The following is a 273,145-nucleotide window of genomic DNA, read 5'->3' on the forward strand; positions in this document are numbered from 1 at the left end:
GCTAAAGCTATAAACGATAAAGCGGTATAATATTTAATAAAAAAAGTGTTGTTGAAAAATATTACTTTATCATAAATATGTTAAATATTTTTATCATACAATAAAATAATAAAGAATATAATGAAATCTATAAGAAAAAAAAAAGAATATTATATAAAACCAATATATGAATTTAAAAAATTTTTCTTTATTCTGACATTTCAATATATTTTAAAAGTTGAATTACCTAGTCCGTCTTCAGCGTGCGTGTGGGTGGTTGCGTTTCGTACTTTTATAAGAAAACATTATTCTTAATTGAAATTTTACATATTATTACAATTTAATAACATAATTTATTTAAAAAAGTAACATAGGTCGTGATAATTATTAAACGAATAAACTGTCAAATTTTAAAAAGGTAATATTTTATTGAATCTAACCTAATAACACACATGCTTCTTTTGATTTTGATTTGATTTTCAAAAAACGTCAACAAACTGTTTTTATCGGTATTTTGCTATTTTATAATCTTTTCAATTGTTTTCGATAATTAATGTCTTATTGGTCTCTTGTACGTTTTGTTTCAAAACTTTGATCTTTGTTTATTGTACATTTAATTTTAAGGTTAAGTTATTAGTTTTCAAATTTAATGAACAATTATTTAAGAATGTTAAGATGTTAAATAAGCATCATAATTAATTATATAATTAAATTATTTTAATAATTGATTCTTTTGTAAAAAAAATAATGTAAATTAAGTTTCTTTTTTTTAATTTAAAAAAGTCAGTTACAAAAATTAGTTAAAAATTTAATCACATTTTAAATGATTTTTGTTGATGAGCAATTATTTAAGTAATAATATCTTATCTTTAATTAACATTTAATTTTTATCAATGGTAGCTTGTTTTAATTTTAATTCATGAAAAGATTAAATATTAAAAGTTTATAGTGAAAATAATAAATAATTAAAATTAATAAAAATAGAATTTTGATTCTATTTCATTATATTCTCGTTGATATATGACTTTAGAATAAAAGAAGAGTTATATATTTTTTAGTTAATGTATAGATACATTTCCATTATGTATTATATTAATAAAAACAAAATTATTATTTGTAAATGTATCAAGATTTCATCAATTGAAATCTTTTAAAATTAATATATTATTAAATGTGAAAGTAAAGGTATGTTATCATAAATCATATGAAAATGATAAATCTATTATAATTATAACATTAAAAAATCTCAGGATATAAATTTTGAAAATTTTAATGATAAATTAATATTTTTAATATTTTTTTGAAGTTTAATTAATAAGCTTAATTAAAATTATTTTATAGGATAATAGGTACAAAGATGTCAAGTGCAGAATCATTAGCAGAAGTAACGGATGTAGTTCAAATTCTTAGACAATGGGAAGAGGAACATTCATCATCTACATATGATCCAGTTCCAACATTACGAAGACTGGCAGAAATTATAGAATTAGAAACAGAAAATTATTTAAAAATGGATCCTGATCCATTTGATGAAAGACATCCTTCACGCACAGATCCAGAGTGTAATTTTGGACATATATTGAAAGTTTTATTTAGAAAAGACAATTTTATGACTAAAGTAGGTCTTAAAATATTAAATTAAAAAATAATTACAAATTTTTATAATATGAAAAATTATTATATAATATATTATTCAATTTTAACAGCTTATAAATGATTACTTAAGAGATACTTATTGGTCTCGCGCGGGTATTACGGGTCGTGATGTTAGAAAACTCAATATTGCAGCTTGTCGTCTTATGCTTGATATTCTTCCTGGCTTAGAAACTTCTGCAGTATTTCAACCAGATATGGAAGGACTCATTCATCGTTTGTTTTCTTGGGCAGAAAAAAGTGTGGAACCCTTGCAAAGTTATGCAACTGGGCTTGTAGCTGCTGCAATGGAAGTTCAAGAAATTGCTACAGGTTTTATTTAAATAAAAATATTTTAAATAAAGTTTTATATTACTTATTATTTAAAATATAGAATTAAAGTGATTTTTTTTTTTTTTTCTTAAAGGATTTAGAGAGCAGAATGCAAAAATGGTACCTTTGATGTTACAAAGGCTTCATAAATTGCAAGAAGAAGCCCAGGAAGAAAGACAACTTGCAGTTAATAATAGACCATTTGCACATTTTGGTCAAGATAGAAATAGTGGAGGAGATGGAGAAAATAAAGGTGTACCTGGGAAAAGAAAAGTAAGAAGAATTTTTTGTATATAATGTATATGATATTTAGCAATATACATACCATTTTAAAAGTATTAAATATCATGAATATTATAATATTATTACAAAATTAAATTTTATTCATAGGTGAGAGAAAAACGAAAAGAAAATGAAATTCTTAAGAATTCAAATCATAGTAATTATTTTTCTGAAGAAGAAGAAGATTGTGCAAGATCTTCTGAAGATTCTGCTCCTTTACCTAAAAAAAAGAAAAGTGATGCAGAATGTGAAACTCCTGTAAAAAATAATATATATCCAGAAATAATGTCTCCACCTTTGTCTGTGCCAAAAAATTCCAATTTTAATAATCAAATAACACCATCGAAGGCACAAAATGCACATAATAGATCATTAAATACTTCTTCTGTGCGATGTAATTTGCAAAAAAATTCTTCATCTTCAATGCAAAGTTCCACTACATTATCTACATTATTAGAAGGAAATTCTAATTCTTCATGGGCAGAGATGGAATCATATGTTATTGGGAATGTACAAATGCATCCTCCAACATTAGCTACAAGACAAATGTTAATATTAAGGTAAAAATATTAATTTCAAATATTTATGAAATTTTTATTTTTATTTTGTATTTGTAACAGGTATCTCACACCAATGGGTGAATATCAAGAATTTTTAGGTCATGTATTTGAACAAAATGCTTTGGAACTGATTCTCAAATATATCAATGTTAGAGAAACAAAAGACAGTCGTTTAGCTTTTGAAGCTTTAAAATATTTAGCTTCTCTCCTTTGTCATAAAAAATTTTCTATTGAATTTCTTAATGTTGGAGGTTTACAAAAACTGTTAGATGTTCCAAGGCCCAGTGTTGCAGCTACTGGAGTCTCTATTTGTTTATATTATTTAGCATATTGTGAAGATGCAATGGAAAGAGTGTGTCTACTGCCAAAGCATGTTATTTCAGATCTTGTTACCTATGCATTATGGCTATTAGAACGAAGTCATGACTCTGGAAGGTGTCATGCTACAATGTTTTTTGGATTTTCTTTTCCATTTAAAGTGATACTTGAAGAATTTGATGCACAGGATGGACTTCGAAAACTTTTTAATGTTGTAAGTATTACTTTAAAATACTATAATTTTTTAATAATAAATTTTCTAATTATTGTTATATATATATATATATATATATATATATATATATATATATATATATATATATTTTTTAAGATATCCACATTACCAATTTTAAATATAGAGGAGGAGCCAGCATTAAATGATGATGAAGAATGTGCTTCTAGACAAATAGTTAGGCATGTTGCAGTAGCTTTAAAACGATATATGGAAGCACATTTACATCTTAAAACAGAACAATTACAAAGAGCAGAAAATGTTAGAGCAGAGCGTGATACATGGCAACCATCATTACCTCCTTATAAAGCTGTAAAATTAAGCAGTGAAGAAGTTCAAGCAAAGGTAAAGATATTAAATTAATTCAAAATATAAATTTAAAAATATGTATAAAGTTTATTATTTATCTATTTTAATGAATTACTTTATATTATTTAAAAAATTATAATTATGTAATATTAAAACATTATTGAAATATCATAATTCAAGAAATATAGAAAAATATAAATATAAAATTTCTCAATATTCAATTCTTGGATTATGCAAATTTCTGATCGTAAAAGAAAAAGTAATTGTGTAGTTAATTTTATTCTTGTGAAAATAAAAGTAAAAGTTTCTGAAATATAATTGAATTGATTGTCGCCATACTCCTATTCATATTTTTCTTAAAAATTCAATACAATAAATAACATTTTCTAAATATATACAATATATATGCATGTATTATATCCTAAAAATAGTATTACAATATATTTATATCTATTAGTCTAAAAAATAAAATCCAATAATTTTCCTAATTTCCCAACTCTTTTTCTCTTGTTCTTTTAGATTGAATAATTAAATGATTATTCTATTACTATTAAATAATTAAATAATTTCATTCTTAAATTATTTTTAATAAATTTATAGGTAGAAATTCTTCAAGAATTAATGTCTGTGAGAGCAGTATGGCCACCAGTAGAAGAATTATATCGTCTTGGAGGCATAACACTTCTTCTTCAAATTATTGCCTTTGCTAGGGAATGGAATTATAGTGGTAGAGTTCATACAACTTCCAGTGCAGAAACAGTTCGCTCTTGCTTAGATGTAATAGCTATTTGCTCTGTAGTGCCAAAAGTGATGTTGTTACTTTGTGAAAGAGTAGATATGCCTGATATGTCAATGACAATGGCAATTAACTTACTCTTAGCTGCAGCAGAATGTGAAATTATTGCAGATCCTGATGTACAGCGAGCTGCACTAAGAGCTGTAATTAATTGTGTCTGTGCTCCAATAAATAGGGTAATTATTTAATATTAAATACATTTTTGGATGAAAAGATAATATATTCTTATGTATACTTATGCATATTTATTATTTCTCAAGATAGATTATCTAAATGAATAAATGAACAAATAATATATAAATATTATTTTTTAACAATATAATATTTAATCATAGAAGTTGAAATTTATTAATTTCTACTATGAATTAATTTCTTTACTTTTTTCTTTATTTTGTTTATTTATTAAGAAAATATATATTATGAAATAATATTTCAAAAAATGAAATATTAAAAATTTCATTAATAATATCATATATTGTATTTCTTTTTATTTGATTATTTTTTTATATATATATTATATATATATATTTTTTTTCATTTCAAAAATGAAATAAATTGAAAAAAAAAATACAATACTTTTTATTATTTAGTATTTAGTAATAGTATATTTGCTATTTTTGTATTTTTAATTATTTTAATCATTCATTTTGATAAACAAAATAATTCGTTATAATATTCGAATATAATCTTTTAATTATAATCTAATTTTCATTAAAGTATGCTTTTAATTCATTAATATTATATTTTTTTGTATATAATAATAATAACAATTGAAAATTATTATTTGTTTCGATCATTCAAATTGAATTTATTTTTGTCTATAAATATAATTATAATTTTTTGTTATTTTTTTTTCCGTTATAAATGTCAATTGTAAAAGTGATATGAATTTTTCTATTATTAATGCAGTTTTTCGTTTTATTTTTTGTTAAATACTATATATTACATATTCGGAATATATGACAAATGTTCTTAGAATTAATTACAATACATTACAATGAACTTGAAACAGTTTGTAAAATGGCATATTTTTTGAAAGCAGAAATTGCAGAGATTTGTCTATTCTTTTTTTTATTATTTATATATTTCAATAAATTATAAATGACTTTCTGGACTCTCTTCAAAATTTTTTTAATTTCAAAATAATTTAAATTTTTCATTTTAATTTTTAATTTTTTCCGTATCCCATATATATATAATAATAATTTTAAAATTTATATAACAATGTTTGCATGATTCAAAATTCAGAAAGATACTAAAAAATCTAAATAAAAATTCAAATGTGCTATCATTTTCATGAGCTTATTTTATTTTTTCTTTTAAATAAAGAAATTTATATAAAATTAATAAATTTCAATTTTTACAATTTTTACAATATTATATTACTAAAAGAAAAAAAATTTTATGTACCATTGTATTTGAATAATTTTCAATCTATACTTAAAAAATATAAAATTATAATAATAAATAAAAATATTATTTGTATTATATTTTTTGAGAATATAAGTATAATCAAAAATTTTAAAATAATTTATGTTAATTATTTATTTGGTTTTCATTACAGATTGGTGGTAATGTAGCAAGATATTCAGTAACAGGCTCTGCTAAAAAAAAAGCAAATAATAATAGTGAAGAATTAATACAAAAAATTTGGGGAAGTGTCAGATCTAATAATGGAATAATGGTATATATTTTTGAATTTTAATGTTTCTTTTTTTATAATTATATCCTTCAATTTTTGATAATAATATTAATATATTATTTTTATAATATAATTAAAAGTATTGAAAATATATAGAATATTTATTAAATTATAAGCAATTTAAGTAAATGAAGCAAAACACAGACACTAGAGAAGCGATGAGAATAGAAATAGAGATTTTATTTTATTTCTGCTTTACTTTATTTAAAAATCAAATTTTTATAATAATTTAATAAATAATTAATTAATTGATATTTTTATCAATTGATATACAATTGTATATTAATTGATATTTTATGTTTGTTTTAGCTTTTAGAATCAATTCTTCAAACATATCCGATGAATATATTAATATTTTATATATATTTATATTATAAAATATATATATATATATATATATATATATATATATATACATACACATGTATATTAATTAAATATATAGAGGATGTCATTAATTTGATTATCTTAAATATTTCATTTTTTTTTCATGATAGAAAAAATATCAAAGAAAAACATTATATTATAATAAACAAAAAATTTTTCTATTATGAATATAATTTTAATCATTTGTTAAATTAAATTTTCATTTAATTAATTTCATTTAATAATTTTTTTATCATAATTATTTTATTATTTGTATCAATTGATTAACTTTTGAAATTTTGTATTCAAAATCATAAAAAAGTCATATAAATCAGATATCTGATTTACTAACTGATTCGCAAGTCAACTGTAGTTTACACTTTTTTTCAGAAGAATAACAGAAAAATTTCCACATTTCTAAAGTTTTGATTATTTGAGCTCTATTATTTGAGCTTATTATCAGCGTACATAATATTTTTTTAGTCACTTTGTTCATAATTATATTTCATTGACTAGGCATAATAATAATTACTTTGTTCATAATGAAAAAGAGATTTGATCTACTAAAAGATTTGAAAAAAACGAATAAGAGAACCAGTTAACTAAAAACCAAACTCATATGAGTCACAAGAAAAGTTGATGAGTTTGTTATAAATCATTAGATTTGTCTTTGCATCAGTTATTGTGATGATAAAAATATATAATATAGTTTCATTTGAAAAGAATATTAATGACATTGAAATCTAAAAAAATATGATTAAAACAATAAGAAAAATTTTTTGCTTATTATAATATATGCTCTTTTAAATCAAAACATTTCTTTTGAAAAATTTTTTTTTGTTACAAATTAAATATTTAAGATTAACATATTTAAAATATTTAAGATTAATATAGAGTGTATAAGATGACTAAATTTATAATAGTCAGGAAAATTCTATGATTTAAAATAAAATGAAAATCAAAAATAATAAAATTGATGATTCATAGATGATTCATTTATGAAAAAAATATATTTGAAGATCAAAATATACATTTAATAAATATACATTTAATTAATATCTGACTTTATGATTTTCATTACAAAGTATTCTTGTGATTGTTGTGTCTTTGATAATGTAAATGTAATTATTATTTACATGATAATGTAAATGATAATATACATGATAATGAAATGTTGGAGTTTATTTATTATCAAAATATTATTACTGATAGAGAGTTAGATTCGATTATTCGATATATACTGAGGAAAATGAAATGAATGAAATAAATAACTGATGTATTGAATAAAGAATAAAAACTTGAATTGTACTAATTGTACTAATAATACAAAAAATAATAATAAATAATAATAATAAACTCTGATATTGTATTATGTACAAAAACAATTACAATGTTTTATAGTGAAATTTCTAAAATCAAATATTAATTAAATGCATGCATACTTAATTTTTAAATATATTTTCTTGATTAATAAAGTATACAATTTTGTTATTTTTTATTTTTTTTTTGTATTTTCTAATTATATTTGAAACATATATATATATATATATATATATATATATATATATATATATATATATATGTATAAACATATACATATATAAAGTATTCATTTTATTTAAATACAATAAAATATTTTAAAACATATCATTTTTATGCCAGAGTCATGAATGTGCAATTTGATAACTTATAAAAGTTATTATTTTAAATATAAATATAAGAAGATCAGTTATCAGGATCAAAATGATTATCAGAAACATATTTGAGATGTCAATATTTATTTCAAAATTTAATTTGATTATAAAATATCGTTTTTTTATCATTGAAATGATATTAAGTATAAAAAAATACTATTTATATTTTTATTCAAATAAAAAATTTTGTTATTCTTTGATATAGAAATGATGATATTTCTATAGATTTGTAGAAAAATTATTAGTACACATAATATAATATATCTCCTTATATTATCTCACATAATATATCTCTTTTTATTCTTTTTTAATTTTTATAAAAATATTTTTTTTTATAATACTTTCTTTATAAGATATTTTACTGTATTTAAGTAAAATTGACATCTTGTATACTTTAAATGTTAATTAATATATAAATAGAATAGTATGTATATATATATATATATACACATACATTATGCATACATAATACAAATTTTTTCAAATTTTAATATTTTTTTTACAATTTATATTTAAATAATATATTTTCATTTGTTTTTGTCAATTTAATTTAAATTTTTTCTTTTATTTTATAGGTTTTATTACAATTGATGATGGTTAAAACTCCAATCACAGATGCAGACAGTATAAGAGCATTAGCTTGTCGTGCTTTGGCAGGTTTGGCAAGAAGCGAAAAAGTCAGACAAATAATTAGCAAACTTCCAATGTTTACTGATGGACAAATTCAAGCACTTATGAAGGATCCAATACTTCAAGAAAAAAGACAAGAACATGTTATGTTTCAAAAATATGCTTTAGAGCTAATGGGAAGAGTTTCTGGAGAAGCAAAACCTACTGGAGCAGAATATGAAATTTCTTTAGCTAGCTTACATAGAGTAAGATTAAAAAATTTTATTAATTTATTTATAATTCAATTCAATTAGTATATTATTATGTTTTTCATATTTTCTAATATATTTTATTTCATTTTGTTATATTTTTTCAATTTTATAGGCAAATGTAGTAGCACAAACAAGAATACAATACAATGAACAACAATTAAATCAACTAATATATCAACATTTAATGTCAAAAGGTTTAACAGAAACTGCATCAACACTTCACAAGGAAGCAAATTTAGATTTTTCTGCTATTATGAAACCAGTATGTACATATCAACCATTCACTTATCGCAGTCCTGCAACTACTGGGGTGAGTTATTAATATAAATGATTTTTATTTATAAATTTACCAAAATATAATATAAAATGTTATAAAAATATAATAAATTCTTTATTAAAAAATTAATAAAATATAAAAATTTATTCAGACAAGAAATGGGTTTTCTCCTGGTGCAACAGTAAATTTGTATAATACAAACAGATGCAATCAAAGAGAAGTCACTTCTCGAAACAATACTACTCCTACTTCATCATTTAGGTACATATCTCATTCAAATAATAGTTCAAGTTCATCATCTTTATCTTCTGGAAATAATATTCGCATGAAACATTCTGATTGTCTCAATCAAAATGTTGTTTCAAATAGCACAAATCAATTAATTAAACTACAAATCAATCAAAAGTAAGTTTATATTTTATAATAATTATAATAATTTTAATTAAATTTTTATTAATTTAATTAGTTTAGAAATTATAGATATGATTTTATTATAAAAAATTACAAATAATGTAAAAAAATAAATTATAAATAATTTTAGGAAAAATCAAGTTGATAAACAGCCTCTAGTCAATCAAATAAATTGTCACTCGATTAATCAACCAACAGTATGTCGATCGCTACAAAAACAAATTTCAAGAGATCCTGCAGGTGGTGGAGGACCTGGAGTAGCTACATCAAATCCATCTACTATAACATTAGATTCTATTATAACGGAATATTTAACTAATCAACATGCATTATGTAAAAATCCTATGGTTACTTGCCCACAATTTAATCTCTTTGAGTATGTACTTTTTATTCTATCAATTATATTTATGAGTTATAAAATTAATTTTATTTATAAAATATATAATATTATTTATTAATTAATTCTTATTATTATAATAAAATAATATTTTTTTTTTATTTTAGACCACATAAATGTCCAGATCCTTGTACAAAGAATTCCATACCAACAAATGTAACAGTGAGACTGGCTAAACGAGCATTAGGCATGGATGGTAGAAGATTGGATAGAAGACTTATTTATAGTCGATTTTGTCCTGTAAAAACTTTTCGGCCTACAGATGTTGCAACTTTCACCTATTGTATCTTTTCAGTAACGTTATCTTTATTTTATTATAATATTTATAATATTAAAAAATATTATTTATAATATTAAAAAATATTAAAAATTATAAATTCGATATTTTTAATCAATTTTAATTAAAAAATAAGTTATTTTGTATTATTATATTTTTATTATTTTTTTTAATATAAATAAATGTTAAATTAAATTCATAATATATATTTATAATATGTAAAATACATATTTTTAACTTTTAATATATTTTATTATTTTTGCAGCCATGTCAACAATATTTAATGTTAGGTACTTATGCGGGAGATGTAAAAATGTACAATATACATACAGGATTAGAAGAAGCAACATATTCATGTCACGAATCTTATGTTTATCACATGGAATGCAATCAACGTGGAAATTTATTATTAACTTCTACTCCATGGAGAAGTCCTATGTCTGTACTTTGGAGTATAGGAACATTCTTTGATTTAAAATTATCTTTAGAAAATGTAGAATATGTTGAATTTGGAAAACTTCAAGATAGAATTATTGGAACTGATAGCGATATTGCAACAGTATGTATTTTATATTTAATATACAATTATATTATGGAATAAAATTTTAATGAAATTTTTAAATTTTTATAAATTATAGTAAAAAAATATGTAATTATCTTTATAATTTTTTTTCAGATTTATGATATAGCTACTGGACAATTATTAACTAGTTTTGCTCCTACAATTTCTAATCGATATACCATGAATCGTGCTACTTTTAGTATGAATGATGAATTGGTTCTACATGATGGAATTTTATGGGATGCAAATTCAGGAAAACAAATTCATAAGTTTGATAAATTAAATCAAACACTTAATGGAGTTTTCCATCCTAATGGTATTGATATAAATATATATAATTTAATAATTTAATATATATATATATACTAATTTTTATGTTTGTTTTGTTCTTTAAAATTTCTCAAAAAACATTATAAATGTTCCATTAATATTTTAATACTCTGTATAATATATAATTAAATGTAATTTATTAATATAAAAAGAAAAGATATTTAATATTAAATAATTTTTTATCAATAGGTATAGAAGTAGTATCAAACACGGAAGTTTGGGATTTAAGGACTTTTCATTTATTGAAAACAGTGCCAACTCTTGATCAAATGGAAGTAATTTTTTCTCCTGTTAATGATATCATATATGCTGTATCTTTGGAGAAAGAAAACATAGATGAAGCTAATTATATTACTTCATTTAAAACACTAGATGCTTTGGATTACAGTAATATTGGTAATTAAATTATAATTATAATATAAATTATAATTTTTATAATTTTAATTTATTAATAATTTATAATTTTTTGATTTATTAAAAACTTTCAATTTTTTGCACATTTTAAGTTAATAAAATTTTTAAGATATTCCAAAATTATTATAATAATTAAATGATTACAGCTACTTATGATGTTAGAAGAGGAGTTTATGGATTGGCTTGTAATAAATTTGACACGCAAATAGCAGTAGTCGAAATACTTAATGAATTTGATGATAATCACGAATCCAGTGTCAGATTGTATGATGTTGGTAGAAGAAAATGTGATAAAGATGAAACGGATGAAGATGATGATGAAGAAGATCTTGATGCAAGTGATGATGATGGTTCGAACTCCAGTTCTGATGATAATAACGCTGATGGTTTGTATTTATTACGTTAAAATATTTTAATACTACAAATTTTGTATTATAAGTATTTTTTTAATTAATATATTAAGTATATAATTTAAATATTTTCATTAATTTTTTTATGTAATTAATGTAATAATTATGGAATTTGATTCAGAAATCATATTTATAATTATTATTATACAATTACTATTATTATAAATGCATAATCTTTATAATAATTATATAATTATTATTATAAATGATGAGGCATCTTTATTTTTTTATACAGAATGTTGATATATTTATGGGAAATTTTCATCTTTGGAAATTTGATTCTAAAGGCCGAAACAAAGATGTTGTACAAAAATATTGATTGAAATTTATTTATTATAAATTATTTAAATTTCTTAAATGAAGCACAGAAATAAAGTAAGACATTTTATTTCTTCTATTTATCATGTCATCATTTTACATTTCACTTCAATTATTTATAATTTACTAAATAAGCTTTAATTGATACTTTTGTATACTTTTGTATATTTTTTATATATATTTTTGTACAACTTTTCTGTTTTCTAGAATAATTTTTCAAAAATATCCGATAAATATTATTAAAATCTTGTATATAAAAACCATTAGTTACATAACATTTTTTTGCAAATATAATAATATTTATTTTTAAATAGACGCGGATAATCCAGACGCAGCAGCAGAAGAGAATGGTGATGAAAACGAGCGAAATAATCGTGAAAATAATGATGACGATGATGATGATGACGAAGATGATTCAGGTGATGGGGATGATTCTGGAGATGATATGACACATTACAGCGGATCTCCTGATTCTCCTGATATTTTTCTCTCTGATATTGATCTTGAAAGTCTTTCTTCATCATCATGAAATTTTGTCTTCAATAGTTCCAATATATTATACATACAAGTTTATTTCACTTTTGACCAATCAGTGGAGACTGAAAGAAGTTTCATTATAACATAATATTTTTAATAACGTTATTATAATTATTGGCGAAATGGAAATATGCATTTAAGTAAATAGAAACATTATGACGTTATTAAAAATTTCTAATGTTTTATTTATTTATCTCATATATTTATTATATATGAAATGGTATTATTTCATTATGAAGTTTGGATTATGCAGAAAAAAATTCGAAAATATGTAAATTACAACTAGTTAAATAATTTGAATCAAATTACGCAAATTTTGTTCAAATATTTAATTTGAGAATTTGATATTAAATATTTTTAATAAAATTTTTATCAAAAAGTTTTCAAATATATTCCTTTCGCCAATATTGAAATGAAATAATGTTATGATTGAAAATTGGCCAATGAAATAATTTTAAGATCAATTTTCTTAAAAATGATTAGAAAGCTATACGATAAAAATGATTAATAGTTAATATAATTTTGAATTTTGATTAAGATTGTCTCTTTTATCGATAGATTTAAATGTATATATTATTATTTAAGATATTTGTTGTTCACTAAACATGTATCAGATACTCTCTACTCAATACTTATTTATAAAAAATTCGCTTACTGTTCAAAACAATTGCGAAAATTTTTATTGATCGATAGATCACGTTTAAACTTGTTAAAAACAGATATTATTTTTAGGTGACTCATTAAAACAACAAATTTTTCAAGATTCTTTAATCACTAATGTATATGAAAAAAGGATGTGAGCGAGAGAGTGTGAGAAAGAATAAATGAGAGATTGTAAAAAGTTAATTCAATTCTGTCGTTTGTTATTAATAAAGAATCGTAAATTTGTATAGGCTTGCTATAATAAATAGAACCACGCTTTATGATGAATTTTTAGCAAACCTACCAATGTTTTTTTATTTTCTTTTTCTTTATATTCAAATTAAAAAAAATTTTTGATAAAAAATTTATTGATATTATATAATATTTTCATATATAGAAATATTTGGCAATAAGTTAAATAATTAATAAAGATCCGAAAACGTGAAAATATTAAGTATTCGAGTTGAATGGAATCAAATCAATTTTCGAAAATATGATGTACAAAAATCTGGAAATTTTGAGTATCCAAGTATCTGATCGAAAATTATTTCAGTCGGAATTTCCGAAAAAAATTGTATTTTAGGAACTTTGAATATGATCGTGAATTGAAAGTGTTTATAAAAATCTATATTTAATTTATTTTGATTTTAATTTTCGCATTTTTCATACTATATACTATAAACTGTCGGTAATTTTCCGAATTTATTTTATATAAAAATGGTAGGATTATTGGAACAAATTTTATAAATGCAATCATGAACTGAAATTATTTATTTTTTGAATATTTTTTCAAAATCAGAATATATTAAATATGTTTATAAATAATCGTTATAAATAATTTCAATTTGTAATCGTTTTTAATGAAGTTCATTTTGAAATTTTGAAAATTATAAATCGATCAAAATAATTTCCGATACCATTCGAAATTTTTGGATTGGTCGCATACTCATACTTTCGAGAATTCGACTTGAAAATTCTGACTCAATTCGAATTCTTAAACATCTAGTAATTAGATTTTATATTTATTATAAATTAAAAGTTCTATTCTTAATACTCTGCAATGTCATTTAAAAAATAGAATATAAAAGGAATTTAAATTAAATTTTTTTTCTTTTATATATATGCATTATTTATATTTGTCTTATTTTCTTTTATTAGTTTTATTAATAATTGTTTTTTATCTTTATTTTATTTCTATTTAATTTGCATATAATAAATATATCAAAGTAACTAATATATATATATACATTTATAAATAATCATATATATACTTTTTTAATGATAAATAAAGCAATTTATTTTTCTTATTGAATATTATTACATATTCTCGTAAAACAAAATTGACTCACATTTGCACTTTTAAGATTTTTTATGAATTTTTATTTTATTTGAAAGTCTGAAGATTTAAGCGTATTATTTTAAAATTTCAGTACTTTTAGTTCTATATATATATATGATACAATTTATATTATAACATACAATATTTAATGAAAATATTATTTAATATTATATTATATAATTTAATATTTAATGAAAAATATTATCGTAATATTATCATAAATATTCGAATAAACAATACATAAAATATGTTTTGATATTCTCTTCTTTATATTCAATTATTTCACGAGTATTAAGTTGGAATTAAATTAAAATCTAATTCTAAGTTTTATATCGGTTAATATATAATTTAATTTTGTGATAATAATAATTTAATTAGATAATCATTCAAATTCTTTATCTGAAAAATAATTTAAATTTGATGTTATTACTTTTATTATTCAAGATTGTGTAAAAAAGTAATTAACATACAACTAAAAATAATTTGAATTTAGCGCTTACTAGTGTGTCTATTTTTTAAGAGGTTTGGATAATTAGTATCATGTAATTTATAAAAATCCCTAAAAATATACAACTTCACATGCAAATCAATTTTGAATTACTAAATTCTGGTAATTAAAATCGTCATTTTTTTATTATACATATTAAAATTTATAAAACATATAAAAAATTTTGAAACCGTCAAATTAAAGTTTAAACTATATTTTTAATAACTTTTATAGTTTTTATTGTTATTTATAATAAATGACATTTTTTTATTTTACAGATATTCAATTTGGTAATATTGGATACATTGATTTTTCTTCAGATAATTGTTCTCAGTTCATACTAAAGTTAGGTAGAATGGGAGACGTGTCCACAATATATAAAAGAGCGATGATACCGCAGATCAGCTTCTGAACTGGGGCTGATTTATTTATTGGATTATTCTTATTGTTTTTTTTAATAGACAATACGAATTATCCTTGCAATGGCCCTCAGTCAGACAAGTGTGGTGAGTAATAAATATGAGCAAAAGACCGATTAATTATAATCATTACAATGACGACAAGGACAATTTTTATCTCTTAATTTATTTTATTTTCATTCATTATCATCGTTACCCTCGTTTTTGATTTCCTTTATTTTACATTTTTTTTTTATATTTTACAATTTTAATAATTATACGCTATAAATTTTTAGAGTAGAATAAAATTTCAAAATGTTATAAATTTTGATTTTTTCAATGTTAGTAATATTAATTGTATAAATTTTAAATCCAATTTATTGCAAATTTATTTTTTCTTTAATTTTAAAAAATTTTTTTCAATATTTAAGGTTAGACATAATGACAATATTTAAAAAATTTCAGTGTACCTTAATTTAATCAATAAAATTATTGAAATATATTAAATAATACTTATTATGTGTCTTTTAAAAAGAATTCTCACATAAAAAATTGTGATAATAATTGCAATTAATGTAATTAATGTAAAAAGCATTTTATGATTGGTATATTTATAAATTTTATTTTATAACTATTATTAATTTTTGATCATATATGAAAATGATCTGTAATTTTAATATAAATTTAGAATATCAAATATAAAATAAAGGAAGAATATTAAAATAAATAAAAATATGTAAATTTTAAGAATGTTAATTGATAATGAAATTTATTTTATAATTGAATTTATTTTAATTACAGCTAAAACTATATAATACTGTGATAGAGGATGTTATATCTGGTGTAAGGGAATCATTTATAGATGAAGGTGTAGATGAACAAGTATTACAAGAACTCAAACAAATATGGGAAACTAAACTAATGTCTAGTAAAGCTGTTGAATTAAATCCAGATCCTCCAGAACCTCAAGTTCCCCAAATAAATACGCACAAAGCTGTTAATAAAGGTAATATCTATATTCTTTTATATATCATATTATATTTTATTACATATATATTATATATAATAATATATATATAAATATTTTTTTTATAAATCATTAATATATTTTAATGAAAAAATTTAAATTAAAAAAATTTAAAAAAAAAACTATTAATATATAATAAATTATTGTTACATAAATTGTTATTAATATTTTAAATAATTAATAAATATTTTAATTATTAAAAATTTTAATAATCTTTTTCTCAGCAAATTTAATATGATTTTAGGACTAAATATAGGAAATCATTTTGTACAACAAACAGGAAATTCTGCTCCTCAACAAACATCACAACAGCAGCAACAACAATCACAACAACAACAATCTCCTCAACAATCACAAACTCAGACACAATGTCATTCTACAACAACTGGTATACAACATACTGGTACACCAGTACAGCAATTAGTAACATCATCAGCAGTAATGGATCGGCAAGTACCTATTCAAATAACATTGCCACCACAGACAGGCGTTCCAGATGCTCCTTTAAGAGTTCTAACTATTCAAGTTCCTGCATCTGCAATACAAGGTACATTGAAATTATTTTTTTTTTTTATTATATTTTAATATTAAGAGAATAAAAATTATATTTGCAAAATTAACTAATAAATTCTATTTAATTTTTTAGGTAATCAATTGCACACAATTTTAACAGGTCCAGTTATTACAGCTGCAATGGGATTACCAGCAAACTTAGCTTCCACATTACTTCAACAGCATGTTAATTCTACGCTTCAAGGCCAAGCAACATTGACTCCACTTCAAGTTGTTACACAGAATGCAAATAATGTTTCTCAACGATCTGTCCAAAATCAGGTATATAATAGAAATTTAATAACAACAAATTTCATAACATCTACTTTTTATATTTTAATAATAATATTATTTCAATATATTAAAATTATTCCTAAATTTATCATTATTGAAAAATTTTTTAAATAATAATTAAATATATTTCTTTAATATATTATAATTACAATTATTAATTATATTCTTTCTTAGATAAAAAAGATATGAAAATTAAATTTAAAAAGAATTATATATTTTGTAATATATTTTTTAATTTATTTTATTATTATTATCTAGAAAATTATTTTAAAAATCATTAGTTTAGAAGATAATTTTAACTTTAATATTTTGAGCTGATATTAATAATTTATTTTCTTAAAGAAAATTGTTCAAAAAAATATCTAAGGAAAGAATTTTTTTAGAAATTTATTGATTTTTTTTTACAAAATTATTTAAAATAGTATATTGTTCTTAAAATATTTTATTAAATTAATATGCCTAACTTTTATTATCATCTCATTAATAAAAAATTTTTAAGTTGAGTACTATTTTATAATATTTACTATAATATTATAATATTTCTTTCAGCTAATAAATTGTTTAGCTAATAATAGTGATAAAAAAAAGGATAAAATAAATTGATCAATAAGAAATATGATTAAAATTAAAAAAAAAATTCAATTTTCATTTATTATTTTATGCTTATTTATGAAATAAATCTGAAAATTCTCATTTTAATAAAAATTTATGTGTATATAAAGAATAATAGATTTCACAGAAGAAAAACAATATTCAAAGTTTTAGCATATTTTTCATTTTTTAAATATAATTCTATAATGATGTGAAATAGGATAAAATTTTAAATTATAAATTGTTTACAATTTAATTTTTATTTCTTTGTTAAAAAGAAAAAATTATTTTGAAAACATGAAAAAATTCTAAAAAATTTAAGGATTGATTTCACTTTTTTAAAGAAATTTCATGTGATAAAAAAATTGTTTGATATGTAATTTATTATGCTTTACATACATATAAACTTTAATTAAAATTAGAATTTTCAGATTAACCCCTTCGCTATGGGAGCCTTCTTCGTCGTATGTGCATAGTGCTCGAGAAAGATCGTCAAAAACGACCGCGTTTACGCCTCACAATTCGAGTTTTGACAGTGTTTATTGAAAAAAAAATTGATGATACATTTCCAGAGAAAAATAGTCATACCGGCATCTTATGCAGAGCGATTATAATTGCCCATAGTAGCGAAAATAAAATAAAGTTAAATAAATTTCTCTGTAAGATAATGTTCAAATACTTTTTTCATACATTAAATAGTTTATTGACAATTTAAATTAATTAACGTAGATCATTCATTTTTATATAAATTTCATATTTTTAGGGTCAAGCAACATTGGCTCCACTTCAAGTTAGTCAATCTCTTCAAGTTGTTACACAAAATGCAAATAATGTTTCTCAACGATCTGTTCAAAATCAGGTATAGTTAGAAATAATATATTACATTGAATAATTATTTAAATAATAAAAAATATAATTATGTTTTTGTCTCATATAAAATTCATATTAATTTTTACTTAATTTTTATTATTTGTTCATGAATAGAATAATATAGCACAATTAGATGGGCCATTTGGTGATTCTTCAGATGATGATGAAGAAGAAGAAGAAGAAGATAATGAAGATGAAGAAGAAGATCTTGACGATAAAGAGGAAGAGGAAAATGATGAAGCTACAACCAGAGAAGAAGTATTTAAATTATTTGATTGCTTTTTTTTTTCATTTTTATGTTTTACAATATTTATATCTTTAAAAATATAAATCTTAAAGAATGAAAAAATCATTTATTTAATGATATTAATCATTTTTATTTTATAGGAGCCTTTAAATTCAGAAGATGATGTAACAGATGATGATCCAGCAGATCTTTTTGATACTGATAATGTTGTCGTCTGTCAGTATGACAAGGTATTTAATAATTTTATTTTAATGTAAAAAGTTATTTTAATACAAAAGATTTATTTATTGATAAAATATTGATATTAATAATATTTCTTAATAAATTCAAAATTAATTTTTAGATAACAAGGAGTAGAAATAAATGGAAATTCTACCTCAAAGATGGAATAATGAATCTTAGTGGTAAAGATTATGTTTTTCAAAAAATGAATGGTGATGCAGAATGGTAAATAATATTTAAAACTATGAAAATTGACCTGGTAATGTGTTCATGTGAAATTGATATAAAAATTTACTTTTAAATTTATGTTTTAAAGAAAAATTAAATTTTTTTTTAATCAAAATGTATTTGAAAATCAATAATTATTTTTACATTATATTAAGATATGATTAGGATTGAATAGAATTTTTATTTTTTTCAAATTAAAATTTAATTATTCAATTTAATAAAAAATGCATGTATTGAATTTATATTTTAAACAAAATATAACACAAATTTCATAAGTTATAATATACAGGGTGTTAATATATTCACATAATATGTTTATAGAACATTTTTAGAGAATTGGTTCTAGATGTTAAAACAAAATAAAAATTGGTATGCAAAAATGTCGTTTAAAACTTATTTATTAAATTATAAGTATTTAAATTAAATGAACCGGGAATAGAATACGAAAGCGATGAAATTAGAACAATGTCATTATCTCTATCTTGCTTCGTCTAATTCAAACTTCAATTGTTTGTAACTTAATAAATAAATTTTAATCAACATTTTTATATAACTTTTTTGTAATATTTTTAGCCCTTAAAATTAATCCTCTAAATTCTAAAAGTTCATGAATATGTTAACATCTTGTATAGAGATATTAGATAATATATAATATTTTAAAATTAACTTTAATTAAAAAAAAACATTGAATCGAAAACATTGAATTAAAATAAGAAAATGTTAGTCATTCTAAAATTCAAATTTAATTTAAATGTAATATTACATAAATTTTATTGAATAATGAAAAGCTCAATAATCAAGCAAATCTTGTATTATATTTTGAAAATGCAAATTTTTTCACGTGAGTTTATTGTGTAAATAGTTTCTAAGAGGTTGCAATCTATTATAAATATGTGATGCTCTTAAAAATAAATGTGTCTTATACTGTTAACTTAATAGTTTCTTTAAAATTATACATTGTTAAAAATGTATAATTGTTTTTCCTTTTCTTATTCTTTTTATAAAGTTATAAAATGTGAAATTTTTAGACTAGTTAAAAAAACAGATAATATATAAAAATATATATATATATATATATTCTATATTTTTTAATTATACATAATTATTAAAATTTATTTATTTAATCAAGAATATATTATTTTTTTCTGAATTTTTATCTTCTAATTCACTAATAATTCTCGGAACCTCATGTAATAGTTCTTCTGCATTCGTTTCAAAATTTTTATCTAACCAAATATTTTTCAATTCTTTGATAACAATACCCATCATCTTTCCTTTTTTTACATGTTGTTTTAGCATATTTCCACTAACTGGAAATCTGAAAACATTTAGTTTGATATATAAATAATCTTGATTATTTTTTATTAGTATAAAAAAGATCATTTTACAATTAAATTTGTTAAATATATATTTGTTATATATATATATTGTATTATCCACTTAAATGTTTCATTTTTTCTCCATTTAAATATCGGGAAGTTATTTTCACTAATTCTTTCATAAAACTTTGCTTTATTTCGGACTCAAAAAAAAAATCTTTCATTTATTTTTATTATTTTTTACTCTCGCCTTAGATGCACTCGATAAGCAAACAAAACGATGAGAATAATTTTTAGAGAATAATTTTTTATTTACTTTTCCAGACGAGTGCAATGTTGAACATGAAATACTTAAGCGGAAAATATCATATATATTAATATATAAATATATAAAACAAAATTTTGTAATCAAAAATATATATTATTATACATAATTTTTTAAAATTAGTAAAAATTAATAAATATTAACATATTTTGTAATTTTGTAATTTAACATTGTAATTTATTTTATTTTAATTTGTACTATACCTTGGTATTATTATTTTTTCTATGTCTTCAGCAAGATTAAAATATTTTTTACATTTTAATAATTCACAAATATAATTTTTTGTATTAACAATATTTCCTTTTGAATGAATAAGTATGCTTTTATAAAATTTCAGAAGATCTACTGATGGTTTATCTTCCCAATATCTAATTAAAAATAATGCTAAATCTCTATCATATGCAGATAATTTTAATCTATTATGAAGTTGGAATACTTCATTTTCATCTTTTAGCATTACAGCAAGAAAAGTAATTGGTTGCAAAAAAATATTATTTTTTTTAGATATATCATAAACAATTTTAAAATTTTCTACATTTGGATTTTCTGGAAATCCAACATATCTGAAAATGTATATTATATTATTATTATTTATATTATAATGCATATTATTAAATATGATATCACATATTTTAGATATTTTTTGATATATTATTACCTTGCAATATTACATTCCAACATTTTTAAAGTTAATTCTTTAGCATAATTTCCAGAAAGAATTTTTGACCATTCACTCCAGATTCTTTCTCCAGATATTCTTTGTAATCCATGTATATTTTCTTTTATTACTATTATAGTTGATTCATCATGCGCATCTGGTTGTTCTGCAATTCTTCCATAAAATCGAAAATACCTATATAATATATAAATAATGTAAATTTGAAGTAAATAAACAAAAAAATTTATATAATATAGAATTATATTAATGTATCCAATTTAAAAAGATATATGTTATTATTTATATGAAAAAATAATAAGAAAATACCTTAAAATTCGAAGATAATCTTCTTTAATTCTACATGCTGGATTTCCAACAAAAACAACTCTTCTTTTTTGTAAATCATCATAGCCAAAAAAATAATCATATATTTTTCCTTCAAAGTCAAGAAACATAGAATTTATTGTAAGATCTCTACGAAGAGCATCTGATTTCCAATCTTTTGTAAATTTAACTTTTGCATATCTACCATCAGTATGCATATCAATTCTAAGTGTAGTTATTTCAAAATTTTGTTTATCATTTATTCTTGCTGTAATTGTTCCTAAAATAATTTAAATAAAAGAATATAATTTTATGATAGAATGTTTTTTATTATAATAAAAAATATTAATATATATATATTTCAATATACCATGTTTTTCTCCTCTATTATTAATCATTCTAACATTTTCTTTAACAAACATAGTTTTCATTTCCTCTGGAGTAGCATCTGTTGCAAAGTCTAAATCTAATGGTTTTATATCCATTAAAATATCTCTAACAGCACCACCAGCAATTTTTAATTCATAATTATACTTTTTAAATAACTGAGCTAAGATATTAAGTTCTGGTGTAAATATAGAATGAAATAATGTATTATCTAGTTTTTTAATTACAGGATTAGACCTGCTTAATGGAATTAGTTCATCGTTCATGATAAGTGATTGCCAAGTTCTATGTACCTTTGCAAAATTTTAATTTTATTTATGTTTAATAATAAATATATCTATAAACATAATATTACATAATAAATGTATTTATTATATTTATTATATATTTTTAATAAAATATCATTTTTTATTAAAACATTTATATTAAATTCATCTTAAGAACTTAACCTTAATTTCTTAACTTAATAGAAATATATTTTTTAAATATACTCACTTGAGAAAGATGATGAGAAAAAACGTAATTTACACGAGAAAAAATCATAAACATTATTTAAAATTTCAAAAATATTTCCTAAAATCTCATATTACAAAATAATCTTATTTTTAATATTATTATATATCATACTACTTTTCTTGTAATTACTCAGGTTATGCTATATTGATCTTCACTTTTATTATAAAATATATAATAAATTATATATACTATACAAAACTACATAATAAATAAATTTATAACAAAATTATCTTTCTCAAATATTTTGTTGTTTTTATTTTTTTTAATTTTTTTTATAATGTAAAAAATATTGCTTGCTTCAAATGAAAAATCATTTCGCATAATTTTATAACTAAATTGATAGGCATTACTATTATAATTTCTCTAATTTTTTTATTATATTTTTTTATATGATAATATAGATTATAAAAATGAAATATTATAACATATTATTATTACTTGGATTATAAATATGTCTCTTTTGAAATCATGAAGAAGTTGATTTTATGTTGTTTATATGTAAAAATAAATTGTAATAAAGAAAAAAAAATATTTTATTTATTATTTATTTATATATAAAAATATTTTATTTTAAGTTTTGTTTTCAATGTTTCATTATGAATTATTATATTAAGTTTTATTATGAATTAAATTAAATATGAAAAAATTTCAAATACAAGTGAAATGTGTGAAAACAAAAAATATAAAATAAATTTTTTTCATTTAAAAATTAATTTCCCAAAAAATTGAATTTAAAAATTCGTTAACTTCTTGATCGTAAATATCTAATATCAATTTTCTCAAAAACAAGGATATAAATAAACAAGGATATAAATAATAAATTTGACAATAAACAATAAATAATAAAACTATTTTACATTTTTTGTTTATTTTCATGTAAAGTAATTTACGTTTTATCAATAGCATTTATATTCATATTCATAATTTTATTGGAAACTAAATAATTTCTGAAAAATTTTCAATTAAATTTATTTGAAAATAAAATCTAAAAATGTTAATCTTTTTTCTTTTCTAACTTATTTTATAGTAGAACTTTGCTAGTATAAGAAATGGAATTAATGCATATAAAAATCGAAATATGTAATGAAAGAGATAATTAATCATACAATTTGTTTCTATATTTTTTTTATATTTTCTTACTATCTAAACCAGTATTATAATTTTGAAACTTATCAAAATCACCAAAACATAATGAATGAGAATTTGCAATAAACAAGATTATAGCGAAATTGTAAAATTGGCTGCTTGTATTATAATTTCAGATCTTGTAATTACTTATATTGTAATGTTATTTAAATTTATATCATATTTTAAATGATTTAAAATATTTTAGAATAAAAATAATTTTTTATAATTGATACATTTAATATCAATATGAATTAACATTTGTTTTATTATATTTTTTATTTAATTTTAAAATAATTTAAAAATATATATCATAAAAATTAAAATAAAAATATTTTAAAATATTTTAAAATAGAGGCAACTAAAAAAGGTTTTTAATGAAAGACGTTTAAATCTAAAAAATTCTACATTTCTGATAATATTAAATTCTTTATTTCTCCCTTCATTGTATATACATCATTATTTAGTACAAAAGATTCCACACATATACACCGACATTTTCGCTAATATTCACACTTGATGTCATAAATTTTATTTTTATGTATATTCATTCAATTTTTGAATATTATTAAATGTTAAGCGATTTTAATTTCATTTCGCATCTAATTTCTGAGTTGAAAGGATAAAAAGTATAAAAATTTAATAATTTAAAGATACTATTCGATTCTTTAACAACTAATACATATTTTGATGCTAATTTTTATTTTTTTTATTTTAGCATTTTGGTATTCATTTTTTATTAAATATAATATAATGAGTTTATGATCATTATTATCTGTGAATATTTTCTGGAGCTTTTATATAATTATGTATCTTTCTTAAGATATTTGAAATAACATCTCTTAATTATTATTTTAAATAAATGATGATATGGTGTTTTGAGTTAAAATTTAATTTTAATTTAAAAAAATTAGACATTACTATTGTGAAATTTTTGTTTAGATATAAATAAAATAAAATTTTATATATATACATATTAGTGATTAATCGTTTAAATGTGATAAACTAAGTACATTTTTTGCTTATTTCAATTTTGTTACAAATTTACAAATAAATTCAAATATTATATAATATATTACATAAAATTAAATTCATATTAAGACTGTTATATCCCGAATATCCTCGATACTCAAAGCGTTATAACTAAATTTATTTGATATGAAAATATATATGTTATCAATTCGGATATATTTGGATACTTAAGTTTGAATACTCGAATTTAGATTCGAGTAATAATAAAAATCCTAATCTATACATATGTATATATTACATATAATATATACATATAAATATATTATACAAGATATTCTAAAATTCAAGACTTAACTAATTTTGAAGTAATTTTTCCAGTAATTTTTGCTTTACGAAAATTTTCGACTTTATTAACAAGTTATTAACGAAATATTAATCAAATGATACATATTGTTTCGACTATTTGTTTGATACACATTGCTTCGACTCTTTGATGATACGTATTTAATGCTATCATTATGACACAACAAATCTATGAGTTTTGTAATTGACTAATGTTTCAATAACTCATTAATAAAACTGAAACGAAAATTTTTATAAAGGAATTACTTCAAGAATTATAATTAAGTTAAGCCTTATCTATTAACTTCTAGGATGCGCTATAAAAATCAAAATATGATACTAATCTAAATTATTTTTCAAATAATAGATTAAATCTAAATACAATTGTTAAATTGTTAAATAATTCAATTAATAAATTTTATTATTATATGTATGAAAAATTAAAGAATTATGTAAGAATTAAATATGCACGAAAATGATAATAAATTCTTATTCTGAAATGTTTTTGTTATAGATTTAGCTGAATATTTCGCTAAATATTTATAATAATTAAATAGATGAAAGTAAATAATACTCCAAATAATAATCACAGATAAATTGATTGAGTATGAAAGTTTCATCAGTACGGTTATCAATATCAATTTTTAAATGATACCTCAACATAAATTCTAGAAAATAAATTATTTTCCGATTTATTGAACTATTTTGAAAAAAATTAGAAACACAAATACAATAAGATTTAAATAATATTTTTATAAGATAATTTTTTAAAAATATTCATCTTTTTTTAACATTGTTTTATCATTTAAAAGTTTAAAAGAATCGAACATTATCCAATCACTTTCTGAGAAAAATGTTTGATTATAATTGGCTAAATATCAGCCAATTGAATATTGAGCAGTACCTTTTGAAATTCTTTTTTCATAGTTTCAGGAGAAAAAAATCTATATTTCCTTAAGACTAATTTTCAGTCGTTCTATTTCTTTCATTCCCACACATAGTTTATAGCTATACAAAATTAGAGTTGGACAATTTTTATTCGAATAATATTCAGTGAAAAACACTTAAATAAAATATTATATATTCAAATATTTCTTTTTCTTTTTGATTAATTTATGTTTAATTTTGCAAATAAATGCAGCCTTTATTTGAATCTAGTATTTTTTAAATATTTTATTCATTATTAATTTATCAAAACTTATTATTTTATTTTTTCATTATGTTATAATTAGATTTTATAAATAAATTTTTGAATAATTTAATTTTGTATCTGTTTAACTTTTCATTTTTTAATATTCTATATTCAAATTTAATATTAAATTAATTTTATTTTTATTACCTTTTTATTAATTTTATTTACCACTAAGTTTTGACAAAAATAATTAAAATATTTTTAAATCAAATAAAGTAGGCTGCATATTTATTCGAATAAATTTCATCCATTTAAGTAAATTTAAAAATAAATAGAAAATAATTTTAATTAAAATTCACTTAAATAATTATATATTATATATAAACATCAACTTACATATTAATAATACATACAATAGTATTATTAATAATACAATAATGAACATAATGGTAATAACAATAATCATAGTAATGATAATAATAATTTATTCGAATAATGTCCAACTCTGTATTAAGAGTCAAATTACAATATGTACGTTTGAACGTGGCGTTTAAGCATTTTTACATGTGTATTAAGAAATATAAAAATGAAAGTCTCTGCGGAAAAACCAAAAATAAATTTGTGATATATTTTATATGTTATTTAATGTAAGTATCATAAATATTAATGTACAGTTTCTATTAAATAATAAAAACTAATATTTAATTACTTGAATAAATAATTATTAAAGTTTTATGTTTGCAGTAGATATTTGTCTAATATATAAATAATTATTATACCAAGAAGATTAATGTTATTATTAATATTTTTTATAATAGCATAAATATTCATATAAAATTTGTATATTTCTTTTTATTTTTGTAAAGCTTTATCTGTACAAATTTTAATTATAAATTGATTTTTACAATGTACTGCAAACTTTAATAAAAATTTAAACAATTTTCTTCTTTAATATATTTTAAGTAGTACATTAAAAATAGATGTAAATAATAACAAATTCGTAAAATTTATGATATGAAGTAAAGAAAAGAAAATAAATATATATTTAATAGTTGTCAGATTGTCAATTGCAATTATATTCATTAAAACATTTATTCAATTAATGATATGAAAAATGTGAATGTAAATTCACTTTTTTTGCATTTTATTTATTTTTTCTTGATCAATTATAATTAATTTTAAAGTTTTTGAAAATTTAAATATATAAAGAAAACAAATTAATTTTATAAATAAGTATTCAAATTCAATATGTAAATTATAATGAATTTTATACATATGAAGAATTGAATTTTCTTAAAATTAAATAAGGATTAAATTTAATATTATGTAAATAATGGATCTTCCGTAGAGACAATTGAATTCCCTGATGAAACAAGGTCTTATTTATATAAATAATAAATGGTATTCTTAAAAGTTAATCGATCAATCAATCAAGCAAATAATCAATCGATCAATTAATGAATTAATTACGTATTTACAAAGAATACATACATCGCATCATCGAAGAGGAGACTAGCTGTCTCAAAGCTGATTCACCATTCATCGAGAACGACGATATCTGAACTACAAAATTGAAGGGAATTGAATAGACACCTAGTTGACTCGTGATCAACTCCACAAAATTTTTCTATAAATGAATTTAAATTTATTAAATTAATTTTTAGTACTATATTATAATTTAACCCTTTCGCTATAGGAGACTTCTCCGCAGCATATGCACAATATTTGAGAAAGATCGAAAAGATTCGATCTGCTTTGTTTATTGGAAAAAAAAAAAAAAAAAAAATGATAAAAACAAAATATCGATGCTACATTTCCAGAGAAAGATACTCGATGTGCAATAACTCCAATCGCTCGTCATATTATACAATACGCGGCATCTTATGCAGAGCTGTAGTAGCGAAAGGGTTAATGAAAATAAAATAATTAGACTAATTATATTAAAATATTAGAATAAAAGTAAATTATATCTTAAAATAAAAAAATAAATTTTAAATATATTTTAAAATAAAATTTTTTTTACTTTTAATTAAATATAAAATAATATAGAAGTACTGGTAATTATTTATGAAATAGACAATCTCATTGATTTTTATAATTTTAAAATATTTCTCAAAATCAACTTTTTCCTATACATATAGTAAATTTACTTTTTATATTAAATATATTAAATATTAATTATTTTATTATATTAAATATTTTATTATAATTATAATAATTTATTTTTTATTTTAAATTAACTAAAATATTTTTAAAAATTTTTGATACTAAGTATATTTAGATTCTATATTAATTTATTCTATTGAATTCTATTTATTATAAGTTATTTTAAGTCAAATTTATTCTATTTATTATAAGTCAGTCAATTATAAAGTTTATAATTACTTTTCATAAAATAGGAAATTAATAAAATATTAATATAACTTATTTAAAAAAAGTAGAACTGTACGAACTTTTTTGTAAAATACAATTTATTTTTTTGCTTTTGTATTAAAATATTTCTATAAAATTATATATTTTGTTATAAAATAGTTAATTTATTTCATATTCAATAAATAAACGTGATATTATACAAACACTGTTCATTTTTTTTAAAATGATAATTTTTTGAATTATACGAAAACTTAACTTTTCTGACTGACTATATATGGTCTATAACAATATTTTTGTAATATAAATACACATTCTTTTATACTATTTATATAAATTACAAATAAAAGATGAGATTTTCAAATCTTTAAACAAAGTTCAATGATCAAATTTTTCAAAACGTACGCAAGTATGTAAGAATTGTATTAAGAATTAATATATTCTTATATAATATATATTCAAAATAATGAAATCATGAAATTATATAATTATATTAAAAATTATATAAATTTTTAAATATGATAATTATGATGGTAAATCTACTAATTAATTCTCTCTTTATCAACTTTGATATATGTTCCATAGGTTTTTATTTTGAGCAACTTTTTTTTTATATATAAAAAAAGAACAATGTATAAAACTGCTGAAAGTTGACTTCATTTTTCGAATATTTGCAAAATATTTTATAAAAAAATATTATATATTTAATATAATATAATGAATAAGTAAATATCATCATATTTAGTATCCATAATGAGTTTAAGCATTTCATGAATTTTTTTGGATCTACAGAATACGAAAATAAAATATAAAACAAAACTTAAATAATCGAAATTATTATGACTAAAGTTAGTTTGTCTATTGTATATTATACAAAAAATACACAGGAAATTATTTTTTAATTTTAAAAGTTCAATCAAATCTATAAAAAAATAGATTTTTAACAAATTCATTATATGATTTATTGATTATCAATCGTTTTTAAGTATTGACTATCAATAAACTGTCACAAATGTATATATACAGAGTTCAATGATATACTATCAAAAAAATTTTTCCGAATAAAATTTTGAATTTAAAATTAAAGTTAATTGACTGTTACGTTTAAAGGAAAAAGTTGAAAATGAAGTTTTTTATAATATATGAGATGTTTCATAATATGTGCGATCCACTTCAATAGTAAACAGGGACATAAAAAAAGTTTTGAAAATAACTGATGAGAAATGAACCGAAATGAAATTTAATCAAAAAAATATGAAGTCAATAAAAACAAGAAATATCCATAAGATATAGCATTGTTTATAAATAAAAGTTGAAAATGAATATTTCGAATATTTCTATGAAGATAAACTCTCGCAGATTTTATATAAATATAATTATAAAATTGAGTATAATTTTGAAACAAGATTAAATATTTATATGAATTTTTTTCATTATTTTTGTGTTTCCTATCCATTTCCTATCCAATGAATTCAAATTTTAAATAAAAAAAAAAAAAAAAAACATTATGAAACATTATATATTGTATATATTTTCAGCTTATTAAGATGAGAAAAAAGCTAATCGACAAATTGATTTAAAATTATTAAAGGTATATATTGTAAAAATATTATTTTTAAAAATATTATTTGAAAATTATTTTTTAAATATATGTAATAATTATGAAAATGAAAATTTTTTAAATTAATTCATATACTTACGCTGGTTTAGAGGCCTTTGTGGAGGAACTTTCAATAGTTTTCTTTTTGCTATTTCTGCATTTTTTGACATAAGCTTCTATTAAATGGGCAATTTTTTTCGGATTGATTTCTCCCGTTTTATTATGACATATCTATCGAAATAAATATTGTAAAATAATGATTTTAATTTATATTTAATTTAAAATATATAAATATATAATTATTTTAACCATTTTATTTTTAACAATTTTTTTTATTATTAAATATATATATTTTATATATATATATTTATATTAATTAATAAAGATTTAAAAAATATTACCTTAGGTACTGCTTTGCGCATAATATCCTTATACTCTTCTTTTGTAACATGTTTTTTTGTGTAATGTGGTTTTAAAACTAATTTTACTTCTTCAACCACTCGTTCTTGACGATTTAGTTTCTTTAGGAACTATAAAATAATCAAATATGATACTATTAAAAAATGTTTATTTTAAAATGATCATTTAATAACCTTTAAATTCAAAGCAGATATATTATAATTTATTATATATCAAATGTTTTTAAAAAAAAAAAAAGATAGAAAAGTTTATTTTTCAAATAATATATATATATATATATGTACACACTACCAAAAGAATTATTTATATTTATTTTTATTTAAATATTTAAATTAAAAATTAAAATGAAATAAATTTTTATAAAACCCAAACCTTATCCTTGACTTGCATTTCAACTGCAGAACTTGGAAGATCATCTAATATTTGAAGCTGGTTTTCATCCATTCTAACACCAACTTTTGGATTTGTGGATTTTTTCTTTTTATCTTTTTCAGATTTTTTATTTCTATTTGATTTAGTGGTAGTTTTTGTGATCGGTAAAGAACCAAATAAAGCATCGAAAGCATCTTTTTTTTCTGTGGTTTTTACCGCTTTCGAATTACTATTTTTTGTAGTCTGAGTTCCAATAGATCCTGCTCCACTTCCTGTCCCAGCACCAGGTGAATTATAATTTGTAGGACTCGGTGGATCGAATATTCCATCACTAAGTGTCGATCCAGGAGAATAAGGAGATGACATATCTACATTATCCGTTGTTTCTGTCCCAGCGTCATTTCCATTTTGTCCGTTTGTTTTTGTTTGTCCGGATTTCGAGCCTCTCGAAGATTTTCCTGAATTCGTAAAAACTGGAGGTGCTTGCGAACGATCGCCAGAACGTTGTTTTTGTTGATTAGTTGGTGAAATTCGATTTGACTGTAACAAGTTACGTTGATTATTATTCGAATTTGGTGCATTAAATACTCCACTTCTCTGTACTGCTGCAGCTACTGTAGCTAGTACAGGATTCATTACTGCGAAAGGATTATTCTGGTTTTGCACATTTTGTTGATTTTGTTGTACTTCTAGATTTCCGGTCGAGACTGTAATATCGTTATTGCTATCATTATCATTAACATCATCTCTTTGTGGAGATGCTCTCTTGATTGTAACCATAGAAATGATTTTAGGCTTTTCTAGTTGTTTTTCTTGACTCTGCCTTTCTTGATTTTGTAAATTTTCCTCTTCAAGAATACTACCATCAACAGAATCATGTTTCCTTGGAGATCTTCTTCTTTCATCGCTGGAATTCGCTTCTTGACTAACATCAGGTGTTGGTGATCTAGATTTAGTTGGATCAAATGGATCGTAAGCATCTGGACTTGTTGGTGGAGATGTGGGAGGTTCTGGAGGGGTATTTGGTCCAATTTTTAATCTTAACTCTAATTCTTCTTGTGCTCTCATTTCTAATTCTTCTTCGACTCTTTCATCCATTTCTTCTTCCTCTTCTTCATCTAAAAGCGGATTTAACATTGATGGTCGTAAATTACTGCTCTGTTTATTTATCGAAAATTTTATTTGTGGTTCTGGTGGTGTTTTTGGGCCCTGAGAAATAAATTGTTCTCTAGGTGGAGAACTTTGAGAAGGTTGACATTGATCTGACGTGATTTGTTGAATTTGTTTATCATCATCATCACTAAGAACTATCACATCTCTAGGAGATGGTGTCTGTTCCCGAAATGGAGATTGATCTAAATCAATTACTGCGACTGGTTTTTTTGTAGCCGCTATTTCAGCTGCTTTTGATTTTTTCTTTTTATCTTTTTTTGGTTTTGGAGATTTAGAACGTTTATCCTTTGATTTTTCTTTTTTTGAACGTTTTGGAGGATCAGTTTGAAGAGATTCTCTTCGGCGACGTTTTAAAGGAGGAATTAAAGGAATTGTTTCTGGAAGTTCTGGAACAACTGTTTGATCATTTTCATTATCTTTGTTGAAACATACACTAACCAAAATATTATCTCCACTAGCAAAAACCTCTTTTGATGGTGGTGGAGTCCTATTCCTTTTTCCTTTTCTCTTTTTTTCATCTTTCGTTTTTTTGCTTTCTTTTCTACGTTCTTTCTTCTTCTTTTTAATTGCTTCCTTATTTGTTAAAATTACAGTTAGATTTTTTGGCGGAACTGAAACATTATCTAACATTGGAGACCATTCTCTAGAAGTAATTGGTTCTTGTTGAACGTGTTGTGGTGTTTTTGATCTAGATCTTGACCAAGATGGTGTCCATTGTGCACTCCAAGATTCTCTTTCTTCTCTTTCTCTAGAAAACTCTTGTTCTACAATTTTATCAACTTGTTCCCAATTTCTGGAACAAGATCTTCCTTTTGATCTTGATCGACTTTGTGCTTTTCTCTTCGAATGTTTTCTTTCTCTAGATTTCGAAGACTTTCTAGGTGATTTCGATCGAGATTTTTTTCTGTTTCTCGATCGACTTCGAGATTTATACTTTTTCTTGTCTTTACGTCTATCGCGAGATCTAGATAATGATCTTCTAGATCGTGATATAGATCTTCTTTGTCTAGATCTCGAGATTGATCGCCTGGATCTTCTTCTCGATAAAGATCTTCGTTTTCTAGAAACAGATCTTGATCTTCTTCTAGAAAGAGATCGTTTTCTCGAAGAAGATCTTCTTCTAGAAGTTGATCTTCTTTTAGGCGATTTACGTCTTCCACGAGAAAGAGATCTTCGTCTAGAAAGAGATTTAGAATAAGATCTACGATCTCTCGACCACGATCTTTGTAATCTAGTTCTAGATCTACTTCTAGAGCGAATCTTAGAATATGATCTAGAATGTTTTGACGAACTACAACTTCTAGATTTACTTCTTTGTCTTGATTTTTCTCTAATATCTCTACCATACTCATCTTTTCTAGGTCTTGAAGGTCTTTCTGCAACAATTTTTCTAACATCATATCTTGGCAATTCTTTTCTTTTTTCCTTTTTTTTCACTACTTCTTTTTTTTTCTTCAATTTTTCTCTTTCCTTCGATTTTGATCTTTTTTCTTTGTCTCTATAAGATCTTTCTTTTGTATTTTTTGAAAGTTTTTTCCATGCTACTTGGTTTTCTGAAGCAATATTTTCTTTATTTTTTTCTGTTTCTTTATTTTTTTCTTTCTTTTCCTTTTTCTTTCGTTTCTTTTCTTCTTCTTTTTCTTTTTCAACTTTATCTCCTTCCTTCATAATTTTTTCTTCAATAATTTCTCCATCTTCCATTTCTTTTTCCTTTCGTAAACTCAATAAAGTTAACTCATCTTCAAAATTCATTGCTTCATCTGTTTCTGAGATAGCTTCTGTACCTAAAACATTATAATCTACTGGAGTTCTACAACTATCTAAATCGTCAGGTTTATCTTTTGTTGGTGTAATTGGCTCTAATCCACTTTCAATAGATGGCAATTGTTCGGAAGAAGATTTTGATTCCTTTAAGGGAAGTTCATCTTTGCAAGGAGTATAAGCTCCATCTGATTCCCACGTGTTTTTATCAATATCTTTCTCAATTATATTTTTTTTGTTCGATTTTTCTTTTTCTATAGGAAATCTTTCTTCTTCTTCTTCTTCCTCTTCCTCTTCCTCTTCTTCTTCTTCTTCTTCTTCTTCCTCCTCCTCCTCTTCCTCCTCTTCATCATCATCATCATCATCGTCATCATCATCGTCATTTTCTTCTTTTCCTTTATCAACATGTTTATCATCTTTTTCGTTTTCATAATCATATGGATTTTTAATTTTTATTGTAATATGTTCTTCTTTATTTTTTGATTCTTCCTTTGAATCTTTCTCTTCAAGATTAATTTTTGATGGTTTATGAAGCAAACCAAAATTTTCATTTCTTCCTTCAGATAGACATTCACCAATTATTTCATTTTCTAATCTTTTGGGAGATAATCGGGTTACTTCTGTAGTAATAATTACATTTGAATCATTTTCTGTTACATTATCTTTAGATTTTTCTATCCATTCTTTCTCTTTTTCCTCTTTATTTATGTTTTTTTCTTTCAAATTTAAAGGAATCACAGGTATTAGGATTTCTTTTATATTTTGTTCTTTATCTCCTTTTAATTGAATTTCTTCTTCATATTTGCTTTTAGTAATTCTTTTTCGTTCTTCTTCACGATCAACAGAGGTTTCTTCTTCTTTTATAAGCTACGAAAATAATATATATAAAAATAATGTTACATAATTAAAATATAATTTATAAATACATAAATATTACTTACTTCGATTTCTTTTTTCTTATCATCATTTTCTTTTTCTTCCTCCTGTAATCCTAACAATCTGTTATTAATCTTCAATTTAGTACCAATTTTAAATGTAATCTTTCCTCTACTATCATGAGAAATTTTCTTTGGTGGAATTTTACTTAAAGTTTGCCTTTCTTTTCTCAAAGCTTCAACATATGGATCTGATGGTTCTGGAATTTCAGTCAAATCACAAGCCTGAACATCACCAACAATAACATCATCATCATCTGGAATAGAAGGAGGAAGAGGAGGTGGTTGAAGTGGTCCTATTTGTTGAGATAATTGCTGTTCGGTATGCCGTGCTACATCAATTGTTTGAGAAGAATAAATAGAGAAATTTGGACAATCAGCTTGAGAATCTTCTTCTTCTTCATCATCATAAGTTGATAAACGAATAGATGTATCTGAGGTTTCTGCTTGAGCTGTATCTTTTGCAATTTGTTCTTCTTTCTCTTCTTCCATAATTCCTTCATTTTTCTTTGTTTCACTATCACTATCGCTATCCACAGAAAAAGGATCATACTTATCATTCTTTGGAGTATCTTCTTTTTGACTATCATCGATAATTAGTTCTTGATCACTATCTTTATCACTCTTAGAATTTTCTTCAAAGTCTAAAAGTCCTGATGGAGGTTCTGGTGGTGGTAATAATGCCATAGAATTATTTTGTTGATCTTGAAGTTCTCCATCAGATTTTGTTTCAATATCGCAATAAATATCACAATCCTCTTCTTGTCTGACAGAGGCATTTTCAATATCTTGTAATTGTTGCTCAACAGATTCGCTTCTTGGAGTATCTTCCGGTAAATTTAATGGCATATTATTTTGAGGACGTTCATTAGAAACTTGTGGAGATCTTGGGCGATTATATCTTTCAGAAAAAGTATGATGCTCAGATAAACCTTCAGCAAAATTAAATTGTGGTCTTCCTGAAGGCATAAAACGGAATCTATAAAAAATAAATAAATACGAATAATAAAAATTTCTTAAAATTACCCAATTAATATATATAATACAATATATTATATAATACAATTATATAAATACAATAAAATTTAAATATTATTTTATATTTAAAATAATATTCAATACCTTTCATTTCTAAAATGTTGAGGATTTCGATTTCTAAATGGAGGATTATTTCCAAACATTGGAGGTCCACAATGTTCAAAATTTGGATTATAAAACGGAGGTGGTCCAAAATCTCTTCCAAAATTTCCACCACTTCCTCCATAACTGTGTCTTCCATTTCCACCTAAGGAATCTCTTCCATAATTTTGTCCTCCATGATTATGCCTCGTATTATCCCTATAACTACCTCTAAAATTGCCTCTGTTTCCTCCTCCACAAGGATTGTTATACATTGGAGCTTGTACAATTGATTCTGGATTGATCCTAGAAATTTCTAGTGGAGTATCAATTCTAGAAACTTCTAATGAAGTGTCAACTCTAGAAACTCTATTTTCTACAACTGATTCTATTTCTTCAGTTTTGAATAGTCCTTTTTCTTCTGATTTTTCTTTTTTCAAATCATTCAATGTTTCTTTTTCTTCAATTAAAAGAAGTCCATTTGCTTTTATAGTTACGTTATTATTATTTGAATGCCAAATTTCTTGGTCCTTTATTATATTACTTAGAAGATCAGATTGAGGTTGTTGAGGACTAATTATATTTTTTAAACGTAAATGTCTTCGAGAAGAAATTATAGAATGTCTTTGAACAGTTACAGTAGGACCGACAGTTGCATGATAATCTTCTGTATCTGATCTGCAAAAAAAATTTCAAATTTAATTGATCTTTATAAAAAACTTTTTTAAGACATAAATATTTAATTAAAGCTAATTTTATTATATTTTATAAATATTTAATCAAAAACATACTCTGGAGGAGTATAATCCAAATGCAAACTCTCTCCAAAAATACTAAGTCTTGAGATTCCAGCATTATATCGGGTAATGGCTATTGCAGATCTATCTGATATAATTTGCCGATTTCTAACACTAGGTAATAAACTAGGGACATTTTTAACTGGTTTACAAATACCCAGAGCAATTGCAAGTCTTTTTTTGGTATTAGTTAAAACACTGGATAAAGTTCTAACTCGACGTCTACGATTTCTTCTCTATAAAAAAAATAAAATATTTTTATTTATAAATGTTTATTTTTTATAACTATTATTTATTTTATTATTCTCTTATAATTTGGATTTTATATAATAAATATTGAATATTTTATAAAAAGAAACTTTTATTAAAAAAATAATTATTTCTATCTTATCGATGTACATATATACAATGAACATAAACGAGATTAAAATACCTTTCTTCTTTTTGTTCTTCTTCTCTTTTTTAATGTAATTGAAGCTACTCTGACATGTGTTACAGTTTCTTCTTCTTCTCCATTTTCATTACATTCTATAATTCTAACTTCCCTTAATAGAGTTTCTTTACTAGAAACATTTTTAGATTTTCCAGATTTTCTTGAATTATTTCTAGTTTCGCGAGTATTTTTTCGTGAACTACCTCCAGACTGTTTATTACTAGTACTTTTCTTTCTAGATTTATTATTATTCGAATTTTCAGAATTATTTTTATTATTAATTCTTTTTCGAGACTTTCTGGAAATACTTTCATCACTAGAATCACTGGAACTACTTCTGTATTTTCGTAATTTTCTAAAATATCTGTTTGAACAATTACGATCTCCAGAACCTAAAGAACTAGAGGCATTGCTTGGAGATCGACTCTGACTTTTATCTCCAAAAGACTCTAAACCAGATGAAGTAGAAGGTTGATTTGGATCAAATGGTATTTGGCGAGTTAATTGTATATTATCATCTAGTCTATTTCTTCTGTAAATATAAATTGTAAAAGGAAAAAAAATTTGAACATATAAAAATTGTTATACTTTATTTTAGTTAAAACTAAATATAACTCACCTGCGAATAGTAGCTCTAACACGTTCTGTATGTCTAGTACGAGGTATAATTCTTGGATAAGAATCTAGTGCATTAATACGAATTCTTCCATAAGTAACACCAAGTCTACGAGCTTCTTCTATTGGATCTATGATTTCATTCATATCAATTTTGACCTAAAAATAAATAATTTATTTTAATTTTCAATGATAATTATTTTAATTTTCTCTTATATTTATTAGTAGAATTATTAATATAATATATATAATAATATATAAATATATTATATATATAAACAATATATAAATATATTATATATATAAACAATATATAAATATGTAATAGCTTACAACTTCTGCATTAATTTGTCTATTTTGAGAACATTCTGGACAAAACCATTCTTCTATAGGTACTTCGTTCAATGGAGGAGTCAAACATTCTAAGTGATAACCACAATCACAACCATCACAAAGAAGCATACGATCTTCTCTATTACTTTGATGGCATACTTCACAAAATGTAAGATCATCCAAATTTTCTTCTTCACTGGAAGCAACTTCAACTGGAACACATCTTATTACCTGTAGAAAAATAAAATTAAAAATGAATTTTAATTAATTTAAAAATAGTTATCATTAAATGTGTATTACAACCTGACCACCAAGTTTATCTCTGACATGAATTATTGTAAAAGTTTGTCGATCTACTGGACAAGTATTTATATTTTTACTCCATTCAATTAAACATTCTAAACAAAAACAATGTTCACAGGAAGAAGGAGTGCCTAATTGCTGCCTTTTAAAAGGAAGTAAACAAATTGGACATTTTTCTACTTGATCATCATTATTATCTGTATCTGTATCTGATATAATTTTTGGTGGTTTTTTAGCTTTTGGTTTGCCAAGAATTTTTCGTCTGACAGGAGATTTTTTTTCTAATTCTGATGAACTACTCCAATCTGATTGCCATTCTGAAGTTTCACTACTTTCTCCTAAAAAATAAATTTGATAAATAATAAATAATAAATAATTAATAAGTTAATTTAAATAAAAAAATTAAACATATTCATAAAATATACACTTTTATTAAAAAAAATATATTTTTTTTAAACTAACCAAATTGCTTGTATTTACTAGTGTTTGAACTGCTGCTTTCATAATTTAATTCATCTTTTGCAATAACCCTCTAAAAAAAACAAATAAATATTTATAATATCATATATAAATATATTAGTAATATCATTATATATTATATGTAGTTTGTTATAAATATGATTATATATGATTTTATATTATTACTATAAATATACTTTATAATCATATATATGATAATATTTGTAAAATACAATAATTATATAATTTATTATAATAAAAGTTTAGGAAAAATAATGAATTTTCAATCAATAAAATTTATTTTATTTTACAATAAATATTGCACTCTTTATTATAACATGTACTCAATATAATATAATATAATATACATAATTATAATATATAATTTATATAATAACTTACATGATTTTGTGTTTGAACAATACGTCTTTGAACATCACTATCTTCATCACTAGTTTCACCTTCACTAATGAATTTCTATAAATATAACGTTAAAATTATTTAATTAAATTGAAATATTATGTTTAAAATTAATAATTAATAATTAATAAACATACAAAAGTCTTTTTTCTTCTATGAGATTGCACAATAGATTCATCACTATCTTCGCTATCAAGTTTGACAAGTTTTTTCCGCTTGGCAGATTGAGAAGTTTGATTACTGTCACTAGACATCTTAAGTTTATTGCAAAATCATACCTGCCTTCTCACATGTCCTATATACAATTAAAAATATTGAAAAATATTAATAAAATTATTTTAATATTTTATTATTAATAGATAATGTCATTATTTTTGAGATAAATATTAAGATTTGAAAGAATTATTTCAAAGAAATATTATATTTATATAATATTTAAGATTTATATTTAATTTATTTTTAATTATTTTTTGATATGTTAGTATAATTTAATATATTTTAAATTTTCCATTATGTATTCTATATTTTTGTTATTATATTATTATATAATTCGCACTTTATAAATTATAATTTAATATATTTACATTCAATATCAAATTTTAAAATATTTTAATACAATTAAATTAAAAATATATCGTTTAATAAATTAAATATTTTTAATATGAATTATAGAATAGAATGTTAAATTATTAAAATAATTGTTTTAATAAAATTTAAAAAGTATTAAAGTATAAAAATGATATTCATATAATAAATGCAATATGTATAAAATAGATTAATAAAAATAACTAATTATTAATTACAATTATATTGAATCTATTAACAAAATCAAAAAATATTATAAATTCATGTAATAAATGTTATAAATTCATATTATTTATAATAAGAAATTAATAAAAATTAAAATTAAAACAATGAATTAATATTATTATTACTACATTATTATTATATTAAATTTATTACTATTAATTATAAATAAAAAAAATTTGAAATATATTAAAACAATAAAGAAAAAAATAACAACATGAATATATTATATATATATATCTATATATGTTTATTAAAACTTATTATTCTTTTGAAAAATAATAATTATTTAATGATGTAGTTAAATAAAAATTATAAATTAAATATTTAATATAATATAACAATAAAATTTATATAAATAAAAAATGGAGTAAAATGTAACATTATAATTAAGTTGTATTTAATATATAAAATTATTTTACTCCTTTAATAAATTACATATATTATATTTTACAATGAAATGGAAATCAATATTGTAATTTATAATTAAAATAATATAATCTTTCTATACATAATTTTTCTACAAATAACAACAATTTTTCAAAAAATTTAATTCATGTATCTAAAACTTTAAATTCAAGATACTTTGTGAGATACTGTATATAACCACATAACATATCACTAAATTCTTTTCATTGGGAAAAATATCTAAAAATGAAATATTTTATTCCTTAATATAATTTATAAATATTTTTTTTAAACTAATTATCATTTTAAAATGACTAAAGAAGTTTTAATAATAAATTTTTAATAATTTGATAATGAAAATGCACTAAAAAAAAAAGGACAAGGATCGAACAAGGTTTGAAGAAGAACCTAAAAAATGTCAATTTACCTTCGAAAATCTGAAGATTCCGATTTTTCACTGAATCAAGAAGATCTAATATTGATCATACATTATTAATGATTTAGTTATTGGTCGACTCGATATTGACTTCGATGGAGATTTATAAATGTTGACAGAGGGTACGCTTAAAACTGAGAAACTGCCGACATTTTGGCTGCCGACGCCGTTCGCGACGTTGCGCTATTTTCTCAACATTTGACTAATTTTTCAGGAATTTATATATCTTATAATTATTTATATAAAATAAGTAAAAATTTATCTAAAAAAAGAAAATTACATCATGTAATATTTTACTATTACATAAAATTTCTGAAATTACTATAACCGTATTTTATTTAGATTGTTGCTTGATTTTTTAGTAAGCACCCGCCGGAAATAATAGAAAAGCAATAAATTTAACTTTACGTTTAATTTTGATGTAATTTTTAATAATATTTTATTTTTTAAATCATTTTTTAATAATAACAATTTTTATTTTTACTGTACATTTTTTACTTATTTAATTTTTTTACATAATTCTATTATTTGTATATAATATAGATTTAGAAATATATTTTGATATTATTATTCATTAAATTGAAATTCTGAAATTTTTTATTTAATCTATATAAATATATTGTAATATGATTAAAAGAAAAATATTTTTTTTACTAAATATAAAATATTTTACAATCGAAATATTTTTCTGTGATTTTTGCATAATAAATAAAAATTTTTATATTACTAATTCTCCCGGGTAAATTTTAAATTGCTTATAGTTCTACTATCTGCCGACTGGATTAAAAAAGCGCTACTATCTCTTGTAGACGAAACTACATAAAAATGGGACGTATGCACGCACCAGGGTAAAATTAATTAAATTTTAATATAATTTATTATTATATATAATTTTAAAAGTTACTTTCTTTTATATTTTTCATTTTTTAAAATTTTTATAGTGTAATTTAATAAATTTTTTTATGTAAATTATAAAATCATGTTACTTCACAACCATGTGTTTCTTATGTTAAAATTATAATATTCACAGTTTTTTGAAGTAGTTTGAAATTTTTTGAGATATTTTGATATATTTTAATTATATTCAATAATATTAAATTATTATAATACTAAAATAAAAGAAAGTCAACTCTTTTTACAGATTTTTCATAGTTTATTTTATTTTTACAATACACAACCTTAATTTTTTTTCAACTATTTTAAGTTTCTAAACACATTAATAATATTTTTGTTGATTATTATTGTTGGTTGATTTTTACTTATATATAGTTTATTTAATACTTTCTAATTTAACAAAAAATTGTAAATAAATTAAAAATAATAAATATAATAAATAAATGATAAAAGAAATGTAAATTTAAAGGAACTTTTAATGAAAATGAAAATTTGATAAAATAATGAAAATAATGAAAATTTATCATATATGTTTTAGAAAGGGTATATCCCAATCAGCATTACCTTATAGACGTAGTGTTCCTACATGGTTAAAACTCACGCCAGAGGATTGTAAAGAGTTAATTTATAAGCTTGCCAAAAAGGGGCACACTCCATCTCAAATTGGTAACTTTTTATTTCATTAATTTTATAATTTGTAAAAAATTATTATATATTAATATACATATTTTCATTTTGTTTATATTTCATTTATATATTTTTTAATTTTATTCTTTCTTAAGCAAATTGATTTAAATTAAGATTCAATGTTTTTTATATTGTTTCTTATAAATAGTTTGCAATATTAAAGTCATGGTGATTTTTGAGATGGTTTGATGATTTTATCATATTATCATAGGTATTCACCAACACTTAAAAATTATTAATATATTATATTTTATTTAAATAAAGTAAATTTATTTATTTATTATAAGATATCATATGCAATAATGATTAAATAACAAAATGTTTTAGGTGTTATTCTTCGAGATTCTCATGGAGTGGCTCAAGTACGTTTTCGTACTGGAAATAAAATTCTCAGAATTGTCAAAAGTATGGGTCTTGCTCCAGATTTGCCAGAAGATCTTTATTATCTTATAAAAAAGGCAGTTGCTATTAGAAAACATTTAGAAAGAAATCGTAAAGACAAGGATAGCAAGTTTAGATTAATACTTGTGGAATCTAGAATTCATCGACTTGCTCGATATTACAAATCAAAGGGAACTCTTCCTGCAAATTGGAAATATGAGAGTTCTACCGCTAGTGCTCTTGTTGCTTAATTATTTTCATGTATGTATTTCTCTAATAAAATAAAGATTTAAATATAAATTATTTGCATTATAATAAATATAATTTATATTAAATTCTTTTCCCATTTATTGATGCAATTTAAATATATAAAATATTTATATATTAAATATTTTTGAAAAATCAATTTTCAAATTATAAATAATTTAAATTTGTGTTAGATAAAGCAAAGCACTGAAGTAAGTGAAATAGATTTATTTCACTGTATCTATGTCTTATCTAATGCAAATTACAATGTATATATATATATATATATATATATACATAATATATATACATAATATATATATACATAAACATTAATTAATATTATACATATCTGTTTTGGATTTATTTTAAAAATCTATGATCTAAAGATATCTCATGAATATTAATATTAATATTATTATTATTAATTATTAATCAATATTTTCTATTTGTTTAATTTCAATATTCAATTATATTGTCATAATATTACATACTAATGACATACTAGTATTCCAACATAATCTATATAACATTAAAATTTATTAATATTACAGATTCATATTTTGTATATGTTGCATATAATATATAATATTGTATATTTGCAAAAATAAAATTAATTATATTAAAATAAAAATTTATATTAATATAAAAATTAATAAAAATATTGTATATTTGCAAAAATAAAAATTAATATTAAAATAAAAATTTATATTAATATAAAAATTAATAAAAATATTGTATATTTGCAAAAATAAAAATTTAAATAAATTTTATTCTCTTTTAAAATTTTCTCTTTTGAATTTTTTTAGAATTACTATTATTGTTTAATGTATTTAAATAAATTTAAAATATTATTTATAGAAAGATCATAATAATAATATTATTTATAAGTAAAATTAATTATTTGTTATTACAAACTGTAAAAATAGTTATAAATATAGCAAATATAGTTATAAATATAGCAAAATATCAATATATTAACATATGATATTGCTTTTTGTTGATTGCTTTTTAATTGCTTTTTAATTGAGATACTCGTAAACTATTTTTTTTTTAAATTTAATTTAAAAATAATTTGTAAATAAATATATTTGAACATGAATTAACAATAATTTGGTTTACAACCATAAATATTATAAATAGAAATATTATATTTTCAAATAATATAATATGCTCCTGGAGAATATTTAATTATATATCATTTATATCTGCCCAAACCCTCCTTATGTCCCAATTCAGGCCCATATAATGTGAAGAGGGGACCATAAAGAGATTAATCGCGCATGCGTAGTCTTTGTCCTCAACTTCTCTCGAAGAAGGCGCATGCGTTCACCAAGATGGCGGATGAATTCTCACTCTCCAGTGGGCAAAGCTCTTTCAAAGCTGCGCCATATTAAAAAGCACTGAAGTAATTTCTCAGATTTTTAATTGATTTTAAGATTAAAATTCACATCGAAAAATTTTTTATTCGTTACTTTTATTTTATTGAAGTGAAATAAAGAGATTGCACACGTGAATTTGACGATTTCAGGAAATAAATTATGGGTAATGGAGAAGACGCGAGTGCCTTTGACGTTTGCGAACCATATTGAAAGACATTTGGAAAAGTTTTGTTGTCAAAGAAAGGTATGCCGATTAATAAAATGGAAATATATATTTTTAAATAGGTTTAATAGATATGTGCAATTTTTTAATAACTAATTTTTAAATATAATTATTATAAATTATGATTTAAATAATATAAATGCTGGCCATATAAATAGTCTGAAGTTTTTTCATAACTAACGAAATTAAAATTACACGTGTTTTTTTTTATTATGTTTATCGTTTTAAAAATTAAGATTAATGATTTAAAAATTTAACGATTTAAATGTAAAACTTATTAGAAATTTTTTAAATATTTTTAAAATATATAAAGATATATGACATATGGAATTTATTAGTTGACATATATAAAAATGTCGTATATTTTTTTTAAATTTCTTAAAAAAATAATTTAATATAATCCCTTAAAATTAATGATATTTCTTCCAATACTCTTATATTAATATATTACTTTTTTTATTATAATATATTAAATTATGATAATTAAATATACAAATAGATATATAATAAAAATAATTATAGTATAAAAGATAACATATAGTATGAAAGATTACATTATTAATTTCTAAATTTCAAGATAAAAATAATATATTATGAATATAATTTGATAAGATTTTCCATTATTTGAAGATTTTAGATTCAACAAAAGTGAAAGTCTACTACTATTGGAGAGATATTAAATTAAAGATTATAAAATATTTTAATAATTTATTATTATTAAAATAATTTTTTTGAACATATTATATATTTATAACTTAAATATTCAATTTTATATATATGGGATTACATGTTCATTAATTTATTTATTTTATTGTTTTGATTTATGTGAAAAAAAAATTATATAATTTTAATATAATCATTCATTCATATCATCATTTATTAATATAATTATTGATAATTCATTATTATTAATTTTTTATTTATTTTATTAATTAAAATTATTTTTTAGATAATAATATTAAAAATATAATATAATAATAATATAATATATAGTATGTAATATAATATAATATAGTAATAATGTATATAATAATAGATAATAATAAAGAAATTTTTTTTTCATTTTGTAGTATTTTTAAAAATTTGAAAATATTTAATTTTTATAAATTTTTTTTTACAAACTTTTTTAATCTTTAATCATATAGATCTAAAAAGATAAAATTGTATTGATTTATTTTTATTAATAATATTTAATATTTAATATTTATTAATAATATTTATTATATACTGATGTATTTTATACAACTATTTAAAAATTGTAATGCCTTTTGTGGATTTATGATGATAATTAAATAAAAAGATATATATAATTAAATAATAATTATACATACATATATCTGTGAATGTTTATTAAAAATGTAATCATTATTAAGAAATTCAGATATAATTAAAAAATTTCTCTGATTATTTATCAGATTAATTATCTTATTATATAATCAATTATTTAATTACTCATAAATTCAAACATAGAAATATAAATTTATAGATTTAATATATATGTTAAAGAATTAAATGCTAAATATTTTTAAAAAAGTATTTTATTAATTAAATAATTAATTTGAAATTTAAATAAACTTATGCATTTATTTAATTTATTTTTTTAATTTATTTATGCAAATATTTTATTTTATATATATTACCATTAGTTCTAATAAAAAATATATATATAAGAAATTTATATATTATCATATTTATATATTTATATATTATCATGTATCATATCATAAAATCAAATTTTTTAAAATTTTAAAAAAAAGATTTAAAAATATCGGCTTTTAAAATACATATTTTAAAAAAATTGAGAAAGAAAAAGGATAATTGTAATGCAAACTTATATTATAATATAAATATAATACAAACTTTATATAAACTTTATTTATATAATCATTCATAAAGAATTATATATATAATTCATATATATTCATATTCATACATTCATACACGTTCGCATAGGCAGATTCGTGAAACATAAGATATGTATGATAAAATAATATGTATTTTATATTCAATTCATATTTACATATATATTTATATATTTATGGCATAGATATATGCTTTAACAAATATGGAAAAACTAATATATAAGTGGATTCTAAAAATGTAAACTTCTCGTCAATATTAGATGTTATACGATTATATAACTATAACATAGATGTTAAAATGATGTCAAATATTAAAATGTGAATTTTATTTAATATATTTGACATAATTTATATTCTATGTTCCATTATAAGCTATATAAAAAAATATAATTCTACTAATATTTTTAAAAAAAGTTTTGAGTTTTGAAAAGATGAAAAAAAATAATTATAAATTATGAATATGAAATCTTTAAATACATTTTTTTTTAATCATTATATTATATTATATTCTTTTTTTTATATTCAATATTAGTTATATATTTAAGATATATTCAGTCATATATTTAAATTCATTCAATTATTATAAGTATATTAATTCTATATTTCTACATATAATTTATATATATTTGCACAAAAAAAAAAGAAATAAAACGAAAATGAGTCAGAAAAATAAAATATGATTGTATAAGAATATCATAAATATTTATATATTTATTAATATTTATATTTATATAAAAAATCATATTATAAAAACAAAATTTTTTTTTTTATTTTTTTTTTAATATTGTATATAATATCGTATATAATATATTATTGTTTATAATACATTTTTAAATCCGAAATTTTAATATTATGAATCAAATATTTTTTTCGATTTGATCACAAGATCATGATTTTCAATTTTAAAGTTAAATAATTTGCAAAATTTGAAATTAATTTATTAATCTCTGAATTAATCTCTTTCTATTGTTCTATCTTTTTATTAAATTTATTCTCTTATATTTCACAATTTTTCTATGTGTTACGTTTCTATGTATTAAATCTGATTTATAAAAATAAAAGATTCAAAAATAATATATACTTATATTACATGACTTATAATAAATATATTTTTTTTAATTATATTGGTTAAAAATTTATTGACAAAAATTATTTTATTATCTTTCTTGACTTAATTACTTTAAAAACATATATATATATATATATATATATATATATATATATATATATTTATTATGTTAATATATTCGTGAGATATCTTTGTAACACTTATGAATTCTTAAAGTTAAAACACGTTGATATAAAATAAATAAATATAATAATAATAAATAAAAGTTAATACAAAAAATTTGATTGAATTAATTTATAAGCAATTTAAGTTACTGCATCAAATACAGTGTCAAAGATAAAGCGAGATAGCGATAAAGTAATGAAGATTGTTAGTTTAATTTCGTCTCTTTATTAAATTTATGTTACAAACCTTTTTATCATCTTAATTATTAATATTATTTATATATATATACATAAACGATATTAAATTACAAAAATATATTTGAAATAGAACATAGCCATAACAAAAACTTAATCATTTTAAAAAAGACAAGAAATTATATTATAAAAAATAAAATCAATTTTAAAATATTATTTTTCGATTTTTAATAAAAATTTGATTCGAAGAAAAAGAAATTATAATGTAAATATAATACATTTTTTATTATTAGTGAAATATAAAATGAAATAAAAAATTAAAAAAAGAGATGATAATAAAAAAAAATTATAACATAAATATGATCAATTTTTTAATAATTTGAAAAAAGAAAAATTCTTATATACATTGAAGTTAAGTACTATGGGAAAAAGATTTTGATTCGGCATAGAATTTCCCTGAAACTCGTGGCTTTCACTTCTCTCTGAAGAATGTGAAGGTTGAGTGCCACCAGACCCGTATCATTTGCCCCCTTCACCAGCTGCAATATTAGTTTAGAAAATTTTTCAGCACTGAAAAGCCATTTATAACTATCTTTCTTATTATTATAAGAAAGTGAAAGATATCAGTTAAAATTGATCGCAATTAAAATTCTATTTTTTTAAATATTAACGAGTCAAAATTATTATTATACAAAAAAATAATTTTTCATAAAATAATAAATTTTTGTCTTTTAATGATATCATTAATAAATAAAATAAAATACAGAAGTAAAATAGAAGTTGAGAGAGTTTAAATATATTAAATATATCTATTAAGTACAATAGCAATTTATAATTTAAGAGATATAAAAAATAATTTATTTTAATCAATTAATGATAAATGAATATTATACAAATTTTAGAGCGTTTTTAAATTTTGATTAAAAATTTTTAATTATATTTATATTGTATTTATATAAAAAATATATATTGTATATATATATATATAATAGAATATATATATATTAGAAAAAATATTTAAATATCATTTATATTTTGTAATAATTAATCAGTATCATGATTCTAAAATTCAGTTAATAATATTGCGATAATGAAAATATCAATGTTATTTATATTTATTGTTAAAAAGTAATTGAATTATTTCTCAATAGTTTTCCTTATATAATGATCGAAATAACCGATATAATTTAAATAAAAAAATATAAAATCAAATATAAATTTTTATCATGATTTCATCAATTATTATAATGTATAATATATTATTAAATCTTGCTTGAATTAAATGAAAACATTTGTTTAATTTCTATTATATATTAAATTATTATTAAAATATAAAATATTAATGAATAAAAATTGTAAAATAATATAAAATTATATGAAATGAATATCTTTGAATAGATAGAGAGAATCTTTCGGTGAAAAATGGTATCGAGGAGAAAGATTCTATCTCGATCAAGGGACAATCTCGTTGAATCACAATATGAGGATCAAGATGAAGAAGATGTGTGGTATAATCTCGATAAGCTTTACAAGGTAAACATATAACAATAATTTCTGCGTTGAAATATTGAATGGATTAATAAAAATTATTTGATATGGTAATACATGTTACATTAATAATATTGGAATAAAGATACATGTTATATAAATTTCATCATTTATAGAAATAAAAAATAAATTTTTTGATTTCATGTAAAAGGAAATTGTTACAATCATATGATAGTTTTTTTTTTTAACAAATAACTTTTGGAAAATTCATTTTTTTTACGATTCTAAATATATTGACAATTTTTATTTCATATTTTATAATATAGAGAAAAAAAATTTATGAGAATGATATAATATGACATAATTTTATATATATAATTAATGATATTATGAATATATAATAAAATTATCTGTAATGATATATATATAATATATATATATAATTTTTTTTAGGATCATATTCAAGAAGTATTGGATAAATGGAATCAAATCGATGATGAAATTTGGGCCAAAGTAATCGTTTTCGAAAGAAATCGAAGAGTTGCAAAAGCATATGCTAGAGCACCAGTTCTCACGATCAATGGATCCAATGATGGATTCGATGGTTTTAGGTATGATATAATGAATATTATTCTAATATTTTTAATATTTCTTATATTTCTAAATATGTTTTTCTAAAAAAATTCTAAATAATGAAATTAAAAATTAACAGAAACAAAAATCTAATTATTATCTTATTGAAATTTAAATAAATAATAAAATTATGAAGTTCACATTTTTAATATAAATAATATAATAATATTTATAAAAAAAAAAGATTAAATTTTATATATATTATTTGTAAAATATAGAATAGGCTTATGTGGCTTCGAAAATCCTATGAGGGATCCGAAAACAGAAGAGGCAAAAAAACACATAAATCAAGGAGTAAAGATCAAAATGGACGAACAAGGGAATATATTAATAAAAAGATTGTGTAAAAATAATGTTTATATAAAACCAACCAGTCAGGAAGATAATGCAATCGGAGCAGAAATTGCACGAAATTCTCAAGGGGCGTTAGAGCACGAAAAACCTGGGAAAGTAAGTATTTTACTATTTACATAAATTACTCCAATTTCTTAAAAGTTTTTTTTTATTTCATTTTATTTACGCAAATATTATTCATTATAATAATAAATATGATTATTTTTATTCTTTTATTATAACTTTTTTTAAAATTAATTATCAGGTATTTGATATGAGTAAATTTCAAACAAATCTTTCTCGAGAAACTCGAAGAGCATATCCAGATAGGAGAAGACTAGAAATGCAATGTCTAAGTGCAATTGTTTTCGTTAGAACTGAATCAGATCTTCTTCAATGTCCTGTTTGGGTTCTCATTGTAAATGTTGTCGGTTTAGATATGTTGAAATCTAAGTTACCACCAGGTACAGTATCAAAATAATATTACTATCTTATTAATATTAAAATTAGGGCTTTTATTATTCGAATCAACGGGTATCCGAATACTTATTGATATATGAATTCGGTATGGGTTATAACAAGATTCAGATACCTATTGAAAAGATATATTTTCAAATTTATAATGAATAGTTATAACGAATATTCCGAGCATCCTGATACCTAGATAATAAAAAGTAAATATATATTTTAAAATATATTTTAAATTTATTATTATTGTGTACTTACATATGTAATATTTATAAATTAGTTTTAGCATTACAAAGGCCGGTGGATATTAAAAATCGACCTAGAATACCAATTCCTGATGAAGATCCATATAGTATAGCAGGAGTTTCATCTTCAATTGGAGTTTCTGAATCATTTCAACAAGATCGAGACACTCGAGATCAGATCTATATTCAATCAACGAGTAGTAGACAAAAAAGAACTGAAAGACCCCCAAAACTGCCACCAAGAGAAAATTTTTATGGTCATGATATACCTAAAGTAATAATTTAATTTTGAAGTTATTTGTAAAATGATTATAAATTATTAATTATTTTTTAAAATTATTTATAAAACGATTATTTAATAAAATTATTTAATTTTTATTTAATCATATTTTGATTAATTTCAGCCTGATTATGATGACATAGAAGATGATTATGCCAGAAAATCTATAATAACAAGTGAAGATAAGAGAAATAAACACGATGACAAAAAGAAATACGGTAAATAGTTCTTTGATATAAATTTTTTAATTTATTTACATTTAAATATAAAAATTGAAAAAAAAATTTGAAAAATTAATCTAATATATTAATTAATTTAATATAATAATTTCCTTAATAGACGATCCGTATTATTGCGGATTGAGAGCTCGCGTTCCTAATTTTGTAAAGATGGCAAAAAATAGTAAAATCTCAACTAGAGGATATTCCAGACCTACGCAAGTACCTGTGTATACTGGTACAGGATATGCTAATAGCCAATCTTCTCAAATTTATGGCCATTTAGGGAATAGACCACCAATTATGTATCATGCACGAAGCTTCGAAAGTGGACTTGGTATTACAACATACTTTGCAAAAATTCAATTAAAAGACTATTTTATACTATTATCTAATTTCTGTTTTTAAAAAATGAATAATAAATTTCTTGTTTTGTTGCAGATTCAGATAGTAGAAATGAGTCACCATATAATCATATATATGGAAGATTTCCTATACCAACCAGAGGTGTAATTCCTCCTACACCTAGAGCAATGTATATTGGAGAATGGGATTAAAAATAAACTTAAAAAGAATGTTAATATAGAAAAAAAAAAATGAACTATAAATTGAAAAGAAAATATCATCAAATGAACATAACAATAAAGCATAATAAGAATATATAGTTGGAAAAAAATTTATGCATTAAGAAAAATATATATAGATTAAGAATAGGATAAAATAAAAATTATACATAAGAAAATAATAATTAGAAACAGAAGAATTAAAATGAGAATAGAAAAATAATTTAAAAAAGGAAGAATTAATCTTCCATTTGTATCTATGAACTGTATATTATTAATGTATTACTTGAAATACTCAAATTTTTATTGCAATAAAATTATAGAATAATGCGAATTTTTATTTATGAACCTTTAGAGAAACATGAAGCGAGACAAGAACAAAATGCGATATAGACTTAAAATTAATTAATTATAAGTTTTAATATACATATATATTTTTTTCATTTTTAAATTAAAAAAATATAAAGATATATACACATATATGTTTATATATTTATAAATATTCTTATACAGATTATTTATAAAAATGTGAGATATTTTTAGAGAATGAATTCCAGATATCAAAACGATGAGAGAATTTCATATATATATGTGTTCATTAAAGTTTAATTAAGTATTTTAAATTGAATATTAAATGAAGCGAAACGAGAACAAAGTGCGATATAGACTTAAAATTAATTAATAAGTTTTAATATATATATATATATATATTATATATATATATATATATATATATATATAAATATTTCATTTTTGATGTTTAGAATCTATCCTATATTTTTACAATCATCCTGTACATACATATATACAAAATTAATACAAAATTATGTAAAATGTATTACAATTAATAAAATACAGAAAATATTCATAACATAATAAAAATGTTTTGCTATGAAGATAAAAGATTTTTCAATCTTGAAAATAATTGAATTTTTTTAACGAATACAATATTATAGATTTATGTATAAATTAATTTAATCCTTGTTATTTATTATTAAAATGTAGAGAAATTTATTGAGAAATATGTTCAAATTTTGTTTAAAAATTTTGTTATTTTATCAATGTTATGATTATTATACTTTTATTTTTTATTTATATGGCAAAAAATATGTTAAAATATAATTATTTTTAAATAAATTCAAAGTACTTATCGTAAAATTATGTTGATATTCAAAATATAATTTGTAATAAAAAGTACATTTTAATTTTTTACTGAATTCATGTTAATTATGTTATTGATTTTTTCGATTTTATCATTTCATGAATATCCAATGAATTGTTTGAAAATTATATAATTGATAAAAAGATTAAATATATTTTCATTAAACTTTTTATAATTTTTATATATTATATAACTATATTATATATATATATATATAATAGAGTCAGTACTCTTTCTACATTATACATTCTCTTATTATAGTGTTTGCATTATTATTTTCAAAAAAGGTAAAATGTTTATGTTGTAAACATGTTGAAAATATGTACAATAAATGTATAAGTTGGAATTTTTTATAACTTTTATAACAAACATTTTTAAGTATCTTTACAGATAAAACCTAAAATTCTATTTTATTCATATGGCAACTTATTGATTACATCATTAATTTTTTCTTCAGAAATTTTTGATTTTAATAAGTTAATTGTATGGTCAATAATAGCTTTTTCATTTGTTTTTAAAATTTTTATAATTTCATTTGTTGATGAAATTTTTGATACTTCAATCCAATATCCTTCAAGATATTTTAATAATTCTGCCATTGTTTCTTCGGAATCTTCCTCTTCTTCTTTCATTGCTGAAAAAATCCATATAATTATAAATTTTTTTATAAAAAATAAATTTATTTATAATTATTTATTATTATTTCATAATAATATAATTCACCTGTATGGATGCTAACTATAATATTTAAGATTGTTGCATCTATATCAACAGTAGAATCTGCTCTTAAAAATCCTTTCCATCGAAAATCAAGAATCATTTCTGCACATCTATGAATGCAAGAAGCTTTAATTTCATCTAAAGGATAAAGATTCCATGGATCAATAAAACTTATTAAAATTCTTTGTAGAATCTCTACTATTCTAATTAAATTATCTTCTTGTAAAATTTCTTGATGAATTTGGTGACCTTTCCGAAGAATTGAAAACAATTCTAACCAATCTTCAAGATATTTCAAAGTTGAAACTGAATAAAAAGTTTCATTCTGAGGAAAAACTTCTTCAAAAGATTCTAACATTCCTGTAAATTTTAATTTGTTGTTTTTAAAAATTAATAAATTATAATAAATTTTCTGCTTTATAAAAATGAATTAATTCTTTGCAATTTTATGTTCAGATTGTATATAGATCTTATTTTAATTATTTAAGTTCAATGTTTATTTTGGACAATGATTTTATGTTTAGATTGCATGTTCAGAATGCATATCCTTTGGACTGTACTATTATTATTATTTTCCTATTTTATTATAAATTACTTCATGTTTATTCATATTTATTTATATTAAATAATTACAAACTGCAAAGAATTAAAGAATTTTTAGCAAAAAATATAATAAAATAGCACCTGACAAAAAACTAGAAGACTCAAATAATTCATCCAATAATGTTCTTCCAGATGGAAAATCAATTTCTGCTGAAGAACGTAGAAAATTTGTGGTTGCAATTAAAAGTTCTTCTGTAAAAATTAGTTACAGATAGAAATAAATAAAAAAAATCTATTTGATTTTAATTTTATAATAAATAATATTATATTATTAGATTAAAAATAAATTATTAATAAAATATTTTTATATAATATTTATTTAAACAAAATATTGGATTTTGGAAAATTAATTATTAATATTAAAATATTAATACAATAAATAAAATACTATAACAAATACATGACTTATTATAATACTCACCATTTGTAGAGCTTTTTAAAATAAAAGGAACTACCTCTCTCAGAAAAGTTGATTTTTTTAAATTAATTCTCCATTTTGACTTTAAATTCATTTGAATATTCCAAAGTGCAGAACGTAAAAGTCGAAGTATTTGCACTAATATAGCAGTATCTTCAGATGAAAGAAGGTGAAGAATTATATCAAGAAGTTCTTCTTTCTCTCCTAATAAGTCAAGTACTGATGATTCACAAGTCATATTCCCAATTATTCCCAAAATTATTTCCTATAAATTATATAGAAATATTATAACTATAATAGATAAATAATTATTATAAAACATAATTTTAAAAATTTAATTTAGAAAACTAAAGAACTATTTTGATGGAAAAAATTTTTGTTTAAATTTATTTTTGGATTTTGGATTATATTTATTATTATTATGTTTTAAAATATTAAAATCTATATATATATATATATATATATGTTTATATATTATAGAAAACATATATAAAAATATATATATATGTTTTCTAAAATATAAAAACTTATAATTTTAATTTCTAAATTCTAATAAGCTTCTTTTTTATATTAAAATAATTAGTAATATATAAATAATACTAATAGATAATAGATTGTTTTTTTATTATAAATTTATTTAATTCAATATAATAATTCAATATTTAATTTTTTTTAATTAAATAACAAAATTATTAATAATTATAAGGATTCAATAAAAAAAAAGCTCATAGAATTTAAAAATTAAAGACAATAAACTCTTATATTTTAAAAATTTATATTTTAAAAATCATAGAAAAATTCAATATATACTTTTTAAAACTTTTATTGAATAAATGTAATAGATAATGAAAATGAAATATAAATATAAAGATAAAAGATATAATAATCTTGAAACAAATCGTACCGTAAATCTTGGTTCTTCAGAAGACTTCAAAGCAAATTCTGCAATTTTAAAAAAGTTATTTTCCATAAGAAAATGGACAATGTCTTTTTCTGTAGTCATATCCCATAATGTGCATAAATCGTTTTCTATCTTCTCATTCCAGCCATCTTCAGAAATCTTTAGAATATTTAATTTATTTATTGTAATTTTATATTGTAATTAAATTATTTTAAAAATATAATTATATAATAAATTTTAATATTTAACAAAAGTTATATATATATTAAATAACTTAAACATAATTATTATAATTTTATTATTATATTTTTTATATATTGTAATTTTAAAAAAATTAAATTTTATTTCTTAGTAATATAAATAATTTATAACAAAAGTTATATTATTATTTATATTATTATAAATATATTATTATCTAATTACTGAAATAAATAAAATATACATATGAATATTCATTTATATTTTATAAAATAAATAAATTTATAGAACTTATCAATTATATTTTATAAAATAAATAAATTTATAGAACTTATCAATTAATATATAATTATAATTTGATTTACTTATATTCATACAGATAATTTTTAATAAAAGACAAATTTAAATATTTTAATAAAAATAAATGAATTTAAGATATTAACTTATATATATTATTATTTAAGATAATATCTTAAATAAATATATCTCAATTTAAGACTTAATTCTTACCTTTGATATTGAAAATAAAATATTAATTATCCATTTGCCACTATAGAGAGTATCTCCTATAATATCTCCTTTTAACTTTTTAATTTCATTCTCTTCAATATCTTGACTTTCTAATATAATTGGTTTCACTTCGTCATTTTCAGATTTTAAAACATTATTCATTTTTCTATTCACAAAATCACTGTTTTATTTATAGTTTTTTTAAACAAATTAGCATTTGATTCTTTAGATTACTATTTTATATTAATAATAATTTAATAAATTTATTGACAAATTTTTCACAAATTTCTGACTCGAACTTGTTCCAAATGATTGATATAAAGAAAGATAACCTCACTTTCTTAATACTTCTTGCTTTCATATATTGCTAATCATATATTTTTTATTTTATTATTTTTATAATATTAATTTTTAAATGAATTTTAAGATTATTTATCTATATAATATTTCATTGTATCATATTATATAATATAGATTCTAAACTACAAATTCAAATTTATATTCCATTTACTATTTATTATATTGATAATTAATTCATAATTCAAGATCTCGATATAAAGTTTTGTATACAAAAATATTTGTAAACTAACATATGCTTAACTTTAACTTTTTTTTAATATTATATTATAATTATAATTATAGACGAAATAAAAAATATGTTTTAAAAAATATTTATTGTATTTTATAAATAAGAAAATTTATTAATTCAATATAATAAAATAATATTAAAAATTGTAATAATATAAAAAAATCACAATTATATTTCGCGTCACAAAAATATTCGCTTTAAAATTTATAGTAAAATAATAATTTTTTATAAAAATTAAGTATTGATTTTAATATTTTTTACTTGGATGCTTTAAAAATTTATAGTAAATAATTACTTATTATAAATGATAAATTTCTAGTAATAATTAAAATAACAATAAAATAAAAATATTGTTTTTTATAAAAATTATAAAAATATTTTATTTTTTTTTTGATTCTATAATACCTTTTAAATAATCTAAGATATTAAAAATTATTTTTTGTTAATTATATTTTTTATTTTTCATTTTTATTTCACATAAATTTATTATTCTTTTTTAATGTTATTTTTTATTATGTATTGTTATTTTTTATTATTTATTTTATTCGTTTATATAAGAATGTTTATACAATCGCATAAGATTCATTAATTTAATTTAATAATTTAATTAAATCTATAATGTGTCTTATAACATTTGTAAATATTCTAATAATTTAAAAATACTTTTCTCTTAGATTTACTTTTGTAATGCATAGATATTAAATTAACATTTTTGACATATAATAAATCAACATTTTTTTTTATTTTTATTATCTATTATAAAATCATACTCTTATAATATTATATACAGGGTATTTTATTAAATATATATTACTACTTTAAATTATATAGTAAATTATATAGTAAATTATATAATAGTTTTTAATTCTCTAAAGTCATATAATTGTATCAAAAATTAGTTTAGGAAATATTTTAATATTGTTAAGAATATTGTTAAGAAAATTTCCCTCGCTGTTAATAATAACTGTAATTTATTAATTTTTTACAAAAAAGATTCAATGTAACATTTATTTTTCTCGAATTAGAGTAATGCTTATCTTATATGTACATGTCGGACGATATTTTACATTTCTTTATGTTCTTTCATATCGAGTAATGTAGTCGAGTCGAATTTTTTGTATAAATTTTATTTTTCAAATAATGCCATAAAAAAAAAAATTGAGGGCGTTAAATCACATAATCGTGCCGAAAAATTAACAGGTCCGCCATATTCTCTTTAACGATATGAATAAAGTTGATCTCTTTATTGTTAACGCATAACGTACTGAGCATTCAATTAAATTCATATTAATTGATGAATATATAATGAATATATATTTTTCAATAATAATGTTAATAAAATTTGTGATGAAAAATTAGCATATTTTGATCTATAATACACTATCAATAAAATAAGCTCAATAATATAATTAATAGTGTACATATTGAAATTCTATTGATATTGATAATCAATATGTCAGAATAGTAATATTAGTAATAATGAATGTTTATATTTCACAATGTTATAGATCACAACATTTTTGTCATAGTAATATTAGTATAAAAAGTTATTGGTATAAAGTTAGTAAGAGAAAGTTTTCTAAATAATATTTACATTAAAATATTTCTTAAACTAATCATTTTTCATACATGAGTACTTTTATTATAGAATTATAAAACTGTATCGATTGGTGTATAAAAAAAATATATGATTCTATAAATAAATGATTTTTATATGTCCTTAATGCATTCACCTTCAAAAAAACTAATAACCAAAATATGCATCTCTTGAAATCATTTAATGTCCATCAAAATATTTCTCGCTGCGAATAATAATAATAATGTAATTCAAAATGACAATACTTAATGAAATATTCCATATAAGTATATAAAAAATAAAAAAAATCTATTGATTTACTTGATTTGAATATTATAAAATAAATAAAACGCATTTTTAATTTATAAATATTAAACAAATTTTAATTATCAAATTAAATTAATGAATCTTATACAACTACATAAACATTTTTGTAAACAGTTGTATCATTAAATGAATAAAAAATAAAACATTATAAAATGAATAATACTGATATTAAAGAATACATAAATTCGTTTGAAATAGAAATGAAATATAGAATATATTATTAATAAAAAATAAATAAAAATAATTTTTAATTTTTTAGACTGTTTAAAACATGTTTCAAAATCAAGAAAATATTAAAATTAATACTTAACTTTTATAAAAATTTGCTATTTTACTAAAAACTTTTAAAGTGAATATTTTTGTGATATGAAAAATAATTGTGTTATTTAATTTTTAATATTATTTAATTTTTATTATTTATTATAAATTAATTAAATAAATTGCTTTTATATAGAATACAAATTTATTTTTTTTACAATTAATAAAGATATAAATTGTAAAATAAAAATAACTGAAGTAAAGTATGTGAATTTTTATAAATATAAAAATAGACAACTAAAGTAACAGAAATATAATATATATTTATATAACTCCATTTTTATTTTCTTCTATTTTTTTATTTCTTTATGTATCAAAGTAGCTAATGTTGAAAGTGCCTGAAAATAATAAAACTATAATAAAATTTATTAAAATAATAAAATCAAAAAAAAAAATTTATAAATTTAAATTATAAAAATTATAAAGGCAATCATAATAAAATAATAAAATAATAGTTAATATAAAATTAATATAAAATTAATATAAAAAATTTAAATTAAAATAATATAAAAAAATTGAAATTAAAGAAAATAAAAACCTTATCGATTTCTTCTGGTGTCGCGTAACTGTAGCAAATTCTAAGATGTTGTTCAAGTTTCAAATAATCATAATTAAACGCATGACCAGGAATAAGAAAAACTCCTTGAGAAATACATTTGTTTGTCAATTCCATTACATCTTTTATTTTATTTACTTTTATCCAAACAAACATCCCACCTTTTGGAACATTCCATTCTGCTAATCCTATAAAATTAAGTTTTATATATATAAAAGAAATAGTTCAATTGAAAAGTATGTATTTTGATTTAAAAAAAATTTTTTTTTTTAAGTTTTTATCAACAAATGAAAATACCTGTAAGATGTTTCTCAATCAAAGATAGTGTAATATCTCGCCTTTTGCGATAAAAATTCTGTATTTCATTAAAATGTTGTTGCATTTTCTGCAAATTCCATGAATTCAATAATTTCAATAATAAAATCTATAAAAAATAGTAATTCATGAACAATAAAATGTAATATATTTATAAAAATTATTTTCATTTTTATAATACTTTAAATTCTTTAAATTCACGTGAAATTGTTAAATTACTTGCGATAAGGAAGAAGCATGGATACTTGTTGTTTCCATATGTATAGTTAATTTTTTAATAAATTCTTTATGCGCTGTAACAACACCTAATCGAAGTCCAGCACTAAGAATTTTACTAAAAGAATCCAAACGTATTACTCGTCCTTTAGTATCTAATTCTAAAAATGTTATAGGTTTCTTATTGACGAAATGAAGAAAACAATAAGGATCATCTTCCAGGATTAAAAAGTTGTATGTTTCAGCTAATTTATAAATTTCCCTTTTTCTGTATTCTGTTAAAATTGTTCCTGTTGGATTGGCTCCTGTTGGATTTAGATAAAGAATCTATGAAAAAAAAAAAATAAATAAATAAATAAAAAGATTTCTTTCCATTATAATACAAAATTTCCATGATAATATAAAATTTAATTATAAAATGACTAAAAAATAAATGAGTATAGAAATAATTTTTTTTATTTTTTAAGAACTTACTTTTGGTAATGGTTTATTATTATATTGCCTATTTTTACAAATTTTCATTATGTTTTCTGGAATTACACCATCTTCATCTTGTACAACTTCAATTAATTCTGGCATTAATGGTCTAAGCTAAAAATGTTAAATATTATTATAGAATTAAATTAAATAAAACTAAAAATAATAAAAAAAGAAATTAAATTTATAATGTTATAAAAAATAAGTTAATAAACAAATCAAAACTTTTACTGCATTCAAAATTCCATCGTAAGTTGGTGTTTGTATCATTACAGAATCGCCAATTTCTAAAATCATCTCGAAAACTTTGCTACATCCTTCCATCGATCCAGATGTGAAAAGTACATCCCAATCATTATACATTGGTTTATGCCAATGTTTTTGAAATTCTCTCATTTTTTTCAATAATGGTAAGTATCTTAAATTATAAAAGGAATTAATATAAAAAATTTTTATCTTATTATAATTATAAAAAAAATAAAAATAAAATAATAATAATAAACGAAAAAATAAAAATGTAATAAATTTGCATTGTTTTTATTTTTTATTTAAAAAGTTACCCTTGAGAGGGACCATATTGAAGTGACCAAGACAATTCTTCCCCAACTAATTTTACTTTTGTTCCATTTTTGTATGTTACAGAGATCTCTTTGAAAGGAAACATCTTTGCATTTGGCATTCCGTTAGCTAGACTTATTGCATTTTTACTTTCCAAAAATTTTATTGCTATATTATACATAAAAATTATGATTAAGTAAATAAAAATAAATATAAAAATAATATATAATATATATAAACCTCTGAATACATGTATACATATACATATATATATATCATAAGCTATATTAACTTTATCTTATAAATTTATATTTTTTAGATCGATTAAAACAAATACAAAATATTTGCTATACAAAAATCTCAGATTTATTTATTGAGTAATAAGCAATTTAAATTTACATTAAATGAAGCAAAACGAGATAGTGATGAACAGAAATGGAGTTGTCTCACTTTATCTATGTCTTGCTTTATTTAACACAAATCTAATTGTTTATCACTTATAATTTAATAAATAGATCTTAACTGATATTTTTGTATATATCAAATTTTATGTATTTTTTCTATCAATCTCTATAATCATCAAAAATATCTCACAAATATATTAATATTCTATATATTTTTTTTATATATATTTATATATATGTAATTTACTATATATAATTATTTTAAAAAATTAAAAATAAATATTATGAAATAATATATAATATTATGAATTATGCAAAAAGATAAATATTTTAATTGATATAACTAAGATAATATAAAAGCTTTTTTAAGAAAATTTTTTAAAATGTTCTTACCCCACTCACGAAGAATACTTGACTTTCGCCTATTTGTAATGTTCGTAAAAAATCTTTCAAAATTCATTTTCTATTTTATTATTTATTTAAAAAAAGTCATTTAAAAAATCTAATTAATCTTTCAATTTAGATTTTATTAAAAAAAAGTAAAATAGAATTGATAAATTAATAGCTTATAAATAAACTTTTTAATTCACATTCTAATTGAATTTTAATTGAAACTTCATCTATATTATATTATTGATGTTAAATGAGTCTCATACAATTAAAAGATTAATTTTAGTTGACTATGATGTAAATAAAAATCATCGTTATCAGTATTAATACTGTAGGTTATCACTTTACATTGATATACGTTATAATTTTGAATATCATAAAATAAATGTAATAAATATGTATTGAATTTCTAATAGATATAAATACATATTATTTATGAATCGAAAAAAGTTTGAGAAATAGTCTTAAAATATAAATGAATTGATTAAATATATAATATATATATAATTAAAAAAATTATAAAATAATTAAATTAATATTTAAAAATTATATAAAATTTTTTCTTTTTTTTAAAATAAATTAAATTATAATGATTATAATCAATGAAAATTTATATAACTAACATGATAATAAAATAATAAAAGAATATTAAATAAAAGTAACAGAGAACATTACTTCAATCTTTTATATTCAACATATTTTATTTCATTTTTGAAAAAATAGGGACATAATAAAGAAAATGAGTATTATTTATTGTAAAGATTGTTAATTATTGTATCGGAATTATTGTTATATAAATAGTATAAATCAAATACATTTTATTTAAAAAAATATATATCCAGAAAGAGAAAAAATACTTTTATTATTATTATTACTTATTATTATATACTTTATTATTCTCATATTCCAATAATTAAAAACTGTTCAGTAAACGAAATATTCAATAAAAATACATATATCACATCGAATATAAAACTATTAATTCCAAATTATGAATTTTAACATAAGTAGATAATGTCATTTTTTTATAATTCGTTTTCTCTTTTCATTTTTTTTTTGTTCTAAATTTAACAAGAAAAAAAAAGAAATATGAAATGTTTTAACAAATTATAATTAAAATATAAAATATAAATATTTTAAATACTTAATATAATAATATATATTAATATATTTTTAAACTGCTTGATTATTAAAAGAAATAAAAATTTATATGAAAGGAAGGCGTAATGAAAGAAAATAATAATAGGAAATGGTGAAAGTTTTATTATTCGTACATCAGGAAAGATTTTTCAAAACATTGCGAATGATTAATAGAACCTTTTTTTCATAATCATTCATAATTATAATTATAATAATTTTCTTTTCTTTGCATTATTATTTTCTTATTATATCACTTGCATCTTTTTTTTCTTTTCTAATTTACAGTTTGTCTATCCCTTTTTTATTATTTCTTCTCGCAATCATTAAATTGTCTATCATTATTAATTATTTTTTGATTTTTTAGTAGACATCAATTTTCGTTTCTTTTTATTGCCTTAAATAATTTCTTCTCTTATTATAATTACGGTGACAAAGATTATGATTGTCATCACTATAACTACTTATTGAACAAAATTGTTAATTATGTTATGTTATCTTTTTTGATTCATTCTGATTATTTTTTGCGTGATGGATTATTTAAATGAAAATAGAAGAAAATCCGGCAAAATAACATCAAAAGTTCAATATTGCAATATAATTATTAAATTATGTGACTAGCTTCATATTATATTATTTCCTTTTTCATATAAGATCATTTAAAGTAGATAGAAAAAATAACATTAACAAATAATATAATGAAAAATAATAAAATAATAAAAAGAAAAGAAATTAATAAATTAATAAAGAAATATATAATTCAATATACTAATTTAAATTTAAAATTGAAATTTAAATTCAAAATTTAAAAATAAAAATAAAAATTTTAAAATTTAAAAATAACAATAAAATGACAATTTTTAAAAAAAGTAAATATAATTATTTTTATTCAAAATCAAATTATTAGAGATTATAAACGCATCCCAATTAAAAAAACATATTATTAACATTTAGCTTTGATTTTTTAAATTTTTTATATTTATATGAGCATGCATTCATTCATAGATATCTCACATACCATAAATCATACACATATACGAAGAATTTCTGCTTTTGAATTGGCAGTCATTAAAGCGTCATTAATTAATTAATGAGGCAAGCATGAAAAATTAAAAATTAAAAATAAAAATGAAAAATGAAAATTGGAAAAAAAATTTGAAATTGAATATTTTCGATTTTATTAGAAGTAGAAGAAGCATATTTGACGGCATGATCTTTTGTTTATTATTATGAAATTTATAAAGTATTGACCACTTTAATATAAATTAATTTAAATTAAATAATCCTTTTTTCTATAACGATTTTATTTTAACGTAAAATAATCTTTATATGATTATTTGATTATATTATATATTATACATTTAATTATTTTATTTATACAATTGTTTGATTTAAAAGAAATATTTCTTCAACTTCAATAAATTTTATAGCTTTTATTTATTTGCTTCTCAAATTTTCGACTCAATTGATATAATTTTTATTTTTAATTACGCATATTATACATAAATAAATTAGATGAATATTAAAAATTAAAATATGAGATAATCAACATGAAGTCGAAGTGTTTTTTTTTATATCTTTTTTACAATTATATTAACATTTTTTTAAAATTTTGATATCTTCTTTCTTCTTATATTAACATAATAAATCGTTTCTTTTGAATACGAAAAAAAAAACGAATTTAAATTTTTTTCTTCGTTTTTTTTTATATTTGTTATTTACAATATTTATCTATAACATGCTACCATTTTTTTCTTTTTACAACAATTCGTTTAACGATTAATTAGTCTCTTGATTTTGTTTTTTTTTTTTTGTATCATAAATCTTACTGCACAAATCTTTATATTCTTTTATTTTTTTATTACATTTTTGATTAATTTTGATCTTTTTTTTCTTCTTTTCCCATAAAGCTTGTATTATTTTATTTCTGTCTTAAGCAAAAACTGGATTTGATTTTTTGCATATCCTTTTCCTCTTATTTGTTCTAATAAAGCTTTGATATTTATATCTTTTTTATTATTCTCATTACATCTAATTATATTTGATTCTTCTGTATTTCTCTCTTTTTTACAAAGTTCATAATTTCTTTTTTGTATTATGTTTGTTTTTCCAAAATTCTTTTATTTTTTTCATTAAGATTTTTTTTTAAGACTTTATTTCTTTATAATTTTTTTTTTTATATCAATTTTTAATATGTTTTTCATTTCAAGATATTTCATTAATAATAATCTTGTGTTTTTTCTTTAGATTTTTGTAATTTTATTTAATATAGTTTTTATTTAGTTTTAAATTTAATATAGTTTTTTTAATTTAGTTTTTTTCTTTTTCTTATTTAGTTCCTTTTATTTGAACGATTGTAGGAATTCCAACTTTTATATTTTCTCGAAATCATCTTATCAGTTATTTTTCAAATTTTCTTAATTATTCTTTATTTTTTTCAACATTCGTTTTCTTTATGGAAGGGATACTTTTGTGCGATTACTAACCATTTATAAAAACGGCAAGTTTTTTAGAGAATTAAAAGAGCGTTTCTTGAGACCAAATAGGTGGACTTGATGGCAATGGTGTTGGTGGTGGTCTATGTCTAAGCTCGATAGCTGGTGAACACGGAGGAGAACCGAGGCTACTCTGACTGCTGGTGCTCGTAGAGACTGCCTGAGACCTGTTATTATTACAGCAACAAATATCTAAAATTATTCTTTATAAATAATTTTAAAATAAATTATAAATAATGAATAATTTAAAATAAATGAATAAAATAATTACGAATAAAAATAAATAATTCTGGAATTTTTAAAAATGATAATACAAAAATATTTATTTATTAAAAAATTAGAAACGGTTAAGATATCGATTTCGATTCTTGTAATAGCTATATAAAAATAGCTCTATTGTAATAGCTATATAAAAATAGCTCTATAAAAGACTAAAAAAATACTGTAACTATTATAAGTTACAGTATATTATAAGTAACTGTTATAAGAAAAAAGATTCTATTGATATTGATTCTGATTGGATTATATATATTAATATATAACATTTTATAATACATAATATGTTATATATATTAATTTTTTTCAATTCTAAAACAATTTTATATCAATTCAATAGTATTTGTTGTATATTAAATTGATTAGAGAAGAGTAGTCAATTTTTAAATTTTTGTCCATAATAGTGATAATAAATAAATAAAAAATAATTTATTTTCTAGTTCATACTCCAGTGTGTGTGATTTTTATAGAGTTTTTCATGTATTCTCTTTAAATTTAGAAACCAAATTGCTTTTCTCAGTTTTTAAAAAACAATATTTTTAAACACAAATTTTTATAAAAACACGCAACACTAAATATTATGTGAAAAAATGTTTTAAAAATATTATAAGTTTCAAATTGGTCTTAAAAAACAAGTAAAAAGTTCTTAAATGGAATAGTGCTCATAATTATAATTATTTGAGATTTTGAATGAAATGCACAAGTTTAAAAAGATATATAATATATAAGATTATAAATATATGTAGTTTTTATATATTTGTATATTTTTACGAAAAGTTGTTTATTTGATATAAATTTCCTATATAGTATCAAATTCTTTAGATATTTCTAAGAAAAATATTGAAATGATTTTTAATTCAAAATTGAATAAATTGAAAAAATAGTAATTGCATAAAAAGCAAAATTTTTTTATTGCAATTCATCATTGTTGCAATTATGTGTAATCGATATTATAGAATCATTCGATAGAATACATATTTTCTAACGTAATATTAATTTTTTTTTAATAATATATTTTATAATTTTATTGTTTAATATTTTTAAATTTAAATTTAATTTTTAAAAAATTTTAAATAATTTTCGATTGACAAAAATTCTAATAAAAATTATTTTCCAAATAAAAATCTCTTTTTTAATATCATTACTAAATTATAGAAAAAAATAAGATTATAGTTCCAAAAGATAGAATAAAATTTTGCAAAAAGCAGAGAATGAATTTTATTTAAAATTTTAGTTTTTGGATATTTATTTATTTCTAAGATATGAATGAAAAACGAGATATAATGAAAAATTATACATATGATTATATTAAATTACTAATTATATCTATCCAGATGTTACTAATATAACAAATTTTTCACTGTTATATCATTATCATCATCGAGTAGCCTTCGACGATATTTAAAAATCAATTTTAATATATATATAAGATGTTTTATTTATAATCCATGAAAAATTTGATCACTCATTGACTTTTCAAGAAGTTGAACACATTTGACTAATAAAATGCCAAATATCTTAAAAATGAGAATAGAAAAATGTCTTATCTTGTTATCAATAATAACAATTATTGTTTTCGCTTCCAATAGGAATGATCCCGTAATAGGTATTGAATTTGCTTAGAACTTAAAAGTGAAGACCAATGAGAAAGCTAATATTTGCAATTTTTAATAAAAGCAATTGAAAGTTTTATATGGGATATTTTATAAATATCAAGATTATTAAATATTTAATGACAACAATTTTTACAGCGAAGATGATTGAATTAATCTTTATAGAATTCTTTATATCTTTATAGAATTATAGAATTCATTGTACTGAAAATTTTTCATTAATATTTCAGAAACTAATAAATACTTAAAACTAAAATTTTATATTTGATAATCACATTCCTCTTTCCAATTTCGAGTCAATGAATTGCCAGAACTTTATCCAAAATAATAATAAGTAATAATAAAATTAATAATAATGATAATAATAAAATAATATTATACTTCGAGATATATTAAATCTTATCTAATTTTATATCATTTTTTTCCCATTACAATTATATTTCATTCTAAAATCACAAATATTATTCTAATATTTTATTTGGAGAAAGAAAAGGAAAAGAATTTAATTTTCAGTAGAATTTCATATTATTTCTACTCTAAAAATTTTTTGCATATTTAAAAATATTATTTAAAAACTGAATGACGATTGTATATGTATATACAAAAATATTGTTTAAAGTATATATTCTTTAAAACATATTTAACAACCATCGAAATCGAGAACGCATCCGTTTTTTAAATAATTATTAAATTATTTTACTAAGAAATATACCTAGAGGTTTCAACAGCTGCACTAATACTATGACAAGCTTGACAAAGTTTGCCTCCAGGTCGTCGTCTAGGTACACATCCAGCACAACCATCCCATTTTTCAATTATTTTCTTCTTTTTCGAGGGTACTCGAAGAAACCGTCGACAACTTGGCCCGGCTGTTTCAGAATCGGTCGAAAATCCAGATACTTCATCCTCCGTATCGAGACATTCTTCTTGTTCGTCGTTTCTTAGGAAGACCGAGTCAGAACCAAGAGACCTTGAATGATTGAAATGATAATATATATATTAATCACTTAAAGTATTTACAAAATCAATTTTTCTTACAAAATTATAAATAAATTTGTTGACATTGTATTGTGAGATGTTAAGTAACTTATAGTTACATTAGATCATTGTACTTGTATAATCTTGTAGGTAAGTGAAAATTATAATTATTGCGATAATATTAACAGATTTAATTATCTATTGATTCTGTTTTTTAATCTGTAATCGCTATAAGCCAGTTTTATAGCTAGTGGATTTTTATGCTATGGTAATTATAGTATATATAGTTATATATATATAGTATATAGTATAGTTTGTTGTAATTTAATATTTCTTGTTTAACAGTAAATATTGTAAAATTATTGTGTATATCATTAGAGACATACCGCTAGTATATACGGATACTACATAGAAATTACGAAGAATTTTTGATTGAAATTTTTGTAAGATTTTGATATTAGATAAGATTCGAGTTGCTAGCCGTATCTCATAATTGAATTCCTAAATTCAGATAGATTTTAGAATAATCTGTATATCAGTAATTTGTTTTTTAATTTTAATTTAGAATGTTTTTTTAGTAACCAGTATAACTCACTTTTATCTTAAGCATATTTTATTTGAATATGTTTTTTCTATGTTAGTTTTTAGTCTAAAATTATTATTTATGTAGATATCAAAGTAATTTAATTTCCTATTTCCTTTTATAGAATTGTTGTTTCATAGGTTTTCGTGGAAGATATGTATTTTTGGGCAAAATATAAACCGATATTATTATTTATTTTTATTTATTTGTATCTAAATTTTTAAAACTACTAACTAATTTTAAACTACTAACTAACTATTCTATTTAAATGTTCTTGTTTTTTCAAAGGGATCATTGTGTGAGGTAAGAATTATTATGTCATTGCAAATGTGATTGCTTTTGAAAAAATTAGAATTGTTTTTTGCATTAAAATCTCCTCCTGCTAAGAACTTATTATCCAGATTTATGAAAAAGATATTAAAATCTTCTTTGGAAATAGATTTAGGTAAATTCATATGTACTGCTGATATAGTAACAGAGCTATGCCAATCTTGTAATATTATATTCATTGATTATAGGAAATCATGATTACAGATTGGAAGTATATATTTTATACTAGATTTGATTATTATGGTGTCATCATGTGCTCGGATGTTGTGTTTTATATCATCATATCCTCTTATCTTTAAGAAATTTTTTTCACTGAAATGATTTTCCATAATGAATATAATTTGAATTTTTTGATTAATGATGAAAGTTTTTAATTCATGTTTGTGATGCATAAGTTTGTTCTATAGAACGATATATTATAGTTTTATAAGTCATGAATTCACTATCATTCTTGTTGCTGTCAATAGGATTAATAAGTGGCTGATTTATTTTTGTTTTATTATAATTTACACTAATTTATTGAAGAATTTTTCTATGATTTACATGAAAATGTTAAAATTGTTCACAATATTATTTTGATATGCTCCTTGGAATATTTCTGCATAAGTGGAAAAAACATTTAAATCTTTCATTGTTGATATATTGCGTTTATGTATTATTGATCAATTATTTTATATTTTGGGTCTCGGTTTTAGAAATATATGTTGTTGGATCTCTTTATAAATTGGACAAAGTTATAAAGTTAATAAAGTTGGCAGGATGATTACTTTCACATAGCGATAACGAGTAAGTTGCTGGAATACAATTACAATTGTAGTATAATTATATATGTCCATATTATTGACATCTTTTACATTATACTATTTCTTTTTTTTTAAAGAACAATTTGATTTGAATATAATTCATTAACGTCTTTATTTAATATATTTCTTTGTTATTATGTTTCCGTTTTAAATCAATAAAGAATAATGACAATAACTGATAGATTTCGTTATGTTTGATGTTAGATATATATATATATATATATAAAATTTAATATTTTCAAATATTTAACAATTTTTCTGCATTTTTAAAAAGAATTTTCATTTTGTCATTGTTTGCTTTTGAGATATATTTATTTTTATTAATGATGTGATTCCAGTGATTTCATCATAGTTTATATATCTTCTAAAAATATCGACAGCAGTAATGGAGTTTTTATAAATATAAGAATTTTAGACATTTCATAATCATTTAATATTTCCAACGACGTAAATCTATTTGATATGAATATAATCTATTTGATATGAATATATATTTTATAAATATAAGAATTTTAGACATTTCATAATCATTTAATATTTCCAACGATGTGAATCTATTTGATATGAATACATTGACTAGAGGCATTTTTTATCTTGTCTACGTTATACATTTCAAGTTCGAAGTTTCTTCTACACTTGGAATTTGTACTTTTTTTTTTTTTTTTTGAGTTAGTTTTTTTGTTATTCTCGTGAAATTACTATTTCTTTCGAATGTGATTATCTAGGATTTGTGAGAGACTTACTGTCATTTCGACTTGGTATAATTGATTAAAAACCAGTATATCAGTTGAAAAGCTTTAGTCTTTGTCTTTTTATATAAGTCTTGCTGTACTTGAAATATTACAAACTTTGTTCTATACACATATTATATTTACATACACGAGAATTCTTTTATGCACTTCTGTGCGCTACGAAAGTTAACACATTATATAAATGCTCATAATCAATATTAAAATCAAATCTTAACAGAATTATCAACAAAAAATAAAATAATAATTTCAAAATTTTTAAATTATCTACAAAATCTTTTTTAACCGTAATTTCGAAAAATCATGAATGACCATGAAATTCATGATACGAAGAAAAAAAAAAGAATGAAGTAAAATAAAAAAGGAAGAATGAAAAAATATAAAATTTTAGAATTATTCTTACTTTTCAAGATATTAATAAAATATAAAAATACTTTTAACATCATATATTGAATATTGTATATACATAATTAATATATTACTTATGCATTTGTTATAAATTGTTTTTCTTAGTTTTTTTAATAATTATTCATCGTTGATTGTCAATGACATATCGATTTTTGCATTTATAGAATGTCTCATAATAAAATTTCGACAATAGATATTATAAATTATGCACTTATAATACAGTAGCATATTATAGTAATATAATATAATAATTACGTCTATATAATTGTTTTTCATAATTGTTTTTAAGAGTTTCATATTTTTTATAATTCATAAACATATCTATTTCTATTTCTCTTTCAATAATTTTTATTCTATTATTATTTATTTCAGTTATGTTATGTTATTTTATTTTAATTTTATTGTTCAAAAAATCTAATCATTTGATCAAAAATCAAATTAAACATTCGATTTATTAATACAAATACTGTCATATAGATTTGAATTGGATTATGTTATTATATTTTTTTTTTCAATCACAAGATGATTGATAATACTAAAATAGTTTTCACAATTTTACATGGAACATGATATAGACACTAAAGTATTTGCAATGTTTCAAAATATATGTTCAAAAATATGAGAATATTTTTAAAGATTCTTGAGATAAATTTCAAGCAAAAAATATTGATACGTTTCAAAATTTAAATTGAATTTTTATTGAGTTACTGAGTGATTAACTGAATTTAATTCATTTAATCGATGAATTATAAATATTTTCTAATTTAATATAAATTTATCGTTTATTTTTTTATTCTAATTAAATATTATTTGTATAAATTATTAATTATATTTAAATTATAATATATATATATATAAAGTATATAAACTACATATAGATGTTTGTTTATAAAAATGTAGAACACTTTTGGAGGGTGAATTCTAGACATCAAAACCATAAAAAAAGTTTATATACACATATGTCCGATAAGACTTAATTAAGGCTTAATTAAGCATTTTAAATTTGTATTAGATAGAGCAAGATGGCGAAAGAGCGAGAACGCTCAGCTGGGTGCGCGGCAATACCGTTTTGCAATGTCGCTTGTGTAGCGGAGCCGATGAAAGTAAATATATTGATATTTTTTTATATACAATTGATTATTTCAAATGAATTTCAATATAACATAATATACAATGTACATAAATATCGTGTAATGTAACTATCTAACATTTTTATATTATTTAAAAAAAAATTTTAATTATGCAAATTGAAATCTATGTAATTATTATTTAATAGAAACTTACCTCAGACAAATTACAACAAATTCCACAATATTTGGAATTATGATGATTATACAATATTTCATTTAAAATCATAAATGAATTGTTGCATTTCATTCAACTTGCCGTATTTATCGAAATTCGAATTATCAAATTAGAAAGGTTGAATGTGTTTTTATATACACAATTGCTTTTTTAATTATTTTCACATGTACAATAAAATCCAAAACAGTAATGATACTTGAAACAATTTGAATTTTAGATTATTAAATTATCCAATCAAATTACTGACAAATATTTATCTTTATTTCACTTGTACTAAATATTTTTCATTTTTATGCAGACAGAAATAATAATCAATCCGGATACCATTTATTAATAATATGAATCAATATTACACATTAATATCTACACATATCTACAAAAAATGCATACATATCGCATTGCTTTTTTTATGCTTGAATGAATATTACAAATTCATTAATTTTTTTTTATACTTTTATTTCTAATATACGTTATATGAGCGAACGAACTGAGTTCAGAACAAAGCAACACTATCTTAGCAACGGCAAAGATTGTTGATCTAGGTTTTCGTATTCTTATATTTAAATCACACAAATATAACATTCGATTTCGAATATTACTATCTCATTTTTTCTTTTTGTCAAATCTCTTTTTCTAACGCTCAGAATTCAATTGTTAGCAACGCTGTTTCAGTAATACATTGTCGCGTCGCGGAGTCAGTTCAGAATTTGATGAAATAATACATATTTGAATATTTGTTTAAAATAAAGTTTTAATTAAATAATTTTCATATAAAATTAAATTGTATAATAATAAATAATAATCAAATAATTTTATTTAAAGAAATGTAATATGAACAGTGAATAAAAAAAAATCTAATATGCAATAGTGATGTGAAAAAGAAAAATGCAATGCTTATATGATTTTTCTAGTGGATATAAAATAGTGACATTAATATTATACTAAAATATAAATATTGAATTTCAACTTTTCTGTTTAGTGATCTCATATCGAAATAAAAAATATTGAATTTAATTCTCTATTGAAATAGAGACAAAGGTTTTTCAATTATTACTTCAATTAATCTATAAATTTCAAATTGATTCATTAGAGATTCAAGAGTATCATTAGTACATATGAGAATAAACAATACTTTCTTGTACATGAGAGAATAAACAAGTTTATGTATAAAAAAATACATTCAATCTTTCTAATCTGAAATCTTATGTGTTTTGATTTGCTCCTATGGATTTCGGCAAGTAGACAGATTGAGTGTCATATAACGATTTAACTATGGGTTTAAATAATACGTTTGTATCATAAAATAATTTATATAAAGTGAATGAATTTATATAAAGTATATATATTAATATTCTGGAATTTACTAAAACTTATTCGAGGTAAGTTTTTATTAGATGAGGAGTTACATAATACATATATTATTACATTACACTGAATTCATTTGAAATAATCAATATAAATAGAAAAGTATTGTATATAAAAAAAATATCAATATATTTACTTTCATCGAGGGGCTCCGCTCGCAAGCTACATTGCAATACGGTACTGCCACGCATCCAGCTAAGCGTTCTCACTCTTTCGCCATCTTGCTCTATCTAATATAAACTTAAAATGCTTATAACTCGTTAAGTCTTATCGGACATACGTGTATATGAACTGTTTTTATCGTTTTGATGTTTAGAACCCTCCAAACCATATTTTTATAAACACTCTTATATATATATATATATATATACATATATGTATATAATATCTATATATTCATTTTTTTGTATCATAATTTTGCATTTTGAAGTAGATTTATCAATCTTATGCGAATAACAATTAATTAATTTATTTGTTGTTAAAATAGAATAAGATATAATTCCATGTAATTTTTTTTAGTAAAGAAATATTTATATATATTAAAATGTTTCTCTTCAACATATTATTTGAGTTTATTTATTGAGTTTATTATTGATCGCAGCTAATAGCATATAACTAATGACCAACTCAACCAGTCTCATGTTCTAATTGATTTTAATTATTTTTTGTTAATAACTCGTTAATAAAGCTAAAATGAAATTTTCTGCAAAAGAAAATATTGTCTGAAATTATCTCAGAAATTTCAAATTAATCAATGTTTCCATATTTTTGGAATATTTTTTAACATATAATGGTGTCAATGATTATTCGACAATCGATAACGTTATTATTATAGCGAAATTAATGTTATTATTATATTAGTAATATCTAGATAGGTTGCAATATATGATTTTTATTAATACCTTGGAAAGTAATTAATTAATTAAATAGAAAATTTTATATTTAAATCCACCTTATCTTCTCTATCATCTTTCCAAAATTATCGATCAGCCAGATCTTTTAAAATTTTACCCAAAATTATATATTCTATATAGATATATCGGTAACCTCGAATCTGCTTCCGGAGGATCAACACTGCCCATGGAAGCCAATGGTGCTCTTTTACCGTTAGTTCCTGTGATCATCACGTCTTTCGCATAAAGACCTGCTTCACTTGTGCATGGAGAAAGTTCTGGGGTTGGTTGAATTACCTATAAATAAATAATATCAAAAATTAATGAAGAATGAAATGTTGATAATTATATATAGTATATAAAAAAGATTTCATCGATTTTAATGATTTTTAAATTATAAAGAACGAGATTTTATGCAAATTTTTTCTATACATATAACCGACTGTTACTCTTAATTTTTGAGATATTTTTTTTATAAAAAATATATGCTACTATATATATTCATTTTTTATAGAGGATTTATCATTTTGTTCATTAAAATTTCGCTCAAGAATTGTTATATTTTACTTTTGCATTCCAAGAATTCACAGAAGTTAAGTTTCTAATAAATAAATATTAACTATAAATGTATGTATAAGAAAAAATTGTTCAAAATCTTGTTTTGTATATATAGGCAATTCCTGTGATAATATATAAACACATCAAACACATTTTCTAAAAAATATTGTGTTATGAGAATTCGAAATGAAGAATTAATACAAAAAATAAGATGAGTTTCAAAAGTTAAAAAAAAAAACTATTATTTTCATTTTATAACTACAAGAAATGTTTATTAATGTTTATTAAAACAATAATTGATCAAAAATATTATATTATAATATTGTACATTTTTTATTAATTTTTTTGTAATTATCATACATACAATTTTTTTCATCATTTACTTCATATTACTACTATTACTATATATATTATATATATTACTACTATTACTTCATATTAAACAAAGATATTTTTTTTTTTTGGTAAAATTTTCATCTTCTAAGTTTTCAATATCTTGAATTCTATGCTCTATTTTTTATAAAAAAATCTGTTTCAACTATTTATTTTTAGCTGAAAAATCTTTATAAATTTTATTGTATGTGAATTAAGCACTTGTAAAATTTTCTTTAAAATTTTGTGTTTCTTTTAATGAAAAAATTTTTATTTAGAAAATATAATTCCAATTGTTCGACTAAATATAATTTTTTTATTGATATATTTTAGAATAAAATATTTAACTTCGTTTCTGTTTGTATTGCCGTCATCTGATTAATTAATATAATTTATCTCAAATGATATGACATATCTGATACGCTCTAATATCGAAAAAATATCGAAAAAATGAGATGATGCTTACTCTTAAAAGTTATCATCATATTCTTTGTTGTTTGAGGATTTGTTTAATTTTGAAATTTTTTGGGGGCTTTTCCTCAATTTTTGAATCATGTTAAAATGAAATAATATTATAAAAATGTTATGTTACAAGAAAATTTTCCCCAATTTTCAAATCATTAAAACGAATGTTGTAAGAATGCTGTATTATATAGAAATTGTCTGCATTTTAAAATCATCTAAATCGATAATAATTTGTCTTTTTAGATAATTACGAACTAGTTCAAAATCTCGTCTCTTATGACACATTTAAAAATCATCAAAATCGATGAAATATACCTTTACACTTATATAATTATAAAAATTTTCATTCAACATTTTAAATATTAATATCAAATTATTATAATATCGTATATCAATGTTATCATATGAAATTTTAGATAACTGTTTGAAAAAATATAATACAGTACCGATTTTTTCACAACTTTTTTCTATATATATTATCACCGTTCATCTCGAGTTTTCGACATATTGAAAATCTTTTGATATCTTTTGATAAACTTTATTTATATATGTGCATCTGTATCATAAACAATTAGTTCAATATAATTATTCCTATCGTACTTTATTATATATTATTTTTCTATGCTGTTTATACAAATTATAAACAAAAGATGAATTCAGAGTTCTCAATATACTATATTATAGATATTTTTTTTATTTTTTTTATATACATATATTTATAATTTTTTCTTCAGTTTTAATAGAAACAATGAGTAAATTTATTGAGTATTATAATAGGATAAATCAGAATTCATTCATAAATTAATCGAGTAATCTATTATTATTCAATCATTTTTTTGAAATGATTTTTTGAAACTATTTAGTATATACTATTAAATATATAAAAATTATATTCATACTAAGAATAGAATATTCAAAATAATTAACGAATAAAGTTTTAAAAAATTTGATCGATCTAAAATTTTAGAGATTGTAGAGAGAATGGAATAAATCCTAAGTATAAAATTTTATTTATATTATTTATTCGTATATTTATTAGTTTTTAGGATATTAATAAAAAAAACTTTTAATACTATATATCGAATTCTGTATACAAATATTCTGTCTTCACTATAGAACTTATTATCAATTGTCTAATAATTAATTTTATAATTAATATAATATAATAATTAAGATTATATTTTATATGCTATATAAAATTAATAGTTTTTGCTTCTAAAATCACAAATATTGGCAATCTTCTAACAGATTTTAAATTCTAATCTAATTCCATATCCATTACAAGATTGTTTTTGTCAAAAATAATAGCAATTGCTATATTTATACATCAAATAATTTTATTTAATTTTTCTTTAATCCTGCTCATGCTTGATATTATTAGTTAGAATTTGATAAATCAAACTTTTAATTTTTTAAGAATGAATGATTAGATTTTTACTGAATTTTAGATTGATTATCTTATATGAAACCGATGTAATCCTCGGTACTTAAAGACTGAAACGGTTTTAAAAATTATTGTATTAATTACAGTTTTCAATTATGTATCAACGAAAGTTTTTTATTAATATCTCAGAAATTAATATCAAAAGCTGAAACTTTAAATCTATGATTCACTTTTATCAATTCTCCAAATTAACGAAATAGATCTTTTGAAATTACAGTCTAACGAACGAAATTATATGAATTTAAAAATTCATATATAATTTAAATATATATAAAATAATTATGACAAGTTATTCGTTGATTTCGTTCTATCACGGACGCACATATATAGATAGAATTCAATAGTACAATATCAGAAATTTTTTAATATCTCCGAAAGATTCATCGATAGTTACATGTATCTTTAGTAAAATGTTATTTAAAGTGTTTAAATTTTTATATACATCTAAATTAGATATTATTAGATTAACTGAATTTTATTATCATTATGTTGCATTTTTTCTATTTACTAATATATTTACCAATTTGTTATTATTTATTGTCGATGTTTAAATTTTCATAACAATTTTATATAATTATACTAATATAATATACAATAATTTCAATTTTAAATAATTAAAATCTTGTTGGCAAAAAGAGAATAAAAATTAAAGTATTTTTTGATCCAATTAGTAATGTGACACTATTTGATTTACCTAAATAATTCGATAACTTAATTGTTTTCAATGTCATACACTTGTGTGCATAAATTATAAGAAATATAATATAAATCTGTTAAATTGTACATCATCACTATTGCAAAATCGCAATTAATTACCTGGCAATAATTAATACATTAACTAGCAATTAACAAATAATTTTAATTAAACAAAAGAAATAATGAATGAATAATTTTGAATGTTTACTTGAATATCAATGGGATAATAAAGATCCCAGGGTTCATCATGGATAGTGTATTTAGTTGAAAACGTAGAATGAAGCGGCAAACATGGTACTGGCATCACAGATCCTCTTCTCTCGAGATAACTACTCCCAGTGCTGCTACATGTTACCGAACTGCATCTTCTTTGTTCTTCAGGAAGTATCAAATTCGATTGCTTTGTTGGTGGTGTTAATAGAGCCTCATAGCCACCTCCAATTGATGCAAAACGTGGACCGATTCTTGGCAAATGAGATTGAGTTACCTTAACAATAACAATACAAGTAAATTATTTCAACATTAACATTAACAATACTATCATTTCTATCATCTTTCTTTCAAAATTACAGAAAAAGAAAATAATTATTTATATATTATAAATAATTATAGAAATAGCTGTAATTTTGATAAATGTAGTCAAGGATATCATTCTGAATAATTTTCCATTACAGTTTTTGAAGTATTTATAAAAAAAAATTGCAGCTATTACATAGGATTTTCCGCTTATAGTAATGATAAAATAATTATATATAATAAACAATAAATTTTAATTATTTATTTATTTATATTATTATTATATATTATAGTATATATTATAATTAGTATCTAACTATTATTATATCATTATATTTATTCTATACTATATAATTTACTATATACTATACTATATAATATACTATATATATTTCATAAAAAGTACAATGATAAATATTAATTATAATGTTATTATTGTAATTTCGGTCACTCAAGAATTACTTTATATTTTTTTTTGGTATTCTATAATATCAAATGTGATATTAGATTTATTAATATTATTTATAGAAATAATTTAAGTCTTTTATATTCCATAAGAAAATAGTTTTTTGATAAGTCCACTCATTATATACTTTAAATGCTGTGCTTCTATTTTATTTATAAAAGCAGTAAATAAGTAATAATTGAAGTTTACGTAAAACCGTGATGGTATATGTGTAGGAGAAAATGTAATAGTTGCAATTTTTTTTTAAATATATCAAAAATTAGACGACAATTGCGTAGAAAAAATTGTTCAAAATCTTCTATATGATGTCAAAAATGATGAGAAAATTTCTAGATAATTATTTAGATAACTTTTATTATAATTATCTAACAATTCATTATCCAAAAATACTAGTATAATCTTTTTTTTTATAAATATTTTATATTATGAAAATTAAAAAAAAAAAAAAGAACTCCAAGAAAAATTATTCATGATGATGTTTTTGACTACATAAATCAAAGTGATCGAAACTGCATTACAAAAATGATTTAGTAAAAATTAATTACAAAAATATCGAACCATGTTAAGTTTTGAAATAAAACAAAATATGATAATTATTTGGAACAGAAGAATCTTCACTATATAATAATGATACATCATATACAATAATGATTTTGTTGATTTTTAAATATGTACATCCATAATTTCATGTATATAAACTTATGACCACTTATCTATTATTTTTATAAACACAACGCAACAGATGAAATTCAAAATATATGTAAATCAAAAAACTACTTTTTTAAAATATTTTAAATCCAATGCCAAATTTTTTTTGGATCCGTGAAATATAAAAATAAAATATAAAAAATGGATGATCAAAATTATAATAAATATTAACATCATTTTTAATATCTATTGTAATTTTGATCATTATAATTACAGTCATTCAACAATAGTTTTATATTTTATATTTGTTTTCCACAAATTGGAATCTAAAGAAGAAAAATCTGCTCTCGACGTTGAGATATTTTAAACTAACAATAATCCATAACGAAATAGATTTTTTATTAATTTACCCATTATACAAGTTATCTATTATCTATTATATTTATATTAACAAAGAATAAATGACAGTTGCATATTTACACAGTTGTGGACATATGAATATATCTATATATTATATAGATGTGTATAGCAATAATTTAATTAAAGCCAAGCGTCAATAACATATAAAAGAAAAAATTTTTCAAAATGTTGATTTCTATATATCCAAAAATTATCAATGAAGATTTTCCTGTTTCATATAATTATTCAGTATCATATCAGTATTAATATTTTGTAGGACATATTATATTTATGGAACATTTTTGAAGATTAATTCCAAAAGTCAAAATAAATATTTTTTTGAAAAATAGATATAAGCTTTCAATCAATATAAAATTTGGAGGGAAGAAAAAAAAGAATAAGGGAATGAGGAATAAATCAAAAATTTTTTCATTAATTTTTGGCTATTAATTATTTTCAGAGATATTAAAAAAAAATTTTAGAACAGAATATTGAATCTACAAACATAAATACAATTGTCTTTAATATAGTAACAGTTCTTTCATCAAATATCAAACATTCGATGAAATAGCGATATCATCTATGGAAGATATCTCATATAGAATACCAGCAATGGTGATATGACTCTTTTAAATAGACGGCTAAAAATGACGCAAATGAATATATATATAGTCCAAATTAAAATGAATATTTTTCTTAAATACCTGCTGCATAGCAAGAATATTCATCCATAGCGATGTATTAGGCATTTCACGGATCTTTCAGATACAAATTAATGTATCTGAAATTAATTTCATAAAACAATCTGCAGGCGATTGAAATTATATTTTGTATATATTTTTGTATACTATAGTTTTTAATACATATATATATATATATATATATATATATATATATATATATATATATATATATATATCAAATACAAACATATATATTTAAAAAAAGATTACAATAATTTGGAATATACATGGGATACTCTTATATACAATAGGAATAGTGATTGTTTTATATAATTTTAATGATTTTAAGATCTTAATCATTACATAACGACGTGATGATGAAGATGTAAATGTAAAATGAAAAATGTATTTTATCAAAAAATTATTATTAATATATCGGATACTAATAAATTAAGAGAAATTGAAATTTTAGATTTAAAATCCATTTTTTTTTTAAATTTCATGTTGATTAGAAGTGTCTTTCTAAAATATAATTGCCAAAACAAAAATGAAAATTGATATACAAAAATATCAAGATTTATTTATTAGTTATAATTAATTTAAATTTGGATAAAACGAAGCAGAAACATATTGTATGTCAGAAATAAAACTGTCTCATTATATTTGTGTTTCGTTTCATCTATATATAAACAATAAAAACAAACTTCAATTATTGATGAATTAATAAATAGAATCGATATTTGTATACACTAATTTTTACATTTGTTTTGATATTTAGAATCAATTCTCTAAATATGTATATATTTTATTTATATATATTTTATATATAAATATTAATTTATATATATATATATATATATTAATAATGGAAAAAATAATTTGAAAAGTATTTTGAACAAATATTTTAAATAGTAATTATTTAAAAAAAATCGTTTCTTTCAATTTTCGAATATGTTGTAGAAATCAACATTTTAAACTTTAAATTTTTTCTTATTTATATAATCGTCACTCAATTATAGTTAAACTAATGGAGATATACATATTCTATGTAATAAAATTTTGGCAATAAGATCATAGAATTGATAACAATGTGACAATATGCTGATTTTGCTAATCATCAATGAACAAATATTGGAATATTGTTGGAAATCGATCATAGAAATATGAGGTATGCAAGCTATTTTAAGTTCAAACATTAAATATTAATATTATAATTAAATATATTCCTATTTCTATAATGTATTTTTATTTTTAATCTAATTGCAACAAATAGCAATTTTTGCAAATCTCAAAAATTAAGTTCGAGTGCTACTTATATGTATAAGAAAAAATTGTTTAAAATCTTATCCTCTATAACATTATTTAAATTGAAAAATCAGTAATTTTTCTGCAACTTCATTTATTTTTATTTAAGTAGTATTTAATGTATTGTGTCAAAAATTTTTTCATTAATATTTCAATTACTAATAAATATTTCAAACTAAAATTTTAAATTTAAAATTTATATTTTCTTTTTTCAAATTTTAAATGTGTATACTTTTTAGAAAATTACTCAAAATAATAGACATATGATTTTTATGTAATATCAAATTAATTTAATTATTTATAAAGGAACATATCATATTTTGAAATATGTTGAATATATGTTAACATTTCTTTGTAAACAACATATTCCAAAAATATTTTTAATTTTTGTAAAAAAAAAATCAAAAATAATTATACAGTTTAAAAATATTATTCTTTAAATTTCAATAATTTTTGAAATATCTTGAAATATGTTTTAAAAATTATCATTCTAATCTTTAAAAATTTTTTATAATCATTATGTTAGAAAGTTATTAACAAAAAAAGTTTTATTAATATTATAGTTTTTTACTTTATAGATTAAAATATTAAATTTTAATTAAATTATATAATTATGATTTGATTTTAATATAATGGCTATTTATATTTCTATCTAATTCTATCTAACTAGCTTAACTAAGATGGAAAGATGAAACATAAAATTTATCTTATTTTTAGATTATCTTTCATTAAATTGATGTTGATTGAGTTAAGTCAAAAAGCCTGTTCATATATTATTAAAATATGCTAATTGGTTAAAGTAGAATCATTATTATAAGAATATTATCGATAGTATGCGCAATGCTGACATGAAATAATATTTATTATACTGTATTAATATTTATAGGTTATATATTGTAATATTATAATTTCCAAGAATTTCTTTTAATATATATTTATTTTATATATGTATGTAACTTTTTCTTTATTTATGATTCAAAACTAATTGAAATATTCAAAATATATTCTAAACCTATATTTTTTAAAAGTATGATATATAAAATGTTAATATTTTTGAGAGAATTCGTGAGAGAATTTTGGAGGATCGAAAAGAAAAAAAAAAAATATAAAAAATGATATGAAAAAATGTTTGAAAATGGTTGAAAATGAAATTTATTTATTAAATTATAAGCAATAATTTAGATTTACATTAAATAAAATGAGACGGAAATAAGCGGAAAGAAACGGCGATGAATGAGAATAATATTATTTTAATACTGTTTCGTTTGATACAATTTCAATTATTCATAATATAATAAATAAATTTCAACTAATATTTTTATACATTTTTATGATTGTTTTGATTTCTAGAATTGATTTTTCAACGATATCTAATATATTAATATTCTGTATTAAAAATATTTTTATGAATATCAGAAACTTAAAAGTTAGCGGTAATGTAATAAACAACTCAAAACATTAACCTTGACAACACGTATGAAGATTTTTGAAAATGACGATGATGTATCTTTTTGTAAATAATTATTGTTAATTTGCTTTATAAATAAACTGACCTCGACACAGAGAGATCTTCTAGGACCCCGATCTGGTCTAGGTGGTAATCTAGCAATGGCTTCGAGAGCAGCTGCAAGCGCTCTTTCCTCAGCTTCTGCTTCAGCTACAGCTGCGGCTGCAGCTGCAGTCAATCTTGGATCCTCCAATTGTTTGCTCGATTTACATCTGTTTCATACTCTTCTTTTATTATTTTTCTTTTATATGTATATCTTTTTTAATAACATAAATTTAATTTTCTTCAAATATCTTTGAAAATTGTTCATCTACTTTGAAATAAAAATGATGTTTAATTATTCGAGAAAATTCATTTCTTTATTTATCTATCTTAATTAGAAATTAAAATAAATAAGCAATTTTTCTAAAAAAAAAAAAAAAACAGAATTTTTTATCAATTTCAATAATTTCAAAGTGTGTTATAGAGGATAAGATTTTGAACAATTTTTCCTTATCTATATATTCGCCGCTTTATAATTTCTTAATATAAATAAATTTCTTAATATGTGTAAAAGAAATATCGCTATTATTACATAAAATTTCACCTATATGTATATGTGTCCATAATAATGTATGCATAACCGTCACTTATTTTATATAAATATATAATAGCGATTATATCATAAATAGTATATCAAATTATTTCTTCGTGAATTTTATAATATAATGGACTGGAAATATTTGAATTTTAATTCATATTGATCTTGGACATTATACGGATTCTTCGAATATAAAATAATCTCATATAAAATAACCGTTGATTGACCGAATCTTAAAGCAAATGATCTGTGGAATATTATTATTATAAATAGATGCTAAATATGGTGATATTAACTCTATTATATATTGTGAGCTCTAAGCGTATGTGTTTACATAAACAATTAATAAATGTGATACATAAGCATAATAACAGATGCATACACATAGGCAAACTTTAGTATAATAGCCATTTTTAATATGTAAATATTTTGAAAAATATAAAGCTGAGCGGCTATTATAGGGAAAAGTTCAAAATTTCATCTTCTATAATATATTTCAAAATCATCAAATTCGGAGTCTTTTTTTTGTAGATTATTACCGATAAATTTTTTTAAAAATCTTACAAAAACAAAATTAAACACATAAATTTAAAAATTACATATACATTACAACATTAGAAATAAACCTTCATAAAAGTTGGAATAAACATTTTCTAAAATTTTAAAACAAACGTTTTAAAAAATTTCGAAATATTTCCAAAATATGAATTAAGCTTTGTAAATATTTTTCAATTATAAAACAAAAAACTTTCCAAAAACCATGATCGATTGACTAAAAATTTAAAGAGATGGAAAGAAAAGGGAAACTCAAATATAAAATTGTAGCTTTGATATTTATTAGTTTCCAAAATATTAATAAAAAGTATATTTTCGGTACATTGAATGCTGCCTATACGTATATATGTCCATGATAATGCGTATGCATCAATATTGCCGCTTTTCTATTGTTATATAACAAATATGTTATCGTGGTCGGTATCCAAAATATATAAAGAATGAATTAATATTATTATACTTAGTATTTATCTATAAATTTGAAATGGATTTGTGAAATATGAAAATAAAATAATTCCTGGACCAAGATTGCAATAATTGATGTTATTATAAATACTAAATATGAAATTAATATCGCTATCATTGGTCAATATAATTTCGATTGCCTGAGAATTTTTTTATATTTTATTTTCGTATTTCGAAGAAATCGTGATCAGATCTGAAAAATTAATGAAATATTCAAGCTCTCTATTAATAAGATATTAAATAGTAAATGATAAATATTAGTATACATTTATATTTGTTACATATTTTGGATACTAACCATCGTGATATGTTCACAGTTTGTAAATAGGAAATTAATTCTATAAAATCGAAATTGAAATTACTATCTTATCATCAATTATTTAACAATTGATGACAATAATTATTATAACGAAAATAGTTGTAATAATGTCAATAAATAAATAAATTAATAATATCAAAATGGGCAGCATTCAATATGTTGTAGTAACATCTGTAAGCATTGAATGTATAGAATTGAAAGATACTTATTAATATTAGTTAAAGTTAAAATTTTATATTTAAAGTGCCTTTTCCTTTCGCTTTTCACCTTCAATAAATTTCAAGTCAATCGGTTAATGTCTTTCACAAGAATGTCCAAACAAATTTTGTTTAAATATACATTAATAATTTTCACAAATGCAATTTAATATTCAAATCTTGAATAAAATTTATCTAAAATTACATTTTGTAAAATAGCGTAAAAAAAAAAAAAACAAGGATGGTGAAGAAAATAACTTGCCTGCTTTTATAAACAAGCAGAAGGATCATAAGACCGAAAAAACCACCGAGAGTCGCTGCGATTCTGACCCCGGTCATAACATCATAAGTTTTGTAAAATTCAATTTTAAGTTGCTCCCGCTCACTGAGGGTCGACGTCGCTTCTGGCCGGAACGTCGTTGAGTCCATCCTCTTCGTCGTTACGTTGCTTATGTTTACGTTACTGCCTACGACACTCCCCATATCTGCAGAAACAACCAAATTTACCTCGTTTTTAAGCATTAAATTTTTTTTTTTATTTTTCTAACTTTTTTCTTATCTATGTTAATATATTTATTTATTATCTATATTAATATATATTTGTAAAACTTAGAAAGTTATATTCATATATGTAAATATATGTGTCGTATACGAAATCCGATGAAAAAAAAACATATTTAATTAATCAATTTAAAAAGACTTTTTAGAATATAATTATAAAAAATAAGAATGTTTATTAATCGAAAATTGATACCAATAATTGAAATTTGAAAGAGTGATGTCAAAGAAAAAGTAGATTTCAAATATAAAATTTTAATTTTAATCAATTATTTTTTTTGAAATATTAATACAAAAATATTTAGCTCGGTTTATCGTATAGTGAATAATTAATACAATAAAATAATTAATATTGAATATTGAATAATTGAATGTTGTTTATCCAAATATTACATGATGAATACTATCTTAGATATCTTATATAAGTCTCTCTTATAATTTCAATGTAAGGACTATTCTGATATGCCGGCCATCTCTTGATAAATATATATTTAATTCCTTTATAGATAATTAAATTTTTCGAAATTAATCGATTATTAAAATAAAAATATAATATAATATAAAAATAGCAATAGAACAAAAACTATTGAAAGAAATAGAAATAGAGAAATAAAAAAAAAAGAATGCCTAATTACTAAATGTATATCCAAATTATAAAATATATAAAATCCTTGAAAACAATCAAGAATTACAGTTCTGTCACAATTTATGATCCTGTCTTTATATAATGCTGAATTTTATATAGGATATCTTATATTATAAAAATATCACTATGATCATCACCATTCGACAATTTAGATAACATTTAGATAAGCAGCATATTTCAATATTTAAATCGTCTGTATCCAATATGTATAATTAGACTAATTATTTTTGAATAAGTTGTAAAAATTAATTTTTACAATATAACAAATCTCTCTCTCTCTCCTCCCCCCTCTTGTGTGTAAATAATTAATATGCATAATAGGGACGCTCAGTCTTAGCTTTTCAATTCAAAATATTTGCAAAAAAAGATTGTTACTATTATATAGAATTTCTCTTATACATATTATGATATAAATATACAGTTGCTATTTATTCTCTATTAATATAAACATATGACAACTAAAATGTGTAACTATAAATAAACTATAAAAATCTAGTTCTTCAGAAACTATAAATATAAAATGTTATATTTCGAATTCATGAAATACCTAAGCTCAGAATTTGAAATATTTTAATTTCACAATGAAAAAATTAGCTTTTTTACCGGTTTATCTATTATACATTTTATATGCCGTAGATATATACATATAAAAGAAATTTAATATAATAGTAATAATCGTTTTTTCTAAATATTTTGAAAATTAAAACCAAACGAAAAATTTATTCGGAATTTTTTAAAAATTTGTTGAATTTTATAATATATTAAAAAATCTCAAATTCAAAATCTCCTATTCCGAATAATTATTATAATTAGATAATGTTAATTATTATATATATTATACATATATAAAAAATGTTATATTTAATATTAATAAAATTCATTTTTTATCACGACATTAAATATATCAAATATTTTTAAAAATAATGTAAAAATATAAAAATGATATTTTAAAGTTGAAAAGTTCATTAATTTGAAGAATATAAAAAATTAAATAAAATAAGTCAATGAGCATTTGGTATTTAATTTTTATTTTAAACAAATAATTAATAAAAATAAATAATTTAAAAAATAATTAATTAATATAATTATATTGTAAAAAGAAATTAATTGTTAAAACAGTAACAGAATTATTGAATTGAATAGTATTTTATGTAATAATAATAAAAGATAAATTTTTTATTTAATTGAAATATTTTATTATTAATTCAAAAAAAATATTAGAATCATGTGATTCAAAAAAGTTAGGTTATTATCGAATTTCAATAATGCAAAAAGATATCCTAAGTATATAGAGTATCACTCAATCGTCGCATATATCCTACGTTGAAATTTAAATTATTCGAAATCTTTGAAAAAATTTATATAAAATTATATACTTTTTTATTTTGTATCTTAAACATTAGATTTTTTATTCAATAATTATGATTTTTGTATTCTAAATATTTTAGGCATATTTTAAAAAAAAAAGTATTAATCCTGAAAACATGGGATACGAAACGAAACGAAATAACATGTATTACCCATGTAATCTAAACGAAAAATTAGCCAAAATCATCTAATATAAAAAATATTAAAAAGTAAATATTTATTTAGAAAACAAAGATAAAACAAAAAAAACTAACAGAATAATAAAAAAATAAGAGAGATAAGTATTTTTTTTAAAATTTCTAATCCTGTAAAACATTTGATAATTTAAACTTAATGATTTTTTGATTATTTAAACTTAATGATGTTCATTATACAATACAGATATGAATAATAAAACATTTATCACATTTTTAAATAAAAAATAAAACTTCAAAAGCAATAAAAATTTTATACTATTGAGAGATATGTTCACTAATTTAATTTATAATATAATAATTATATAAAAAAAACAGTATATGTTTAAAGATTTTAAAATATATTACAATACTATTATTGTTTAATATATATATTAAACATATTATATATTTTTTCTCTAGAATAATAATCCAGTTTTAAACATACTTAAAAAAAAAAATTGTTATTATTATTATATAAAATTTTATTTATATTATATTTTACATTATATTTCATCCCTGACAACATATTTGCAAACATTCAACCGCCTTTCTATTCTTTGTATAAACATATCTCAGTGGGCAGCATTCAAAATATGTAATAAATATACGAGTTAAATAATTATTTTCTTATGGATTATAATGAATTTAAAATGTTTCAATGAAAAAATTCAAGTGAATAAAATCGTGTATTCGAAGAATCCGTGAAATAAATAAAATAAAATACAAAAATAAAATATAAACAAATAATTATGATAATCAAATATGATATTAGTATTCGTTATAAGTATTAGTATTCGTCTATCGTCTAAAGATTTTTATATTTTATTTTTGTTGCCATTGAATTTAAAAAATTTTAAGTCCATTATAATCTATGAGAAACTAAATTTTTTTATCCATTAATTATTCATTATCCATTATCGTGGATTACGTACATGTATATGTATATGTATAAAAGAAAATTCTATATAATAGTATGTAATCTTTTTTGCAATTATCTCGAAAAGCCAAATGGCAATTATACGTAGAAAAAAAATTTTTCAAAATTTCTTATAACATATCTAAAAATCAAAATCGATAAAATAAGTCCTTTTTCCAGGTAATCATTAAAATTCTTAAAAATCTTATATTTTATAATATATTTTAAAATCATCAAAATCAATGAAATATCCTTTATTATATAATCAATTAATTACATTATAACCGAAAATATATTTAAGTTCAAATTAAAAATTTGAATATTCTTCCGAAAAGCATACGCTTTCAATAAAAAACATGAAATTTAAAAAAAAGAAGGAGAATAAATCCTAAATCTAAAAATTTTAGCTTTGGATTTTTATTAATAATAAATTTTCAATACAATATATTGATTTTTATTCATACAGACGTAACTAATATAGTCTTCGTAATAACAATATGATCATGAGTGTTAAGTATGACATAATATGCCGATGATATAATTAACGATAATAATTCTACTCAGGACTAGAATGTCTTATATGTTATATTTTAACGATGTGATGACGATGCAACCGATAGAAAAATCGGATAGAAAAATCGATAGAAAAATATATATGGTTCAAATCAAAACTAACTAACTTTTCTATTTCTATATGATAATATAATACAATACACTCATATGATAGTATATACGATAGTTTGCATACGATATATTAAAACATTTTTTAATTATTGAAATTGAAATGAATGAAAAAATAATAAAAATAATAACTACTATTATAATAATAACTATAGATATTACTAGTTATTATTGATGAAGAATTGTACATTTATTAAAAATAATAAACATTCTTACATTAAATTTATATTTAATTTATATGTTTTGGACGACTGAAGTTGACGGATTTTATTTATACTCTATGCATATTAAAATTGATATCATTATTGTATTATGTCATTGATTATTCGCATATACTTAACGATGAAGATAAATATTTAATATTTGTATAGTATTCAATGTATTGTATCACAAAATTTTTTTATTAATATCTCGGAAACTAATAAATAACAGAAATTAAAATTTTAGATTTAAAATCCATTCCTTTTCTAACTTCTTTAAATTTAAAATACAACGAAAAATATATAATAATAATTCAACTCAGCTATATTAATATTGTATTCGAAGTTCGAATATTGATTTTAAGCTAGAAAATTAAAATTTATTTTATAATATTTCGATAAAACCTGTCGTTCATAATTCGCCATTCTTTGCAGAATCTGAATCTGACCTATTTTGTTTTTCTCAAGAAACAGATTTCGGAATGATTCGTTTAAAATAAATGTTCAAAGTATACAGAAATGTTTATAATGTTCATTTAAAAACTTTACATAAAAGAACTTTACCTAAATATTTTGAAAACCAGTATTATTAGAAAAAAATTAAATACAAAAATTTTAAGATAAGCTTCCTGAATTTTTATGTTATGTTATCTTCACAATAATTATGTTATTTATTTTTTATTTGTTGAGTATTATTATTTGAATATATTATTCAATTTTTTTTCAAATAAAAACTTATATTTTTTACAATTTCTTATTCTTCTGAAAAAAGAAACTTTTGTATTTAATATTTTTTCTGATAATACATTGTTTTCAAAATATTTAGACGTGAAATTTTTAAATGAATATTCTATGTATATGTGTAAAAATAAAAATAAAATATTTGGTAAAGATTAATCCAGAAATAACTCAAAAAGATAAAATCATTGAAGAATAATTTATATATTATTATATTATGTTATTTATGTATTAATAACCAGAATTTTTGTTTTCTTCATTATTCTTATAATTATTTAAAATAATAATTAAAATGTCTTCTTTAGTAGAAATTTCACGTTCTCATAAATTATACAAAATTGAATAATTATTCAGAGAAAAGACGAGAAAAATATATCTAATAATCAAAGAGGCAAAAATTTGACGAAAATTGAACTTTAGAGAGTTAAAAATTCGGATGATTGAGAATGAAGATGATTCTTCTAGATGTTCAATGAAACGGAATTCCCAGTGAACTCGGTCAAAATTTCGAGATTTCGCTTAGAAGATACTGAATAAGGGGGTTAATAGGTCGATTTAAGCAAACGAGGACGACAATCTGTGACTGGTATGTAGTAATCCTCAAGAATTTTATCTTATAAAATCCTCCGAAGAAATTTTTAAATTATTTGTCAATAGCTCTGATAACAAATTTTTTAAAAGTGATTAATAAATTTAATTTATGCTAGAAAAAAAGGATTTTAATAAAAATTATAAATAAAATAATAATAAATTCCAATTAATTAATTAATCACATTTCAAATATTTGAAATATAAAAGAATTAATTTTAATTTAAAAAAAAAAATGTAATAACAACTTTTAAACATATTATTTTCATAGATATTTTATTAAACTATAATTGCATAAATATTTCTCGCAAATGTTTGGAAATCATAAAAGCTAATTTTGTCTTTTTCTTTTATTTTTTCATTTTATTTTATAATATTCATTATAATATTCATTATAGATTCATATATATCGATATTTTGTATTCAAGAATCAAAAATTAAACAAAAAAAAAAAAAAAACAAAACATTTAAAAAAATTAAACAGATGGAAAATAGTTAATATGCAAGATTTATCTTATAAATTTTTCAGATTTTTCAATTGAATGTCGAAATGTTTTAAAAAAAATGTTGTAAAAAAAGAAAATAATTTTTATTAGGTTTTTATTCAAGATATATAATATATTTAATGTTTTCTATCTGGTTCTAAAGAGAGGCTTTTTTCATCCAGACTTCAAATGAGATAGAATTCAATTATATTTTTTTTCGAAATCTATGATTATTAAATTATATTTCATAAATTATTTTTTCTTTTGTTCTTTGATATTATAAATCTATATATATTTACATTTGCAAATATATATATATATTTTTTGGTTAAATATCAATTATATTTACGATATATTAATCATTTTAAAAATGTAAGAATCTCATTCGGAGATTAGAATAATCTCTAATCGTCAGTTATCTTTAAATTTTAAAATTTGTAAAAAATTGTTGCTATTATTATATTAAATTTCACCTCTATGTAATCTTATTTATAACAGTGCGTATTACAATATGCAACCATCACTTATGTTTATATATTATAAATGAATAAATATTATTATACTTTATATCTATATCCATAGTGAGTTTACGAAAATAAAATATAAAACTTGATCGAAATTAATGACTAATAATTACATTAATAGTAAATAATCTCATACTTATTTTTTCCATTATATACGTCAGCAAGAAATCTTGAAAATCCTGTTCTAAGGAAATAGATTTTCGACACATTTATCTGCTTTACATGTTGATTGCCAATCATATTACGTAAACAATTAATAAATGGCTATTGCATACTGCACATATGCACATATGCACGCACACGTATAGGTACAATTCATAACAGGAAACAAATTTAATATTTGAGACATTAATTAACAAGATATTTCAAATATTGATCGAAAGTTTTTGAAACAAGTATTACAATGATAGTTCGAATTGTCACAAATTCATCAATTTTTTGAGATATTAACAAAAATTTATATTACCACTATTATATTACTATTGTATTCTGCTTATTTATATATATATACATATATATAGCATAAAGTAGTTAACGTGATATAATCATGTTTATCTCTAAGTATTTATTTGAAAGAAATATCTAGCATAGTAAGTAAATAACAAATGGAAGAATGAATAGAAGAAGAATTGTCACAAGTTTGTGACAATGTTAAGATCAGATAGTTCAAATTTTCAGCTGAAAATTGCCTATTTGCTCGCATTTAGAATTGCAATAATAAACATATAACATAAACATATGACAGAAATTCTATATAATAATAACAATTTTTTTTTTTATAAATATCTCGAAAATTAAGGCCAGTAGCATGTAAAGGAAAAAAATTGTTCAAAATCTTATCTTAAATAATACCAAAAATGAACAAAATCGATAAGGATTCCTGAGTAATTATCTTTTATCATTGTAACTTCGATATCATGACACGATGTTTTTTTAATAAACATTCGAAAATATCGAGTTGGTTGAATCAATGTTTGTATCAAATATACTTATTTGTATATATAAGTAAAATGCAATATAGTAATAATAATATATTTTTATTAGTATTTTGGAAATTAAAATTTGGATCATTCCTATTATAATTCTCATTTCATAAGTTTTTGATTGATATGCTTTGCCTCCCTAATCGATGTCTTAAATGTTAAAACGAATGATACAATACCAAAAGTTTTTTATAAATAAATCGAAAACTAAAATCGACCGTTATATATAAAGTTATTCAAAATAATATTGTTAATATAATTCAAGCATTAAAATAGCAAAAGAAGAAATTAATCAACAAGTTGATCAAAATTTCTTCTCATCATTAAAAATGAATAGCGACTAATTAAAGAGAATAAAACTTAAATTTTAATAACAACGAAGAATTTATTTAAACGATTTTCATGAAAAAATCATTCTTTTCTTTGAAGAAAACTCATCTTTTATTATATTTGTATATATGTTTAATGTAATATCTTTCATTATTTATGAGATTAATGTTTATTATCTTCGTGTAGGATTCTATTGCTAAAAATAAAAAATTTATATTCATGATTATTATATTTGTTATTGTGTATAATGTTTATTTTCACTGAATTAATAATTTAATGGAAGGATCTGTACTTAAGTTGCAGAAAAAAATTAATTCCTCTCTGATGATTTTTAATTTTATTATAGAATACGAAATTTTTTTATGAATAATATTTTCTATATCTATGTATAGATGATCAAAGATATTTCTAAAAGTATAAATATTTAATTGATATAATTTAAAAAGCAGAAGAAAAAGGAATAAAATTCTAATTTTAGCTTCGAGTATTCTTAATATTAATAAAAAAAAACTTTCGAGACATTGAATTCTATACAGAAATAACTAATATGAAAGTCAATTGAAAAATAAAAATAATTTTCATCTGTATCTCCAAAACGAAAGAAGCTATGAAATGAAACAAAGAGAAAATAAGATTGTTTGACTGCAAAATATCATATTTATTTATTTTTCATATTATTTTTCAATATAATCGTCGTTGATTTTAATATATTTACTTATTTTTTTCAACAAGTATTTTCATCCCTTCTTAATGAAAAATTCTGCTGATCTACTGATAAAGAAAATCATTGCTTTGATTTCATTGTTCTGAAAATGAATATGTTTGAGTGTTCTCTTAAATTTTGAAAGAAATGAAAAGTAGAAAAAGGCAGATCTAACAAATCTATACTGAAATAATAACAGTTCAAATTTCAAATTTACAAAGACATCAAGTTGTGCATATAATCATTGTCGTTGATGTTATATCCATTTTGAATCTTACTGTTCGAAACTGTACATTGTAGAGCAAACTTATATATATTTGGCATGTTCATAAAAGAGAAATGTAGTTATAAATAAAGTATTTATACAAAATTATATCTTATTTTATTTTAGAGATTCAAACAAAAATTCATTACTTTTGAGCCAATTTTATTATAAACTATTTTTATAATAATAATATAACCGTCAAATATCGATGATATAATAATGATAATAATCCTATAAAAAATGAGTATCTATAAGATGTTGCACGTAAAATATTGGCGACGCAATAATTCTGAAGATATTATTTTATTTTATTTTTTTATTTTTTTTATTCTTTTTTTTTTTTTTTTTTATAAAACATATTAGAATTGATATCATTACTGTATTGTGTCGATTATTCATTTGACGATATGGCAACGAACCATAGATACAAAGATATATTTGATAACTATATAGACACTATTTAATATTATATATTATATATTATATATTATAGCTATGTCTATATAGATTCAATATTATATTGCATCATAAATTTTTTATTAATATTTTCGAAATTAGTAAATATCCAAAATTAAAATTTTAAATTTAGAATTCATTTATTTTGCTCTTCAAGTTTAAAAAGTTTGTTTTTGCATATATTTTTTGAAAGTACACAATTAACTATAATTTTCCAAATATTTGCAAAAAAAAAATTGTTATAGTATAGCATAGAATTTTATCTATACATATGTGTCTATAAATGTGTGTATAAGCATGCGATCATTATTTTTGTGACATGAACACATCGTTAACACATAATACTAATACATATGCTAATACATACAATATGGATAAACCAAAAAATTACTTTCTCATGAATTGTAATAGGCTTAAAATATCTCAAGCCCATATTCCGCAGAATTTGTTATTAATATTTATCTACAAAAAGAATCCGTAGAATAAAATAAAATATAAATAACCTCGACCATCGAAATTACAATGATCAATGTTACAACAATAGATATTATGAGATTAATGTTATCATTGTAACTTCGATCATTATAATTTCGGTTGCTCAAGGATTGTTTTATGTTTTATGTTTGTTATTTTCAGGTTCTCTAGAATAGATATAAGTATGATGATAATAATTCTGTTGTTATACGTTTTGAATACCAGCTGCCATGATATATTAATATAAACAATTGATAAATCACAGATATGATACATATTGATGAAATTATATCCTATAAATATGTAACAATCTTTTTTTACAAATATCTCGAAAACTAAGACCAACCGATTATATAAAAGAAATTTAAAATAATAATATTTAAAATAATAATCTCTGTAACGAATTTATAAATTACCAATATCGAAGATGAAATAGAATTATCTACAATTTCATTGATTTGATACACACACTGCTTAATTAAGCTTCGATTTATATTAGTAACATGTCATTCATTCCTTTTTCTTCATTATTATCGGATTCAAACAAAATAATAAGAAATATTTTATGATTTATTTTATTTATATTAAATATTGTTTAAATTTATATTAAATATTTTCAATTGTTTAATAATCTTTGAAACATAAAACAAACTAGAATAAAAAATATGTTAATAAAAATATTAAATACTAGCCATTTTAAATAACATAACAAGGAAAATTAACTTATTTTTTTATGAAAATTTATCATTTTAATTAAAATTTATCACTATAATTAAATAAAACGATAATAATCATTTCTAAAATATTTCTTTCCAAAATCAAAATGTATTTTGATTTTTACCGTCTTGAATTTATATTTGAATGAAACTACAGTTTTTGATGTTATTAAAGTTATATTAAAGCAAATTCAATCAATGATATATAATATTTATTAATTTGTATGTTTAATTTCAGTGTTCAAATGTTTTCAGTATTCAAAAATTATCCAGCATTTGATAAAAAATAATATTTTAGTTATTAAACTATTAGATTTATGTAATTTAAAGTATTTTAATTTACACATACATATATTGTAATATATAATCTATTATAAAAAAATAATTAAATTTAATATCAACATATGTTTTACTTTTATTATAAAGAGAATATATTTATAATATATAAATTTTAAAAAAATAAATCTATAATATGTAAAATAATAATAGTATTAAAAATATTAAATATTTTATAAAAAATATTTATTTTTACATTATTTTCACAATATAATTTTTTTTTACAATTTTTTCTATTATATCAAGTAAATTTTATGTATTATTAACAATTATGTATTAATAAAAAATTAATATATTATTAATGAATGTAAAGCAATCTATTCCAATAAGTAAAATATTATCGACAAGAGATATAGTATATATCTTGATTCATACATTTAAAACAAGTAAATATGTATATCCATGTAATTAAATCATCAAAATCAAATTTTTCTCATTGCCACATCTCGTAATTCAATTTGATACCATATTTTTTTGCATGTATCAAAATGAACAACTTATCTGAAATATTCATCAATAAATACAAAAAAATATCGAAATATAATTATATATATATATATATATAGAATACAAATAAAATTCATCTAAAATAAAACAGCGAAACGAAAACAATACATAACATAACAACGATTTTAATAAAACTTAATTTATGAAATCAAGTTATATATAATGCGTAATATATTTAAAAAATGATCGAAGTTAAAATTACAATTAATGGAATGAATATAATATTGTAATTGTGTCATAAAATTGACAAAATTATTGAGAAAATTATATTTTAATCATTGGAATAAAATATTTTAGATTCACACAACATAAAACTATTCTTGAATATTATTCTCGAAACTATTGATGACATTAAATATTAAATATAAAATAAATATAAATACAAATTATTTAAAATATTTCACTTTGATACAAAAAAAATATGTAATTTAATGTGAGCAGTTTTGGTAGGTATGTAGAAACTCCATCTTATTAGTTTTTTCGATTGAATCGATATCTACATCTTATCATTCATTATGTATTAAATAATTTATGCCAAAATTTCTTGCTTGAATGAAATAAATTTTAATTTCTGCATTTACTCTTTGTATCATTTGATATATGGTCCGATAAATATACTTTATATATTGCTTTATTATTTAATTTTGTAAACGATATAAATAATTTTATAAAATGAATTTTATTAAATATAAGATTATACGAACGTTTTTTTTTTTTAATTCCGATAAAAGAATTGGAAATTTAATTATTTATATTTTCATTATACATACTTTGATTGTGTATTATTTTATCATTGTATTAGTTTATCATCAAAAAACATTAAATTTGAAAAATCAAAAAAAAGAAGTTTAATTTATACATATATAAGAAAAAGAACTTTATGATTTAAATTTATTGTTTTTAAATATTATGAGAATAATGATAAAGATTATTTAATGACTTCATTACATTCCTACACACAAGTAAGAAATATTGCGCCTTTTAACTGATAGAAGAGACCAAGCAATTTGTAAAGCAATCAAGAAAAAAATTGTCTTTTTCTTCATGATGAACAAAAGAGGTCGTGTCGGATGGGAATCGATATGGAACAGGTAGGCGGTCGAAGGCATTTCAACTTGGGGTAGAGAGGGTAGATGGAGGATTCGTCGGAGTAGTTGAGCTGGCAGGGGAGTCAGGTATCGATTCCAAGCTGCAAGAGGAGAAAGAACCCCTCCCATCGCTTCATGCCCTCTTTCTAACCCACGCACTACGGGTCACCGGGTCAAAGCTCATGGCCGGCTCACTGTTGCTTCTATCTTTTCCTGTCACTGTTTTGATAGTTATTCTCATATATTTCAGAACAAATAAAAATGGATTGCGATTTTAATTATATATCATAAGAAAATTCAAATGTTGATTTTAGTTGATTTTCGTGTTTTTGTTGATTATACACGATTGAGTTTGTTTTTACATAGCAAATATTACAAATAATATCATATTCATATTCATATATTATATGAAATTAGAATTTGAGATTCTGAAAATATGTCTTATAAAATCTTATTATTTAATGAAACTATTGATATTTCTTTTGATTAAACAAGATTCTATCAATTGAATATTAATTATTTATTTTATTGTTTTAAAAAATTATTGTTTTAAATTTAAAAAGAATATATTAATCTTTTTCCAATAAATTTTAATCTATTAATATAAATATGTTTTTTTTTTTGGCACAAATATATATATATATATAAATAATTAAATGTGCTTTTTATACTTCCTCAATTATTAAAATTAAATTAATATTTTGACATATATTTGTGTTTTATATGTCTTTCAATATTTTCCATATATTTTATAAATAGAGGAAAAAAAATAGAGATTAAAAACTTTGACTATGAATTTTAAAAATAATTAATTTATTTGAATCGAGAGTAGAATAATCATAAATTAATATAAAACTGAGAAACGAAAGAATGAGAGACGAAAGAAAATAAAATCGTTATGATTGAGAGAGATAGTAAAAAAAAAGATCATAATTAGGATTGATTGTTGTTCTAATGATTGTATTCTTCTCAGTATTATTCACTTTCTTCCTTCATAGTTACATTCTAATCTCATTATATATATATATATATACATATTTCAAATGTTCAATAATTGATATTTCAGGAATATTTTCAATCTTCTAGAATTGAGAAAACTCGACGAGTGATTAAATCATTAGATTTTCCTTAATCATGAAAGGATCAATGTTGAATATTTATGTCGACCATGACATAATAACATATGTAATTATTTTTTCTCACTTTTAGAAACTCTATTACAAAAAAATCTAATTTTTTTATAATGCAAAAAAATTTGCAAATTCAATTCAATCTGAACAATTTCTCATTACTAATAGCAATGTAATAAAACTGTGTAATGTAATAATAGTATAATAATATAATAATTTCTCAAGTTGTCATAATAGATCGAGTCATACAATTATTTTCCTATATTGAAATCGGACTCTTTTCTTATATAATCAAGAATTATGAAATATTTAATATCCAGCATTGCAAATTCACCTAGTAGATATTTTCTTATAAAACGAGTTACTCCTCAATCTCTAAATAATGAAGATTTTATGTATACTGTGGATAATTTTATTTTCGGAAATTATAAGAAATCAAATCATGCGTCATTGATTATCATTTCAATCAATACTATGGTTCGAGAATGTGAATTATACAATATTAAAAAACACATTAGAACTATAGACACAGAAATCAGTAAATTACGATCATCAAGTATGGTAAAGTTTCGTTGTCAGGTGATCCTTGAATATTCGTTATCGTTTCGACAGGAGCCAGACTTGAGTTCCAGAGACCGAACGCTTCTGGAGTGGTGTGCACTCGAGTATAATTAGATGTCCCAGTTTACACGGCATCTCATTATGGAATCCATTCTGCCAGCCACAAAAGCTACGATACGTGCTTACAACGGCTACCTTCCGTTCTCCACCCACTCGATAATAAGCTTGCCGCCTTATCGAAATTAACCATCTGCCTTACCGCACTTCTCATATTCTAGACATTGAAGCTGCGATTTGAAACAAGACAATCATTCAATCTTCATTCTTTTCGTTTCTTTTTAATCCATCTTTCTTTGAATTTCATTCGAATGTACAATTTAGAATCATATACATATATAGGTATATAGACTGAACATCGTTCAAGTTTAAATATTATTTTTAGATTAACTTTTTAGGTGACATATATCATTCTGGTGCAGTAAATAAAAAGAAATTACTAATTGATGAATAATAAAAAAAATAACATTATAATATAAGATATTTTAAGAATTCTGTTTTTATTGATGTTGATCTTGTTATTTCTTTTAAATCATTTTTAATTAATCAATTTTCTTATTGATTTTCTTATTGTGAAAAAATTTATTCTTATTTGATAAAAATTCAAAGTAGGATTAATTATGTTTTTTAAATCTTAAAAATATTATCTATCTTGAAAATATTTAATTTTATAGCAAATATAGTCAAAATAATTTTTATAATTTTGCAAATTATATAAATTTTTTATAATAATAAAAATCAAATATTATTTTATAAAAAATTAATTGACTTATACAAATATCAAATTATCCAAAAATATCTAATTCTAAACAGAAAATATATTCAGATTGTATTATAAAAATATATTCAAATTTTTAAAAAATTGAAAATTTTATTTATAGCAAATTTTCAATCAATAATTTTTATCTATATCCATAATAATAAAAAAACAAAATATGTTTCACAAATTTCATATTATAAAATAAAATTATGAGAATAATGAAATTTCTAATTATCATGATTATTATATGTATAAATATCGTATCTTGATTTAAGTTTGAAATGAAATAATTAAAAGAGATTCAAATGCAATACAATTAAACAAATTATGCTCATGAAATTATCGATACATTGATTATTGACATGAACTTAATTTTTACTATTCTAGAGTATCATATTTTTTTTCTTTCTTATAAATAAAATTTAAATTGCTTTAATATCTCTCTTTTTCGTAAGTAATTATTTTACCGACAAGATAAAGGAAAAAGATTTTGTAATACATAGTAGCAAAGAGTATCTAGCAAAGAGATAGAGTCTCGTGGAGAATTCAGTGTAATTAGTAGTTCACACTTGACCTATTAAAAAACGTATCCATATGCTTGTTACAAGGGCCATTGTGTACCAGGGTCGTTAAAATAATCAGCTGTAATCAGCTGTATTTGTCTTTGAATTAAATTTAATTTATCGATTCAATCAAATATTTCAGTTATAGATTTTAATTAATATCATTTAACAATCAACAAAATTTACATTTTTCGCATTATAACTATTTTATTACTTTTTCATTATCTCGAATTAAATTTTCAAAATTAAATTAAAGTCCAATATATATTTTTAATTCTAAAAATTCAATATCCTTCGAAAACTAATTAATTAATCGTATCATGAACGAGAATAATAAGATATTAACAATATTAGCAATGTAATTATTGCTAAAACAATAAGATCTCAACTACGTGATTTTAAAATATATAATTTCAATAATATTTCAAACAGAAATGCGTATTAATTAAATCATAATTTACAATCATGAATCACTATTCAATGGATTGGAAAAATTAGAATGAAAAAAAAAAAATCTAGTAAAAAGGTCAAGCTTAATATAGGTCGACCTATGAAGACTCCTTTTATAGAAAAACTTCCTGCATTTTTTTTTTTTTTACCAAGATAAATAGATAGGATAGGGGGAGTCGAGAGGGATAGCAAAATTGAGCCTACTGCTGCCTTAAAAGTAGCTCAAGGTTCATATTAAGATCGCCATATATAATATTATAACTAAACCATTTATGTAAAAAAAAATTATTATTTTGATTCCAAATTTTTCTAGTGAGTTCTAAAAAATTTTTTGAAAATAAAATAATTTATAAATATTAAAATATATGTAAACTAAAGCATAGAAAAATGAATTTGATAAATAAATTAATTGTTTGTATAATGCTAGAAATTTAAATCCATCGTAACATGTTTTAGTCAAGTCACTTAATCTTAAATTTATTCTAAAAAAAAAGAAGAAAAATAACATAAAAGTAAGATTATTTATACTATTGCTGTTTTATTTTTTTTTTTATTTTAATCTTTATCAGAATATTTCGACATTAAGAAATTTTGTTTTCACATTAAATAAAAGTAAATACTCCAAGTAAGTTGTTCGAAAAATATAATTTATTTCTTTCATGAAAATTATAAATCATAATTAATTATTCATTATTTTTTTAAAATATATTAAAGAAAAATCGTTGCAAAATTTCATTTCGAAAATTTCAATTTCATTTTTAATTAATAATTATATTCATTTTAATAATTATTATAATTGAAACAATTTTTTCGACTGATCAATTCGAAAATATGATATATTTAAACTTGAAAAAATTGTTTAAAATTGTTTAGGAAGGTCATAGAAGAAAATATGCCTTAGATAAACAATGCTTTGTAATATCAATGATTCAAGATCATATGTAGAATCCATGAGAGGAATAAGAGCCGAGATTCAACGAGACGAATTTAGACTGTGGCCTTCAGCTCAGATTCATCTCGATGTAGCCGTAGAAGTTTGATTAACTAAACATTTTATTCTTCGATCTATTATTTTAATCGTGCTTTTCTTCAAATAAAAATGCCAAAAACTTAACTGAGTACATGTGTGATATAATGATGAACTCGATATTTCATTAAATCAATTAATTAATTAATATTAATTATATAAAGATTTCATTATTATATATTTTAAATAGATTTGTTTTGATAGAATTCAATTTCATATTTTTATGATAATTTTTATGTTGTTTATCATTATAATGATTTTTTTCGATACTATAATAAGATTAAAGGAATTTTATTTCTTCGTTTTAAAATATATCTAATCATTTTCGCTCAATTTTTGTTTGTTCTTTAAAATTAATTATCAAAAAAAAAAAAAAGAAACTATTATCAAAAAGAAAAACAAGCTGAAAAAGAAAATTAAACAAATTTCTTTGAGAAAAATAATTTTTGTGATGAAAGCAGCGCAAAGAAATGCTGACTGCAAAAGTTTCGTAACAAGAATATATACAATATATTCCACAGTTCATTTCCGAAATTTCTTTGGTGGTCTGGCAAATATCAAGATCTCATAAACAATTCGATTAAGTCAAGATTCATCTAGCTTTTTTTATTATATAAAAAGATTCCTCTATCTATACGTAAAATTTTATGCTATTAACAGTTATTTCCTACATTATTTTCATAATTATTGTTCTTTTTTTCTTTTTAATATAAATATCAATATGTAAATATATATAACATGCTATAAGAGTATTTGATAAATAATTTAATTTAATCGTTAACATAAAATATCATTATAACTTTTTATATAAATTATGAATAATTCTTCAATAAGAATTATTAATTTAAATTGTTATCTAATTGAAAATTTGTTTCAAAATTTATTAAATAATTTATTTTTTTATATTTTTTTGTATTTTATAACATCACTTCAAATAAGATAATATCATTAATACTACAAATTATTAATAATGATTTAAAATATATATGTTTCTATAATATAGAACTCCAAAACAGCATAATTTAGGCTTTCTAATTCTAAATGTGTGCATATAACTATAATTATTTACATTTAAAAAAGATGTATATGTGCATGTACATTTACGCATATACATTTAAAGAATACAAAGCAGTGCAAGTTTAAAAAAGTAAGAAATAATAAAATGAAAAAAAAAATGATAAAAATATTGTTTTAAATAGAAGACTATGTCAATTTTATTCTTTCAAAAAAAAAAAAAAAAAAAAAAGAAAAAAAAAAGTTAAAAAAATTTTAATCCCATAACATATCAAACATTTTTAATTAAATTTAATGAATCTCGCATGATATTTTTTCAATTTAATGCAACTTTTAAATGTTCCATGTACACTCCCGTCCATAAATATTGATATCTTCTTAATTGTAATATTTATCTGAAAAGAATTAAAAATCACTTCATCAAAAAATGAATTCTGCTAAATTTTATATATTTATTTTATATTACATTAAAATATATATTTCAATTAATTATACATTATATAACGAAAAAACTCTGATCGTCTTAATTTTAATATATGTTTAATTAATTTTAATATATTTGTCAAGGACATTATTTCAGTAATTTTTTTTTTATATAATCACCGAATTCTTAAAGTTTTCAAAATATTTGCAAAAAAAAAATATTACTATTATTCTATTGCATAGAAATTCAGTTATATGTATGCATACATATGATTGCCGATTTATCTACTATTGCTACATTGCAATGATTGATGTCCAAAATATATAATGGATGAACCAATCAAAAAGCTACTTCTTTATGAATTTTAGAATAGACTTAAAATATTTCTATATCAATCCATAGCAAGACAACTGTATTTTGAGACATTGGATCTTTGGATTAATCAACAATTTTTGGGCAATCGAATTACAATGATTGAAATTATAAACATAGACACTAAGTATGATGTTAATATTTATCATATTTTGATTATTCAAGGATTATTTCTAAATAAAGATTAGCGAAATATTTAATCCGTTATGATTTGAAATTAAGATATTTCAAGTTCATCAAAATTCATGACAAAATAATTTTTTAATTAATTTTTTTATATATATTTTTATATATTTTTATATATTTTAGGTGCCGGCCACTACAATATATTCCGATCGCACACACTATAACGAATACATATATAAATAAAATTCAATATATAACTATAATTTTTTTGCAAAACTACAAAAAATAAAATAATTTTTCGAAAACTAGGACTGTTGTAGAGAAAAAAAATGTTAAAAAATTCCTATATTATATTGAAAAATCATCGAAATCAACAATTTCCTAATATTAGTATACAATTACAAAATTTTGATATCATTATGTCAATTTTACTTTGAATTATGCTATTGTGGCAACATATGCATCAATATTTGATTGTCTTTGCATACATATTTTTTTTTACATTATTTATACAAATATAAATAAATTATAACTGATATATTTTTGTATATCAACTTGTATATCAAATTATATTTGTTTTGATCAATTATCTCTATTAATAATATAATAATATAACTCTATTAATATCTTATAAACAACAAAAATCTATATATAGCATAAAAAGAAATCATATACTATTGTATATGTTAATATAGTAAAAATAGAGGAAAAAGTTATTTAAAATATTCTTTATAATATTTCAAGCTTATCAAAATTCATGAAAGAGCAATACAACTAATTGAAAAAAACAAGATTGTTCAAAATAGTGCCTTTAAAATTTTCATAAAATGCTTATTATTACTCTGAATTTCAAATGATAAAATAGATCGAATTTACATTATATCAATCGTTTATCAAAATTGACAATTGTCTACATACTTATGGACGAGTGTATATTTCTTATTAAAACTATGTATATTATATAATATTATATAACTATATATATTATAATATGTATCACGTGTTAATAAGTTGACAATTTGAAAGAATGCGAGATTAATTGGTTGACTTGAAGATTCATAAAAATAAATATAAAAATAAAAAATAAAATATATTTATATATTTTACTAAATATATTTATCGAAAAGTTTAACATATAGATCAAAATCAAATACCTATTTCTTTACCGTTATATCTCAATTGATAAGTTAACAGCAATGTATTATAGTTATATATAATTATATATTTTACACGATAATTTGAATTATTGCAATTAAAAGATGGCAATTGCTAGAAAAATTTACCTCTATTAATGGACGCAGGAATCGGCATCGATGCGATGAGAGAGAGGATATCAGTGGCAGTGATACCGTAAACTCGAACAAATCTCTTTGTCGATTTCTTCTTCTTCCTCCTCCTCTTCTTCCTCTTCTTCCTCGTCCTCCTCGTCTTCGTTTTCAGGACGAGGCACGGATTTAGTGGTCATCTCCGTCTTACCCACGGTCGCGAGTTCATCCTTATTATACTCGATATCACCTACCCACTCAACAAACGCGGAAAAAAATGTTTTCAATAACGCCGTTACAAAACATTGTAATTAGTCGCAAAATAATCAAATGTGGAATTTACTAACAAACAATATTTACAAGATTCTAAAAAAATTTATTATTTATAGATTTTTGATTTATAGATGAAGGAATCTATGGATTGCATCTCAGCTAGACGTTAGAAATTTCAAAATATCTTCTTCATATATTTTCATTTATAATTTTAAAATATTAAAAAGAATTATAATTGTTTGTAATTTGAAGATACTATTTATATCCTATCTTATTTATAGCCTATTATTATTCTGAATTATTTGAAAAATAAAAATATAATTTCAAAATAATTTTAATATTTTAAAAGATCGATCAAAGAAAGTTCTTAAAATCAAAGGTTTCTTTAATTATAGAATTTAACTTTTCAATCTTTAAATCACAGTTGCATATTATAGTTGCATTTTTCTTTTTTTAAATATTGAAATCGCTAATATGAATTTCAAATGGAATCTTATTTATATAAATAATACTTCAATAATGTCAATCTGCGGATTAATTCTCTTCACCGATTTCAATGAGCTTGAAATATATTATAACGATTTTTCGACCATTTTTTCCTTTATACATAATAGCAATCGACTTTAGTTTTCAAGTTAAATTTTTGATATTACATTATATATTTAATATTATTCTACCTATATGTATGCATCTGTGATAATATATGTATCAATATGGTTATTCATCAATTCATCAATACGATGGTTATTCATCAATTTTTTATGTAATATATAATAAATAGATTGGCTAGTTAATCAATATGCAAAACAAGTAAACTTGTAAAAAAATCTATTTTTTTTATAGATTTGAACGGGATTTTTTTTTTTCTTTTGTATTCTTTCTGTTTCAAATAATTCAGAATAATAATAGTATAGGATATAAATAGTATTTTCAAGTTACAAACAATTATGATGTATATTCGATGAAGTTGATATCATATCAAATCAAATTAACGAATTGCAGTCGTCGAATTTCAATCATCTAAAAATTGTTTTATATTTTTTCTTTATTTATTCTACAGATCCAAAATATCTATAGAATGTCCAAATTTATAAATATCTAACTATATTATCTATATATCTATTATATCATATATAGATAAATATTTGGTAAATAGTAAATATGTATTACTAACGTATAGTAAGTATATTATATAGGCATATATATATATATAGACAAAATACCAAAAGTTTTTGGTAAACTTGAAGATTGTCACAAAAATTTATTCAAAATGATTTTTTAACAATATTTTTCAAGATCATTGAAATTAATATGAAAAAATTGATGTTCATTTATAGCAAAGATATCGAACTTTTTCCTCACTGACAAGTCGGTACTCAATTAATCAATTCCTATTTCGATTTTAAAAATTGCACCATTCCCTTTCTCCATCAATGATTTTCCCATGAGTAGTCTCATTTAATATTGTATATTATATATTATATATTATATATATAGTCCTAAGTGTTCATTAAAAAGAAAGAAGACTTCTATATTTTTCTAATTCTTATATACATATATATATATATATATATATATATATATATATATATATATATATATAAAATGATTGATTTGTTTATGAATTTGTGTAATTGAAGGATAAGAGTAAAGTAAACTTATGTATGAAGAAAATCTTTTCTTAATGACTTTGTCAAAGAAAAAACAGCCATGATAGTTCACCGATTAGAGCCGATAAGAACCAATTACGTTCGATATCTCTGATCTATATAGATGTATTTGCGTGCAAAAATTTCAGGCCAATTACATTTTTCGTTTATTTCAAAAGGAATATCTAAAATTTTCATTAATATTGATTAAAAAGATATCACAAATAAAAAGAAATAATACAATAAATAAATTTATTTACTATTATTTATTAATATTACTATTACTATTATTTATTAACTATTTATTATATGTATTTATTTAGTAAATTATTAAACTAATTTGTATAAAAATTTCAATATTCAAAAAAATTTTCGATTACTTGTCATTTTACAAAATAATATAATTATAATTATAATTATTATAAGTTTAATTATTATTTCTTATAATTATTAATTTTATTATGAATTAATAAATAGAAAAATTAATAGAAAAATTATTATGAATTCTAAATTATTGTCAATATATTACATAATTGTCTTTTGCATCGATGACCACAGTATTCTGATATGATATCGATTAATCTCAAAATAAAATCTAAAGGAATTTTTTTCCATTCTTTCTTTAAAATTTAGAATAACTCTTTCGTTTTGATGTTAAAATTTATTTATAAGTTTTTTCAATTCTTGTAAATGCTCAATTGAATTAATATCGAAATATTCTGTTGACTAGATCTAAATTTTTATATTTTTGAAAAATAACCAATGTTTAAACTTTTATATGCGTATAAATCATAATCGGACTGTAAAACTCATTTTTTTTTGTATATAAATTTTTATTTAAAATATCTTAACACTATCCATAAATATTATTATATTATTCATATTTCCTTTCAGACTCAAATATATTTCTATCAATAGCTCGATCCCAAGCGGAAAAAATATCTTAGATATTTACATTTCCTTCATTATATTTTACACTTGATATTCGGTATTTCATATTTTCAATTGAACATCGCATTATATTGCCTTCCATTATTTTTAAAATTAAATTTCATCTGTGAAATAGCGATGTTCTACCAATTAATTATCCAATATAAATCTTCTTGAATGAATCTTAAAGAGACTTCTGATTTTTTTTTTATTAGTAATTAAAAATTTTTTCACATCTGTACTTTCATCAAAAAGACCAATATTATATATAACTGTCTTGTTATAATACAATAATTAATTACAATTTAATTCGCGTATTATATTAATGTTAACAGTAAATTTAATAATAAATTAATAATATTAATAGTAATTTTTCACAAATATCTAAAATATATATCTAAATATATATATATATATAAATATATAAAATATATATCTATAAATATCTAAAAAATATCTAAATATCTAAAGAAATTAAACAATGATTATTCTCTAAAAATATAAAAATTCTAATCTAAAAATCTGCTCAATCTGCAGATTAATCGAATTGAATATATATAAATATATATAATATTTATAAAAAATATATATATAATATTTATAAAAAAAAACTAAAATAACGCGTAGATAAATTATAAACATCGAAACAAAAAAATTATTCAAAACTTTAAAGAAATAATAAAATAAATAATTTAAATCTTATTTCAAGACTAAGTAAAAAAAAGCATAGCTATGAAATATTAACAATAATTCATAATAAAGACTAAATTAAAAACAGATCTATTATATTATTAAGATTTTTTTTTTACAAAATAACATGACTTAAAATTTTTTCATTAGTTTTATTTCATTTAATTATTTCATAACAGATTAGTTTAATGTGTATTTTTACAAATAAATATATATAAAACAAATAATATTAATAAATATTATGTAATATTATTAAATATTTAAAAAATTAAATATTATAAAAAGATTAATAAATAATATTTTATTAATACTTTATTATTTCTTTTTATTTCTAATATCTTTTTATGTAATATTAATAATATTTATTTTAAATATTGCTTTTGAAAATAAAACAAAAAATACTAGAAACTTTTGCATGAAACTTATATGTATAAGAAAGAGATTAATTACATAAATAAATTATAAAGTTTGTTTTTAGTGAAATAACATTATAAAGTAACATTTTTTAGTGAAATATTGTCTTTAGTAAAATCAATTATTTTAAAATTCTTTGAAATTTTGAGAAATTTCATGTTTAAAAGAAATTAGAAATTTTAATAATTTTTGTAATAATAATTGTAAAATGAAATTGAATATAAAATATTATTTTAAAAAAAAGTTATAATTGTATCCGTAAAATTATAAATTTCAATCAATTTAATTTTAAAGTCATTTATTATAATATCCTTTACTACAAATACCTAACTGTGATGATTGTTAATACCTTTTTACCAAACAGAACTTAAGCAGTTTGTGGGTAAAAGGTATAAAGATAGGAAATTCCCATAGATGTTTGATGAAGAGTTGGAGTGGATAATTGACAATAACCAATCGACAGATATTGATATTTATGAAGAACTCTTTGCAGGATGTACGCACTTTTTTCCTTTACTTTTAATACTTACTATATCAATTGTTATTTTGATACATTGATATTCCATCGTATATTTTTTTCATATGTTTGTAAAAAGAAAAAATATACAATTTCATAGGATAAACAATTAAAAAAATATATAGAAATATATAAAAAATATATAGGAAGATAATATTTTTGTAATGAAATAATTTAAACATATTTGTAATTAAATATAAATTAAAATATAATAAATTCATATAAATTTTCTATTTCGATATTATAACATTTTATTATTTTTTGATAATTTCGTAAACCAAGAATGCTTAAATAATTAAATTAGAATTTTAAAATAGATAAAATATATTGAGAAACATGTATAGAAAATTTTGATATATTTTTATATATTCTATGTTAAAAATAAAAAGAAAGTAATGTTTCAAATAGAATACTCCGTGTAGATCGTAAATTTAAAGATTTATTAATTTAAAACTATTTTATTAAAAGAAATACATTTTCATATTGAAAAATATATTGGATAAAAATATAAAAATATTTTACTTTATTTATATAAATAAAAATATATAAAAAAATAATGATTTTATCATTGTATATTGATTTTTGAAATATTATTAATTTTACGTGAAAATACACTCAATATTATATATGTCAATTCTCATTGCTTTCAATGTAAATTAAATATTGTTAGAATTGTTTTTTTAAAATTCTACACTTAAAGAGGTAATGAGGAAACAAGGAACGATTTTAATACATATATTATACTTCCCTAAAATAATTTAATCTTACATAATCTGTAATAGATATTTTTCAGCAAATTATAAACTGAAAATTTATATATTTTAATAAATGTTTAAGAAAGCAAAAAGTTGTTAAATAAATTCATCATTATAATAATTAATTAAAAATATTAAAAATATTATATTGAAAGTTATTATTGAAAATAAACCAACAAGAACAGCAGCTAAAAAGTAAACGGCTAAAATAAAATAATATTATCTAAATATATAATTAAATATAAAACTAACAAAAATACAATTTTTTATCCAAATTTCATAAATCATAATTATTTATAAATGAAAAATTACTTTAAGAAGAATATTTATTAACTTCACCAAATTTTAATTATAATCTTTGTTATATTATATATATATTATATTAATATTATTATATTATTATATTATATTTATTAATCTATAATTAATAATAATCTATAATCTTATGGATTTTAAGAATGATATTAGATTGAGAATGTAATTAAAAATGAAAATTCACTTTGTATTTATTCAAATTCTTTATATTTATATTCGAAATCAAAAAAGCATTTAATGTCAAATATTCCAAATGATGTCACACGCAATGTATTGATTACATTCGAACAAAAATGTTTCATTGTAAAATTTGTATGAAATAAACTATTTTTAGATCTCATGTTTTTCACAATTATGTATCAATCCTTCCATAAGTAGGAAGAGATTTGTCATTTACGAAAAAACATCTTTTAAATACATTTTTTGTTTAGATTTAAAAAATTTATGTTTTTTTCCGTTAAAGAATAGAATGTAGTTGAATGTAAATATGCAAAAAAATCATTAAAACATTATTTAGTTTCTTTTATACGATCTTTTTTTTCAAAAATATATCAATATTTTCTAATCTACATTATAACTATATTATAACTACATTATAACATTACTATTTCATATGATTATATAATAACAAATAATTTAATTTCAATGAAAAAAATAATCATTTGACAAATCTTGTTTAAATCTCTAAATTTAATAATATTACTTAAATAATAATAATATTATTTTAAATTTATCATCATAATGTATTTATATTTAAGTCTATGTTATATATTGAAATATTTAAATGTGAATATTTATTTAATGTTCAATAACCGAATATTATCTGATTGCCACAATGATTCATATTGATTTGATTGATGATATTGATTTTAATATTAAATTTTAATGATTCATTTTATATAATTCAATACAATTTAAATTTATATAGACTACATTTATATATATATTTAATTCCTAAAACTTTGCATATTTTTATTTTTAAAAAATTAAAATAAAAGTAAAAAAATAAATCTTTTCATATAATCTTAAATATTATAATATATTATAAATATTATAAATATTATAATATATTAAAATTAAAAATAATTTTTATAAAAAAAAATTAAAAAAAGAAAAACTTTATTTATTTACCATAATTATTTATCAACTTACTTATTTTATTCAACTTTTAAAAAATCGAAATATTCTACATGAAAAATTATTCAGAGAATAGAAAAATATCATTTTTTTTTTTTTGCTTTTACGTATTATTTTAAAAAATGATAAAGAATAATTCATAGTATCGTTAATAAGGACAACGCGAAGAACTGAATACTTCATGCTCTGCACTTTCCACTCTAAAGCACTTGAGTCTTGAAAGATATTACTGCTAATTTCTTTTAAAGAGAAACACGTTCTTGGTTCGAAATTTTCTGATTGATGATGTTCAAACTATCTAATGTTGATAACATTTCCTGTTAGAATCTCTATTTTGATATACATATATAGATATATATTATGCAATTTTTTTTTGTTGTCCAAATTCATTTTAAAGAGATAAAATTAACTCATAAAAATTTGACTATTTTTCGATTTTGTGTTATAATTTAGGAATTGTAAGAGATAAAAAAAATTTTTTTTAAATTATTTTAATAAGAATTACTATCATTTAATTAAAGATTTATTAATTAATTAAAAAGAAAGTTATAAATAAAAAATTTATTTTTTTTTAATTTACTTTTTTATGCAAAATCTTAATAATCATGAAATATACAACATAAAAAACTTTTTTTATTTCAAATATATTCTTTGTGTATTACTTGTATATTTTATTCCGCGATAATCTAGAAGAAAGAACTTGTCGTAGTATGTATGATATACTTGTATTATTGATGGGCCATCACATTGATGAGCAATCTTTTTTTACATTTACTCATAAGATAATTTATATTATGTAATAAAATATATGGAAATGAAAAAAATTATTTAATCATTTTTACTAGAACTTTTTATTTTTAATGTAATTATCAAATTTTTATTTTCTAACAAAGTAAATCTCATATAAAAATAAAATAAACAATCAATTATAGTTAGATAATTTTAAAAATATATGGATATGAATAAGAATATGATATAAATAAATGGATTATTTATAGTAATAAAGAAATATTTAAAACAGAAATTTGTAAAACATACCATGTATATCATATGATATGATTGAAAGATATGAAACAATGAAATGTATAAAATCTTACTGTGAAAAAATAAAATCTAAATTTTCAAAACTATTTGATTTTTTATCAATATATCCATTTTTACATCATGCGTAAGCAAATACGTTGTAATATTTGTATAATAATATTTTAAATAATAGACTAATTTAATGATATTTAATGATTACATCGTAATCGTATAATCTACTATAAGATCAAAAAATGTTTGTATAATTTTAGAATAGAATATAAGAATATAAATATAATATAATTTAATTAAATTATAGTTTTCTATATGTGGAAACTGTATACATCATGTATCATCAATGATTATATCATTCCTATAATTTTTTTTTTTTAGAGATTATAAATATTTCAATATGTTGATTAGATTGATATATTTTGTAATGTAACTGGACAATGATAGTCCATAAATTTAATAATAAAAAGCTCCGAGATTTCGCATTTACGTTTATTAACCATTTATTAAACAATTCTTTGACTAACTTTTTCAAAAAAAATTATAAATTATGTAATTAATTGATAAATTTCTTACTAACAATAATTTTTATTAAAAAAAAACAAAAAAACTTATCTTAAAACAATTAAGAAAACTTTTCTTCTATCTGTTATAGTTGGCGAGTTATAGTACAAAATCGAAAAATAACCGAATTTTCAAAAAAATTTCATAATATATACATGCACATTTTCAAAGTTTCAAAGTTTAACAATTTTTCAAATTTATGGCTTGAATCTTTCGAGTCTTCTTTTTTTAGTTTTGTTCTCAATTTAAATATCACGATATTTGATTAAAGCTTAAGTCTTTTCTTTTATATTATATTTTATATTTATATTTTTTTTTAATTTAATTTTTATTCGCGATACCTAACATAATTTTAAAAATAATAACAAATGTTATCTTATTTGAAATATTTTTAATATCATCATGAAATAATAATAAAAAAAAATAAAATTTATTTTGCAATGAATCTAATTGTAATTAATTTAAAATTTTTTAATTTCAAATATGAAAAATTTGGAAATTCAAAAACTAAATTTTTAAAGATTGAAAGATTTAAAAAAAAAGATTAAATTTTTAAATTCTTCATTCTAAAATTAAAGGATATCTTTCTATTTTTTATTAAAGATAATTTATAATCATATAAACTTTACATTTAAAAATAGAAGTAGAAATAATAAATTAAAAAAAAATATTATTAGATATTTATAAGATTATAAATATTATTAGATTAAAAACTCACCTAAGTTTCACAATTGCCTTTTTTCTTCATCATTGAAGAGATGATCATCTCCAAAGATATTTTCGTTTATAACTTTTTTTGTTTAGGAACTTCTTTTGCTAAACTTTTTCATAATGTTTGTATGTGCATATTATTCTTTTATTGAATATTATTAGTTCCACTTATCACATTTCAACTGTCACCATTCAAATCACTGAATCTACTTAAAGTTCATTTGTATTATTATTATATTAAAGTTAGTTTTTTTTGCAACATTTTTTTTTTATACACTTAATTTCCATTGTGTTTTTATTTTTCACTGTTATTCACTTGTAGCTTTTCTAAATTTTGAATTAATCGTAAATTGTATTAAATATATACCATAAATTTAAAAATAATATTTATATATTAAATTATTTTTATATAATATATAATATGAGCAATGTTTTTAATATTAAAAATATATGGAATATTTCATCATTTGAATAATTTTTATATCATTATATATTGTATTAATATGAAAAGAATTACGCGAATAAATTAAGTGAAAATTATTAAAAACTTTTTAAATTATAAATTTAAAATCAATATAATTCTTATGTAAAAATAATGCACGATATATTTACGAATTAAAATTATCATATCCTTTTACTATGTCAAAAAAATAGTTATTTCCTAAACTATTTTTTATTATTATTACTATTATAATTAAAAATATATGATTACAGTAGTTTAATCTAATCTAAAGAAATAGATAGGGGAATATTGATCAAAATGAAACAAATAAAGAGAAAAATTAATCTTTCTTTTAAACAAAAAATATAAATAAAAAAATATTTTGTGTTATGAATCTAGTTATTATTGATAAATATTTGATTAATTTCACTATAAAAATGTAAAAATATTCTTTTATATATATCAAAACGCGAAAAATTTGATATAATAATTATATTTTATTATTTTTAACTTGGATATTAAGAAATCATTATGATAAATAAAACATTATATTATAATTCTTGATTGACACTGAATTTTGACGATATACTCTTTATCTGAAATTGAAGTATAAATATTAAACTTTTTTAAAAATATTTCATGATAATATGCGGAAAATTGAAATATTTTACGATAAAATAAAATAAAACATCTATAAGTATTTTTTATAAAAAAATTATTATCTTTCTCTAAAATGTTTTAACTTTAATATTTTTTTTATTTGTATGTTAATTATATTAATTATTATATTTTAGTTTAAAATAATTTTTAATTTAAAAAAATAACAATTTTGCAATTTTAAATAAACGATTTTAAGTAACTTTATCCTACCATTTTGATGAGAACAAAATTTTAATACTATCAAAAAATTATATTTTCTATCATAACTAAATATTTTTTTTTAACACTAAGTCTTATTTTTTTTATAGTTAAAGATTAAGGTTTCTACACAAAATAAATGTTATTTTTATTTTCTAGTGCAACCTAAAGCATTTTTGACAAACTATCTTATAATATATGAATAAATGTAGATAAATATACAATATTTTTATTTTAAAATATTTCAATGTTCGTAAAACTTAAATAAACGATATAATTTTCTTAGTTATTAACATATAAAATATAATATAAATATAATATAATATATTTATTATATAAAAAAGATAAAAAAGATTTATATATATATTTTATAAAAATTTATAAGTAAATAAGTATATAATGTATATTATGAATATATAATTGAATATATAATTTGAATATATAATATACAATTTTTTTTAACTCATAGGAACTTTGTATCATTTCTTATTATATCGATATAATCAAATTTCAATTAAACATTTTATGTAAGTAAATTTAAAAATACTTTATGTATTAAATGAATAAATGCAAATACAAGGATATATATGCAGATAATAAAGAACACTTCAAATTACTATCACAAATTAAAAATTAAAAAACAAACTATTACGAACTATATTTAGTAATTTCAACAATTTAATTTTCATATTTTTTTATAAATATATAATTTTATAATATTTATCAATCATTGATAATTAAAAAAAAATAAATTTAATTAACTTTCACAAATAACAAATATAAAAAAGAATTAATTCGTCCTAAGCCTAATCAAGTCTGATAATAAAAATTTTAATTAATTAACTAATTAACTTTGAATTAATTATATATATAAGAATAATTACTATTATAATAAATTCAAAGTATTAAATATTTTAAATAATATAAAGAACTAAATTGATTATTAATTATGTATACAAATAAGCTACATTTTTTTACAAAATAAATTTAAATGTTATTAAGCTATATCAATAAAAATTATTTCAGTCAAATTGTATTTTCATTTCAGCAAGCTCGAGATACTATTTTCCTTGTTTTTATAAAACGTTTTATAAAACAACATAATAAAATTTTTTTATCTTTCATAAATTTTTTATAATAAATAAATTAATTGATATATTATATTAATATTATATATTAATATTTCTAATAATTTTAAAATTATAATATATATAATAATAATATAAATTTATATTATATGTATTTATATTATATATATATTTATTATTATTATTATTATTATTATTATTATTATTATTATTCAAGTATATTTTATATATATATATAATATCAAATAAATATATATATATATATATATATATTTATAATATCAAATATATTAAATTGTATAAAAAAAAATAGTTTAAGCATATTATAAGATATTTAAAATATATTCTTAATTTTTGAACTTTTAAAAAGATCATTAATATAGCATATGATAAAGTAGTGTTTTAACATATGTAATAAAAAAATATTATTACTTATACTTAAAAATATGTACATATATTCATAAAAAATTAAAAATCATTTTAATTTCTCCAAAATATTACAAGTATAAAAAAAATGAATACATTATATTAATCGAAGAAGATAGTAAATATTTTCTATTTCATTTTTTTCTTATTTAATCTCTATTAAGAGAAAAACACTGATTAAGTTAGCTTGATTAAATAGATCATTGATTAAATAGATAAATTGATCATTATATATATTTTTTATTTAAAAAAAAATTTCATTGAAAAATATAAGTTTATGTACTATTTAAATCATTAAATTTATATATGATTTTATGCTATTATTATTAAAATTTTAAAAATCGTATCAACTACGTAATCTTCGAAAAAATTTTTAATACTTATCAATTTCGTTCATCATATTTAAATTTTCTAAAAATCATTATAATTAAAAATAAATATTTTAAATAATTTTAAAGATGAAATATTATTGAGAAAAGTATTTTTTTTTCATGAAATTTCACTACCTTTTTTAATTCATTATATAAATATAACTTAAATATACATATAAATATAACTTAAATAAAAATATAAAATATAATTTAATAAATAAAATATAATTTATTTAAAATTTCACAAAATATAATATTCAAAATATTCCATTAAAATTTACTATACCTATTTAATAATACAAAAAACATTAAAATTCAAAATTTCAAAAAATATGCTGTTCAAAATAAATAGATAACTTATAATGTAAGTACAAATATTTTTTTTAATAAAAAATCTAACATACTTCATTCAAAATATTTCATTTAGTATATGTATATAGATATAAAATATAAGATATAAAAATTCAGAAAAAAAAAATACAATATTCAAAATATGTGTAATTACTTGTTTCACTATATTTCACAATGCATGAAATATCAAAATATAACTTCCAAAATATAATATCCTCGATTTAAAATATATCTAAAATGTGAACATAGAAGAAACGATTTTTAAAGAAAAGAAATTTTAAAATATTATTAGAGCCACTTTTTATATTTTTGTTAAATAATATTGATATAAATACGTATCTTGTTAATTTTATTTTCATATGCAAGTTATACATATTTTAATATATATATATTATTATGCTTTGTACATAATTATATATAAATTAATAACTTTCTTCGTCTTTATGTAGCATATGTGTAAAATAAATACTTATATAAAACAATTTCGAAGATAATATCGTATCATTTTATCTGACAGTTATGAAACACGCAATATTACATTCAGAGAAATATTCAGAGAAATAATATAATATTATTTCAAACAAAATTCGTGGAATTTCGTGTTTTCAATATATTAATCAAATTCTTGATTTGAAATATTAATATGAACTTATATTTTGACATTTTATTTAGTGAAAATTTAATGAAAAAGTTGTTTCTCTCCTTTATGATTATTAAAGAATAAAAAAAAAAAACAAGAAAAATAATCTTTTTCTTTTTTTTAAAACATTGCTATGAAAAAACTTGCATGAAATATATAAATAGAAAAGAAAAAATATAAATGAAACAAAAAATAGAATGATATAGAAGCGATGGCATGCAATATTCCAGAAACTCTTAGTTTGTTACACAGTCGATAATCAATAACTCAAAAAAAAAATCATGACCGTATGTCATATGATACTCTCATGAATCAAGCAACTTTAATTATTATCTCAATTTTGAGCTTACATGCTTTTAAAAATCTCTACATATAAGTATCTACATGTATAAATATCTATATATTACATATATGTACATAGATTTCTTTTATATGTATTTGCCTTAGGTATACGTCATATGCATATCTCTCTCTCTATATATATACATATATTTATTTTCATTATAATATATAGAAAATATATGGAAAAAAAATTTAAATAATAAATAATTAAAATTAATTTATATCATTTCTCTTGATAAAAAAGTGAAAATTATAAAATAAATCAAATCAAATAAATCAACGTTACTATTTATTTTTTTTTTTATTTAATTTATAAATTCTTTATTTTTATCCTATCAATTAATTATAAAATTTATTTAGTTTTATTAATTTAAATATATAATATTAAGCGAATATTTTTATAAATATTTATTCAATATTTATAATTCATTAAATATATCATAAATTATTAAAATATTAATTAAGAGAAAAAACTAATATGTACAAAGTGTGCTTGTATATACTATACAAATATATATACAAATAAATATCAATTAAATCGAAAAAAAGTGTATTATATTTTTTTTTCCAATGATTTCTAATCTTCTTATTGAAAATTTATAAATTTTAAATCACCATATTTTATAGTTAAATAACAATCTTCCATTTATGATAATATATTAAGTAATATGCACAATAGATATATATGTATTTTCAATTTGACATGTATATGTACATACCTTCTAATACACATTCAAATATTTACTCATAACAATACATTGCACAATCACAAATAGAATCACACACAAGAATATTATTGTAAGAAAAAAAAAAACAGACAGATGACATAAAAGATAAAAAAAAAAGATGAATAATAAACTCACAATATCACATTCACGACACAATCTCGCGCGGCCTACTGAAACATCAGAAGACATGCGTTGCCCTGACAGCTCTCTTTCTCCCCTCCTATATTCAATCCCCCACTAAGAGTAATTCACCCCCTCCCTCTAGAGTTGTCAGCAAAAATGTATGTTTGAAAGACTAAAAATAGACTTGAGTGAACTGGTTTTATAGAATGAAAATTATTGTGAAATAATAAAAGTGTGATATAATTAATAGAATCATATTAATAGGATGTAATTGATGAAATATAATATTATTATATTAATATAATAATTATTATTTATTATATTATCACAAATAACATTATTATGGTATTATACATTATATATTTATAATTATAGATATATAAAAATAAATTATATAAAATTAAATATAAATACTTAAAAAATATTTATTATCGTAATAATAATTTCAATTCAATATTTATATAATATATATATTTTATATAATATATTATATATATAAATATTGTATCATACATATTAGATATTGAATTTTGCATTTAAAATTTAGTATATGTTTCTGTGATATTTGATAAATCTAAAATAAAAATTTATACATAAAGATAACAAATATAAAATATTTATACTGTTATATTATACTGTGATAAGAATTTATTATACAAATAAAAAGTGTAAAATTATTTTTTTAGAATAAATTATTATATAATTATATTATATTATATTATTATATAATTATATTAATAAAAATTATTATATAATATTTGTTATAAACTTATTACATAATAATATAATAATATTTATTACAAATAAAAAGATTAAATTCTAAGATTAGTAAGATTATTTCTTATTCTATAGATAAATAATTTTTGTCTTTTAATTTAAAATATTTAAATTAAGTTAAGTATTTATATATTTATTAGCAATTTAATTTTGGCGAACTTTAAATATATTGTCGATCATTATTATAAACAATATTTGTTATATGTTACTATTTGGCTTTAATTTTGAATGAAATTAGACTGGATTTAGATTAGATTAGATTAAATTAAATTAAATTAGATTATAAAAATTAAAATTAAAAAATATAAAAAATTAGAAAATATTTGCCTTTATATCTATTAAGTTTTTTATATAATAAAAAATACTTTGAAACAATATAGTAGATATATATTAAATCTTCGCTATACAAAAAATTTATAACATATTTGCATAATTTAGTTACTACGATAAGGAATTAAAAAATTTTAGATAGAAACTCATGCATCAAAAGTTACATATATGTTTAATTCATTATATATATGAATCAATAAATATTGCAATTAAATTATTAATTTTAAGTCATTATCTAACAATATCAAAAAATGTAATAATTCTTACATTGAAATTTTATTTTTATATAATAAAAATTCAAAAATCTACTTGAAAACCTAACTTGAATATGATTAAATATAAAATAAAATGAAATATCTGTGATTGTTTAGTTAAATATAAACACATAATACTTCAATTCTAGAATTTACATTACATTTGTTACAAAAAATTATTTTAGAATTGAAAAATTGTCAAAAAAATTATTTTAGAATAATGACAATATCGAATTGAACTTTTCTAACCTAAATCAATCCTCAATGAAAAAAATTATTGGTGAAACTTAAATGTCACTTATTAAAGCATATATTATAAAATATAGTTATAATCTAAATATCATTTAAAATAATATCATTAAATCATTTAAATAATATTTGTTAAAAATATTAAAAATATAAAATATATTTTTATAAATATCTAAAAAATTAAAACTGAAACATATATAAAAAATATAACATATACTAGATAAAAGAATTATTAAAATAATAACTTTGATGATATATTTGAAACAAAATCAATGAGCAATATATGTAAGCTAATATAAATAATATATAATATATAATATTATATATAAATTAAAATATAAATTATTAAATTTATATAATTTGTATATTACGTACAAAATATTTCTTTTACATTATATTTTTTAATATAAAAATACATAAATAGAATGTTGATATATTGTTTCATTATATATATAAATAGTTAAAACAATTGTCTGATATCTATAATCATTATTTATTTAAAAAATGTATTCTTACATATATGTTTCTTTAATTAAATCTAGATTTAAATATACAAAAATTCTAAAAGTTACATATTTTTCATAAATATAAAAGCAAAATCAAAAATTCTTTTTTTAATTAATAGAATTTTATATGATTTGAAGAATTTTTTCGCAAGAAAAAATAAATTATGTAATTATTACATAATTATATGTATAATCAATAAAATCAAATATTCTGAAAACCAAAAATGAAAATTTTAAAAGAACCTATAATAAAAAGAAATTACAATAAAAAATATTTTATAATTAATAATTTTTAAAATATTAAATATTTATATATTGAATATTCTACAAAATCAAAATATTTTATTAGAATTATTTTAATAAATTTTATGTACACAAAGTAATATAAACACATATAAAAATACATGCGTAAAATTAATAAAAGCATATTCAGATAAAGAATAGATTAAAATTAAAATATTATTTAATAAATAATAAATTGTTGAGAAATTATATAGAATTTTACATAAATCAATATAAAAATCTAAATATTAGGTTCAATTTTATCAATATAAAATTTAAATTATTCTTTTTTTTATTTTATTACATTCAAGTTTATTTTTAATCAAACATAAACAAATATTATAATTATATATAAATATAAAAAACATATAGTGTCTGAAAATTATATCTCTTAAGTATAAATATTATATATGCAAAATGATTATTTAAATGTTCTTTTTATTTTTGTTTTGATTATAATATAAATTATATTGTGATGTTATAAATATATAACATCACAAAAATAAAATATAAACAATTAAAAAGAAATAATAAAAATATTCAGTTATCAGAAGAATATATAACTAAGAAAAAAATGATGAAAAAGTGATATATAAAAAAAAAATGATGCAATTAAAATTAATATATAGACACAAAATATAATTAGAATTAAATATAATTCAATATTTCAATAAAATGTATGTTAATGTTTTTTAAAAATTATATAAATTGCAAAATATTTTTAAAAAATGGTAGGAATATACTATATTTTTTTTTCAAAAATGACGTTATCAAAATATATTAATGGAACATAATATTTATAGAAATTTTTTATTTTTAAAAAAAGAAAAATTTGAAGAAATTAGTAATAAAATTAATATTAATACTTCAAGTATTAATAGCTTATACTTTAAAAAATGTTTTAATTAAAACTGAATTTGATTGAGTGAAATTTAATTTCAAAACTATGAACTTTAGAAGAAATAGAAATAACTTTAGAAATAAGAAAATTAAAACAAAGGTAAATTATAAAACATTTTATCTAAAACAAAATTATAATAACAATTTTATAATAATTTAATACATATTTATTATATTTACAGAGATCTGTCAAAAAATCTTAATTTTTATTATTGATAATTGCATGACATCAAATAACATTCAATAAAAAAAAACCACAAATAGATAACTTTGTTGAAGATTTTCAAATAAACTTTGAAAATGTTTAAAAAAATAAAAATTTAAATAATAAAAATAAAAAATAATAGAATTAATAAAAAATATAATAAAAATGAAAAATATATAAAAATCCAATAAAAACAAAAGTTAAAAATATTAATAGTGAAATTAAAAGTGTTCAAAATTATAAAAAAATCATAGATAATAATGATTGTTTTGTAGAAATAATTATTTTATATTTTATTTTATTAAGAGATTTAATTAAATTTAATTAATATATAAATTTTGGTTTGAGATTTAATCAATTTTTTAATAGAAATATCTTATTACAAATTAATAAAAATTAATTTATTAAGAACGAAAAAATATTATGTAATGTTCTTCAAAGTTTTAACAAATAAAGAAGATAATCTTATTATAATAAAAAAGAAAAAATATCTGTACTATGTACAAATGTAAACCATAACATTTTTAGAAATATTATGAAATTATATCAAATAATGATTAATAAAATATTAAAAAATGATTCTTTACATGATTCTTCATATCTAAATGCTAAATTGATTACTATATGATAGATTCTTTAATTATTGTTTCTCATTCAAATATAAAAAAATTCAAGTATAAAAAAAAGAACAGTTTTTCTTAATTGAAAAAGAAGAAATATAAATCATTGATTTTACATCAATTAATTTATTTATTTATATATATATATTTATTTATTTTATAATTTTTTTATTACATTATTATAATTATTATTTTTATTATTATAATTTATTTTATTACATTTACTATTTTATTAGCATATAATTTATTTAGAAAAAATATGTCACTTAAAATACATTTAATTATACAATTAAATAAGGTATTTTCTTATTCTTCTAAGGAAATATCGATAGGATTACCATTCTTTTAATATGAATGAATTCAAAATTAGTATAATTTGAAATAAATATTGATTATATTATATCTATATTATATCTATAAATTTTATTTTGTATTTTAATTTTATTTTTATTTTCTATTAATTTTATTTTGCAACATATAAATATTTTAATATCCATATGTGCATAATTTATATAATTTATATAACTTTATTTTAAATAATTATTTCAAAAAATTATTATCTATATAATTAAATTTCAAATGCAATACAAATCATTTAAAATATTTTATATATTTCTGAAAATATCTAAAAGTAATATTACTTTTCCTTTTTAAAAAATTAGTTTTTCTAAGAATTTTAATATACTTATATCTAAGATTATTATATTTCAAAAATAATATAAGTATAAATTAATTTATTTTTAGATTCAATTTAATATTATTGAAATTTAATATACATATGTATATATGTATATATATATATTAATTTAACTTATATTTTGGCAATATATAATTTTTATTTAAAAGATTATTGTATAAATAGAATCATTATTAGAGTATTGTATTAATATTGTATTATAATAGAGTAATTATTTTCAAAAGAAAAATTTTCTGCATTATTTTATTTTCAATCAAATAAAATATTGACATTATTTTAATTTAGCATCCTCATTTTCTTAATCTATCTTTACTAACTTTGAGTATATTTTATTTATTTATATTATAAATTGTTACAGAATTTTTAATATTGTTCATTAAAAATATTTTTTAAATAAATTAAAAATCAAAATGTAATAGTTTCTGTATTATTAACTGAATCTATAATAATTTGTTCCTATTAGTTAATCCAAATTTTTGAATGAATATATCTAAATATATGAGTTCTGAAATTCATTGTATTATTCATTTGATTGCAAGAGTTTACTATTTTCTCAAGACTATATACTAAATAATTAATTTATTGATAAATTAATAAGAATCAAAAATTTTTTATATATAATTCATAAATGTTATAAATTAATTATTATTAATAACATTTATTAAAATAATTATTAATAACATTTATATTAAAAAATTATTAATTATTAACACAAAAATTATATTAAAAATTAATATAAAAAATTAAGAAATAAATAATATATTATTTTAATTAATGAAAATTATACTACAAATTATAAAAGAACATTAAAAAAGTTTTAATTTTTTGTACACTTTATAATAAGGCTATTTTATTTAGTTCATATAATTTATATGATGTTGTAAATATGATATTTTCAGCTAATAAAATATGTATATTGAATTCATTGAAACAATCAATCAAACTTCATATAAGTATAAATAGTATAAGTATAATAAATATAAATTCATATAAGTATAAATATTATTTTGTTATAATAATGCTAAAATTCAATTATTATATATTATGGTACATATCATTTCATAATTCATAATTCATTTAATTCATTTTATAATTCTACAATTTGTACAATTCTAAAACAATTTTTATATTATTAAAACAATTTAACTATTTTAAAAATAAAATTGAAAATAATTTACAGAAAAAGTATGGATTTATCTAAAAAATATTCGTTAATTGGAGATTACTGAAGTAATTTCAAATAACATTATCTTTTGTAAAAATTTTCATTATTGCTTTGTCAATGAGTTAGTAACAATAAATATTGACCAATCACGGAGGATGTAACTTGCTTGATAAGTTGAAACTATATTATTGACCGAGCACAAACAAATCCAAACAACATATATCGAAAAAAATGCGTATTATCGTTTATTCATTGTTCATGATAAAATTCGATATTGATAAAAAATATTTGTAATATTTTATCAATATACTTTTTGATATATATTGCTTGGATTAGCGATATAAAGTCAACAATGCCGCGATTTAATTAGGTTCCGTGATTGGCCGTGATTGGCCAATTTTTAAAAAAAATTATAATGAAAGTTTTTTCAAACGAAAATGTTTCTTAAGATTATCTCAAGAATCTCCAATTAACGGATGTTCCCATATTTTTGGAATATAATATAATATAGAGCGCATTTGAAAAAAACATTAATAATTCTTTATATAATAAAAATTTTTAATGTAACTATATTAAATAAATATATGATTATAAAAAACATCTTATATATTCAAATAAATATAAAAAATATAAAAATTTTTTATTTTATTTATAAAATATATATTTATTTTTATAAAAAAATTTTTTAACAATTATTTTTGTTTAATAATTATTTTTCTATTTTAAAAAATTTTTTTTATTATTTTTTAATTATTTTTATTTATAATTAACATATTTGATAAATTATATTTATTTCTTAATTTCTTTATTTTTATTATATAAGAATAAAGTTAATTTTTATATAATAATATTTAAATAAATTATTTAATTTTATTCGAATCGAAATATTTCTTTATAATTAAATATTATATTGACTAGAAATGCGAAATTTAAAATCACAAAATTGCATATAATCAATAATTTATATTTTACGTCATTGAAGAACTTGCGTAGTACCTGTTGAATTCTTCTCTGAATGCTGTAGAGATTGTGCAGGTATAGTATCAATTCCATGTATCACGATTAATTAAAAAAAAAATATACATAAAAAATAAATATATAAAAAATTATATTTTTTTTACACATTAATATATTCTTCAACTTTTTCAATTTAGTAATATTAAATATTTCAATAAATATAATTTGGCGCATAAAATCATATTAATCATATTAGTAATAACAACTTAATACTTGTTGATTTATGGAAGCTATTTTTAAATATTATTGCAACATATGTTATTACAAATTATAGTACATCAGTTTCATAATTTAGATACGATTTAATATAAACAAAAAAAACTGCGTAAAAAATTATTAATATCATGTATTATTTAATTTAAATTATATATATATATATGTATATATATATGTATTATTTAATCTAAATTATATATTTATATATATATATATATAAAATATATGTAATATAATATATATAATAGTATAAAATATATTTATAAATCATATTTACATTAAATTAGAAAAAAAAAGTAAATAATTATTATCATAAAGAAATAAGTTTATTATCTTTATTATCTACTCTTATATATGTGAATATAGTATTATAAATCAAAATGTAATATATTTTTAAAATAAATTTATGAAATATAATTAAAAAAAATTTCTATATATTAAAATATTGTAAAATTTTTTAATATATGATAAAACAATAGAAAATTATCTTCTAAATTAATAAAAATTAATAAAAATTTAATAAAATAAAATAATAGTATAATAATAATAATAAAAATTAAATAAAATATTGTTATAGAATATTATTAAAAAGCAAAAAAAAAAGATTTATATATATATTGATCAATAATTTAAAAAATGAATAGTATTAATAAATTTGAGCAAAACAAATAGAAAATTTAATGCTTCATGAAATAAAGAATAAATTTTTTAATTAAATTATGTCAATCAATTATCCATATCAATATCAGATATGTTTAGGTATATCTTTGATTTTAAAAGTTTTTTAAAAGTTGATTATTTTAAAAGTTTATTTTATATTTATTTAATATTATATTTAATTAATATACAGAATTTTATTTATTAATTTTTACAATATTACTTTAGAATAATTTAGAATATTAATTAAATATTATTATTATTATTTTTAGATATGGAGCAAATTGGAGAGAGATCATGTGAAAATCTTGAGGGATTTAAACCGTTAACTATTTTAATGCAAATCATTGGAATAACTCTGATAATTTTAGTTGTAATTTGGTGTGGTAATTATAGAGGTGGTTTCGCTTGGAATTCTAATCCAGAATTAGAATTTAATTGGCATCCCCTTTTAATGGTTGTAGGATTTGTTTTTCTATATGCTAATGGTATCTTTGATAATTCAATAATTTGAAAAGTTGATAAAAAGCTAAATTAATTTTTTTAATTGATTAATTATTTTCATTTTTTTTAGGAATGCTAATATATAGAACACAAAGAAATGCACGGAAACAAAAACTGAAATTAATTCATGCTAGCATAATGTTATTAACTATTGCATTAGTTGTAATTTCACTTGTAGCTGTGTTTGATAGCCACAATTTAAATCCAAAACCTATTCCAAATATGTATAGTCTTCATAGTTGGATTGGACTTACTAGTATAATTTTATTTTGCTGCCAGGTATTTTTAATCATTTTTTTTATCTATATATACATATTTGATTTAATGATTCTAATTTTATTTCTTTTTTATTTAATAAAAATAGTTAAAAAATAGTTAAAAAATACTATTTAAGAATTGAAATATTTAAATTTTTATATTTTAGTGGCTTGCTGGATTTCTTTCTTTTTTATATCCAAAATTACAAATTTCATTACGAGCTTCTTACATGCCTATTCATGTATATTTTGGAATCGCAGGATTCATTGGTGTAATTACTTCTTGTCTTTTAGGACTTAATGAAAAAGCAATTTTTGCTTTAAAGTAAGTATAATTGTATTATATCAGTTATTATCAATATTTTGTAATAAAACTATATATATAAATAATATATTAATCATAAATTTTATTTATTACATAATATGCAATTTCAGAGAAAACTATTCCAAGCTTGTACATGAAGCAATATTAATTAATGTAATTGGATTGTTATTAATTCTTTTTGGTGGATTATCAGTTTATTTAGTAACACAAGAACGTTATAAACGTTTTGCTAAATTAGAAGATGAGGCATTAGTTAATAGAACTCAATAAGTGATTATATAATATAAATAATATATATAATAAATAATAAATAATATATATAATAAATAATAAATAATATATATAATAAATAATAAATAATATATATAATAAATTTGTTTTCTACTAAATAGCAAAATTTTACTTCTATTTTTATGTAAGTTATATCAAACGTACAATTTCATTAATATTAAAACATTCCTTATTTATGTAATTTTAATTAAAAACTTTTATATTTTTTAATTAAAATAATAATATTAATTGTTTATTTTTGAATTAAAAAATTAGTATGAGGAAATTTATTCTTTCTTGTATTGAATTATTTATTTATTTCTTATGTTGAATCATATTTAATTGTTATATTAAATACTTAAATTATTTAAGTACTTAAATAATAAAAAAATTATTTTTAATTTTTTTATATAATTTTAATCTGATTAATGATATATTTAATTTTTATTTGCAAATATACTTTTATATTTAACAAACTTTAAATTTGATGCTATATGAATTTTAAATTTATATCTTTCTTTTACATCCTATCTATATAGTCTTTCATTAATCGTGATTTTATTTATATTAAATTTTATTTAAAAAAATAGAAAAATAGAAAACTATGAAAACATATTAGCAAAAATTATTTTCTAAGTTTTCTAATGTTTTTAATAATATACTTTAAAAAATTGTTGAATTTAATTTTATGAAATATAATATAACATATGTATATATATATATTTAATATGCTATATTCTAATGCTTAAAAAATTGTATTTGAAATGATAATACTAAATATATTATATTAAATTAAAATATTATATCTAAAATCTAATATATAAAATAATATATATAATACATGTATACATTTATAAATATTGAATTTATATTTATCTGTAAACATATTATGATTATAATTATTATGATTATTCATAAAAATATATTTATTCTGAAAAATATATGTACCAAAAATGAATCTTGCAAATTCATAATTTATATTTTATTTCCTAATTTATGGTTAAAAATAAAAAAGAGCATCAATACTTATTGTCCTTTAAATACCAAAATGACAATTAATAATATCTACTAATATCTAGTAATTAATTATTAAATATTTAATATTTCTTGTATCATTATTATTTTATTTATTTTATTAAAAACATTTTTTATTAAAAAAAAAATTATATATTTTGATATAAAAATTAAATATTAAAAGAATTTATTTTAATTAAAAAAAAGAAAATTTTAAATATTCCCGCTTTTTCTTGTGAACAAAGTTATGCGCAGTAAAATTCTGTCCAGATTTCATATTTCTAGGTTACATATCGATATATATATTCATTATTATATATAATAAGTAGTATAAGTAATATCGCGTTGGGCGTAGTAATAAAAGTAGTAAGTCTCACTGGAGGACTAGCGTCCTCAAGCGTCACTTTTGACGAACATTACACGTTCAATGGTTAACCAAATTCCCGTGCCACAGGCAAAATATGAATTGTTAACAGACGTTCGACAGTGAGTTATTTTTATTCTTCATTATCTTAATTGTATTCTATAAATTCATTATTTAATTGTATTCTATTAAATACATATATGAAAATTATTAATATTCATTAATAAATTCTATAAAAATGGTTTAATTTATTTATTTCTTTTTTTAATATATACAATACATTTATTAATATAACATTATATTTATTATTTAAGATTAAAACTTTGTTTTTTAAAAAATATATAAATAAATGCGTTTTTAATAAAAATTAAAAATAAATCATTTTAAATGTAATAATTATTTTTTTTACTATTGAAAGCATTCTTTATTATATCTTATTGTTGTTAAAATTTATTTACTATAATAATATAGTATCATAATATATTATAAAATGAAATAATTTTTACGCTAAAGAATATATATCAATAAATAAATTTATATATATAAATATGATTAATAATAATATACTATATAATAATAATAAAATTATATTTATAAATTTTTAATCTATTTAACAATTCTATAATTTTTTATTTGAAATATAATTTTGACTAAAAATATAATAAAAAAATATTTATAAAATTATTATATTATACTTAATTTTATATTATATAATATATTATATTATATATATTATATATTATAAATTATTTTTATAAATTTAATTATCTATTACTTGTATAAATATAACAATTAATTTCTTATTTATTAATTGCTATTTTAATTTTTCTTGAATTATATGAAAAATATAATTAAATATTATTATTTTTATTATTATTATGTTTTTATATTTGTATATATATAAATATATATAGAAAATATTACTTGATTATTTTATATTTAAATGTTGTACAATTTATTTTTATATTTATATTATTTTATATTTTAATTTTTCTTAAATGAATTTTATAATTTTATATTTATTTCTGATTATATCATTTTATTTTATATACTAAATTATAAGTATAAGCATATAAATATGTCAGAAGTTACAGGTGTGGTTATTGATTATTCTATATTTACTGATATAAGAATCTAAATTAAACAGAGTATATAATATATATAAAATAAATACAAATTAATATTTTATATAGTTTCAATTATTAAAATTTATGTCCATCATTTTATTCTAAACTATTAATTAAATTCATTTTATAATTATTTTTATATTGCAATATAATTATGAATTCATTAATATGTTGAAACATAAATTTAACAGTGATTCAGATTCAAAATCTTATATGAATTTTTCTTTTTCTTTAGATCACGTTGGAGAACACAAATTTTATGCTTGGTATTGATATCTCTGATACTTGGAATTCTTTTTATAACACGTGCATGGTTAGGCATTATTATCCTTCACTCTTCAAGAACTGAAACAGTTGATACAGAAACAACAGATAATGCCAAGGTTGCTACGTGGTTACGTCGGGCTCGGATGTACGCCGAATCGACGAAGGAGAACCAGAATGCGGACAGGAACAACAGCATCAGTTCGCCACAACACTTCTACACCAATTCCTCAGGGTAAAAATACTATCTTTGAACCATATATATTTCAACAAAAAATTACAAATATTATTTTATTATTATCAAGAATTAAATAGTAAGAAATAATATTATAAATAATAAAAATTGTTTTTTTCATAGGCAGATCATTGTCTGTTATTACACCATATCGAGCGACCTGAACACGCTCTGGGAGCTCAGTCCGTCGAACATTGACCCTAATCTTTGTACGCATATTATCGTGGGTTTTGCGGGCGTGGTAAATTGTAGTCTCAATTTGGGTAATAATTCATCAATCTATAAAGAAGTTATTGCTTTGAAGAAGGTTCAACCTGAATTAAGGGTCATGATTAGTGTTGGCGGCAATAATGAGCTCCACTTAGGTTTTTCAGAAATGGTAAAAAATCATGCAAATAGGAAAAGGTAATTTCTTTTATTTTATTTTAATTTTATTTAGATGTAAATGTATTCAAAATGTTAATTTAATTTTATTTTATAGATTTATAAAATCAGTTTTAAATGTAACAAAAACATTTGGTTTTGATGGACTAGATTTAGATTGGGAATTTCCTGCATGGCTTGGAGCTGATGAACGAGAAAAAATTCGTTTTGTACAATTATTAGAGGAATTACGAAAAGAATTTTACCGAGCAAAAGAAACATTAATTCTTTCTGTTGCAGTAGCTGCTCCACAAGCTATTGTTGATCAAAGCTATATGGTTACAGAAATGGCAAAGTAAGCAAATGATATATTATTTTTTATGATATGAATATTCTACATAATTAGTTTTCAATAAATTAATAGTTTTTCATTAATAACAATTATAATAGATATTTTAAAAAATATTTTCATTTTTTAATAATAATAAAATTATTTTACTCATATTTTCTATTATATTTATGCATATATGTGTGTTGGAAAATATATAAAAAAATAATTTATATATTCATATATTTATATATAAATTTTTATTATTTAGGTACATAGATTTTGTGAATTTGATGTCATATGACTACCATTTTTATGTATGGTATTATCCAATTACTGGACTTAATGCGCCTCTTTTCTCACGTGCTGCTGAATCTGGTTATCTTTCTACTCTAAATGTTAATTTTTCGGTTCATTACTGGCTTTCAAAAGGGATGCCAGGAGAAAAATTAATTATTGGAATTCCTACTTATGGCCATACTTATAGGTTAGATAATTCGCTGAATCATGGTTTACTTGCACCAGCAAATGGCTTCGGTAAATTAGGAAATATGGGTTTTGTTTCTTATCCTACAGTTTGTGAATTTCTTCGAAATGGTGCAGAAAGTGTTTTTGAACTCGAAAGCAAAGTTCCTTATGCTTATAAAGATAAAGAATGGATTTCTTATGATGATATTACAAGCATCTATTATAAGGTATGAATATTAATATATTCGTAGGATATCTTACAGAATCCATTTTAGAGATTAAAACAAACATAAAAATGATATATGTCTAGTATATGAATTATTTATTAAATTATAATCAATTAAAATTTGCATTAGATGAAGCGAAAAATAGAATGAGATAATTAAAAATGAAATATTTTCTCATTCTATTTTGTTTATCTAATATAAATTTAAATTACTTATAACTTTATAAGCCTCAATCAATATTTTTAATGACTATATTTATAATATTTGTATTTGATTTTTTCCCAACTATATTCTAGCATTGACTTTTTAAATATATTTCACAATATCTATATATAATATTATATATAACTATTATTAATTTATATGTATATATATATATATATATATATATATATTATTTTATATTAAAGATTTTAATAATTAATAAAGATTCCAATAAAATTTAAAGAATTAAATATTAGAAAATTAAATATAGAATTATAAAATTGAAATGATATGAAATATTCTAATAAATTATATTATGTTTTAGGCTGAATGGATTCGAGCAAATAACTTTGGTGGTGCAATGATATTATCCTTAAATGTTGATGATTGGAATAATACATGTAAATTTAATGAAAGCTTTCCTTTAACTCGTACTATTACAAAAATTCTCAGGTATCAAGAAAATTAATGCATTTTTGAAAAATTTTTTTGTTCTAATTTACATTCCTCATAGAAATATTACATTCCTAAAGTATTTAATTAACTATTATTAATTTTTAATTAAAATATTTAATTTTTAAAAATTATTATTTGTTCTAAAAATATTATTTGATATAGTATCATAATATTACTTAATTTGATGAAAAAACAAAAATAATTTTAAATTTACATATATAACAATTGTTTTTCTTTAAAAAAAAAATTATTTTTTATTATATAAAAATTTACATTTGCATAATAAAATGCAATTATAATTTTAATTTAAAAATTAAATATTGAAATTGTTTTTTTCTTATTATATTTTTTTTCTTATTATTAGAATATAACTCATTTATATTCATATATGAAAAAAAATTAAATATTAATAATGGAAATTATTTATTAATAATATATGTATATTGACTTTAAATGAAAATTCTTGTAATATAAAAAGATAGAAATTAATTTATTTGTAATATAAATACTTGTTAGAAATCTTTATGCGCAAATACAGTACTACAAGAATACTACTTGATTAAGTCACTTAAATGTTTTTGGAAAGTTCTGTAAATATATGCAAACTTTATTGTGCATTCTAATAAAATGTTTTGAACAAAAATTAATTATTGATCGCTTATATATTTGAATATTAAAGACTTATAAATAATATTTTTTTTTTTGATATAATTATAGTTTTTGATTTCAAAGAGTTGTAGCTGATATAGAAAGTTCAATAATCTTCAAATGATTTTTAATTCAAGAATGTTAAATTTATTTAATAGAAAATAAGATATTAAATATCATTATTAAAAAATAAATATATATCATAAAATTTGAGATATTTAAAAAAAAATCAATGATTTTTGAATTTTAAAAAATATTTAATATTAAAATATATATATATATAGTTAATCTATAATCTATAACTAACATTTATTCAAAACATTTTTTTATTGAAATTATTAAGAATGTTTAAAAAATAATAAATTTGAATTTATATGGATATACATCCTGTATTTGCATATAAATATTAGATTGTTTCTTACAGCTTATAGTTTTTTTATTTCATTCTTATCTTTCTATTCTGATCAATATTTTTAGAACATTTTTAGAACAATGTTCCTATTTTATAAATATGCAACTTATTTATCATATACTTTTTTAAAATAATTATTTCATTGCACAATAGCTAATTTTACTAATTATAGGTATTTAAGTTGCACTTATTAATCATATATTATAAAAATAGTATTTATTTTATCTCCTATTATTTTTAAAGTTTATTATTACTAACATATTTCTTATTCAAATATTTTCATCAATTTTTCTATGATACAAAATTATATATATCTAATTATATGTATCATAAAAAATATTAAAAACAAAATATGTTTTCACATTTAATTTTATATAAAGTATTATTAAATATAATTCTATTAATTATAATTAGCAACAATTATTTTTATTGTTTTAGAATGAATTATTTTATTTATTTATAATTTAATATGCAATTTATAATTGATATGTATTGTTCTTGTAAATGTTGATAAATGCTAATCTAAAAATTTATATAAAATATAAATAAATTAAAACAAGTTAAATGTTAAATTATATTTATGAAAATAAGTAAATAATAAATTAAACAGTATAATAATAAATTAGTTTACAAAAGATTTGAATTTTTTAATAATTAAAATTTCAGAATTTAATATTAAAATAATTTTAAGAAATAAAAATTTTGGAATTAATGATTTTTTTTAGTATTATAATTAATTTAACATTAGTCCTTAAATAACTAAATTCTGATATTATTGAATTTGTTGTAAGTTTTTTTATATTACTATTTCTATATAATTATTGACATTATTGAATTATTGATATCATTATAATGAATATTATAATGACATATTATAAATCATTTTAAAAAATTTTATTTAATGGCACTTAAAAAAAATGATTTGTTTTTAAATTTAAAAATCAAAAATCTGCATGTGATAAATATCATAAAATATATAATTTAATATATATAATTATTAAAAATAAGTATTTTATTTAAGAAATGCATTACAATGATAATTTAATTAATTAATTTTAAAAATATTTTTTATTAAATAATTTTGAGATGATTTTTATTACATTACAGTTACTTAGATTAAACTTTTCAATATTTTTTAAAAATTAAAAAAATTATTTTATAGTGATATTTTCCTATTATATATTTAAAAATGTAATTTTTTTTAAGAAATTTGTTTTCAATTTCAGTTGAAAAACATAAATTAAGTAATATTGATTATTTTTAAAATACATGTACCATTTTTCTGCTAATTAATTTGTTTAAATTTAGTTTTAGTTTTACTATCGAATTATATAATCGAATATCGAAATAAAATATGTCATATTATTATAAATTTAAAAAATAACTTTGTGTATACTTGAAAACATACTTATTGTAATGAAATTAATAAATTGATTGTAGTAAAATTGTTTACCACAATGAAAATAAGATTTACTGTATTATTTATTTAATGTTATAAAAAAATGTTACTAAAAATTATTATATTGTTGCAATAAAACTAAGAAAAATGATCTGTTTAATAAAAATTTTGTAATCAAAATTTTATTGTAATCAAAATCAAATAGATATATAAAAAATGCATGCATATAATTTAATTTAAAATATAAAGAATTTATTAATAAATTAAATTACGAAAAAAAAAAATGTTCTTAGTTTATTAAAATAAACGATATTCTCTTAGTTTTACTGTGGTAAAGATAAAAAATTCTATAAGATAGTTTTAAATATAAAAAATTCCTTCATGTTTGAATAGAATTTTTAATTTAATTAATGTATGTGATGTTTTCATTTCATTATGCGTATCTTCCATTCATGTAATGAAAAACTTAATAAAAGGTATCATTAAATCAAATTTCTAATTTTCTTCACATTTTATGTTAAAGATTTCAATTAAAAAAAAAAATCACTTCTATAAAGTATAAAGTATTATAAATAATCATGTATTATAAAAAGAGCAATTATATGTAATCATTGATATAAAATTAAATAATTTCTTTGCACAATTCCGTGAATGCATTACTGACACATAAAATTTGTTTTGAAGAATAAATCCTTCAATCAACAAATTATCCTATTGTTTTATTAATTCATTCGTTTTATATTATAATTTCATTAATGATATCAGTATTATATTTTTTCGATATTAAAATTTTGAATCAATATATAAATTTATATTAATTAATTAAAAATTGGTTTATAAATTAGTACAATAAATGTGACTAAATATGTTTTCGCATACATTTGAAAATTATTGACTTTTTCAAATTATTAATAGTTTAAATCAATAGAATAAGTATTTCTCTAATTCTAAGTTTTCTTTAAAATTCTATGTTAAAATTGTTATTATTATTGTATTTTTTAACGTTTTATATATATACGTATATATATAACATATATATACTACATATAACATATATATAAACATACATAATGATATGTATATATACATATATGTATATATATATATGATCTGGTCAAATAATATATACAAGTAGGATGATTCTTTATAAAAAAAAAATAGAATAAAATTTTTTTATTCGAGATTTTTATTCGTTTTCAACAAAATCGAGTTTGAAAATTTTTTGAATATAAGTGAAATTGATTAATTTCCAATTAGATTCAAATAAATTATTAATAAAAAGTTTATTTTAATATATTATTATATAAAAATATGCAAAAAATGTAAATTAATTTTATAATAATCTTTAGTTTTCGAAGAAACTAATTTGTTAATTATACGATTTCTTAATTTTTAAATTAAAAAAAAAGAATTTAAACAATATAATTTTATTCTGTTTTTTGCTTATATTTACGTAAAATAATTTTATTTCACGTAGAATAACTTTATTAATAATTCATTCATATCTAATTGAAAATAAATTTTATTTGTACTAAAAAAATTTTCAAATTTGATTTTTTTGAAGCCTCGATAAAAAAATAAAAATTTTTTTTTTATAAGGATTTACTCTGTATTCGCTTATACACATTATTTGGCCGGGTGTGTGTGTGTGTGTGTGTGTGTGTGTGTGTGTGTGTGTGTGTGTGTGTGTGTGTGTGGTGTGTACACACACACATATATATAATATGAAATTCTAAGAAAAAAATATTTAAGATTGCAACCTCTAACCAATACTTAAAAATAAAGAGATTGAAAATTTAAATGTAAAGAGAGAATAAAGGATATAAAATTTCAAAAAATGTTAATAACCATCTGCGTGTATTTAGGCGACTAGAAAAGGAATTAGGGAATAATAAGAATATGAGATGAAAAGGTCGCTACATGAAATCGTCGTAATCATCGTAAACATAGTCGCCGTATTCGCTCAAAAGAGTGTTGTCACCTTCAATTTTCAATTTTGCTTTTCCCTTGCCCTTGTTCTTTTTCGCCTTTTCTGCTTTTTCGATTCTTTGCTTTTCAATCAACAAATTATCGACCAATGTTTTAACTTTCTTCAAATGTGATGAGGGTACTGTAAAAAAGAGCAATGAAATTTTATAATTAAATACAAAACTATTATATCAAAAAATATAAATATATAATATATTAAATAATAAATTGTTATTAAAATATAATATATAAATTGTTTTATTAAAATGTATTAATTTGTTTAATATTCATTTATAATAAAAAAGTAAATGTATTAATCATTAAAATATAATTTTTTTTTAAATTTCTATAGAATTTATGTTATTTATTATTTATTTTATTATATATATACAATTATGTAAATGTTATGATTTATTTTTATAATATACTTACAATTAAGAGCAACAGATTTAATAAGTTCTTCTCCAAATGGAGGAAACTCAGAATGTTTAGCAAATTGGTTCAGCTTTTGTGTAAGTACACTTCCATACTGCTCAAATTCTTCTTTTGTGTTAGGTACTGTGGTATCCAAACTCAACACAGATTCTTCAGTCACACCTAAAATAGAAAAGAGAATTAATAAAATAAATATAAACATATATTAATATATTTATTATATTTTTTATATTTTGATTACAAATGTAAAAAGTAATTAAATAATGTATTAATACAATATACAAATATATAATTATATACAAAAAATATTTGTATATAAATTTAATTACTCAAATTAAAATAAAATAAAAATACAAAAATTGATTAATATTTAAAGATTGATATGAAAATGTTACTTTTAAATAAATATTCTCTAAACAAAAAGATTTATAAATTGAATTATATAAATTTTTATATTATAATTAATAGAGATTTTTAAATCTTTTAAAAAATTGAACATACATCATATCAATCATTAGTATATAATTTATTGTTAAAATTTGTTGAATAAATATTTATCAGGAACGGTACAGGAAATCAATGTTGATAAATAAGACACGTCTGCATTATTTTTTCATGAAATAGAAATGTTTATTTTTTATACAATAACAATTTTGGATTTTCCTCAAAAATTATATTAACTGATTAATGAAGTACATGATTTACACTTCTGGTACAGTTCCTGACATCAAGTTAATATTCTTAATTGAATTTAAATTAGAAAAAGTAAGATTTAAAAAAATTAATAATTAACATGTAATTATTGCAATTGCAATAATAAACATGTATAACATTTAAAACTTTGAATGTGTCCCGAATTTTATTAATCTTTACAATAATAAGATTAAGATTAAATAATTATATACTCTAAATATAGATTCAGAATTTTTTATAATTATTTTATATACTAATATTAATTTATATAAAAAAATACTTAATATCATTCTTGTAAAAATGAAAAAACTGTTAGACAATTTACATTATATGTATATAATTACTTTGCTAGATGGAATGTACTTAAAAGTTACACAGTAAATATTTTGATTTTGACAAATATACTATATATAAATTTATGAAAATTAAAGCTTTAAAATAAAATAAAATTAATAAAAACTTTTATTAAGACATGAATATGAAATCAACTCTTTGCGTTCCAACTATTAAATATTTAATATTATAATATTTGATATTTATTTTTGAAAAAATTTTTTAAATTATGATAAAAATAAAATGCATTTAAAAAATATAAAATTTATGAATTTATAAAAATATAGAATTAAGTTAAAAAATTTAAATTTAAATGTAATTTTTCAATTTAAAAAATATTAATTTCTACAAATAATTAATAGAATTAAATATTAAAGTTAAAGATTCATAAAAAAAAATATTATTACAAATTTTGCAACTTGTATTTAAATTTTAAAAATAAAAATAAAAATAAAATACTTATATTTAAATTTATAGGTTAATATACTTTTCTATAATTTTCTTTTATCTTTCAGTTTCATATAAAATTACAGAAAAGATAATAGATTTGCAATAGCAAAATCAAATACTTAAAAAATAAATTAATACACACTTTCTAATCTCTTGTAAGTAAAATACTAAATTTAATACTTTTATCAACTTATCACATTATTGATGAAAAGTGACTATGTAGTTTCATAAATTATTCAAATGAAAATAGGAGTGCAAAGAGTTAATAAGTAGAAGTTTTTAGTGAAGTCATTTCTTCTCAGTTTTGTGCGGCTTGCGATGAGAAAAATCAACAAGGTTGGACAAACCGAAAGTTTCCATGGCAAGACGTAGATCAGCTTCTTCTTGGAGCCTTTGACGTCTTAATTGTTCTGCTCTCCTTTCCTCAGGTGTTAATGCTTCCTCTTTTTCTTTAGCTTTTCTCTCTGCCTCTGCTCTTGCCTTTTTCTATAATTAAAAAAATTAATGATATTTGTAATGATATAATAATGATATTATATAAAATAAATATCAAAATATGTCAGAATATAAATTCAAATAAAGAATTGAATAAACAACAAAATTTGCATTTGTATAAGTAGAATATGAATATAGAATATATAAATAGAATACTAAACAAAAAAATATAAATCAAATAATTTTATTAAATGAAATAATTTAATAAAAAAAAAAAATTATACCTCACGTTCTTCAATTCTTTCTGCCAAAGCTTTCTTTGGCTTTGGCTTAGCTTTAGGCACTTCTGCAGGTTTTTCTACATCTTTCTTTTCTTCTTCAACATCTTCCCAACTATCCTGTTAATTCATTTTTTTTAAATTATTGTACAAACATTTAATCCTTTTTAATATATTTAATGTATTATATAAAATACTTAATGTATTTTAATCTTATAAGGATTAATTAATTATTAAATTAATTATTAAAATAATTTAAATTTAAATTTTATGATTTTAAATATTGCAATTAAATTTTATTTTATTTTATAAAATTAATTAATTAATTAACAATTATATTATACTATTTAAATACTATGCATATATTTATGATGTTATTTTAAAATTAAAATAAATTTAATCAATTTTTCAATGTATAAAATTCGATTTACAATTATACGTAAAATATTAATAATAATAACTACATAACATAATAAATTAAAAACTAATAATTACTAATTATAAAAAAATAATTACAATTCCATTTTATCTGTATTAATTATTAATCAATTTAGATTCAAAGACAATAACCAATCAACAATAATCAATTATCACGTTATTCGACTCACGTTGATTAGTTTTATGAAAGGTTAACCATACTTATGATTTGTCATATAATAACATATTTTAAACAATTTATGCAAAATTAAAATGGAAAGTCAGTAAGACAGAACCTTGACATCTTCGTCTTCGTCTTCACCCTCCCACTTGTTGGATCTAATAGCGAGGTCGAATTTCGCTTCAGCGTTTTCGACATCTGTAAAGTTGAAGGTTAAAATGGTTTCATAGTTTCGAGAAAACATGGAGCCACTTAATAATTAAATGACGAAAAATTAATTTACACATACCCCACTCATCATCCATGGTGTATTTTGGATTATTTGCACACGATTTCGTTTATAAATGAAACAAAATCTCTTCGAACTAACGTGGTCGAACAGATCACGACTGGAATCAAGCGAGCCATACTGCGCGAGGAAAGCGTGTGCCTTTTTTGCAAGATAGTGGTGGTGAAACTCAAATTACATACGTTCAAGATTGGATACTCCATGTTCAAACGAATATCAAACAAAATTATTTAAAGTAAATAACTATTGCTTTCTTAATTTTTATGATGAAAATAAATATTGTAAAAATAATGAATATGTATAATAATAATCGAATAATTTTTAGTAAAAAAAGATTTACTTAAAAAAAGGAGATTACTATTACTTATTTTTTCTTTTTTTGTAAAATAAAAAAAAACTTCAATGATAAGGTTATAAATTCTAAAACACGTAGAAATTTATTTTTTATAATTATTTATTGATTATTTATTAATATTATAATAATTATTTATTACTTTCATTTATTTATTTTATTCATTTTATTAAAAACCTAAATTTTATAAAATTAATATGTAATATTTGTTGTTATTAAATATTGTTACAATATTTTATCACAATATGATTTGCTTTAAAAATATTTAAAATTCAATTAAATTGATATTTAAAAGTAATAGTAAAATAAAATATTTTATGTAATCATAAGATCTATTTTTTATGTAATTTGATAGAAATTTAATAAATAAATTTAATTAAAATTCTTAAATCTAGATAAGTTATTTGAACTATAATATTTAATAAGGTATATATAAATTGTTTTATATTTGATAAGAGATACATATATAAGTTAGTTACAAATTTAAATAATTTTTTTTTTCTTTTAGGACGTTATTGAAACATTCTGTTAACTATTGTATATATATGATGTAAATATTTGTGCCGCAATATCTGTACAAGTTCTAATGGTTGTGCGAATTGTGTGAATTATGTGCGATTTAATACAATGAATAAATTATAAGTATAGAATATTATTGACTATGAATTTTTAAATAATTGTAATTATCACAAGAATATTGACACAAACAATATTTTATGTTAATTTGAAATGTAAGATTTAGAAAATACAAATCTTTTACATATTTGAATATAAATAAATTTCGTTGTTAATATAAAAACTCGATTTTGATTTTCTGATTAATTTTTTTAGTTCTGATTTTTTTAACATGAATCATTATATAAAATTTTATATCTTTTAGTATTTTTATAAGTTATTTTGTAAATTAGTTTAATGACAGAAGAAAATATAAAAGACAAAGTATAAAATTTAAAATATTAGTATTAAAAAATGCATATTTAAAAATATATATTTTACTTTTTTTGTTCTTATTCTATTTTTTATAGAAAAATGAATGACTTTGAGGCTTATGTTACATGCCCATATAACAAATCACATCGAATTTTAAAGTCTCGCTTTCAAATACACCTCACAAAATGTAGTAAACAATATGAAAAATGTATTAAAGATACTAAAATTAATTGTGAATTTAATTCATCACATTTATTAGAACCAGAAGAATATGAGGTAAATTAAATTAAATATATTTTAAGATAGTTTAGTTAGATAGTTTTTCAATCAATATAATTGAATTTCATATTTAAGAATTAAAAAATTTTTCTTTTTTTATAGCATCATCTTTCAATGTGTACATCTAGAGCAAATGTAATATGTGAGCAATATGTACTTGGGCAAGATGAGCAAGATATTGGAATAATTTCATTAGAAGATGCATGTAATGTACAACCAAATATATCTAACGAAGACTGGTCTGGAAATAATCCAACATATAATCCAGTAAAACAAACAGAAGATAAAAATATAATTAGATTACCAATTGCTATGTCAAGATCAGAAAAAAAAGAATTTCGGCAACTTGAAAGAGATAGAATATTGTTTCTTGAAAATAATAGTAACATAAGCAATGATGATAGTAAAATAAGTATTATAAAACAGAAAACTGACTTTGATGAACCATTAAAAGCTCCTAAACAATTACCTAAGGCAATATTATGTAATCAAGATCTTACTAATTATCTTATTTCTAAACTAAATAAAGTTTCTATAGATATAGATAATAGCTATAATTCTTCAAAAAAAGAGAATTTAATTTCAAAAAATATTTCTGATGAAGAAGAAAAAGAAAATATTTCTAAAGAAGGAAATAATGTAGCTGCATCATTTCAAACATCATTTCAAAACATATCTAAGGTAAACAAAATTTCTGTAGAAATAGGTAATAATTCTTCAAAAAAAGAAAATTTAATTTTGAAAAGTATTTTTGACGAAGAAGAAAAAAAAAATGTTTTTGAAGAAAAAAACAATGTAGTTACATTATCTCAAAACATTTCTAAATTAAATAGAATTTCTATAGATATAGATAGTAGTTTATCAAAAAAAGAAAATTTAATTTTGAAAAATATTTCTGACGAAGAAGAAAAAGAAAATATTTCTGAAGAAGAAAGTAATATAGCTATATCATCTCAAAATATTTCTAAGATTAAAAAAAATATTTTAGAAGTGAAGACTGATTTTAAAACAAAGGTATGTATTTCTCGAAAAAATAATTCTGAAATGCAAACAAACTATGGAAAAAATAATAATCTTCAATTAAACTTGCATAAACAAAATAAAATTGAATCTCAAAATAGCATTTATTTAAAATCAAGAATAGCAGCAAATATTTTTACAGAAGGAATGAAAATTAGTACTGGAAGAGGATTCACTATAGCTTATAACTCTTTTTTGAATAAAATAAAATTGGAAGATAATGGAAATTCTCATGTCTATGGTTATGATGAAGATTAGAAAATACTTTAACAATGCTTACTTAACAATACGTAAGAATATCTTAACAATGTTAATTTGCTTATAATTTTTTTTCCTATTCTATTTTTCCTTAAACCTTTCAAATATATACTTATATTTGAATCAATAACAAATAGTTAAAAGAATTAATGAAACTACATATGTATAGTTTTCACAAATTTTTTTTTATAATTATTAAACAACAATATGTGATTTTTTGTTTTTACATACTTGATTTGTTATTATATTGTGTTTTTATTATATTTTTGTTATTAATGAATATGAATAAAAATATGATCAATAAAACAGGTTAAAAAAATTGCATTTACTATAATGATATAAATTATTTTTTTTATAGTGACAAATTATTTCTAATGTGCAATAAATTTATTTATAATTATTATTATAAATGCGAAAAAAAATGTGAAAAAATCCATTCAAAATTCAATCCTAAAATTTTTGATTAGCAATCCAAACCTCTAAACTGAGTTGTCAGCAGCATTACCGAAGTACGACTATTAAAAAAATGAAAGAAACTCATAGTAATTAATGAAACTTAAGAAAAGAAGAAAAAAATAATGGTTCTATTTTTATGTACTGTTAGAGTAAGATAGAGAGGATCTCATCAAACAATATATAATAGAATATTCATTGCTCTATGCAATTCTATTTCTAAGTTCTATTACTATTTTTTTTTTCAATAACCAGATTTTACATCGTAATTTTGATTGCCAGCAGAAACAAAATGTCGGCAATGATAAAAAATATATATATAACGAAAAACTCGCCACAATGATAATTCGTTCGATGAAATCACATGATATGCATGATATGCACTCATTTTATTATTTTATACTTCATTGTCGACCATTTTATTCCTTATCCTAGTAATTTTTTTTTAAAAATCCTGTTTGTTCTTCATCACTGCTCTTATATTTCTTATATTATAATTATTTAATTATAATTATTTTATAAATATTTATAAAAAAATAATTACTTAAAATAATAATTAAACATATATTTTTTAAATAAATTTACATTAAAAAAATATATTTATGAATATTTTTATTCATATAATATTAAACAATTGATATAGAATAAAATTAAAATTCCCATCTAATATATATATAAATTGTATAATAATAATATATATAAATAATAAATATATAATATCATAATAATATTACGAATATGATGGTACATATAAAAATAAATAAAAAATAAACAATAATATTTTTTTAAATAAGACTTTTATACAAATAATAATATTATATAATATTATAATAATATTATAAATTATGATGGTATATAAAATAATATAAAAAATAAACAACAATATTTTTTTAAATAGAACTTTTAATAGAACTTCATTTTAAATAAATTTGCTCCGTTTGAATAATTTTGAATATACAAAATATGGTTTCATTTAATTTTGAAATCAATAAATCAAATCAATATCGATACTGATTATAATAATAATGGATACTAATAGTTGAAATCGATTGTATTTAAATTATGTAAAAAATAATTTTTTTTCCTAGCATGTACTTATTAATCATTTTTTATTTATTTTATTTTATTTAAAAATATATTAGAATAATAAAAAAAATATTTTAAATTATAATTGGAATTTACATAATAGCACAGAAATATATATATATTTTATATATAAATATATAATATATATTTTTTAGTATTTCAAAATCAATGTTAAGGAATAAAAAAAATGTCAAAAAATAATAGTATATGTAGAAAATGCAAAAAAATTATTTAAAAAAAATAAAATTTTTCTATTCATTTTTCTATTCAATTTTTCTATAAGAATCATTAATAAAATTATATTTAATAGGATTGACTATTATTGCAATTTATTATTATTATTTATAGTGAATATCGATTACGAAACTTTTCCAATTTTAATTTATATGAATTTTAATGCCAAACTTTTTATTGTTCATATTTAAATTTTGTGCCATTTTAATTATTGAGAAAATTGGATAAATAGATCGCAATAATTTCTTATAAGAAAAATTACAATATATTTATATTATTCATACTAATAATTCATATTTCTATAACTAAGTTTTGTTTAAATGATATAGTTTATAATTGAAATAAATATAATGATTAATTTTAAGTTTAAATTCTTTAATATTTTAAATAAATGAAATAATTTTAAATAAATAAATTTAATCTTAAACAATGATTGTTATAATTAAATTTTACAATTTTAATCAATTGTTAAGAATATAAATTTTTCCATTCAATATCTCTACAAATTAAAAATACTATTTAATTCAATATTCAATATTCAATATTTAATTAAATTATCTATTAATATTTAATGTTAATAAAATTAATAGTATTTGATTGTACATAATAATTTACAAACCTTAATAAATGTCTTATAATAGAACATACCTATGTTGAAAATTTGTACAGTTTTGGAACACATCCATTTATGTATTTCTCTACTGTATTCAGAAATCTTTCAAAAAATAGTCTTATATAAATTACTTTTAATTGCAAGTGTCATTTTTTTCAATTTTATCTCTTATAGCATTATTATTGCTACAATAAAGATTTTTCATAATGGTAAATATAAATAATTAATTTAATAATTAATTCAATATTACTATTATGAGCATCATTTATTTTTTAATTATTTTTTTTATTAAAATTATAATTGAAAAATTGCATTGTCATTCACTAATAATTCCTTAAATAATAGTAATAAAATAACATTATATTTCAAATAAATTATATACACAGACTTATTTAATACATTTATTTAATTTATAGTTAAATAAATATAATAAGAATTTATACATTATTTATATATTAATTGCATCATGTGAGTTTAATCATTATTTTTTGTGTAAAAAATAAATAGTTATTATTTCAAAATTAATGAATTTTATTTTATTTACATTATAGTTAGAAAAAAATTTTTTTTTTCATATTATTTTTATATTGAATATAAAAATATTGACTATATAAATTTTTATAACGTTTAAAAATATATTTACAAATATATTGATAAAATTAAGTTTAATAAAAATCTATATAAATCTAAATAACTCATATTGTATATAAATAAATTATATAATTCTAAAATATATTAATATTGAGTATTTTATTTCAATAATAAAATTCATAAACTCTAATAAAACAAATATTATATTTTAATGTTATTATAAAAATTATAAGGAAATTAATAATGAGTATTATAAAATTAAATAATATAATAAAATAAAATTAGTATAATAAAATATTAAAAAATAATATCAATATATTTAATGTATATTTGATGTGGTTTTTGCTAACAGGCACGTAGATATGATACGCGCACAACAATATTTTCTCCTGAAGGTCGTCTTTATCAAGTAGAATATGCAATGGAAGCTATAAGTCATGCAGGTACTTGCCTTGGTATTTTAGCAACTAATGGTATTCTACTTGTAGCAGAAAGACGCAATATAAATAAATTATTAGATGAAGTATATTATTCTGAAAAAATTTATAAACTCAATGATGATATTGTTTGCTCTGTTGCTGGTATTACTTCTGATGCTAATGTATTAACAAATGAATTGCGTTTAATTGCACAACGTTATTTATTACAATATGGAGAACCAATTCCTTGTGAACAACTTGTTTCTTGGCTTTGTGATGTAAAACAAGCATATACACAATATGGTGGAAAGAGACCTTTTGGTGTTTCTATTCTGTATATGGGATGGGATAAACATTATGGATATCAATTATATCAATCAGATCCTAGTGGAAATTATGGAGGCTGGAAAGCAACTTGTATTGGACATAATTCTGCTGCTGCAGTATCATCATTAAAACAGGAATATGATAATAATAATATTACTTTAGAGGAAGCCAAAGCATTAGCTATAAAAGTACTTTCTAAAACTCTAGATCTTAATAAATTATCTGGAGACAAAGGTAAGAGTATAAAATTTAAATATAATTTTATTTAAGTAAAATTATAATTAATTTCAATTAAAAGAAAGATACAACAAAAAAATATTTTATTTGTAATTTTTTAATTATATTTTTTTTCATTTTAGTGGAAATGGTTACTTTAACAAGAGAAAATGGTAAAACTATTACAAGAATTCTTCCTATGAGTGAAGTAGATGCTTTGATTGCAGAACACGATCGATTAGAAGCACTTGCTGAACAAGCCAAAAAAGAGAAGCAGAAATTATGAAAAGAAAAATATATGTATATTTTGCATTTTTCTTATATTTATAATATTTTCATAAAATTCTATCAATTTTCTTATATGTAACATTATATATAACATTCAATTCTTCAATGAAACATAAAAATAAAATATGTTTTTTTGTGTACAATTCTATGTTGAAGAAAAAATATAAAATGTGAATATAAGAAAAAAATAAAAATAAATAGATTTTCTATACATTTCTAGAATTAAATCCCTTATACAAATATATAATTCATTAATATAATATTCTTTATTAAATATCATGGAATAATTGAATTATATTATTTTTGTATTATCATAATATTAAATTTCTGATTAAGAAAGAAAAAAGAAAATTTGAAGACATGATTATTTAATTAATTTTATAAGAATAACATGATATTTAAAATAAGATTAATTTTAATAGTACAAAAGATTTGTTAAGATTATATTTTTAAATATTTTTAGTAGAATCATAATAATATTAAATGCAAAAATATATTATATAATATTATATAATATTAAATAAAAATAACATTTATATTTTTTACATTTACATTAATATTTAAATTTGAATATCTTTTATAACTTCAAAACTTTTTTCTCTTACATAATAGATAATGAAAATGAAAAATATAAAGAAATAAAATATTTTATAATTACAGAAGAGATTATTATATATGTGACAACTAACCTTGAAATTAATATTTTTTATTTCCAATGAAAGTAAAAAATTATGAACAAATTTCTTTAAATTATCTAAAATATATATGATAAAATATTATTTATATTATATTACATTATTAATATTATTTATAAAATTTTAATAAATTACTTTTATTAAATAAAAATTTATTTTATAATTTTTTATGATATATATAACACAAAATCATTTTTAAGATATATGTAGATAATAAATTAATTTTGAGATAAATTTATAAAATTTTATAATATTATATATAATATATATAATTCCTTTAATATTAAAAATACAAAAATAGTTTGATTTTGCATGTTAAATATAGAAAATATAATTTATTATGACATTTTATTTTTCATATATATATATATATATAAAGTATATATATAAAGTATAGCTATTAAATTAACTATAAGTTTTAATAAATTTATAAATTTTAATTTTATTCTCTTGATAAGATAATATATTGAGTATAAGTATAATTAATATTATAAAAGGTAAGTTATAATATAAAATAAATATTAATAATATTAAATTGTCAATAATAAAATAGAAAGACATAAGGTTATTTTTTTCATTCTTTAATTACTTGATGACTTCATAAAGTATTATAATATTTATTATATTTAATATTGATGAAATATTTATGATAAATAAAATGTATTTTAAAATAATAAATATGAAAAAGATAAAAAATTTATATAGTAATAGACTTGTATTATATTTTGATGATTCATGTAATTGAAAAGAAATTTTATAATAAAATTGTAATAAATGGATATAAAAATACATATATGATATCATTTAATATAGAATTATGTAAAAAATATTAAAAATATTAAAAAAAAGTTATGAGTCGAGTCATATTGACCAGGCTGTCACTGCGGTCCCACTCCCGGGCGCGATCCCACTACTGCCCGCCACGGAGACTTTTGGCTGCTGGGTGTCCCCCTCTGGCCCGGTTCGCCTCTCCCTAGCCAACCTGGCCATCCCGGATTCCTCCAGGATGCCCATATTGATGGCGAGCTTAGCGCGGACGCCCAGTCGACGTGAGTCCCGCACCAACAGGAACCCCCGCTCTCAGACCCTCCATCATAACTAGCCTCCGAGTAGCCGGATTACAGGAGCCGCCACGCTCCCAGCTGAAATACATATCTACTATTTATCTATTTGAAGTATATTTTTAATTTATTTAAAAAAAAGAATTGTTATAATAAAATTTTTATAGTATTAGATATTTTATAAATATGATTTTAAATGATAATTTACTTAGATTTTCAGTGACTTCAATGTAAACTTTTAAAAAAATAAATATGGTAAATGTTATACGTATATAAATATATAGTATGAAAGATGTTAAAGATGTGTACCCTTTCAAAAGTAGTATCATACATCGATAAAGAAGACTATTAGTTAATATCATCTGTAGTAAATAATATCGACGAAATATAAGCACAGATATAAAATCTTCATAGCATAAATAAGATAAAATTTTTTGCATTTTATTATAGATTAAATATAAGAATATATATGTAACGTGTATCTGTTTTTTGTCTTATGTTCTGAAATATCAATTGCAAGAAACCAAAGTGTTTGACATGCCCTCTACAATTAAAAACGACAACATATAAGAATATATTATATTCTATCTAACCACCAAAGTTGGTAAAGAAAACAGAAATAAAAATATAATTAAGTATATTAAATTAAGTTATTTGTTACATTTATGTAACTAACATATGTATATATATTATATTATATTTTTATCTATTAGTTAAAAATTTTTTATTATTATTTATTATTAATAAAATTTCTTTTTTATTATTAATAAAAACATGATTTCTATAAAACATCAATTATAAAAATATCAATTTTTTCAAATCTATTTTAAAAAAATTACAATCTTATTAAAATAAAGTTAATATTTTTTTACTTATATAGAAAATAGTAATTATTTAATTATAACAGAAAAAATTTCATAATTATTTAAAAGATTTTTTCATAATATGGATTTCAATGATTTTTAAATATAAATTGAATATATTGAAAATTGAATTTACTGAATTGATAATTATATAAATATATTATATATGAAAAAATTATTTAAAACTCAATATTTTGAATTACTTTTTTTTTTCAAAATATTTACAAAAAAAAAAAATTATAAATACGCTTATTACTATATTACTATTTTATAGAATTTTATCTATATATATGTGTTCTTAATATGCCAACATACGATTCTCATTTATTAATTATTTATATAAACATATTATATAGCAATTAATAAATGTATAGCAATTAACAAATGTAACAGCTATTACAACACTAGCTGCGCATATAACTATTGATCTGCTCTTTGAAATAAAAAAATAATATTATGAAAGCAATAAATATACAATCTCCTTTCTATGTTCGTTTGTAGAACCATAGTTGCAATCTGCAATTATCGTAATATTTATTAGTTATAATTAACTTATATAAATATATTTATATTTACTTATATAATTTATATAACTTACGTATATAATTTACATAAATTATTTTTTTTTCTTAATTTAGATTTATTATTTTAGTTTTTCCTATTGTAAAAATATTTATAAAATATATTTTCAAATATGAGAATCTCATAAAATGCCATTGTATTATTTGTTTAATTGTAATCTTTGATTAAATATCTAAAATTTTTTTTAAAAATTATTTTTAAGATACATAATTATCGTTTTATACACATATATCATATACATATATCATATATATTAGTTAATAATTCTATTGAACTGAACAGTTCACTATTCTTATTCAATTGAGAAACGATCATTTTGGAATCAATCGTATAAAATTATTTAAATATTTAATTAATATTAATTGTAAATATTTAATTAATAATAATTATAAATAATTAATTTAAAGAAAAATTGAATTTTTATAATTTTGATCTTTCTTTTATAAAAATATGTTCATCATATTCCTGTGATTTTGTGAAAATGAACATAATAGTTAAAATATTTCTTTAAATTAAAATATATTACAATAATTACATTATATTATGAATCGTAATCTGTATATCGTTCATTTTTATTTCTTGTAATTCTGTATTATTCTTTTTTTATTATTATTATTTATTATTATTTTTTTTATTATTATTTATTTATTTAAGTTTGTACACTTTCTTTTCTTGCCATCAATATAAAAATCGATAAAATTTAGTTGAAAACGAAAATACTGAACAAAATTAGAGATTCAATTATTTCATCGATAAAAAATCACATATCATTTTTGAATTTCTTTATATAAACATTGCTATGTGTGTATACTTTCGAAAAATTTCAATGTAATATTAACATTTTTCAAAATGAATCTATTTGATTAGATATATAATTTTTCGATATTTAATGCAAAATTATAAATTTCAAAAATCTAAAATACAATTTAGAATTTTTTTTTGAAACATATAAATTACATACTTCGTCCAGGGATATATTATATTTATTATATATCAATATTGTTTATTTATTTTTTCAAATTTAAATAAAGAAACAAATAATAAAGAAAAAATGGATTTAATAATATAATTATAATAAATTTTTATTTTATATGATTATATTAATAATAATGATTTAATATTGATGATGTAATAAATTGCATAATATTTATTATTAATTTAAGCAAAATATTTTTATAAATAATATTTATAAATTAATTTACAAATAAGATTTAAAATGCTTTTATAAAACATATATTGATTGATTGCACATTCCTATTAAATATTTTAATTTATGATAATGATATAATGTAAATTACATTTTATATTTAATATGTTTATATAAATGATTTAAATCTATGAAGAAACCACATATAATAATAAATTATTATTTTATAGCATTCTATTTATGTTTAAAAATTTAAAAAAAAATTATATTTTTTTTAAAATTTACAAAATTGATTTTATAAAATTTATTTTATCAAAATTGCAAAATAAAAAGGTAATAAGATAAAACTTAGTTATGTGTAAAAATTTTAATATATCACATAAATTTCAATTATTTTAAATGTTTAATCAAATATTTAAATATTTTATTTAAAAAAATATACTTTTTAATAAAAGTTAATGAAGTTAATAAAAAATAAGTTTTTATTTTAATAGATATATAAAATCTTTAATCCTTTTGTATATAATATATAATAAAGAAAGGTAATAATATTCATTGAATTAATATTTTCAAAAATAGAAACTTTTTTTTGTACTTATGATATATTAATAAGAATAAATGCAAAAAAATTAAATATTTTCTATGCAAAATTATTGTCCTAATTAAGTGTAATAGATAAATAGTAGTTAGATAATTAAGATTTTAAGTTTAAGTTTTATAATAATTTCTGCAAAAATATGTATATTTTATATAATATAATACGAAATATTATATTGAAATATAGTTTTAATTTTAACTACAATGATTGTTGCAGACCTATTTGGTTCTGAATCGATAACATTAAGATTATAATGATAATAGAGTTTTAAAAATGGAATAAAAAATGCATTATGTATAGATTTAATTTGTATATATTTACTTTGTCTCTGATTTTACATATTTATAATTAAAATTTGAAAAAAATAAATTTTTGAAATAGATAAATAGAAAAATAAATAGAAATAAATATTTTTAATATTTTTAATATTTTCAGTAATATAAAATTTGTCAAATATATTTATTTAAAATAATAATTATATAAAAAGATAGTATTCAAAAGATAGTATTCAAATATATATTAAAAATATATATTTATATATATGTAATAGAAATATATTTTTTGACTAATATTTTTATACAAATATTATATTATTTTGAAATAAATATTTTTTATTGAAATATAATAAAAATAAAAATATATAAATATAATAAAAATAATATAATAAATAAAATAATAATATAATATAATATAATATAATATAATATAATATAATATAATATAATATAATATAATATAATATAATATAATATAAATAATAAAAAAATAATATAATATAATAAAAATAGATAATTATTTATATCATTATTCAATCTTGATTTTTTAATATATTAAAATTATCAAGATTATCACTTTGAAAATTTTATTTAGCAATTGTTATTTACTAAAATTATTAATAAAAACTTTTTTTTGGTTAGATTTGGTCAGACTAGTTTTAATTTAGATTTTTTTTAAGATGGTTAATTTGAAGTTAGTTTTCTTTATTTTAATTACAAATAATTAATAGTCGATTGCATGCTTATGATGATAATGGCAGCCAGATTAAAAAAACTATTTCAATACAAACTATTAAATCAGCTAATACTTAAATAAGTTTATTTTAATTTTAATTTGAAATGAAATTAAAATAAATTGATGTTAAACAAAAATTTACTTATTAATTTCTGGTTGATATTAGATTAAATTAGATCTGCTATTAAACTAACTATTAAAATTAAAAGTTATTAAGCTAACTTAAAATTTTTTGTTAACTTTTAATAAATAATGTCGCCAAAAAAAATTTTTACAATATTATTCAACATGATGATCTTTATAATATATTATAAAAATCATCAAAATCAGAGGCTTTTTTAAAAAACTTATCTAAAAATATTTCAAATAATAATATTTCTATCAATTTTAAATAATAGTATTTTAAATAATACTAAAGTATTAAAATAAATACTTTTTAATATTAATATATAAAAATATATTTTTAACATAATATTTTTATTTAATGAACAATTAGAAACATTGTACAATACTAATTTATACATATATTATACATGTATATGTATTTATATATTTATGTATTTATATATATTTATTTTAAACAGAATATAAAAAATTTTGTTTTCTAATATTAATTGTACAAAATTAAACAAACATTTCACATAGAGTGATATTTTTATTGTTTTTTTTTATATTATAAAAAGACGTACAAATAGATTTTTAATTATAAAGTATAGTTTTTAAATAAAATATAATTTAATTACAAAATATATTTATAAGATATTCATCGTTGCTTAGCTTTAATAACATAAAGATCGTTTTCACTTGTAACAATATTTCTATTATTTATTTATTTATTCTATTATACATCGTATTTCGTATCAATTGTATTATTTTTAAATAATTCTTTAAATTTCAAATTTTTAATTTTCTATTTCTTATATTCTTATTTCTTATATTTCCTATATTTTAAATAATAAATTTTATTGTTAAATATATTTATATATTTTATAGTTTTATAGTAAATTTTATAGTTAAATATATATTATATATTTTATAGTTAAATATTTATATAATTAAAATATTAAATTTTAAATATTAATTATTAAAAATTTATATAATTAAATATTAATAAATAATATTTTTTTTAAATTAAATGAATTAATATTTTCAAATAATATCTGCTTATGGAAATATTTCAATTTTTAGTATTTTGTTTCAAATTATTTCAAATTTTCTCTAACTGGGAAATTTTTGAATCAGAGAATTACTAGAGTTTATTTTAGCAGTTATTAAACCAATATTTTTCTTTTTTCTTTTTTTTATCTTTCAATAGTATTCAACAGCATCTATTCATTGAAAAAGAAAGAGAATGAAAAAAAAATTTATAATTTTTTATATCTCAAGATAATGAACAACTATAATAATAATAGTGTAATTATGTATTTAAATATTTATCAAAAATAAACTTGTTAAATATTTTGCCATTATAATATAAAATTTTCAATCACTTTTAATATTGTAATAAATATGTGAAAACAATGTTAAATAGTAATATATTTTAATATTTAATAAATTTAAAAAATTTTTAAATAATATATTTTATATTTAGTTATTTTAATGAATCAGATAATAAATAAATTTTAAAATCTTATTATATAATTCTATAAATATATTATAGAGTTTTCGCGATATGATATATTTTCAATAAATTTTATATTATCTAAATAGAATCCACAATATACATAATTCGTACGAAATAGTAGAGCTATAGAAAAGAAGAGCTCAACAGGAGTAAAACTGGATCTTCTTGTCGTTGAACCACTTTCAACGATTCGAATAATAGATGAGGGGAAAAAAAAAGACAAGATGATAGAATTGCATATTTGTATTATTAACCAGTTGAAACGTATATATTTCTTATAAAAATTTTATAATATATAATAAGTTTGGTAACTCATCCATATATATAATTTTATTTTTTTATTCTATATCTTTTTAAACTATAAGTTATGTTTAGAAACTAATTAAAAAAAAAGAATTGGAATTATAATGTATGATATATTGTGTAAGAAAACATATTTTAAATTTTTCAATGCAAAATTAAAAAATTATTCAAAACATTTTATAAATTAAAAAGAAAATTTTAAATTATTGATTTAATTAAATTTGATTTTAAAAAAACGATTAAATTATATTTAAATATAATTTCAATAGAGAATTTCATTAGAATTTTTTTATAATATAATTATACTCACTTTTTTTTTTGATTATTGAATCAATAAAATCAGAATTATAATAAAAAATTTTATACTTTATTTTAACTTATAAAATTTTATATTTTTTATCTTTTTAAATATAATCTCAAAAAAAAATAGAAATATTTCATTATTAGGTATGATTTTTGAGATTCTTGTTCTTAAAATTTTTTTTTTCATATTTATGCTTTAATGTTTAAATATATTATAATTTATATATAATTTATATATTTTTTTTATTAATTATATATAATTATATATAATTTAAATCTTTTATTAAAAATTAACTTATATTATAAAAATTATAATTAAATATAGTTTGTTATTTCTTAAATATCTTAACATAAAAAGTTACTTTTAAAATAAACTATTAGAAATATAATTCTACTATCTTTAATAAAAAATATGTAAATTATATAATTTATGAATTTTTGCATTTTGGTATTTTTAAAAATTTCGATCTTAGTATCATATTATAAAAAATTCATTTCAATAATTATTTTACATAATGTAATCAAAATTATATATAGTTATTAATTTAAAATCATTCAAAATTTGATAATTATATTTATAAAAAATTTCAAAAATCATTAATTTATATTATATAAAATTATATTATATAAAAAATATGAAATGTTATTTTCTTCTATTTATCTCATAAATTAATAATCATTTATGAGAAAAATATTGAAAATAAAAATAGCTAATAACATATTACTATAAATTATTTTATAATTTTGTTTTATTATATAATATTATAAAACAATTAAATAACATATCAAAATAATTTATCAAATGTTTTTTTAAATAAATTATAAATTTTACAAAAAATTAAACATAAAAAAACTCATTATTATTAAAATAATTTTATTTGCCACATATCAAAAATGTATTATCTTTTTAATATATAAGAATCTCAAATTTTCTTATATATATATTTAATTCTCATGAATTAAAACCTGTATTCTTTCATCGTGATATTTAAAAGGACCGTTATCATCTTTCTTCTTTTTACAATCATTATTTGTCTATTCGCAACGTATCCGAATAACAAGCATCCCCTTTTGCTAGTCTCGAAACAGGTAAAAATCTTCATTTGTAATGTTTGGTCTCGTAGAATAGAAATAAATTTTGTATATTGTGTTGAAAATTTTTTCATGAGTGTACACTTGTTGAAATGAGTATTTAAGGGCTGCTTTTAGTTATCTATTTCATAGAAGTATTTTGCAAACTGACGAGAAGAGTCATAAAATATTTTGGAAGAAGATTCACAGAATATCTTCCAACAATGGTGAGTCTTATTTCTGGCATATTACATGGTTTTGGTATAATTCCATAGATTATACAAAAATATTATTGTTTAGGATTACTTTTTTCTATTATTTTATTTTTTAATTTATTATATTTTTGTTTATTTTATTATATTATATGTCTATTCTTTTAAGATATCTATTCTTTTCGAAAATTAGAAAACAGCAAATTAAAAAGTTAAAAAATAGAATTGAAATTTGTGAAAATTTTTTTTGAATATATATTGTTTTTTTATGAATTGAAAATTTTATTAACTATATATTATTCTGTTATATTTTTGAAATGAAGATTCGAAAAATTATAAACGAAAGTATAATTTAAAATTTAATTTTTTTCTATCTTTTAATTTAATCATTTTTTAACTAATGAAATATAACATTAAAAACATTTAATTATATTTAAGCAAGACCGAATGAAAAAAATTCATATAATATATTTCAAACAAATTTTTTTCATCGATTTCAGTAAATTTAGTACAAAATAAAATTTAAAAATAATAATAATAATTAACGATTTAATAAATTATTAATAATTTAATGAACGATTAAATAACAAGTATTAAAAATTTTATAAGCGTTTCACACATAATTATAACAAAATAAAATTGTTAATTAAAATAATTTGAAATTGTTGCATTATTTTAAAAAGTTTAACTTCTAAAAAATTCAAATTAATTTTTCTCTTTAATCAAGAAATTTCTATTAATATTGAAACAATATTTATAGAATTTGTGACATTTATTATAACACAAAAAATAATTAATTTAATATTATTGAAAGAAATTATTTATTAAATCTGCTTCATAAAATTTTTTTATAATTTCTCTAATAATAAGAATAGAATAATTCATTAAATAAAAGAAAAAATATTCATATATATTATTCATAATTAAAAAAAAAGAAATTAATCTAATTTCAATCTCCATTAAATATACGTGAATTTTTTATTATATAGATTTAAAATTGATTGGTTTCTGAAACTCTATGAACAATAAATAATTATACCATATTATATTCTAATTATTTGAAAATACATAACTGATAAAAATATAAATAATAAATTTATATATAATTTATATATATTGGTTTCGCCGATGTCGAGATTAATCGCATGGCGGCCTAATTGACACCGGACGATGGATTTTTTGGAACTTGTGTCCCAACTCGATTTGTGTGACCGTGTCCGACGATCGGAGGCACGGTTTACAATGATAGTTTTGACTGCCCGATATATAAGTATTTCGGTAGTGTATACTGGCCGAAGGCTTTATCGGTAGTGAGCGTTAGCCAGGAAGAAAGTCGCTCAGGTGGACTCTCTTCCTGGCTAATTGGGAGTGTCCCAATTATGAGCGGGGAAAATGTTGGTGCTGTAATTGGGCACCGACGTCACCCGATTCGCGATGTAGGTCCAGGGCGGGCGGGCAGAATTAGATCCAGAACATTCGATAGTCAAGACGAATGTTTTAGATAAGCAAAAACAAGAACCTCGGCTGTTTTTACTCAGGACGACGTTCGCGACCATTCCGCCTGCCTTGAACCGCTCGCATTCAATTTCTCGTGGAGTTGGTCTGGTTCGGCTGTTCGTCGTGGTTGGGAAGGCTGCCCACCCTAATGGTCTGAGGCCCTGGGTCTTGCCATTTGGACCGTTGCTGGAGCTGGTGCAGGTAGTCACGCTCCCATCGCCTCTAGAAGTGTTGTTGTATCGCCTGCAGCAACTGAAATCTGGACAGGCGACTAACCTTGACGTCCATGACGTCAGGATGGATTATATCAGTGGTAGGATTTCCCATGAGGAAGTGTTCTGGAGTGAGAGGATCGAGATTTCTTGGATCCGACGACAGAGGATGCAGCGGTCTAGAGTTCATGCACGCCTCGACCCGGATCAGCACGGTGCTGAACTCCTCGTAAGTGAGGCGTGTCTCTCCAATTGTTCGTAGAAGGTGTCTCTTGGCAGATCTAACTGCACTCTCCCACAGCCCACCGAAGTATGGTGCGTGTGGGAGTATAAATTGCCATTCGACACCGTCCGCGATCGCATGGTGACTGATCGACTTCTCGTTCCGGTGGAGGAACTCGCGGATCCAACATAGTTCGTTGTATGCGCCCACGAAGTTGATTCCATTGTCTGAACAGATCTCTCGGCGCGCGAGGAATCTGCTCAGACAGTTCAGGAACGCTTCTGTGGAATAACTCCAAGTGAACCGTCTTGGTGGCCAGGCACATTAAGACGCACAGATAGGCCTTAGATGTACTCTTACTTCGGGATGGTTCCTTGATGAGGAACGGTCCGGCGTAGTTTACCCCCGTGCTAGAAAAGGTACTTGTATCCGCACTCTTGCCGCTGGTAATTGGCCCATTGGTACTCTTCGGTCCTAGATTGCGCCCGACTGCACCACACGCACTTCCGAATTACCCCTCGCAGCGTGCTTCTAGTTGAGAGAGGCCAGTAACGCCTACGAATCGATGATAAGATTGCCTCGCATCCGGCATGCAGCAGTCGCTCGTGCTCAGGAGTAGCTTGATGAGGTATTCACCTTTGGGAAGGATCATTGGATGTCGATGGTTGTACGATAGTGCAGCCTGCTCCAAACGCCCCCCTACCCTGAGGAGTCTCCTTTCATCGAGGAAGAGATTCAGGCATCTCAGGGAGCTGGATCGTGCCAATCCCCTCTTCGACTTCAGGTCCGCGACTTCCCTAGCAAAGGTGTGAGATGTAATCATCTCAAGATGGCACCCTCCGCGAGGTCGCATCCGGTGAAAAGGAGACCCGAGTGGTGACTTTGTAAAGACTGTGGATTGTCGTCCCGAAAGCCGTCCGCTCGAAAGAATTTTATGGAATACGCGATGATTCGCGTGAGTCGCGTATAATTTGAATACCTGTCGAAGGCATCAAATTGTGGTCGTGTCGTTATGGACATACAAACTGGAGCGCGCTCCTCGGGTAGCTCACTCGGTATCGGACGAGCCACCCAAAGCCAGTCGTCCTGTCCTTGCCACAGCCAGGAGGGATCATCCCACCAAAGACGTGAATCTTGTAAGGTAGATGGCCTCACACACATTCCCCCCCCCCGCGATAGCAGGTCAGCAGGGTTGTCACCCGTGAGCACATGACACCTCGCACGGCAGATTAAGATGTCACAAGAACGAGGTCTTGATAATATCTACCTCTGAGCCCTGATCAAATAGGGCTTGGCATTCATGTCTCCCACCGTCCTTATCCGTGATGTAGACAATGGCAGTGAGTAACATGACTTGATAGGGCATGGGATCAGATCGGGCCGCGCAATAGGTCAGAAGAGTGTAAGTACTCGCGGGAGTCTCCGCAACGGTATTGTCGGTCGTTGGTGTGTTCGTGGATTTCCTTCCCTCATGGAGCAAGATATGATGCTTCTCCTTGCACTGCTTGCACGAGTCTCGAACGAAGGCAGTTGAAGCAAACTTCTTAGTCTGCGCAATGCGGGCGTCAATTGCGAGGATTTTGAATTGTTTGCACCGCGTATGTGATTCGAAGTACACTGCGGGTAAAGCGGGTTTTCCGTGGTCACCAAGGCGACGGTTTTCGCGCGCGATCCCCCAGGTTTTGATTTAGGAGTTCCCACGCGCTTCTCCAAGGTAGCCAAGGAAGAATATTGTTGCTTAAAAAACGACCGTATGTCCGAAAAGGTCGTCAACCGTTTCAGGTTGGCCGCGGCCTGCACCCAGCTCTCAGTTATTTGCGAATGAAACTTGTTTTCGAGGAAGTATATGATCATGGGATCCCAGTTTTGGACCGGCACCGCTAGTGATTCTAATGCCTGAAGTTGGCCAGTACACTCGTTAAAGAGCCGTCGCAGCCGACCGTGATTGCATCTCGGGAAACTCGAACAACCGTGACAAATGATGCCTTACGATGGCGTTAGTTTCGTCGTAGTTGCTACACACGAACTCCCAGACGGCCTCGTAATTACTTTCCGACATCCGAACTGATGCCAGATATGTCTCACCCTTCAGGGCCGTCTTGAGGTACTGGAACTTCTTCATGTTGGTGAATGAATCATCGCGATTAACCATCGATTCGAAGCTATCGCGGAAATAAATCCACCCACCCAAGTCGCCGCTGAAGAATGAAACCGGAGGTAACCGTTGTGGCTTGTGGGACCGAGGCGATCGAGGGACCGGTGTGGATGTTCGCTCGGGATCGCTGCGGGTACCGAAGACGCTCGAATGCGACCGAGGTGTCTTGTGACGCGCCCTTTAGTTCGAAATATTGCGTCACGAATTCCTCGAAGAACCGCAGGTGGGCTTCTTCGTCCCTGGTATTAGAAACGAGGGTTTGTATTTGGTCCTGTATGGGTTCAATTCTATCCATCAGCCCCGCGACCCAGTCTAGCCAGTACTAGAGAGCTTCGGCTTCTTCCGGTTCACGGTACGTATCATAGAAGGTTCTGAATCTTGTCAGGATCGCCTTTATTCGTCCTCCACCAGTTTGCGAAGTTCCTCGGTAGCAGGTGCTATGCCGACCCGAACAAAGGAGTGAATAAACTGTAGACTCACCGGAACGATGGAATCAGGACAGGTATCGCCTGTTCAGTCCCCGCTGCTGAAGCTGAATGAAGGTCGAAGTCCGCTGTCTTTGATCTCGAGTCCTTCCAGTGAGTAGTCTTTCCGCTGAAGATGAATGCCGGAAGTCCGTTCTTACTCGGAAATCCGGCTCGAAGAACCAATGGTTTCGCCGATGTCGAGATTAATCGCGTGGCGGCCTAATTGACACCGGACGATGGATTTTTTGGAACTTGTGTCCCAATTCGATTTGTGTGACCGTGTCCGACGATCGGAGGCACGGTTTACAATGATAGTCTTAACTGCACAGTCAAGTATTGTACTGGCCGAAGGCTTTATCGGTAATGAGCGTTAGCCAAGAAGAAAATCGCTCAGGTGAACTCTCTTCCTGGCTAATTGGGAGTGTCCCAATTATGAGTGGGGAAAATGTCGATGCTGTAATTGGGCACCGATATCACCCGATTCACGATGTAGGTCCAGGACGGGCGGGCAAAATTAGATCCAGAACATTCGACGGTCAAGGCGAATGTTTTGAGTAAGCAAAAACAAGAGCCTCGGCTGTTTTTGCTCAGGTTTACCGATGCTTCACCGCGCAGTCGCGGGGGAGACCTTGACCGAAACTTTCTGGAATGTTTTATTTACAGGTCGCGACGACGCTCGCGATCAAATATATAAATTTAAAATATTATATGTAATAACAAATATATAAATTTTCAGATATGAATTATAATAATAAATAATTGCAATTTATTATTAATTTGAATAAAAAAAATAATAAAAATAATAGAAAAGCAATAATTTGAAAAATTGTTTTTTAGTATAAATATTTCATAAAATGATTATTATAATGAATCATTTATACTTTATATACATTCAATAATAATATTTTTCATAGATATTTTGAAATATCTGATAAAACATGGAAAAAATAAAAAATAAAAAAAACTAGTTTTGATAGTATCTATTAAGTTTAATAATAATATCCATTATGTTTTTTTTGCAATTATTTAAACTTAAATTTTAAAACATATAAAAAAATATAGCGTGTTATAATTAAGCATAAAACAATTTCTGTATATAGAAGATTTCTGTATTTGGTAAAATATATATATAAAATAATATATTGAATACGATTTTATAAAATCATATATCGATAAAAATCAAGAATAATGTAATTCCATTCTTTGACTGAAATATATAGAATTCATTTTTTTATGAATCAAAAATAGAATGATTAAGTGTCATAGAAAATAAATAAAATATATTATAATCATATATTTCAAATAAAATTATATAAAGAAATTTTTTTTTAAATTAATATTCAAATTCAATTTAATAATACATGTTTTCAATTCATTTATATATATTTAATATTATCATATAATCATATATTTAAATATTTAAAACTTTATTTAATGTTTAATGTTTAAAATATATATGGTAATAATATATAAAGAATCAAACTAATAATACGATAGTATAATTTTATTTTCAATTCTAATTTATTAATTATCTTATTTCATATATAAAATATAAACTAATATTTACATGATATTGAAAGAATTTTTTCTATTTTTCATTTAATATCATTAATATCAATTAAATAATAGAAAAAAAAAATTATTTATTATATTCTATCTTAAAAAAATAAACTTATTTTTTTATCTTTTTTAAAAAATATACATTATTCTATATACATAAAAATTAATAAAAATTTATTTTCTTGAAATAATACTATACAAATAATTTAATTTTCTTTTTTATATTATAATAAATGATTTTAGTAAATTCAGTAATTAATTATTAATTGATGAATTCAATTAATAAAATTTTTATTATTATTTTTATATGCATTTGTATATCAAATTTAAGAATTTCATATGAAATTTTAAAATTATTTCTATAAAGCAAGACAATAAGTAATAACATTCTTTTTTTATTTTGTTTCGTTCTTAAAAATCAATTTCGATCAATCTTACTCTATCCAAGCACTAAGATCCAATCAAAAGGTTTTCAAAACTTTCATACTTCATAATTAATTGAATTAATTAATTTTCAAAATTTTTATTTTTTAAATTTTAAAACTTAAATTTTTTTCTCTTAAGAATTTATTTAATTAAATTTTATACTAATAATATAATTTAAAAATAAAAACGAAGTTATTATTCTATTACTGTCTGTATTTCTTTAAAAATTTTAATTATAAATTAAACTCTGAATGAATATATAAAAAAATATATATATATATATATATATATAAAAATATAAAAAATATAAAAAATATATAAAATATATTAATAAACTAAACTATTAATAAATACTATAAAATATAATAATAAATCAATATAATCAATTGATTATATTATATATTTTATAAGTTTAAAACATTATTAAACCCACAAATAAATTTAAATTTTAAAAACAAAATTGACAAATACATATCACATTTATTATAATTTATTTACTATATTACGAATATAATTCAATATTATAAGATAATTATCATAATCATATTAAATTATTATACAATTTTGAATTGAGAAATTTTTTATTAATCATATACACTGAGAAGGCAATATTAAAAAATAGAAATAATCAAATGTCTGTAAGCATTAATTCTATGATTTAATAACAAATATTATTAAATTTCTTATCAATTAAATCTATCAAATTAAGTCTCAACGTCTACTTAATTTGTAGTCAGTGACAAAAATAAAAATCAGTAAAACAATGTATTTTTTTTACAAAATCTTATTATTAGTAATTAAGAAAGAAAATAAATATTACATATTAATCTTGATACTTAATGTTATGCACTTGAGACGAATTTATTATATTATAATATATTATATATTATAATATAAATCTGAATTTTCCAATACAAGAATAAAACTTGAAAAGTATACAATTTAAATATTTTGTATATCTATTAATATTATTTATATTTATAATATATAATATCTAATATGATATTTTATCTAGCATTTTAAAAAATGATTATAATTTTCTTTTCATGTTTACAAAAAATATATTAATCGATTTCAATTATAAATCTTTACAAAATATATTTCATTTTAAAGTTAAAAAATTAATAAAAAATTCAAATTTCATATATTTTCAAATATCATATAAAAATGATATGGTAAAATATTTACCTATACTTTTTCAGAGTTTAATTCATTATTATAAAACATCAAAATGAGATTTATAAATGAATTATAGAACATCAAAATGAGATATGGAATATAAGATACAGAATATGAAACATAACAGATTGAAAATTAATATAAAAAAAAATTAAGAAAAAAACATAATCGATAACCTTGCTTTTAATTAAAATAATTTAATTAAAATAAACTAAAAAATATATATTAATGTAAATATTATAATATTTATATAATATAATATATTTATATTTATATAATATAAATTAATATAATATATAATATAATATAAAATATATAAATATTAATGATAATATTCAAGATATATTCTGTTTTTTTATATATTGAAATATATATCTTATTCTTCCTGAATTTAAATAGAAATGAATTTTTTGTATAGACAATATAATATATTAATTTTTATTCAAAATAAATAAATAAAACAAAGTAAAAAAGAACAGATTAATAAAAGATAAACAATATATTCATTAAAAAATAATTTCGTTAATTTTAAAGAATTACTGACTGTTTATTGTTCAATTTTGTAATAACAGAAAATTAAAATTAAATATAATAAGATACATAATTACAAAATTGTGATTTTAATATATTATACTTTGTGCTTTTTTTGCAATAGATAATATTCAAATAAATATCATTAATAATAATAAAATGCAAATTTCATTATTCTTAATTAATTACATATAAGTTCTTTCAAATTATAATTTACATGATTTTAATGTATATATTAGAAAAATAAAATTTATTAATTTTTCATTAATTATATTTCTTTCTCTTATAAATTATTTGTATTTATCCATTCTTTCTAAAAGATTTTTCATATGTTATTACTTATATATTTTTTTATTCTGATATAATTCATATTTAAAAAATTTTTTAAAATAAAATACATAAATATGAAAGTAAATAATAATAATAATAATAATAATAATAATAACAATAATAATAATAATAAATAAATAAATAAATTTTTCCGAGTTTGAAAAAAACTTAAATCTTTTTCAAAATATAAATTTTTAACTTTAAATGATCAAAAATCCATATATTATAATTTTATTTAGAAGTCTGATTGATAAATTATCAATTTTTTATTTAATTTAAAAAAATATTTTTTTAAATAAATTAAATTGAATTATAATATTTTTATAATATTAAAATAATTTAAAATAATTTTGATAAAAAATAAGAAAAAATATTCTTATCTTCTAAAAAAATTTTTAAATCTAGATACCAATTTTACCATAAATTGGATATAGTTAACAAATTTTGCATGAAATAAATTAAAAAGAATATCTTTGAAATATCTAATAAAAATATGTTTAATATCTAAATATTTTCTCAGTATATAAAATTTTAATTTAAAAAAAGAAATAGTATATCTAATTGTTCTCAGTACTATATAAAAATAAAAAAATAATCAAAAATAAAATGTACACAAATAAAAAAAAACATAAAAATATGTTATTATCTAATTTACAAATATCTATTATATACTTAATTTCGAATTAATAGAAAATTTCGAAAATATTATTTGAAAATATTTTCAAAACAATATATAATCAATTTAATGAAGTATTTTTTTAAAAAGTGGAAGAACTATAAGAATTTGAAATAATTTTAATATTATTCATAATATTAATTTTATAACATTATTCATATTAAGAGATACTATTAAACATTAATAATATATTATCATTATGATATAAAATAGATTTCGAGTATTTCAAATTATTTATATTTAATCTGAAATAAAATTATATTTTTGATGAAATGAAGTTATTAAAAAAGATATGATAAATAATTACATAAATTTTATTTTAGACAATTTTTCAAATTTTTTTTAAATAATAAAAATATAATTAAAAATAATAAAAAAATAATTTTTCAAATAATTTCTTTAATTATTAAAAACTGTTTTAAATTATTATTTCTCTCATTTGATATAAGATTTGTTTAAAAAATATTATATAATAATAGAAATGAAATAATAAAATATAAAATAAGATCAGTTTTAGATTTCAAATATATTATGAAATACAATACTGTATAAAATGAAATCAAAATTTTTAAAAAATGTTGTCTACTATTTAATATATATAAAAATTTAATTTCTACAAATTGCGCATTAAAATTTGAATTTGAAACTAAAAATTTAAGATTAATATAGAAAAAAAAAATGAATAATACATATACATATAAAATTTATAAATTGAAAAAATTACAAGAACAAAACATTATTTCTAATCATTATTTTACTATTATTTTTTATTAAATTTCTTTTTAAAAGAAAAGCTATGGAATAAAAAATTATTTTCTGCAATATTTCTGCAAAATGCAGAATTTATACAAAAAGATATATATTATAAAAAAAATATTAAATTTTAAATTTAAATAAATTTAAATTTATTAAACATTAAATTTTAAAAGTTAAATTTTATTCATTATATTTTTATAAACAAAAAATATTAAAAAAAATTTATTTTCATTTAAATATTAATTAGTTGTAATAAAATTTATATAAATTACATATTAATTAAAAGAAATCCCAAATTTATTAAAAAAGAGATGTATTAAATATTGCCATAGTAAAAAATCTTTGTCATTAAAAAAAAAAATTATTAAGAAAATTATTATTAAGAAAGAAAAAAAAAATTATTAAATAACGTAAATTATTAAATATTTTTTTGCATAATTTATAGAAAATTTTTTATTTAAATTCAATTTCTTAATACCTAAAAATATATTATAAATTACAAAAAAGAAGTAATATAAAAAAAAAAGATATAAAAAAAAAGATATAAAAAAAAATCGGAATTGGATTGAAATATTTATTCAAAAATATATAATATATTTATTTACTGTTAATAGTGTATTTTTGTTACTTTCATTTATTTTATTTTTATTTTTTAATTTATTTTTTAATTATTTTTTAATATTTTATTTTTTAATTTAATATTAAATTTTGTTTATTATATTTTATTTTTCATTTTTTTAAATATCTTTTTTATCAATTTTTAAATTATTGAATTTTCCAAATTTTTTTTTTTTATGTTTGATTTAATTTTCTGTTTTTATAAATTACATTCTTCTAGGTTTCAAGTATCAGCTGAAGAAGAAAATATTAAAAATCATCAAAAACGATTTAATATGCAAAATATTAATAAATCTTGAAATAAAAGACGAAAAATCTGGAAGATTAATCAATTAATCAATTAAAATAACGTTTAAATTATTTTAAAGAAAAAAAAATTGTTATGAAAAATGGAAAAATTAAAACAAACGTTAAAGACTGTACAAAATTCAAAGTACTTTTCACATATAAAATTTAAAACTTGAAGAATTGAAATTTACAATTTCAATATTTAAAGAAGTACAAAATAGATGTTGAAAAAATAAAAAAAAAATAGATAAAAAAGTGAAAAAAGGAATTTAAAAAAATATATAAATAAAAAATAAATAAATAACAAAAAATTATTTTAGAAAAATTTCAAAAAAATTCAATAGAAAAAAAAATTTGAAAAATTGATTTTAAATCTAAACAGAAATATTCCAAATACAGTTTTCATTTAGGTTATATACATTTTATTTATTTTAGTAAACAATATTTTATCAACGAAATTCATATGAAAGAGGAAAATACAAATGTACTAAATTAAACTAGTATTATTTAAAATTTTGTATGAAAATAAAAACAATAGAAAAACCGATTCTTTGATAAATAAAATTAAATAATTTTTTAAAATTATTTCAAGTTTAAAATTAAAATTATTAACTACTATCAAAAGAACAAGAAACGAAGAAATAAAAATAATTAATTTATTATTTTTTATATTTTAAATTATATAAAAAAAAAAATTTTAAATCAATCATTCTATTATTCAAAATTTTTTATTATGCTATTTTTTAAATTTTCAAACTCATAAAATATTATGCGACAAATAAAATAGAAAATATTCAATCGAAAATACGAGGATTAATTTGCTTATATATAATCAAAATTATCAATCTTTTTAAAATTAATAACTACAAAAATTTTTGGGAAAAAAATTGTAATAAAAAAAAAATAAAAATGGATTTTTTCAGCTCATTTCAAGCGCGAAACTCTCCTCTTTCGTGTTTTCTCATACCAGTTTTTGGGAGAGAAACGGTTTGGATACTATCTTCAAAATAGTGGAAGGGTATTTTTGATTTTTTAAAATTTCAGAATCTTTAAATCGTTGTATCTTATTTTCTTGTAGGCGTATTTAGGATTTCTTTAGCTCGTTTCAAGCGTGAAACTCTCCTCTTTCGAGTTTTCTCATACCAGTTTTTGGGAGAAAAACGGTTTGGACGCTATCTTCAAAATAGTGGAAGGGTATTTTTGATTTTTTAAAATTTCGGAAATTTCTCTCTCTTTTTTTTTTATTTTCATCACAGTGCCTTCAGTTATTTAATTAGTCATATATAATTAGTATATTATTCACATCAACAAATAAATAATAACAATTGGCTGATTCATTTGTTCGGTTATTTATCTTTTCTGTATAAAGCATAATTACATATTTAAATTGTAATCTATATTTAATAAAATTTTAATTAAAATACATATTTAATTTATTATTTATAATTAGTTATTTATAATTACTTTTAAATAGCGAGTATAAGTGAATGATTTTTTTTAATATTATTTTAAAACGCTCAATATTTCGAATTTGATGTAAACATTTAGCTTGCGAATACTAATGAACCATAAAAAACAATTTATCATTAAACATATAACTAAATAAATGATAAAAATAAAATTAAATAATTAAATAATATATAATTCAATACTTTCAATATTCTGCTATGTAAATAAAAAACATACTTATACATTTGTTCGAATTATTTTCTCAAATTATTTTATTATTTTTCATAATCTTTCTCTTTATTTTCTTTTTTCTTATTATTATAAATTGAAATAATTTATTAAATATTCTCAGATTTAGTAATTTATTTTTTTCCCTAAAAATAACTTTAAGATAGAAGTTGGTTGCGTTATACATAAATTCCTATTGATTTTAAACTCTCTAAACCTTTAAATTTTGTGAGTATTTATTTAGAAGATCTTTCGTTACCAGGTAAAATTCAAATTACGTTTCTAAACATATTCTTAATTTTTTTTACAATGAATATATGTTTTTTTTAAATTCAATTTTGATGGAGATTTAAAAGATATAAATCGCGTGATGAATGTGATGTTCAATTATAAAAAAAAAAATAAAAGAAATGAAAAAAAAGAATTTAATAAAACGAGAATAAAAAATTAATTCGAGAAAGCGAGATATATAAAATTAAAGATAAAAACTGTCGGAAATCGATCTACAATACTGATAAAATAAAACTTGGAAAAGAAAAGGCAAAGAGGGTAAACAGAAGCAGAACGTTTCGCGATAGAAGAAAAGATATGCAATAAGGACTTGAAAATCAGTTGTATCTCTATACATAATTCTAAGCGGAAAAATGTAGTAATGCCGATATAATCATTCGATCAACATTCATTGGAAAGACAATATACATATTTTGTAGATGACAAAATATTCCTTAACATTCAATAATGCGTTATAATTCATACAGTACATTTCATAATTTGATTTATTATCTGAAACTATAATTATTATAAGTGAAATAATATTAATAATTGATCATTATAATTTACGAAACGATTATTAGAGGTAAAATAAAAAATATTTATCGATTATAAGAATAATCAAATCAATAATAGTTTATATAGTTATATATATAATATATAAAAATAAAAATAAAAAAACTTAGATAATAAAACTTAGAAATAAACTATTTTAAAATATAGATTATTAAATTATTAGATTAAAGAATATATAGATTATAAAGAATCAATATCATATAAAAAACATTAAATTATACAGTGTTTTTCATAAAATTAATATTGAAATTATTGGATAATAAATATTTTTTTAGAGAAAAATATTTTATTTGAATAAAAACTGGAAATATATATGATTAAAGAATGGTGAGATTTTCGCAATAAATATCTTAGTATACTTCAGAAAGATATAAAAGGCTATGTCTAACAATGAGGTGACTCAGTCGTTCGAAAAATGATCAAGGGTTCGGAATCCGTCTAGTAGATTTTTTATTTTCTTCAATTTTATATGAATATCTATTATATAAATCTTTCATCATTTTTATCATTAGTGTCAATAGATTTCAATTAAAAGAGAAGTTCAATATAATTAACAGTATAAAGAGAAGTACAACTAATAAAAAATAACTAATAATAATAATTAGAATTAATGATTAGAAATTAAATTAGATAACTTTTTCAATTAATAATTAAAAACCTAAAGAAATATAAATAACACGTTTTATCAAAAAAATTAAATTTGTTAAAAGAGATGCATAGAAAAGAAAAAAAATTAAGAAAAAAGAGAAATTAAATGAATTAAAATAAAAAATAGAAGAGATATTTTATTCCAATTGATTTATATTTCTTTTTAAAATTTGAATTTTCGAAAATATCGAAAAATTACAGAATATAGAAACGAAGGATTAAATAAAGTTTGAAAAAGTGCATCGAAACAGGTGTAGAAAAATATTAAAGGGGAAAGAGCAAGAGGCAAACAAGAGCAACGTGAAAAAGGGCAGAAATAGTAGAAGAGGAAGAAAAGAAAGAAGGAAGAAAAGTAGTAGTACAAGAGGGAGAAAGAAAGAAAGAAAGGAAGAAGAGAGATAACGGAAGAGTGATAAAAGAAGGAAGAGAGTGGAGAAGAAAGAAAGAAGGAAAAGAAAAAGAAGAAAGAAGGTGAGAAAGAGAGTAAGAGGAGAGAAAGAAGGAAGGAAGAAAGAAAAAAGAGAAAAGATCGACTGGAAGGAGAAGGAAAGAAGAAAATAAAGAGAGAAAGAGGAGGAGTGAGAGCAAGGAGAATAAGAGAGGTGGTTCCGAAGGTGTTCCAGAGGGACAAGTTTTTAGAGTGCACTTGCTTTTCTTCATTCGGGGGCAGAGGGTGAAGAAGACAACGATGGCCGGATGGTGGAGCTTCGGTGGTGCTTTTCTTCTGTTTTTTGGTATTCTTTTTGTTTCCTATTTGTACAAGATCAACTGGATCAAGGTGAGTTTTCTTTGATACTATTACCCGATTTACCTACTTATATCGCATCTTTTATTTTTCTTTTTATTACTGTAAAGATTCAAATTAATCGATTGAATAAATATTTATTGATTATAAAAAAATTAAAATTATACTAATTCATTAAATTATTAACAGATATTATTAGTAATTTAATATAAAATGAATTGATATTAAATAATGGAACATTAATAAAAATTATATTTTACATATTTTTAGAAAATTTTTTTTTATACGTTTTAATAGAAAATTTTTAAAATTTCTCTGAAAAAAATAAAAATTCAAAAAATCCTATATAATTTTAAGAATTTTACATTAAGTTTAAAATAAATTTATATAAATTTATATAAATATTTATTTATAATATAAAATGATTATTAAATGATTTGATTTAAAGTTATTCATACTGTGATATTTCAGTTGTTCTCAATAGTTTAGTTTCCTTTAAATTAACAGAAAAACAAATATACATAAATATTAACAGAAAATAAAATATTCTTTATTGTATACAATCTATTTATTATAAAAAAAATATTTATTAATTACTTATTTAAATATATTAAAATATATTAAATATATAAAATAAAAATATAAATATAAATACAATACATATAAATACGTACATACATAATACATATATATATATATATCTTTAATAAAACATTAATATTCATTCCTTAAGAAAATGTAAAAATAAAAATATAAATTTATTTGAATTGAATTTTTTGCATTTCTTTTTATTTTTATTAAATCAATTCCATAAATTTTAATATAAACAATACGCACAGATATGAGCATCATAATAACATTATGTTTACAAATGTGAAAGATTTCTTGACGTTTTTTCTGACGTCGTAGAATCCTTTTTCTTCGTGTCAGCGATTCTTTCAATCTTTAAAAAGAAAGCATGATATATTTCAATCTTGTATTAAATAATTCAAAATGAAAAAAATATATTTATAAATATTATATACATAATAATATATACATATTTATTTATATAAAAAACATAATTTTTATAAATATTTATAATATTTATGTAACATCTATTTAGATCTTATGTAATATCTATTTAGATATTTAAATATAATATATATTTAGATATTAAAAATAATTAAGAGAACTAACAAAAGATCCCAATTTTTTTTTTTTATATTAGATGATTTTTTATTATTTCCCATTTTTTTTATACAAATTTTGTAAAAATTTTATACAAATTTTAAGAAGTTTTAATTTTATCATTTTAAGAAATTTAATTATTACTTTAATCTAAAAATTTAAAATTTAAAACTAAATTTAAAATTTTATTTTCTTAAAAAATAATTTCATTGATATTTTAATATTTACAATATCAGAAAAACTATTATTAAGTTTATATGACTATTATTTCAATTAATTTTTTTTATTATAATAAAAAATTCAAGAGTTAAAATGTAATATTTTTCTAGGATCTAAGATTAGAAGGTGATAACAAAACAGTTTTAGCTAATCATTTAGAATCAAAGAAACGAAAATTGGGTAAACTTCCTCCAGTTTATCCAAACGGATGGTTTGCCTTGTTAGAAAGTTCTCAATTATATAAAGGTCAAGTGAAACATGTGGCTGCACTTGGACAAAATTTTGCAGTTTTCAGGTATTTTAATATTTATATGTAAAATGAATAATTAAAAAATTAAAAAATTTATTTTATAATTGATTTTAATTTAAGAAATTGTTAAAAGTAATTGATTTTTATATAAATTTAATAATATTTAATAATAATATTTATTTAAAGAACAGATAATGGGATAGTAAGAATTTTAGATGCTTATTGTCCTCATTTGGGTGCAAATATGGCTGAGGGTGGACGTGTAAAAGGTGATTGCTTAGAATGTCCTTTTCATGGTTGGCAATTTCGTGGTTCTGATGGACAATGCAATCACATCCCATATGCCGATAAAGGTTTATATTATTAAAATCATAATTTTATTTAATTTTAATTATTTTAAAGCTGTTTATACATTATATATTATATATTAATTATACTATATATTTTATTTTAGTGCCACATATTGCTAGAACTAAAACTTGGAAAAGTTGTGAGGCGAACGAAATTATTTTCGTTTGGTATCATGCAGAGGGATTAGAACCGAATTGGCAACCACAAACAATTAGTCATGTTTTAAATCGAACATGGCGTTATCATGGACGAAATGAATTTCTTATTAATTGTCATATACAGGTCAGATTTTAATTAATTTAAATACAATTTCATTACATGTATATTTTATGATATAAATAATAATACGAAACGTTGAATGAAACCTCAAATTTTGTTTTTATTATTTTAAAATTTTTATCTATAATATATATATATATATATATTATTATATTATATATATATATATATATATATATATATATATATATATATATAAAGAAAATAAAGTTTTAATATATGAAGATTAAAAATAAAATTAAAATAAAGATTTCAATCGATCATGGAAACTAAAATCAAGGAAACCAAATTATCATTAACATTTAGATCAGCGGCGATCTTTTAGTTTTTTTTTTTTTTTTTTTTTTTTTTTTTTTTTTTTAGATAACTGTTAAATAAAGCTGATGGATATTTGAAATAAGAAACGGATTTTGGACTCCTTGATTGCAGCCTCCATGACGAATTTTAAGAATGATGATCGTTATTTTGAGTTTAAACAGGTAAGAAACTCATAACTATCATTCCCAAACTAAAACAAAATTAAGATGTTAATTGATAAAATAAAAATAATTAATAAAGCAAAAAATAATAAAAATAAACAAAAATAGATATTATACAAAAAATTATTAAAAATTACAGATAAATCATATTTGATTTTTACTTTATTCAATATCAAATAAAAATAAAAAATTAATATAATAATAAAATATTTAATGAAAAAAAATATAAAATAATGAAGTTGTAAAACAAAATATTACAATATAAATATTATAATTTTCAGGAAGTTGCAGAAAATGGTGCTGATTCAGCACATCTTAGTGCAGTACATGGTCCAGCAATATTTACAAAAATTGCAAATTTTTTTTCTTCTTTCGCTCGACATTCATGGACAAACGTTAATTGGACACCACATAATTCTTTTTTAAAATCCCAAGATTCTAAAGAAACTAAAGCAATAAAACAAGATGATGAAAACTTAAGGCATAGAGCATATATGACTTTAAGACACAGCCTAATTTTATTTGAGAAATTCAAACTTTTACAATTGGATGTAAATGTTCAACAAATAGGCCCAGGATATGTCGAACTTATGATGCATACTTCTTTGGGATCAATGTGTATTTTTCAGACAGTAACACCAATGGAACCCCTTTTACAAAAGGTTCTTAAAATTTTAAATATATATTATTAAAATTTTTCTACATTTTTTACTTGTATTTTTTTTTAACTTTATACTAATACTATATATTAGTTTATTAAAAGAATACAATTTTTCTTAAAAAATAATAATAAACTTAATATTTAGAAAAGATTTAAATTTTAGTAAAGAATTAATTACTGCATTATTTTGAATCATTTTTTTTATTTATTAAGAAATATTTTTTTTATTGTAATTATTGTTATTATTATTTTTATTATTAGGTGACTCATTTATTATATTCTCCTCCTCTGCTTGGTCCATATGCTAGTATGTTATTCTTAGCAGAATGCTTAATGTTTGAAAGAGATGTAGCAATTTGGAATCGGAAGAAGTTCGAAAAACAACCCCTCTTGGTCAAAGAAGATAAAAGTATACTTGCTTATCGCAGATGGTATGCTCAATTTTATTCGCAGCACAGTCCAAGTTATCATTCTGCCATTAAATCTTTACAATGGTAAATTTTTTGTATTGAAAAATATTTTTGTATTTTTGGCTGAACTCAAATTTTATTATATAAATTATAATATTAATGAAAACTGAAAGAATAATTCAATTATATAATATTAATAATAAATTGAAAATATTTACAATGAAAGACATGCACAAATATTTATAAATGGAAATGGAAAGATGCTGTAATCTAAAATTCAAATATATTATATTATTCCTATATATTTAAATCCTATATATTTAAATTGAATTTTCCATAATATAATGTAATATCTTTTTTTATAAAAAAAATGAATATATATATTTTTACAACTTTATTTCCTTTTTTAAATAAATATTATTAAATATAATAAATATTATTCAAAAAGATATTTGAATTTATATTATCTTAAAAAATTTCTTACATAATTCAGATTCAATAAAAAAAAATAATCATATGATAGCTATATAAATCACGTTGCAACTGATTGGCTAATCGAATCAGTGGCGGCTCTTCAATAGCTTAAAAACAGTTAGGCTGCGATAAAAAATATCTTCTTGTCGCAAGAAAAAAACATGACTTCTGAAATAGATCTAGATGATGTGAGTAATTTAAATTTTTTCCTATTTAGCTTTTGTATTTAATATTGTATTATTTTAATATTTTGGCGGTCATTGTATTGAAACATAACCTTAATTTAATTGTTTTTTTGTTAATTACTTTGTATTTTAGTTATAATTCAAAAGTCAAAGAATTAAAAAATTAATAATTAATATTTTATTATAATTTAAAATATATAGTCATCATATAGTGATTTATAATTACTTAGATCTAAAAAATAATAAAATATAAATAATAAAATATAAAATAAAAGTAATAAATAAAAAAATTATATTAAATAATATATTAAATTACATTAAAGTAATAATAAATAATTGATTAGCAAATTAGAAAATTAATTAATAAAAAAATTTAATATTCAAACAACAAACAAACAAATAAAAAACAACTAAACAAATAAAAAAAGTAATAATAATCTTCATTTATATTACATATCTAAATGTTTTTTATAAAAAGAATAGAATTCCTTAATAATCTCTTATATAAAATGTTTTTTTATAGAAAAATCAATTTACTGAAAAATTAAAAAAAATTTAATATATAATTATAAATTTTTAAACATTCAAATGTTAATATTATGTAATCAAATAATTCTAAAAATCTTTTAAAAAATTTTAATGACTTAATCATTTAAAAAAAAAAATTTATTGTATGCTTGATTGTTATAAAATAAATAAAAAAAATAAAGTTTGATTTATATAATTTTTTTTCAAAAATTTTTCTATAAAAAAATTTTATATAAGAGATTATTGAGGAGTTATGTTTTTTATCTGTTTTAATTTATTAATTACTACATAAAATGTATTATTTATCAATTCAAATTTAATTTTATTCAATTATTTTTTCATCATTGCTACATATGTATATAATTTTTTATTAGTTTTATTTATTTCTTTATATGTTAATTTTTATTAATATTATTTTTCTTTTTATTATATTTATAAATTCTTATTAAATATTTTTTTATTATATTTGTAAGTTTTTAAATGCATATTATTAAATGCATATTACTTGAAATTTTTTTATAACTTTTTGTTATGTTAAATTAAATGTAATATTTTAATAAATATTATATACATATAATATTATATACATTATATATAACATTACAAATAATAATATTAATAATATTGATAAAATTATTTTTTAAAAGATTTGCTTGTATTAAAATCTTTTTTTAATAGTATTTTAAAGAAATAACTGAATAATAATGAGATAATCTTTAAGAACAATTTTATTTTACATTTATGCTGTAAAATTTTCTTTATGTATGAATTACAAAACAATATATTATGTTAGGAAATTTTAAATTTTAACTATTGATTTAAAATATATATATTTTTTTAGCAATTCCTTAAATATCTTTTTTTTTATATAGTTCCCAACACTAAAATTAAAACATGTCCATATCAAGGACAAAAAAAATTTATTAAGGACGATAAATACAATGTTGACAGATGGATGTAATTCTTTACAGGTACAATGTTTTTAAATAATTTAATTAATTTTATTTTTTTTAATACTAATCTTTTATGCGCATAAATTTTTATCTTAAATATATATGTATATTATTCATAATTTAATAATAATAAAATAATTCATAATATATAAACTTAATTTTAATTTCATTTAAAAATTTTGATTTCAGATAGTTACAGATTTTGATTTAACATTAACAAAACAACATGTAAATGGAAAAAAAGTTCTTAGTAGTTTTGGTATGTGTAAACAGTATTTTATTGTGATAAAAAATATAGATATAATTATATATATTAACTTTTTATTACAATAAAGTAAATAAAATACAACTTTTTTTATAATTTAAAAAAAAAATAGGAATTTTTAGCAAATGCAAGCAACTTCCAGAAATATATACAAAAGAATCAAATCGTCTTTACAAAAAGTATAGACCAATTGAAATAGATCCTGATTTATCAATTCAAATAAAAACAAAGGCAATGACAGATTGGATGATAGCTGCAGAAGAAATATTAAAAGGAATACCTTTTGATCCTAATGAAATATCAGAAGTAAGCAAGATTTACGGAACAAATTTAAGGGATGGTACAAAAGAACTTTTAACAAAATTATATCTCGCTGAAATTCCAGTACTGGTTTTTAGTGCTGGTTTAGGAGATATTGTTCAAGCTATTTTAGAAAATCAAGAAATTTTGTTTAATAATGTAAAGGTAATGATATTTTAAACAACTCTTTTTATAACTTTTTATATTTTTTGTTAACTTTTTAAAAATATATAACATATAAAATATAAAATATATAATGATAATAGTAATATAAATAATAAAATAAAAATAAACATAATAATAAAAATTATTTTAATCTTTTAGATAATTTCAAATTTTCTTAAGTATGAAGATGGAAAATTAGCAGGATTTCAAAATGAAGGATTAATTCATGTTTTTAATAAAAACGAACATGCTATAGAACAAGAATATTTTAAAGTTTTTGAAAAAAGAAAAAATATTCTTTTAATGGGTGATACTATAGGTGATGCATTAATGGTTGATGGAATGTTAAATACATGTGCTGTTTTAAAAATTGGTTTTCTTTATGACAATGTAAGTATTCATGTAGTAATTTATATATTCATATTTAAAAAATATTATGAAAAATAATTATAGTATATAGTATATATACTATACAATTATATACAAATATATATATATACAATTTCATATATCATATATTATCATTATTTATCATATATATATATATATATATATATATATATATATATATATATATATATATATATTCAAATATATTAATAATATGTAAATAATGATAATAATAATTACATATTTTTTATTTAAAATGTACATTAGATTATTATATTTGATTTATATTAACATACAATTAATTTAAATAAAATTATGAATATATAATATAATAATATAATTTGATTATGTTAATCAATTTGTTCTTAAATAATCTTACAATTTCAATATATATAATTATATATAATATATATAATATTTTTTAATAATTATTTTTAAATAAACTTACAAATTGAATTTTTTACAGGTTGAAAATAGTTTGGCTTCATATATGGAAAAATTTGATATTGTCTTAGTTGATGATCAAACAATGCAAGTTCCAATTGACATATTACGATTATTATTATAAAAGAATTCAACTTTTTAATTTTTAGTATTTATAAAGTATCTTCTTTTCACTTTTAATCTCTATCTTAATTGCAATTTATTTATTTTATTTAAGACTGTTTAACAAACTATATTCAAAAATATTATTTTACATTTTACATTTGCATTATCATTTATAAATTGTCTTTTTAATATGGTTTTATATATTAGATATTTATATATATTTTTTAAATATATATGTATCTTTTAATAGAAATTGTTAAAATCTAATTAATCTTATTAAAATAATTAAATAAAAATGTATTCTTGCTTATATTTAAATTTATATAATTTATCTTTTTAAATTAAACAGAATCTTATTTATATTTTATATTGTTGTCTTTAAAAATTGAGACAAAATTTTGAAAAAAGATATATAATATTTTTTTTAAATAATAATTATTAAATTACAAGAAGAAAAAAATTTCATTTTCTAAAGCATAATAATGATAATATATGCAATTATTCTCTTAAACAGTGTTAACAAATCAAGTTCTATTAAATAATCATACATTCATGAAATTCCCTATGCGAATACATATTACATATCTTAAAGAAAAACAAATTGAGAACCGTTGATCATTGATTTACCTGATACGTTACTAACCAAAAGCTACTTTTGTGTCTTTCGTTTATTAAAATTTAATTTTGTAATCTAAAACTATTTCGACGTAAGTTATTTTAAATTTTTTTCAATCATAATCATTTTCTCTAATGTTAAATTATAATATTCGATTAAATGAATTTCATAATAAAATTTAACAAAACAATTTATCATTATGAAATATATAGTTCTGAATAAACACAGTACGATTAATCGATTTTAATCGATATTAAATAATAGAATCGATAATCACAATCGAATTAATAATATTTAAATAAATTATTTTAATTAATTTCTAATTTCATTTGAGATATATATTTTTTATAGGTATTACTAATTATTTGAAAAATTAAAAAGAAACTTGAATAAAAGTATATTTTAAAATTAATAATAAATAAAAATATTAAATGAATAGTATTGCAGAAGTTTGTAATAATCTCAAAAAAGAATATGACGGATGCTTTAAGCTTTGGTTTTCTGAAAAATTTCTTAAAGGAGATTTAGATGATTCAATGTGTTCAAATCATTTCAAATTGTATAATCAATGTCTTCAGGTAATCAAACTTTTTTTCTCTTTATAAAATTCCATTTGAATTAAATATTCAATTTAAAAATAAAAAAAATTACAATTTTATATGTATATATCATAAAAATGTATGTATCATGAAATTGAAATATTAAAATAATTTCTTGGAAATTTTTTTTTTTAATTTTGTAAAAATGGATTCAATTACAATTATAAATATATTAAAATATAAATAATTGTAAAAAATATAATTATATTTATTTTTCTTTAAATTAAATCTTAAAAATATGTAAAATAATGCAATATGTGTTGTGCACAGTAATAATCATTTGTAATGCATGGAATGTATGGATTGCACAATTTTATTTTCTTTTGAAATCACACAATGAATAACCAAGCAAAATTTTTATAATTAATTAATAATATAATATTAATTTTCACTTCACTAATATTTAAATTAATGTGCAATTAATTAAATTCAACAATAAATTATGGAAGCTTGTAAAGAATTAAAAGCAAAATATGATCGTTGTTTTAATGATTGGTTCTCTGAAAAATTTTTACGCGGAATTTATGATGATAGTGAATGTGCACCATTACTTAAAGTTTATACCAAATGTGTAGCGGTAAGTTAAATATGACAAAAATTAATTTTCTTTATTTTTGAAATTCTAACCTGACTTTTACCTATTTTTTTTATATCTAAAGTATAGTTTTTATTTTATAATAGTGTAAAAAAATTACTTGAAATGTGTATGATTATTTGGATTTTAATTTTTACATTTTAAAATTATAAACTTTAGATCTTAAAATCTAATCTTAAAATAGATATAATAAAAATTATAAATAAAATATAAAAATATATTTTATTTATTATTATATATATATATATAAATTAATAAATTTCGTATATTAAATGCAAATGTAAAAATTTAATTTTTGTCAAGATTTCAATAATTTTAAGAATTCTGTGATTATTATTAATTTCTATGTTTGAAATTATATAAAGTCAATATAAATTTATATAATTATTTTGTGTTATGTTACATTTAATAAATATTTCAAATATACAAATTTTATTATTATTTATATTTTACTATTAAACAATTGTTATTTTGGTACAATTTAAAAAATATATATTATTATGTTTCAGCAAGCAATGAAAGATCAAAACATAAATTTGGATGAAATAAATATAGCTCATTTAGGAACAGAACAAGAAAAGAAAACTGAAAATTGACAATAATGTCTTTAATAATAATTTTAAATTCTTTAACAGAATTTTTTTTTACATTTTATTATAAAAATGTGCTATATATTCTTTCATAAATAATGATTATGACTTTTCATTTTCATTAATAAATACCAAGTATAAATACTGATTTTTAAATGTATGCATTTTTATTTTCCAATACAAAAATTTTTAAAAATAATATCAAGAACTTCTTCATTATTAATAGAACCAGTTATTTTGCCAAGTTCTCTTGCTGCACTTCTAATATCCTGCAAAGATATAGCCATGTCATAATTTGGTATTTCAGTTTTTTCTAAATACCATTTAAGATAATCTAAAACATGCAATAAATGATTTCTATATCGAGCATGACTGATAACAGGATTTTCTTTACATGGATTTCCACATCTGAAATTAAAGATATAAATTGATAAAATAAACAAGTTCTATTTATAATAATTATAATAAAAATAAGATAGTAAAAATATAAATATTTCATTGTAACATTTAATAAATTATTTATAATTTATATTTAATTTTCAATTTTATATATATATATATACTCACATTTCTTCAAAACAATGTCCCAATGCATTTATAAGTTCTTTTAAACCTTCTTGTGTTTTACAAGATATAGGAATAACATTTTGTTTTCTCCAACTTTCTATTTCATCTTCTTTAATCAAATCTATTTTATTTAATATTAAAAGAACTCTTTTTTTATCTATATTCAAAAAATTTTTATATTGTTTTAGAAAATCTTCCAAAGATGTGTTTATATTATTTTCTGCACTAATTATGCATATAATAAAATCTGCTTTTTTTGAATATTCCTTTGTTTTTTTAATACCCTCTATTTCTATTTCATTTTCTGGATCATTTCTAATTCCTGCAGTATCTGCAAGGATCATTGGATATCCACAAATATCTATTGTTAATTCTATAATATCTCTTGTTGTTCCTGGTAAAGATGTAACAATAGCTGCATTTTTTTTAGAAAGAAGATTTAAAAGACTGCTTTTTCCTACATTGGGTTTTCCAAGAATTGTTACATGTATTCCATTACGTAAAATTTCTCCTTTTCTTTCATCAGAAAGATGTTGTTGTATTTTTACATATAATTTTTGAATGTTAATTTTAGTATCTTCTAAGATATTAGAAGTTACATCATGCTCTTCAGCAAAATCAATATAAGCTTCTAAATTAGCAAGAATATTTAAAAGAATAGTACGCCATGACTCATAGATATGATAAAGAGAACCAATTATTTGATTAGAAGCCTGTTAAGATTTTAGTAGAAAATATAATATAATATGAATATTATAATACAATTATATAATTTCTTAATATATATGATATAATATATAATATAATGATATGAAATGATAAAAAAGTATTTTTATAGAATGATTTCATTTATCAGATTGATTTCATTTTTACCTGTTTACGTTGTTTCTCAGTTTCTGCTTCGATTAAATCACCTATGCCTTCTGCTTCAGTTAAATCTAATTTTCCATTTAAAAATGCTCTTCTTGTAAATTCACCAGGAAGTGCTAATTGAAAATGTAGTTTTGCAAGAGCATTTAAGATTGATGTAATTACTGCAAGACCACCGTGAACATGAAATTCTATACAATCCTCACCAGTAAATGAATTAGGTCCTAAATTAATTGTTCATATTTAATTTTTTATATTAATTCACATATATTATTTTCAATTTATTTTATTTAAATTTTATTTAATTAAATTACATTTTCATTACCTGGAAACCAAAGACATAGACCTTTATCTAACATTTCTTTTGTTTCAGGATCATAGATTTTTTTTAAAAGAGCCATTCTAGGTTTTAATTCAGATATTTTTGTCATTCTTTTTAAAGCTACTAATGCTTTTGGACCAGATATTCGAATTACTGCTACTCCACATTTTCCATATCCTTTAACATAAAAAGATTTTATTATTTAATGATCTAAACAGATTAATGAGTATCATATCACATATCATCATATAATAAAAACATTACTGTAATTTAAACTGAATTTAAAATCATTTTTTAAATAAAATATAAATTAAAAATATATAAATAAATAAATATAAAAATTAAATAAAAATATAAATAAATAATATAAAAATATTAGCAATATTTTTATTTTTGTTCTATTTTAAAAATCATTTTAGCGAATTAATTTAAAATACAACATAAATAAAAAGATTTATATATATATATATATATATATATATATAAACAATATTTTTTTATTTATATATATGTACATATAATATACTTTAAACAATTAAATTTGCAATCATGAAGCGCATGCGCAAATAAATTAGCGAAATGTAAAATGCTTGTTACAAAAAGTGTCGATGATTTTAAATTAAAATTAAACATATATTATACATTAATTTGATGAAAATATAAAAATTGTAAAAGATACGGGAAAAAATGAAACCACCAGAAGAAAGTGCGTAAATTGTGGATGATCTAGATTCATCAAAGTGTTTTTGATGTAAAATTCGTGGAATAAAAACTGTATGTCTCGTTATTTTTGAGGTCATTAACTTCCAAATATTTTTATTTAAAAATATTCGTAACATTTGATTATTTAATATATAAACTTTAAACTCTTTTTAAATGTGATATGACACCTTATGTATTTCATTTATACTTTTTTCACATAAGGTTAGGTATTTAAGTATAAGTATGTCGAGTGAGACATACATTGACAGGAATATAATATAAAAATTAAATTAATATTTTCAATTTAAATAAAAATTAAATTTTTCTTTTTAATTTAAAAAAGAATTTTTTAAGTATTTTATTCATTTTAATGTAAATATTTATAATAACAAAATCAAAAGTTGAATTATAATAACTTTATAATATAAATGTTAAAATAATTTAAATAAATTTAAGAAAATGGCAGAATTTGCAAAAGATTTATTAACTAGTAAAGATATACAAAAACAGTGTAATGATTGGATTGAATCACAAAAAAATTTTACATATACTGATGAAATACAATTTAAAAGGAAACAAATAGATGACAATGATAGTTATAATACTGATTCTGAATTTGATTCCGTATCAGAAAATGGTGCAAAAAGAAGAAGAGTTGGTTTACCAGTAAAACGTGAAGTTTATCATCTTTCTTGTGAATGGATCAGCTGCAAATATGAAGCCAATCATGTTGAGAAATTTATAAATCACGTGGCCACGCATGTGTCAGATTTAAATACGCGGATTAATGAAAAAGACATTAATGTTTATATATGTCAATGGAGCGGTTGTTTATATGAAAGTAATGATCCTGATGAGATTTCTAGGCATGTTAATTATCATGCTTATCATACTAAATTAAAATGTATTGGATCAAATATTCGTACTAGAATCAAATTACCTGTAAGTAATTATTTCTACTTCTATATTTTTTTAATATATGCTATAAATAAATTTTATTTTATAAAATAACATAAACATATAAACACATATATAATATTTTATTTTTACTTGAAATAAAAAAATGATATTATTTAGATAATATGTTTATGAATATATTTTTTATATAATATAAATTTTAGATATTAAATTGAAATAAAAAAATGATATTATTTAGATAATATATTTATGAATATATTTTTTATATAATATAAATTTTAGATATTAAATTAAAATTTAAAAATTTACTTTTATATTATTTTCAATTTATTTCAATTTTGGTTTAAAAATCAATTGGGATATATATAAGTATTTGTAAGAAAAAAGTAAATATATATATATAAGTAGTATATAAAATATATATATAACAACATATAAATTATAGATTATATATTTCAGAAATGTTGTAGAGATTCTGAATGGAAAAATGTTGTGGATCTTCCAGCACCACTTCTTTGTCGCTGGGAAGAATGTTTGAAATATTTTAGAAATTATCAATTATATTTATATCATGTAGCTGCTCATATTCAAGAAGGTCCAAGAGGTAACAAAGTTGAAGGAGGTTTAGAATGCAAATGGACAGGTTGTAGCAATTTATATCCTAATTTATACAAATTGAGAGATCATATACGACATCATACAAAGGAAAAAATTGTTGCTTGCCCTGATTGTGGTGCTACTTTTGCTTCTAATACAAAATTTCATGTACATTGCAAACGACAAATTCCAATTGATGGTAAAGTTTTTAAAAATTTTTATTCACTTATACATATTACAATCAATTTAAATATGAGTAATTTTTTAAATTATAAATATATTTAGAATAAATGTTAGGATTTGATAAATAAATTATTTTTAATATTTATAATTTATATTAAAAAATAACTAAGTTTATATAAAAATAATTTTTATTAGTTCAAGGATTCCAGTGTTCTCATTGTAATAAATTTTATCCCACTGAAGGAATTTTGAGAGATCACATGCAAATGCATGTTTTTAATTACAAATGTAGTCTTTGTGATATGAGTTGTGAATCACCAGCTAGTTTAGCTAAACATGTTAGATATCGACATGTTTCTACCAGAAGTTTTCCTTGTCAACTTTGCAATCATGCTGCTAAATCTCAGCAAGATTTAGATTCACACATGACAGTTCACACAAATGGACCTAATTTTTCATGTCATTTTGAAGGATGTTTATATAAATGCAAGGGTGCATATACTCTTGATAGGTATTTAAATGAAATTTTTATTTAATGAATTAATAAATTATTTATTGAGATAAAGAAGATAAAAAAAATATTTTATTTTTATTATTTATAAAAAAAAATTGCATTTTTTAATAATAAAGAAAACTACATTTTAAGGCATATTGAACGAGTTCATAGTATGCAAGTGCGATGGTATTGCTGTCATGAATGTCCAATAAAATATAGAAAAAGCTATAGATTAACAAAACATTTAATTGAAACACATCAATTACAATTACCTAGTGGTCATACAAGATTTCAATATACTCATGATAAAGATGGATGTTACAGACTACAAATGGTTAGATATGAAGCTGTTGAAGAAGAGTTAAATCCTTCTATCAATCAATTAAAAATACAAAATAAAAAATTTAAAATTAAATTAAATAAAGATTCTAATGTACCGCAAATTGAGGTAATTTTTTTCTTTAAACTTGATATAATATTTTAATATTTATAAAAGATAAATAATTAATATACATATAACTTCATTCATTATTTATTAGATTTTTGAAGATTTGAATGAAACTGAAACAAAAGATGAAGAAAATGAAACAGAAGAAAAATCAAAGGAAGAAAATAATGAAGGAAAATCTATGCCTGTCATTTCAAATATTTTGATAACGATTGATGAAACTGATGCAGAAGGAAATATAATTAGAAGTCGAGTTGTTGAAGCGCAAGAAACTATGGAATTACCACCTTCTGATGGACCACCATTAATTCTAACATAAAATTTTTTTAATAAAATTTAATAGTATATCATACATCTTTATATTATAATTTTAATTTCATGATCAATATATTATTACAAAAAAAACTTATATATTATTACAAAAAATTGCAAATTAATCAATTTGAAATCAAATAATTCATTTCTTTCAATACTTTCTTTTAAAAAAAATAATTTATTAAAGTAATGTATGGAATTATATATATATTAATTAATTATGTTATTTATATGTGAATAAGTAATGTTAATGTGAATAAATAACGTGAATAAATAAGTTCATCAAATGTTCAATACATCTTTTTTAAATAAATAAATGTAATATTAAGTATATAATATATTAATTACGAAGACAATTGAAGGTCAAAACAAGCTTCATCTTCTATTTCTAAAGAATCAGGTGTATCCATTACAGCAATTAATTCTCCGTCAAAGTATAATTTAATTTTTGATTTTTCAATATTAAACTCTTGAGCACATTTCTCTAACAAAATTTTGAAATTTTCATCTCGTTTAACAAAAATGGTTAAACTTTTCTTATTTGTTGTTTGTATCTTTATCATACAGACATTCTTATCATTTTTTTCTATCACATTGTTTGAAATCATATTATTGTCTTTTTTAATAATACCTCCCTCTGTAAAAATATTTTATCTTATTCTTATTAAAAAAAATATTAAAATAAACTATAACTTTATATTAAAAAAACTTAAATAATAATCATTTTACCGAGTATGTCTATTACAGATAAATTAATGGAAACTGGAGTATCATCCCTTTTAATAATTTTATCTTTTTTTGTTATTAAAATTTCATCAATTGATACTTGTTCTAAATTAGCAAAATATTTAAAAATTTGTCCAAAGTTTTCATTCTGAAATAATGCATCTAATTTCATTTTTTAGATAAATATATTAAACAATAATAATTATAGATGTAAAATAAAAATGTTATAAAAATTTCATTTGATTTAAAATTTATATATAATTATGAAATATGTTATATGTATATACTTGACAAATATTCAAACGATGTATATTTTTTGATCGCCAAAGAATTTTAATATTTATTTCATAATTCTCATTTTCATTTGGATTTGGATATTCAGTTATATTATCTTCAACTATATATAAATCATTTTCTGATAAATTTTTTTCTTCTATAGAAACAATTTCTAAATCTGAATCTGTCTCAGATATATTTCTTCTCTAAAAATATAAAAAAAATATAAATATAGAATATATTTTGTTGAATATAATTGAACAAATTAATAAAAAAATTATATTTTAATTAGAAAATTAAGGAACATTATTTAAAAGAAATTTGTCCTTTTTAGATATATAATATTAATGATATAACTTACTTGTTTTTGTTTTGCTGATCGATGCTTAGAACTGTATTTTTTGTTTCTTGTCTTTCGATTTGTTCTTTGTTTTAAAACAGTATCATTAAAAATTTCAAATCTGTAAATTAATAATTTATATAAAATATGTATCAAAAATTTATTATTATATTTATTATTATATTTATGATAACAATGAGAAAAAAAACATTAATGAAATATAATATATGAAATAGAAAATTATAAAATTGTATAAAAACTAATTTTTTATGAACTTTATTCTATATGTATTAGACGTGCTTCAACTCTTCATTATTTGCTTGTTTTTCCTCTTCCTTTTCTTGATCCTTACATTGTGGTAATGTTTGCTTTTTCTTCAAGGCTATAGAATTAAATTTTAATTATAAAGTATAATTTAATTTCGTTGTTTAAATTAACAATACTTAAACAATATTAAAAATTAAGAACAAACAAAGATAAAAAGAAAATTTGTATATTTACCTTTTAATTTTGCAACAGAATTTAAATATATATCATCATCATCTTCAGATGAACTTAACTGCACTGTTTCCATTGTGTAATTTATATATATATATATATTTTATTATCACTTATTATTAAAATGTTAGAAAGAATATAGATTAAAATAAAATTAAATTTCTTTTATTTAGTAGGAAAAATAGGGTTAGATTTATTATCTCTTGAACACTTCAAAATATAAATTTTTCATACACTACTTCAAGAAAAAACAATATAAATGTAAATTATAATAATGATAATTAATATTATTATTTGAAAAAATAAAATGAATAATATTTATTAAAGAAATATAGAACAAGTTTAATTTTCATATTATAAATTTTTTTTTCTTTTTACTAGTTTAAATTGTGATTGTACTGCCATCTCTAGAGAATAATTTTAATCGAATATTGTTTGATAAAAATTTTTTGATACAAAAAAAGAAATGTGAAAAACTAATTCAATGATTAATATGTAGATTATTATTTAATTAAGAATCTTTCTATTATTAAATATCATTATATATTTAATTATAATATTAATTTTAATATTATATAATTTCAATATACTATACAATAAATTTTAACAATTGAAAAATATACAGAAATATCATACAATTCTTTTTAAAAATATAATTATAATAATAAAAAATTGATTCACATATATATATATATTTAATAATATTTTTTTGAAATAATATTAATATTTGACTTAATATAATTGTTTTAAATATAAATTATATTGATTTGTACTTAGATTATATTCAAATTAAATCTATATTTCAATTTCAATAAATATATTATCAATAGTTAATTTATAAACTAATTGTTAAGGAATCCTACAAAAAAACTTTTTTCTTTCTTTTCTTTCGAATATTACGATTGGTGCGTAACTTGGTGACGTAAGTTAACGATAGTTTTACTTGTGGACCGTATTGAGTTCTCTTTTATCTTTTAAGATTCTCAGTGAAACGAAAATCTTCGAATATCATGCTAGTTACACTGCCTATTTAAGATCAAGTTTATGTGTTATCTCTATCATCACTTTCGATGATAAGAATTATTTTTTTCCAACGGAATATTATAAGTAACGATTTTCCATTTTCAATCGGTGAGTATGTCTTCTGCTAAATTTCCGGTTGACTGTCATTCCAAAATTTTATTAAACTTCATGAAAAATAACTTGTCAATAACAATTTGTCTATTTTCACTTATATTTTTTTATATTTTTTAATTGTTTACTTAGATATGAACATTGATTAGATTATCAATATATTCATTATTTTTTAAGATTCGTGATTGGAAATCTTTCTTTAATTGAAAATTTTATTTCTATAAAATGTGAATGATTGAAAAGAAAATTAAATAAGAGATATTAGAAGAATATTTTGTAAATTAAAATCTAACCTTTTTATCATATAGTTTCAGGTGATATGGTTGTTGCCTAACCTAAGTACATACTTTATTAATTATTGAATGCTCTCTTATGTATGCTATGTGTAATTTGTTATTATTATTTATACTTATTTTTATTTTTTGTTGTTTTTTTTATTTATTTTTCTATATTTATGTACTTAAGTGATAAATTATTGATTTTTGTATTTATATTTAAAGATTTTTTAAAATATATTTAGTAATATTTAATTCTTAAATTAAGCTAAATTCATGATATTATATGATTAGCATTAAATAATATTGTAATTTTCATTAAAATAAAATTATCCAAATCGATATGTACAAATTTTATGAAATACTATTATGTATATACATATGTAAGTACATACAATATATATGTATATATATTTATATAAGCATTTTTATCTATATTTTTCTAATTTAAAAAATTTTTTTTTAATTTTTATTAAGATATAATATTACAAAATTTTTGAACATTTTGAACATTGTGAAAATAAAATTATTCATATAAATTTGTTATATAATATTTTTATTATTTATATATTATAATATATAATTAATATACATTAATTATATATTAACAATATAATTATATTACAAATATAATTAAATTAAAGATATTTAAATTAATAATGCAATAATAAATACACATGATTTAAACAATTTATAATTATATATTTTTACAATATTAAATTCTAAATATTTACGTAAATGATAAAGATTCACAGGAAAAATTTTTACAGAGATATTAAATTTTTTATTTTAATTATTGAAATTACAAATGCACATAAGTTAAATATAATAAACAGAAATTAATATTAACATAACAGCAAGTTTATATTTTTTTTAAATATTTTTTCTATATTAAAAAATTATTTTATTATTATTAATTATTTATTGATATAATGAAACTATCGCAGTGAAATTTGATAGAGTAAAAGATTTTCTTAAAAAGAAATCGATCGATGCTTGTCCTACTTACAACTTATTAAAAATTGCTGAAGATATTAAAAATAATTAGGATTATTTTAGAATCTGTTGATTGTTCATTGTAATTTTTAAGAAAAAAGAATAAAAAAAGATCATATACAAATATTATTTAGATTTATTATTTAGATATTTATTATTAATTAAATTATTATTAATTATTAATTAATTTAGATATTTATTTTTTTTATTTAAAAATTGTAATTAATTTATCTTTTAATAAAAGATTAAGTTTGTGAAATATGATTATTAAATTGGCGAAATAACTACTTTGTAAATTAATAACTACTTTTATGTAGATATAATCGACAAATATTTTTAATGTATATAATAAATTAAATATTTCATATGTAACATTGTTCGACAGTTGATATTTTTGACTAATCACAATAATATTTGAAATATTAGTCATTAATCAAATTGATATTAGCCTTCATAGAAAATGAATGATATATAGATTGTTTTGCATCAAGAAAATAGATTCGAATTAATATTCGGACACTATAATTTACAAGAAATTATTTTTTTATATATTTGTTTATTTATTTATAATTTAAATTGATTAAATCGAATTGATTGTCTTTTATTGTATTAAAGTTTTCTTTGTAGTTAGTTTCGTTGCTTTTATTTTTTAATGGATGAGAAAAAACGCGAAAAATGAATGAGGAATTCGAAATGAATGAGGAATTCGAAATGAATGAAGAATATCGACAAATCATGAAATTGATTAAGTAACAATGTTTTAGAAAAGAATAAAAAATAATTCTGAATATAATTCTGATAATTCTGAACGAATTTTAAAGATTTATGGTTTCTGATTTTCTTATTTGTTTATTTTCCGTTTTTTCATTTTGCGGGCAATTTGAAATAAGAAAAGTAAAGATAATGACGATCTTATTTCGAAACAAGACAACAATTGCTTATTTCAAAACAATATATATGTGTTTGATGTTTTCTATTTTTTATAACATATTTTAAGCAATTTAAAATTTTTAACATATTAAAAATTATCTTTTGTTGATAATAAATGTTTTATTCTTATTTTAAACAAATTTATCATTTTTGTTATCATTGTTTTTTCCAATTTAATATATAAAAAGAGTCATATGACTACAAAAAACAAATATCATAATTTAACATTTGCAATGTATTCAAACATTATCATAGATTGCATTTTCTAAAACTTATAAAAAATTATTTTTTTTTAATCTAAATTTCTTAAATGTTAAAATATTTAATTTAATTTATTTAATTATATTTAATTATATAAAATATTTAATTATATTAAATTTAATTTATTTAATTTATCGCTTATTCTGCAAAAAAATTATGTGCATTAAATAAATAAATATAATTTATATTTTTAATTTATAACTATAACAAATGCTTTCATATATTAAAAAACAATCACTGAAATTGAATTACATACAATAAACAATATGTATATATTATATATATAAATTATATATAATAATAACTAAAACATATAGAAAAATGATTTCTTGGTATATCTCTTTATTTATAATTAATATAAATTAATATATTAATAAATTAATTTCAATTTTTTATAATTGAAAGTGTTAATGTTTAAAATAAAAAAAGAACTATTATATTTATATTTAATACGATTAAACATATATTATATGCATATAAATTATTTATTTTTTATAATCTTTACCTATAAAAATTATAGTCATAAGTTTTTGAAATAAATTATTTTTTTTTAAATAAAAAATTAATATAATTTTTTTAATTTAATATTTAATATAAAAAAATTTATCGATAAAAAATTATATTATTAATAAATATTTTATTTAAAAGATAATTTATATATATGTAAATTTATATATGTAAAAATAAAAATGGAATTAGTAATGAAAAAAATTAGATAAGATGACAAAGTGTTTAAAATTTTTTTAAACTTTGCATTAATTTTTTTATTTATTAAGCAATATTTACTCATATAATGCAGTGATAAATATAATTCATAAAATTGTGTTATTTAATTATAATAATAAATATGATTATTTTTATACATTATTATTATGTGTATTATTTATTATATGTATTATTATTATATTTATATAATAAATTATAATTTTCTAATAGGAAAGAAATTATAATTTATAGTTTCAATGGAAAAGGGCACTGTGAAAAAAACTAAAAATGAGTTTAAGTAAGTAATCTGCTTGATATATAAAATCATAATTAAAAAATGTATATAATAATTTTTATTATTATTATAATGCATGAATAAATGTTATTTATGTAATTACAATAATTATTAGTAATTAATTAATATATAATCATGTAATCATTATTAGTATATAATATGAATAAAACTTGAAATAGTTATATTATTCCTAATTAAATTTTAGACTTATTCCAAAAATTATAAATGGCGGAATCGCAGGTATTATTGGTGTCTCTGTGGTATTTCCATTAGATTTGGTTAAAACACGATTACAGAATCAAATTATCGCTCCTAATGGCGAACGAATGTACAAATCTATGTAAGTCATTACATAGTTTAATAAATTTTCAACAAAACAAAATATGCACAATTATATAAATAATTTTTTTATTAAATATAAATTTCAGGTTTGATTGCTTTAACAAAACTTACAAGGCTGAAGGTTATTTTGGCATGTATAAAGGATCTGGTGTGAACATACTTTTAATTACACCAGAAAAAGCAATTAAACTCACTGCCAATGATACTTTTCGTCACTATTTATCTCTTGGATCTGGGTATATTGTTTTTCCAATTATTATATATATATATATATAAATATATATATATATATATATTTAATAAAATTGGAATATATATATATACATATATATATATAGTATATTATAGAAATGCAAAATAATTGGAATATCAAGATAAATGAAAAATTATTATAGAGAAATAAATAAAACTGTATGAAATTATAGAAAAACTGATAAATTCTTATATTTCAAATTCTGAATAATATAAAAATATAAAATTTAAAAATATAATATAAAATTAAAGTTTAAAGTTTAAAGTTTTGATTAATTAAATGAATTTTAATTAATTAAGTGATATAAAAAAAATTTTGTTATTCAATGCAGTTAATCTGAAATAATGGTATTTTAAATTATTTTCTATATTTTATAAAATTAAATAAAAATAAATATCTATTAATCATTTTCTTTTGTCATATAATCAAATATAAAAGCAATATAAGAACTATTATATTAGATAAATATTGATTTTCAATCTTAATCTCTATAAAATTTACTTTTTATTGCAACATAATCAACTAATTATGTCGAAGTCTTTGTTAAATAATGATTATTTTTTATTTATAAGTTAATTAATCTATGCCTCCTCATTATTTATTAATCTGAAGAATATAGCCCTAGAAATATCTCATATTAAATTATTTTTATCTTTAATATTGAATTAGCAACACAATATTGAAACCTAAAATTTTGTATTACATTTTATTTTCAAAATATTTGAAAAAATCACATAAAATTAAAAAAAAATTTACTAAATTAAAATTACTAAAATTACTAATTAAAATACAAATGAAATTATTAAATGATTTAATTTAAACTCTTGATTATATTTTTAATATGATTTCAACAATTGAATACTTATTGAAAAATTTTTGGAAATTTATATTTTATTCTTGTAACTTAAATCAGAAATATTAAAATTATAATTTTTATTCAAATATCATTGATTAATAGGTTTATTTGTTCTATTATTTCAATATGATATTCCAAATTAGTAGTAGTTTTTTAGATATCACACTATTAATTATAAAATTAAATTAAAAGTAAATATTACATTTTTTTTTAATATTAGTAATAATAATAATTAATTAATAGCAATAATTATATTAAATATATTAAATATAAATTCATATTAAATATAATATTCCATATAAATATTGATATTAATATTTATATTTTAATACAATTTGCTTTGAAATGCCTTGAAATGAACATATCAATATCATAGATTATTGTACAAATATTATTATATTTTTTTGTAAAATTTTTATATGTATATCTTTTTTTTATATTGTCATGGATACAATTATATAGATAGAATGGTGCAATATTAAAAATTTTTAAAAAAGCGATTATATATATATAAAAAAAATTGTTCAAAATATTAATCTTGATAATATATTTCAATCGTTATTTAAAATAGGTCTTCTAATTTAAATAATTAGTTAATATTTTTGTTTATTGTATGTTTCTGAATCAATTGCATCATTGAATTTTTGAAACTATTTTTTCAAAGAAATTAAAAGTAAATATATAATATTTATATAGTAAAATATATATATACATAAAAAAAATATTTTGTGTTTTGTCCAGTCAAAAATTAAAATAATTCAAATATTTTAAAAATAAAATAAATGTCTGAATCACATCAACATTTATAAGATTTTATATTTAGAAAAAATTAAATATAAAATTAATTTAAAAGTTAAAATCTATATTTTTATTAATGAAATTTAATGTTAATTATGCCATTATAATATCATTATAAATTTTAGTATAAAATCAAATTTTCTTTACAGACAAAAACTGCCATTAGAACGTGAAATGTTAGCTGGTGGTTTAGCTGGAGCATGTCAAATTATTGTCACAACACCAATGGAATTACTTAAAATTCAAATGCAAGATGCTGGACGAGTAGCAATAGCAGCAAAAGAAGGTAGATATAAATTTATTATTATTTTAAAAAACAATTAAGCTAAGATTATTATTAAGCAAAAAAAAAAAAAACAAAAAAACAAGGAAAAAGCAATTGTTGATATTAAAAAGAAATTATTTTTAAGAAATTAATAATTGTAAATGATTTAAAAATGATTCTTCCGTGAATATATTTTACATTTAATTTATTTTAATATATGAAAACAATTTTTAAAGTACAGCCAATAAAATTTGTAATAAATTATAATAAAAATTTGAATCGAAAAATTTCATATTTCGTTCGATTGATATTATTTACAGCCAGTGACATCTGCGATAATCAATAAAAATTAAAGACAGGAAGATTTAGTTGCAGATGGATGACAGCATTATCAAATGTAAATTGGTAATCAGTTTGAAAGAATTGCGTTTGCTTCCAAATTAAAATACTTAGATTTTGTTGACAAGTTTTCCAATGTTAAATTGTGATCTTTGGAACTTTGAAATGCTTTGAAATGAACATATAAATATGATAGATTATTGCACAAATATTATTATATTTTTTTGTAAAATTTTTATATGTATATAAAATTTGACTTATTTATAAAGAATTTTATTTAAAAAAAATTTAATAATTTTTATTCTTTTATAAAAAAAATATTTTTATATTTTTTTTTTATAATATAAATAATCTTTTTACGAGTAATGTTGTTTAAAAAAAATGGAAAAAAAATTAATTTATTCTTAATTTTATTATTTTTATAAATATAAATATTAATTTATAAATTTTTAAATATAAACAAATTTATAAATTTCTTTATGATTGAGTTTCTTTTAATTGAAGTTTCTAATAAAATTTTTACAATTCAATTTTTTTTTATGCTTGATTTGTTACAAAATATTTTTTTCTTTTATATAAAATGTTTTCTTGTGTGTTATAAATAATCATTATTTTTTTTTTTTTTCAGTATAAAATAACTAACCATGGATTACAATATATTAACACATTCGTTGCGATTGATGTATAACTTATGTCCATTCAATTATTTAAATCAGCTGTCAAACTTTTCCTTTGGCATGACTTCCAAGTCATTGAGTCATACAGTGTCAATCATTCCATGTATCTTGTAATGGTGTGGTATACTAGGACAAGAAAGATGTAATGAATAAGCTACAGTCGCAATGTAGGTGTTAGCTATTATTTTATATGTTGTCGCATTTGTTTTAATTGTTTTAATTCTTTTCAATCAGTTAGTTAGATAACTATTGCAATTTACTCGCTATATTCTTATTCTAAAATAAGCTATCTTAATATAATATAAAATATAGCTATCTTAATGAAATATGTAGGAAAAAGAGTCAAATAGCTTGTATGAGCGTCAGTTTTCTTAATAAATAATGTTGCTATAATAAATAATATAATAAATAAATTTATTTTTTAACAATTTTTAAACAAAATTTATTTTTTAAACAAAATTATGAACAATATAAAATAATCATTATTTATTATATTTATAATATTAATAAAAATATTCTTAATCAAAAAAATATAATAATATATAACATATAAAAATATATATTTTTTTAGTAAACAAATAATAGTATTTAATGAAATTGGATTTAATAGTAGCGAATATGTTATGATTTTCATAGTATTATTTATTTTCAGAAATATCAATTTTTAATTCAATTTATTAAAAAAAAATTTTTTAAAATTATAAAAATTCAAATTATATGTAAAATAAGTATAATACGATTTCAATTAAAAAATATATAATAATTTATATATTGATAATTAACAATTGATACAAATTATTATATTGATAATTATGTATATAATTTATATATTTTTTATGTTTTTCAAATTTCTAATAAGTAAAAATTTATTTTCCCAAATATAAAATTTTCATATTTTTTTCATATATTGATAAGTAGATTCTAAAAATTTCAGGAATTTTTTTTTTAATTTTAGGAATTCATAGTAAAAATCATGAATGTTTAAATATAATTCTATGTTGATTTAAACTATCCATAATATATAAAATAGTATACAACATATAAAGTATCCAAAAGATAAAATTAATAAGACTAAAATAATCTTTAATTTTTTCATATTATAAATCGAATATAAATCAAACTTGATATTAATAAATAAAAATTTAATTAGTAATTAATAAAATGAATATTTCACTTACAATTCCAATGAATTGATATTTGTTTATTACTCTTGCAGATATTTTATCTATGTGTAATTAATTTGTCTCATGAGACATGAGAGCATTAATAATATATATTTTAAATAAACATAAGTTCAGATCTTAGTATTTCTAAAATTAAAATTTTATTTTTGGAAAAATAAAAAATCAAGTTTTATTACATTATGTAAAAATATTTCATTATATTTTATTATATTAATATTTTTTTACTCTGAGAATTAAAGTTTTTTTTTGTTTTTTTTTCATATATTTATACAATTTATATATATATATATATATATATATATATATATATATATAATATGCGTGCGTGCGCGCAATTCAAAATAAATACAAATAACCAGTTAATAATAAAATATTGAAATCTATTGTCACTAATAATACATAAATAAAAATAAATTATTTTATTACAGCAGGTAAAACTATATCAAAAGTATCGGCTTTATCATTAACAAAAGATTTATTACAAAAAAGAGGTATTTTGGGACTTTATCAAGGTACTGGTGCAACAGCACTTAGAGATATCACATTTTCTATTCTTTATTTTCCATTATTCGCTAGACTGAATGATATTGGGCCAAAAAGAGATGATGGCTCCTGTAAGTTTCTAATATATTTCATATTAAAGATTTATTAAAAATTTAAAACTTTATAAGTGTTGTTCTATTTTATTATTTAGCTGTATTTTGGTGTTCATTTTTGGCTGGCTGTACTGCTGGTTCTATAGCTGCATTGTCGGTGAATCCATTTGATGTAATTAAAACTAGATTGCAAGTAATTAAAAAGGCTCCTGGTGAACCATCATATAATGGTGTATTAGATTGTATAACGTAAGTATAAATTTTCATTATATCATTTTTTTTTCTGAATAATTATTAAAAATATTAAAATAACATAATAATATTATAAAATTATATAAAAATAATAAAAAGATTTGAATAATATTTTAACTATTAGCTATTTCAATTATATTATTGCATATAATAGTTTCATTATATTATGCAAATAAAAAATAAATTATAAAAGAAAAATAATTAATAATAATAAATGTTATAGTAAAACATTGAAGAATGAAGGTCCAATTGCATTCTTCAAAGGTGGAGCATGCAGAATGATCGTGATAGCACCCCTTTTTGGGATTGCACAAACTGTTTACTACCTCGGTGTTGCAGAATGGCTGTTGGGTCTTAAGTGAACATCACTTTTTACTTTCCTATACTGTCTTAAATACTCTGGGATTAAAATGACAATAACTGGCGCATTATAGATATATTTTTTCGCTTAATATAATTCGTTAGTTTTTGAAATTATACTTTTCTTTAATCATATGAAAACCTTGGTTATCGAATATGTAAACTATTGTTCAAGATTTATTCGATAAATTTATTAATTTTTATTCATTAATATTTTACTTTTAACATGTATATATTATTATAACTTTGTTTTCTTTTTGTTTATAAGTTCTTTTAATTATTTTTTATATATTGCAATATTACTTTAAAAAATCAAATAAATTTGATAATTGTAATTGAAATAGAAATCTCTATATAATAATTAAATTTTATCAAAATAATAAAAATCATAATATCTTAAAATATAATTTTAGATTTGATTATTAAAATTTAATGAGATATATTATGAGATATAGTTATAGCTATAAATTTAATATAAGTAAAAAAAAAAAAAAAAAATGCATTATGATTATGATTATACTTCAAAGATTAATCTTATGACTTTATTTCTATATATTTTTATTTCTTCAGATAATCAAGGTTATTTGAGCTATATAAAAGTTAAGCCAACATTTATAAATAAAAAAGAGTCTGATCTAGAATTATTAAAAATGAAAATGAAATGTATAATTTGCGATCACATTGTTTATTTTACTTATTCTCCATATAAATTATTTCTTCAAAAACCAGTGTCTCCAACATTTTTTTTAAGTATATTTACAGTATATTTTACAATATATCATTTTACAGTATGTTACTAAAGTTTTGTGAAAGTAAAATAGAATTTATATAATATTATTTTTATTTCATATATATTTGGAATGAATAAAATTACGCATAAAGTGTTATTTATCTAATGTATAATATATAATATTGTTAATAAATATTAAATAATTATACAAAAAATTAATTAAATATTGTTAACATTTTTTATACATTTATGTTATAATAATGGAAACACTGGTATATATTATGAAAAAAAAATTAATTTATAAGATTTTAATTTTATTTATAATTTTAGTTAATTCAATTATCAGAGATTATTATAGTTGTAAAAATGAAATAATATTAAATAACTCTTAATTGATATGATTAAGAGTAAAATAAAAAAAATTTTTTTTGCATTTTTTAAAAATTTAATATATAGTTTTTTTCTTTGTTTTGTTAATATAATTAATTATATTTTTATATTATTTTTTTATTTTTTAAAATTATTTATTTTCAGATATACTTATATATTTATATCAAATGTATTTTAAATATCAAAAAAATTAAAGTAATTAAGAAAAATTGTTCTTTCATTTTTCTCCTTAAGAAATTTTGTGAGAATATTCTATAAAGTTTATGAAATGGAAATTTATTGCCAATTTTAGTAAAATATTTTTTGAAAATATAATAAAAATATTAGCGTTATTAATATATATTAACATTGTACAAAAGTAAATTTGTTCTGTATAAATCTTGATTTATTTTTCAAACATATTCCTAAAATAAAACTTATTTGTATTTAAGCAAATTTCTTTTATACATAAAAAAGAACAAATATGTTTTGTTTATTGATACAATATTTATTACAAAACTTTATTTAACAATTGTTTTTGTAAAATTTTATTGTTTTTTTAATTAAATTTATATATACAAAATTAAAATGAAAGAAAAAATAGATTCAATTTCCTAATGCTTTATTAATCTTCCTGGAATTGAACTTTCTTATATGTCTTCATGTTACTTTATCACAATATTGACATTATCATTTTTATTATTCTTTATATCAAATTTTTAAAAATAATAACTTTTATCTTGTTTTTTATTTAACAAAATTATAAATCTTCATAGATGTTAACTGCAAAGTATAATAAGTATATATTTTTATTATTTAATTTTCATGAAACAATTTTATAGTATTAAATATTAATTAAATTTAAATAAAATTCAAAAAATTTTGAATAAAATTGAAATTTAAAAATTAAAAATAAGTTAAAATAAATATAAATATTAACATTAAACTTGATAATACAAATTTTTTGTTTTTTTTAAATTATTAACAATTATTAACAATTATACAATATAAAAAAAACTTTACCTTGCATTATAATGATGTACAGGTTTGCGATAAAGTTCAAAAGCACTTCCTCTTTGTTCCCTGCTTCCAGCAAGATCTAATCCGCTTGGTTCTCTATTATGACCTGGATTCATCGGAAAATTTTGTCCAGATGTATTATGGTTGTTGTTTACAACATATCCATTGTGATTAATATTATTTCTATTATGCGAAAGACCTAGATTTAACTGACTGGTACTATTACTATGATTATGAGTCGACATTGGCGGGGTACAATGCGCATGTGTATGACTCAAATTATGATTGTGTGCAGGCGTAGAAAGATTTAAATTATGATGAGAATTCCCAAGATTTGAATCATGACGATTTGGAGATGGAATATTATAATAATATTGTCCATTATTTTTTTGAATATTATTGATATTTTCTACCTAAAATAAAAAATTCTCATTTGTTTCTTATTTTTACATTTAAAAAAATAATAAATTTTCTTACATGAGAAGTTGCAATGGAGTAGCTTTTTGAATGTTGATGTGTATTATTTCCTTCATTTCCATTATTTTCTGGTTGAGTTAAATTTGCTTGTGGTGGTCTATAGTTTTTTGGTTTTGGAGGTGGTATAGGCTTATAGGATCCTCCTGATTTATTTTGTGGTAACGTTATCGATTTGTAATCAGTTGTGCGGCTATAATATACAAAGCAAAATATTCTAGCATATAAAAATATAATAGATACATGTATAAATAATAATGAAAATTAAATATAAAAATTTAACTTAGAATAAATTAATAATATAATAATAAAATAGTATAATATAAAATATATAAAATAAAGAAAAATTTTAAATAAAAAATTTGCAAAATAAAATTAGAACAATTAAGAATAATTATATAATTAATCTTTTTATAGTAAATAATAATAAAAACATATAAATGTTTTCTATCATCTACTATGATATATATGCATAAAATTAAAGATAATAAAAAAATATAAGCATTCAAACTAAAGTATCTTGATTTGAAATATAAAGTCTACAAGCTCTCCTCAGTGGTCGAGATTTTCGCGTCATCATTCTAGAATATAAAGAAGAAAGATAAAAAAAAAATTGTTTAAAAAATTAGCACATTTTCATATTTGAATTTTTTTCTGTGTAAAGATAATAAATTATATATTAATTAAATCTTCATATTTTCCATAATAAATTCATACCTATATTTAGCATAATCAGTTCTTGGCTGTGAATCATGATTTGGAATTGGTTGTGCTGTCGATCTAGTAAATCTGTAAGGATCATGTGGTCTTGTTGGTGCACTACTCTTTAAATCATCTGGAACATTAGGACCCAATCGACCAGTTGATGTATTTAATCCTGGTGTTCCATAACTGTTATTCCCATTTGTATTATTATAGGAATCATAAGAAGACATACTATCATAACTTCCCTATAAACACATGATGAAACAATAATAAAAATATCACAAATTTTAATTAAAAATAATATGATTTTAAGCTATTTTTACCGCTTTTGGTTGAGTTCTTTCAAGAGAAGATGTGGCATTAGCTTTAAGAGGCGTCGCATTGATATAGTTTGCAACATCCAATATTGAATCTGCTTTATTCAGCAATCGTTCTTGGGCTGATCTTCCAACAGTGTTTCTTTGCTGTTGGTTATTTGGTTTTGCATTACGATCTACTCGTGGAGGTAAATCAGGAGGACTATGATGAGAAGATCGTGGTTCAAATGAACCAGCCAAATATTCTGGTGATCCCGATTGATTGCTTACTTGTCCAGATAATGAAAATCCGTACTTTCCTTCTCCTATTCCTCCTTGTGACCTTCTTTTTGGTTGTTCGAAAGATTGCTAAAAAAAAAATTAATATTATAGATATTATAGAATATTATAGAATTTATTTAATATACATATTTATATAATATAATATATATATAATAATTCAATATAATTTTATATAATTTAAAATATTACAAAATTATTATAATTCAAGAAATTTGAATATTCAATGTAAAATTATCGAGATTTTTGTTCAATATTTTAATTAAAACAATTATTATTAAATTAATTATTAAAATTAATTATATAACTAACTTGATAAGTGGTCGAATATGGTGGTGGTGCAGCAATATCATCTTGTGTCGCGATGCTTGGATCAGAACTGCTTTTCAATCTAGATGGTGCACCTAGAGCACCCGGTAATGTCGGTGCTGGGCTGAGTTCCAAATCGCTCTCCGGAGAGGAAGCATAGGAGAGGCGAGAAGTCATCGGGAATAGGAAGTCATCCGAGAGTGCTTCTTCCGGCTATCATCGCAGGACACAGAGGACAACACGTTACAGAGGTTTATGCTTTATTCAATCCTTTCAGACATTTTTATATTTAATTATAATTAATAATTTATAAAAGATATTAATCATATTTTATTAAAAAAAATTGTTTAATTTATTGAAAAATTATCAAATATTTTAATTATATTATTTACATATAAACAAAATTAATATAAAAATATTAATAATAAAAATATTTTTTATAGTCTGAAAAAAGAGTGTCTGAAAAGATTAAAATTGTAATGAAAAACAAATACTTGCCATTCAATTAAGCTTAATTCTGAAATTCAGTTAAGATACTTTGAAAATTATAAAGCAGATTATAACGAAAATGATTTATGTAAATGGAACAAAATTTGTAATATAAAATATATTATAAAAATGTTCTAATTTAATTTCTCTAGATAAATATATCAAAAAATATTAAAAATACAAAAAAAAATATTTGAAATTTGTATGATGAGAAGAACAGATGCTATTATCATTTATTGCAATATTCTCGAACAGATCAAACTTATGAAAATCAATATCGAATTTTTAAATTAAAATCTATATTTTTTACAATATAGTAATTTTATTTATTTTACTATATTACAGCTATCGATTTCAAATCATTATGTTATCAAACATGTTTTTAGAATAATCGTTTTCAAAATGTAAGTTTTTAAAATTGGCATGCAGATAGTATTTGTGATAGTATCATTCAATGTATAATGTACTGAGAGTATACGTCTATTCAAGAAGATTACAATATCAAATAAATGACAACAGAATTTGTCTTTTTGGCTTATATTGTTTTTGTTTCAAAAAATATTTACAATTATTAAAAAATATTATATACAAAAATATCTTTCAATAAAATATATAAAAATTATTTTTTAATTTGTTTAAAAATAATAAATTGTTTAACAATTACGTTTAAAAGATCTCACATGATATATAAGAAAAATATATATCATCAATATTTTTGTTAGTGTTGCAAATGAGTGAAAAAAATTTCTTTAAAATGGAGTTATCTAATTTTATAATTATAATAATTTAATACATTATTTATATATTATTTTAAGTTTATTTTATAAATTTCATGTTTAAAAAATATTAATTAAAAATTTAAATCTAAAAAATGGCTTATTATTTTTAAATTAATAACAAATTTATAATTGTTTATAATTGTTTAAAAACATTTTTAGATTTCTTATTCTAATATTTCAAATTTGTAATAAATTTTTGTTAAAAAAACAATAAATTATATAATATACTTATTTATTTTTTTTTTTGAAATAATGAGTTATATTTTCAACTATATATCAACAACGTATATATCAATGACGTATTATATTCATTATTAATTATATATTTAATAAAATCATGAATTGGAGATTTTTTTTTCCTCTTGATTTCGTTATGTACATTGCTAAAAAGATGTTTCAAAGCTTTAATATGTTTTTTCAAAATATAAAATTATAAAATGTTTTTTTTGACTAGTTTTCAAATATTTATAAAAGTTGTAACATATTATAAGATTATTTCATTTAAAATAATAATTTATAATGATTTATGCTAAAGCTATGAAAACTCAGCTCATGCGAATTAAATTGAACATAAAATATAAGATGTCTTGAATATTTTTTTGTCTTGAATATTAATTAATTAGAAATTTAAATTTAAATTAAAAAATTTTTCATGAATTGAAATAATAAATTTGATTATGTAATAATTCATCTTTTATTTATAAATAAACATTTTATTTGCATATTTAAAACAAATCAAAATTTTTCTTTATAAAATTTTTTTCATGTTCAATGTTCTAAATATTAAAAAAAAATATACGTATCATTCTTTCAAAAATGATAATCAAGACACCTAATTAGGAAAAGCAGGATTTAAATATAGCCGAAAAATTGCTCACGGACAACATCAGAAGTTAAAGACGGATAAGAAGGTAATGAAAATAACTTATCCGTATGATATGTATCATTTTCGTTTACGTCATGATATATGGTTTCCCTAAAAATCGGAGGTACAGGAGGGGGAAATAAATCACGAGGGTCACTGGACGAATAATATGGCTCCCAAATCATTTGTCGACCATATAATGGCTATAATAAATTATTAAAAAATAATTTCACCAATATAATTCTATTCATTTCCAGAATTTTCATTTATACGATGTTTGAACTTATTTTCAACATTTATATGTAAACAAAAATTTCATTTGGTTTTCTACATTCAATCTCGGGACAAATTGTACAAGTGAATAGGTAATTCTATATGTAATAATGATTTTTAAAAAAAAAATAAAATTTTTTTGAACTCTTCTTTTTCGATTAAATCAACTTTGAAAATTTTTCAAATATAAATTAAATAAAATTATTTAATTTCAAATTGAATATAAATAAATTATCTGTTAGAAATTATTTCACATATGAAAAAATATTGAATCAAATTTTATCATTTAAATCACAGTTTTTGAGAAAATTAAGATAATATATTGAAATATACAAGATATCTAAAAAAAATTGGGACAAAATTTATTAATGTTAATGAGATCAAATAGGTAAAAAAAATTTTTATATAAACTTTTATATAAACTAAAATCTGAAAATGCTTTATCAAAGAATTATAAGTGTTCAAAAATTTTTAAAAAAACAATACGTTTCCAATTGTTTTGTATAATAATATTCTATTTTATTTTAGATTTTTAAAATATATGTAAATATAAATTTCTTAATGAAAAATTTCTTCAATATTAAATCATTTAAATATTCTAAAATAGTTTTTTTAACTTGTATTTAATTGAAAATTAACCAAATTCATTTATATTTGAAAAATTTTTAAATTTTTATTTGCATGAAAATAAAGTTTTAATTGAAAAAATTATAAAAAATTAATTTTTATACGTAGAACTGCCTTTTTGGCTACTTGTGTTATCTGTCCTAAGATATTCTATATGTATAAAAATAAAATAATAAATTAGAATAAAATTAAAGAAATAATATTTTTTAATTTAATTAATTACTTAAAATTACTTATATGTGATAAAAATAATTAAGGAATTAACTTTCTTACCTTAGTTTGACTCATCCAAAGTAATCCTTGTTGTTGTCGATCGATTAATTCTCTTAATTTTCGATACCAAGCTTCTGGTGTGGTTAATGTAATCATTGCGCTGAAGATATGACTCCAAATTTTATCTAATTTTTGACATTGTTCCAAAAGTTTTTTACTACTTTTATGTGCCGATCTGAAATCAAAATTTAAAATTGTTTATTTATATATCTGAAAAAATATATATAATACATCAATACAAATATATATTTCTTTTATGAACATATACTTAGGAATTCCGGCACGCATTTCTTTGATAATCTGTTTCGTTTCAGCTTTTAAAAAAATAACTATGGGATAGAATTGTGCATAATTCAATCGATCTACAGCATTTGGAGTGATATCCAATAAAGCATGTTTTCCCCGATCCATAACTTCTCTAATAGCACTAAGTCGAATGATACCTGATGACTTTATATTCTTCCCAACATTATCATCTAATTGATTTTCCATTTCTGTAAATAAACAAATAATTTCTATAATTTTTTAAAATAACTTTGATGAATTATTAATATTAATTGATTAAAATTTTCCTACTTACGTGGAGATGTAAACTTATCAGGAAAATCCTTTAACAACTTTTCTCTAGCTAGATCTGCAACAGGACCAAACAATACTACGGGTCTCACAAATCCTGGGTGTCTTAAAATTACTCTTTCGTAAGCTGGAAATTTGCTAACACTATCTGAAAATACTACATCATCCCAATGATCCTAAAAGTTATAAATAAAAAAAAAATATAATGGTCATAAATAACTAATTATTCAATAAATTATTCTAAGATTTTTATTAATCAAATAAAAAAAACTTACTCTACCAAGAGATTTAGAACGTCTATGACTGCTCCTTCTTCTCCTAAAGAAACTACCCCTACTTTCACTGGCACTCATTTCCTTCTTTGTTGCATTAAATTGCGCAGTTGCTAGTTCTTCAGCACGAGCTTTATTTGGAATAATTCCTTTTTGTACTTCCTGATTATTTCTACCAATACGGAACACTTGCCACGAACCCACAACACCGTTGTGTAGTGTATCTATAACATGAAATACATCTCCACTACGAAAGCTCATTTCTCCTTTTTGTGGTTGTTCATAATGGAAATGAGTTCTGTAATATTATATGAAATTTCTTTAAATAAATATCAATTTATATTATATTATATCTTTATTTAAAGTTTAATTAACATTTACTTTATATGAAAAGAATCACCCTTTCCAGATGCTATTACTTGATCGTATTCCTGTCGTCGATGTTGGACAATCAAATCAATTTGTTCTTGAAGACTGAGTAAAAAAAGAACAGCTTCTTCTCTTGTTACTCCTTTCATATCCATATCATTTATCTATAATTTTTTTATTGAATATTATAATAAATGTACGTACATTTTTTTTAGTTTAAAAAAAGATTAATAAAATTTTACCTTTAAAATTTTATCTCCAGGTTGCAAACCTTGAAGGGAGGCTGGACTTCCTGTCTGAACGGCCGTTACAAAAACACCGGTTTCATTTCCACCACTCAGACGAACGCCTACTGATCCTTCTTTTTGAAAAGTAATAAATCGAGGATCAGGCCTAAATTTGAATTAATATTATTCGTACAATAAATCTTTTACAAATATTGATAAATAATTACTAATTGAAAGATATAACTTACATTGGAAGTTTATTCCTAGTCAAATCTTCATCATATAATTGTCTTCTTGTACTATAATAATCTGAAAAAAATGGATTTTTTTTATATATAATATTTTAATACTTAAATAATTTAAAAATAAATATTACTATTTAATAATTTTAGTGAAAATTTCATAATATTTTTATATTTTTGTATATTTTATATGTTGTAATTATAAAAATTAATATATATATAATATATATAATTATATAATTAATAATAAATTATATAAATAAATTTTCTAATAAAATCATACCTTCTGGTCTAGGAGGTGGTGGTCTAGGAGGATCTACAGTAGGAGTTGCAGGAAGATCTAATTGACTAAGAGAAACATCCATCAATGGTCCTCTAGCGCGACCTCTAGGAACAAGGTTGCTTTTATCTTCTATTGGTTGTCTTGTTGGTGGTGGAACATATAAATTTTGGCTACTATAACTCGTCGTACCAGAAAGATATTCTCCAGTTTCATTTTTTGTTTGCTGTTGTGTATGGCAACAGGAATTATCTCGAGTTACTACAATGGATAATCTATCTTTACATTGATCCATTAATTTCTTAGCTTCTTTTAAACTCATATTGTCCGTAGCTACACTGCCAATTCTTGTCAAAACATCTCCTGGTTTTACTGCTGTATTTTCTCGGGTAACTTCTTTGACATAAAGACGACAACCGAGAATAATTCCAAAATCTAAAGAAAGAAATATTTTAGAAGAAGTATTATTACATATAACATATATGATAAATAAATTGATATAAATACATGTTGAATAATTAATTTTAAAAGATTTTCTTAAATTTAAATAAAATTAAAATATTATAATGAATATATATTGTTAATATCTATTCATATATATATTAAAGATTATAATCATTATTTTAATTACCATCTTTTTTATTATTTCTTGTTAAAGTCAATCGATGACTTTGAAGAGTAAAATTTCCTATATTTCCAGAAGAATTTGACGAAGCTCTACGTTTGACAACTAATAAAACCGTTGATCCGGAATCTCTGAGAACGCGAATTGCTGCTCCATAATCGGCACCTTCTAATGATATTCCATTGGCGGATATTATGCGATCATTTACTCTAAGAAATAAAAAATACATTGTTATATAATCTAATTTTATTATTAATTTAAAAAGTAATAGTATTATAAATGCCATTTTTTATATCTATTATTTATTATTATTTTATATAAGTTTTGAATCGCAATTGTATACATATAAATATTAATATATTAAATGTATGAGAAAAATATTGATATAATTATATATATTGATAATAATTACATAAAAATATAAACAGATTAATAAACGATTAAATTATTCATTATAAATAATAAAAAAAAAGTATTTAAATAATTCAAAAATCAAAAGAAATATCTAATCAAAAAGTTTTGTTTTTGTTGATTTTTTGTAAATTATTTTTATAAATATTCTTACTGTAATTTTCCCTCAGCTGGTCCAGCTTTTAGAACATCAGAAATTGCAATAGCAGGATCGCCATTAGTAAAATGAGGATTATCTCGGCCACCAGAAACAGCAATACCGAACCCATAACCGGGAACTCTAGTAACAGTAACATGATGAATTTCCCATCCTCTGTCTCCGTTCTAAAAAATTTTTATATAAAATATTCAATTGAAATTTGATGAAATTTAATTTACAATTAAATTTGTTTTTGTGATTTATATATATATATATTGAGTATATAAATATAGCATCTCGTATTATTAGTTATAATTATTTATATAATTTATATATATAATTATTTTGAAATATACTTATAGTAAATTTTAATGAATCTAATTTATTATGAATAGATGATAAGAATTCGAAAAAACCAGTGGAGTAGATAATTGGATAAAAATTCTAAGGATTCACGTTAACAAGATTCTTATTATGCTTAACATATATTTAACTCGAACTCAATCTAAGACTACGTTTTATTTTAAATTGAATGTAGTTCATTTTTATCTTATTTTATAATTTGAATTAGATTTTATAATACCAATATAAATATAGATTTATTTTTCAAAAATATCTTTCAAAATATAAAAACTGTAACAATATATTTTTATAAATATATTTAAAAAAATTTAAAAATATTTTTTAGTCTTTGATCTCTTTTGGATTTGAATTGAGGATTTTTTAATAAATATAATAACAATTAATAATAAATATAATAAAATTATTTTCAAATTTTTTTATTTATTTTTTTAAAGAATAGTGATATTTTCAGGATTTTCATTTATTTATAATAATATTTATAATTTATATTTTTATAATATTTCTATAATTCCCACCTGTGCATCAGTTCCACTGGAAGTATTATGAAGAATACTATGTGTTGTCGAAGATGAATTCGGAGGATTTCCCGAATTTCCGACATTCACATTGTTATCGTTTCTATCCATTCTCGTATGTTGGAAAACTTTGTTTTTGAGAATCCGATGTTTTTTCTTTTGATATTACTAAAGTATCATTTTGATTATACATGCATTCTTTTTTTATGTTACAGATGCATTTTTATTTTATTAAGAATTTTTGTCAAAAATATTTAAATATATAAGTTCATTTTATTTTTTATCATGTTTTCATAATTTCTTTATCTATATAACATTTAAATTTAATGTACATAATATTTTTAATAAATAAATAATATGAATATAATTGTGTAATTTTTTAGTTTTTAATTTTAAAATTTAAAAATTTTCATTTTGAAATTTTTCTCTCTTCATCTCATTTTTTTTTCTTTTTTCTGATAAAAATTCTATTCAATTTATAGACATTTTTTTAATTATTTGACATATTCGATATTTTTTTATTCTTTCTTTATAAAATAATCGTTTTTATAAAAATTTTTTCAGAGATATCATAATAAAATTTTTCTTTTAAACAAACTTTATCTTATTTTATTAAAAAAGAAAGAAAGAAAAAATGTAATCAAAATTAATATTGGCCATTAAGTGTCTCTTTTTTAGCAGAATTTTCTAGTATATATATATATATATATATATATATATATATATATATATATACTATATATATATATATATATATATCCAAGCAATGGCGAATAACTAAATCCAGATGTATTTTGTAAATACATCCACTCTATATTTTTTTTTTTTTCCTATATATCCGCTCTCTATTTTTTTCTTTTTTTTCTTATATTTTAATTATATTCTTTGATACTGATTATATACGTTATTTTGTGATATTGTACGAAGAATTGCACAACTTCATTTTCAATAAAAGAGTTTTCCTACATTTTGTTCTGTATATGATAGACGCAACATACAAACAATCCAAAGCAACACGTAGTTATGGAATTCCATTTTCCTTTCGAGTAGTTAGACCTTCACTTTCCTCATCGTCCTAATTCCATATTTTTGTAAATCGAATTTCTTCATTGATCTTGAACATTTTGATTAATTGAACCAAATTTTAATATCAAATTGTTTATTTCCTTTTTTTTTTGTTTATTTTATATGTTTGTAATCGCTATTTTTAACGATAATTTTTATTATTTAAATATTGTTTATGTTTAATATTTATTTAAAAATGTTTAAAAATTTTATTATTTGACTCTTCCACATAAATATTTTTTCTTCTGATATAAAATAATTTTTAATTATTAAATCTATTAATATTATAATTTTAATATTATAATTTTAAATTTTAATATTAAATTCAAATTAAAAAAAAATTTTTTTGGTCTAAATTATATTTTCCTTGAAAATAGTAAGTTCTTTTTTAGTAATTCCTTCACTGATTTTCAATAAAACTTAAAGAAGCTTTTAATTTATAGTTTTACTTAGTCTTTTTATCAATGTCCATTATATGCTATTCACATAAAATTATAAGTTTATATAAATTATAAATATATAAAAATTAAAAAATTTTAAATAATAAATTTTATTATTAAAAATTTTTCTTTTCTTTCTTTCCTTCAAATTTCAAAGCAAAATTTCTAATTAAAAATAAATTATTTCCCATATTTTGCTAAATCATCACAGGATATTAAATCGAAATTAATTTTTTAAATTTTAATTATATTTTTATATCATTTTAATATTAAAATTTTTCATTAAAATATCATTGAAGATTAATTTATATCGAACATTGATTCTTGTTAATAAAACAAAATTGTAAATTTCTATATTGACAAAATTCAATGAAATTTCCACTTTCTAAACTAATTTGAATCTACGAAGCAAATTTGAATTATATAAATAAATGTATATATATTTATATATATATTTTGAATATATATATATATATATATATATATATATATATATATATATACACACACATACATAAATATATTGAAAATAAAAAACTTTAGAGGATAAGAAATCGAGTTGCACTCGAAAAATCACTACGTTGTCAGTGGAGAACAAATTCCAATCATCCGAGTCACCCTCGACCAATAAAAAGAACGATTGAAAAAATTTTTAAAAAGCAAGAAAGCATCGCAATTTCTGCATCATTTATTCCACTAGCAATGTTTTATTATAAATTATCTGATAAGAATTTTCAAATTATTAAAAATATTTATTGATATCATAAAATTAATTTATTACAAGTTAGTATTTAATCGATTACTGATATTGGGAAATATTGAAAAAAAAAATTGATTTTGAACTATTGATAAAATAATTATTCGAAATTTTTAATAGTTTTCGAATAAGGCAAAGAAGAAACGAAAAAATAGTAAATGCGGGAAATAACATGTTTTACAATTAATGTTCTAATTAAACAAAAAAATTTTATACTAAAAAACTTATTAAAAATCTCATAATAAAATATCTGAAGAGCCATTAAAATCATCTTCGGAATAAAAGAAAGAAAGATTCGTAATATTCGGTGACAAAGATTTCAAAAACATCTCATTATTACGCTAAACACAGAATTTCCATTCATCCAAAAACCAAAAATCAAGAATTTCACAATATGTCTTATAACAGAAGCTTTTCGATTCTTCTATCGGTATTCCAAATTATACTTTTAATCCACTAAACATTAACGTTACACGTAAACTGAAAAACACCACTAACACTTATAATTATTCAGTTCACTTCAGATCACTCGAAAACATATTAAAAAATTATATTAATTTAGAAAATTGTATGTATATCGGGAAACGGAAAAATTCTTGTATTGAAGTAATTTCGAATGTGGCTTGGCTACGGCTGTAGGTCGACGCAAATCGGATGAGAAACGGGCTTGGCGTTTGCGGGGAAGAGTATAGAACTTACTCGAGTGAATGTGTCGCGGATAGTGGTAAATGGAGAAGGGGCATGACTACACGACGGACCTGCACTAGGGGACCGGGGAATAGTGGGGGAAACAGTATGTGCATGCCTGCGCACCGGTTTTCGGCTTCACTAGTGATTGTAGTGATGGGCCCGATTTCATATAGAGATATATATTTCAATATAAAGATATATTGAATATTTTGATTTATTAGTTTCATAAATATAATAAATTCATAATTTGTTACATTACTTATGTTTATGTAATTTAATATTAAACAAGATGTATAAAATAAAATAATTGTTTTAAATATATTTAAATATATTGTTTTACTATTATTTTATCATTTTACCATAATAACCATTCATTATTTTTAATCTTTCTTCTAAAAATTAAAAATAATGTAATATTGTTATTTCATTATATTTTTTAAATACATTAATGAATTAATACAATTTTTTATTTCTAATATAAATAATATAAATGATGATATTCGATTTAATTAATTTTATAATATTATACGTAAAAAGATTAATTTTATATCTACTTATAATCAGTAATTTTAAAGTAATAACAAGTTTACTACTATTATTGATCCAATTATCTCAAGTTTATTATGATTTAATGTAAATATTTATGTTTAAATTTTATGATTGGATAAAGTTCTAGAAGCTTTCCCAAGTGACCAATTGGCATGAGCTCAAAGAGAATGAAAAACTCTATTAAAATTTTAATTATTTATTAGTTTCCAAAATATTAATGAAAAAATTTCAATATTATACATTAAATTTTATCTATATAAACACGATTAATACAACTGTTTTCATTGTAAAAGTTATCATCATCTGATAGCTGGTTTCTATAGGGTGTATATAAAATTTTTAATTGTTTTAATGAAAAATCGTAAGTATACCCAATATTAATTCAATACCGAATATAGAATTACTTCTATTCGAAGCGAAATGAAAATAATAGTAATTGTTACATTTACATATCAAATGCTTTTTCCCTCCAAATTGGTTTTTTCTATTCTCACTTATATAATTGTTTATATATCTCATTTATATTATATTATATCATACTTATTATTTGGAAAGTCAAATATGTTTAATTTTTCGAGAATAAGAAATCAGAATTATAAGTTGAATATCTTATATATAAATATTAAAACAGATATTAGACATCGCGTAGTTGACTACTTAATACTCGATTACTACAATGAAAACCGTTATATTACAATGTAATTATTAGTAATACTTGGATAAGCAGCATTCAATATATTAATAAGTATAGAATTAGTATTAGATATATATATATATGCAGTTTTTAATATATAATACCGAAACTTTTTTATCAATATTCAGAAATTAATAATTATTTGAAACTGAAATGTGATTTTAAAAAAGAAAATTTACTTATCATCCTTCAAATTTTGTGGATTTCAACCGAAGCCTTTCAATTAAAGTTCAGAGAGAGATTTGTTCTTTTTTGAGAAAAAATTAAAATGAAAAATAATGATAAAATCTTCCATACAGTTTAAACTTTTCTCTTTGCAACTTGCAACTTTTATATTTTAGAATTAATTTTTAAATCCGATGAACAAAAAAATTATTATCAATAATTTATTGTTTACAAATTAAAAATAAATTATTAAATATTTAGATAATTATTAGAAAAACTGGTATTAATATATACAATAATGTCTTAATAAATATGGGAATTATTTAAAAAAAGTTTTTATATTATTATTTTCAAATAATAAATAAAAAACTAATCAAATATTGAATACTTCAAATATTAAATACTTTATATTTTTTAATACAAATACATCTTAGTTTTAACTTTCCCATATTATTATGTACATATTATTGTTGATTAAAAATAAATGATCTATTCATATTTATATATTTAATCTAAATTATATATATAAATAATATAGTGTTTATTAAAGAGATAAAAGTTTATACTATAGTACATAGAATATTCCATTATTAATAGTACAACTTCGCAAAAAATGATTTTTTTCTGAAAAAAATAAATTGAAAAGAAAGAATAAATTTTTTTATACAAAAAAATTTTATACATATTCACATATAGAATTACTTTTTATCAATAATTCATTTGTATTTAATCAGAAATTAACTAATTTCATTTGTAATTGAAAATTTTTCAAACATGATTTATTCAAAAACAAAGATTTAAATAAAAAAATTATATACACATTTTATTATTAATTTTTTTCAATTTATTTTTTCATGAGAAATTATCTCTTTTCCGGTTATACTATATTATATTACTATACTATAAATAATAGGATATGCTATATATTTTATAAAATAAATGTTCTAAAATCAATTAATAATTCACGAATAATTGAAATCATTTTTTTCTATACTGATTTATTTTAAAATATTTAGTATAGAAATGGTTTCTTAATATTTTATGAACATTTTTGCATAATAGAATATATATATATATCGTGAAAAAACACAGAAATGTAAATATTCTATAATATATATAATATTACATTATAATAAAATATTATACAAAAAATGAGATTATAGTTTTGAAAAGCTTTGATCGTCAATCAAAAAATTTGAAGTAGAGAAGAAGAAATGGATCTTAAATCCAAAATTTCAGCTTTAGAATTTACTTTCTAAAATAGTATAAAATTTTCTGTACATTTGTATTGAAATGCTTCATGATTCTTCGCAATATATAACATTTCATATAATAACTTTTTCAACATAATATTGTATTTTTTATACAAATGATTTTTTATACAATTTTTAGAATATAAAAGATGAAATTAAGATATATATAAATTAAGATAAATATCTTTTTTTATTACACTTAAAATAGTATATGTTTCAATAGTATTATAGTATTTTATCATTTTTATCCCAATAAAATGTCACTTTTTATTCCAATTATATTTAATATATTTTATGAATAATTAAAGAAAATATATTTGTATTGAACAAAGAAAATATTATATATTACTTCACAAATGATATGAAATACATAAAAAAATATTATAGACATAATATTTATAACACACTGCATTGATCTAATATAAATTGCATAGTTTTAACAAGTTATATATATATTCTGTTTATTAATGCTAAGAATAGTTACTAAGATAAATAATATATTTATGATATATTTATGATATAATATATTCTATTATATTAATTATATTGATTATATAATTTATAAAAATCATAAATAATAGAAATATTTACATTTTATAAAATTTGTAATAAAAATAATTTTCAAATAAATATGAAATATATATATATATATAAAATAGTGTTGTATTGTACATATTGTGTTGTATATATTGGGACATAAATACTTCTATTAATATTGAAATGTTTATAAAATATAAATATATTATGAATTATTAATGTTAATTGTTGAGATATAAATATTTAATTGCATTGAAAGAAATAGTGATATCGAAATAACTTGGAATTATTTTGAATTTTCTATATAAAATATATGTTTCTTACATGGTGAGATTTATCTCGGTAGAATGCTATCATTAATTGTGAGACATAACTCGAGAAGTTTCATCATATAAAAGATTTGATATATATAAATGTCAATGAATACATATATTATAAGCAATTTAATATAATTAATTACTGAAAATATCTAAATTAGTATTATATAATTAGAAAATAGTATTAACAAAATGTATGTCTAATTCTATCTAACATATTTAATTAACATTTAATTCTTTAATTAAAATTATTTTTTTAGAATTTAGATTATAGATATTTCATAATTTAATATTTAATAGATTATAAATATTTTATAATTTAATATTTACAATATTAATTATTAATTATCATATTATTTGCTTTTAATTAGTTTATTTTTAATTAGTTGTTTTCATTGAAAAGTGCATACTATAAATATTTATGTATATAGTATATTGTATTTATATAAAAATATATATGTAATTCTATCAGATTTTCTATCAGATATTGTAGTTATTCAATTAATTTGTGACTATTTTAAAAATGTGTATATATATATATATATATATATATATATATATATATATATATATATTTTAATTTTTTAGTACATATTTTATAAACATGAAAGAAAGTTAAGATAAATGCGTATAAAAGAATAATACTTGAACTAGAACACATTCTAACTTATTGTGTCATATTCCAGCGAAATTGATTTTCTTTTGTGTGTCTTTAATAATGGCTTTAAGTCAATTTCGCAATCAAATCGCAAATCAATTTAAAATAGCATTTTTTAAAAATTTATAAAAAAAATTCAAAAAATTTTGCTTTAAATTAGAGAATTATTCAAAAGTTAAATTTTGCTTTAGAAGATACAAAATTTTTTAATTTATTTTTATGTCTTTTAATAATTTATATCCAATAAATATAATATAAATTTTAATATCAGGAAATCATTTTATCAAAAATTATAATGCTTAAACATAATTTAATATTAATCTACATCTATTCCTTGGATATATTTTTTTACATCTTTTGATAAAATTGATAAAATTAAAACATTTAATTTTAATAAACAAAAGTTTAATTAATAATAATTAATATTTTTTGCAATACATATAAGAAACTAGAAACCTGCATTATCAACAGTCCTATCAACAAGTCAACGTATTGGCATTTATTTCTTGTCATTACTATACTACTGTCATTGCTACAGCAATTACACATTCGCAAATACACATTTATTAATTGTATATAAAATAATTATTAAAATAAGCCATAATTATTAAAATACATATTTACATACAATATTTATAATCTTTAATTAATAAAATGACTTTTTAATATGAATATGTTTAAATTTTATTTGTTAAATATTATATAATAAAAAAAATTTAAGTATTTTTTATAGATAATAAAAAGATAAGAAAAAATGAAAAAATTCAAAAAGAAGTTCAATCTATTCAAATAAATATATGAATGCATATACTTTTTCTTATATGCTTAATTTAATATTATTTATTATATTTAATTTAATATTAAATATTTGATAAAAATAGATTTATTTTATTAATATTGAATTTATAAAATATTATTATTGATAAAATTAAATTTAGTTTGAAATTATTCAAAAGTAACTAATTTTAATTGCATTTATTTGTACAAATACTTTGCTTACCTTATATTTTCTTGGTTTATATTTTCTCGGTTGGTTTCCAGCTAAAAGGAAATTATCTTCAGGTACGAAGTTTTTTTTTCTTAATGATGTTTTTTTTAAATTATGTTTTCTTTTCTTCTTCTTCCCATGATGAAATAATTTATCGAAAATCTTCATTTCAAAACTACCGAAATTGAAGATCTCTCTGTAATGATTTTCGTCGATAACTACAAATTGAAGAATTACAAAAATATTTAATTATTTAAATACTATAATTATATTATTATATTATATTATATTATTATTATATTATATAAAGCTAAAATATCAATATTCTGATTATCACACATATTGTACATTTTGGATAAAAATTTATAGTAGAAATTCACAATCACCAAAATTAGGAAGGTAATACAATAATTCAAAATAAAATAAAAATCAAGAATAATAAAATTATATTTAGTTACATTTATTTTGTTTATTTTGATATTTGGAAATTAATTAATATTAATTAATTAAATTAATAGTTTATTTCCAACTGAATATAGCTAATTTATAGAATATTATAGAATGTAGATAATTTATAAAATAAAAATAGAATAAAATTTTATTGTTTAAAATTTATTTTTGAAAAATGAATTAGAAAATTCATCAATAACGCATTTATTTAATTAGTTATTATTATTATTTAGTGTATTCACTAATCAATATGTTTTAATTTAATCTTTCACTTTTATCTAATTAAAAAATAATCAAATTCATTTATATTTGACAAACATTTAAATTTAATTTTTTTAAAAACAAAAATTTTAATTTAATTTTGTTATTAAAATTGATTTTTATGTTATATTAAACTATATTATTTTCGTGACTTCTATTTATATTAGGAACTTTGATTCATTATTTTAATAATGTTTTTTTATTAATTTTCGTTTATTAATTTTGATACTATTAAAATACACTATTAGATTATATGTAATGTATTTCTGTAAAAAAAGTTTAATTAAACTTACTTCTAATATAAGTGGAGAAAATATTTATTTGAAACAAGATGAACACTAATTTATAGAAGAACAATGGAAAGTGCACAGAGAGACGATTCGAAATGTGGGCGGCTTCGCTAACTCGGCTTATCGAAGCGGGTGTTGCTGATACCAGATGAGCCATGGAATCAGTATAATTCATTGGTCAGACGATCGATCTATCGACCGAATGAAGTCCTAGATTCGTAAATTGGTTTCATATTTTTTAAATTATGCGTTTTGCATTATTCTTTGAGTTTTTATTCTTTATTAAATAAGAAAAACAGTATAATAAATAAATATAATAAGTATAATAAAAAATATAATTAAAATGAATAAACTCTAAAATGAATAAACTAAATAATTAAAATAAACAATTTGTAAAAAACAAACTTGTAAAAAATTTAAAAATTAAAATTTGAAATACTTTTTAGATTATTCGTAAAATCATTGATATTGATATTTATCTAATTTTTATTGCTGTATCGTAATTCGTATTATTTTATCCATTTATCCATTATTTAACTTAAAAATAAAAAAATATATTTTAGAGAATATGAATGCATATATAATTATATTATCTAAAATTATATATAATTATAATTATACTATCTAAAAAAATTATTATCTTAAATTATTTTTAAATAAAAAAGATTACAATAAATTATAATTATATATAATTATATATATTTATTAAATATTTTATACACATTAAATAGTTTTTATTGATTGAGATATTGATATAATTGAAAGATTTGTTTTCAATGAAAATGTAATTTTATATAAATTTTAAATGTATAAAATATTTCTCTTTTGATAAAATGATGAGAAAACAAAAAATTTTTGAATTCTTTTCATTTTCAATTCTTTTATAAATACATATAAAATATACATGACATTTAAAGTAACCAGTGAATGATAATATAAATTAAAGAAATATTTATATGTTCCATCTATAAAAATTGGATTTGAAAATTATCATAGATTAGGCACTAAAAATTTATTAAACAATAAAATACTGATAATATTTGATTATACAAATTCTTTCAACAAATATAAAAAATACAGTACATACAACGATAAATTTAATTCTGAGGAATACTAATAAATAATAAATATTTTGTTTTTATCATTGATATTAAAGTCGTTATACATTGTCGACTAATTGTTTGACAATCTGAGAAACTAAAAATAAGATCAAATTCACCAATCAATCAACCACCAAACTCGACGAATTGAAAATTGTCAATATCATATATATCGAATAAAAAAGATATTAAAGAAATTCTTATCATTATAATGTTACTTTCAAAAAAAAGAGTAAAAAAAATATTAGCATCTTTTATTGTAAAAAAAGAATGTTTATCGAATTTTTTAAAAAGATTAGAAAATATGAAGACAAATTCTTCAATTTCATGAAAATGTTAGTTAAATCATTTGATAAATTTTTAAATATAATGAAATCAATAAGAAGTGCAAATATATACATATGATCGTTAGCAAAGTTGCCTCTCATATGTATTTAATTCAATATACTTTATTTGCTAATTTATAAACTCATATATGTATTTTCTTGATTTCTAATAGTCGTCAGTATATAACGGCTCTTAAAGAAGCTACAAATTGAAATATGTGAAAAACAACGAGAAGTAATAATATAATTATATATATATTTAAAATATAATATTTACGTATATTTAAATTCATTATTATAATTTATTTTTAAATTTTTCATTTAAAAGTATATTTATTATTTAAGTGTTAAATACTTATTAAATATTCTAATCTTTTGTAAGAATTTTATAAAATTTAATAAAATTAATTTTATTCTTCTCGTTGACATTCACAATATATATTTTATGTAAAATATAAATATAATTATGTTAAAATATAATTAAATAAATATAAATATATATATAAATTTTACATACTGCCAATTAAATAAAATAATAAAAATAAAAATATTTTTTTTTATTTTTTTCATTTTAAAAATTCCTATAAACAGAAAATACAATTTTAATTGGTAACTATTAATATTACCATATTAGAGAGAATCTAATAAATCAATTGAAACTATTGATTTTAACTATTCTTTAAACATTCAGCTCACAAAATAATTACTTACATATATCTCTATAATTAATTATATATTTATTTTCTAAACATTTATTTTTACTGTTTCAAATGTATGTTATATACGAGGTATCTCAAAGATTTTAAATTTCTAATTTTTTTTTTAAATTATTGTCAAAAATTTAAAAAATCTTTAAAAATTTCCTAAAACATTAAAATAAAAATTCAAATTTATATATTTTTATTTTTGAAATTAGATTAAATTTAATTGCATTATAGAAATGATATTAAAATAAACACAATTTTATAATATGATGATTATATATACAATTAATTTTTCAAGAATTGAATATATTATAAATATATTCATATAGATAAATTGATTACTTGAAAATTTGATACTTATATGAGTAAATTTGTTTGTTACAATGAGACACCTAGTATAATTACAATAATATAATTATATAGTTAATATTATCTCTTTAATAAATATTTCTTCCCTCTCCAGTATGGGTATGATATCCAGTATTCTTTCTCTCTACAGTATATAAATATTGTAATATAAATAAAGATTATTATAAAAATTAAGTTCAGAAATGAAAATCCTAACATACAATTGTTCAAAAATATTTTCTTTCATTAAAAAAAAATTGTTCAAAATAGTAATAAGACTATATAATAATGACTATATTCTTATAATTTTTAATGTTTCTATAACATAATTCTTTAGAAAATAAATATAGAAAAATTTTAATCTAATCATATAATTTTTTTTAAATAATAAATATAATTCTTTTCTATTCTTTTTAATATAATATATTGATATTATTTTATTATTTTTATGTATCTTTTTTTTATTTACATGTCTTATAGTAGTCTCACGATAATAAACATAAAAATTATAATGTCGTTAAATAATTTTTAAATAATATTGATATAAATATAACAATGCTTAGGAAAAATAATACAACATATCGAAAAAATAATTTTATTTATTTATTTATTTATTTATTTTTTTTTTTTTACGATACTGCCATGCAATTTATTAATTAAATTTAGAATAAGTTTAGAACAAGGCAGTATAATTGAAGAATATAAAAAAAAAAATGTTCATAATTATTTGCGTAATTTGTAGAAGAAATTTTATTTGCTCCAATATTGCTAAAATATAAATGAATATATAATTTATGAATATAAATTTTGAATGATGCTAAAAAAATATCGAATGTAAAAATCACTTATGAAAACGTAATAGAAATTCCTTCAAGTAATTAAATATTTTAATTTAACATCGGAGCGATACAAAATTACTTTTATAAAAAAATTCACCCTTAAATCTCTATTTAAGTCATGCAAATATCTCTTAAAATTATTTCAAATATTTATATTAATATAACATTGAGAAACTGGGTAGAGAATAATTTAATTTCCAAAAAAATACAATCACAAATTTAATTATTCTTTTTTATATAGAATAATATCAAAAAAATAAATTAATAATGTTTTATTTTTCTAACAAGAATATTTTTAATTATTTTATCTTTTACAATGTTCAATATACCAATTATATATATTATATTTTTATTTAAATAGTAATTGCTGTCCCAATTTCTCTAATATATTTAATTAATTATATTTATAATATTAACATAATATTATAACATAAAAAACATAACATTAACGAAATTTAACAAAATAATTTTAATATATTTTTTTTTTCTTTTTGAAAAAATTAAAAAAAAATTTGTCATCATATGAACTGAAAAACATGTTATAATGACCAATAAGCCTTCGACACTTTCTTAAAAATAGTACTTACAATCTGTTGACACATTAATACGCAATGTATTGCGAAGAAGAATTCGCCTATAATATAAGATGATATACGACAATGATAGAAAGAAATCAAGAATAATTTGATTTCTAATGAAATTGTAATTTTTTTTCTTTTCTTTGATATAGGTCTTGTCATTAACAGTAGTACAGTCGTATTCGCGATTTTCTATGAACACGTTATATCAACACAGTAAAATATATGTGCATATAACTACTTAAGAATTATTACAGAACCGCTATTCTTTATCGTTTACAATTACATATATGTATATATGTAATATGTGTATATATATATATATATATATATATATATATATATATATATATACATATATATATATACATATATATATGTGTATGTATATATACGATGTTTTGAAAACAATAATACAAATGACAAATATAAAATTCCTCGCCTTAAGATTGAAGATTTATTTATTAAGATAATCTTTTTTTTTATTTTTATTATACTGTTATTATTATATTCTTTTTTATAATAATATTTAAAACAAAATACTGAGTGTTTATAAAACATTAAATGTTCAGGCACATTTTCAAGCTATAATAAGATTTTTATTTGAAAAAAATTGAAAAATTAATATTTTATATAAAAAAATTATTAATTTATAATATTTATTTCACATTTACAGTGGCGAATAATTTTACATTTCTCGCTTATACCATTCTATTTTCAGCACATCCTAATATACACACACACACACACACACATGCATGTATATATATATATATATATATTCGTGCGTACGCGCGCGTGTGTATATGTATGAATTTATATTTATATATAATTCTGGATGGTGAATATCCATTTTTCTCTTCTTTTTATTTCTCTCTCTCGCTTTTCCTCTCCTTTTTCTCCTTTCTTCCTCCTTTCTTTTTTCTCTTTTTTCTTTTATTCTTTTATTTATCTTTCAATCTTAAATATTTTATGCAAGGGCAGTAACCCAATTTTTTCTTTTTTTTAAATATTTTTTTTTTTTACGCCACTGATTTTTAGGTGTGAGATTTATAAGTGGTCAACAATAAGAAGCACAGTTTTAACAAATAACATTTTGTTGTCTTGCGTCTACACATTCATACATTCTATTTTTTCACATTCATACATGTATACATACATACTCATTTACAGGATGTTAATATATTCATAGCCAATAGTAATATATTCGACAGAAGTAAAATATTCGAGAATCAATTTTAAAGATCAAAATAAATATAAAAATTAGTATATAAAAATATCTGTTAATATTTATTTATTATAAACTATAAGCAATAGAAGTTTGTACAATGAAATGAAATGAAAAGAGATCGTTCTGCCTTCTTTACACTACCATCACATTTTATTTCTATCTTACTTCATTTATTTACTTCATTTATTATCATTTACGAATTTAAATTGCTTAAAATTTAATAAATAAACCAACATTTTTATATAAATTTTGGTCTTTACAATCAATTCTTCAAAAGATATATATCTCACGAATATATTAATATCTTGTATTTACATACATGTTCTCTTTCTTGCTTTTCTTTTTTCTCTTCATATCATTTATTTTTTTTTTATAATTTTTTTATTTTTCCCATTTACTCATCTTTTCTTTTTCTTTCATTCACTATTATATTATTATAACTTACTCTGTCGACATTGCTCAATCATTATAGATTTTTTTGTAGAGCTTCTGTCTTCTTTTCCTATTATTTTTTTACGTTGTGTCTAAAAAGATAACATGCAATAAAAAATTATTTTTTGTTATGTTAAGTAAAAAAAATTTACAACACTTTAAATATTAATATTATTAAAAATTAGTATTTCCTTATAAAATATATTGATTAATTTAATAATAATTTTGTAGTTTTATTAATATAAAATATTGATTTGAATTAAAAAATAATATAAATTTTACTTTACCGATAGTGATAAATTATATTTCAGAATTAATAAGCTGGAGCTCGAAAATCGGGCATCCGTTGTTGTTGTTGTTGTTGTTGTTGTTGTTGTTGTTGTTGGCCAAAAGGCGGTTCTTGATAACCAGTATCAGTCGCATCAGGATAACTTGTATATCCTGTTCCACCAACAGGATCTGCTTCATAACTTGGTGCAAATGCAGCATCGGTTCCTTGTTTGAATCTTTGAAACGCAAACCATGCACAGGCAGCCTATTACACACATACACACACACAGATATATATATATTTTAAATATAGATGTTAAATTAAGAATAAATAATATTTTCGTAATATTCTGTAATTTATTGTAATCTTTTATTTTTATATAATTAAATTTTTGTATTGTATAAATATAAAAATATTGTTTGTATTAATTTTATAAATTTTTTATTTTAATTAATATTTCGAAAACTTATTTATATCACATATTTATTACATTGATTTATTAAATTAAAAATTTAATAAAATAAAACTATTTGATTAATTTACCCAAGTAAAAATGGAGAAAAAGGAAAAAGCGATAGCGCTTTGAACATTGTTCACTCCATAATTATTTTTCGGTGTTTCTGATTTATTCCAAGCATTGGTTAAGTAACAAAATCCAACGAAATAAAGGAATGCCCAAAAACCAGAGAATCTAAACATTAAAATATAATGTTTTAATTATTTCAATACCTTAGAATACAAATTTTTAATTAAATCATTAAATAACTTTCGAGATTTTATCGAGATTTTTTTTATTACAAATATTATTAATTTAATATATGTAGTGATGGTTCATAAGAATTTATAATAATATATAATTTAATATAGTGGGATTGTAGCAATAAAACTGGAATTATATAAATCATTTATTTTTAAAGTGATATAAGTTCAATTTTAAAATAAGTTAAGATTAATTTAGTTCAATTTAGTTCACTTTTTGGTTCAATCAATAACTTCTTTTCATTTATAATAACAAAATTAATATTATATATCTTTGTAAATTCAAAATTCAAAATTTAATTATTAAATATTATTGTAAAAATGTTTCTTTTAAATGATATAAGTCTATTTGTAAAAATCAATAAATATCAAAATAACTTTTTAATCGTATTAATTTATTTATTATAAATTCTTTGTGCATCACCATTAAAGTCTTTATAGTTTAATTAGATTTAAAAGTAATGATTTTTATAACATTTTTTAATAAAAAAATTATAGGAAGAAATGCATAATTTAAAGTTTTGTTTTTAGAAAAAGGTTAAAAAATTTAGCAAAATAACATTATGTTTTAGAACTTTAAAAAAAACCTATAACAAAGATAAATATAACGATGTTATTGCTTTGTTCTTTCTTATTCGTTATGAATTTCACGATGCTAAAAAAAATAAAAAAAAAATTGAAATATGAATAAAATTATTATTAATCATCTTAATGAAATATTTTCTTTTTTATAATTATTTATTTTAAATTCTTATATGATATAACTGAAAATATTTTTTAATAAATTTAATTTTCGTTTACATGTCTTCATTTTAATTATTTTTTATATTAAAAAAATATATTTCAGAAAACTTCAATTAAAATATAAACTATATAAATATTTATTCATTTATATTTTTATTTAATATTTATATTTTAATATAAATTATATAAATTAATTATATTTTTGAAAATTTGTTAAATAAATCTATTTATAGCTAAAAAAAACCTTTTTTTATTATTTTTTATATTTTCTTTATTATTATATAATAAAATTTAACATTTTTATAGTTTAAAAATATTATCTGAATTTATTAGTGTTTGTCAATATCTTTTAGTAAATTCAAATGTAAATTTTTAAATATTTCAATACATGAATAATTATCATTTTCAAATAGTTCGTATATATACATATATATATAAAACTTGAATTATAATTAATAAGTAAAAAATGTATATATAAAATATAAAATGATAATATATATATAAAATAATATATATATAAAAATAAATAAAAAAAAAAAACAAAAAAAATGTCAATAATTATCTATTTATATCAAAATTACATTTTTTTATTTATAAATTTATTTATAATTATTTATCATTAAAATTTTTCATATTTGCAATAATCATATTTTTTTTTTAATATAACAAAACAGTAAATCGATTTATATAATTCATTTCGTAAAAATATGTATTCATATTTTTATATATCATATGATATATATGATATATTCAATTAATATGAATTTTAACTGTTCTTATGAATGAACCACCACTAAATATACTTTATTTATAACAGTTAAAAAATACTAAAAATAGTTAAAAAAAAATATATAAAATCTTATAACTAATTTAAACTATAAATATCAATCTACGCAATTTAAAAAAAAAAACAAAAAATTAAAATTTTTAATTTTTATTAAAAAAATTATGATATGAAAATACGCATTATATTACAAGTAATTATTATAAATATACATATATATATAGAATATTTTATTTTAATGTTCGAATGCAATTATTTCCTAAATTATAAGTCATTTTAAAAAATGTTTTATATTATTTTTTAAGAAAGAAATTTAATTGTGTAAAATCTAATGAATTTGAATAAAGTCAGGAAATGGATCCATCTAGAAGAGATTTGTAATATCATTATATATGATATTACAATACAATATTACAATATTCTTTTGTAAAACAATACAAGTTCTATTTGAGGCTATTTTAGGCTATTTTATCTAATATAATTTTTATTTATTTTTTGGTCTTTAGAATTTGAAGAAAATTTTCTTTTTTTTTCTCTTCAAAAAATCTCATGAATATATATATATATATTCATATATATATATATATATATATTCCATAATTGTATATATACAATTTAGTTTTAACAATTTCTGAAAAAAATTTGTTATAGTTTAGAATAAGAAATACATACCCTAAATCAAGTAAAACAAAATGTTTTCTGGTCTTAACAGAAGACATCTGCTCAAAAAGATATTCGCCAGCAAGGAATCCGATACTGGCGAGGAAGGCAAGCACTCCAATTCCTATTCCATAATTGCAAGCATTGTGATCTTCATTATAAAGACATACCTCTTTTCCGCCTTCCTTTTTTATATATCCTTTGTTGCTTATGCATCCAAATACAATTATCGCAAAGAGCTAAAAAATTAAAATTAAATAATAATTTTTATAACATCTAATTCAAATTATTTTTAATAAAAATTATATTATATTTTTTATATATATTTAAATATACTATATAATATGATATGCAGATTGATTCTATAATTGAATTATTATAATGATAAATTATGTTAAATTGCGCAACATTTTCCTCTATAATTTTTTTTTAATTTTATTTGGAACAGAATTATAGCTCAATTATTAGAATTATCTTATATACATTTATTGTTATAAATATTTTTGTTTTTCTTTAAAAATTTTTTTAATTTATTAATTTTATTTATAAAATAATTAATAAAATTAATTTTTTATATTCTACAAAAAAATCTTCATTTTCTTAAATTTTTTTAAAATTTTATAGAACTTTTATTGTAGAATAATATTTTAAAAATATTTTTTTAAATCATATTATATTATTTTTTATTAAATAATTTGTTATTACATATATCATTTTTTTTAATTTATTAATATATCATATGTAAGCAAAAAAAAAAAAATCTATTTTGAAATAATTTGTATGCAAAAAAAAAAAAAAGAAAAAATAGAAAATAAAGAATTTAAAATTAAAGAATTATAAATTATAAAACAAAGTAATGAATTTTAAATAATAAGTAATTTATTTATGATTATTTATGTTTATGATGAAATAATTTATTAACCAATTAACATATGGATTGATTTTCATTTATGATATATTATGATTTTTTGATATTATTATCAATTATATTTATAATTAATATTTACAATTAATATATAATTTTTTAATGAATATTATTTTTTTATAATAATATTAACTAGAATTACTTAATATAATTGAACTTTTTTTTTTATTTATTTTTTAAATTATAATTTACGTCATATAATACTTTTATCATATTTGCTACATATTTATGATTGAAATCGCAATTTTACAAAAATTAATCAAAAATTTATATATCAGTGTATTTAATAAATAATAAAATCGGTACCAATACAATACAATATTTAATTAAAAAATTAAATATTTGAGTTTAGCGAAAATTTTTTTTTGTATTGAAAATAAAATTTTCGCGTTAAAACTAATCTTTCATTTGATTTTTCATGACATTTTTTTTATATTTTTTTTACGTATCTGTTTATATAAAATCGCAATTAGTTTCAATTTCGTTCGGATCTGTCTTGAGATAGAAATAAGTTAAGAAGATGCAAAAAAAACATCATAATTACAAAATTAAATAATTGAAAAAAAAAGAAATTTTTATTTATTTTTTTTATTACAATCGCAATATAAAATATTTTGTAAATTATAAATTACTTAATTATTAATACTTTATAAATTACTTAAATTATATAATAATTTATAAAAATATTTCATAAATTAATTATTATTTCATTAATTAAAATACTTTAAATAAAGCTAAATTGAAAATTAAATTAATAATTAATAATAATAAATTTTAATTAAAATAAAAAAATTTTTGAGATTTTAATTAAAAATAAACCAACATAAAAAAATACAATACAATACCGTACAATACGAAAATAAATAAAATAGCATTTTAAGATACACATAGGGAAAATGATATATATATAATAAAATATTAAAATGATATTAATATTCTTACTAAAATTTATAATTTCAAGTTACTTGACATTAAAATTCTTTAAATCGCTAATTTTTTAATTTTTCAATTTAGTTTAAATAATTTACTTAACAATATTTACAATTCTTAATTATCTTTTATTTTAATTCTTAGTATTAATAAACTGGATAATATACTATAAAAATAATGAAATTCCTTAAATTAATAAAAAAATTTATTTCTCATTAAATTATCAAATAATATGATTTATTTTTTAAATATTATAAAAAATTATTTGAAAAATATATGAAATTATAAGTTACTTCTGTTTTTTCAAAGATCAGAATTATATAATTATTAATTATTTTTATTATGAAATATCAATTGACATAACTTTTCTTTCTTTTTTATATTTCGAGTCATAATTATAAATTTAACTTATATACGATTATATCATTTTTTATTCAATCTGTATCTATTTATGAATTAATTACTTAATTTATCAAAGTATCTATTTTTTTGTTCATTTTTGTATTATTAACTCTCTTGCAAGTTTTATTAAAAATGTTCACGGAGTGAGATTTAAACATTTTATATCTACGCTCTTTGTTCATACCGATATCGATATCTTACATTCGTTGTCACTCTTCTTCTTGCCACTCAAACTTTCCATATCTATATCTAAATAAATCCATCTCTAAATACTTTCTAATATGTCTCATAAGTAATTAGTATTTTAATTTTAAATTGCTTCAAAAATCATGTAATATTTTCATGATCTAAAATTTACTTTATGATAATTAAAAGATTTTATTTGAATTATTTTTTAATTTTTCATTTTAATGACAGAAAAGTTAAGATATATTCAAAAATCATTAGAAAATTATATAGAATTATATATTCTTTCTATTATGGGGTCTATCGCAAGAATTTGCGAAAAATCAATAGAACCCCATTGTGTCAAACTGGTGGGGGTGGTTTGCTCTTTAAAATCAATGTTCGTCGCATAAAATCGACATATGTTTTAATTTAGAAAGACGTCAATAGAAATAAAAATCGAAGTATTATATATTCAAGGAAAAAACTTACCAAACATATAGCTTTCAGAATAACTTGAGGCCTTTGAATGAAGGCAATAGGATCGAAAGGGGCTCCTGCCTTTCCTCCACCGTACGCTCCACCGTCCATCTTATTGCGACTGAGCTGAAATTTGAAAGCTCAAAGCTAATGGAAGCGCGCATGCGCTGAGAGAAAATTCTCTTTTCTACCTCCACTACTCGATTTTTAGGGTGGATCCTTTCACAAGAGCGCTTCGGGTGGATGGAACGTAAATTAATCGAGAATTCGATCCTTTTCGATTCGAATCGTAAAATTTAATTCAATCACAAAATTATTCATTTAATTTGATTAACACGAATTTACATTAATATATATATTAGCACAGTTATGTATATAAATTGTATTACTAAGTTTTCATTTAATTCTTAATAATCATTAAGTATAAAATTAATTTGATAAAACTGGAATAGAATTCTTTATAGAAATAATTGCAAAACACAAAGATTAAAATTTATTCAAATTTATTTGCAATAAGTAATACATTTAATATAATACTATTTATTACTATTAAAATTATTTACTATTTAATAAAAATAATAATCGATTTGAAAAACAGCATCAATTGAGAATTTGATATGCTCGTAATAAAATCGATTATCTTTTTCTTAATTTAATCTTCATGCTATTAATATTTTTAATTTTTTATTGTATATTTATTTTTATTATTTTATTACTTAATATCGTTTGAAACTATAGAAAACATTAACATTATAATAAAAAAAACATTTTTATTTTAGAAGCAAATATTAAAAAAGATTTAAAAATAATAACAAATAATTTATTGTTTTTTGTAAATTGAACTTATATCATAATGTTTAAGTTATATATATCTTAAATAACACAAATGTTACTAATCCTAACACACTAATAAAAGTACAAATTTGCTGCATATTATTATGTTTTGGTTTTATCTCTGACTGTAAAAATAAATTAAAATATTTATTATTACATAAATGTCATAGAAAAAAATTACTTTATTAAAATGTATATTGTCAACTTAAGACATACCCCTAAAATTAGTTTTTCAAGTTCAAAAAGATTTTTCTCTGCTTTTTCTAATTCTGTTAATGTTGCATCAATAGAAATAGGTAATACATTAGAAGCACTCAAACATTTATTAAGATCAACAAAAATATTAATTTTTTCTTTCATCAATCTTAATCGACAATATGCTATAAGAGCTTGTATTAAAGAAAATTGTTGTTCTCCATGCTTAATTATTTGAAGAAAATGTTCAATCCTAAAAAAATAATTTTCCAATAAATTTTTAATTTTTTTAATAAAATTAACTTAATTAATCATTAAGTTAATTAATTTCATTGATCTTTACAAAAAAATAGTTTTTAGAAAAATATAATAAAATAATTTTCACCTGTCTTTAACATTTGTTATTACAATATTGGATCTTCTTTTTTGAATATTTAAAATATTTTGTAATTCTTCTGCTTTTTTAGAATTAAGGCCTACATTCAAATTTTTTAGATTAGATATAAAATATATTTATATTAGATATAAAAATATAAAATATAATTATACACATATAATTATAGATAATAAATTTTGAATCTTTCATTTAGAAAAAATGAATGAAAATTTTTTTTTAAATTTCATTACTTAATAAAGATGTAACAAAAAATTTTTAATTTTTACCTAACATAATTAATTCTTGTACACTTAGCTCATGTAACACATCAGTTGATATATTTCTTTTTTTACATTCTGATATCAATTCAGATGCATTCAAACCACGTAATAAAGTGGCTGTTTGCTTAGTAAAACCAAAAGGATCGCGATAATTATTCATTGTTTTAAACAATGCTAAAGATAAAAAATTCAAAATATTTTAATATAATAAAAATATAAACATAATTCAAATATAGAATAATAATAATGTTTTAATTTCATAATCTTTAAAATACACTGAAATTTAATTTTTATATATATTATAATTGAATTTATAAATTTATAAAATAAAACTTTTAATTTAAAAGATTTATTAATTTAAGATCTAATGTTCTAAGCTAAACTTAACATTATAGCAATTATACAACAATAAAATTTAATAACAGTATTAATTTATTTTTCATTCTTAGTAAACAATTTATTATTTAGAGATTATTTATATGTTATAATAATTTCTTACCGTGAAATAGGTTAAAATGAATGAAAGTGTTCATAAATCTATCAAATATTTGCAAATGAATTTTATTTAGCCTATCTTATAATGTCCTAGTAAAGAATTTGATTATGGCACTAAAATCAAATCTCTATAAAGTTTGACTATAAAAGTATATCTATCTATTGTTATTATGGATCAATTTTAGTATCAAATCTTGTACCAAATTTTGAATCTTTGAACCAAAAATAGATTAAATTACATTTTAATTCATAACCTATCATCCATTTGGCGCTGATTAAAATTTGTAATTATGATAGATATCAAAGGGATATCTAATTAAATTATTTTCAAATACAGAACAAATCTCGTGACCATAAATGATGATGCTACAAAAAAATTTTAAATTTTGTTTTTTCAAAATAAAATGATTAAATTAAAATTAAAATATGTAAAAAAATTATTTACAATTATTTATTTTTCTTATTAAAATATAAAACTTAGATTAATGTTAATATTACAATTTTTAATTTGATTCTAATTCAATTTAAATTAAAAATGGTTTGGTTTTAAATTTGTTTTAATTAGGCAAGATATTATACATAAACAAGAAATAAGAAAATTTGCTGACAAAATTATAGAGAATGATTTAATTATGATAAAGATTTTGTTAATTTTACTTGCCAGCTATAATTATTTTATAAATATATGAGAATCTACAATTTGAAAAAAAATGCACAAAAAAAATTTAATATCAAAATTGTCAATAAAAAAGATATAGAATTAAAAAGAAGAATATAATAAAAATGCATTCATATTTAGTTTATAAAACGACACAGATTTCACAAATGCATAAAGATACAAATTGCATAAATTATAGCTAGAAAATGTTGCAAAAATAAAGATAATTTTTCTAAATTAAAAGAATAAATCAAATGTGAAACATTATAAAGTGAGGTTTTAATAATTTTTAATGAAAATGTAAATATTATATAATTTTTTGATATAAAAGTTATATGATATACTATAATGATTTGTTTTATATCTTTAACTTATGAATGTGTTTATGAATACCAGTTATTTGAAATCAATATTCATACTTTTGACAGCAAAGAAAATCCTTCAGATTTTGAAAATTTTGATAGAAAAAAAAAATCTTAAATGTACTAAAATTAAAATATATCTCTTTATTTCAAAAGCAATTCTCATAATGAAATTTAATAATCAAATATACAAGTTTTATAAATAAATTTTAAAGGAAAGCACATATATAAATTTTTTATCATGATGTTAATGTATCAAATGAAAAAAAAAATATCATATAATTCAATTCAAAAAAGTGGTTTTATTTTAAGTTTGTTTTTATAAAGTTTTTAATTAAGTTTTTCAATTTCATGTTATTCCTATTCTTCAAAATTTTTTCTTGAACTATTCTATTCAAGAAATTGTATATTCATAATTTAAATGATGTCATGTCCTGTTTCATATTCTCTCTTTGCTGAATGAATGAATTATTAACGTAAGAAAAAAAACTGACAAAATACATTAGTATTAATGAAATATACAATAATGATATTATTAATTACAAAAAGAAAAATAATAATTTTGCATAAATATAGAAGTAAAAATAATCATTTACAGTTAAAGATACTTCACTTAATAAGGAATTTATTCTACAAATAAAAAACATTATTAAAATATATTATAATATATTCATGAATAAACATAAAATTTATATTTTAATTTTATTGATTCAGAAACTTATTATCTTTGCAATTCTACATATTCTATGTTCATATATTATTGTCTCTAATAGAATATCTATATAAATATATGAGATTAATACAAATATGATATATATTGAAATATATAAAAAATTAGTACAAATATATAAATATATAATAAAAAAATAAATATATATATTTATATTACTATATGTACTATAATCCAATAATCCTTTATACATATAAAGAAATAGAATAAATCCAATATTATGAAAAGTTGAACTTATTTGAAAATGAAAAACAAAAGTAGACAATTTTTAATAATTTTAATAATATACAATACAATTTAATTATAATAATTGAGTTAACTTTATATAGAAGTATGATATATTTATTTATAAATTTAATATTAATAATATAAATAATATAACACAAATTCATTATAATAATGTATTTATTGAATTTATGTTTAGATTAAGATAATTTATTTATTTCACAGACTTAAAAATAATTTAATAAAAAAATGGAAATAATTGAAATTTTTTTGAATATAAAAATAGAAATAAGGCCAATAATGTCAGAAGAATCAGATTAAAATTCAATTATAGATAATGATAATAATATAACAAATAAAGAAATGAGAAAAAAAACATAAAACTATGCTCAAAGTATTGAAATAAAAATAAAGAGAAAGAAAAATAAAAATAATAAAAAATATAGCACTAAAATTGTTTTCAAAAAACATATTTATTAATTTGCATTGAATAAAAGATTAATTTTGAAAATTTTTAGAAATTGAAAGACTTTAAAGAACAAAATATTTTTATATAAATATAATATAAATTTATATATAATATTATATATTATATAATTTATATATATATAATATAAATAATATAAATTTTTATATAAATTTTTTATATAAATTGATTTATAAACAAAATAATTCATAAATAATCCATCAAACAAAAGAAGCTTAAAAATTATAAAAGAGATAAAAAAACATATAGTTATAAATATTATTCTAGTATTAATTCAATTAATATGTATGTACGTAAAGAATATTTTTTAGATATTTTTAAAATATCTGATGAATATTTAATCTATACTCAAAATTAATAAGAATAATTAAAAATGATAGGAAAAATCATTTCACAAAATCAAATATAATTTAAGCAATAAAATAAATATATTTTAAATTTTCCAACATTTAAAAATTATTATGTTTCTTAAAAACTATAAAAATCTCGATTTAAATATTTAAAAAATATATAACATTTTTATCAAAAAATATATAGAAAAAAAAAAAAATAAAAGGACATATACATATACACACATACATATATATGGATATATGGAAAAATATCGTATAATATAGAATTTAATTTATATTTTCATCTATTACTTAATAATATAAAAATATAATTTAAAAATGAAAATCCAAAAAAACAACTAATAATAAAAATAAAACTTAAAAGAAAATGATTTATACCTAATAAAAGCTGAATAACAGAAAATGTTTGAAAAATAATGAAAAGAAGATAAGAAAAAATTCAAAAAAGTACTTCGCATTTTCGTTTAATTTACAATTTATTGTCATAGAATATATTAAAAATATTACAACACATAATTATATAATAATATATAATGATACTTGTTTTGGACAAAATAATAATATTAAATAAGCATTAACTAGCTCAAAATTATTCAATTAAAACAATATTGAGATAATCATAAATTTTAGTAACCAGCTATTTCTTTCTGTCGATGAAGATTTCATAATAATAGAAATAAAAACATGCATTATTTATATATCTATCAGAAGAATACTACAAAATGTAAATTTATTGTGAAATTATCAAAAAATTATTTTTCAAAAAAGAATTGGAACAAACAATAATAAGAAGAACAAAAAATAGTAAATTATTAAAAATTTAGTTGATAGTTCCAGATAAAATGTTTTATAAAAATCAATGGATTTTGAAATCAAAATTCATTATTTTTTCTATCTGAAAAGAGATTATATATATGCAAATAAGAAACCAATAATATAAGAAAAATATAAAGACATAATTGATCTATTACATTATTTTACATTCCCGTGATAAATATTTTAAAGACAAAAACAGGAATAACAGCAGTATTCCCATAAAAATTTCTTATCAAGAAATATTATATTATAATAAATTGATCTTCAGAAATCAAAATTCATATGCTACAGAAAAAATGGTTTATCAGTATCAAAAATTTAGCAAATAATAGCAATACATATAATAAAACTAGAAGATATTATACAAAAACAAAAAATAAAAAAATTTGCTGAGAAAATTATAGACAATGATTTATGATAAAGATTTTGTCAATTTTACTTGCCAGCTATAATAAATAATTTTAAAAGTATAGGAGAACCTACAACTTCAATGCACAAAAAAAATTTAATATCAAAATAGAAGAAATGTAACAGAATTAAAAAGAAGAATATAAAAATAAAAATGCATTTAGTTTGTAAAACGAGGTAGATTTCATAAATGCAGATTGCATAAATCACAGCTAAAGAATGTTGCAAAAATAAAGATAATTTAAAAGAATAAATTATAATAATTTATAATATTTAAAAGAATAAAAAATAAACGCAAAACATTATAAAGTTAGGAGTTTTAATAATTTTTAACAAATGAAAAAGTATATATATATTATATAATTTTTGATATAAAAGTTGATTTATTTTATATATGATATATATAAAACGTATAATCACAACATATATATAATCACTATAATGATTTGTTTTATATCTTTAACTTATGTGTTTATGAAATCAATATTCGTACTTTTGATAGCAAAAAAAATCCTTTAGATTTTGAAAATTTTAAAAAAATTAAAAAAAAAAAACATCAAATATCTTGCATATGCTAAAATTAAAATATATCTCTTTATTTCAAAAGTGATTCTCAATCAAGTCCTGGAATTTAAAATTGAATATATAAGTTTTATAAATATATTTGTAAGAGAAAAACACACATATAAACTTTTTATTATAATGTAATATGTCAAATAATAAAAGAATAATATTATAAATTTATTATCATTATCATTAACTTAACTAAGCAGCATTAATATTCATTGAACACATTAAAAACTAATATATCAAAATTATAATAATAAAGTAAATAGGCTGAGAAATTTTAATATTAAGATAAAGAATAAGATAAAGATAAATAATACAAGTACAAAAGAAAAAATTTAATATATATTTTTTAAAATAAGATTCAAAACAAAAAAAATTAAAGAAATATATACTAATATGTTCAATGCAAATCATTAAGAATCAAAAATATTTTTTATTTTATTTAGAGGAAATTAGCCATTATTACATAGTGAAATTAAACATAAAATGTGATTATAAGCGATAAAACAAGTAAAAAAATAATATATAATCTGCTGAATAGAATTCATACCTAAGTGAAGTTTTTTATAAAAATTCGTTAGAGATATGGAAGGAGGTATTTTTCTTCTACATAAATGAAAATGACTTGCAAGTTATTAGTTCAATACCCTAATAATGAAATTTAGTGGTCAGATTAAAGATAAGAAAAGAGAAGTTATAAATTATTAGAATATTGTAATGATATTTATTTAATCCAATAATGAGATTTAATTTTATCAAGATCATATTGATTATAGCTATAATAATATAAGAAAATATGAAGACTTTTAACAATATTAGTGTTTTTTTATTATTTTTTTTTTTAATAATTTAAATGAAAAAATATATATATGAATCTGATGATTTTAATGATAACATTAAAAAAACATGCAAATTATTTAAAAATAAATAGAGAATATAAAAGTATATAAAATTTGAAGCAGAATTTAAGATTTGGAATGATAGATTTACAAAATTTTTGAATAACTAACTAATTAACTAATGCAAATTTTTGCAAGCTTTAATTAATTTTTAACAAACTTAAACTAAAAAAGAACAAAAAATTAATTCTGATTTTATATATAGATGATGGTTTAATAATAACAAAAAATCAAATATATAACTGATCATCTGATAAAAATTACAAATTATAAATTGAATAAATTCATCAATTGTAGATTAAATAGATAGAATGAATCAAGAAAATTACAATACAATTCTACTACATAAAAATAATAAAGGAATATATTCAGAAGATAATAAATTTAAATAAAAAATAATTTAAAATTTGAAATCCTATATCAATTCTTGCACATCAAGATTTCAATATGGAAGCATTGATTCATTTAATTCAATCAGATTACACAAATATTGTACAAAAAAGCTCATTAAAAATCTAGAAATGTATTTATCAATAATTATTAAACATTTTCTTATTCTTAATCGAGCTAACATATATAAACCTACAAAATTGTATTAAAATGATATTTAAAGATTAAATATTTGAAAAGAAATCATTATTATTTATATTATGGATTGCTGCTTAAGAAGATAATAATATTTGTTTTAAAACTTTCAATATTGATTATGAGCAAATGATAATAAGATAAACAATCTCTTTTTTTTAATCAATGAAGAATATATAAAATAATTAATATATTCATTATTATATTCTGTATTATTCATATATATTTTTCATATATATTCATATATATTTTTAGAAAGTCAATTCTAGAGATTAAAATAAACACAAAATATATAGAAATATCATAAAATTTATTAAATTATTAATAATTGAAATTTGCGTTAAACAAAACAAAACGGAAAAAGAATAAGATTGTTTTATTTATCATTTTATACTATTCATTTATACTATCATTATACTATATCATTTTATATTTGTCATAATCTATTTCCGTCTGTTTCTTATTTAAATTCTAAAAACTTTAAATTCTATTTGCAAACTTAAATTGTTTATACTTTAATAAATAATTAACCGATATATATATAATTAATTTAAGTTTTTAGATTTAATTTCATATTCCTATGAGTATTTTGAAGTACCCATAAATAAAAGGACTTAATTAATTCTCTAAAACAATTAATCGTAGAAAGTATTCAATAAAGGAATATGCAGAAATAATAGGTAAAAATAGTAGCTTGTTCAGAAATATAGTTTTATCTAGTAATAAAAAGATCTTCTATTGGCAGTAAAAAGCAAAGATTATAATAGAATGTCTTGTTCTAATTTATTTTTAATTATTTAATATATAATGAAAATAATTTATTTTTAATTACTTAATATGTAATGAAAATATATATGTTCTGATATCTCAGACAAAAATGGGAACCTATGAATCAATTGATGTTTACAATTTTTAGAATAAAAAGAATATTATATTAATTACAAAGAATTATTAGCATTCTAACAATTGTTTCCTAAAAGCAATGGTGATCTATGTTTATATAATTATTTTACTTGTTAGAATGAAATAATATCATAGCCATCATTATCGTGTATAATAAGATAATATATAATAAGATGAATGATATGATCCTGTATGATACTTGATTGTTATACTTTATATGATAATTTAGCTAAAAGGAATTTAGTAATGAACAAAGGAAAGAAAATTTTTTTATTTATATTTCATATGACATTAATTAATAATAAATAGGCAAGCAATTTATCGAGTTGTTTCAATATTGAATATTATAAATAATAAATACAGAAGAAATTGAATATTAAAGTTTTTAATGCTATCAAAAATCATTTTAGGATTTTTGATTTATTTATAAATATAAGATATTTGATTTATTTAAAGAAAATGTAATAATTTTTTTCTTAGAGATTTGATTTAAAAATTCTACAGATTAACATTATTAGATTAAAATGAATAAAATTGATTCCTATCATTTATTTTTATTTTGATTTTAGTTAACTTTAATTAAGGTAAATAATTAATAGAATAGAAATCATGGTTATTTCAAATTGACTGGGATAAATAAATGATAATCTCTCATAATGAATATGCAAATTTCATTTTATAAAATATTATTCATATAATGTTAACTCATATAAAATATAATGTTTATTCACTTATTTCATTTACTTATTTATGAAATATTCAAATTTATAAACTTCAATCTTAGAATAAGTAGTAACTTAGAAATTCTACTTTTCAACAAGCGTTTCAATTCTAGAATAAATCAATCTTATTAATTACTTATTAATTTTGAAAGTTATACTATTTTCATTGAATTTTTGTAATAATTTTAAAAACTTATATAAAATTACAAATAATAAATAAAATTCCTTTTATTTTAATTTTATTTGTAATTTTAAAAACTTATATAAAATTACAAATAATAAATAAAATTTCTTTTATTTTAATTTTATTTGATGTTAAATCAATATTTTTCATTTATTTGATATTAAAGGAGACCAGTATTAAAAATAAGAGGCGAAAATAACGTTATAAATAATCACAATTATAATTATGATATAATTATAAAAAATAATAATAATAAAATTTATTATAGTCATTACTGCAAATTTTGAATATATGATACAAAATTACAATTGAAATATATATATATTCATATCCTATTAATATAAATATGCAATATATATAGCGACTAAAATGATTTCGATACTCTAAAGTAAATTTTTCTTAGCAATTTAAAATTGTAATATAAATTTTTCTTATGCAAGTAAGTGCTTTTTTTTCTTTCAATCTTTGATTTTTTTTTTAAATGTGATAATGATCATTATTTAACACTTTTAAGTGTTTTATTAGTGAAAATTTGCAATCTAGGTTTTAAACCATGATTGGAGACGATTATAATATCAGCAATCGAAGTCAAAAATAAGTCCAGCTGATGCAATCTCTATGCGGTTGTAGTAGTCACTTAAAAAAAAGAAAATTGTAAAAACAAGATTATAGAATCTAATAGAAAAAAATAAATTTTGCATATCTTGATTCATATTTTAATTTCAGCAATCGCAATGAAAAATGCATGAAATGTAACGAACACATGAAAAGTATATTAAACAACGTGATTTATACATTTATTAAACCAAATAATTTATAATTATTTAATTATTTTTAAATAATATTATAATTATTTAAAAAATATAATTTATATTTAGTTGTTTATACATATTTTTATAAATTTTTTCTTATTTCAATTTAATTTAATAAATATTTTAATTTAAACAAAAAAATAATAATGTATTAGTATTTTAAAGTTATTTAATTCCCTACATTTATTAGAAAAAAAAGATAATATCTTAAATTGAAGATTTAATAATTTATTAAAAATAAAAATAATTACATATAATTTATTTTTAATAATTAATTTACATTTAATAATTAATTTTTATCTCAAAATATATTCCAAACTATTATTATCAATGGAAATATAGAAAAGAATCATTATTTTTTTAATAGTTATTTTTTATTATTAATTAATTATTATGTAATGTAAATATAAATATGGAAAATATAATAAAGATATAATTATATTAAGAGTATTCCATTTTAAAGTTATTAATAATTCAAAATTATATATTAATGTTAATAAAGCTAATATTTATAATAATATTTATAATAATATTTCTATTTGATTATATGTATATTAATTTATTAAATATTTGATATGTAAAATTTTATCTTCTTTACATTTATTATCAATTTATGATTTAATATATTGACAAACTTCTATACTTCTTGCAACTTGTATTTTGCTACAGTGTTATGTTAATTAACCTTCATCATTATAACTTTTATCATAAATATGGCAAATATCGGATGTATTATTAATAGATTTTATATTTAAATATATTATTGTTACATTTAAATATATATTTTTTTATTATAAAAATATTTAAATATATATAGATTTTTATTATTATAAGCATATTCATTCAAAATTCAAATTCAATTCAAGAAAATTCATAATTTTGATTGTAGTTTTAATATTCTTTATATTATCAATTATTAATATTTTACTTTTTAATTGTCAATTCAAAAATAGAATTTTTTTAAATTATTACTTTATCGATATGATTTCCAATGATTTTTTATCTTTTTTTATCGTGTATTTTCAATTTAAAATTTTTATTGATTAAATGGCACGTAATAATCAATAAATTATCAGTATTCATATTTATGTATAAATCTGCAGATCTATAAATTTATTCTATAGAAACTTTTATATTTCTATATTTATAATTCGTATTTCTTTGGTTTTTTCATATTTTTTTGTTTAATTATTCTTTTATTTTTCTAATAGATGAGTAATATTTTACAATAGATAATTAAAGATCAATAGTTATTAAATCAACTATCATAGAATTGATTATCTTTTTTTTTATTCTTTCAAAAAAATTTGTTTTTTAAATAATGCTAAGAAAAAAACTCAAATTTTATTGTAATTGTAAGTAATTGAGTTGTAAAAAAATCAAATGTAAAAACTAATGCTTTTTATACTATTTTTTATATATATTATACAACATTATTTATCCAGTTTAGAAATATTTTATAATAAGATTACTGATACATTTATCATATTTCAATCTTTTATTTTATATGTATGCTACATAAAAATCTTCAAGTATAGAATTACTAAACATATTTGTTATTTTATTTTATTGTTTATTTTTATTATTAATTATTAATATTTATTTATAAATATAGATCTGTTTAACTGCTGAATCATGAAGATTACAATGTTGTGCCATAATTTATATAGTATAATGTACGATCATATGCAATCTTAAATATTAATAAATTGACATGTACGATATAATATTATAATTTATTACATATATATATCATATATTAAATATATTATACATATATATATTACATATATATTACATATATTATATTATTATATATATTATATATATTATACATATATATAAAAGATAGTATTCATATAATATTTTTATCAATATTGAGATATTCAATCACAATTGATTATTAAATATATATTATAATATTATAATTTAATTGTTGTAGTTAAAGACTAAGATATTCAAATCTGATATGTTTATATTAGATAATGAAAATTGCAAAATTTAGAGATTGTTAAATGTTTTCTTAAAATTTTATATGTATAATCCAATTATGAAAATATGTGGATATAATTTATCTTTTTATCTTTTCTATTGTTAAATGGAAGATAATTTTTTTTATAGATATCTTGTTTTATCTTGAATAATTTATTTTTTTTATAATTTATGGCCGAAAATTAATCCATTTTGTATTCCAATCAATTTTAATTTTTTTTAATTTCTTCAAATTTCTATGGAAAATTGAATAATTTTGGCATAATTTCTTCATAACATTTTTGGCAGCATCAGTTTGTTTCTTTTTTGAGATTTCGATATGACAGAATTTATTTCAAAATGATTTCTTTATTGTTTTTATTATTTTTATTAAAAATTAAATTAAAAATATTTAGAATTATGAAATTTTTATTTTCAAAATTTACTAGGTATTGTTAAAATCGGGGAGATAGGGAAATTATGAATTGTTTGTATTAATAATTGATTATAACATAAAATATAATAGAGTTTACAAAAGAAAATTGAACAAAAATTTATGAAATTTATAAAATTTACTTATTTTGGAATATGAATACAATTAGATTTATTAATTTAAAAAAAAAGCTATCGATGAGATTTAAGTGTAATTATATTTTGAAGTAATTTTAATTACTTATAAGAAAAATTTTAATAAATAAGTTATTTATTATATTCATTATATTCATTAAATACTAATACTATGGTAAATAATTTTGAATGACTTAAAAAATTAACAAAAATTAAACGAATATTTCAAAAATTAATATATAAACATAATATGAACAAAATCAGCTTTAGAGACACGGTAAGATTATTTTGCACCTAAGTTTAATTATTTTTTTAAAATATTGTAGCAGATTATATTTGGTAAAATTCTTTTGAATTCCGTAATTAATAAAAAAAAAATCGTATTTTGAGAATCTATTACATCAATGTGAATGATTTTGTTAAATTTATTAAATTTTGTAAGTTTGTTTACTATTTCTGAATTAATAAGATATATATAAATTCAAAGAATCTTTTAAAATAAATCTAATGTTAAAAAAAATTTATCAATATGTCAAGCCTTAATGTATTCTTTAATAGATATATCTTCAATGGCATCAATAACAAATTTGCTTTTTTGTTGGGAAGAAAATTGTATGTATTGCAATGGCAATAATTGGAAAATTGAAACATTGTACAATTTATTTTTATAGATTTTGTTGATATGATGACTTCCATAATCAGAAGAATAAATCAGGTGATTTGGAAATCAACCTTAGTGATTGTAATGCAGAAAATTTAACATTTTATATGAAGTTATAAAAATAGAAAATAATAATAATGGAATACATATAATAAACATTTACATTAGACTCGTATTAATATATTCGTATTAATATCGAATTCCTTGCACAAAACATAGATACGTTCTATTTCTTCAATGGTTCAACGTTGATATTTTCGCATTCTTTCTATTGTTAATTGTTATGATAGTTAGAATTAAAAGAATAAAAGAAGAATTTAAAGAATAAGAATAAACTTTTGACTGAATATAGAAAAAACAATATAGATATTGTTTTTTTTTCAATTAGAATCATTGAAAAATTCATTATATTGTATGAATAGTATTCAAATATTAACTCTACAATTTAATATATTTGAAATATTTACAGATATATTTCATAATATATAGAAATCAAATATATATGAAAATTTTAAATATAATATATGTTAAAGCCTCAAGCATGAACGATGGATATTGCACAAGTGGAGTGTCTAAACTGATATTATTGCTCGAAAGACTATCTACTACTGTATAATCGTTTATCTTATGAATTCTGAGTGAACGAATAGTGATATTTTAACTCTTTGCGGCTAACTCTGTGATTCTAACTGTGCTTTGATAAACTGTATCGTTGCCATAATCTATCTATCCGTCTTCTATATCTAGTCTAATTCGACTGTCTAAACCGCGAGTCTTGGTTTTTCCTCCAATTGCATCCTTGAAAATGCACACAGAGAGAGATTAGAGGAATCAGTCATCGTGTCGAAGGACGGTTTCGAAGGATGGGCCCTCGCGAAATCGCGCCGCAATATATGGGAATCAGAATCTTTGCTCTCGCTTCCATGGTGGTCCATCATATGGCGTGCAAACGCAGCTTGTGAAGTGATCGTTGCTGTAATATCTGTTTAAACTAAGATCTAGAAAACATTACGAAAACCATGTCCGTTTATAAATTGCTAGATTAATACTGCTAGATTGTTGGCAGGTATTCGAACTGTTGAAAATAAAACAGGACCCGATCATTTCACAAGCCCCTTATATATAACAATATATGTATCATAAAATTCGTTAAATGCATGAAAATATACAATATTAATAATTATATATATAAAATTAGATTATGTATGAAAATAATAATAAAAAAAATAATAATTTTAAAAAAATAAAGACTAATAAAGAACTTATAAAGAAATCGAATATCAAATAGAAGGATCGCGTTTATTTCAAAATATTATTCTTTTGTTCCAAATAGTTTTCAAAATAGTTACTATTTGTATAACATTTATAATGTATTTGAGGTTATTACTAATAAGTTATTTGTAATGAAAACTATTTGTAATGAAATTCTGGTTTTTGAATTTAATAAATTTATTATTATTTTGTTACAAAATCACCTAAATTTGATGATAAATCCGATAATTATCTGATAATTTTTTTTAAGAAAGAAAGTTCCACAAGAATTAATACAAATCTTAATCTTGTTAGTTCCGATGACAATGAAGTAATACAAGACAATCCTAAGAAAATTGTTACATGTTTTGTACAAAAAGAACGATTGATTTTTATTCGCCGAATAAAGCTAACTTTTTAAATTTTTAACAGAATTTTATTTTGAAGCAATAGCAATCTAAGATATTTTTATATCTATAATCTCTCTTGATTCAGAAAGATAGAATAGGCGAAAACACAATAATATCTAGATTTTTAAAGGATTTTTAGATTGAAATCTCTAAAATATATATATATTTGGAACAATAATTATAATAAATCATTTAACAAAATTATATCCTTTAAATACAGCCGATAAGGCATATCTAGTTAGTATCAAGTTATCTAACATTTATATAATACATCAAGAACATTATATAATAAAAAGATTTCAATTTAAATTCAGTAGGATCTGATTGTTTTCAAATTTGTTATTTTTAATTTCTTCTTTTTCGGATTCTAATAATATTAACCTATACATGTTTTTATGATATTAAAATATAAACATGTATGAATATCACTAGAATATTAAAAGAATAATATAAATGTTTATTTATAACATTAAAGAAGACAGAGTTATTGAGTTCCAGACGATTAGTAGATAAATCAAAACAGTATTATCAGAGAGTAGATTTAATATTTATTTTTTTTAATATGTTATTTTTTTTTTTATTTAATAAGACATGTAACATGATCGGCTTCATTAACTAAAAGATGGATCTTAATAATTAGATATAGATATTACGATAATCGAAAAATTCATAAATGAAATTTTATAACAGATTTACATCTCTAATCAAATATTATAATTACGATTGTTTTTTTAAGTCATACAGAGATGAATAGATGTAAATGTTATACATGTACATATAATTAATTTTAATTCAGATTAATTAAGACCAAAGATTATATCAAAGTTTATTAAATTTAGATATTATAAATAAAAATATAATATAATATATTATATAAAATCACATTATATTTAAATATTCTTTTTTAAATAATTATATTAATAATCTCGAAAAGATTTTATATAGTTGCGATAGAACTTTGAAATAAGTTCATTTAATTGTTTAATCAAATTTTACTTGTAGATAATCATATAATAAAATTAATAATTATTTATTATAAATCGAGTAAATTGGCAATTATCGTTTATTATAATATTAAAGTCGAAATTAAAATATATGAATTGCTAATTAAAATTTAAGAAAAAATAAATATTTACAAAAAATCAATTATATATTTTATTATTTTTTAAATCTTCCAATCCAATTCAATTCCATTAGTACAATAAAAAAATATAAATAATAATTAAAAATAATTATAGAAAGAAATAAAAACATACATATTATAATATGTATTTAATATGTATTATATAATATGTATTATATTATATGTATATAATATGTATTATAATATCTTAAAAGTTATACTTATAAATACTTAAACTATAATATATATAGTTTATTAAACTCAAAAAAAAATGGAATATATATAGTAGAATTTATTATATTTTTATCAAGATTTGATATGTTTTTTATGCAGATTTAATATGCTTAAGCTTTAATGCAAAATTTGACATATTTTTGATCCAATCATTAATATAAATCTTGACATTTTTTTTACTTCTGATACTAATTTAATTTATTAAATAGTATTTATAAATATAAATCTAATTTATTAAATAATAATTAATATTTAATAATTTGCCAATCAAATTTTTTATCAAGTTTTCATCTCATTATCAATTATATCGATATGTTAATATGTTCATCTAAAATTCTTAAAATTTACGAAAAAGAATAATTTATATAAATATATAATTAATATAAATATATAATTTGAGAATTAAATCGTAATTTGATTTGTGAAAGGATTTTTTTGCAAAAAGATAAATTAAAATGCAAATTTTACACAGTTATATGACTAAAATAATGAAAAAATTGTCATATACGGGTTGATATGTACATATAGACAGAATTCGATAGTACAACATTAAAAATTTTTTGTGAATAAACAATTAAATTATTAAATCGAAAATTAAACAATTGTCGAAAATGAAATTCTTTATAACATATTTTAAATTTATAAAATTTATAAAAAATAGCTAATGAACAAGTTCATGTATTTCTGTTTTTATATTTGCAAAAAAAGAAAAATTATGACAAAAATGCTGTTATTCTTCAAAAAAATTGATTCTCTACAAAATATTTTGTTTTTAGTTTATTAAAAATGATATTATAAGATATAAAAAAATTATATAAGGTATATTAAAAATATTAAGATATATTAAAATATATTGAAATATTATATATTTATATATAATTATTCACTTGTTCAAAATTTATAAAAATATAATATCTTTTTTTTTTTTCCAATTTATTAATATATATTTAATATATATTTGCTTATTATTCAATATTATTGTATCACAAAATTTTGAAGAATGTAGAGAATAAATTACTCAAATCAAAAATGTTATAATTGTATAAAATTCCATTTCTTTTCTAAAGTTGTCATATAAATCACTCATTGTAGAAAATAAAGATAAAACTATAAATAAGTATTCCTATTAAGAAAATAATAACTTATTTATTTATATATACAATAAAACACATTAATATATTTTTTTAATTTTTATAAATTAAAAATCGCAAAAGAATTTCATGTAAATTAATATATTTCATACTCAATTTAATTTAGATTATTTGTCAGTGAAAAGTATACATACATATGTAATAAAAATTATAACATTACTTTAATATTAAGATATTATAAATTAATATTTATAATTAAAACATAATATTGTCATCTAATACAATTTAATGTTTGTAATTTACTTTTGTAATTCATTTTGTATGAGTTGTCGTTATTAATTATTCTCTTTTATATTCTCTTTTATTTTGTTAATTCGAAATATCCTTAGAGATTCTGATGATTTTTAAATATATTATAGAGGATAAGATTTTTAATAACTTTTTCCTTTGTGTATTATTGGCTTTAGTTTCCGAAATATTTACAAAAAAAAGATTGCATAGAATTTCTTTTATACATATATATATACATATACTATGACTCCATGTCCGTAAGCTATGAGCACTACTTATTTATTGTTTCTATAACACATTGCAGTAAACGGCATTTAAAATTCCGTCAAGCGCTATCACTGAACTGAATGCTATGACGACAATATATTGCGCATGGATAGTGTTCAGATACGAATAGCCATAAATATTAAGATTAATTTTAATTTTAGTTTTGCAAAATTTTACAAATCAAATATGGCAGTAAAAAAAAAATAAAAAGTTTCTACTTTTCATACATTCAATTCTTATTGTGTGGAACGAAACATATATTAAATCATTGACAAATCATTACAGTGTGTAAATTTTTAATATGAAATAATTATTTAACTTTAAATTTAATTTACAAAAAAAAATTTATTTATAATTTTTAATGTATAGGTGTATACATTTGCCGTATAGGCGACACGATATATTTTATCATTGCACTACGTCGCTATAGTCGCCATTAGTAAATATATATATAATATAATTACATTCTATATGTATCTATATATATCATTCTATATATATAATATAATTATATGTTAAATATAATAAGATATTTTAAAGATTTTTATTATTTGATTGGTAACCTTCTTAAATATAAATACGAATGCAAAAAAAAAAATTAAATTAAAATAGATATTTTGAGATGTTATATCTATTATAAAATTGAAATTTAAATACTTCTTAATAAATTTACAAAATATTTTTCAAATATTAATCAATTATCGATTAATTGTCTGTTTATATTTTGTGCATATTTTGCTTTTCATCTATTCGCTAATCTAAAATGTTTAAAAGAGGATTTAAAATTTTATTATATAAGAGTTTTAATTAATATATTTTTATAGATTACATTGAAACAATTATTTTTTATACATTTGAAAATAAGTTTTGTTCAATTAATATGATATTACTGTATGCTATAGCCGTGACGTTCGTCTATCGGCTATATATCGAATGCCGGCTATAACTAATATTTAGGATTTATGTACATACAATCGTAAATATATACATATAAAAGAAATTCTATGAATAGTAGCAATTTTTTTGCAAATATCTCGAAAATTAATGCAATCATAATACAAAGAAAAAGTTGTTCAAAATCTTGATTTCTATAATATATCTAAAAATCATCAAAATCGATAAAGATATCCTTATTCCGAATAATTATCTTGTTATGATTTCGATTTCCTTTTTCGCAAAATTTAACATTAAATTTGAAACATTTTAAATTTACCATAATAAAAAAATAAATTTTTTTAATTAGTTATATATTTAAATTGCTTGCTGTAGTCATATATTTATTAATAGAGAATAGAAAGAAAAAATAAAAAAACATAAAGAGAAATTCCTGGCATAATATAATAATAACAATATTTTTTTTTTTACAAATATTAATTCTCAAGTCCGAATAGCAAATTTATTATATACATAGAAAAAAGTTGTTATAAATATATTATTATTATTAAATTTGTTATAAATATATTAACATTTCATATATCGAATATATTTATATATTTAGATCATATGGCTTAGATAATATAAGGATAATATCCTTGATAAAAAATAAAATCATCTAAGATGATGCATCAGGCAACATTAAAAAAAATCGAAAAATACGATGATTTTAGCAGACCATGACAGTACTTCTCTTTTTTATAATAAAATTCCCTTTTTTTTATAATATAATCCTCGAAAATATATATATATATATATATATATATATATATATATAACGCAAATTAAATACATTCAAAAAGAGTTACTTATTGTGAGCGAAATATTTCCAATAAATTCGTTCATGGAAATTTTTGTCAACTTATTTCCGCGATTGATCACCCATTTTTATTATTTATATTTTTGAGAACATATAAATACTTACAATCATTTACATGATATCACATATGATCAAAGTAATAGACAAACTTTTAGGCATAAAATTTCATATAACATCAATTTCTAATCAAATAATAGAAAGAGAATTATAATACTTTACATCTTTTTACATTATGTATAACGCAAGGGAAGGAAAATAGAAGTTAGTTTGTGTGGGAAATGAACCCACAAACAAACTTTATTGAAGATAAAAATTTAGTAAATGGATTATTAATTTAATTGTTAGTAATTTAGCAATTTAATTGTTTTTTTATCCAATCTAAAAGGTTATTATCAGCGAAATCTTCCCAAATCCAAGATTTATAATATAATTTTTATTATTAAGTGAAAGTGATTTATGATTTTTACAATAATAGCTCAACTAATTAAAATTATTCGTTGTATTTTTAATGGATCCACAAAAGTAACGAAATTATCGGTTATATCATAAATCTTGTCTTGCACCATTCGAAATATATATTTCAATACTATTATGATTTTGTCTTTGTAATTTTCAAGTTATCCAAAGATTGTTTCATATTTTATTTTTACATTCCAGCGTGGTAACACGATAATTTAGACATTAGATTTGAGATATTTTAAACTCATAATCTATAAGGAAAAAATTTTTTAACCAATTTTTTTATTATACATTTTAGATTCTATAATTTGTTTATAAAATAATAGATAAATAGACAATTGCAATCACAAATATGAAAGAAATTTTATGCAATAATAACAATCTTTTTTGCAAATATTTCCAAAATTAAATATACAAAGAAAAAAATCGTTCAAAATCTTGTCTTCTAGATTATGAGTTTAAAAAATCATTAAAACTTCCTATTTCAAATAATTATTAATAAATCTAACAATATTTTATTCAATAATCAATACTTATCATCACAAATCTGTATCGTTTCGTTTTCTCAACTCATGATTCGTATTGCTTGCAAAAATTGTCTGCACCAAATAATACTATTTGCCAAACCAGATAGAATAATCATATAATATATTTTTTAATATACTCTAATTCCTCTAAATGCAATGTATTTTTTTAAAATTCTAAATTTTTGAGACTATGAAACAAGTAATTATCTAAAACTTTTTTTAACATTATATTATTATATATATAAAATAATATATATATTATATACGGAATAACAACCGAAAAAAGAGATTCAGATTAATGAAATTCCTTGAATTTTTTAAATAATGTTAATTAATTAATATTAATTATTATATAAATTATTATAATAAGTATATTATATATTATAATAAATAATGAATAAAGTTCCATATGACATTAGTCGTAAATAGCATGATATTTAAAGAAAGGAAAGGGAAAAATTTAATAAAATTTTTTTAAAAAGTTAAAGTTTCACGAATTCATTGATTTCCAAAATGTTAATAAAAAATATTTAATATTATATATTGAAAATTTGTATACAAATATTACTAATTCATTGATGTTATCTATCCAAATATAAATATACTAACACAATTGTATTCACTATAGTAATTGACATTATTAAATATCAAATTAAGAGGATCTTTACGGAAGTCTAACACAAATCGTTTCTATTTTAAATATGCTAAAGTAATAGCATTTATCACATGTACATGATACACAAAATTTACAAAATATACAAAATTTTTACTTGCATATTGTTTTTTCTATTCTCTTAATATTTCTTTAAAAATAAAAATATCAATTTATAGTTTAGCTAGGATAGTATTAAATTCAAATTCACATAAGCGACGGCATATAATAAATCAATTATTTTTAACTTCTTCAGAATCAATGTAAAGAACTTTGCAAAAAATATAAAGAATATAATCGAGTGTAAGATGACAAAAATGTCTATAAAACGATATTATTAAAGATACTCACGATTCGAATTTCTTTTCAAATAAATTAAATTTTTTTTTCCTTGATATATTTTCAAGATTCCATTAAGTTGTAAGCAGAAAAAAGAAAAACATCATAATTTACTGGTACTATGTAGAACTTTTAGATTTTTTTCAATATTGCCTGATACATTTTACACAAGTGATCAGTGATCAGATTTTTAGTAGATTGTAGATTCTATAGATATTCACTATTAACATCATTAGCATTCACTTATCTCGATATTCGATTTCACAAAATTTTTCTAAAATGGCTAAGTTCGATATTAGATTTGAAATATTTTAAATCATTATAATTTATAAAGAAATAAGTTTTTGATCTACTCATTATATTTTGAATATCCTACAATATGTTTATAAAAATAATAGAACAATCATACTATCAATGCATTTTTGCTAAGGAGTATAATATAATATATAAGTATAATATAATATATAAATACGAAATATAATATAAAATAATATAAAAATAATATAAAAATATAACATAAATAATAAATAGAATTCAATGTATTATTTATTAATATCTTTGAAACTAATAAAGATTCTAAAAACTAAAATTTTATATTTCTTTTCTCATTTTTCAAAATTTCAACTGATTTAGTTAAGAGTTATAAAATAATATTCTAATAGTATTTTATGCAACAATCAATTTATGTATCACAAATCCACGATGTATTATCACGATGTATAATTTCGGTAATACAGTTTGCGTAATAAAAATCATTTCTCTGCATCGAGCATTGCCAAATAATATATTAATATATTCATTTGGCTTTTACTAATATTTTAACTTTTACTAATTATTTCATTATATTAATTATTATTTATGAGCGAAAATCGTTAAAATAACTATCAAACTTCTATATCGGTATGACAGTTAAGTTTTTAAAAGTTTATAAACTAATTGATTTAGAATATATTTCTATTTAAGTTACATCTTTCGTGATCCAAACTAGACTTATATCCACTTAAAAATTTGACACTGATTTCAGTTTCTCTTGCTTGTAAATAATCATATGCAATGAAATAATTATTAAATTATTAGTAAAAATCTAGTTAAGCCTAGCAATATATTCTTACATGCTACAAACAATTATTCTAAATAATTTTTGTTAAGCAAAAAATATTATCAAAGGAATGAAATTATGGCAATATATCGCAGCTATGACGATGAAAAAAGATTGTTCAGATTATTTTTTTGATATCTTTATAATTTTTTAAATAAATATTTGCGAAAATTTTTTTGATGTCATATCTTAATAACTTTTTAAATAAATAAATATTTTCAAAAACAATAATATTTAAAAAAAATATATATTTATTAGAATAACACTATATAATCAATAATTTTGAAAGAAAATTCAAATATTTTTTTATTTAATATTCGATTCAATTAAAAAATGAAAAATATTTTCAGAAACTCTTTATAATTAATAATATTTATTATAATACTTACTATTTAAATCATATTTTTGTATTTTGATTTGAATGACAATCTAAAAAAATCAACCTTTTAATGACACATCATTTGATATTTGATATTTTTAAAGAAACATTTATTAAGAATAATTTGAATGAAAAATTGAAATGAATTATTGTTAATATAGAAAAATTTTATTAATACATTTATATATAATAATTAAATATTTAATTTAATAAATATAATATAAAAATAAATTCATCATTTTTCTCAGTTTTTGATTTTCAGAAGTTGATTTATCTTCAGCTATACATATAAATATATCATTATTATTAGTATCTATATAAAAAAAATAGAAAATTTTAAATGTCTTTTCATTTTATTTTTATTATGAATATAAATATATATATACATATATCATATCTTAATAATATAAATATGTATGTGATGTTCTTTATCGTTGAGGTTTTCATAATTAGAAATGTCATTCCAAGTTTCAAGATTTACACTAGATTACTAGGAATAATTTAAAAAAAATTATAAAATAATTTTAAGTTTTCTAAATATTTCTCTCAAAAATGGCATTGCCTTCCATTAACATCATTCTATTATCTTTCATCACATTTTAACAAAGAACGAGCATTCAGTCATAATAGGAAAAGATTTCTTTATAAGAAAACTTTCACAGATGAATAAATTTTGTGACTATTTGATGGTTGCAAACAAATAACTAAAAATTAATTTATAGGCTGTAGTTTCAAGAGCATATGTTTTTGATTAATGTGAAATTTAAAGGAATTGGAAGAAAGGAGACATAAATAAATTTATTCCTTCACCATTCCTCTAAATTTCATACAAATTGAAACTCTATTTTTTTTAAAAATACTTCTTTTAATTAGGATTAAAAAATAAAAAAAAAAGAAAGAGGAATATAATCTTTAATTTATTATTACTATAATATAATTAATATATATTATATTTTTTTTTTTTTAATTTCTTAAAAGAGAAAAATTAATGAGTTTTTAATTTTTACTTTTTTAAAAATAATTAATTAGAAAAAAAAGAATCTTAATACAGAAATAATAGAAAAGAAATTAAAAATTAATTCATTTTATAAAAACATAAGTTATTTATTATATAATAATTAATATTAATTAACAATGATTATTGTTAAAATATTCAAAGAATTTCAATTTTGGATCTCATTTTCTTACTGCTTTCTTACTTGGACCTTTTTTTCTTGCTACTATATTGCCAAATAATCTTAGATAGTAATTATTTTACAAATTATTATTTTACAAATTATATTTTAAAACATATATTATTTATATGTTTGATTTGCTATAGTATTTGCTATAGATTTTCACTGAATCAATCAGATTCTATATTCTGTTGATAGTATGTGACTATATGATAATAAGATTAGAATCTAAAGTATCAGAAACTTGGATCATAAAAATACATTGCATGATTGATATATTTATATCTAATCTGTAATGAAAGTTTAGTAAGATAATTGATTTATTTTTATCTCGTCTATGCTATCTTATTGGATTCATAATGCAAAGACTGACTTTATAATAATAAAATATTTTTTACGAAACTTCAAGTTTTAACTTTTAAGTTATCAAAAATTCTTTTTGCAAATATTTTTTTTATATAAAATAAAGTTATTTGCAAAATTTCAGCTAAATTGTTGACAGGTTAACAGGTTTTTGAAAATACAGCCAATTGAAACTACTGATACACTGATATATTCAATTTATAATTCTTACTTTGAAAAAGACTTTACTTTAAAAAAAATAATAAAAATAATATATAGATATCTATAAAAGTTATTTATTCACGATTACTAATTGCAAAATAAAATAGTTTTTGATAAATTTATTTCTTTAAAAAAGACTTTAGTTTAAAAAAAATAATAAAAATAATATATAGATATCTACAAAAATTATTTATTCATGATTACTAATTGCAAAATAAAATAGTTTTTGATAAATTTATTTCTTGTGCGAATTCGAAAAGAAGGGATAAAAAATATATATTTTTTTAATGCAAAGCTTTTCAATTTAATAGAATTTATATCACAATTTTATCGTTTTTTGTAATTTTTTTATACAATATACATTATATTATTATTAATAATTCAAAAATTATTCACAAACAAATATATAACCTCACTTGTATATAATTGCTTACATTACATATCATGTGATACACTATTCACCATTTTGAATTATCTTTTTCCTATAAATGATTTTTCTATTACTGTTATTTGAATTTGAAATATACACTGTCGATGCAAATAATATATAATCTACGTTTATACGACATTGAATAAGAAATTTAATAAGAAATTTTATAAAAAAAATATAAATTTGATTAGTTATTTGATAGACTATATACAATAAAAAATAGGAATGTTTATTGATTAAAATTTTATATTTACAAATAAAATTGTATATCGATTAGTAAAAAAGCATATCATGCTATCCAATTTAAGTTTTAGAATGTCACAATTATTGCAATTTATTAATATAAAAGACAAAATTTAATAAATTTAATATTATGATATAATTCCTACAGAAGAAATATCACTAACTAGATAATTATGAACCAATCACATTGTTCATCAATTATAATATATATTGAAAAGTTGCAATGAAGTTACAGAAATCAATTCAATATGAACTAGACTTTATATAAACCCAAAATACAATTCGAGGTTTCTAAAGTATTGAAAAATCACTGGATATATCTGTTGAAGTATAAGAGATCTAGCGATATGGAGGAGGTCGTGCTCGTCAGAACTGATGGAACAAGTGTCTGTGTACAAGATGGCGGCGCCCGGGGCCTTAACTGTCGTGAAAATCGCCAGGAAGTAGCCCGTAAACGGAAGCCGTGCGGTGTCGCAGCGAGCCGCGGATCCCCGCTCCAAAGGATGTGATCCGAGGAAGAAGAAGAAGAAGGCCGAGTCCGGGCCAGAGGAGCCTTTTTCTACACTATCACGAGGAAATCCGGATTATCCTCGGGCCAGTATTGTGATCTTCTTCGTGGCCACGCCGACGATGGAGTCCAGGGAACGCTACCAAGAGCTCTGCAGGCTTTGCGCATCCTACGACGCCGTCAAAATGGACATCTTCGGTCAAGAAGGCAAAAACAGACAGCTTGTTGACAAGATACAAGCTTGTTTGCCATTTAAGGTTGGTATTTGTTCATTTACGAGATATATTTCTTATATGCTTTTCATTTCATATCAACTTTATATTTCTAAAATATTTTACATTCATAATAGAAAACTTAGGCCAATTTAATTTAGAACAATTCAATTTAGCCTTCAATTTATTTATGTAGAAATATTTTCTTTTATTTTCTTTCTGGTAATATCTTTTCTTTAACTCTTTTTAAATGTATTTAATAACATATAATTAATTAATAAAATACTATTTTTTGTCTTTTACATTTTCGATTTTAAAAATTAATTTAATATTAAATCTACGTATCATTTCGTTTCTATTATTTTTTGTTTTATTAATTCTTTCAAATATATTTTTTAATTTTATTTCAATATATTTTATTACATATTTTTTCTTAAAAAGTATATTTAAATATTTCAATTAATAATTATTTTGATATTTTAATATTTATTTTAAAAATATTTCTAAAATAATCTCAGAATATTAAATATGATATATAATACATCAATCGATTCATTATAACGAAGAAATTGGAAGATTATAAAATTTTTTTGCGATTTTTTGTGTTTTTGTATATATATATATATTATACATATATAAATTGTGTCTTATTAACAAAAATATTATTAACTATTAATATATTACATTTTTTTAAAAGTTAAATAAAAATTATAAAATGAAATAGATAAAAAATAGATTCCTGTTTATATTGTTAAAAAATTATCTTTTCACAGATTTGAACAATGACATATTTAAAAAAAAAATCGATTCAAATGATTTTGAAAAATTTAAAGGAAGTTAGTCATAAACAGTCATTTTATGAATTGAAAATAATCAAATACAATCTAATACTTGCAAAATGACCGATTATGCCAACATACATTAATTTTCTTTTATTTTTTTAAATTTTCATTTAAATCCATTAATGTGTTTTATTATTGGTTATTTACAATAAATATGACCGCTATTTTTATAAAAATTAGAAATCAAATTTATTAAAAAACAAATTTTTGCAGAATAATTTTTATAATTTTTATAATCTTCGTTATTAAAATAAATTGATATATAATATATCATTTCGTGTTCCAAAAAAAAAGATATATATTTTTTTTAAGAATATGTCCTTATAAATTTTATGTTTCATGATTTTACTTTTGTTATTAAATTTTTTTTTAGCTATTAGTTAATTTTTTATTTAGTTTTTTTTAATATTTTTAATGAAATTTTTAATAAATATATTAAAAAATAATTCTGATATATCTTTCTATCCTTTAAATAAAAAATTTATTATATTATTATATATTATATTATAATATAATATATAATATATATATATATATTAAAAATTAGAAAGTTAACCTATGTGTTCATAGTTAAAGATATATATATATATTATATATATTATATATATTTTTATAATAAAATTTTTTCATGAATAATTTTTACTATGTATTTTTTTTAAATTACAATTTTTTATATAATTGTTTTTACTATATATTTTTATAATACACTATATACTATATGATATACTATACTATAAAATTTTTATAATCATATATTTTATTATTAAAAAAATTGATATTTTTGTATTATATATTTTAATTTATATTTAGATATCTATAATTTATAATATTATCTTTTTATATTCTTTATAAAATATTTAATACATTTTTTATATATTTATAAAATAATATTTATATAATTGATATTGTATGTTTTTCTATCTTCTAAAAAATTAATTATTTGTAACTTTTTAATATATAATTTTAATATTTTTTTATTTGATATATAACATATTATGAAATATCTACATATTATAAGTTTAATCCATACATTTTAATACAATTTATATTATTTTATTTATTTTAAACTAAATTTGTTACATAATATATCATCTGATATTTTATATATATATTATATATTATTAATATATTATATATTATTTGATATATTATATACTTAAATATTTCATAATTTCAATTTTTTTTAATTAACAATAAATATTTTAATATATTTAAATTAAGAAATAATTAAGAAATAAATAATTAATATATTCTCTATATGTAAGCATATTAATATTAAAATATATTGAAAATTATTAGAAAATTAATATTAAATATTTAATTTCAGATTGCAGAAGATGATCGATTACCAAAATGCCTTTGTTATCGGTGTATGTACAATTTGGAAAATTTCTATGATTTTAGAACAGCATGTGTTAATGCAGTGGCTCTATTAGAAAGGTGTTTGTCACCTTCAGAATCGGTAAAATTAAAATTTGTTCATATTATTATTAATAATTTGTTACTTTTTTTTAAGTTTTATTATTTAAAAAATTTCTTTTTTCATTGTTTAGAATGAAGATGTTACAACTCTAACATGTTTTAATGACTCAGAATTCTTTAAAGGAAGAAAAAGTATACCAGTGTTGATTCCAGAAGCTCCTATTGTAAATCCAAATGCTGCCTTAGGCACACCTCCTAGATTAAATTCTGATGGTGAGGCTGATCATGACACTGAAGAAATTGTTGATAACAGTGGTACAGATGAAGGTATTTTTTTATTTTTTAATTCATTAAAAAATTTTGTTAAAAAATTTTTTTCAAAGAAAAATATTCTATTTTTTTTCTTTATTTAAGCAACAATAATAGATGAGTCTGAAGATCGTCATTCAGTAGAGTATGAAATGGATATGGAAACAAATCCAAGTGATTTTTTGGAAATGACCTCAATAGTTACAGAAGAACCTGATGAATCAGAATTAAGACATCAAGAAATTTCCAATAACTTACCAGAGGTATATTATAATTGAATTTAATTGAAAATAAATTTAAATATTATTAATGAAATCTGATGATTAATATTATTACAGCATACATCTCAGCAACATGAAGTTTATGTTTGTTCCTTGTGCAGTAAAGCATTTAGTTCAAAAGGTCATTTATCCTTACACGCACGCATTCATGTTGGTGCCGGTGATGTGATTGGTGAAAAAGTTCTTACAGATGATCATACATCTTATAAAAGACCTTATCAATGTGATCTTTGTCATAAATCATATTCCACCGCAAAACATCGTTGGGGCCATGTTTCAACAACTCATAGGTATACACTTTAATTCTGATGTTTTCATTTTATAATTATATAAAACAAATAATTTTAAAGTATGTAAAAGAAAAAATATATATAATATATAATAATAATAACAATTATATATAATCTTTGTATTAGAGGTCATCCTGCAGTGACATGTGGTTATTGTTCACGGATTTACTCTACTCGAACAAATTTAGAAGAACATATAAAATCACGTCATGCTGGTCTTCCAGCATCTATGGAAATTCCAGTAAACAATGTTTATCGTTCAGAAAATAGATATCAGTGTAATGCTTGTGGAAAGATTTGTATGGATGCTATGGAATTGAATCTTCATGGCAGAATTTGTTCTGAAGGACAAAGATTAGATTTTCCAGGAAAAATCGGGATTGCAGATAATAAAGTTATGGATAGTTCTGAAGCTTCGAGTATCGGAAGTGATGATGATAGCAAAGATTATAGGTAGAATTAATTTTATTATTGATAAACATATTATAGTTTTATTATGAAAATTATTTAAAATTATTATTTAAATATTAAAATTATTTCATTCTTAGAAATGCAGAAGCTAAATTAGCAAAAAATCCTCAGTTAACTATTTTAAAACAAGCATTAACAAAAGGAGATAGTCTCAAGCGAGATTTTGAAGATAAATTTACAACAAATAGCAAACCAAAAAAATTACCAAAAATAGGTAATTATTATATATTTATTATATATTTTTATATATTTCTAATTGTTTAATTTGTATATAAAGTAAAAAAATTGCATAAACTAAAATTTATAGAATAATATTTAATTCTAAAGATTATTTTTTCTTTTCTTTAATAGAGCACATTAATATTCAAAATAAAAAATGGTATTGTGAATCTTGTCCTCAGTATTTTACTTCAATTGAGGATTTAAAAGAACATGAAGCAATTCATGATGCTGATAAGCCATTTGTTTGTATTTTATGTAAAAAAGATTTTGTCCTTAAGTCTTCTTTAAGTAGACATATTCAAACTTTGCATGGTGTTGATCCATGTCCTATAATAGAAAATGATAAATGTTTAAAGAAAATTGTTTTACAAAATTGGAATGAATCTATGGACTTTGATTCATATGAGGGCAAGATCTCTTCTGAATTTCCGTTTTCTCCAGAGGTATGTTTTATAGAATATAAAATAATAATTCTCTCTTTTTTTTATATCAAGAAGATAAAATTATTTTAATTTTACTCTGTTTTATTTTCAATTTTAGATAAATGCAGAAAATGAAGAAGATCATGAGAGTGGACACGAAAATCTCATTGAAATTGAAACTGTATTTGTTTGTGAAATTTGTACTCGCGATTTTAATGATCGTGCATCTCTTTGGCTTCATATCCGTGCTACTCACAAAGAATTTGCAGCATTTGCATGTGGTGTTTGCTTAAAAATTTGTTCAGACAATACACAACTCTTAAATCATGTTAATATGTATCATGGTGGTTCAAAATTGTTACTTTCTGAACAAAGAAGGTATTTTCTTCCAAATTGTATAAATAATATTCAATAATAGTGACAAATCTATAACTTTTTCTATTTTGCTATTTTGATAGATATAGTTGTACTATTTGTGGTAGACAACATGATTCCAGAAAAAAATTAATTGCACATGTGTCTATACATAATATGGATCCAAATTATGATCCTGCAACTTTTGTTCAATTGAATAGTAATTATTATGGAGAAAATATTAATGGTAATGAAACTACAGAACAAATGCTAGATTATGAAGAAGATGGAGATAAAGTAGATTGTTATATTTGTTATAAATCATTTCCTAATGAAGATCATTTGATACGACATCAAAGAAATGCACATAGAGTAAGAATGTTTATATCAATCATTATTAAATTATTATTATATTAAACTATTAAATTATTAAATAAAATTAAGAAAAAAATTTCTTCTTATTTTTCTCCAAAATATTTATATTGAATAAATTTTTTATTTTACAGTCAGAACAATTAGTACCTACGGGGGATCCTTTAAATCCATCGAATTTAAATAGCAGTGGAAATAGAGCTCAATATCATCTCTTTTTTGTTTGTGAACTTTGTGGAAGTTCGCATCCTAGTAAATGGGAACGTTGGTTACATGTTAGCTCTTCACATAATAATGAATCAGCGATAAAATGTGATCGTGAAGATTGTGGTAAAATTTTTGCTACAAAATCTCTTAGAAATGAACACATTCAACATCATGCAATTCAAGGCTCATCCCCAAATACTTGTGAAATTTGTGGTAAACTTTGGGGTAGTAGAGTTGATTATTGGAAACATGTTATGGGCGTTCATTCGGATACTGTTCCATTAATTTGTGGTGTCTGTTTAAAAGTGTTTCCCAATGTTTTACAATTAAGCACTCATGTAAGATCGAAACATTGGCCATTAACAAATGGTGATTTTAGTTGTGACATTTGTGGTAGACCCTATTCAAATAAATCTAAAATGTCTAGACATAGAAAAATCCACGGTTTTGAAGAAAATTGTGATAATGGGATAGAAAATAGTGAAAATAAAGTAGATGGACGAATAAGAGAAACTGATTTAAGTTGTGAACTTTGTGCAGATTTGAAATTTACTAATTTAGAGAAGTTATGTAATCATAGACGAATTATTCATGGACTTTTCCCTTGTGATCTTTGTAATAAATGTTATGGAAGAACATCACATTTATGGAAACATGTAAACAGAGTCCACAAAGGTCATGAAGATGTAACTTGTCCTTATTGTTTGAAAACTAGTGCTTCAAAAGATCATTTAGCAGCACATATCTCAAAAATTCATAGATATGAACCTGATTCTAGAAAAGATGGAAAAGATAATAGACAATTTAAAACTGAAGAAGTTAGTTTACATTATTGTGAAAAATGTAATAAAGGATTTCATAAACGGTATCTTTTACGTAGACATATGAAGGGATGTCAGAATTATAGAAAAGATCCAGGTGCATTATTAACGAGATGTAGGGCTTGTGAAAGAATATTTAAAGATCGTGCTAGTTTACAAAAACATATTGAAAATCATCATAGTACATACACATGTCATCTTTGTAATGAAACAATTACCTCAAAATTAGGAATTATGACACATAATAGGGTGAAACATATGGATCATCCAGATTTAACTTGCAATTTTGGATCTTGTAGGAAATTATTTAGAACAAAAGAAGATTTAGAAACTCATAGAAAAGATCATAGGTAATTTAAACAAAATTAATTATTATTTAATTTTAGATTATATTATTTATATTTTTCTTAAAAAATACAAAAATAAATAATTCATTGTGATTAACTTTTTTTATATTGTATTTTATATAGATTTTTTATTTTTTATTTTCATTATATAGATATCATACTACTCCCAATGTATGTGATTTTTGTGGTGATACTGTTGAAAATAAACTAAAATTGAAAATGCATGTATTATCTCTTCATCGTAATGAAATTGGTGTATCTTGTGGAGTATGCTTAATTCCGATGAAAGATCCAAAAGAACTTAAAAATCATGTAGAAGAAGTTCATTCCAGTGTTCTTTCAAGGCCTAATACATGCCAAGTTTGTGGAAAACAATATGCTTCAAAGTGGAAAGCTTTTGATCATACTAAGAAATGTCATGGAAAAGTATTTAGGACTTGTAAACAATGTTTAGCTGTTTTTACTGAAGATTCAACAATTAGAGATCATTATGAAAGAATACATAATATTCCCAAAGATCAACTTGCTGCATTTGAACACAGATTAGATATTGGTTCAAAAAATGAGGATTTTGAAATAGAAGTAAGTTAATAATAAAATAATAATTATAAAATTTAATATCATATATTACATATGTATATAATATAATATATAATAATAATTATATATATAAAATGTTAAATGTTAATTACATTTCATTTTATTAAAATGAATATAAAATTAATTATAAAATATTAAATATAATTGATTATAAAATTAATTATTATTTATATATATAGTCTCCTGATATAATAATTAAAGAAGAACCAGAAGATTTAGAATATGATGTAGATATATGTGATGAGGATTCCAATGATTCAAAAAGAAGAAGATCCTTAACTGATACTTATGATTGTGAAATGTGTCCAGAAATGTTTGTAAATAGTGATGGTCTTTCGAAACATTATCGAAATATGCATAATACAGATCCAGAAAGAATGTTTAAAAAATTAAAACAAGATGAACAAAGAAAAATGCGTGGGAAAATGAATTTCTTTTGTAAAAGTTGTAGGAAGCAATTTTGTACAAAAACATTATATTGGAATCATATTGCAACTTGTAAAAGAAATATACAAAAGGAAGTAAGTAATATCTTTAAATAAAAATTTGATTTAATTTTATAATTAAATTTAAATATTTTTTTTATAGGAAGAATTATTAACTTCAAGAAATGATATGTTAAGTAATCAAGAGCATTTGAAGAATAATAATGAAATTAAAAAAGAAGAACCTACATCAAATTTAAATATTCCTGATTTTAATCTCTTTGAAGATATAAATCTTCAGCTTTCTGGTCAAAAACCTCTTCCAAATCTTATGCCACTTTCTCAAAGGTGAATATTACAAAATATAAAAGAATAACTAAATATTTTTTTTTAATTTATATTTTTCAATATATAATTCCTTAATACAATTTCTTGAATTAATAAAAATAATAGTGAAAAATTATTCAAAATTTCTTAAAATTATTGGATGTCAATAAAAAAAAAATTAGCTTACGAGATAAATAAAGAGTTCAAGTTTTTCTTTTCTATGCACTAGTTTTTTGATAAAATTATGGAATTTTAAACTTTAACAATTTTATTTTCATAATAATTAAGTATTTAATATCTAGAAAATGTATATCTAAAATTACAAATAATTATAATTTTAGGACAAAATCTTCAATAAAATGTTCAAGAAAAGATTCTAGAAAAGTTTATGATGAATCAACAAATACAGAATGTGCTTGTGAAGTGTGTGGAAAACAATGGCCAGCAAAAAAACATTTATGGCAACATTTAATTCGTTTCCATCGTGCAGAAGCAGCAGTCACTTGTGGAGTATGCCTGAAACTTTGCAAAGATTATAATAATTTGGCAGAACATTTAAAAGCTGCACATGAAGCAATTCTTTCAACTGAAGGAAATAATTTTACATGTAAAATTTGTGGCAGGTATTGTATTTTGTTTTTTTTCTTTTATATATAATATTATAATGTATATAACAATAAATTTTTTATATTTGATAGATATCATAATGCACGGAGTAAATTGTTACTACATACAAGTATTCATATTGGTCATGCGGGTACTAGCACTTGGTGTTCAAAATGTCGAAAAAATATAACTGATGAAGCTACACATCCAAATATATGTACTGGAAAAACAGAAGAAGAACAATTGAAAAACAATGAGAAAACAGAAGTAAGTAATTAAAAAAATAATAAATAATATATTTATTTCCAGAGATTAAAAACAATTACAATATTAATTTCGGTTTTTAAAATAATTATAAAAATCGAAAAAAAAAATTATAACTATATGAATACATTGGTTTTTTTTTTAATTTATATTGATTTCGATTTCTTTAAAATCAATATTGCATATTATTAAATTCATTAATTCTGCATCATATTGTATATTCAATCTATACATAAACATATATCTATGACAGTATATGTATCAGTATGCAATCGCCTTTTATTTTATTAGTTCTATATTTTTTATATAAACTTTAAATAAAAGATAAGTAATCCTTAATCTTTAAATATATTAAATTAATAAATTTTTTATTTTCCATAAATTAAAATAGATTAAAATATAGATAAAATATATTGTCACAATAGAAAATTTTATTTATGTAACTATATTTAGAGATAGAAGACTTCATCCTCTATTTATATAATTTTTATATGAATTACATATATATAAAATTTGTTCATATAAATAGTATAAAAGAATATATGTATATTATGTGTGAATACATATGCATTATAAATGCATTATACATATATAAAAATATAATAAAAAAAATGCATAAATTACATATTATCAGGATGCACATATATAAAAAAAATTAATAATGTAATACCAAATGTTTTTTTTTTTTTTTAAATAATTCGATTTACGAAAAGAAAAATCAATAAGTTGACTAAAATATTAAAAGTTTTTAAATTAATTTTTGCTAAAGGGAAGTTTGATAGCGGATGATGCGATGATTGAAGAAGTAGAAGAAGGAGATTATGAATCTGAAGCAGAAGAAGAAGCAGATACAGAAGAATCTGAAAGTGATAGTAGTACTGAAGCTGAAGAAGAAAATGAATCAGAGGATGAATCTAGAGCAACTGGAGAAATTACTTACAATTCAGAAAGCGAAGATTCAGAAGAACTAGATAATTTAGAAATTGATGGAAAAAATTTACAAGATTATACTTTAGAACATATTCAAGAAGTCAAAAACATAGGTAAAATAATTGATTGAAAATTATATAATTTAATTTATTTTAATTTAAAAAATAATTTTCATTGTTTTTTTTTTTTAAATTAAAAAATAATCACTAAATATTTTATAATTGTTTTAGATGCAGAGAAAGATCATGCAAGTTTATCAGATGATGATGAACCTCCAGTTCTCAGTCCAATAATGCCTTTGATGTCTGAAAATATATCTATAGAACAGTCAATAGGTCATAAACTTGGTTCTATAGTGCCTTTAACTAGTAAAGGAATAGAAATGTGCAATTTATCAGAAATCCAAAATCGATGTTCTCCAAAATCTATGAATTTATATGAAAAACATTTATCTAAAAATAAATCTTTAGAACTTGAATCTAAAACATTTGTAAATCGTAGTGATGAAGATTTTGAAGA

The 273,145-nt window shown here is 19.8% G+C and overlaps 24 protein-coding genes, 1 long non-coding RNA gene and 1 other non-coding gene across 59 annotated transcripts in view; 14 read left to right on the forward strand and 12 right to left on the reverse strand.

Annotated features, from left to right (window-relative positions):
- The first annotated feature begins 219 nt into the window (after positions 1 to 219).
- On the forward strand, positions 220 to 13,947 carry mahj (LisH and WD40 domain-containing protein mahjong). Its single transcript, XM_012484655.3, has 19 exons — positions 220 to 397; positions 1,321 to 1,597; positions 1,686 to 1,944; positions 2,039 to 2,217; positions 2,335 to 2,786; positions 2,847 to 3,318; positions 3,436 to 3,681; positions 4,246 to 4,617; positions 6,006 to 6,125; positions 8,779 to 9,078; positions 9,197 to 9,394; positions 9,513 to 9,766; positions 9,903 to 10,148; positions 10,277 to 10,463; positions 10,712 to 11,005; positions 11,123 to 11,324; positions 11,528 to 11,734; positions 11,899 to 12,138; positions 12,795 to 13,947. The coding sequence occupies exons 2-19, from the start codon at positions 1,337 to 1,339 to the stop codon at positions 13,007 to 13,009; spliced, it is 4,704 nt and encodes a 1,567-aa protein (XP_012340109.2). The 5' UTR covers positions 220 to 397; positions 1,321 to 1,336; the 3' UTR covers positions 13,010 to 13,947.
- Positions 13,948 to 15,496: 1,549 nt separating this feature from the next.
- TfIIA-L (transcription factor IIA L) lies at positions 15,497 to 20,845 on the forward strand. Its single transcript, XM_003689821.3, has 9 exons — positions 15,497 to 15,608; positions 15,764 to 15,991; positions 16,685 to 16,889; positions 17,155 to 17,457; positions 17,557 to 17,744; positions 19,111 to 19,206; positions 19,332 to 19,475; positions 19,605 to 19,694; positions 19,808 to 20,845. The coding sequence occupies exons 2-9, from the start codon at positions 15,968 to 15,970 to the stop codon at positions 19,913 to 19,915; spliced, it is 1,158 nt and encodes a 385-aa protein (XP_003689869.1). The 5' UTR covers positions 15,497 to 15,608; positions 15,764 to 15,967; the 3' UTR covers positions 19,916 to 20,845.
- A 120-nt stretch (positions 20,846 to 20,965) lies between these two features.
- Positions 20,966 to 23,952, reverse strand: LOC100869730 (CCA tRNA nucleotidyltransferase 1, mitochondrial). Of its 2 annotated transcripts, none has more exons than XM_086915916.1 (6): positions 23,423 to 23,952; positions 22,911 to 23,264; positions 22,544 to 22,820; positions 22,217 to 22,411; positions 21,762 to 22,121; positions 20,966 to 21,232 (listed from the first exon to the last, which is right to left on the reverse strand). In XM_086915916.1, the coding sequence occupies exons 2-6, from the start codon at positions 23,191 to 23,193 to the stop codon at positions 21,031 to 21,033; spliced, it is 1,317 nt and encodes a 438-aa protein (XP_086772042.1). In that variant the 5' UTR covers positions 23,194 to 23,264; positions 23,423 to 23,952; the 3' UTR covers positions 20,966 to 21,030. The 2 variants fall into 2 exon arrangements, with proteins under 2 accessions (XP_086772042.1, XP_012340487.2); XM_012485033.3 differs by having other exon boundaries at positions 22,911 to 23,220; positions 23,423 to 23,796.
- A 3,530-nt stretch (positions 23,953 to 27,482) lies between these two features.
- On the reverse strand, positions 27,483 to 41,979 carry PHRF1 (PHD and ring finger domains 1). 2 transcript variants are annotated; one of them, XR_015294667.1, is made up of 16 exons: positions 41,767 to 41,979; positions 40,262 to 40,419; positions 40,107 to 40,181; positions 39,708 to 39,777; positions 39,246 to 39,583; positions 38,943 to 39,173; positions 38,614 to 38,768; positions 37,995 to 38,526; positions 37,556 to 37,797; positions 36,768 to 37,442; positions 35,652 to 36,624; positions 31,777 to 35,577; positions 31,386 to 31,514; positions 31,085 to 31,215; positions 28,506 to 28,641; positions 28,126 to 28,377 (listed from the first exon to the last, which is right to left on the reverse strand). XR_015294667.1 is itself a non-coding variant. In XM_012484422.3 (15 exons), the coding sequence occupies exons 2-15, from the start codon at positions 40,376 to 40,378 to the stop codon at positions 28,623 to 28,625; spliced, it is 7,488 nt and encodes a 2,495-aa protein (XP_012339876.2). In that variant the 5' UTR covers positions 40,379 to 40,419; positions 41,767 to 41,979; the 3' UTR covers positions 27,483 to 28,622. The 2 variants fall into 2 exon arrangements, 1 of the variants encoding a protein (XP_012339876.2); XM_012484422.3 differs by having other exon boundaries at positions 27,483 to 28,641.
- A 176-nt stretch (positions 41,980 to 42,155) lies between these two features.
- RpS13 (ribosomal protein S13) lies at positions 42,156 to 44,037 on the forward strand. Its single transcript, XM_003689828.4, has 3 exons — positions 42,156 to 42,623; positions 43,208 to 43,335; positions 43,684 to 44,037. Exons 1-3 carry the CDS (start codon positions 42,601 to 42,603, stop codon positions 43,986 to 43,988), a joined length of 456 nt encoding a protein of 151 aa, XP_003689876.1. The 5' UTR covers positions 42,156 to 42,600; the 3' UTR covers positions 43,989 to 44,037.
- A 1,185-nt stretch (positions 44,038 to 45,222) lies between these two features.
- On the forward strand, positions 45,223 to 53,434 carry exp (expansion). Of its 7 annotated transcripts, none has more exons than XM_086915921.1 (10): positions 45,223 to 45,391; positions 45,515 to 45,609; positions 50,281 to 50,411; positions 50,820 to 50,977; positions 51,218 to 51,449; positions 51,598 to 51,796; positions 52,081 to 52,319; positions 52,450 to 52,543; positions 52,665 to 52,880; positions 52,985 to 53,434. In XM_086915921.1, the coding sequence occupies exons 3-10, from the start codon at positions 50,301 to 50,303 to the stop codon at positions 53,098 to 53,100; spliced, it is 1,365 nt and encodes a 454-aa protein (XP_086772047.1). In that variant the 5' UTR covers positions 45,223 to 45,391; positions 45,515 to 45,609; positions 50,281 to 50,300; the 3' UTR covers positions 53,101 to 53,434. The 7 variants fall into 7 exon arrangements, with proteins under 7 accessions (XP_086772047.1, XP_086772045.1, XP_086772049.1 ...); XM_086915919.1 differs by having other exon boundaries at positions 45,256 to 45,391; positions 50,277 to 50,411; XM_086915923.1 differs by lacking the exon at positions 52,665 to 52,880 and having other exon boundaries at positions 45,273 to 45,391; positions 50,277 to 50,411.
- Positions 53,435 to 53,856: 422 nt separating this feature from the next.
- LOC105735866 (uncharacterized) lies at positions 53,857 to 58,439 on the reverse strand. The gene is made up of 6 exons (XM_086915895.1): positions 57,619 to 58,439; positions 56,914 to 57,069; positions 56,013 to 56,274; positions 55,673 to 55,783; positions 54,992 to 55,348; positions 53,857 to 54,902 (listed from the first exon to the last, which is right to left on the reverse strand). Exons 1-6 carry the CDS (start codon positions 57,778 to 57,780, stop codon positions 54,679 to 54,681), a joined length of 1,272 nt encoding a protein of 423 aa, XP_086772021.1. The 5' UTR covers positions 57,781 to 58,439; the 3' UTR covers positions 53,857 to 54,678.
- Positions 58,440 to 60,495: 2,056 nt separating this feature from the next.
- Positions 60,496 to 63,621, reverse strand: LOC100865689 (kynurenine/alpha-aminoadipate aminotransferase, mitochondrial). The gene is made up of 8 exons (XM_012484989.3): positions 63,348 to 63,621; positions 62,553 to 62,718; positions 62,224 to 62,410; positions 61,990 to 62,106; positions 61,519 to 61,842; positions 61,282 to 61,408; positions 60,967 to 61,172; positions 60,496 to 60,766 (listed from the first exon to the last, which is right to left on the reverse strand). The coding sequence occupies exons 1-8, from the start codon at positions 63,412 to 63,414 to the stop codon at positions 60,719 to 60,721; spliced, it is 1,242 nt and encodes a 413-aa protein (XP_012340443.1). The 5' UTR covers positions 63,415 to 63,621; the 3' UTR covers positions 60,496 to 60,718.
- A 963-nt stretch (positions 63,622 to 64,584) lies between these two features.
- Positions 64,585 to 122,349, reverse strand: LOC100869851 (uncharacterized). 8 transcript variants are annotated; one of them, XM_086915926.1, is made up of 9 exons: positions 122,169 to 122,349; positions 116,939 to 117,258; positions 107,960 to 108,191; positions 87,717 to 87,939; positions 85,385 to 85,550; positions 80,023 to 80,301; positions 76,434 to 76,576; positions 69,578 to 69,835; positions 64,585 to 67,143 (listed from the first exon to the last, which is right to left on the reverse strand). In XM_086915926.1, the coding sequence occupies exons 3-9, from the start codon at positions 107,985 to 107,987 to the stop codon at positions 66,999 to 67,001; spliced, it is 1,242 nt and encodes a 413-aa protein (XP_086772052.1). In that variant the 5' UTR covers positions 107,988 to 108,191; positions 116,939 to 117,258; positions 122,169 to 122,349; the 3' UTR covers positions 64,585 to 66,998. The 8 variants fall into 8 exon arrangements, with proteins under 8 accessions (XP_086772052.1, XP_086772051.1, XP_086772053.1 ...); XM_086915925.1 differs by having other exon boundaries at positions 107,960 to 108,198; positions 122,169 to 122,348; XM_086915927.1 differs by having other exon boundaries at positions 107,960 to 108,198; positions 122,313 to 122,339.
- A 6,858-nt stretch (positions 122,350 to 129,207) lies between these two features.
- On the forward strand, positions 129,208 to 131,618 carry LOC105735170 (plasma membrane ascorbate-dependent reductase CYBRD1). Of its 2 annotated transcripts, none has more exons than XM_012485232.3 (5): positions 129,208 to 129,320; positions 130,448 to 130,663; positions 130,750 to 130,958; positions 131,104 to 131,261; positions 131,372 to 131,618. In XM_012485232.3, the coding sequence occupies exons 2-5, from the start codon at positions 130,450 to 130,452 to the stop codon at positions 131,529 to 131,531; spliced, it is 741 nt and encodes a 246-aa protein (XP_012340686.2). In that variant the 5' UTR covers positions 129,208 to 129,320; positions 130,448 to 130,449; the 3' UTR covers positions 131,532 to 131,618. The 2 variants fall into 2 exon arrangements, with proteins under 2 accessions (XP_012340686.2, XP_012340681.2); XM_012485227.3 differs by lacking the exon at positions 129,208 to 129,320 and adding an exon at positions 129,762 to 130,277.
- Positions 131,619 to 132,801: 1,183 nt separating this feature from the next.
- Positions 132,802 to 137,228, forward strand: LOC100869967 (chitinase-3-like protein 2). The gene is made up of 6 exons (XM_012485113.3): positions 132,802 to 133,031; positions 134,272 to 134,535; positions 134,659 to 134,940; positions 135,017 to 135,253; positions 135,498 to 135,921; positions 136,451 to 137,228. Exons 1-6 carry the CDS (start codon positions 132,973 to 132,975, stop codon positions 136,592 to 136,594), a joined length of 1,410 nt encoding a protein of 469 aa, XP_012340567.1. The 5' UTR covers positions 132,802 to 132,972; the 3' UTR covers positions 136,595 to 137,228.
- A 3,652-nt stretch (positions 137,229 to 140,880) lies between these two features.
- eIF3j (eukaryotic translation initiation factor 3 subunit J) lies at positions 140,881 to 148,045 on the reverse strand. Its single transcript, XM_003689752.4, has 7 exons — positions 147,836 to 148,045; positions 144,520 to 144,660; positions 144,346 to 144,428; positions 143,639 to 143,752; positions 143,267 to 143,405; positions 141,441 to 141,605; positions 140,881 to 141,150 (listed from the first exon to the last, which is right to left on the reverse strand). Exons 2-7 carry the CDS (start codon positions 144,533 to 144,535, stop codon positions 140,957 to 140,959), a joined length of 711 nt encoding a protein of 236 aa, XP_003689800.1. The 5' UTR covers positions 144,536 to 144,660; positions 147,836 to 148,045; the 3' UTR covers positions 140,881 to 140,956.
- On the forward strand, positions 144,211 to 147,677 carry LOC100870087 (uncharacterized). 7 transcript variants are annotated; one of them, XM_086915936.1, is made up of 5 exons: positions 144,211 to 144,754; positions 145,380 to 145,602; positions 145,897 to 146,077; positions 146,183 to 147,094; positions 147,243 to 147,677. In XM_086915936.1, the coding sequence occupies exons 3-5, from the start codon at positions 145,901 to 145,903 to the stop codon at positions 147,249 to 147,251; spliced, it is 1,098 nt and encodes a 365-aa protein (XP_086772062.1). In that variant the 5' UTR covers positions 144,211 to 144,754; positions 145,380 to 145,602; positions 145,897 to 145,900; the 3' UTR covers positions 147,252 to 147,677. The 7 variants fall into 7 exon arrangements, with proteins under 7 accessions (XP_086772062.1, XP_086772064.1, XP_086772059.1 ...); XM_086915938.1 differs by having other exon boundaries at positions 147,246 to 147,677; XM_086915935.1 differs by having other exon boundaries at positions 144,655 to 145,297.
- A 1,736-nt stretch (positions 148,046 to 149,781) lies between the features above and the next one.
- On the forward strand, positions 149,782 to 151,796 carry Prosalpha3 (proteasome alpha3 subunit). The gene is made up of 3 exons (XM_031915400.2): positions 149,782 to 149,953; positions 150,688 to 151,315; positions 151,441 to 151,796. The coding sequence occupies exons 1-3, from the start codon at positions 149,951 to 149,953 to the stop codon at positions 151,581 to 151,583; spliced, it is 774 nt and encodes a 257-aa protein (XP_031771260.1). The 5' UTR covers positions 149,782 to 149,950; the 3' UTR covers positions 151,584 to 151,796.
- Positions 151,797 to 153,125: 1,329 nt separating this feature from the next.
- On the reverse strand, positions 153,126 to 153,423 carry LOC147656302 (signal recognition particle RNA). Its single transcript, XR_015294676.1, has one exon.
- Positions 153,424 to 175,700: 22,277 nt separating this feature from the next.
- Positions 175,701 to 180,012, forward strand: nvd (cholesterol 7-desaturase nvd). The gene is made up of 6 exons (XM_003689749.4): positions 175,701 to 175,922; positions 177,389 to 177,573; positions 177,715 to 177,881; positions 177,983 to 178,161; positions 178,919 to 179,299; positions 179,560 to 180,012. The coding sequence occupies exons 1-6, from the start codon at positions 175,833 to 175,835 to the stop codon at positions 179,794 to 179,796; spliced, it is 1,239 nt and encodes a 412-aa protein (XP_003689797.3). The 5' UTR covers positions 175,701 to 175,832; the 3' UTR covers positions 179,797 to 180,012.
- LOC147656303 (uncharacterized) lies at positions 176,647 to 184,378 on the reverse strand. Its single transcript, XR_015294673.1, has 2 exons — positions 183,417 to 184,378; positions 176,647 to 176,832 (listed from the first exon to the last, which is right to left on the reverse strand). It is a non-coding gene; the product is annotated as an uncharacterized LOC147656303 (long non-coding RNA).
- Positions 180,105 to 183,835, forward strand: cN-IIIB (cytosolic 5'-nucleotidase IIIB). Its single transcript, XM_003689787.4, has 6 exons — positions 180,105 to 180,370; positions 181,768 to 181,866; positions 182,038 to 182,107; positions 182,226 to 182,578; positions 182,738 to 182,968; positions 183,435 to 183,835. Exons 1-6 carry the CDS (start codon positions 180,344 to 180,346, stop codon positions 183,534 to 183,536), a joined length of 882 nt encoding a protein of 293 aa, XP_003689835.4. The 5' UTR covers positions 180,105 to 180,343; the 3' UTR covers positions 183,537 to 183,835.
- Positions 184,104 to 186,073, forward strand: LOC100865412 (TP53-regulated inhibitor of apoptosis 1). 2 transcript variants are annotated; one of them, XM_086915949.1, is made up of 3 exons: positions 184,104 to 184,224; positions 184,485 to 184,711; positions 185,837 to 186,073. In XM_086915949.1, the coding sequence occupies exons 2-3, from the start codon at positions 184,565 to 184,567 to the stop codon at positions 185,921 to 185,923; spliced, it is 234 nt and encodes a 77-aa protein (XP_086772075.1). In that variant the 5' UTR covers positions 184,104 to 184,224; positions 184,485 to 184,564; the 3' UTR covers positions 185,924 to 186,073. The 2 variants fall into 2 exon arrangements, with proteins under 2 accessions (XP_086772075.1, XP_003689801.3); XM_003689753.4 differs by lacking the exons at positions 184,104 to 184,224; positions 184,485 to 184,711 and adding an exon at positions 185,003 to 185,309.
- Positions 186,060 to 189,160, reverse strand: LOC100864816 (uncharacterized). Of its 5 annotated transcripts, none has more exons than XM_012484833.3 (5): positions 189,043 to 189,160; positions 187,680 to 187,853; positions 187,358 to 187,578; positions 186,485 to 187,197; positions 186,060 to 186,325 (listed from the first exon to the last, which is right to left on the reverse strand). In XM_012484833.3, the coding sequence occupies exons 2-5, from the start codon at positions 187,783 to 187,785 to the stop codon at positions 186,085 to 186,087; spliced, it is 1,281 nt and encodes a 426-aa protein (XP_012340287.1). In that variant the 5' UTR covers positions 187,786 to 187,853; positions 189,043 to 189,160; the 3' UTR covers positions 186,060 to 186,084. The 5 variants fall into 5 exon arrangements, with proteins under 5 accessions (XP_012340287.1, XP_086772070.1, XP_003689796.1 ...); XM_086915944.1 differs by having other exon boundaries at positions 188,984 to 189,050; XM_003689748.3 differs by lacking the exon at positions 189,043 to 189,160 and adding an exon at positions 188,374 to 188,984.
- Hinfp (Histone H4 transcription factor) lies at positions 188,776 to 191,629 on the forward strand. Its single transcript, XM_012484825.2, has 5 exons — positions 188,776 to 189,320; positions 189,756 to 190,092; positions 190,272 to 190,587; positions 190,723 to 191,020; positions 191,112 to 191,629. Exons 1-5 carry the CDS (start codon positions 188,838 to 188,840, stop codon positions 191,337 to 191,339), a joined length of 1,662 nt encoding a protein of 553 aa, XP_012340279.2. The 5' UTR covers positions 188,776 to 188,837; the 3' UTR covers positions 191,340 to 191,629.
- Positions 191,494 to 193,631, reverse strand: Rad60 (DNA repair protein Rad60). The gene is made up of 6 exons (XM_012484843.3): positions 193,179 to 193,631; positions 192,978 to 193,059; positions 192,699 to 192,798; positions 192,349 to 192,543; positions 192,065 to 192,209; positions 191,494 to 191,972 (listed from the first exon to the last, which is right to left on the reverse strand). The coding sequence occupies exons 1-6, from the start codon at positions 193,249 to 193,251 to the stop codon at positions 191,680 to 191,682; spliced, it is 888 nt and encodes a 295-aa protein (XP_012340297.3). The 5' UTR covers positions 193,252 to 193,631; the 3' UTR covers positions 191,494 to 191,679.
- Positions 193,632 to 194,052: 421 nt separating this feature from the next.
- On the forward strand, positions 194,053 to 204,642 carry LOC100865049 (mitochondrial glutamate carrier 1). 3 transcript variants are annotated; one of them, XM_086915946.1, is made up of 8 exons: positions 194,053 to 194,306; positions 197,708 to 197,774; positions 197,977 to 198,111; positions 198,200 to 198,349; positions 200,170 to 200,306; positions 202,914 to 203,099; positions 203,180 to 203,330; positions 203,557 to 204,642. In XM_086915946.1, the coding sequence occupies exons 2-8, from the start codon at positions 197,734 to 197,736 to the stop codon at positions 203,693 to 203,695; spliced, it is 939 nt and encodes a 312-aa protein (XP_086772072.1). In that variant the 5' UTR covers positions 194,053 to 194,306; positions 197,708 to 197,733; the 3' UTR covers positions 203,696 to 204,642. The 3 variants fall into 3 exon arrangements, with proteins under 3 accessions (XP_086772072.1, XP_086772073.1, XP_086772074.1); XM_086915947.1 differs by having other exon boundaries at positions 194,080 to 194,306; positions 197,729 to 197,774; XM_086915948.1 differs by lacking the exon at positions 197,708 to 197,774 and having other exon boundaries at positions 194,092 to 194,306.
- A 637-nt stretch (positions 204,643 to 205,279) lies between these two features.
- Positions 205,280 to 224,625, reverse strand: pyd (zonula occludens-like protein polychaetoid). Of its 5 annotated transcripts, none has more exons than XR_015294672.1 (18): positions 224,339 to 224,625; positions 223,347 to 223,552; positions 214,359 to 214,528; positions 213,800 to 214,002; positions 213,172 to 213,603; positions 212,895 to 212,955; positions 212,662 to 212,812; positions 212,432 to 212,583; positions 212,054 to 212,348; positions 211,783 to 211,954; positions 211,471 to 211,696; positions 211,203 to 211,377; positions 207,900 to 208,109; positions 207,315 to 207,656; positions 207,004 to 207,236; positions 206,290 to 206,867; positions 205,816 to 206,225; positions 205,280 to 205,575 (listed from the first exon to the last, which is right to left on the reverse strand). XR_015294672.1 is itself a non-coding variant. In XM_086915939.1 (18 exons), exons 1-18 carry the CDS (start codon positions 224,508 to 224,510, stop codon positions 205,572 to 205,574), a joined length of 3,804 nt encoding a protein of 1,267 aa, XP_086772065.1. In that variant the 5' UTR covers positions 224,511 to 224,619; the 3' UTR covers positions 205,280 to 205,571. The 5 variants fall into 5 exon arrangements, 4 of the variants coding, with proteins under 4 accessions (XP_086772065.1, XP_086772068.1, XP_086772066.1 ...); XM_086915939.1 differs by having other exon boundaries at positions 206,290 to 206,479; positions 224,339 to 224,619; XM_086915942.1 differs by lacking the exons at positions 223,347 to 223,552; positions 224,339 to 224,625 and adding exons at positions 215,222 to 215,389; positions 216,220 to 216,331 and having other exon boundaries at positions 206,290 to 206,479; positions 214,359 to 214,484.
- A 4,684-nt stretch (positions 224,626 to 229,309) lies between these two features.
- Syngr (synaptogyrin) lies at positions 229,310 to 238,483 on the reverse strand. Its single transcript, XM_086915950.1, has 9 exons — positions 238,199 to 238,483; positions 237,706 to 237,873; positions 237,428 to 237,518; positions 237,064 to 237,295; positions 236,026 to 236,139; positions 233,124 to 233,350; positions 230,708 to 230,855; positions 230,181 to 230,428; positions 229,310 to 229,985 (listed from the first exon to the last, which is right to left on the reverse strand). Exons 1-8 carry the CDS (start codon positions 238,230 to 238,232, stop codon positions 230,207 to 230,209), a joined length of 1,236 nt encoding a protein of 411 aa, XP_086772076.1. The 5' UTR covers positions 238,233 to 238,483; the 3' UTR covers positions 229,310 to 229,985; positions 230,181 to 230,206.
- Positions 238,484 to 262,365: 23,882 nt separating this feature from the next.
- LOC100870447 (uncharacterized) overlaps positions 262,366 to 273,145 on the forward strand; it is a 12,548-nt gene continuing 1,768 nt past the window's right edge. The window contains exons 1-18 of the mRNA XM_012484454.3: positions 262,366 to 263,159; positions 265,284 to 265,418; positions 265,510 to 265,705; positions 265,793 to 265,950; positions 266,026 to 266,258; positions 266,385 to 266,711; positions 266,807 to 266,943; positions 267,081 to 267,394; positions 267,492 to 267,751; positions 267,832 to 268,099; positions 268,234 to 269,477; positions 269,627 to 270,056; positions 270,254 to 270,595; positions 270,663 to 270,847; positions 271,168 to 271,449; positions 271,525 to 271,699; positions 272,466 to 272,739; positions 272,857 to 273,145. The exon at positions 272,857 to 273,145 is cut by the window's right edge and continues 1,768 nt beyond it. Of these exons, the coding sequence (XP_012339908.2) occupies positions 263,025 to 263,159; positions 265,284 to 265,418; positions 265,510 to 265,705; positions 265,793 to 265,950; positions 266,026 to 266,258; positions 266,385 to 266,711; positions 266,807 to 266,943; positions 267,081 to 267,394; positions 267,492 to 267,751; positions 267,832 to 268,099; positions 268,234 to 269,477; positions 269,627 to 270,056; positions 270,254 to 270,595; positions 270,663 to 270,847; positions 271,168 to 271,449; positions 271,525 to 271,699; positions 272,466 to 272,739; positions 272,857 to 273,145 (5,384 nt within the window). The 5' untranslated portion in view covers positions 262,366 to 263,024. The remainder of the gene's footprint in view (positions 263,160 to 265,283; positions 265,419 to 265,509; positions 265,706 to 265,792; positions 265,951 to 266,025; positions 266,259 to 266,384; positions 266,712 to 266,806; positions 266,944 to 267,080; positions 267,395 to 267,491; positions 267,752 to 267,831; positions 268,100 to 268,233; positions 269,478 to 269,626; positions 270,057 to 270,253; positions 270,596 to 270,662; positions 270,848 to 271,167; positions 271,450 to 271,524; positions 271,700 to 272,465; positions 272,740 to 272,856) is intronic.

Source organism: Apis florea, unplaced genomic scaffold (assembly GCF_048593485.1).
Source record: "Apis florea isolate Af1SG1 unplaced genomic scaffold, ASM4859348v1 contig_3798_pilon, whole genome shotgun sequence".
Lineage (NCBI taxonomy): Eukaryota > Metazoa > Arthropoda > Insecta > Hymenoptera > Apidae > Apis > Apis florea.

Excerpts from the sequence above, each read along its gene's own strand:
- RpS13 (XM_003689828.4), top strand. The coding sequence starts at position 42,601 with ATGGGACGTATGCACGCACCAGG. Across the intron at positions 42,624-43,207 it reads GGACGTATGCACGCACCAGG|AAAGGGTATATCCCAATCAG; the intron begins GTAAAATTAATT and ends TATATGTTTTAG. Across the intron at positions 43,336-43,683 it reads GCACACTCCATCTCAAATTG|GTGTTATTCTTCGAGATTCT; the intron begins GTAACTTTTTAT and ends AAAATGTTTTAG.
- LOC100869730 (XM_012485033.3), bottom strand. The coding sequence starts at position 23,476 with ATGTTTATGATTTTTTCTCGTGTAAATTACGTTTTTTCTCATCATCTT. Across the intron at positions 22,412-22,543 it reads GATTATCTTCGAATTTTAAG|GTATTTTCGATTTTATGGAA; the intron begins GTATTTTCTTAT and ends TATATTATATAG. Across the intron at positions 21,233-21,761 it reads GAAAAAATAATAATACCAAG|ATTTCCAGTTAGTGGAAATA; the intron begins GTATAGTACAAA and ends AAATGTTTTCAG.
- PHRF1 (XM_012484422.3), bottom strand. The coding sequence starts at position 40,378 with ATGTCTAGTGACAGTAATCAAACTTCTCAATCTGCCAAGCGGAAAAAA. Across the intron at positions 37,443-37,555 it reads TTGGATTATACTCCTCCAGA|ATCAGATACAGAAGATTATC; the intron begins GTATGTTTTTGA and ends TTTTTTTTGCAG. Across the intron at positions 31,515-31,776 it reads AAATGCAAGTCAAGGATAAG|TTCCTAAAGAAACTAAATCG; the intron begins GTTTGGGTTTTA and ends ATTATTTTATAG.
- LOC100865689 (XM_012484989.3), bottom strand. The coding sequence starts at position 63,414 with ATGAATTTTGAAAGATTTTTTACGAACATTACAAATAGGCGAAAGTCA. Across the intron at positions 62,411-62,552 it reads CAATATGGTCCCTCTCAAGG|ATACTTACCATTATTGAAAA; the intron begins GTAACTTTTTAA and ends TTATAATTTAAG. Across the intron at positions 62,107-62,223 it reads ACGATGGAATTTTGAATGCA|CTTAGACCATTAATGCCAGA; the intron begins GTAAAAGTTTTG and ends TAACATTTTTAG.
- LOC100865049 (XM_086915947.1), top strand. The coding sequence starts at position 194,246 with ATGATAAGAATTATTTTTTTCCAACGGAATATTATAAGTAACGATTTT. Across the intron at positions 197,775-197,976 it reads AAAACTAAAAATGAGTTTAA|ACTTATTCCAAAAATTATAA; the intron begins GTAAGTAATCTG and ends ATTAAATTTTAG. Across the intron at positions 203,331-203,556 it reads GGTGTATTAGATTGTATAAC|TAAAACATTGAAGAATGAAG; the intron begins GTAAGTATAAAT and ends TAAATGTTATAG.
- LOC100870087 (XM_086915933.1), top strand. The coding sequence starts at position 145,901 with ATGAATGACTTTGAGGCTTATGTTACATGCCCATATAACAAATCACAT. Across the intron at positions 146,078-146,182 it reads TAGAACCAGAAGAATATGAG|CATCATCTTTCAATGTGTAC; the intron begins GTAAATTAAATT and ends CTTTTTTTATAG.
- mahj (XM_012484655.3), top strand. The coding sequence starts at position 1,337 with ATGTCAAGTGCAGAATCATTAGCAGAAGTAACGGATGTAGTTCAAATT. Across the intron at positions 2,218-2,334 it reads GTGTACCTGGGAAAAGAAAA|GTGAGAGAAAAACGAAAAGA; the intron begins GTAAGAAGAATT and ends TTTTATTCATAG. Across the intron at positions 11,325-11,527 it reads TGGAGTTTTCCATCCTAATG|GTATAGAAGTAGTATCAAAC; the intron begins GTATTGATATAA and ends TTTTATCAATAG.
- exp (XM_086915921.1), top strand. The coding sequence starts at position 50,301 with ATGGTATCGAGGAGAAAGATTCTATCTCGATCAAGGGACAATCTCGTT. Across the intron at positions 52,320-52,449 it reads ATGGTCATGATATACCTAAA|CCTGATTATGATGACATAGA; the intron begins GTAATAATTTAA and ends GATTAATTTCAG. Across the intron at positions 52,881-52,984 it reads AAGCTTCGAAAGTGGACTTG|ATTCAGATAGTAGAAATGAG; the intron begins GTATTACAACAT and ends GTTTTGTTGCAG.
- Rad60 (XM_012484843.3), bottom strand. The coding sequence starts at position 193,251 with ATGGAAACAGTGCAGTTAAGTTCATCTGAAGATGATGATGATATATAT. Across the intron at positions 193,060-193,178 it reads TTCTGTTGCAAAATTAAAAG|CCTTGAAGAAAAAGCAAACA; the intron begins GTAAATATACAA and ends TTAATTCTATAG. Across the intron at positions 192,210-192,348 it reads ATCGTTTGAATATTTGTCAA|AATGAAAACTTTGGACAAAT; the intron begins GTATATACATAT and ends GCATTATTTCAG.
- LOC105735866 (XM_086915895.1), bottom strand. The coding sequence starts at position 57,780 with ATGAATAATGTTTTAAAATCTGAAAATGACGAAGTGAAACCAATTATA. Across the intron at positions 57,070-57,618 it reads TTTTATTTTCAATATCAAAG|ATTTCTGAAGATGGCTGGAA; the intron begins GTAAGAATTAAG and ends AATATTCTAAAG. Across the intron at positions 54,903-54,991 it reads TATAGTTAGCATCCATACAG|CAATGAAAGAAGAAGAGGAA; the intron begins GTGAATTATATT and ends GGATTTTTTCAG.
- TfIIA-L (XM_003689821.3), top strand. The coding sequence starts at position 15,968 with ATGGCCCTCAGTCAGACAAGTGTG. Across the intron at positions 19,476-19,604 it reads AAGCTACAACCAGAGAAGAA|GAGCCTTTAAATTCAGAAGA; the intron begins GTATTTAAATTA and ends TTTATTTTATAG. Across the intron at positions 19,695-19,807 it reads TCGTCTGTCAGTATGACAAG|ATAACAAGGAGTAGAAATAA; the intron begins GTATTTAATAAT and ends ATTAATTTTTAG.
- pyd (XM_086915939.1), bottom strand. The coding sequence starts at position 224,510 with ATGAATTATACTGATTCCATGGCTCATCTGGTATCAGCAACACCCGCT. Across the intron at positions 212,584-212,661 it reads CTGGAGATAAAATTTTAAAG|ATAAATGATATGGATATGAA; the intron begins GTAAAATTTTAT and ends AAAAAATTATAG. Across the intron at positions 207,657-207,899 it reads CATATTCGACCACTTATCAA|CAATCTTTCGAACAACCAAA; the intron begins GTTAGTTATATA and ends TTTTTTTTTTAG.
- LOC100864816 (XM_003689748.3), bottom strand. The coding sequence starts at position 188,515 with ATGTTACGAATATTTTTAAATAAAAATATTTGGAAGTTAATGACCTCA. Across the intron at positions 187,579-187,679 it reads TCTATGTCTTTGGTTTCCAG|GACCTAATTCATTTACTGGT; the intron begins GTAATGAAAATG and ends CAATTAATTTAG. Across the intron at positions 186,326-186,484 it reads GGACATTGTTTTGAAGAAAT|ATGTGGAAATCCATGTAAAG; the intron begins GTGAGTATATAT and ends CTTTAATTTCAG.
- cN-IIIB (XM_003689787.4), top strand. The coding sequence starts at position 180,344 with ATGACTTCTGAAATAGATCTAGATGAT. Across the intron at positions 180,371-181,767 it reads CTGAAATAGATCTAGATGAT|TTCCCAACACTAAAATTAAA; the intron begins GTGAGTAATTTA and ends TTTTTTATATAG. Across the intron at positions 182,579-182,737 it reads TTTTGTTTAATAATGTAAAG|ATAATTTCAAATTTTCTTAA; the intron begins GTAATGATATTT and ends TTAATCTTTTAG.
- eIF3j (XM_003689752.4), bottom strand. Across the intron at positions 141,606-143,266 it reads TCTTGCCATGGAAACTTTCG|GTGTGACTGAAGAATCTGTG; the intron begins GTTTGTCCAACC and ends TTTCTATTTTAG. Across the intron at positions 141,151-141,440 it reads TAAATCTGTTGCTCTTAATT|TACCCTCATCACATTTGAAG; the intron begins GTAAGTATATTA and ends TCTTTTTTACAG.
- LOC100869851 (XM_086915926.1), bottom strand. The coding sequence starts at position 107,987 with ATGCCGATTCCTGCGTCCATTAATAGAG. Across the intron at positions 85,551-87,716 it reads CTGCTTGTTTATAAAAGCAG|ATGTAAATCGAGCAAACAAT; the intron begins GCAAGTTATTTT and ends AGTATGAAACAG. Across the intron at positions 67,144-69,577 it reads GCAGCTGTTGAAACCTCTAG|GTCTCAGGCAGTCTCTACGA; the intron begins GTATATTTCTTA and ends TAATAATAACAG.
- LOC105735170 (XM_012485227.3), top strand. The coding sequence starts at position 130,238 with ATGTCAATCAATTATCCATATCAATATCAGATATGTTTAG. Across the intron at positions 130,664-130,749 it reads TGTTTTTCTATATGCTAATG|GAATGCTAATATATAGAACA; the intron begins GTATCTTTGATA and ends CATTTTTTTTAG. Across the intron at positions 131,262-131,371 it reads AAAGCAATTTTTGCTTTAAA|AGAAAACTATTCCAAGCTTG; the intron begins GTAAGTATAATT and ends ATGCAATTTCAG.
- LOC100869967 (XM_012485113.3), top strand. The coding sequence starts at position 132,973 with ATGGTTAACCAAATTCCCGTGCCACAGGCAAAATATGAATTGTTAACA. Across the intron at positions 133,032-134,271 it reads TTGTTAACAGACGTTCGACA|ATCACGTTGGAGAACACAAA; the intron begins GTGAGTTATTTT and ends CTTTTTCTTTAG. Across the intron at positions 135,254-135,497 it reads ATGGTTACAGAAATGGCAAA|GTACATAGATTTTGTGAATT; the intron begins GTAAGCAAATGA and ends TTTATTATTTAG.
- nvd (XM_003689749.4), top strand. The coding sequence starts at position 175,833 with ATGGCCGGATGGTGGAGCTTCGGTGGTGCTTTTCTTCTGTTTTTTGGT. Across the intron at positions 175,923-177,388 it reads ACAAGATCAACTGGATCAAG|GATCTAAGATTAGAAGGTGA; the intron begins GTGAGTTTTCTT and ends ATATTTTTCTAG. Across the intron at positions 179,300-179,559 it reads TGGAACCCCTTTTACAAAAG|GTGACTCATTTATTATATTC; the intron begins GTTCTTAAAATT and ends TTTTATTATTAG.
- Prosalpha3 (XM_031915400.2), top strand. Across the intron at positions 151,316-151,440 it reads TAAATTATCTGGAGACAAAG|TGGAAATGGTTACTTTAACA; the intron begins GTAAGAGTATAA and ends TTTTCATTTTAG.
- Syngr (XM_086915950.1), bottom strand. The coding sequence starts at position 238,232 with ATGAACACTTTCATTCATTTTAACCTATTTCACG. Across the intron at positions 236,140-237,063 it reads TTGAAAAACTAATTTTAGGG|CTCAGTCGCAATAAGATGGA; the intron begins GTATGTCTTAAG and ends TTCAAATTTCAG. Across the intron at positions 233,351-236,025 it reads TTCTGAAAGCTATATGTTTG|CTCTTTGCGATAATTGTATT; the intron begins GTAAGTTTTTTC and ends TTAATTTTTTAG.
- Hinfp (XM_012484825.2), top strand. The coding sequence starts at position 188,838 with ATGGCAGAATTTGCAAAAGATTTATTAACTAGTAAAGATATACAAAAA. Across the intron at positions 189,321-189,755 it reads GTACTAGAATCAAATTACCT|AAATGTTGTAGAGATTCTGA; the intron begins GTAAGTAATTAT and ends TATATATTTCAG. Across the intron at positions 191,021-191,111 it reads CTAATGTACCGCAAATTGAG|ATTTTTGAAGATTTGAATGA; the intron begins GTAATTTTTTTC and ends ATTATTTATTAG.
- LOC100865412 (XM_086915949.1), top strand. The coding sequence starts at position 184,565 with ATGAATAGTATTGCAGAAGTTTGTAATAATCTCAAAAAAGAATATGAC. Across the intron at positions 184,712-185,836 it reads TGTATAATCAATGTCTTCAG|CAAGCAATGAAAGATCAAAA; the intron begins GTAATCAAACTT and ends ATTATGTTTCAG.